At 25.8% G+C, this 288358-nt stretch overlaps 33 protein-coding genes across 47 annotated transcripts in view; 17 read left to right on the top strand and 16 right to left on the bottom strand.

Annotated features, from left to right (window-relative positions):
* The window catches only part of LOC112598649, an 8472-nt gene extending 833 nt beyond the window's left edge, over positions 1–7639 (top strand). The window contains 14 exon segments of the mRNA XM_025345176.1: positions 81–221; positions 1119–1346; positions 1430–1683; positions 2264–2285; positions 2287–2406; positions 2408–2502; positions 3677–3840; positions 3904–4157; positions 4403–4609; positions 4690–4917; positions 5170–5415; positions 6886–7157; positions 7227–7341; positions 7397–7639. Of these exon segments, the coding sequence (XP_025200961.1) occupies positions 81–221; positions 1119–1346; positions 1430–1683; positions 2264–2285; positions 2287–2406; positions 2408–2502; positions 3677–3840; positions 3904–4157; positions 4403–4609; positions 4690–4917; positions 5170–5415; positions 6886–7157; positions 7227–7341; positions 7397–7552 (2502 nt within the window). The 3' untranslated portion in view covers positions 7553–7639.
* Positions 7640–9537: 1898 nt separating this feature from the next.
* Positions 9538–17103, top strand: LOC112597694 (TATA element modulatory factor). Its single transcript, XM_025343865.1, has 19 exons — positions 9538–9937; positions 10185–10545; positions 11145–11355; positions 12441–12657; positions 12764–12842; positions 13189–13373; positions 13536–13576; positions 13639–13742; positions 13796–13916; positions 14460–14632; positions 14700–14891; positions 15188–15376; positions 15570–15769; positions 15838–16030; positions 16095–16236; positions 16318–16392; positions 16483–16609; positions 16675–16910; positions 16999–17103. Exons 1-19 carry the CDS (start codon positions 9667–9669, stop codon positions 17032–17034), a joined length of 3153 nt encoding a protein of 1050 aa, XP_025199650.1. The 5' UTR covers positions 9538–9666; the 3' UTR covers positions 17035–17103.
* A 10449-nt stretch (positions 17104–27552) lies between these two features.
* On the top strand, positions 27553–58989 carry LOC112603847 (F-box/LRR-repeat protein 16). Its single transcript, XM_025352634.1, has 5 exons — positions 27553–28443; positions 47119–47410; positions 57178–57373; positions 58059–58207; positions 58667–58989. Exons 1-5 carry the CDS (start codon positions 27733–27735, stop codon positions 58813–58815), a joined length of 1497 nt encoding a protein of 498 aa, XP_025208419.1. The 5' UTR covers positions 27553–27732; the 3' UTR covers positions 58816–58989.
* Positions 58990–67065: 8076 nt separating this feature from the next.
* Positions 67066–71009, bottom strand: LOC112600162 (cysteine sulfinic acid decarboxylase). The gene is made up of 8 exons (XM_025347365.1): positions 70862–71009; positions 70291–70759; positions 69700–69934; positions 69023–69242; positions 68195–68342; positions 67877–68105; positions 67564–67758; positions 67066–67425 (listed from the first exon to the last, which is right to left on the bottom strand). The coding sequence occupies exons 2-8, from the start codon at positions 70713–70715 to the stop codon at positions 67252–67254; spliced, it is 1626 nt and encodes a 541-aa protein (XP_025203150.1). The 5' UTR covers positions 70716–70759; positions 70862–71009; the 3' UTR covers positions 67066–67251.
* Positions 71010–83796: 12787 nt separating this feature from the next.
* Positions 83797–87518, top strand: LOC112603613 (wee1-like protein kinase 1-B). Of its 2 annotated transcripts, none has more exons than XM_025352283.1 (2): positions 83797–84142; positions 85743–87518. In XM_025352283.1, the coding sequence occupies exon 2, from the start codon at positions 85834–85836 to the stop codon at positions 87388–87390; it is 1557 nt and encodes a 518-aa protein (XP_025208068.1). In that variant the 5' UTR covers positions 83797–84142; positions 85743–85833; the 3' UTR covers positions 87391–87518. The 2 variants fall into 2 exon arrangements, with proteins under 2 accessions (XP_025208068.1, XP_025208077.1); XM_025352292.1 differs by having other exon boundaries at positions 83797–84146.
* A 2510-nt stretch (positions 87519–90028) lies between these two features.
* On the top strand, positions 90029–91751 carry LOC112592940 (28S ribosomal protein S31, mitochondrial). 3 transcript variants are annotated; one of them, XM_025337119.1, is made up of 2 exons: positions 90029–90275; positions 90544–91751. In XM_025337119.1, exon 2 carries the CDS (start codon positions 90587–90589, stop codon positions 91700–91702), a length of 1116 nt encoding a protein of 371 aa, XP_025192904.1. In that variant the 5' UTR covers positions 90029–90275; positions 90544–90586; the 3' UTR covers positions 91703–91751. The 3 variants fall into 3 exon arrangements, with proteins under 3 accessions (XP_025192904.1, XP_025192897.1, XP_025192910.1); XM_025337112.1 differs by lacking the exon at positions 90029–90275 and adding an exon at positions 90352–90442; XM_025337125.1 differs by lacking the exon at positions 90029–90275 and adding an exon at positions 90377–90394.
* Positions 91752–93631: 1880 nt separating this feature from the next.
* Positions 93632–106236, top strand: LOC112594477 (myotubularin-related protein 10-B). 3 transcript variants are annotated; one of them, XM_025339291.1, is made up of 12 exons: positions 93632–93838; positions 95185–95242; positions 96530–96666; positions 96731–96886; positions 96954–97078; positions 98016–98153; positions 98212–98516; positions 98588–98734; positions 99398–99570; positions 105246–105416; positions 105474–105689; positions 105782–105903. In XM_025339291.1, exons 1-12 carry the CDS (start codon positions 93749–93751, stop codon positions 105800–105802), a joined length of 1737 nt encoding a protein of 578 aa, XP_025195076.1. In that variant the 5' UTR covers positions 93632–93748; the 3' UTR covers positions 105803–105903. The 3 variants fall into 3 exon arrangements, with proteins under 3 accessions (XP_025195076.1, XP_025195060.1, XP_025195069.1); XM_025339275.1 differs by having other exon boundaries at positions 93635–93838; positions 105778–106236; XM_025339284.1 differs by having other exon boundaries at positions 93749–93838; positions 98019–98153; positions 105778–105999.
* Positions 101481–103774, bottom strand: LOC112594495. Of its 2 annotated transcripts, none has more exons than XM_025339303.1 (2): positions 103412–103774; positions 101481–101985 (listed from the first exon to the last, which is right to left on the bottom strand). In XM_025339303.1, exons 1-2 carry the CDS (start codon positions 103463–103465, stop codon positions 101512–101514), a joined length of 528 nt encoding a protein of 175 aa, XP_025195088.1. In that variant the 5' UTR covers positions 103466–103774; the 3' UTR covers positions 101481–101511. The 2 variants fall into 2 exon arrangements, with proteins under 2 accessions (XP_025195088.1, XP_025195097.1); XM_025339312.1 differs by having other exon boundaries at positions 103316–103487.
* Positions 106237–106730: 494 nt separating the features above from the next.
* Positions 106731–111579, bottom strand: LOC112592394 (kelch domain-containing protein 4). Of its 2 annotated transcripts, XM_025336424.1 has the most exons (9): positions 111540–111579; positions 111323–111450; positions 110838–111008; positions 109375–109610; positions 108559–108725; positions 108354–108503; positions 107347–107574; positions 107102–107284; positions 106865–107025 (listed from the first exon to the last, which is right to left on the bottom strand). In XM_025336424.1, the coding sequence occupies exons 2-9, from the start codon at positions 111428–111430 to the stop codon at positions 106865–106867; spliced, it is 1404 nt and encodes a 467-aa protein (XP_025192209.1). In that variant the 5' UTR covers positions 111431–111450; positions 111540–111579. The 2 variants fall into 2 exon arrangements, with proteins under 2 accessions (XP_025192217.1, XP_025192209.1); XM_025336432.1 differs by lacking the exon at positions 111540–111579 and having other exon boundaries at positions 106731–107025; positions 111323–111430.
* Positions 111580–112041: 462 nt separating this feature from the next.
* On the top strand, positions 112042–120392 carry LOC112603625 (intraflagellar transport protein 122 homolog). Its single transcript, XM_025352304.1, has 25 exons — positions 112042–112252; positions 112577–112686; positions 112858–112978; positions 113034–113318; positions 113382–113457; positions 113518–113709; positions 114227–114315; positions 114564–114672; positions 114751–114894; positions 114959–115096; positions 115157–115321; positions 115760–115879; positions 115947–116065; positions 116133–116286; positions 117012–117173; positions 117252–117418; positions 117656–117936; positions 117999–118143; positions 118216–118309; positions 118953–119053; positions 119176–119284; positions 119346–119505; positions 119745–119944; positions 120020–120184; positions 120241–120392. The coding sequence occupies exons 1-25, from the start codon at positions 112194–112196 to the stop codon at positions 120316–120318; spliced, it is 3543 nt and encodes a 1180-aa protein (XP_025208089.1). The 5' UTR covers positions 112042–112193; the 3' UTR covers positions 120319–120392.
* Positions 120368–122645, bottom strand: LOC112603633 (60S ribosomal protein L28). The gene is made up of 5 exons (XM_025352316.1): positions 122536–122645; positions 122241–122337; positions 122033–122161; positions 120549–120662; positions 120368–120489 (listed from the first exon to the last, which is right to left on the bottom strand). The coding sequence occupies exons 2-5, from the start codon at positions 122325–122327 to the stop codon at positions 120394–120396; spliced, it is 426 nt and encodes a 141-aa protein (XP_025208101.1). The 5' UTR covers positions 122328–122337; positions 122536–122645; the 3' UTR covers positions 120368–120393.
* Positions 122646–124831: 2186 nt separating this feature from the next.
* Positions 124832–131275, top strand: LOC112603416 (polycomb protein Scm). 4 transcript variants are annotated; one of them, XM_025351960.1, is made up of 15 exons: positions 124833–124938; positions 125187–125270; positions 125466–125533; positions 125764–125906; positions 127586–127718; positions 128145–128266; positions 128459–128693; positions 128774–128959; positions 129070–129216; positions 129267–129410; positions 129483–129680; positions 130229–130387; positions 130468–130733; positions 130815–130942; positions 131127–131275. In XM_025351960.1, the coding sequence occupies exons 3-14, from the start codon at positions 125512–125514 to the stop codon at positions 130938–130940; spliced, it is 1881 nt and encodes a 626-aa protein (XP_025207745.1). In that variant the 5' UTR covers positions 124833–124938; positions 125187–125270; positions 125466–125511; the 3' UTR covers positions 130941–130942; positions 131127–131275. The 4 variants fall into 4 exon arrangements, with proteins under 4 accessions (XP_025207751.1, XP_025207745.1, XP_025207740.1 ...); XM_025351966.1 differs by lacking the exon at positions 125187–125270 and having other exon boundaries at positions 124832–124938; XM_025351955.1 differs by lacking the exon at positions 124833–124938 and having other exon boundaries at positions 125062–125270.
* Positions 131276–135490: 4215 nt separating this feature from the next.
* Positions 135491–154353, top strand: LOC112604099 (protein unc-79 homolog). The gene is made up of 48 exons (XM_025353008.1): positions 135491–135617; positions 135728–135847; positions 137077–137238; positions 137585–137755; positions 137838–137918; positions 137982–138161; positions 138832–139064; positions 139132–139340; positions 139409–139701; positions 140317–140461; positions 140529–140705; positions 140807–140930; positions 140986–141118; positions 141206–141342; positions 141426–141653; positions 141908–142054; positions 142197–142296; positions 142424–142593; positions 143291–143439; positions 143783–143940; positions 144523–144704; positions 144770–144971; positions 145068–145259; positions 145488–145577; positions 145631–145770; positions 145831–145952; positions 146031–146247; positions 146312–146450; positions 146507–146657; positions 146726–146819; positions 147076–147159; positions 147224–147369; positions 147719–147945; positions 148043–148257; positions 148492–148628; positions 149508–149615; positions 149693–149833; positions 149900–150054; positions 150121–150215; positions 151925–152176; positions 152265–152375; positions 152470–152586; positions 152655–152819; positions 152897–153075; positions 153282–153525; positions 153634–153774; positions 153873–153998; positions 154107–154353. The coding sequence occupies exons 1-48, from the start codon at positions 135596–135598 to the stop codon at positions 154302–154304; spliced, it is 7509 nt and encodes a 2502-aa protein (XP_025208793.1). The 5' UTR covers positions 135491–135595; the 3' UTR covers positions 154305–154353.
* A 1204-nt stretch (positions 154354–155557) lies between these two features.
* Positions 155558–156302, bottom strand: LOC112596559. The gene is made up of 3 exons (XM_025342316.1): positions 156091–156302; positions 155897–156014; positions 155558–155833 (listed from the first exon to the last, which is right to left on the bottom strand). Exons 1-3 carry the CDS (start codon positions 156228–156230, stop codon positions 155666–155668), a joined length of 426 nt encoding a protein of 141 aa, XP_025198101.1. The 5' UTR covers positions 156231–156302; the 3' UTR covers positions 155558–155665.
* A 1033-nt stretch (positions 156303–157335) lies between these two features.
* Positions 157336–166586, top strand: LOC112603573 (tyrosine-protein kinase hopscotch). The gene is made up of 18 exons (XM_025352211.1): positions 157336–158647; positions 158705–158955; positions 159412–159531; positions 159635–159786; positions 159909–160031; positions 160098–160234; positions 160294–160506; positions 161496–161620; positions 161757–161910; positions 161977–162124; positions 162197–162304; positions 162766–162848; positions 162925–163002; positions 164006–164116; positions 164938–165066; positions 165130–165303; positions 165467–165636; positions 165698–166586. Exons 1-18 carry the CDS (start codon positions 157889–157891, stop codon positions 166035–166037), a joined length of 3375 nt encoding a protein of 1124 aa, XP_025207996.1. The 5' UTR covers positions 157336–157888; the 3' UTR covers positions 166038–166586.
* A 91-nt stretch (positions 166587–166677) lies between these two features.
* On the bottom strand, positions 166678–169258 carry LOC112592543 (ubiquitin-like). The gene is made up of 4 exons (XM_025336636.1): positions 169125–169258; positions 168553–168661; positions 166913–167130; positions 166678–166850 (listed from the first exon to the last, which is right to left on the bottom strand). The coding sequence occupies exons 2-4, from the start codon at positions 168653–168655 to the stop codon at positions 166719–166721; spliced, it is 453 nt and encodes a 150-aa protein (XP_025192421.1). The 5' UTR covers positions 168656–168661; positions 169125–169258; the 3' UTR covers positions 166678–166718.
* Positions 169259–169448: 190 nt separating this feature from the next.
* On the top strand, positions 169449–171989 carry LOC112592536 (replication factor C subunit 3). Its single transcript, XM_025336626.1, has 7 exons — positions 169449–169875; positions 169960–170097; positions 170161–170326; positions 170397–170596; positions 171037–171155; positions 171241–171409; positions 171473–171989. The coding sequence occupies exons 1-7, from the start codon at positions 169789–169791 to the stop codon at positions 171659–171661; spliced, it is 1068 nt and encodes a 355-aa protein (XP_025192411.1). The 5' UTR covers positions 169449–169788; the 3' UTR covers positions 171662–171989.
* Positions 171990–172571: 582 nt separating this feature from the next.
* Positions 172572–173213, bottom strand: LOC112597011. The gene has a single exon (XM_025342914.1). The coding sequence runs from the start codon at positions 173163–173165 to the stop codon at positions 172626–172628; it is 540 nt and encodes a 179-aa protein (XP_025198699.1). The 5' UTR covers positions 173166–173213; the 3' UTR covers positions 172572–172625.
* Positions 173214–181218: 8005 nt separating this feature from the next.
* Positions 181219–186903, bottom strand: LOC112598116 (46 kDa FK506-binding nuclear protein). Its single transcript, XM_025344475.1, has 9 exons — positions 186690–186903; positions 186379–186474; positions 185683–185850; positions 185517–185618; positions 183247–183411; positions 182588–182883; positions 182333–182518; positions 182092–182270; positions 181219–181621 (listed from the first exon to the last, which is right to left on the bottom strand). The coding sequence occupies exons 1-9, from the start codon at positions 186694–186696 to the stop codon at positions 181540–181542; spliced, it is 1281 nt and encodes a 426-aa protein (XP_025200260.1). The 5' UTR covers positions 186697–186903; the 3' UTR covers positions 181219–181539.
* A 1977-nt stretch (positions 186904–188880) lies between these two features.
* Positions 188881–189931, bottom strand: LOC112596311. Of its 2 annotated transcripts, none has more exons than XM_025341923.1 (2): positions 189553–189931; positions 188881–189321 (listed from the first exon to the last, which is right to left on the bottom strand). In XM_025341923.1, the coding sequence occupies exon 2, from the start codon at positions 189264–189266 to the stop codon at positions 188949–188951; it is 318 nt and encodes a 105-aa protein (XP_025197708.1). In that variant the 5' UTR covers positions 189267–189321; positions 189553–189931; the 3' UTR covers positions 188881–188948. The 2 variants fall into 2 exon arrangements, with proteins under 2 accessions (XP_025197708.1, XP_025197716.1); XM_025341931.1 differs by having other exon boundaries at positions 189769–189931.
* A 1783-nt stretch (positions 189932–191714) lies between these two features.
* On the bottom strand, positions 191715–195767 carry LOC112592837. Its single transcript, XM_025336983.1, has 2 exons — positions 195485–195767; positions 191715–193096 (listed from the first exon to the last, which is right to left on the bottom strand). Exons 1-2 carry the CDS (start codon positions 195533–195535, stop codon positions 191774–191776), a joined length of 1374 nt encoding a protein of 457 aa, XP_025192768.1. The 5' UTR covers positions 195536–195767; the 3' UTR covers positions 191715–191773.
* Positions 195768–197290: 1523 nt separating this feature from the next.
* Positions 197291–202735, bottom strand: LOC112603696 (SURP and G-patch domain-containing protein 1-like). 3 transcript variants are annotated; one of them, XM_025352410.1, is made up of 13 exons: positions 202560–202668; positions 201884–202164; positions 201701–201810; positions 201216–201272; positions 199527–199744; positions 199219–199450; positions 198936–199077; positions 198584–198879; positions 198372–198511; positions 198054–198302; positions 197821–197981; positions 197594–197723; positions 197291–197481 (listed from the first exon to the last, which is right to left on the bottom strand). In XM_025352410.1, exons 2-13 carry the CDS (start codon positions 202138–202140, stop codon positions 197455–197457), a joined length of 2019 nt encoding a protein of 672 aa, XP_025208195.1. In that variant the 5' UTR covers positions 202141–202164; positions 202560–202668; the 3' UTR covers positions 197291–197454. The 3 variants fall into 3 exon arrangements, with proteins under 3 accessions (XP_025208195.1, XP_025208187.1, XP_025208177.1); XM_025352402.1 differs by lacking the exon at positions 202560–202668 and adding an exon at positions 202696–202735 and having other exon boundaries at positions 197292–197481; positions 199527–199795; XM_025352392.1 differs by having other exon boundaries at positions 197292–197481; positions 199527–199795; positions 202560–202667.
* A 349-nt stretch (positions 202736–203084) lies between these two features.
* On the top strand, positions 203085–203621 carry LOC112596979 (BET1 homolog). The gene is made up of 2 exons (XM_025342874.1): positions 203085–203126; positions 203197–203621. Exons 1-2 carry the CDS (start codon positions 203114–203116, stop codon positions 203547–203549), a joined length of 366 nt encoding a protein of 121 aa, XP_025198659.1. The 5' UTR covers positions 203085–203113; the 3' UTR covers positions 203550–203621.
* A 1846-nt stretch (positions 203622–205467) lies between these two features.
* On the bottom strand, positions 205468–206260 carry LOC112600032. The gene is made up of 2 exons (XM_025347169.1): positions 205558–206260; positions 205468–205502 (listed from the first exon to the last, which is right to left on the bottom strand). The coding sequence occupies exons 1-2, from the start codon at positions 206258–206260 to the stop codon at positions 205468–205470; spliced, it is 738 nt and encodes a 245-aa protein (XP_025202954.1).
* A 10390-nt stretch (positions 206261–216650) lies between these two features.
* LOC112600024 lies at positions 216651–220607 on the bottom strand. The gene is made up of 3 exons (XM_025347163.1): positions 220584–220607; positions 217059–217177; positions 216651–216912 (listed from the first exon to the last, which is right to left on the bottom strand). Exons 1-3 carry the CDS (start codon positions 220605–220607, stop codon positions 216651–216653), a joined length of 405 nt encoding a protein of 134 aa, XP_025202948.1.
* A 2006-nt stretch (positions 220608–222613) lies between these two features.
* On the top strand, positions 222614–224841 carry LOC112596700. Its single transcript, XM_025342472.1, has 4 exons — positions 222614–222921; positions 223980–224208; positions 224395–224520; positions 224633–224841. Exons 1-4 carry the CDS (start codon positions 222907–222909, stop codon positions 224737–224739), a joined length of 477 nt encoding a protein of 158 aa, XP_025198257.1. The 5' UTR covers positions 222614–222906; the 3' UTR covers positions 224740–224841.
* Positions 224842–226142: 1301 nt separating this feature from the next.
* LOC112599445 (chitin synthase chs-2) lies at positions 226143–239483 on the top strand. Of its 2 annotated transcripts, XM_025346366.1 has the most exons (20): positions 226143–226262; positions 232313–232450; positions 232555–232799; positions 232886–233179; positions 233241–233468; positions 233545–233744; positions 233813–233963; positions 234172–234374; positions 234437–234625; positions 234690–234954; positions 235016–235489; positions 235556–235756; positions 235821–236047; positions 236120–236287; positions 236418–236971; positions 237035–237177; positions 237251–237588; positions 237662–237829; positions 237904–238162; positions 238761–239023. In XM_025346366.1, the coding sequence occupies exons 2-20, from the start codon at positions 232317–232319 to the stop codon at positions 239021–239023; spliced, it is 4704 nt and encodes a 1567-aa protein (XP_025202151.1). In that variant the 5' UTR covers positions 226143–226262; positions 232313–232316. The 2 variants fall into 2 exon arrangements, with proteins under 2 accessions (XP_025202151.1, XP_025202156.1); XM_025346371.1 differs by lacking the exon at positions 226143–226262 and having other exon boundaries at positions 232317–232450; positions 238761–239483.
* Positions 239484–244356: 4873 nt separating this feature from the next.
* Positions 244357–254494, bottom strand: LOC112598555 (histone-lysine N-methyltransferase EHMT2). Its single transcript, XM_025345105.1, has 16 exons — positions 253144–254494; positions 250957–251892; positions 250802–250888; positions 250118–250407; positions 249695–249987; positions 248811–248878; positions 248509–248738; positions 248255–248418; positions 248037–248195; positions 247688–247960; positions 247472–247613; positions 247294–247405; positions 247048–247222; positions 246880–246958; positions 246614–246792; positions 244357–245726 (listed from the first exon to the last, which is right to left on the bottom strand). Exons 2-16 carry the CDS (start codon positions 251861–251863, stop codon positions 244625–244627), a joined length of 4260 nt encoding a protein of 1419 aa, XP_025200890.1. The 5' UTR covers positions 251864–251892; positions 253144–254494; the 3' UTR covers positions 244357–244624.
* Positions 254495–260247: 5753 nt separating this feature from the next.
* On the top strand, positions 260248–262345 carry LOC112594790 (ribosome biogenesis protein BRX1 homolog). Its single transcript, XM_025339794.1, has 6 exons — positions 260248–260361; positions 261217–261372; positions 261457–261577; positions 261636–261896; positions 261954–262048; positions 262120–262345. Exons 1-6 carry the CDS (start codon positions 260248–260250, stop codon positions 262303–262305), a joined length of 933 nt encoding a protein of 310 aa, XP_025195579.1. The 3' UTR covers positions 262306–262345.
* Positions 262346–262523: 178 nt separating this feature from the next.
* LOC112597573 (protein lin-54 homolog) lies at positions 262524–266579 on the bottom strand. Its single transcript, XM_025343687.1, has 10 exons — positions 266567–266579; positions 265116–265585; positions 264836–265045; positions 264441–264599; positions 264149–264361; positions 263856–264083; positions 263657–263782; positions 263370–263596; positions 262889–263308; positions 262524–262761 (listed from the first exon to the last, which is right to left on the bottom strand). The coding sequence occupies exons 1-10, from the start codon at positions 266577–266579 to the stop codon at positions 262578–262580; spliced, it is 2250 nt and encodes a 749-aa protein (XP_025199472.1). The 3' UTR covers positions 262524–262577.
* Positions 266580–267458: 879 nt separating this feature from the next.
* On the top strand, positions 267459–279076 carry LOC112597223 (vacuolar protein sorting-associated protein 11 homolog). The gene is made up of 17 exons (XM_025343188.1): positions 267459–267709; positions 267864–267932; positions 268688–268861; positions 268923–269282; positions 269353–269439; positions 270080–270237; positions 270921–271290; positions 271358–271504; positions 271598–271786; positions 271867–271974; positions 272044–272142; positions 272215–272441; positions 272530–272702; positions 274216–274417; positions 274489–274584; positions 274737–274824; positions 278664–279076. The coding sequence occupies exons 1-17, from the start codon at positions 267695–267697 to the stop codon at positions 279012–279014; spliced, it is 2913 nt and encodes a 970-aa protein (XP_025198973.1). The 5' UTR covers positions 267459–267694; the 3' UTR covers positions 279015–279076.
* Positions 279077–279299: 223 nt separating this feature from the next.
* On the bottom strand, positions 279300–283051 carry LOC112591418 (probable actin-related protein 2/3 complex subunit 2). Its single transcript, XM_025335235.1, has 7 exons — positions 282981–283051; positions 281777–281884; positions 281611–281704; positions 281260–281546; positions 280981–281201; positions 280606–280810; positions 279300–279398 (listed from the first exon to the last, which is right to left on the bottom strand). Exons 2-7 carry the CDS (start codon positions 281848–281850, stop codon positions 279371–279373), a joined length of 909 nt encoding a protein of 302 aa, XP_025191020.1. The 5' UTR covers positions 281851–281884; positions 282981–283051; the 3' UTR covers positions 279300–279370.
* Positions 283052–283450: 399 nt separating this feature from the next.
* On the top strand, positions 283451–287916 carry LOC112591412 (DDB1- and CUL4-associated factor 13). The gene is made up of 8 exons (XM_025335222.1): positions 283451–283836; positions 285386–285768; positions 285829–286000; positions 286083–286230; positions 286303–286456; positions 286529–286675; positions 286878–287041; positions 287740–287916. Exons 1-8 carry the CDS (start codon positions 283767–283769, stop codon positions 287825–287827), a joined length of 1326 nt encoding a protein of 441 aa, XP_025191007.1. The 5' UTR covers positions 283451–283766; the 3' UTR covers positions 287828–287916.
* The last annotated feature ends 442 nt before the right edge of the window (positions 287917–288358 follow it).

Here is a 288358-nt window from a genome sequence, read left to right as displayed (position 1 = left end):
TATTAGTACCTAGATAAGTAAATAAAAAATAAAAATATGGTGTTAATATTGACAAGTTTTAATTACGTTAATTATTTCAGGTAGTAGAAGAAATATGTGATGGATTACTTAATGTGGAGATTGTATATACCTGTTTGACTTTAGATTCACATATGTGTCACATTATAAAATATTTATCTTCAATAATAAAACATTTTCAAAATGTTGATATTACTGAACCTGTAAGTTGAAAATGTTTAAATATCTAATACTTTTACATATAACATGAACATGTACATTTATAATTTATTAGTAATATATATTTTTAATTTTTTTAATTTTACAAGTATTTTAGTGCATATATTTTAAATATTCAGATTTTTCAACTTTCTTTTCACAACAGTATAGTATGTCATGCCAATACAGTAAACTTAATAGTTAATACAGTTCAAATCTTAGCCAGTGTGACATCTGTTTATTGAAATAAATAAATAATTTATTGAAACACTAAACCTATCAGCATTTTAATCTTTTTGTATAAATAAAATGATCTGATTACTGTTTTGAAATTTCTTTGTTTAATTGTATTACTTTAAAAAATATTTTAAAATAATAAAAGTTTGATAGACTGAGTTTATTTAAAATTTTAATACAACAAGAGTTGAATATATCCTTTTAGTGATCTATTTTAAATGATTGATGTTTTATCTATTAATATCTTCACCTAAGAATTATTATTTCTTTAGATCTATGTTTTGGACACTATTACTAAATTGTATGCCTTCTGATTTTTATTAAATAAAGTTGCTAAGAGCTTTAGCAGATTTTTCATAAAAGTATTATACTGTTTAATTAGATTTATTTCAGAATTTATAATAGAAATAACTACTATTTAGTTTGGTTTTTCACATTTTACATTAAGTTCATGAAACTCAAGATATTAATTAATTTTTGTTTATTATTATGTGTTTAAACTGAAACAATATTTTACTGTAATACTTAATGTACAAACAATATTCACTATTTTTAGCTTTGATATTATATTTGTAATTATATATATATATGTATGTATATTATTAATTATACTCTTGCCCTTTGGGATGTAATTTTATAACAGTAAGAATAATATTATTTTCTAGCTTGATGTCATAAATTTCACTCTATTTATGAAATTAAGTCGACTTACTACTAAGTTTAAAACTTTAGTAATATCAGAATTAATTGATGACAATTTCATAATAAAAAATGATGATCATTTGTTTAATTATGAAAAGGAAGAATGTATTTGCAATACTTATAAATCAAAACTAAAATACTTTAAAACTAATTCTGATAATTCAGAAATTTACATGATTAATGAGCATTTTGTAAGTAATCAAAAATTGTATATCCTTAAAAATAAAAATATTACGTGTTCTTGTTTATAATATTTTATTTTATTTGTTTTCAGACTAATTTTCTAATTGAATATGTGAGATTGCTATCAAAACTAAAAACTAAAGATATTCCACTAGAAAAAAATATTAAACTCCTATTAGATGTTGCTAGTGACGAGATTTTAGCAAAAAATTTTCATTTTATTTCAGATATTCTTCCTCAAACAACAAAATTAATTATTTTGCAAAAAATTACAAATTGTATTATCAAACCTGAATTTAATTTACAAGATTGTGAATTTCTACAGTCTAAAAATAAAGATTACAAGTAAAAGTTTTAATGTTGCTATTGATTATTATTGTTTATGTATAATATATTTATTCTGATTCATTCTTATTTAGTTTTAGCTATAGCCAATTAAACAGTTATTGACCAAAGAATCTCAAACAGCATAGCTTTTTTTTTTTACAATTCATTTTTTATTAATTATAAGAGTATAGTATTATTAAATTAGATAAAATCATAAGATTAAAAAATTAAAATAGTGTAATTATTATATTGTTTAATTAAAATTGTTTATAGTTATAGTTTGTTCAATTAATTTATAAATATAAATTAAATATTAAAAATATACTCTTACAAAGAGCTAATAGAATAAAAGCATCAAAATGTTCACTGTCTCTAGGCATTTTAAGTCTTAATCCATGTCTATCATTTGTATGTTGAAATATTTTCATTTCTAAACTTAAAATGTACTGAAAGTAGTATTCGTGTTTTCATATCTTAAATACTAAAATGTATGACTACTATATGTTTAATTTAAAATTTGTAAGAATCTTTTCTTAAAATATCTTTTAATACAATACCTAATATTAAAAGACAATGTATTACATTTATTTCTTTACAGGTTAGAAATATGTGCTGTAATATTTTTTTACACTTCAGAATATTTGTGAACATTTAGAAAATGAAAATATCAATCAATCATCACTAATTTTATCCAAGTTTAATGTCGAAAGTGTTATTTCTTTAATTGATTCATCTCCTGATCTTTTTTTTTGAAAGTACTTTTGAAGAATCAACTAAACTTATTACTTTTAAAAAATACAAAAAAGTTAAAGAAATACCTTCAGAAAAAATCAAAAAGTATGTAATTCTATTTATTTTATAATAATTATTTGTAATACATTAGTGGGTTACTTGCTGCGGGTTTGCTCACAAAATTTTATTAGGTATATAATGAAAAATAATAATTTTATTTTAAAACTTATCTATAAACTACATTTGATACATTTTTATTTGGTGCCAAAATTTATAAACTCGTAGGCGTACTGATTAGAGCACGCCACTTAGAATTGTCCATGTTGAAGAAAGCTTAAAAAATGTAAGCTAGAGGCTCACGGCTTATAGTTGCTTACTACTCATCGATGTAATAGGTGTACATTTTTTAAAATCTTTACTTAGTGCATAGTGAAATTATAATGTTAATCTGTGCTCTGAAGTAGTGTATTGCATATTCATCTACATCAAGTTGACCCATTCCTAACCATCTTATCTCCTGTATAGTTACAGCATCTATCCTTTTCATATTTAAAACGTCTGTTAAATTTTGCCATGCGTCAGTTTTAAAAAGGCTTGTTACATTCCTAGTCGCTATCCTTAATTCTGCATTTTGTATCTTTTTCAGTCTTGTATCCATGATCTCTTGTCTGGAGCTTTGATATTTATGTTATCATAATAATAGGCTTTTGCTAAGTAAAATTGTTAATCCTATACCAAACCCCCAATCTAGAGGACCAGATCCCCAGCCAACAAAGGTCAGGGGGTAGCTATTGCAGCAACTTGTGCTGGTCAGTGGGTATGCCACTTTCCTCATGCCATAAATAATATAAATACTTAAAAAAAGTTAAAAGTTTTTAAAATTTAAAAAAATAATCAATTTAATTAGAATCTACTATAACATAAAAATTTCAGTTTCTTCCAATTTAAAAGACAAATAAAAAGTACTGCAAATTTTGAATTTTAATCTCTCTAAAGTATAAACTAGATCCAATTTTCTATACAAAACCTTCCTCAAAGTTGATAATTTATGTATTTTATCAACAATTACCATATATTAATTTACATTCACAAAGAAAACATTCCATTATAAAATCAACGAATTAATTGCTGCACTCAGAATCTAAAATAATGATTGGTCTAATTGATGTCACTAATACGTTCTGTATTTTCACTAATAGCTACAAAATTTAAATTAGTTTAAATTTTTAATATTATTTTTATTAATTTTAATGTTTTTTTTTTTTTTTTTAAATTGTAGGTGTTTACAAATTTTAGAATTATTAAACATTTCATTAAGATGTCATCAAGTACAAATTAAGAATAGTCCATTTTCATTAGTACTGCTATCCATTCTTTCAGAGTTTGTTATGGCTACTAGTCTTGATAATTTCAGTATCATAAAATTGATTACAATAATTATTGGTGACCATATTTAAAATAGTTTCAGCATTTTATTATTTTTATTTTAATTATTTTAATCTTTAGGGTTTTTAAAAATTTGTGGACTTCCTATGCATTTTTCTGCGGTATCTTTTGCGTTCAATATTTATCAGAAATTGAAATCTGACGATGAGCTGGAACCTAAATTAGTAAACTTGTTTAAAAGTATATCAATCAGGTTAAACAAAGATAGCTTACAAAAACAATATATTACAAAGGATTTAGAAAAAATCATACATGGTGAAAACAATTGGGTAGATACAGCAATTATAGTATCATGCTTTTTGGGTGATCTTCCCGTAAGTTTTACAACATATTTTGTACTAATTATATTTCTTTAGCTTCTCTTTAATTATTTGTATTATCTGAAATAATACATCTTTTCAGTTAGATAATATTTTTTGTTATTAATATAAACTTATTTAAAAACTACTTTTAAATTGTTTTTAAAACTTAAGAATATATTTTAAATTTGTTTTACAATTTAGTACTTGATGTATATTTAATTTAATAAATTATTAATAACAAAATTCTTATATTTTAGGAAACAAGATTGATTTCAGATAAGTGTTTAATTGATATTTATAATGATCTTAATGAATATGTTATACTTTCTTCCAACTATATGTGTTCACAAAATCATCTATTAATTTACCCTTACTGTATATCGTTGAATTTTTCAATAATAAACCAAAAGGATGATTGTTTATTCAATAATCTAGCTGTACTTGATGACTACATTACTATTTTAGTATGAATATTTTAAGTACTTTAATTATTATTGTATATATAATGATATTCTACATGTATTATTATCTTATTTATTTTTAGTTCAATGAAAATGTAAAAGTGCAATTAGAAGATAAAAAATTTTTTTTAAGTACCATTTTTAAACATTATGATGTAATTGCTCACTGTATACCAAAAGAGTTCTTATTAAAATGTTGGGAATATATATTGAACCCTATGAACATGGATGATAAAATTTCTAAAAAGTTATTGGATCTGTGTTCTTCTAATGACTTAATAAAGTTTATAAGTATTTTGAAAACTGAAACAGTAAGCTATTATTAGATAATTAATAATTATTAATGATGATGCTTACATCTTTTATTGGCCTAAAAAAAAATATGTTAATTTGTATATCTATTTTTTATTAGAAGTTCAAAACATTCTATTATTTTAAATACTGTGTTTATAACGAAGAAAAATATTTTTTTTAATTATCATAGATTATACATTATCTAAATTATTTAATACATATCAATTAATATTATTGTACCTATTTTATAATTATTAACTTTTTATTAGATTAAACTCATTGAAGGAAATGAACCAGCTATAAATCAAGATTATTATGAATATATACATGAATTATGGTCTTTTTTACTGAACATTCAATTATTTAATCAAAAGAAAAAAATTCGCAAGGATAATATAAATCATTTTTGTTTTGTTTTAAATCGAACTTTCTTATTTAATACGAAAAAGATTCAAACAGAACAAGGTTTGATTTTATTATTAAAATTAGTTTGTGCGTTACTTCAAGTACCATGGGTAAGATTAATTAATTATTCTATTAATACACACTAAATTAGTTTATATGTGCATATATTACTTATTCAAAGTTAAACTAACACATTTTTGTTTGATATCTTTATCATATTATAAACTTTGGTTTTTGCATACATCTTATAAGAGTAACAAATTATTTAACACTAAATTTATAAAAAATAAATTTTTTATATCTTGAAATATTTTCTAAAAAAAAAATACTATTATACTTTAATCTTGGCCTAACCTTTATAACTTTCACAAATTTTTATTCATAACAATAAAACAAAATAATAATTTTTTTCTTTTATGATTAAATGAATTTGTATTACATATTCTAATCATTACTAAAAGTTTTTCAACTTTAAATAATTAATTATATTTTCAAAAAAATAAATAAGTCTTATTCATTTAAAATTAAATAATTAAACTAAAGAAAATTGATGTTTATTGATTAGGTATTTTTCAAAATTTTAAGAAAATAAAAGCATAAATATAGAGCAATAAAAATGTATAATATAAAAGGCTTATATTATAAGGAGAATATTTATATATTTTTATGGAAAATATTAGCATCATATTTTAACTTTTATTAACTTTTAAATTAAATCAAGAATTAATGTTTTTAAACAAAAATATAGATAAAAACCATTTTTCTTATAAATAATAGTAATTGTAATTTGTGATAAAAACTCATTATGATATGAATATTAAGTTTAATTTTACATTTTCATAATTGATTAACCAACTTTAATATTTACCAAGAGCCCTAGTTCATATTGTTAGTCCTATTAAACTTAATTTTTCTATATTTATTTATTTATTTTAAAACAAAGTAAGTATTCTTATATATTGTACTATATCAAACATTGTTAGTTGACTTGCTTATAATATCCAAAATTTTTATATATTAAGTGTAATCATGATTTTCCAAAAATATGTAACCAGTGGCTTATTTACGGGGGAAGGAGGAGTCCTGGGTTCAAACCTCCATAGAACAAAAAAAAAACATGTATCTATGCACCAACGCATCATAGAAGTTATTAATTAAAGTATTATTTATAAATTATAAGAAATTATCTAACCAGTATGTGTGTACAGAGTTTTCAATAAACAAATTATAAAAATTTCCACAATCTACAAAAACTAATAGTAGAGCGTTGGTGACCAATGTTGACACGTAGTCGACCTGGTAGAAATTTGTTGCGGCGACACGTGCGGTAATGTTTGTATATATTAATTTTATCTCTCTATTTATTGTTTCAAAGTAAGCTTTATCATATGATTTTTAAAAATTTAACCCCCCCCCCCCCTCAAAAAAAAAATGAAAATACGCCACTGTATGTAACCAATGGTTTTTATATATAAAAAAAAAATGTGTATTTAACTTTTAGGTTTTTTTTAGTAAATTATTTTATGTTATAGTTAACATTGATCTCTATTTATTTATACAATATTTTATGTTCAATATAGATAAACAAAACTACAATGATGAATTGTTCATTGAGAATAATGACTTTTGTTGAAAAAAGTAAAAGCAAAGCAGCACAATTACTTATAGAAGCTTCTGAACTATTAATAGTCCTTTATAAATGTCCAAATAATTCTATAAAACCTTATTTAGGACTATATGCCACTACATTTGCTAATTTTTTAAAAAAGTGTTTATCATCTGTATGTCAAATATCTACTGACACTTCTCTATTTGATAAAAATTATTATATACCATTTCACAAACTTGAAAAGTAATAAATACATAATACATTTAATCTATATTAATTAATTAAATTTCTATTATTTATTTTATTATTCAGGTGTTCAAGTTTATTCAAACAAAATAAAAGTGATTTTGATATTATATGTCGTTATATTATAGAAGATTTAATTGAACTTGTTTCAGTAGAAATTAATTTTGTTGGAGTAATTATGGTAAGTTAATGGATGTTTGCTGAAAATCAATTATTTATAAATTAAAATTTTACAGAAACATTATTTTAATGTAATTTTCAATATGATGGATGTATGTTCACCTGACGAAATGAAGAAGTTAATGTTGAATATTCAAGGACCCTCTTTGCTGATGTTAACAAATGCATACAAAGAATACAGATCAAATGTTAGATTTACTGGAAGACTTTAAATTGTTAGTTGTTTAATCTTTTAAATTTAAAGTTCTTTTATCATTAAAGTGTTCGGTGAATATTATTATGTATATGTCCAACTAATAAAATACCTTTTAATATATACTTTATACTTTAAATTTATTGAAAATGGTACTGTATTTTTTATTACAACGTTAGTATTATAATATTGCATAGTTTTAATAAACTTAATGTAATATTACATTAATTTTTTAAAAACAAATTTAATTAAAATTTATATCAACTACAAAATTGTGGCAATGATATGGATATATGTAAATATTTAATTCTGATAAAAAAAATTAATATTTTTAACTGAATAAAATAATTTTGGTATATTAATACATTAAATTAATTTAATAGTTGAACTCAGAAATAAAAAATAAAAATAACATTTGAATTATAAAGTCGGATATTTATTGATGATAATTATTATTGTATTGAAAGCTGTAGGATAAGTTATTTTTAAATACTTTTTAAGAATTAATTGTGTTTTATAATTTATTGTACTTTCTATCTACCTCTTTTTTTTTTAGCAATACTTTTTAGTTTTTCTTAATTTATAGGTATTTTCATACATATACTCGTCTCTTACATTATTCCAAGGATTATTTTAGTTTTGCAATAACTTCTATATTCTTATAATATATTGATAATACTAATATTTTCAAACTAATTGTATCATTTTTATTTTCATTGATGGTTTTGTCATAAAATATATTGTAGTATTTAATATATTTTTGTATTCCAAGTATATTTATTAATTTTTTAAACAAATATTAGATAGTTATTAGATTAAAGCAATTTTGAATTTCTGAATTTTCTAAATAATTCATTCTTTGTTTAATGTATTACATTTTTTATAATATTATCCACTCTCAAATAATTAACCATTAATTCCCGTCCTTTCTTTATTTCTTTTCTTGTTTTATATATATTTTTTTAAGTTATTTCATCCTCTGTGCATTAATATACACTTTGTTTTAATATAAATTGTACCTTATTCAAAACTTCAATAATCAAAATTTAAAATTATACTTACCTTAGTATTGTTAAATATTTTAATGCTTTAATTATATTAATTTTATTTTATGTTAAATGTTAAATATGTAAATTGTACTTTTTAAATCCAATTTAATTTTTTTTAATTAATGCAATTATAGAATATATTATAACTTAAAATCCTAATCCAGTAATTTTGGTTATAATTTTACTTAAACATTGAAAAACTTCATTTTATTAAATAATAAATGTTATTTTATGATATTTTATGTAAAATATCACTACTAAGAATACAATCAATGGCAGATTTATCATTGTCTATCAACCAGTAGTGAATCTTAATAGTTAATATTAATATAATATTTTTAAAAACCGAAAATATCTAGTTTTTTACTCCTATTGATTGTTTTAAATAATTAGTTGTTAATTTTACTACAGTCAGAACAACCACATTTAATTAATACTTTCTATTAAAAAAAATTGTATTTTCACTCTAAAGTATTCAAGACTTAATGTATCTTAAAATCATGCAATTATAAATGTGACTCTGTGTCCTTAGACTATCATAGATCACAGCTACCACTGAATTAAACAAATATGCCTACAATATTATTTATTATTTATAGTTCAAACCTGCATAGTTCAATTTAATAATTAATTTTTTTTTAATCTGTTTTGTGACTTAATTATATACTTAAAATGTATGGGTTCAAATCACATTATAGGTTTAATCTATTCTTATACTCAATATTTAATGGAGATTGAAATTTAGAGTATGAACGATGTGCTTATTAAATGTTAATTATTTAAAAATTGCTCAAATCATAAATGGATTGTAGATAACCACAATCACCTTTATTATATATGTTATCAAATATTTATGATAGTATGAACTGAAGTGATATCAATAAAGATAACATATTAACATTAAATATAATTTTGCAAATATGTACACATCATTGAAAATGTATTATATATTATTTTCTTCTTAGTAACTTATTTGTTAATTTATAATGATTTTTATTATTTATATGTTGCATTTCATTATATTAAACTAGATAGAATGTCCCATAAAATCACCTTTTAACAGATAGATATTAAGCAACAAAATATGAGTTGGTTTAATCAGTTTGATGCGTCTGGGTTTGCAAGTCTTGCAAAGACAGCTCTTAAAGAAGCGCAAAAGACTATTGATAAGGCTTTGGACATCAAAGATGAAGATGAGAATGATGAAGTATCTCAAGACCATGAGTCTGAAACTCCAAGAGACAAAGATAATCAAGATTCTCAACAAAAGGTTTCTAAATTAAGTTCAAGTTTGTGGAGTTCATTTACCAACTCAGTATTTGAAAATGAAAATGATATGGCTGATAAACAAAGTGGTGTGCATATAATATACTAATAAGTATTATTATTAATCAGTTATGAGTATTAAGTAAATAATAAATTTGTTCGTTGATATTTTAAATGAGATACCTTCATGCTTTCTAAGATATCTATGTTACTTTATACATTAAATAGTTATTAATATTATAATTATGTAGCTGTAATATTCATAAATTATTTTAAAATGTGTATGTGAAATGTATATTTTTTATATAAATGTTTTTAAATTTTTCAATATTGTAGAAATGAGGCAAAGCATGTCGTTAGATTTATCTAAATCATCTACAGAAAACGATTTGATTGTGGAAAATCAGCCAGCTAGATCTACAGGACAATCATCCGCTACAAAAGATGAACAGTTTAATGTCATTGAAATTGATTCAGAATCAAATAATGATGTTGTTCGTAGAACAAGAAGTACAAGTTTCAACAATTCTAATCGTCTTTCTGCTGTCAGTTGTGATAGTGATCGTAAATCTACAATATCTTCTGATAGTGTTGAAATACTTGGATCAACATCGACTACTACACCTGAGTCGTCATCTGTAGAAATCATAACATCGAGTTCAGTTGAAGTTTTGGCTGTTATTACTGAACCAAATAGGTTAATATTTTATTATTTTTTGGAATAAATTGTGTCAAAAAGAAAACCTATTAAATCAATTTGGCTGATAAACCCTACTGTTCTTTCAATAACTAGATGTTTAGCTCCCAAAATATACTTTTCAGCATTCGTACATTTTAAATTTAGATAAATTTTATGATTAAATGATTATTTAAATTTTTCAATATAGCACAATAGGTAGCTAATGAAACATGAAATAATAATCTAAATAATAGTTAAAAAATATGTAAAGACATATCTTAAAAAATGTTGTAACTTTAATAATTAAATTGTCTTTGACACATTTTACATAGTCAAGTCTATTTAATTATTATTTTTTTAGAAAAATATGTTTTTGAATTATGAGTATCATATTATCTTTATATAACCTATTAAAATATATAGTGAATATCTATCAAATTATAGTAATAGACTGTAATTCAAATTGTTTAAATATAATAGGCTCATATTTCAGCCAATAAAAGAAATGAATTTGAATGAAAATGTAAAAACTTTTTATGTTGATAATTTTTACTTTTTTTTTAGTTGCTTTAAAAGTAATTTAACACATTTATTATTATAATTACTATAATTTTTAGGACAAGCGATAGACAATATTCACCTGATACAATAGAACCAATTCCAGAATTAATCGAGGATGATGATAGTCTTACTTGCTCAATATCAGATAATGTAACATGTATGACTAGTGAAGATACTTTGATACCACATCATGGAGGAATGTTACTACTAAAATCCACTACCTCATCATTAGATACTTCTTTTACTGAATTATCATCACCTCATGAGGTAAATATCTAGAAATAAAATAATAAAACATAAATATTTTAAATTCTGAATAAGGCTGATGAATGTATTGATTTTACGATGTTATATGTTCTTTTTTTTAAGTTTAAATTTTGGTAAATTGGATATTTTTGTTATACCTCAAAAAATATTAACCATAGAAACTTTAAACATTCAACTGTAATTTTAAACTATTTATGGGCATTTAAAAATTTCTAATGATTTTAGTATTGATAAAATGTATTAGGTTTGGTTAAAAAGCTTATAAATTTAAAATAAGATAATGAAATAAATTATTTTTTTAACTATATACAAATATTTATAAAACATTTATGGGATTGTTTTTATAAACATTCGAGATATAATTTTAACAAAGTTCATTTTAAATCATGAAAATTTGATAATATTTTGGTTGTTAAAGTTTACATGTTTAATTTGTAAAGCTAAGGCTTGAAAAATAGTTCAAAGTTTCTCATAAGTAATTTTTACTAAACTCCAAAATTTTAAAAATGTATAGGCACAATTTTTTTTATAAATATTTGAATTTCAAGTATGAACAAAATAAGGTATTTAAAAGAAGAATTAAGAACTGTATTGTAGTGATTTAAAAATGTTATTTTTGAGTTCTTAAAACTTTTACACATATTACTATATTATTTATGCACAATTTCATTTTCAAATATTTAAGTATTTTAATTAATTTTAAGCTATTACTTATTAATATCATAAATTATTTATATAATATTGTTCTATGGTAAGTCCTTATTAACTTAAAAGTTAATAAAATAATTAATGCAATATTTTTGACAAAAATAACTTCAATATACTATACTATGTAAAGTAAATTAGTGTAATAGCCAATATAAATATATCATAGAATTTACTTTGTAATTTAGGTTGATAAATTTTAATTATAGTTTTTGTTTAAAGCCATTTTTTATTTTTTTATTAAATGATTTATTATTAAATTCAAATTTAACATATACATTACAATGACAAGGAACATTTAACACTTTCTGAATAATAAAGTTGTTACCTATTTCCCTTCTTTTTAATAATATGATAAAGTCTTATTTTTTTTTTTTTAGAATTCTGGAGCATTAGATATACTAGAAGAAGAGTCTATTGAACCAAATTCTAATAGAAATAGTGTTATACTTCAAACTAATTACATAGAACCTTTAGACAATTTAAAGAATGTCCAAAATAGTATGAATATTACAAATACATTAGACACCAGTAACTCGTCAATAGATTTGTTAAAGGTATCTGACACTACTTTAGAAAGCAGTAGTTGTGATGATGGTAAATGTTATTTTATTTAATATACTTAAGAACTGAAATCCGATTATTATTAAATTAAAGTATGACATAATTATAGAATGTGTGTTAATATTTTATATTGTTATAGAAACCATGGTTGGTAGCACAATAGATTTAAAATCTATGAACGAACAACGTGAACCATCACCGCAAGCTTCCTTAGATAAGTAAGTTAGCTATTAATAATTCACATAATAAATTCATAATTACTTAGAAATTAATGTAATTTTGAATAAACCATTAACATCAATTTAAATTATTTAAAATAAAAAACATTTGTACTATCAATTAAAATATTCCTGAAATACATTTTCCAGTAATTAATAATAATAGATCTTAGTAGTATAAAAGTTTAAAACTAATATAGTATGATTTTAATTATATAAATTGAAATTGTTAGAAATTGGAACATTTATTTACACTAAAATATATAAAATTCAAATAACATTGATTTAAACATAATTTTTATTTTCAGTAAATTAATATTATAATATAATATTTTATTTTATTTAGTCATTCAGATTTTGTAAAAATTGGTTCAAGCGAAACTAATTCTTGTGATGAACTTGAAACATGGACCTCGTCTGATATTGAAGTAATATCTAGTCCTGCTACTAATGATGACAGTGAAAGTAATGCATCTCATCGACATAGCCCAGTAAAATATCATCCAGACCATATACCATCATTTTTATCTGGTTTGAATATTTTTATTTTATAATACCTGCTTCAGTATTAAAACATTTTGTATATTTTATTGTTATTATTATTTTACTATACCATGATTAAAATAAAAAATAATTTATTTTTATTTAGAATTATAATTATATAAAAATGCGTTTTGGTTTTTATTTATACAGGACAACAACATGGACCAAAAGACTTTGAAGATCTTCTAAAAGTAATTAAATAAAAATAAAATTTATTTTCTAATTAGTATTTAATATTAGTGGTAATTTTCAGAAAATTGTTGAATTAAATTCTACAGTTAAATCCAGAGAATCAAAATTAATTGATTTAAGTAAAAAGAATGCTGAATTAGCTGCTAATAATTCAGAGATGAAAAGGTAATATTTTTTAATTAAAAAAAAATAAATAAATTTCATGATTTATTTTTTAGCCAATTAGATTATTTAAATTCAAGTAATTTAAATGAAGAATACACTCAAAGATTAGCAACAATGGAGAAAAAATTTCAACAAGCTATTAGAGAAAAAGATCAATTACAAAAACAACTAGATGTAAGAACTCAAAAACTTATACTGAAATATCTATATATTTATTAATAAACTAAGAGAGCTTAATTTTTAAGTAAATTATAAATATGATATATTGCTAATTAAAAGGTTTATATCTCATATAAATAATAATATTGTAAAACATTAACACACATACGTAAATAATGTTTTGATTTTAACATTTTATAATGATCTTAAACCAAATCTGAAATGGAGAAATGGGACTTACAAGTGGAAATCTAAGATAAGCGTAAATAAACCAGTTCAAATAAATTTCATTCTCAAAAAAAAATGACTGCCATCAACTATCTATTAATAACATACCCTTACCAATTAAAAATGTAACCAAATATTTAGGAGTCATTTTGGACAAAAGATGAATTTGGGCTCAACATACAAAATATAAAAAAAAAAAACAGTCTAATACTCGCCTATATTTTTTCTGCCTATTATTATCCTCTTCAATAAATATGAAAAACAACATTTTAATATATAAAAGCTATATTTTTCTTGAATTTATTTTATTATTTTTTTTATTATTTATAGCAAAATAAAAATACTGCACAATTCAAAGTTCTTATTGAAGAGAAAGACTCTCTAATTAAAGAACTGAGAGACGAAGGAGAAAAATTGAGTAAACAACATCTTAATTTAAACAACATAATAAAAAAACTTCGAGTAGCTGAAAAAGAATCACTGAAAACTATAAATAAGTATAAGTTAGTGTTTAAAAAAAATATTATTATGAGTTTTTCAAAACCTTGTTGATGAATTAATCATTATTAGAGATCAGCAAGAAAAATTATCTCAAGAAGTAGAAAGAATAAAAAAATCATTAGCTGCCAAAGAAGAGATGGAAAGAAGTCAAATTGAAGCTATTCATCAGCTAACAAAATCTAATCAAAATTTTGAAAAAGAAAATATAAATTTACTGAGCCAAGTTGATAATTTAACATCAACTTTGATATCTCTTCAAAAGTAATTATGTTTATTTTTTTTATTTTTATTTACAACTCAATTGTTAAGTGCATATATAATTTCAAATTTTTATTTTATTGTTTTTGTAGAACAAATTAGTTTCACTGCTATAACTTGTAATCAACAGTTTTTGTTTTTTTTAAATATTTATTTCTTAAGCCTATAATTTTATAGCCATCAACATGATCAAATAATTAAATACATTTACTTTTAATATTTTGTTTAACTATAATTAATGTTGTAGGAAAAATTAGTATTATATTTTATTTTATAATGATTTACTTTTTAATTAATAGGGAAATTCAAGGTAAAGAAACTGCTGTACTAGAATTAAAAAAAGATTCCAATGAACTTAAACTAATAGAAAAAGACAAACAAGATTTAGAAGAAAGATTGTTAAATAAAAATAAACATTGTGAAGAAATGGAGATTGTAATAAGTAATTTAAAATCAAATCTTTGCAAAGTTGAAGAAAATAATTATTTGTAAGTTATAATTATTTTATAATAAATAAATTTGGAAATAATCTTAAGTATACAAAACAGTAGTAAAAAAAATACTATTATTAAACTAGAAAACCTACCTTTGTTTTGTTTAAGTCTGTTTAAAAAAGTAGTTTCTTACAGACATTGTTAGTATTAATCAATAATTATATTCATGTATAAATCATTTATATAGATTAATGAATGAACTGAAACAAGAAAATCTTTCACTTATTAGAAGATTAGAAGAATCTGAAAGAAGAAGAGAAAACTCATTACAAGAAACTTTAAAAGCAACACAACCTTTGGTTAAAGAACTCGAAGAAAAATCTTCCTTGATAAACACATTAGAACATGAATTTGAAAAACGTGAACAATTACATTTAAAAACCATAGGTAAATACAGTTAATTAATTAGTTATATTATTGAATAAATGATTTTGCTAATTTCATAAAATGTTTAGATGACTTACAAACGTCATTAAATAATGCAGAAAATAAAATAAAATTAATTGACTCTAAAATACACGAAAGTAATATTTTTGAGAAAAAGTGTAGAGAACAAATTGATAGTCTATTACAAAATGAAAATAATTTAAAAGTTCAATTAGAAAGTATAAAGGAAGAGAATGCTGCATTAAAATTAAACTCAAATAAGTATGGAATGAAATAATACAAATGAAAATTGAAAACTAAATTATATTTTATTTTGTTACTATAGTCTAGTAAAACTTGAAAATGAACTTGCGGGAAGTAAAAAATTATTAGCAGATGCTACATTAAAAATTAATACTCTTGAAAACGAATTGAAATTTGAAAAAGATAAACTAAATGTAGAAATTGAAAAAAGAAAAAAATTACAAGTATGTTGCTTATTGATTAAATAAATTTAAAATAATCATTTAATCATACCTATTTTTTGAATGATTTTTTACTTTCAACAGCATAATACATCTCATCAATCATCTCCAACTACAAGTGTTGGAGTTCCTTCAGAAGAATCTTCATTTTGGCCATCAGTATGATTTTTTATTCCCATTATTTTTTTCTTTTTAAAAGTATACATTAAAATAAAGGATAATAACTTAAAGTTATTTATTTAATTACAGTTTGCAGATGATGACAGAAGCTCAGTAACAGAAAGAGCTTGTAGTGTTTATGATCCAATGAGAACATCATTTAGTAATACAACAACAATTTTAGAAAACTTACAGTCACAAATAAAATTGAAAGAAGGTAAAGATAGAGAAAGAATGTTTTATTCATAGATTTTGTAATTCTATATCAATTTATACTCATAGGAGAAGCACTTCAATTGCAGTGGGAATTATCAAGAAGAGATCATGAAAGGGACCAATTGACAACTGGATTAGCAACACTTACTGCTAAAGTAGAAGAACAATCCATTTCATTAACGGAACTTTCTGACCTTCAAAAACGATATGATGCATTATTACAACTATATGGTGAAAAATTAGAAGAGAGTGAAGAATTAAAACTTGATCTTCAAGATGTAAAAGACATGTATAAAGCTCAGGTAAATATTAAACATATTTAATAATTAATTATTTATACCTGTCACTTGATTTATAAACTATTATTCTGATTTTACTTTAAATTTATAGATTGATGAACTACTTAAGAGAGATAAAACAGGATAAAATATCTTATTAAACATTTTTAATTATTTCTTAAAAAAAACTGTTATAGTTTTTTATCCTTTAATTAATATTTTTATATTTATATATATAAGTATACAGCTAAAATATATTTAAAAATCACGAATAAAATTATTCTTTGTTTAAAATGTTAAAAACTATTATTTCTTTAATGAATATCATTAATTTACTGTCAAGCAACTATTTTTATCTTTATTTTTAAATTATTATAACTGTTACCACTTTTCTTTTTTTTATTATTTCTTGTGAATTCTTAAAAGTATTATTTGTAGGTATTTTTATAGTTACATATTTTTATTTTTTAGTGCAATTTGTTCTTTATAATAATATAATAATATAATTTATTACTATATGTTATGTATGTATATCTGTGATAATAAATATTATTTTGATTGTTAGCATTATATATTATTATATTCATTAAATTATTGATGTTTAAAAAAATTGAGTTTTTTGTAAGTATTTATTTAATAAATTATGTTGTGAAATTTTTATTTTTATAAATGTATAGTGCTAGATGCAGTCATTCAAACAATGAAAAATATAAATTACCTTATTGCTAATCGTTTGAAAAGCTTAATTCAGTAGTCAATACACATTATACTGTGATAAATAAGACTCCCCTAATAAATAATTACATGATAAAACATTTTATGCAATTAATAGAAAAAGACAATATTTTTATTTTTAAATATAAAATACAATAGTATCCAAACTAAAAACTATATACATAATAGTTAAAAATGGTACTTAAAATTTTCTTTTTAATGTTATGCTAATATTATATACAGAGCTCGAATTGGAGGGATATATAGAGGGATGAAGCTTCCCTACTGTTTTATTTTTTTTTATTTGCATACCTCAACTATTATTTTTTAATGGGATGGGAGAGGAACGGTGATATTAATGCTCATGTATTAATTTTTCATAAAATATAAATTTAAATTATTATCAATGATACTATAATTATAATTTGTTAAAAAATTATTACATTTTATAATTTTAATATTTTTTACTGGGAAATTTTAATTGTTTTAAGTAACAATTAATTGTAATAGCTGAATATTTAGGTAAAAATAAATTCATCTGCTTATTAACATTAATTAGGTGTATATAAAATAGAAATGTAATATTTAAAAAAAATCTAGTGATGATTGGTGGGAGAGGAGAGCTTTGCCAAAAAGACGCTAGTTTGTGTTAGATTATTTTGCATTTAGAACATTGGAACATAATTTCTAAACCATTAGATTGAGCTCTTCTACTAAATTTTTCTCAATTCGAGTACTGATTATACAAGTAGGTACTTGATATGTTTTGTTATGTGCTGTGTACGCAGTATTACATTGTTTTTTTTTTTTTTTTTTTTGTATTAATTTAGAAATTTGAATACAAATGTATTATTATAAGTATATGTGTAAAATAAACTTTTAAATTTTTTGAAGAATATATGAAAAGTAATACCAAACGCCAGTTAAAGTGCGTACAATAAAGAAATTATGTGAAAAATGTATTTTTGAAAACGTGAAAAATTTTTAATAATTAATTCTGTGCTTAACACCAATATATTATTCACAGATTCCTTGCTAAATTGCTAAATAGGTAGTATATATTATATTACCTATATTATTATACTTAACACCCATACTACGTTTTATCTATAGTTGTAATAATGCTCTTTGAATTTATTTTTTTGAACTTTTTATATTATACAAATAAATTTTATAAGTATGTCACATTATGTGACTCACATAATACCTCATGCATCATTTTTTTTGCTTTTTGTTATTGTTAATAAAACAACTCCAAATTCAAATGTATTTTTATACTTATAGTCTATGGAGTCAATCATCATTCCTCACTAACATCGAGGTCATTTTTGTTAATATTTTATGCTTTTTGTCAAAATACTTAAATTTATAAATTGAAACGAAAAGTTTATACATTTATTTAGTAATACTTTAATTTTCAATATGCTTTTTCTATTTTTGAGTAATCCTTAAATGTTTGTGTTTGACATTACAGCTACACAATAAGTGATACCAACACTTAATTTGAATCATATATTTTCATATAATGTATTTTTATCTAACGTAATTTTACCTTAATTTGTAAAGAATTATCGTTGGTACCTACTTGTTTCATGTTTGTTATCGCTCCGCTATTAGACTACCACATTCGCTCGTTGCTTTGTACCTACCAATATAGTCTTATATATTATAAAGTATAAACATGTTTATCTGTATACTGAGAGTAGGTATATCTATTATTTTATGTATTAAATGAGTTATTTTAGGTAATGATAAATTTATGTCTTTTTAAGAGTTGTTTTGGGTGGAATTGTATAGAATAGTAAATAATGCTGAAAAATTGTGAATAACCCCTCCTCTCTCCCAGAAAAAAATGTCTACCTTCTGGAAAAATAAAAGATTTACTACGTCAACTAACAATAAAATGAAATTAATATTATGATAGATGTTAGGCTTTATTAGCCATTACTCATTAATTATGATCACTTCTTATATAAACAAAAACTACAAAAATAATTTTGTATGTAATTTAGATTTATTTTTACTTACTTCCACCATTTGCTCTTATCTTATCGTGTCCCCTTGAAAATTTACGATATCACCCGGGATAGAATAAACACGGGTTACCATGTAAATTATTGACTATAACATATTCTTTGGAGAAGATATTATAATATATAATATGAAAGTAAATGAAGTAATTATAGCCCACATGCATATATAAAGTTATAGGTACATTTATTTTCGCTTAGAAATTAAATTATTTACGTTAGCCACAAAATAAAAAATAAAAACAATAATGTTTAATACCAGCTACAATCAAGCTATACTAATTACTAAAAACAAAACATTGTTATCTTTATTTATTTATTTTTTAACGAAAATAATAAAATACCTTTTTTTTCTATAAAAACATACAGGTTTACATTAGATTATTATAATACATATGGATATAATTTATTTTGGAGAAAATTAATTAAATTATGTTATTGATTATAATTGGTTTAAAATGTTTACATTTTTCATTTGAAATTTTAAATTCAAACAATATTTATTATTATGAATTTGTAGAATTTTGACGAAGTCGAATATATTTAATTTATTGCTAGACATATATTTATTTCTACGACATTAGACTTAAAGAATTTGATATAGCAATTCATTAAATAAAATTGTTTGCTATTAATAGTTAATTAAATTTATAACACATCAATCATAAAATCTCAACTTATAAAATAAAAGATTCATTTTCTACAGTATTTACTACAGTCTAAATCATATTGTACATTACATATTTATTTGTAATAGCAGCACAACGAAAAGTTAACAAATAATCCAAATTAGATGTTAAAATATATACCTAGTAGTATTTTAGTTATATCTACACAAAAATGTAAGGTTCAATATTGTCGGTGGATAGGAAAAAAGCTATATTTGTTTTAAAAAATATATTATATAACATTTCAGTTGCATGCATCATCATAAATATACTTATTATATATATGATCATATGAAATCATTTGAAATAAAATCCCTTTATATTTTTATTGTGTTTATAGGTAAATAAATTTTCAGAAAGTATAAAAACTTAATTTATATAATTTAAATGATGTGCTAATTTTCATTAAAAGCTCTAATTTTAGCCAAAATAAATTGTAATTTAATTTATATTTTTAATTTTAATTTTTCAAGGATAATGGTTGTAATAGAAAATAATGTATAAATTAACTTTTATAAAAATTTAATTTTATACAAAATCTGATAGATACTGTTGATTTTAAAATGCTCCTAATACCTATTTTATCACATAAATATCAAAGAAGAAATTAAAGATTAGAATTTTATATTATTGATGAAAAATAGTCTTGACGTTACCGCTGTATGTTTAATAAAGGGGTTAAATTAATAGAAAACAGCCAAAAAATTCTTGTTCGAATTACTGAAGTTAAACCTTTTTTATACATTTTAAAAAATATACAGATTATAGATGTCTCAATGTTACATTTTTTCACAATTATGACAATTTTTTTTCTTTGTCGTATCAGAAAAATAAAAATAAAATATTTAAATAGGTCTATGTAGATACCTACATACTTATTTCTGTAGTGTGAACTGTGAAAAAAAATTAACTCAATTCTATATTGTGTGTTGTGTATTTGATTGAACCTCAATTCCTTTCCTATAAACTATTCTCAGCTAAATTAATATATTTAAATATTCAAGGTTATAGATCTCAGTACATAGAATCATCCATATAATGTTAGAAATGTCAAAGTTTGGCTGAAGTAAAGAAAAAAAATACACATATTTTAGAGAAATTGATCATCAATAGAAGAATTGACGAAACATTTACAATCATAATAATATATTCTCAATCTTTTGAATATTAAAAGTCTTCTTAATAATATTCTCATATCGAATACGCGGTCTCATTAAAAAATAATCTAGCTGGGTAGTAGATGTTACAAACATATGTTGTAGGTATATAGAAGTAGTAAATATTTTAAATAACAAAGTAGGGCTATCATATACTTTAGCGTTGTTTTATAATTTTAACTATATAAAGAATTGGCCGCTCTTGTCTTTTATACATTATCTTCACAGGCTTCAACATGGCTACATCTTCTACCTAATATAACCTAGGTTCACTCACGGTAACACCTTCAAATATTTTCATGGCACTTTTTATTCTTTCTATCCATCTCTTCACGGTTTTAAATCTTCCCTCTCTTTCCTTCTATGTGTATTATTTCTTTAACTATTTTTACTAGGTACCCTTGTTTTTTCTGATACATCTAGTCATATTTTACTTATCTTTAAGTATATTTAAAGACTTGGCCTAATATTTAGATAAATATATTTTCATGTTATTTAAATCACATTTGACTAAACGAATTTTTTATAAAATATCAAGTAGATTTTTATGATAATAATATTATATTATGCTTATAATAGTCTATATCAATTGAGAATTATGTCATGCTAGATATTTTTGTGTTTTTAGTCTTACAATATTTTATTATTGGCCATGGTTAATTAGTATAATAAAATAACTGTATTTCTCTCCACACGATTATGTGTCCCTATACCTAGGGATTCTTTTAGAAGTCAACATATCTTTATTGTATCGAAAATATAGTTAAGTAATATACAAATACTTGTTTCTCGTAGCTATATATATATATTGACCTTTTTTTTGTCTATAAATGTATATTTGACTATTTTTAATAAAAAAATGTAAGTTTTAAAAATAGTTTATAAAAAACAATTTTAAATAGATTTTCTGGTTAAATATTAAATTATTGGTTTTATTTGATCTATATTAAAGGTATACTTAAGTTTATATAAGAATTAGGTTTAAAAATTTAGAAATGCGAGCTTTACAATGTTTTCCTATTTGACCAATGTTAAAATGTAAAACATAATTGTCGAAATATAATAATTTTATAGTTAAAATCTCAATAGAGGAGAAAAAATATTTTATAATTGTTTGTTACTACAAATGTTAATAAATATAATTGAGGCGTTAAATATTATGATTAATAGCCATTAGCCATTTCCTATACGTTTACATTAGTTTTAATAAAAATAACATGATTTTAAATTTAAATTCTAAGTGGAGCGATGAATGTATTAATTTTATCATATAATGTTTATTTTTTTATACGTGTGAATACATGATAATTTATCAATAAAATGCTTCAATTTTAAAAAATGGGAATAGTTTTAGATATAAAATTTAAATTTGTACTTTAGAGAGGTCAAACTTAAAAATTCCGGGTAATTATTTTTATAATTGAAAAAACAAATAGGAAATTAAGGAAAAACGGGAATTTAAACTCAAATCCAATTTTTGATAAAATCAATTTTTTTTATGTAACTCGAAAACGAAGAATGACCGTTACGTATTTGAAATTTTCATAAAATATTTATATCGTCGTTTTATAATTACAATATATTTTTTGACTATTTATTAGGTACTTATAGGCAAGAGAAATTAACATTTTTTTTTAGTTTTATTAGCTGGGTAGAAATGTTTGAAAATTGAATACAAGATCCCCAAAAAAATATTCTTATATTTGTACAAAAATATTAAAAATGCATGAACACAATTGTTTTTATATATATTTGAAGTTAGAACTTTGACAATATTCATCAAAATCGCAAAACATTATGAACAATTTTGTAGGTAATTAAAAACTTATGATAATTTTTCTTTTTGTATCTAAGTTTTGAAAATTTAATTCTAGATTCATCATAAGTAGTTAATAGTTATTATTTATTATTTTGAAACCATAAAATTAAAAATATACTAAGACAATATTATTTTTCATAGACATTTTAAGTTTCGATTGGACGAAATTACTTATTCAAACGAGAAATAACAATATGATAATTATTTTGTTAAAATTATTCATGGGAATTTAAATTTTTATGTATTTTATATTATTATGGATTTTATTATACGCAATAACATTTTTGATTTATATCTGCAGTTCATAAAATAAAATAAAAATATACATCATTGTAATAATTAAATACCTATAATTTTGTAAATGCTATATTTTCGAAAAAAATTATATCAAACTACTATAATACTAAAAATAAAATTATTGACTTTAATAACTGTATTAAGAAAACATTATCACTTGGTGATTGGTGATTGTAAATTTCGTTAGATACCGGTTAAATAAAAATGTTATGAAAGGGTCTTATATAAACTCCGCCACTTTTATTTTCTTACCTATAGTGGGTATATGGAAATTTTACCAGTATTAAGCCTTCCCGTATTAAATATGTTGATATCCTTTGATATGACATACGTTGAAATTGAGGTGCAATAACAAAATTTGCAAAGCATTTATTAAAATTGTTGGAGCCGAGTAACATAAAATTAGTAATTACTTTGACAAATTTATTAAGTGATATTCACATTACTTCATGGCTTTCATGCCTTCCAATTCCTTAGTGTTAATTTTATACTGTTACCTGATTTTATTTTCTAACGAAACTTACATGAACTCAATTACACTAGTTTTTTTTTTCTAGCGGAGTTTACACTAAAAAAAGGTACTGGTAGCGGAGTTGACACGTACCCTTTAGTGATAAAGACTAACAGACTGTTTACTCTCAGAATTGTTTTTTATATACAATTATACAATATTCAATTAAAATTTAACAAACTTATAACTTATAAGTTATAATAGTGACTTACTAGCACCTAATGTATAGCAGAGCGGTATTCATTTACTTAATACGTATGCTATAATGCATATTATAATAGATATTTCGATTATTTTAAAATAATGATGTTTTTATAGTCCTAGTACTCGTAATATGTAATAATAAGATAACCATTTTAATTTAGACATTTTTTTCAGTATTCTACTTAACATTTATGGTATTTTATCACATATGATAGCTGAAACAAGATATATGTTCCTTGTTCATATATTAATAGCATTTTAACTATATGTATTTTTTTTTAAATATACTTTTTTTGTCATTCCGATTTTATTTTTCATGTTTTTTTCAATTAAAAAATTTAATTTTGTATTTTTAGTAAATTTTGTGGTTTTTTCTATATTATTTTTAATTTTTATACTTTTCATGTTTCTCATGGTTAATAATCATACCTATTTAAATCAACAATCGAAGGAAATACTATGATCGCTAAACTATTATAAATACTAAAAGTATACAACGCTATAAAAAACGAGTTTTAGTCTATTGTTCGGTCATTCAAATATGTATAATAAAAACGAGTGGTTATTAAAATTAAAAGACACGCATATTTTAATAATCTATACCTAATACTAACTTACATTTATTTAGAAACTTATTTCAAAAGTTGTTGTTTCTGTTATATTAACGCGTATTGGTATCACTATGTAGTTACTGCATGTAATCTTTAACATTTCTCACGCGGCATAATATTTGTTACGCTCAGTTTAAATTATACATTTTGTATAAATCTCAGTGGCATATCCATGGTGAGGGGGTCTGAGATGGTAAATTAACTTTTTGGAAATCATATTAACATTTTCAAAAAATTTCAACATATGTGATAGTTTTACGATAAAAATAAATGTCCAATACCATGAAATAAAGTGTGGTAAATTTAAATTTATTGATTCCCCCCTCCCCCATGAAAAGTTTCTGGCTCCACCACTGATAAGTATAAATCTTAAATGCTTAATATTATTAGTAATATTGGCATATAAATACATAATTTAGACATACCTATACTGAAATAGTAAAATAAAAAATTAAGCAAATCATACACATCGTAGTTTTTTAAACACATGTATATTATTTTTTTTAAATATGTATTCACAAAAAAATATACGTGTAATGGAGTTTTATTCACATTACTGCCAAATTAGAATAAAAAATAAACTAAAAAATCAAATCTAGTGACATTACGTGAAACGTTTCGTTTTTAAATACTTTGTGTATTGTAGTATTAATAGTATTAATATTTTGTATATAAGATTAGATATATAATATAACTCATATAAACATATAATAGCTCGAATTTGATCAAATTAACACATATATGGTGCCTGATAATGATAAATCACAATATTGGAAACTTATTGGAGAAAGTTGTACGTTATTAATGTTCTATACTGCGCTCTTCCTTTTGTTTTGTTTACATTTATACACTCGCATCCTGCACGACACCACGAGGGTGGGTCGAGATCAAGGACTTTGGTTTATAAAGTATAAAGCAGTTTTATTATGTATAATATTTATTTACTATAATAATTTACTTTATTCAAAATAATAGGTATATTTTACTCTGTTATTTTTTTTAATTGTATAGCAATTTAAATTGTTATTCATATTTACAGGTTAAAATATTATTTAGGGTTCCAATTATTACCCAAACTTTGAAAGTAAACCACATTCGTTTTCAAATATTTCATTCAAATCGTCCTTGTATACTTTTCTTAGTATTTTTGCACCAGGCTTCCGAGGTTTTTTGCTTACTAATATTTAAGAAAAATAAGTATTTATATCATCATAAAAAAATTTTCTTTTTTTTAGCTCTATTAAATTATCACAAATTATTTTGTGTATTAATTTTGAAATTTTGGCGTTCATTGAAAACAGTGTCTGATTAAATAACTTCATTAATACGTTTCTTATGTTTACTATTTTTTGTGTTCATAATCAGGAACGATGTCAACATTGAAAGCTTTTGCCTACTTTTCATAATCATTAAGCATTGATTGTAAAGTTTTAATAAATTCAATTAACAAATTATATAATCTAACTACTGTGCTTATACCAATGAAATCAGCAGATTGTAATAAAAGACTAGTTTTATTAAATGTATGTCAAACATTATTCCAAAATATTATCATGTATGCTGTTTTTAATTTATTAATTTTTTTAATTAAAACTCTGGCTTCAGACCGTACAAATGGTTTAAACCATCATTTATTAGTTCTTCTAATACTTTTTTTATACAACTCTAATTTTTTTCTAAATCGTGGCAAGCGTCTTTCTTTTTATTTTTAGTACGTATTTTCCATATTTTTATGACTCATATGTTTCCAACATCAATATACCTAGAGCATTTTATTGACATACGACTAGCGAATAAAAACTTTTATCTGAATCTTTACTACATACAAATTCTATTTTGGTGTTATTATATTATTATAGTAATTTTTTCATTATACTAATTAAATATTATTATATTTTATACTATACTTTTGTTTAATTATACTCATTATGTAAAATGACCCACGAATAAATTTTACATTTTTGACCATTTCAATATTTTCCAACCCTCCCTTAAATACGGGTCTGTATATAAATATATACATACAAGTAACAAGTTGAATATATGGACACGGTGACTAAAAGTCTACTGATGCAAACCATTAGTTAATTATAAAAACAAACCGTTTGATCAAAATTAGGAATATATTGGAATGTCTGTAATTCACCATACAATCATATTATATCATGACGGGTGGTGTGGTACGGGGTATAGTATAACCACTTCACTGACCACTAGTACATAGCAAGTCCGACTATGAATGTGTCTCCGAGCGGTACAGTGTAATGGGTATTACGCCGCAATTCCGAAAATCAATTAATTTACTGTTCTACCCGTGAATTATCATACACATATCCAATATACATATATATTATTTACTTCCTTTCACGATCCTGGCCATATTATAATACATTCACATTGTCGTCCCTGTTTATTGCTATACAGCAGTCGTCACACAGTAATTTGTTCGCGCGCGACTGATATTCGCGCGCGTCGTACATTATTGATCGGTCCAGGCCGACCGTCGCGGCGGCGGAAGAACGCGGTAATCCGCGGGACCGTATAGCGCGCGCTATCGAGGCGGGTAGACGCCGGGGAGAGTGGGGTTGGCGTTCGCGGAGGGGTGGCGGCGGCGTCGTCGGTTACCGAGCACAGAGAGCACGCCGCCGCGCGGACAACAACGACGGTGGAGCGCGCGAGCGAAAGTTCCCCGCCGCGCCGTTTTCAGTGTTGACGGAGCGTCCGACGCACCATCACCACCACGACGACGGCTGCGGCGCGGTGACGGGCCATCTCTGCAACGGTAGTGTGCACACGGTCGTGACCGGGACGACATCACCACACACACACACCATCATGACCAGCCAAGGCGTCGTGGAACGCGCCAGCGCTGAACTGTCCAAGCGCATCAACGGACTGACTCTGCGGGCGGCCAACAAACCGTCGTCATCGACTTCCGGTGGCGGCGGTACCGCGGCCGGCGTGACCGGTTCGCCGTCCAGAACCCCGCGAACTGGTACCAGTGTCATGGAACGGGTCACCAACGTGCTGTGCGGTGGCGGTACCGGTGGCGGCGGTGGCCTTATTTCCGGCGGCTCCGGTTCCGGCGGAATTCAGTACCCGCGGTTCCGCGGCCGGACGCCCGTCCGCAACCGCGTGGCCACGTACCGGATCAAGCGGCCGGTCACGTGGCCAGAGTTGATGCGCGACGAGCAGTTTCTCAACGGGTTTTTCATGTACTTTTCGGCCGCGGAGCGCGTTCCGCTATCCCGCGTGTGCGTCCGATGGCGCGACGTGCTGTACAGATCGCCAAAGTTCTGGTACAACGTGAGGCCGGTGATCCGCTGCAAACAGCTGAGGTCGTACAACTACGCGGACAAGGCGGCCGTGTTCAAGTCGTTCGTGGCCAGGGAGATGACGGCCATCACCATTTACGGCGCCCAGGACCAAGACACGGTCGAGTTCGTCAACACATACCCGTTTCCCAACAAAAACATATTGGCGCTATGCTTGCAGTCGTCCAGCGTCACCGACAGGGGATTGGAATCATTTCTGGACCATTTGCAGGTGAGTCTCAGCCGCCGATTACATGTTATTGTGTTATTATTATAATGTTTTAGCACGCCGCAACCGATCAATTGGTTGTACTTATTATATGGATCTATTATAATATCCTGGGCGTAATTCCGTTTTTCTTTAGCAAATAAAAGAAACAATTAATTAATCGAAATCAGAATCGACCCCGATAATGTTGTCGATTGCTATGGGAGAAGGGGAGGGGATCTACTCCGTGATTTTTGACATACTAATTTTAAACCAATTTTTATGCGTTTCTCAGATACCAGGTAAAATTTGAGAATATTTTAGTAAAAACAAGTATACAGAGTTCTCACATAAATTAAACAATATACCTACTTGATATACAATGTGCGTACCTATACATAAATATTTCACATGTAAAAATTCGAATATTGTTATAGTAGAACTTATTATTGTATGACTTCAGTTTATTTCAAATTATAATATAAAATGGATCGACTCAAATGATCTGCAAGTCCAACTCTTTGAGCCCACCGCGATATCTCTTTAAATTGCCTATATTATTTAACGTACGGAAACTGAAATAAAAGCGCATTTGAAGCTCATGACGAAGAATGCACTTTATGTCTTTCCAAGTTTATCGATTATTCATTCATTCGGTCTATGTTAATTTAATATTTTATTTTACTTCTCTAAGATTATCATTATGATATTAGTAATCTTTAGTATATCATAACTGTACAAGCTTGATTTGTTACAATTCACTTCATGGTATTAGCTCATTATATCAGAGTCCGCAACATCATTTCATATAACTTTTACCCACATTCAGTTTTATCTACTCCAATACATATGCATATTACAGGTATAAAACACATTTTGAAAAGTTGTTTATATCAAGTTATGTTGAAGCTTCAAGAAATAATAATACGAGTATACCTATAATATTTTTGTCAATCAAAATAATATGCTTAAAAAAAATTATATTTTAAACAACGAACCTAAGTATAATAAATATTGCCGTAAAATGCTTAAGTTAACTACTAAAATATGTTATAATAAGATTATAGGTGCTTAATAAAGACAGTGATAACTGTTGTCTGAAGTAACGTGATAATCTATTTCTATATATCAAAGAAACTATAATAAAAAATAAATAAATAAATAGGTATTATTACTATATTATAATATAAACACGCTGACGTGCCAATGTACCATAATTTCGTAAATATGATATGGACATTGAAATAACGATTAGTATACTTTCAAGACCGCATCCCGCCGAAACTGACCTTCACACCACAAAACAATACAACAATAAAATTATCATGGTTCACCATGGTATACTATTATTTAATATTACAATGTGTGTTTTTATTGTTCATTTGTAAATTTTATGTAACGCGATTATTTTTGCTGCTATTTTTGCTACTATCGTCACACAGTGTTTTTCGTTTTTTACTTTTCAATTTCGATTTTTAATATATTATATCATAGAAAATTCTTCAATAAATAATAAATAGTATTATTAACATTTTTAGGTATTTACATCTCCCGAATCAATCTAAATATCTAATAATATAAAAGATTTATCGAATAAAGGTTAAAAATTATAGTTGGATATATCTGATGACTGATGACGTATAATAAAAATTTTACTGCAATACTATTATACTCAGAATTTTAGACACGTGTAGCAAGACCGCTTGAGTATATTCATTAAATTGTTTACCACATAAACATATGTGATATTCTCTAGTCTCGTTGATGGCGTATAATATGAATAAAGACAGTCAAGTACTTAAGTATTATAAATTTATAAATGTATCCGATATCTCTTAAAACTTTAAAATTATGGTCTAATATAGTATAATATGTATATGTAATTTCGTTCTACGCATTTTTTTTACTCATATAGAAAATTATATGTATAATAATTAGTATTATACAATCATACTAATGTTTAATCGCTTAAAAGATTACACGACCATATGGGACATGGATTAATAGTAATTAATACATTTTTTAAGCTCCTGATAGTTAAATTATTACAGCTCTATAAAGTTTAAATACATAAATTTATCATATAGCACGTATAATGTATTAATATAATTAATGCAAATTATATTAATATATTTTAACATAAAACCCGTATAGTATATATTTATAATTTGAAATTTAATGTAAATTATTCAAAGTTCATTATTTCAAATTATAAACATAATAATAAAAATGTCCTACATTAAATAAAGTCTTTAAAACTAGTTTTAATTAACAAATAAAATACAAACAAATATTAAAATTTATAATTACAGCTATGTGCCTATGCGATAAAATTATAGTTGTAAATTTATGGTTCTTCAAATCATCTTCTAAAACATCTATAATGTAATATGATCTATCTTTGTGGACTCATAGACTATAGGTATATATTATAAAGTATATAATATATACATTTCACCATTAAAAGTTATTCAATTTACCTATTTTAATCATATTAAGCTACATTTTAACCAATAGTGCACTCAATTTCTTAAACTTATTGTAAATTTGATAGTATGGAAAATTTAAACATTAAGAGCTCTAACATCAAGGCATTATTTATCTAATTAAATGTTAAAAGGTTTATATTGGAACGATATTCTTAACCATTTCCACGATAAAATTTAGTTGTAATTAACATAATATATTTTATTGTGACTCATGTTATTAAGTAAAACTCATAGCTTAGTATAGCTTATAAATTCATGGAACTATATTTAAAAGAAAATACTTTTATAGATTGGGTATTTAATTGTTTTTTAATTTCCAATTACCTAAATTAAAAATAAATACATAATATATTCAGTCAAAATAAAAATAAATACTTATATTATATTAAAACCAATAGTAAATGTTGGAATTAAAAATTTTAATCATAGGTAGTTATTTTTTTGTCATTCTTCATGATTCATAATTTTTAGGAGTGTAATGGTAATTCTTGACTTGCGAGGGTTGAAGGTAAGGGAAGACGTAATGACACATAGATATTATAATAGTATAGATATTCGTATAAGTTGTCACTCACCCAGGTACCAGCTACGATTGACACCGTTTAATTTCCAGTTCAGTGCAATATAAGCATTGACATGACCCTATTGTGTTGTGTGATATTTTTTGGAGTACAATAAATAAAATATTTAAAAATAAAAAATAAAAAGTTGGTCCAGGCTTATTATTATTTTTTTTTTTTTGTATTCACTTAAATTATGTTGGAAAATAATTTTCACAATAACAGAATGTATCCTACCGGTTCTATCTATATACTATTTTATTAAATTTGATTTTAATGTTATATTGTTGTGCATATTACTATATATAACATATTAAGAACAGGAAAATTTAATAACACTTTCAAAACGTATTGTCAGCAAGATAGCTACCAATTCATATACTATAATTTATAACACATATAATAAAGAATTTGCAAAAACTTTACCAGCACCTTAAACGTATTTACATAATACATAGGTTTACTGAATTAAAACTGTTGATAACGTTTTAACATGTTCAATGTATACATGTGCCTAAAGAGCACTTCAATCAATTTTATGTATAATAAATGAATATACCAGCTTTATACCTATTATACCTTTCTGTATTACAGTGTAGACGTGTAACATTTTATTCTTTGTCAGTTGCCTTTACGAAACGGATGATGGAAGATGGACCGTTCAGGTCGTTTAAAGATCGGTATTATACGTGCACGTAAACTGTATATAATATAAATGCATTAGTTAAAGGATAAACCTGTAGAAAAAAGATGAACTAAAAGACGTGTGTCTTAATCCAAACAAACACTAATCGATTGTTTACCGGTCACCAATTTTCTATTCGCTCGTTAAGTAAAGCAACAGAAAACAGATGAAACATTATGAACTTAAATTCATTATGCCTATCTAAAAAACTGTGACCGAAATAATTGTTATTTTAATCCAATTATTTACTGTAGTATACTGTATAGGTACTCGATTGAATAGGCCGGATAGGTATATAGCTTGTTTCTTACAACGATCCATTTACTCTAGATAGGGTTATGTTTTATAATTTCCTAACCTTATCTAACTCAAGGGTTAAATCACGCCATACCTTTTTAATTAAAATAAAAAAAATTAATTATTTTTTCTGGAAGTTATTAATTTCATTTAATACAATTATTTCATGTATATTAATTGATATTTGTTTAAATCTGTAGAATAATAGCTGTAAATCTCGACTGAGAATATTATATGAATAGTCTAGCCCAGGGATCGGCAACCTTTTTAACCACACGGGCCATTTTTTTTTTCAATTGTTCATCAAGGGCCACATTAAAAAAAAAAATTACATATTATGATATAATACTTATAATTGTATTGCTATTATGAAACGGTTAGATTAGATTTTATTTATAAAGGAAAAAGAATTATATAATATTGAAAATTATATGAAAAATGTTATTGAACAAAAGTAAAACACAAAAATTAACCACCTTTGTGCGGGCTATCAAAAATTGCTTTGCAGGCCGCATGCGGCCCGCGGGCCGTGGGTTGCCGACCCCTGGTCTAGCCTATAACGATTACATATTACGTATATAAGTTATGTTCATTGAAGTTCATCAAAGAATTTGTAAATTGTTTATTGTTTAATCATCCAATATTTTCCTATAAGTATTAACTTTTTACAAATTTTAATTTAATAATAAAAATAATTCAGACATTATATTTACAAGCATATAAAAGTATAAAAAATAGATTTTTCATTTTTAAAATAAAATTAGTACAAAGTATAATTATTTAGCTCAAACTAAAGCTATGATTAATAAAATATCGCAATATATATTTATAAATCAGTATGAAATTAAAAATTATTAAATAGGTACTTTCCTACTAAATTTAAAGGTATTTTTCAAATTATTATTATCATAAGTATATAATACATAGTTAAAATAAACTTTATTTTCATATTATTTAATGACAACAGCTTCCACAGACAATAATATATTTTGGTTAAATTTCAAAGTTGAATATGCATGTTCTTAATGTTTCTATACACCGTTTAAATGATTTGAGTACTTACATATTTTAAATCAAAATCGTAAATAGGTAAACTTGTTTTGTTTTTATTTGTACTATTAAAGTTCTTTTATTTTTACACTGATATAAAGTTGCGTTCCATGTGGGTCAAGCGTGCACCAAATTTCAAAACTTTTTATTGTGATGATTTCATGAATTTACACGTGAGAGAACAGAAATGATAAAAAAAAATCCATATTATATTATTCTCGACTAACAGATACGCCGCAAGGTGAATAATAACGTAGCTAGAATTTGCGTCAGTCGGTGAAATGTTTTTTCGGTTCCATTTTGGCACCCGTGCTATAACACACGTTATGCATTTTAAACAACTAAAAAAAACCGTCAGACACCAATAAATTATAAAAATGTGTTGACCGATATTTTAATGATTTTAATCTTATACTTCATTTTCAACACGATTTAAGTTTAATTATACATGAAATACCGGTTTCTAAATTTTAATTATTTAACAAATAAAAATGTTAAAAATGTATGCTTGAATTAATATGTTTTGCATTTTTCAATTACTATTTAAAAAAAACATTTTAAATAGAGTAATTTACATTTTATTTAATGTATTATATTTCATTTCAATACCTAACTATATAGTTATAAACTAAAAAGAAAATAAAACATTAAGTTTACCTTATATATAGTTCAAAACTTAAATGCATACTGCTTATCGGATAAATATTTTTGTGTATAATCAATTATATATCCATTACACATGACACACCATAGCGAATAAATAATAAATTATCTAACAGTTTTTGGAAAAAATATATTTTTTGTTCAATTATATTAAAAGCTCAATAATTATTTGAATATAACTCAAAAATTATTATTTTTTACACAGAATAACATTATATTGAATATCAAATGTTTATACTTTTGCTTTTGCAGCATAAACAATAAATATGTTGTAAAAACAAATATAGTTTTTTAGGATTTTCGAAACGAAACAGGTACAATAGTCACGTATGGAATTATAATGATAATAATATTATATAATATATATATATATATCATGCATTGCAGTGCTTTTGTTAAAATATGTTCGTCGTTTGAATACCATCGATAGTCGCCGCCGCGAGCGCAATCATGAGTAGCTGCGCGGAAGCGTGACAATGATCATTATTTTATCTTTGGTGACTGCTACCGACTGCTATTGGCTGCTGATGTTGCGGCTATCGTACATGTGTAGGTACAACACACACATAATCCCACGGCCGCGACTCTTTTATAAAAGCAATAGAGGTTTTTCTAATGGGAATTGATTGTTTAAAATTGCTTTAATTAATAAAATTCGTTCCCACAATTTTGACCAATTGCATATTATGGTGTAAATGGCGTTTTTATCATAATATAGAAAGGTAGGACTTGAAACTTTTTAGCGTTATAGTTTTACGGGAAAATCAGCCAGTCCTAAAACTTATACATACTATGTAGTGTTTTATACAATGGTTAATTTATAATTGAATCAACTACTACTAAACAACAGTTGTACACGTGCTCTACGTGCGGGGAATCAGAAATGTATGTTGTTGGGGTACAAACACTGTGGGGGATATATACAATACGACGATATTATCACGATGTTTAAACGAAAAATACACATTGAGTTTTTTTTTCATGATACGACTTTTTGATCGGCCCATATTAAATTATAAACCGTACGCACTCTTGTAAGGATTAATTTAATTTTTACTATTATTATTGCTGCGATGTATTATTGTCACTTTTTGTATATTTTACTAATGCGTACTAACTATAAACAGGTATGAATGTTATATGTTGTAATTCAGAAAATATAGCTGTATAAAATATTAAAATATGATTTATAATATGATATTATACCATATACATACTTGTAGGTTATACACTCCGACACTTAAACATAGTGTACTAGAACAGACGAGTTTTAAATGGTCAAAGCGGTTGCACACAAGTATGGGGAGAGGGTCATGCAAGTCGAAAAGTCATAAGCTTTTAGTGTTATCGAATTATATTAACGTCTTAAGTTTTTAACAGCGCACGTATGTTTATGTATTGTATGTGTATGTAGCATATTAATGCTTGCTTTCGATTAACCGATTACCTTTACCACGTGGCTGGAATACAACAATATTAGATAATTTGCAGCTATTTAAAAATCGAAAGAATATCCGTAATAGTATAATACTGTTCGCTGCTGCTATTATGATCGTAACAGTTACACTATTATACCAATACATATCAATAAAAACATTTTGGCACGCCCTTTACTTGTCCACTTTCAATTTAATTGACGATGCAGTAATTTTAATAAAATTTTAATAGTGCCGCATTTTCATGGCCACTGGAGTCTCAACGCACCCAAGTCCCAACAATTTTTTGGGCAAATTAACATTTGACGGGATTACAAACCTGTGACAATCCTCACCGGTGGATCACAGACCACGAACAACACTTCATAAAAAACCAATTGCTTGTGCACGTTTGTGTTTTATAACAAATGCCTAATAATTTATTATTATATTGTTACTCAAGGTCGCCCCGTATATCCTGTATATTGATGCGGGCCATCTACAACGCGTAGGGACATGCTTGGACGTTATTAAACACTAAATAATAACAATAATATTATCGTTATTATTATAAAAATATCATTCACGACGCGTATTATAATACACAGGGTTCTCAGAAACATTCAATGAACTCCCTGCACTTGACTTTTCTACAAGCGCGTGTTTGCCACCGTGTTGACGGACTACACTTAGTAAACTGTCACGTAAACTGTCACTCACGAGTGCGTGTGTGCAGCATAGTTTGCCAAATCGATTTATTTTTATTTTTTATTATTATTGCATTCGGACAAAAGTCGTTTTTTTATTCAGTGACAAAAATGTTTCGGTAAATTTTGAGTAGACAGCCGGAAATGTTAGCATAGTAAAGACGCGTTACTATTATCATAACTGTGATCCTCAGATAGAAATAAGTATACATAGGTAAAGTGAGTGTATACAACATGTATATATTATTACATTATATTATACTGTAACTCATGAACCGTTATTTTCCGCATGATTTGTAATAACGATGATGTACAATTTTCGTATACATATAATATAGTCACCACGAATAGAATATCGATTTCGTATATATAATATTATATTGCAGCGTGGTGTTGCTAGACACACACGCGTGTATAAGTTAGTAAATGAACAGTAATATCTCACAAAACGCTGAAAGTATATATTGTGTAAATGTGTTACTTATTTAATATTAATAGGAGTACCTAAAACTTACTATAAGTAGTTAATTAATTGTTTCACTAAGTTATCAAACTATGACCCTGAATTACGACCCTATATTTTAATTTCATTTGAATAATATATATTTATCTTTGAATCTTTCATTCAAGTATATATGCCTAGATATGTGTATGTGTTATGCTTAATTATTTCGGACGGCACTTGTAATTCATATAATAGAACTCTTTAGAATAACTTAATAATATTAAATTTAGCTGCACGTGTTATTGTATAATATATATACTACACCGCAATGGTACGCGTGTGGCATTTTACATGCTTTTATAACATAATATACGATATACCTATAAACCTACGTCGGGCTTTTAAATATTTTAATGAGTATAGAACATATATGTACATTAATATACTATATATAACCATACTTACCAAAGCTGTTTTTATGTGTTATACCTATATATATATAATAAGCTGTCCTGAAATGTGGAGCAATATATTACATTCGTTCTATATTTAAATAATTTTTTAAGTAAATGAAAATAAAATAAACAACTTCTATACCTATGCACATTATAAATTATAATGGTATTATTATGTATAAATTTCAAGTATGTTTATTTTTATTTAAATCGACATACATTCTGTTGAATAATTGAATATCTCAATCGCGCTGAAAATTAAGTTATTTTCTCAATGTTCTTGTAAAATATACACGATCGTAAAATTATAATAAACATCTATGTTTAATATGTATTTCTACGACTTTAAAAAAATATAAAATTTATGTTTTTAATAATTTGATTTCCCAAAGTTCGAAATCGGATACTATAACTTGATTTATTAGATATCTACTTGACTTAGATATTTATTATATTGTTAAAAAGAGCCATAGATACACAAAGATATTTATAAAATGAAAAAATGTATTCAGTCTTAGGGTTGAATTAGTTTCCACCAACGGTTGTTCATTATAAGAAAAATTTCGTTTTTACCTATGTAAAAAAAAAGTTGTGGGTATTATATAATATTGTATGTTAATCATATATACGGCCTTATTCATTATAAATCGAACTGTTGACGTTTATATAATATATTATGAAGAAAATTCGAAAACGTATATTGTATATAGTACCTATATGAATAATCATAATTTATAGGTAATAATATATGTTATGACATAGTACATATTTAAATAAACGATTTGTTTTGTTGCGGATGAATCTATGGTAATAATATTTGTAATAGCTAGTGAATAAAAAAGTAACATCAATTACTTGTGTGGGACTAGAATTAGTGATAGGTATATATTCCCTTTCCTTACCTGAATTGTCACTGACTAGAATGCCTGCTTGATGAATTACATATTTTGTTCAAAAATAACTATTTATTGAATAAGAAAATATACTCAATATCTCTTTAAGTGCTTTTATTAATTTAAACGCCTAAATAAAAGTAGAAAAGAAAGTATACTAAACATATTAAACATAAATCAGCATCCCACAGAGTTCAGATATACGAAATTTATCCTAATCTAAAATAATAATTGGAAATCAGATCAAAAACCATATCGAAACAAACTATTGTTGTTATTGTTACTATACTGATAACTACATACTTAAAGGTCTAGCTGCTGCTGTTTAAACAGTCTTACGGTTTATTATTCTAGTTCTGTATTATTATTATTATTATTATTATTATTATAGTCTCTGTAAAGCGAAAATCAATAATGAACAAAATAACAAATGATGAGTTTGTTTTGTATTGATACATTATTATTTATTTCCAATATATATATAATTGGTTCCTGTTTCTATAGACATGAAAACTTAAAATATGTTTATTTATTTGAAACTAATAAGTCTACATTGTCCATTGAATACAAGTAAAGCTTAGTTAACAAATTTTTTAAACATAATGTATTATTTTTTAAAAATTGACGATTCGAATCGTCAGTCATTTTAAAAGAAACTACTGTGGAAATATTATAGCTATAATAATATTTTACTGGATTTTAAAATTTTACTTTTGGACCTCGAAGATCTAAATATTTAATAGCCTTATAATATACTTAACATTATCTAACTATATTTAATTTTTGTTTCATACTTTTAATTATTTAGAATAATTGATTGATGATGTACATATTATAATATAATACATTTAGTTTATTACTATTATTGAGGTATAGGTAAGTAGGACGTAGGTATTAATGGTATACATCGTGTTCGCCAAGTAATAATACATATTTTTTGTTTTCATTCTCGGATTGATCATGCACTTAACTTATCACTCAGTCCTAGGAGTGCTAAATAAATAGCAAAGATTAAAGAATTTATGAACTGTATTTTTATTGGAAAATTTATAATTACATTCTTCTGAAAAGTTGTATGTATGAAATACTGGTTGATAATCACTTACTAAGAATAAAAATGTAAATACTACTTAATTATGATTGATCTTAATGTTTTAATTGTTATACAATTTATTGTTTGGGACTAGTTCATCTAGTTCATATCAACTTATTAGCTGAACTAGCTTATACAGTCCTAAATGTTACGCAGCATTGATGAACTAAAGTTATTTATAATCTGAAATTCTAAGTCCACTAATATTTTCAAGTTATTTAATTTTATATAATGCATCTAAAGTAGGCCAGAAACGTATACACCTTTGACGTTTAATTATTAAGGTAGGACTGAAACGTTAAAGGTGTTTTTTTTACTTAATTAGACAAATCTGTCGTGTAGATAATTAATTTCACATAGGTACTTATTTAACTACCTATACCTTTATGGTTATGTACTATATAATAATCTAAATTGAAAGTATAGGTAATTCATATTTAGAGAAAATATGAAATAATATGTAATTTGATTTTTTTTAATTATATAAATAATTTTTAACGTGATTATGAGATATATGATATTGTCGTAGCTATGTGTGTCTCTTTGAGTTCTGGATTTATGATTTTATTAAAACCATAACTTTTAAAATAACAGTATTACATAAATGCCTATGGTGATTTATAGGAGTTAGCTTTTTACTTATAGAAATCTTTCATGATGGGTTATTAATGCCTAATATCAGTGTTGTTAATGGATACTTAAGTATTTGTACTATTATTCTATTTTAATTCCAAATTAATTTATAGCAATCAGCAATAATTTATGCTTATACTAGTTAGTAGCAACTAAATAGTTTACGTTTGAACTAATCGATATAGGCTCCATAGATTTTACAGGTATAGATTTATAAATAATATCATGAGATAAATGATAAATAAACTAGCCAACAATACCATACTTACGGTGGCAGCTTTTGAGTTGTTCTGTAAAATAAAAACTATAAAGTTATTATATATAATATATCTATTATAGTATAAAATAGTGAACGACAACCAAAAACTCCCCTTGTTAATACCATTAACCACATGCAGACCTTTTCTGGCATCGCCCATCTAGTATGCGGTATACCCAGTATACTAGCACATAAATAGGTGTACTATTATGTATGCGTATGTATATATTTTTCCAATGTCTCGTCCTTTGTACAAAGGTTTGTTATTTAGTCAGCTGCATTATTACGATAATATACAACATTTATTTACAAAGTATAGTCAGTGTCGTCGTCGACCCGTTTCTCTTACTGCTGCGGTCTTACTATATAATATCATCCCTGCCCTCAAGGGCTGGGTGCCGATGATAGTATATAGTTGGCACGCGTGCGTGCGCCCGTCGAGTATTCGAACGATGCCAATAAATTGAATTATCCGTAAGCGCATAAGCGCGTTTCATTGATTAAATCATATATATATATATATTGTATACGTATACTGATTTTGGAAATGGCGATGAGTTCTCAAAAAAACCACTTCAAGAAAGACTATATTATCAGACTTCGACTATGTATACATAGTACTATGAACATAATAAATGCATGTTTGTGTTTATGAGATATACTGCTGTAGAAAATCTTGTACTTACATTACAAAACCAATCGTTTTTTCAATCATACACTGATTTTTATATGAAGCAAAGTTTTTGACTATGACCCTTAGACCCTGCACTCGTTATTAGGTGTTCTAACGTGTTTGAACACGTGATTTAACATTTAACTCAGTGTATTAGATCAAACGTGTTTCTTTGATAGCTAGATTAATATGTTTAGTACTGCTCTGGAAAAATATAACAAACATATACACAATTTTGAATAAAAACTTTATTATCTTTGTATTACTTGCTTAATATCAACTATTAATTGAAAATAAATGACAAAAAAAAACTGCAAGGTGTAACTAAATATCTATGTATGTGGCTTGCGGCTATATGCATATGTGTATGAATAGTATATCAATTATATTATTTAAAATTATACTGTTTTAGATTTAATTATGTCTAAAATAATTAGAATAAAAACAACATTCCAAAGCATAAATTAAAATTATATTTGTATACAAATATTCTATGTACAAAAAAAATTATCCTAAATCCCTAATAGTAACATATTAAATTCTACGATAGATTCTACAAAATAATAAATATTATAGATACTTTTATAAGATTATTACGATTTCCAGGTACCAATAAAGGTTTAAATTAATTTGAGCTTAAAAAGAAAAAACAAGAAAATATAGTAAGACATTTTTGAAGAGACATGATTATAAGTTGTTAAGAGGTGATTCATGGCTCAAGATTTTATCAGAGAAAAAATGTTCAGCAGTAATAATTGACAAATCATCCGAAAACTGTTATAAAATTCAAAAGCTTAATAATACTCTAATAATAATTTGTTTCACAAACAATATTTAATAACATTGATGAAAAAAAACATTGATTATTTCAGTAAAAACCTCAATAATCAATCCAAAAAAAAAATGTTAAATATTAAAAACAAAGTTCAAGAAAAAAAAAATTTTAGATAACTTTGTACATTTATGTAATCTAGGTTTAATAACTATAATATACTATCATATAAAGTGTGTTACGATTATATATACGGCTTGTTAGCTTATTACGACTAATAATTATATTCTATATCTACATGAAATCAAAAAAAACAAATCCCAGAATACTATATCACAGCTATTATTTATCAGATAATTTGATCAAAAGTAATTTATAGTACTATTTAATAGTAGTGAAACTGTAAAAATGTCGTACCATAAAACTCGACTAGAATAAATTATTATAAAATAAACCTATAAGTACTGTAAAATAATGCGAAACTATGAATTGTCATTTAATATTTTGTTAATATCTATATAGTTTTCACTATTTTTTGTTGGCACCGTTGTTTATTCCACTTCTGTATCAAAATATGCTCACTTTATCACTACATTCATAAAAAAAAAAGAAGCGAATTGAGGAAAAATCAAGGAATGCATTATTATTCCAAAGTGCGACAGAATGTAATTTTCTGAATAGAAATTCTTCAAAATGTATTCCTAAGCGAGCTCTTATTACACGCGTCGTTTATATTGCTGAATCAAATTCTTTAAGTCTATATACATTTTGTACAAATCCTGTGACAACAACAACACAATCAAACCGAAATCACACTTCTAAGACAAATATCCAGTTAAACGATTTACATCATTGTCGTTCACTACAGTAATAGCACAACTATATATATTTATCACGAATACATATAACTTTACTCAAGATACAACTTGTTATTCGACGCGTATTGTTTTGTGACCAATAAATATTGTTATTTGTTTCGAAGCGACAGTATTTACCATAGATTATATTACAGCGATTTACACACTTATTATTTATTAGGGTATTGGACATATCAAATGTATTCGGGCGTTCATAATATTATTATATAAAATAACCTACCTATATTATTCAGGTTAACACATAATTTAAAAATTCTAAGAAAAACTTAATTTAAAAACTATGAACCATATAGTTTAAGTATATGATATTATTTCTTAGAATATTATTTTAATTCATAAAATATTACTATGACATAGCATTTACTACAGTTTGGTATGATTATTACCCATTTAGATATTTCAATAGTTGTCTAGACTATAAATAGTTGCTACAAAACACACGCTAGAAGTCTATACCTCTATACCTGTCAATAATTTAATTAATCACAAAAAAAATACGCATAGAAAATACAAATACAGATCACATTATCATATGAAAGTTTTGTAATAAAAAATCATTAAGTTTCGGATTAACTCGAATTTCGACTAAATCGGGTGTTGAAAAAAAAATCTTCCTAGTTATATGGATTTAAGCCGTTTTGGTGGGTATTTTTAAGCGCTTTTATGGATATTGAGATTAATTTAGGTATAAAGCTTTACTATTTTAAATTAAAACCGTCATGATATTTTACATTATATTTTTACATACTATAAATATAGAATATATTATATTCTATATTATCAGTCATGAACCGTTTCAGTAAATTTTAAAGTTATAAATTATACCCTAACCCTACGCATATATACAGGGTGATTCAGTAAATGATAGACATTAATTTCGTTTACATAACTTTAAATCTTAAAAAAAAACAACATTTTTCGAAAAAAATATATTTTTGCTATTTTTATTATTATACAGTTTTTATTTTAATATTCTTTGGAACTGCAACATACAATTTTAATTTTATATCCCGAAACAGAATACTATTACTTATTGAAACATAGTACACTTTCGTATGGAAATATTAACCTTGGTATTATACTGATTAGAATGAAATACACTAAGCCGAATGTTAAATTTAATACAATAACTTTATTGAAATACTTAATTTAATACCTGTAAATTAGACATAGAAATATTAAAAGTTCAGAATGAAAATAGAAGTTTTATACGAGGTTCCGTCTTACACTTTAAAAGGATCTACCCTGCAGTAGATATACGCTAGTCGCTTATTCGATAGTCTGTACTCAACTTCCAACCGATTTCAGGGGCCTATGCATACGGTCCGTCCCAAGCCTTTTAGGTCACGTAAGTCATTGTAAAAACCGGATGGTTTTCATATTCGCCTTCTCTGATACTTCCCTGAGTCGAAACATTTGTAAGGGATGTAATAATATATATTTTCGCGTTGTCTGTATAATATACATATGATATCATATTACTCATTTACAATAGAGTACTTTGATCTATAAAATTAAAACTTCTGAAAAGTAGTTTATTATTTATAAATTATAAGTATTTTAAGTTCTGTCGGGTAGAGTAGTGGTCCAAGAGTTTGTGAGATACTGGGTACTCCTACAACATTCCTTTCTCTGTTTTTAAATTTCTAATTTTTTTTTAAAAATTTTGTTTTAAACGACTACAAAAAAAAAAAATTTAATAATGTTAAAAGTTTTTGAAATTGTGAGTGTTTCATATTAAAAATAATCACTTGATATATATTATTTGTGTCTTACAATTGACTTCGAGAAGAGACACGTAATATAGTACACTATTCTTTTAACGCTAGCACGTGTTTGATATATTCTTTTATATTTATATATCCGATAGACAGGATAACGCATTTAAAATATTTTATACTTTTATAGTTATATTCAAAATAATGTGACCGTATAAAGATAAATAATCTATAAAATGGGATTCCAAGCTGTGATGCGTCATGTGTGTAATGGAAATGTTTTAAAACAAAATGTAAATAATTCTCCACACAATAATCCTAAATCTTAATAGATTTGCATTTGCGCGTCCATTGAGAATTTTACATAGTAAAAATATATGTTATACGTATTAACTACTAACTAGTATGTGTGATAACATAATATATCATAAATAACCAATAGATACCTATCAATCACTAAATATAATATTTTATAGGTTAAATGTTTTGTTTCTCATGCAATGCTCCTGGTATATACCACTACATATAAAACATATATTTGGTATTTATCCACATTGTATATATATATCCCAATCGAACTATCATTTTGTGCAGCGTTCCAATTTATATATTATCCAATACACATTATATAATTTACATGACCATAAATTTCAGTTGAGTCAACATATTCAATTAATATTTAATGCGCTTACACAGAATAATATTTAAAGTCGTTGAACTGTAAATCCTAACGCTTTGCTGCAGCGTTTACGTCCGTCGCAATAATAATACATACGTATACCTAAATGTATTATATCACTTAACACGGCGATTTAGACCCTTTTGGACATTTGGTCGGTCGTTACTCGTATTTATTTAACATTTTAACATCCTATATAATATCCATATCCTTTTATGAATATTAATTCGCAGATATTACGCTGCTCTAAGTTAATATACATCACTCGCGTATCATTACTTTAAACACTTTGTAAGTTCTGCAGAACACGCTATAGATTACATAGGATACACGTACACATATATATACATAAATAATACTATGAACAGTTAAATATCAGTTAGTATTTACCCAATATTATAATAACAACATAATTAATTCAAATTCACTTCATATATTATAAATTATAACATTTAGTCAAGATACATCGTATATAATCTGTGTACAGGCTGTAGGTTACGCGTTTTTATAAATTCAATACTGGAAACGTTTTTCCAGCACCACTCCAGTTGTAAGGCAAAAATTAAAAGCGCACAAATTTTAAAAATGGTCATACAAGTTTTTACTAATTTTACATTAAATATTAGAAACATAAAAATCTTAAAAATCTTATTTGAAGGTGCTAGAGTAATTTTAAATATTGTGAACGATTAATGAACCGTATAACAATGACTTTTGTTGTTAATGAGACAGTTTTATAATAGCATTTTTATTGACTAAAATTAGAAAATCTGTCGTGCAGATTAACATGTTTAACTGATCGTATGTCCTTTTGAGTGGTGACATTTCATGTGCGCATGCAACTGTCGTAAAAAAAATTATAACGAAAAAAAGGGATTAAAATTAAATAAAATTCTTTTATATTTTCAAAAAAAGTCAAGTTAAATTGCATATGTGAATAATCAACAAGAAAAATGTTGTAGTTCGTAGCAATTGGCAATAAAATTACAAATATAACATCAAAGATTTTTCATTCATTTTACAATACTACTTTCTTCCTTTGTCATTTGATTAAGTAGATGTATAGGTGGTACGACGTATTCTATATGATGCATTTAAACGCTCTAGTTTCAAGGAATCTATAGATGCAAATGATAACGTGGGATATATAAAGTCACGTTGTCCCTAAAATCAAATACCCACTCGTAACATGCAGATGTACTTAAATGTTCTCAGCCCAATAATACATAGTTATTTCAAAAAAACTGTTCATATTTCATTATTACAAAAACAGGAGAGCTTTACACTTTTATCACATTGATGTAGGTAATGTAAGTATACTTATACCATTGAGAACGACTAGTTTTAATTTTATCATGTAAGAGAAAAAACTGATATAACTATACGTCTTTGCAAGTGCTTAATCTTCTTCTATATATATAAATATACGTTTGTATGGGGTCATAGACTTGGAAACTATTGAATCAATTGGCACTAAATTTTTCACCAAATGTTCCTTAAGACTAGGAACATGTTCTTATTGCTCCATTTTTTAACACCTTTAAGTTGCTAATTGGTGATTCATAGAAGGATTTTGTTCAAGCTCACGAACATCGAATAACTTTTTTACTTATGTATATATAATATTAAAATTGATTACATGCAAAAAAAATATAATATAAACTTACTGCTCTACCATGTAAAGAAAATAATATTTGATTATTTTTTTTGTTGTTCAATGCATCACATCAAAAGGCAATATGACCTTATGTGTGTAATTTATTGGTAATTCTAAAATTACTCGACCAATTTTAACGAAAGTTTCAGAGAATGTCGTTGAAGATATCAGAAAAGTTTGAAGAGTATTTTAACTACGTATTGAAATATATCAAGCGTAATATCCAAGCCCGTGTCGGGAGAATTAGTTCACAAAACGAGGTCATCGATGACGATTCGCCCATGAACTGAGAGGATATATTAAAATTGAGATGTATAAAATTGATATAGCCATGGCTATGTCACTGCAGTGACATATATTTTATATGATTGTTCATTTTTACCCCAGCAAAGTCGGATTATATAGACATAAGGGGAATTCATTATGAAAAAAAGTTGTTGACCAATATCGAATGTGTCGCTGGTTGGTTACCTCTGTTCTTTATAAAAAACAATCGAAACAATAATATCAATCCAATATATACAGATAAAAGTCGTTCAGTTACGTATAGTAATGCCCGCACATGTATATATTATTATACGTATTATGTCTTATCGAACGCGATGATCGCCGCGTCAGACTTTCGTAACAACGGTGTTAATAAATTTAATAATAACGATAACATTATTAATTTTACAGGGTGTTTGGCAACTGGAGCTAGTAGGGTGCAACGAGATCACGGAGGCCGGCCTGTGGGCATGCCTGACGCCCAGAATCGTGTCGCTGACCTTGAGCGATTGCATAAACGTGGCCGACGACGCTGTCGGCGCCGTAGCTCAGATGCTGCCAGCCCTCAACGAGTTCACACTGCAAGCGTACCACGTCACCGACGCCGCACTGGGATTCTTCTCGTCCAGACAGTCCAACAGCCTGTCCGCGCTCAGGCTACATTCGTGCTGGGAGCTCACCAACCACGGCATTGTAAATATTGGTGAGTGATCCGCGCTAATAACCATATTAAATGGCGCTCGCACATACTGCTTGCATAACATTATAATATCTGCTGGCTCGGGCCTATGCTCAATAAATTGGACATCGCGTTTTGCATACGATATCCGAACGATCGTTATGGTGTAATCCAGTGACGTCGGTATCCTAACTTTTTTCGAATAGTTGCAAAAACCGATAGGTAATCGATACATTTTTCTGTGATGATTTTACACGCGATTTTATTTATTTCTCGAATCGGTTAATATATATATATAGTATTGTGACTAACGCTGCAGATTTACCCCTCCCTATTATTATAATCGCGATTTACGAGGCTGTAAATTCAACACGTTGTCGCCGCGGCTCTTACATTATTTCGTAAAGGAAAAGTCTGGTCTCGTCAAAATTCACTTCACATATTGTTATTTTTTATTTCCGGGAGTCATCATTACTAGAAAAAGATTCAGCATAAAATTTTGTTCATAATATATAGGTACCCATTGAAATAGCAAAAGCGAGAGAAAGAAATTAATTAAGAACAAAGATTAAACAAGTTTAACAAAGATAGCAAAATAATTAGAAAAACGAAGTATACATTTTAATAATAATTATTTCTTTCTAAAATTTTTATTGACACTCGACAACCTTTATCGGGTTATTTGGAACGCATAGTCTACATACGTATTAATTTAAGTCTATGTATTTTATGTATTGCCTATACAACATATATTTATTATAATTTTACATACCTACTTAACATTTAGAGCTTTACAGATGCATTATTGACTTTTTTGTTTTGTGAAAGATTTATGGCATGACACATATTGAGTAGTAGATGAGGGTGAATAATGTGCTTAGTGAACATTTTAATATTTAACTAAGTATCTCAAAATTACTTAACAGATTTTTTAATGAATGCAATTCACATTCTTAAGTTTAATATAATATTTGGGCATATAAAATATAAATAATTATATATAAACATTATAAACTCATTATATAGGTATTTATTTGTTTATATTGTGAACTCAAGTACGAGCACAACATATCTAATTACTATAATATAATTTGATAATATAAAAAAGCATTGATATCTATAATATATAATAACTTAATATTTTTAATATAGAATAATCTGTCGAAGTTAATAATAATGGGAATCACTATACAATATACGCTCACTTTTCAGCAGTAATACTTGGATATGACATGCAAATAATTGATTATTTAATCTTAAGAAAACATACTTCAATAAAAATTGACCTAAATAAAAACATGATTTTTTTTTTTATATTTATACAACCGTGAATTATTACTGCAGTTCTAAAAAAAAAGCTTCTTAGAGATCGGCAAATAATAATAATAACTGCAAAAACAAAAAAAAAATAAAATATAGATTCCAAATTAGAAAATGAAAATTATAATCATTATAATATTTAATGGTTATATAAAATAAAATCGCTACCAGATAGCCGGTTTCATAAAACTATGATTGACTAAACTTGAATATATATACCTATTTACCGCAAGCGACAAATAACATTTAATTTATTCGATTAAAAAGTCTGCATCGTTTACGTGTGTTGGAATATATAACATAACAAGTATGATTACTTTTTAACTCACTGAATATTACGACAACAGGCCGTCGACACTGATATTTTATATTATTAATTGCCATACAATTATCAATTATTATGTTCACGGATAAGACTACATGCACTGTGTAATTAATGATTATGTCCATATATTACATATTATAATATTTATTAAATTATTTTAAAATTGTTTAATACTACGTCTTTTATCACACGCAGAAAATGACCTACGTATTATTATTTGGCATAAGACGATTGCCACGATAATAGTATTGCCAGTATTGGATGAAAGTCTTTATGGGTAATTGGTTTTCTAAGGAACGCGAATGAAAATTACCGTGTAGTGCAAGAATTATGATAATTGGTTTGCAAAACAAATTATCATTGCGAGTGAGGTGGCAAATAGGAAATTAAATAATCGGTTGCAAACAAAACTTACACTTCAACAAGTCTTCGGTGTTTACTTTGTCGTGGTTCAAATCGAAAGTCCCGAGATTTTTATTTTTTTTTATTTATACTTACTTAAAAATCTAATTGCATTCTATTTTAAACGTTTTCCCCGTAGGCCGTAGCTAATAAATTACTGCTCCGGCCAAACTGGTTAATGGTTTCTAAATTCCTTTTGAATAATTTCTTGAACTATATTATAATGATTAATTTTATTAAAACATTTGATTTGGGATAGGTTATCAAAATACATTGTTTGCCTTTCCCAATCGTTTAATATTTCGAACGGAACTGAAGTATAGCAGTTTTACATTGATACATATATTTTTTTTCACGCAGTGCCTTCAAAAATTGAAAATTGAAGATAGAAGATAAAAAAGGTTATTTTTAACAGACCCCGTTAATTTTTGAGAAAATTACAAAAAAGTATAAAAATAACTATTGAACCAAAGCACAACTTCTATAAAAATCTTTAAAACATTTTTAAGAGTGCACAACATTATTTTTTTTTCAGTTGACAATTATTATCAATTTCAAATTAAAAAAAAATTATAATAACATTAATAACACATTTTTATTCTGCAACGCCGAATTCTTTTAAATTGGGTTTACTGATTCGTTGCAAATATCACTCATTATTTTTATTGTTTAACAGATTCATTAATCTTGATTTAATAACTATTTTTAGACTTAAAATCCAGTTTTAATTATTAAATTATTATTTTACAATTATTTACAGGCAACAACAATCGTTCGACATTATTTTTGTATTTAATTTATTATGGAATGTAAACAAAGAATTTCTTATAGATACCTATTAATTTTTAATACATTATATTAAACATAAATAATAAATCATAATATACTATAAACATATTAAACATCACCTATATCTATTTATCAATTTACATTTTTAACAAAGAAATATAATCTGAGTTTATAATGTAAGTATAATGGAATACTAAGTATGGTATGGTAATTGGGTAGTCTACATACCTATATATATCACTATGGAATAACATTCAGGGTTAACAAAGGTTCAATCATTATTTAAGAAATTTACATACTTCACATTCAGACATGTTGACTCACTCGATAAACATTAAATATATATAAACTTTATGTCACAGGTTTTTTTATCGCGTATCTATATACCTATATTGGCTAGAATAAATATTAAATACTAAATAATGGCGGTATTTCAACTTTTAATTCAAACTATGATGTATAAAAAAAAAAAAAATAGGCTTATTTGTATTTTGTATGCATACAAAATAAATATATACTTTTAAATATAATAAGACAAAACTTCGAAGACTCCAAATTAAGTGCCATTTAAGTAACTGACTTTGATAAATGACATTTTATATGGGTAACAAAGAAATACTCGAAATCCTTGAGTAGACATGTAAAAACTAGAACGCGTTTATTGTATTTATTGATGAACAAATTTACAGTACGTGGTTGAAATCGAAGTCGTTTATACAGTAATATAATGTCAGTCAGCACTGCGATATCCTAAAAGGAGATTAACCAAGCAAGATTATCTCTATTTGTCCTTTATTTAAATTCTAGTTTTTAAAATTTTTTAGTCTGTAACAATTTGGGAGATGGTAAACTACGACAAAATTACATCTTTTCTAAAAGTTGATATGTAAACTGTGCCAAAAAAAAAAAAAATTAACATTATACAAACTGAGACAATTAATATTATATATATATAGATTCGATGTACATGCCGATACAATAATACATATACGTTAATCATTTAATTAGATATAGTGTATCTAATATCTTAATATTTAGTATTAAGAACTAATATCTTAGTTATTATATGTATAGGTACGCATCTGATCGATGACTTACCTTTCTGACCGATAACGTTTGTACGTCGTTTGATACTTGCAATATACACATAATGTGTTTAATAGATTTAAAAAAAATTAAAAATTAAAATAATAAATTAATAATACTATGATAATTGTTAACTCTAATATATTTAACATGCTTAATGCTTATACTCGTATTGTTTTTAATAGATGGTAGTGGTCGTATAATCAAAAAATTAAAAATTGCAATAATAAATTAATAATACAATAATTAAGGTACTCTAATAAATTTATTTAACATTTTGCCGTTTATTCTTAAAATCTACTTTTTTCAAAATCCATACCTTGAAATTCGTCCATCTTCTTTCATTTATCGCAGTTTGTTTAAAATTTGTATCTTTTAGTTGTTATTATTATTTTTTTATTTTTTTTTTTTTTTTTTTTTTTTATTATATTAGACCTTCTGTATTTATAATTTTTATATATATATATATATAAATTTGAATATTCTGTAAAGCATCTATAAATTTATAGAGTGATAGATGATGATGGTAAAAGTAGGCATTACATTTTGAATGAAAAGATTCACACTCATTATTCGTTATAATTTTTGATTTAGATGCCCACAAAGAAAAAGAGAACATTTCTTACATATAAGTTTCTGTAAGTCACAAAATTTTACTATTCTATCATTAGATCATTAGATGGCAATTAAATCAAAAACAAATGAATTTTAGACTTCATCAGGTTCAAAGAATGGAAGACCAAAAATATAATTTAAAATTTTTCCTTCATCTGTGTCTCCTTCAATATAAAGATTAGACAAACCCATATTTTGTAATTTTCTAAACCACGCTTAACCGAGATGAAAATTAAACCTCGAATATATATATATATATATAACGAATTGTCGCAGTTTGTATAATGTTAATTTTTTTTTTTTTTTTGTCGCAGTTTACATATCGACTTTTAGAAAAGGTATAATTTTGTCGCAGTACATACAGCCAACAATTTGATTAGTAGTTAGTATAATTACACATTTAGTTACCTGGATGATGGCAGAAACTTTTATTTAAATCAGGACTCCTATTTTTTTTACTATGAATTATTATTTACATATTTAGCAGTAAATTATTTGAAAATAGTAATACTGATACGTTATAAAATCGTAATTCAAACGATTAATTATTTCTTAAGTTTTATTACATAGAATAAACTTTATTATTTAGTATAATAAGTTAAACTATCTATTGAATATTTAAATATTTGAATAATTGAATATATTAAATATAGTATTAGAATATAATTTTTAATGAAATTTATTGTTATTTATTTTTTTTTTTTTGTCTAAGTAATTTAGTGATTACCTATTTGTGACCAATATTCATCTATTTTATATACTTGATTAATTATTAAATTTGAACCCAAATTCATTTTTTACACAAGAACAGATAGCAAAATAACAATAAAAATTTTAAAACATTATCTATCGTGCGACAGTATTATACTAGAAAGAATACACTAAAGCATATTATAAATATTTAAAAAATATGAGTATAATCGATGTTAAGTGCTTATACATTCATAATGAATATTATATTATACAACAATAATTTATTTAATATTAATGACGAGCGCCCAGTAAAATAATAATAATACTATATATATATAATGATACATGAGATCGCTGTTTCCATGACAATAGATATTAATGTATAAACGATAAATTCAATGATTAAATACGGGTCGATGGTGTGTTAGTTTTTTAATCACGATCCTTGGTTGGATCACGTTGCAGTATGACCAACTTGATTTCCCTGGTTAACCCCGTTGACGATTAGTTAAAGAATTAAATCTATACACGGATTTTCATTTTTTTATTTTCGTACTTTTGTTATCCTAATAATGTAATCTTCATGCGCCAAGTACGAAAATAGACATCAACATCGCCAATACTCAAGGTTGTGATTTGACGGACACGAAACGGTCGTGGTGATCATTCGAAACTTCACGAGACAGAGTTTGCCTAAGTGACATTCACGGACTCAAATGACGACAAATAAAGTTATGGAAGGACGTCTCAATAGTAATACTTAAAACGTGGTCAACCACCGCAACAATAACGTGCTCGAAGACGATGACGTCCTAAATGCCACGACAGTCGTGAATCCTTGATAAAATAGAAGAGTGGAGATATACGCCAATGGAAAAGTGCAGATTGTCACTCATTGATAAGGGAGAATGGGTCGCTGTTAACCATCCGAAAGCTTATCGTGAGCAAAGGTTAACAATCTCTGGGCATGAAATGTTAGATAAAAGAAAAAATAATATATTTCTTGAACAAGCATTATGTATATAATTTATAAGTTTATAACCATTAACCAATGATCGAATTGAAAAAACAAAAAAGGAGAATCCTAGAGTTAGCGCTTCTTACAGCGACTCAGTCCAACGAGTGGGAGCTTTGCCCATACACCCCTAAACAGCCATCTTTAACAATAGGTAATTAAAATTTAATACACCAATACAAGTAAAATTTTCCAACAATAATAATAAATATTATTTTATTCATCATTTATCAAGATAAAAAATAATGGTTAACATTATTAATATAATTTTTAACTAATTATAGGTAATTCATTAAATTTTATAACTGTTGGTAATTGTGATTTACTTCAACGTTCTCTTTTAAGACAACATCCTTCTTCAACAGATCTCTTCCCTGTGCGTATTCAAGGCAATACATACAATTCTGGTTTAGAAATTTTTAACTAAAGATCAAACCCAATTTATTAACAAGAAGGAAGAAATAAGAATAAAACATAAAGCATTCCTTTTGATAGTCACTAAATATTGTTTGTATGATCAAAAGCACATTCACACTCACTTAATGATGTTGCAACTATTTTAATTTCGGTGGTTAACAGAAGGTTCAAATCCTGTATATAATCTTTATTTTTAGTGCCTTAAAATTCTCATGTTTTTGAAAATTTATCAACTTGAAATTATTTTTCTAATTGCTTAACGGTATTAAATATTAAAATTTTCTGACCAATTATTTCAATCTAATACATCCATATCTTTAAGTAATTGAGTGTATTAATTTTTAAACTAGTAATTCTCAAGAAATATAAATCGAGATATGTGATATGATTAATGATCTATGATAATATCACGAAATTATTTTGAGTTACCGATTACCAAAGTAATCGTGAGTTGTTATGATGATAAATAGATAAAAGACATATTAATGCTATATCTAATTCGCGATTTTAACCACGTTTTTAATTATTATTTACAATTTAAGAAAAAAAAAAAATCATTAAATTTAATTTTAATATCATATTGAATAATTTTAACTTATCGACGTACAAATTACAAATATACAATATTATTTTAACATTTTTAACAAAATAAAACGTCTCGTTTCCCCGTTCTAATAAAAAAATTAAAAGCAGTGTTCTTAAAATAGAAAAAAATTGAAGAAAGGCTTTGTCCGCTTGCGTTCTTCCACAAATCGAGCATTATTTATGCCTAACTATAATAACTACTTGGTCAAATGTCAATTTCAATACATACCTCGAAAGTAAATCATACAATTTTTATTAATAAACTCTATAAAAATATTATTAAAATAAAACAAATTAAAAAAACTTAAAAGATTTGAATAAATGCATACTCGAGGATAAAAATAATCTATGCCATTTTATAAAAAACTTTTGCAAGTAGAGGTACTCATGTAATACAATTTTAATTAGGACGAATAATGTTTATAAATACTTAAATCCTATTTTAAATCACATCAAACCAATAATGTGTGTATATCATAGTGTACACGTCTATAATAATCTGCAGTGATCCACCCGACTTGTATGTAATACTAAATTACATTACACACTTTCCCCTGACGCGTGCCGGATGTATAACTACATATATATACCTATATGAGCCTTTCGAATATACGTGAGCTGCACATAATACATCTAAAAATTCTACACCTATACATTATTATGTACGTTTTATGGAAGACTTTTTTTTTTAACACTGTATAGAAATACGACAAATTATACGAAATCCTCTGCATGATGTATAGTCGTACAATAATCGTGAGTCGTAACCACCTGGCCCCTTTTTTTAAGGAAGGGTGGTTACAAGCTTAAATATAGTGACTGTTTTTATTCGTCCCCTTCATGTAGGTATCGTTACTAAACATCACTCGGTCATGTATTGGTAAGGGCACGTGATTCAGTGCGTCAAGAAAAGTATATAATATTATATATATACGCATACTCATAGTCACCCTAACACATTTACAGCGTAGAGCTGCGTGCAACGCGTGATACATATCCCGTCGTTTACATAATATTTCTATCGACCTGAAATGAATATTAAATTTATATAAGTACGCACATGCAAAAAAAAACGCGATTTCGCCGTGTAAAATAGTATAAACTATTGAAATTAATAGTAAATAAATGTCTTTAATCTATAAATATAATATTATATTGGTACACGCGTGAGTACTTCATACGAGAGTAACATAAAAGATATATGTGTTTATAATGACAATTTATATTGTAGGTACTTTTACGCTTCCTTAATTATTATTATAGCTATCCGCAGCAATACCCACAATGTACCTGTTTTTTACATGTTTTATATCGCGGAATTTCGGCTTGTTAATATAAAAATCTTGACTCATAATGATAATATTTGAATAACATTAATTTATTGATCGTTATTAGAATAGGTATATTTATGTCGTACACGAATTATTTTTAAAGCATAAAAGATCTTAGAATATAGCTTTTTAGTTTGTCTAAATTATAAGTATTATTTAAATACAAGTATTAATTCAAAGGACAAAGATTAATAATTTTAATTATGCAAGATGCTGTAACACACTTCAGAATACAGACACCATTCTATTTTTAGTTATTTTTAATATATAGTGTTAAAACAATTTAATCTGATATTAATTAAATCTTAATTCATAAAATAAAATATATATATTGCAGGAAAAAATGTATTTTGTGGTGTTAAACTCTATATTGTACTTAAAATTTTAATTTATTGGAATCATGTATAATGTATTATGATTTGTGGCCATAGTATATGGTCATAAGCAAAAACATCTCAAAAATAAAAATTAGTGCATCATAATATGCATACATACTTCATATCTGATATAGTTTATCCATATAATATGATTAAATTATAATAATTATCTGTCCCAGAAATACTGTCCTACTTAACTTGCTGCTGTACCGCCAGCGTCTTTAATAAATATTTGTTACCTGTAATAAAAACAACGTTACATTTTATTCGAAAATATTTTACGTATTTTATTGACTAAATATTATTAATTTATAAAAATATGATTTAAAATGTATATAATATGTATAAATACTAAATACGTGTAGTAAGTAAAATTATTAAGAAAATACTTTTGTTTTTTGTCCAGAAAAAAAAGAATTTTCATCCTTGTTTAGACTTGCTTAAGCATAGACAAATATTTTTATGTAATTAATATTATTATTAATATTTTAATATAATTTATCAATTATTATTTATGATATCTAGCTACATTCTTTTAGTTTTATTTTCTCTAATCTTGCATGTTTAAATAGTTCCAAAATATAACTAAACTTTGTCATGGAAACTATTTCTTTTTATTGACCTTTATCGTCAACCCTTAGTATCCAATTTAATTGCTCATAAAATATGTATACACTCTTTTTGGAAATTGTAATTAATTTAAACTGAATAGAAACAATTTATATACATAGACAAATAATTTATCATACTTAAAACTTGAGTTTTTTCAAAACTTAAACTACAGATTTTAATTTTATTTATAATATAATAATTTATACATTTCTGTTTATTTTCAGTTCACTCGCTTCCCAATCTTACTGTACTGAGTTTATCAGGTTGCAGTAAAATCACTGATGACGGGATCGAATTGATTGCCGAAAATCTGCCAAAATTACAAATCTTAGACTTATCTTGGTGTCCTCGTGTTACCGATGCAGCTCTCGAATACATTGCTTGTGATCTAGTTGGATTAGAACAATTGGTCTTGGACAGGTAAAACACTATAAATTTAATGCAACAAGTAATAACCAAAAATAGAAAAAATATCAATGTTCAATGTCTACGATCAGATAAAATAAAAATAAAAATGTATTGTTCAAAGAGCAGTATACCACTTATCATATTTTCAATAAATTAATATTATAATATATTACTTAAATAAAACGGTGACCTTTTTTTATGTGCATCAAAATTATATGTATCGTCTATACCAGGTTAGCGATATTTAACCTTATAAGTATCATTACTTCAAATGTCCATTACCGAAAATCCATTAATCAATAATTTTATTATTTTAATAAATAATAGTTAAAATTAGTCTTAAAATTATTTAAACGGAAAATATTTTTCAACTAGGTATAAAATCTTTTCTATAAATAACTATTTTTAAGTATAAATGTAATTTATTTTAATAGATAACTGAAAAATTGACTTCTGAATGTAATAATAACATTAAAAATAATATGAATACCAAATCAAAATGTCAAATAAATACATTTTTGGAAGTTCTATTCTAATAAATAATATTTTATAGTATAATATTATGTAGGTACATATTATATTACCATTGTTAAATCGTAGTAAATTATTTTAAACTCATTCATATGGATAAATATTGTATTATATTTATAATTAATTTTAAGAAAATATTTATATTATTTTATTTTTATTTTTTTAGATGCATACATATTACTGACATTGGTATAGGGTATATATCAACAATGATATGTTTACAAGCGTTATTTCTACGTTGGTGTTCACAACTACGAAATTTTAGTATACAACACTTATGTGGCATGCGTCATCTAAGGATACTCTCACTTGCTGGTAAATAATAACTATCTTGATACGTTTTAAGACATATTTATTAGAGCATTTAAAAACAATATGTTTTAAAGAGGAAGGATCCATACCAAAAAAAAATTCCGATCGATAAATTTAAAATTTTGTAAGTCTTTTATGAGATAAATTTGAATAATTTTGTTTTTATATTAACGCCACAATATTAGGTTATAATAATGACAATATCTAAATATCATAAGACATACTATATGTCTATATGTCTATACACTATATATTCGTAAATCATAATCTAAGGTCATGTGTGGTACTGTGATGAATATTTTTACTGGCCCACTTACTCTAACAAACATTTTTATACATCTAATATTTCATAAAGTTTAATTTCACATTCTTACTACCTAAAACCAATTTAAACTAACTGTATATAATTAATTATGTACCTAATAATAATTAATATTATAATTGAAATTAATTTTTTTTCAGGTTGTCATTTATTAACCTCAAGTGGATTATCCAGTTTAATTCAAATGCGAAATTTAGAAGAACTAGAATTGACAAATTGTGCTGGTGCATCACCAGAATTATTAGAATATTTGCATGAACATTTGCCATCATGTTTAATTGTCAGATAAATATTCATGAAACCTAAACACGACAATAATGGAGAGTTTTTGATTATTTTTTATTCCTTTTATGATTGTTTATTTATTTTTTAATTTTTACTTTTTTAAACATCCTTGAGTTTCAATTTTCAGTAGATGTTTTGAGTCTGTTATATTTATAAATGTCCGCACACATATCATATATCCCACTATATACTTATTATTTAATTTACTTATTATAATTTATAAGATTGCTGGTTTAAGCATAATTTATTGTTATTTCAACTTTTGGAGTTAATTAAATTTGGGTTCAAATTACAAAATTGTACACCCATACTTTTAAATAATTCTCACCTAAAAATAATATTTTGGTTAGGTGTTTATAATTACATATATTAATGATCTTTTCAAAGCTTGAATAATTGTTATAAATATGTACAAAACGTGCAATAATTAAAAAATCTAATTATTAATTTAACGGTTTCTAGTAAACCACTAACTTAAAATCTATGTCAAAATAAAAATGAATTGGTTAATCATAGAAAAAAAAAACATAACAAAATTATAGTATTGTTATCTTAAGACAATATCATAAAACATTTACGAGTTTGTAGTTGATAAAAAATAATAGTTTATAAATATGAACCGAATATAGATAAAAAAATATTAGCCTTCAGACTACTACCATACATTTTGTCTTGGTAATAATGATTTGACTCTAATATTTAAGATGTAGGCGCGTGTGATATTTATTTAAATTATAAAATAAGGAAAAACTGTATACATAAATATGAGTAGGTACAGATAACAACGCTTAAATTATGAATATGATTTACATTATGTAATAATAATTAATAAACTTACCAGCCCAATAACCCGAAAATTTATATACTTAAATATCTAATTTAATATATAATCTATATATTTATATATAATTATAAATTACATTATAAATGTGCAATTAGAATTAAAAATATACCAAAGTTGTATAAGATAATATATTTAAGTTGATAGTTGATAATGAAGAATTTTAGTTAAACGACATTTATTATATAATGTTTAAAGACAAAAAAAATGTTTTTAACAGACTCGCTACATATAAAATATCCATTATTTCTTCGTTTATTTATTTGTAATGTTTAAGAAATAAACAATAAGTATATATTTATAGAATATTCAACGTTAAAAGATTATAAGGTTAAAAAAAAAAGTATGACAAATAAAAATAAAGTTCCTGGCGGATTCAATATGAATAATTGTAGGTAGAGAAAAATAAAAATATCTTTATTCGTTATCATAAATAATAAAATGTCAGTCATGTATAAAAACAAGTTAGGTTTAGTTTTGATTATTTGCGTTTTAAATTTTACACGTGTTATGTATATAACTAAATTTATTTAAAGCTTTTCGTTTTGGTTAATAACTTACACAATTGTATACTTTAAATGTGTGTTTTAAAAAGTTAAAAATGAAGACTATTTTTCTTTATGAAATATATATTTTTAGATATATCCAAACTGTTCTAACCACTTTCGAAGATCAGTTATGTACATAATAAAAGACTGATAATGCCTTTTTAATAGGTAACCTAGTATTAAAAATACACTAAGTAATTGTCATGACAATGCAAAAAAAATTTAATCTGTGTGCGACATATAAAATGTTATATTTTGAAACTTCTCCCCAAATTTAGTTTTTAGAAAATTTTTTTTTTTTGTGATTAGTTTATTATATAGTGTTGTGAATATAATTTATAATGATACTAAAATAGTTTTAAAAAAAAATACAAATATAATTATATCTATTTAAGTAACTTAGAGAAACTGTTGGTTGTACATTTAATAAAAATAAAAGACTTGAAAAATTGTTTTAATTGTTTTTTTTTTTTTTTGCAGTATATTGCAATTTATTTTATTTCGCTATAACGATAATAACTGACCTACCGTTATTTTGTTTTCTTAATACATGTGTACATTATGAATTATTTTAAGCAAATTTCTTATTTTATTTTTCAATAAATTTGCTCAGTGAAATAAATTATCTAATTCTTACGTTTTTAGTTTTTATACTATTTAATATACGAATAAAAATTTTAGAACATGTAAAACAAAGAAATTATACATTAACATATACTGTTTGTACTTCAACATGTCTCCCTTTTTAATTAATTTATTTTGCACTGTAATTTTTTTTTAAGTAATTAATTTAATTTATACCATGTACTTAAAATAAATAACTTTTTAAACATAATATATTTAAGTAACTTGATACTTTATACATAATGAGCCAAAAATGACCAATATAATTAATATAACCTTAATATTATAAAAAAAAAAGTGGCAATCTTATTGAAATTTAATATGTACGATTAAGATGTAGTATATGTGTACTGATATAATGAAAATATACTAAATTAACTTATATAATAACCATTTTAAGTTATGACCTGTAATCCTGCAGATAAATAAATTCGGATCCGTATTAAAATTTGTACAGATTATATAAGTAATATACCTGATAAATAGTAGCTAAATAATATTATAATATGAAATTGTGATCGTTATGAATTATGATTGCAATTATTTCAAGTTATGAGTAATTTAAAATTTACAAAAATAATAAAATTTCAAAATTCTCAAAACTTGTTTAAAATTAAAATATCAATAAAAGCCTATATATTAAAAAGGCCTTAAATAATACTATTATTTTTAAATTTAATATTATATCGATCATCTAATAATAAAAAAATAATAACTATTGTTTCTTCCCTTGTTTATTTACGTTAACAAGAGTAAGAATATTATATAGTCGTATAGATCTTCTGAATGAAATATTATTGTTATATTATTATACATTAATAAGACGAATAATACATATTTTTTTTATTATTTGAGTACACTGCACTATAAAAATTGAGTTTTTATATTTATTGATGTAGTTTTATTATTTAATGCCATGTTATAAGCTTATAGCGTACACTAATTTATCCAGTTAATGTGATTTTAATGCGCTTAGCACCGCAGCATATACTCGTAGAATTGTATTCATTCTTATTTGAAGTTTTCTAAAGGGAATTTACATAAATCATATCCTACTAACATTATTTAAATTTCTTTCTAAGTTTCAAACACATAACTGAATATCTCCATTTCAATTCAAATTTTCAACTGAAATATTTCTGTTATTTTTTCTTTTATTTTACAATGTCATTTATTTAATTGTTAATTACATAGACATTTTTACTACTACAACACAGTGAGCGTTAGCCACTACGAAACTACTGATGCATGATAATTCATCATAATTCGTCATTATTATCAACTATAATAATATTCTTAATAATAGTAAGTAATATCTATATTAATAAAGATATGAGAACCATAACACTATTATACAGCATTTTCGAATCTATAATTTTGACATAAAGCATAACAAATTTAATGTCTTTTTTTGTCTCTACCATACTGACTATAATAAAATTAGTGTACATTTTTTAGAAGATTGACATAACTCACTTCACACATAAATATTTTTCAAAAAATTGCTCATCTCCGTAAATATAAATAATAATATGTGAATGGTTCGCATCGACATTTGGTGCGGTCCATACAGTAATAATGGTTCGATCACAACTGCAGCATTTTTATTATTATTCGTCAACAGGTAATACTTATGCAGTTATGCGTTTAATTTACCTATATTATTACATTTTTGGAATTTTTAATGCTGCAATCGATTACAGAATTATAAATAATTATAAAATAATATTATGACACATAAAACACACTAATCTTAATACAGTGCGATTGCTGATTTTCGAAAAATGCTCACCCATTTTTTTCTTATTTAACAATAAATTAATTTAAATTATGATTTATGTACTGACACCATATTTTTATTATTGAAATTCTTTATACTACTTAAGAAATGTTCTGTGGTGATACAATTATACGAACTTCTGTTACCTAACCTTGTAAATGTTGACGAATCAAAATAAAAAATGGAACAAGAAAATTTTCAGTAATTAAAATATGTATACTAAGGAAACACAATAATAATTTAAAATGATTTTAAAAATTAATAAAATAGTTGAAATATTGGATTTAGCACCAATTTATTATACTTAGACCATTTTTACATATTTAAAATATTGATAGGTTAATATTTTGAATACTTTCACTATTTTTGGAAAGTTATTCGCTGAATAATTTGTTGTAAAATAGGCAGGTTGTCGTTTGAAGAAAAAACAGTAATTATATACCTACAAGGCACTAGGTACTTAAGGAGTCCAAAAAAATTTCAACAATTTAAATCTACGGTCTTCAAATATATTTAAAAATTTCATAATCATTAATCACGTATTGAATAACTGAATTATCGAAACAGAAAAAAGAGGGTGAGTTTACTTGGTAGATCGCTTTCTACGTCATAATTATTAATTTAAATCGATGCGTCTGCAGCTATGATAAGAGGCGTAAGCATAATATAAGACTCATCGTATTTAAAATGTATGATAAATAATGTTTATCAAATTTTATTTTCCAACTCGCTATCCATGTCAGTTTTGTGTTATCGTATAACAACTGCACCGTCATGGGGGACACCATGATAATTCTGGCTCATTCTATACGTATCTAAAATATATTACTAAACGCGGCGGCATAACAGATCGTACCGTCCTCGGGTATCGGTTGACGGTCATAAAAAGTTTGTCGGGTGATCGGCGTTGCTAGTTGCAGTGCTGAGTCGAATCGGGTTGGCGGCTGACCGGAGTACTGTTGTAGCAACAGCGCTGGATCGGCGCTTCGCAGGCCGAGCCGCCTGAGGGGCCCGGAGGGCGGGGGTCGGCCCCAGAACGGTTCGACGCGCATACTCCCGCCGGCCACCGTCCTCAGCAAAAGTTCGGCATACTCTGACCGGACGTCGAGATCGCCACACCCGTCCAACTTGTCCAACCACGCGTCCACTGTGGTCCGGTCAACAGCTGCCAACTGCGTGTGCGCCAACACCCGCACCGTTCCCCGGTCGCGTGCGTACGTTTCATCGGCCACCCGGATTTCGGTCGCTTGTCCGTTGTCACTTAGCGTAGCGGTCCGCCGCCACTGTGGTCTCCGCGCCGAAAATTCGTCTTCCGCTTTCGGTCCGTCAGCAGTCTCGAAGGCGGCGGCGGCGGAGACGGCGTATTGCAGCGTATCCGCTACGTCCCAAGTGTGCTCTTCGTTCTCATTATCCGGCCCATAGACTTCCGAAAAAGACTTCTCCGTCGATCCACGAGGCCTTCCGCTACTGCCACCACCGAGTTCCGAGGATATCCTACTCTTCTCACTCGTCATCGAAAACTTATGAACAATATATGGCTGCACTCTTGTATATTTGTTTTATACGTTAATCGCAATGGGGTCTGATCACTGCTTTCGACGTACGACCGACGACGTTAAGAACCTATTGTGCGCGCTAACAATTAAGTCAATACACGCATACAATGATATGACATATTGCACTGTGTCTGTGGCCTGTGCTCTTTATATGGGGCCCGAGAATCTGTATACTGTTTACAGTATGATTACAGAACAATATTATGAGTTATGACGTTAAACTAACTTTTATCATTGTTATGGCGACAAACATAGTAGCGATCTACCGAACAGAAAATATTTCAAAACCACCTCATTCATGCAAAATCCAATAAATTGATTAATCTCGTTTTTTCGTCTAAATGGTATAATATATATTATATACCAGATAAAAACGATTCACTACATTATAGATATATCGATTTAAATTGTTTATACTGTCCTAAAATTAGCAGGAACTTACTTAAAATATCGTTTAGAAGAAGAAATGTTTTTAACTGATAAAATTTTAGTATAATTGGAAGTGGGAACTAACAACTGATTGTGAAACATAGTCGGGCATCGAGGGAGGGCTTAGAAAGTGTAAAATAATATTTTACCAACAAATGCTGTTAATAGATGTTTATAAGCATATTATTATTGTATTAAACATATTTGAATTCCAGATGAATAACATTCGATAACATTTATTATCGTACTAAATATAATGGCATTTGTGTAATAATGCTAGTTGTACATTTTTACATGCTATTATTCATCTCTTTATCGCAAAACGTATACTGTATACCTATGTACATTGCACATATATATAAAATACATTATAATAATGATTATTGTCCATTTGTACCTACATAACGTTATCAAACCAATATTTAAGAGTTTTGTCAGAAAATTAAATAGTATTCCCTAATTTGCAAAAACTATTGACAATAGCATTGAAAATTCCAATTAATTTGGCTACTTACGAAAGAAGTTTTAGTGCAATGAAAAAAATAAAAACTTGGCTAAAGACATCGATACTTTAGAATAGGTTCAGCGATCTTTCTATATAATATATTAAAAAAAGATTTGTCCAAAAATATTAATAACGACAATATTTTAAATATCTTTGTCGATATAAATAGATATTTTTTATTAAAATAAAATTAATTATTAATTATTTTTAAATTTATGTTATTTAGTGTTTTTTATTACTTATATATATATTCATATATTTTATTAGTAATATGTCGTATTAGTATATAGAAAGGGAGTGCAGAGGCGAAGTATCTGCAGGTCACTTTACATTGAATTATAATAGCCCCCTAAAAATTCAACAAAATGTCCGCCAATGTTGTGAAAATTATAGTGCCTTTGCGAGACGCTATATAGCAGTGGTCACCGGTTAGGTTATTCCGGTACTTGATTTGTACTTTCTTATGCAGCTACTTATTGTAGATCACGTCTCGGAGCTTCAATAGCCGCCGCGGGAGTACCCTCATAACACCCGCAGCACTTTTTTTGGCTGGACTGAGCGAACAGCAGCATCAGCATGTAATTGGTATCGGATAAACCACCGGTGCATTGTAACAAGATACTTCATATTTTTGATATTCAAGTATCATGTGTCAATATCAGTAGTATATCCTGGATTTTTATTTGGGAAGGGGGAGAATAAATAAATAGGAGTGGCTTAATTAGGATCTATCATAAGTTTGATATGATGATGCCGTGGATACATATATTCAAATAAACTGTATTATATTTTTAATACATATTTATGTATTATGTAATATACCTTCATACGACAATAAAAATTTTTTTAAATTTCCTGATCTTTTGTGATCAACTTATATGTTTACTATATCACTGCACACTTAATAATTTTTTATTAAGCATTGTAAGTCGTACTGAATACAATTTTAGTTGCTTTTGGATAAATATTCAAAATGTATTGTCAAATTTAGAAATTAAACACGGTTTCAATAGACTTAGATTCTATATCTACATCGGCAGACGTGAAAAATTATGTGATTGAGCCAGTCCAACCCTGCCTGTAAGATAAAATCCAAGTATTTTTTTGCAAGAAAAATTATCTTCAAACACAAGAAAACACATGATTGTAAATCAATGCACTTGTCACTTTGAACACACTAAAAATTAAATTTGGAATGGTATACCTTGTTAATCACTCAGTATAATACGATCGTGAATATCACAATTGTTATGTCACTACCAGAAGAATGCGATACAAACGTTAAATATAATAATCGAATGTGAATATATAAATCATGAAATATGATAACAATCGTTATGAACGCTTAAAATCAAATATATTGTTTAGAAAATATATTCAATAAATGGTTTAAAAGTTTTTAAACAATTGAAATTATTTTAACAGGAAACAAGCTGTATAAAAATAAAATAGTTTTTTTTTTAATTCCAGTTTTTATTTGTAAATTTGAATATTGATGTTAAAATAGTAATTACTATTTATATTTTATCACCGTCCTAGCTATTAAAAAATTGTCACATAACTAAAATGTGTTTATCCCTCCCAATTAAATAATATTGTGATAACCTAATTTCTAATAAATCATTTTTTTTTAATTTTAATCAATTAAAGTTTGAAATTTAAATGAATAACTAATTTTACTTCCTTTATGAATAAAAGAGAAATAATCGACCTTGGTCGTAATATTTTATTTTGTTATTTTTTTACTGATTAGGTGGACGAAAGACCTTGAAAAAAGTACTATGTATACTTCCCGTCTTGTACTCTATCACAAACGGTAGGACCAGTATATTTTTAACAGTAATATTTACTGTGAAATAAAAAATAAAAACAAAATAAAACTAAGAATGAAATAAATATATTTATTACTATCAAGTATATCAATATATAATGCATATAAATTATAAATTATAATTGGTAACATATATTACATTGATTACAATACTAATGATAGTAAACTTTCTTTATCTCTTTGCAAGAGCTTACATATTTAATAATAATAAAACAATATAATTATAATATAATTTAGTATACCTATCGCGCTTGTGAGTAAACAATACATAGCACATGAAAAATATAATATATTAAAAATCTATATCAGGAACTAACAACGAATAATTACAAATCGGAACCCAGCCGTTCAATTTCGTTCACGAAATAATCCATATCAGCTTGGTCTAATGAAGAGTTTTGAAGCACAAGTCTGAAGAAATTCGGCAAATCATCGACCGGCTGGTACGTGATCATCATCGTTCCTTCCTTCATCATTCTCTCTTTAATTTTTGGCGCCACCTGTAATCACCAACGAAATACGTAGGTACAGTGTGTTTGTGCTTATAGATTATATAATATTTGTAAGTAAAATTAATACTGTTTAAAAAAACCGAAAAACTGATCCATTCTATATCTTTTGCTTCATAACATACATACCTTATGTAGTTTATTTTTAAAATCCGGTTCGTTCTGACATCCACGCAGGCTCGGTGGTATGTACCAAAACGTTATATTCGTGTACTCTGGTTCTTCTAATACCAATTTGAAACCTGGTCTGTTCCGTATCATCTCGGTGAAATACTTTGCGTTATCAAAGTTTTCGTCAACGTGCGCTTCTAGTCCATCTGTTCCCTATATGGTGAAAAAGGGAAAAATAGATAAATATTTTCAAATCACTATTATTAATGTAAGTAGTAGAGCGATTTTTTGTGTGGATATCCAAATCCGATCGCCAAATGTTAGAACTTACTTTGGCTTTCCACATGAACCAAAATTTGAACACATCCGCACGACGGCCGCACTGTATGTGTTTATCACCCGTATCGTACGTCGTGTCATAGAACTTGTCTTTTTGGAATAGATATTGAGCGCAAGAAGAATTACTTTCAGTTAGCACACTTTTGTGTTTAGTTAAAAACGTTGAACACTGTTGTGGTGCAGTAAGCATTTTATGAGGGTTCCAGGTAACTGAATCGGCTCTGTGGAATAAGAAATAACAATTAATTATTCGATTTAATTTCAACAACATTTATGATGTATTTGTTTATTCTTATTTTATTCTAGATACCTGTCGATTCCGGTCAACAGGTGCTTGTGTTTTTTAGACATTAAAGCTCCGCCTCCCCAAGCCGCGTCAACGTGTAACCATATTCCGTATTCATGGCATACGTCAGCAATTTCCGCTATCGGATCAAACGCCCCCAGGACTGTTGTACCTGAAATTTTTCATTCGTAACATCTATTATAATTTGTTATTCCTCATTACTGAGAAAGTATATAACTCGACGTCAATAGTCACCGAACAATATTAATTATTTCTCGGTACAAATAATGAACGGGATTTTCACAATGATAGCCTATTAATTACTATTATTAACAAATTTATACTAATAGGTTTGAGATCTTTGGTTAACCATTACTTTCACTTTTTTTTCAATAAATGGTTTTATTCCAAGTAAAATTATACATTAGACTACAAAACTTTAAAACTCAATAAAGCGTTTACAATTAAAATTGTTTTTAGTTTCTAAACCTTATATGTTAATACTATTAACGTTTTCACTCTAATATACCTAATTGATTATTCATTATAATAATAACATATTATTTTATTAATTTAAAATTAAATCGTTTAAAAATGATAGGCTCATTATTGCGATGTTATACACAAGCTTAGTTATAAAATTATTTTGAAATTGTGTGACTATTATTATTTTGATTTCCTATAATATATTTAAATATTATACAAGTTGTGAAATTACAACATACCTATAACCTATGTTTATATTTATTTAATGTACTTAGATACCTAGGTGTAATAATTTAATAACTTCAAACTTACTGGTACAGTGATACTACCTACAATCAGTAAAAAATTAAACTCTCTGAACTTTACCTGCAGTAGCAGACACCATAATAGGAACTGCCTTTTCTTCTAAGGTTCGTTGAATTTGCTGTCGTAAATGACTCACATCCATTTTTCCCTTTGCGTCTGTGTTGATTAAATACAAATTATCCGAACCGATTCCCTCGAATGCACATAATTTTTTGATAGAATAATGCGCATCAACTGACGTATACACTACTAACCTTGGCAATCCATGCATCCCTTTTGTCTATTAACATATATTTATATACATTTAATGATTTAAACATTTGACAATATTTTAACAAAATATATTATTTTTTTTTTGCTTTGATAAATGATTAAAAATTATGTTTAAAATTATATTTTAGTGTTTTTTATTATATTGCTCTTTAATATAAACATATCCATAAATAAAATCATACATATTGACAACGAGGATTTTTATTATCCAACCGTCGTCATATACAAATCAAAAAGCAATAATATGACTTATATAAGTAATTATGTGTTACACAAGAATAATTTCGAATCTATTTATAGTGTCGTACAACATTCAATATTACTTGGTTATCTTATATTATGTCAGTATAAGCATTTAACATATTATAGATGTATAATATAAGAAGAGGTTATAATATGTTGTCTTTGAAAAGCGTTTACTGTATAATAACATAGTAACATTCCTAACTTATATTTTAACCTACCTTGACCTCGGGAAAAGCGGAAAATCTGGCACAGTTGATTGCATAGCCATTGGCTATCGAACCACCCGGACAAAATATACCATCGCCCTTGCCATCGGGGTATCCCAAAAACTTCCTCATTTCCGTCAACACCGTTTCCTCCATGATGGTCATGACAGGCGCTACTTCAAACGTATACACGCTTGGGTTGAGTGCGTCGGTTAGCCACTGGCCGATCAAACCGTAAGGGTCGACGCTACAAACAGTAAAATGCATATTAAGTATATTTACACGAATAGTCAGCCTATCCACGATCGAGTACATACAAAAAATTATACCTAGATTAAATTATTTTTATAAGCTTTTTGGGGGAAGGAGGGGACTGTAAACTGAGATTTTGAAATTTTTTAATAGCAAAATAAGGGATAGGGACAAGTTTATAACACTTTTAATTTATATGAATGTTTCAAAATAACATAATAAGACCAACTTAATATTTCTAAATTTTCTGAATATACCTACCAACCTATGTAAAATAAAGATTCATTAATAATTGATTCTACATCATAGTATTGAATTTCAAATAAATTGTATATTTGTACGTGTACTCACCTGGAGAATAGTTGATTGATGAAATACGGATGTCCGGTCTTGACGCTATGTTCTATGGTGTCCTCGAGCAAGTGCAACAAGTGACCATGGGTGGTGGGCGAACGGTCCAGGGTGAAGTCGAATGCGGCCTGCAGCTCTTCCGGGCTCTTCCAGTTAAGTACAGGATTCCGGCGTTCTGTTCCCCGGAATACCGCCTGCTCAAGCATCAGCCGCACCGCGTCCCGGATGAACGCCTCATGGTCCGCTGCGTTCGGCGCACTCCGGTATCCGCACACCGCGGCCGATAGAGACTGCAGCGACGGACCTTTGCCGCCGGACGTCTCGTCCTGGACAACCTGTACCCCAGACGCGGTCACCATTAACTCAACCGGGCGCGTAATCGCGTAATCTTTGGGAACCGATGCGACTGGCATGACAATAGGCATGACGATGTTTATAATAATATAATATGTTGTGCGATAAAATAATACTGTAAAATAAAAGTATTATTTTGGTATTTTCAATGTATGAGTTGTCGATGATCACATAACATAAAAAATAATGATAATAATATTATTTTTTGTATAGGTACCTTTTTTCCGACTACGGTCGACCGAAAAACGATCGCTTCTGAATACGTCGTTAAATGCTGCTGTTATGCTGCTGCAATTGCACGCTGCAAACACTCTGCGGATAAAGTGCCGTCGTGTCGGTATGAGTAAGACTATACTGAACCGGCGCACGGCCAACGGCGGCGTTTTTATACGATCCGCGCACCAGTGAAGGTTAATAAACGAGCACGGTGAGTTTGATTTTGAAAATCTCTTCCCCGCCTGCTCCTGATGGTAGTATGTGTTAACTAATATATAACAACATCATTCACCTAATCATAATAATAATATAATAGGTTTAATCAAAACTAATTAAGGCGGATGGTGGTGCAGAACAGATCTATAATTGCGCGGTCGTTTAGATTCTATCCGTGGTTTTTATTTTTACCACACTATCATAATATTATAATAGGTATGCAGGAGCCAGGAGGTATCTATATAATATTAATTGTTATATCATTCTATTTTTTCTCTGCTAATATTGCGCATCGTAGATCGCAATTTCCAACCACCAATAGCGAGGTCCGAGTTAGGTACGCATGTTACATACTATAAAATACGTACTTATCATTGAATGAGTTTAAAAACTTTACGGAATGACTTAAGTTATGCCACGAAATTTATCACGAGTCGATGTGTAAATGTGGTTAAATCCAAGTATGAATGACGTCGAATCAACAATGCGATAGGTCAACCGTGGTAAATCTTGTATTTTGTATATATAAACTTAAAATCCTAAATATGTGACAAATGGATTTGTAGTTACGGTATCTAGTTTGAATGATTACTGGGTGGTTTTAAGCGATCGCTTCGTGTAAATGTGTAAACCACTTTTATTTATATATTTAGATATACTATTATTGTACAATAGTACAACAGCAAGACTTAAAAGTAATGGTAAGTCAACAGACAACAGGTCGTGTTGCAGTGGCAAATATATCAGATTTCGTGATATAGATAGTTATATAATTTTATTAGTGCGGATTTCTTATGTTACTATGCACTGAGGTATATAAGTTTATATATATATATATATATTAGTACCTATGAACTAATAGTGATTTTTGTTATACCCTTTTTAATTGTCACCATAAGACATACTAATATTATTATCTGGTATAATAAATTACCGACCGGCTATTTAGACAATATATAGGTAGTAGATACTCTCCACGCCGTCGTGTATGTATAACACCGTCCTTGTACCAAACCCAGCGGTAGATTTATTACAAGTATATTATATATTACATATTATAGTGGACGTAGTAGTAATAATTGCAGTAATGGAAAATATCAATACATATTAAGAGTAGCATTGTTGTATTATACAGTATACTGTATATCGTTAGAGAATCCAGCGAATGTGGGACATTTACTTTTGATGCCGTCTTGGCAATCTGACCCTCGGTCTTAATAATTAGCCTACATGCCCGCAGCCTTCCTACAATGATTTTCAATTCAAAGAAGACAGGTTTTTACACGGTTTTAATATACTTGCGTCAAAATTAATTATTTATTTCACAGAAACGTATGTCAAGAAAAAAAATAAAACAGAACGTGTTATAAAAAATATGAGTAGGTACATGAACTGCGGTGTATTGTTATTTGTTCTATGATAACACATGCGAGAATGTGATGTGGATAGAAAACTAATCGTTAGTATGTACAATTCTTTGATGACTCTGTCAAGAGTCCGATAATTAATTAATACACTCGGAATACAATATTGTTTATCAATATTATGTTAACTCACGTATTTTGTAATGCCACAGTATAACACTATTATAGGCATGACATAGTGTTCATCAATGTTTACATATTGCAAACCTGCAATGTCATATCGTATAGCACAATTTATTAATGTGTATAGGTTAATTATATTCTTACTAAATTTTGATTTTATTGACATTATCAAGGACATTATAAATTTTTTAATCATCTAGTTTTAATTTACTGGTGTTTCAATTTTAAATATTAAATTAGTCTAGCAAGGTAAAATAAATGTAAATATTTCGAAAAATAATAAACTCAACATACAAAATGTATACACTCTATTTACTATGTAAGTAAACTATTCAATTGATGAATAAAATAATAAAAAATATAATTCACAAGTTCAAACTAAAGTAAATTAATTTATAATTAGCAGTCGCTCGTCGTACTTAAGCCAAGTAAAAATCGCAGGTCAAGGATGTTCACAATGGTGCTGGAGATTTATCTAGTATAAATAATATATATTCAAAATTCAAAATGTGTATAAATATAAAAATTCAAGGTTCAAATATTTTTAAATTTTTGCATTTCTTTTCAATTACATGATTTTTGATTAAATTATAAAAATCAGTTTTGAAAATACATTTATGTGTAGTCTTATTTAAAATTATATTTATTATACATGAATACTAACATTCAACTTAGTATAAAGTAGCTATATTTAAAGATACCTATCTAAGAAGTAAACAGTTGAGGATCAGGTATAATGTCTAAGAAAAAATTGGAATCGCAATTCCCATGTGATTCCATATATCACTTAATTTGCCTTAGTCCTTGACCGAAATTTATTATGATACATAACATATTATTTTAATTTTGGTAGGTCACTCAAATAACTGAAGTATAAAAATAATATGTATTGTATTTTGCATTTAATTTACAATTCTGTAACTCTTTTCTAAGTTCAATGTTTTATTGTGTTTAACATTTTTGCGGTTTTAACAATTTTTTTTTTTCAAAAATGTATTAAAAATATTTTCATTAAGACATTCGTCTAATTTTTATTTCATCCTGCCAACCTTGTTTAAAACACATTTTTTAGCAATTTATATTTAGGAAGCTAAAAAAAGTATTTAAAAAAATGTATGTATACCAATAAACTGATTTTTTGCTTCATCCTCAACAACAAAAATAGATAAAAAGATTTTAAAAAAATTATACATAGAGTATATATTTTAAAATTGTATGTACTTTACATATCGATTCATATTTATTTAACATATTTTGGATAACTTAGTTTTATTTCTGGTAAAGTCAACCTTGGAAACGAAGGTTATAAAATTGATTTCTGGCTTTAAATTGTTTATTTTTCTATAAGCAACTTTCGCATCAATTCTAATTTGAAAAAAAATATTTAAATATTTAAAATAAAACAATTGGTATTTTTCTTCTATTTTATTTATTTTTTTATAAAATCTTGGAATATAAAATAAATGTTCTATTTTCCATTACACAATAAATTAATAGTTATTTATATTTTTATCATTATCAGTAATATCCATTATTAGAGTTAAATAATTTTGTTATTGATAAGATTATATTTAAAAATTGTATAAGCATGTTCTTAATTCCAATGGATTATACTATTTGACTTATTTGAGCAATACATATTATTCCCAATGTTTATATTTAATTTAAGTAAAGCTTAAATAATTGTTATTAATGCAATAGTCATGTATTTTCGAACTAGTAAGTTAAGTTAAAATATTTTAAAATACCATATAAATTATCAGAGATCAGAAATCAAACAACCGGTTTTAAAACTTCAGTGGTATAAATAATATTATGAATTGATATAGCTACAATATTTATTAGCTATATTATTTATACCTGAAAATACTTGAATAGGTACATTGTATAATAATATTATAATATAGGTACTATTAACTATTCAATTCTAATTACTCATTCAGTCAGCTATATAAATGTATTTATTACTTACATGTAGTAAACCTATCTATAGTAAAATTTCCCAATTTCCATACAATTAAGCATATAGCTATGTACTTAGCAATTTATTTTACATTTTAAAATTATTTATTAGAAACTATTAATAATTTTGCAATAAAGTTTTGAAACCTTATAGTTTCAAAAAATAAAAAAGTTAACATTTTACTTGCTTATCATAAATTATTGTTGTATCTGCTAATTGATCATATACATAACACAGATTATTGAATGTCGAAGTTTTTTTTTCAAGAAATTTTCTGACCATACTGATTATATAAGTATACCTACATTCTATAAAAATTAAATTATTAAAAAAAAAACTACTTAATTAATAGTTTTGTTTTTAGATTTAAATTTATTTTGAACATAAAGATTAAATACAAAAAATACAACTATTCTTTAATTAGCGTTATTGTGCATAAGATAGAGGGTGTCAATATAACCAATTCCCTTTTCATTATTTTATATTTACATAAACAACAAAAATAAATAAATTCAAAAAAATATATATTTATGCTATACAAACCGTAAAACAAAACATATACAACAAATATATTTTATAATTACTTATAAAATACATTATATTATTATTTGTTTTATCGTTATTAATTTTTCGAGGAGATAATGTGTTCTGAACAATTATTTATGTGGGGAGGGACAACATTTAAAAGTGAACGTTTTAATTACCTTATAATAATAATTTACATAAATGATGCTAATAGCAGAACCGTTGAACATTTTATGATAAATTATCATATAAATGAATATGTATTTTATAGTTAGTTAAATCAAAATGAAAATTGTGAATGTTTTGTGAAAACACAAAGGTAATTTGAACTTAAAAAATCTCAGTATGATTAAAAAAATATAAGCAAAATTTAATGAAAATGGAAAAAAAAATTTTCTGGACTATTTAGTGAATGGCACTGATATAACGTTATACTAGGTATATATTATATAATAATATACATTATATTGTGGATAGTATGAGATATGTAAACAAATACAAATTATATGATTTAATAAAATTAAATAAATTATCATAAAATACCTAATATTTTGTGTTATCTGTGAAATATAAAAGCAAATAATTATTAATTCGTATATATTAAATATAACTATAATACTATCAACTACTAAGCTTATTATAAATCTATTATAATTTTTATATATTATTATATTAATATTATTAATAGATGTACTTTCAAAAAATTATCTTTTTATTTAAGAATTTTACATTATTAAACTCGATTATAAATATTAGTACCATATAATATGCTATGTAGATACTCATGCATAATATATTATTATTATGTTAAAAAGATAACAAATAGGTAGTTTGATAAGTTAGGACTAAATTTTATGTCGGTATATATACTATGTTATGCATGCAAATTATTTAATTTTTATTAAGCTCTAGTTAATATTTCTTTAAGCTTTTTGATTGTCATTTTAAATAACAAAACGTTGAATAAAAAAGTGTACTTTATAAAATATAAATAGTATAGTAATAGAGAATAATATTATATTGTACGTATCTAATTATTAATTGACATTTTTCAAATTAATTTTATCGTCAATACTTAGTAATAAAATACACTTTAATTAACAAAATCATTTTATGAGAATTTTCTGTAGAGATTATTGAGTTTTTTTAAATCCAAATTATCTACTTTAAATTTAATTACGTATACTTATTTGCAATATGCGTACAGTAGGTAGTCCTTTTTTATTATTAGCTTCCAGTTTTTACTATAACAATATGATAACTCAACGATTATATTAAAATTATATAAAAATAAAATAAAACAAAAACACAATTATTATATAACAAAACTATAGTTTCCACGAATTAAGCACCTGCAGTATAATATATTATAATGATTTAACACTAATTATTATTAAAATGTTGTTATTTTTTATTTTTTTTCTCCCATAGTTCATTTTTTTTTCAAATATACATAAAAAAATAATTTGAATATAGAGTTTAAAGTTCAATTAATAATATATATATATTAACGAAATTTCAATCGTAAATTTGATAAACTAATTTAGTAATTTATCATTTACTCGCTGTACTTGTAAAAGGACATGCTTATATATTTCGATACATTTTTAAATTTTATTACCTACTTCTCTGAAAATAAAATTTTTTTGTTATCATTTTATGTATAGTTTCTATAAAAAAAATTTTTTAAGCTCTTGCATCATGTTTTCTATTTTTAAATACATAATTCGATATATTATATAAATACATGAAATAAAGAATTCAATATTGAAACTTTCATTTTTGCATTTTTAGTGTAAGATTGGAAAAAAAATTTAATTATTTTACAGGGAAATCGTTTTTTTTTATTTTCCTGAAATTCCGCATCAATAAAATAGTCATTTATAAACCGTTCTACACGTCTACTTATAAACTATAGTGACACTAAAGTTTTATTATTTTATTATAAGTATAATAATCTACAATTTAATAAACAGCCTTGGCCTACCTAATTGGTTAGATTTCGTTTATAAACATTTTTTGTTTATTTTTCAAACGCGTTTTCCACATCATATTTCTTGTAGATATACATTTCATAAAAGATGCATATAGATCACCAAGTCAATTCAAAAATTAATAATTTTGAATACAGTAAAAATCGTTTAAGACAATCCTGTATATAACGGAAAACTGTATAATAAGAAAATTTTCTTTGGTTCTGCGATATTTCTATGGCTTTACACATACAATACATACATCGAACTTTAATAAAATGAAACTTTCCAACGCAGAAACGGAATGATTTTATAGGTCCCGTTTAAGTAAAAACCTTGCATAAACCAGAAACATGACACGCCCGTGTTACAAAGACCAAAAATAATGTACACAATATTATTGATATAAATATATAGGTAGGTATGTCGTAAAACGATCATTAAGATAAAATTGCATTTAGCACATGTGTCAGGACTTAGGGTTAAACATATTTTAACTATATACATATAATGTATAAATAATATTTCAGAAATATCAAAAAAATAACTGTGTACGACGCAATACAATAATGATTAGATGACGCTGTAAACTGTAAAGCATTAAGCATGGTTTCACTAAAGCTGGTTTTACTTGTGGTTATATGAATATTTTTAATAAAATATAAAAACTAATGAGCATATCAACGAAATGTGATTAAATAATAATTTATACACTGAAAATAAAGAAATTAATTTACAAAATGAAAGAAAATAATTCATTTGAGGACGACGAACTAAGAAGAGCTACTGCATGAAGTCATATCGATAAAAATATACAAAAACACGTTAATTGTGATAAAAAATTAACTTCGGTTTATTATTTTGCTCAAAAATATATTAATCTTCATTAAATGATTTTCCAATCAAATAACATAAAAAGGAAAAATAACAGCATCCATGAAAAAACAAAATTATCCTTCGTGATTTTTTGGAAAAACTAAATTTTGAAATTGAATAGTAAAAAAATTGGTCCCATGTCCCATACGATTCTACTTTGGACAGTTTTCGCTCTTATTTAATTTCTTATAAATTATATAAATACTATTTATATCTTAATTTATTTATTAAATAGATTAGTAAGTTATTGGAAACTAAGTTCCAAACGTCCATACATGTGCATACATAAATTATAATTTATAAATATTTATAACCTATCGTTTAAATGTTTTAAATTAACAATATATATGTTATACCCATTTATATTTATTAGACATTATTAGTTGAAAGCATTAAGTGTATATAATTATGTATTGACATTTTTATGTCTAATATGCATTTTTGTGTTTATCAGCACATTAAGTCGATAAAAAGAACAGGACGTACAGATCTCTTTGATAGTTTGATAACACAAAACGCGAAACTATTTGTAACAAAATTATGTGCTCAAGTATACTGGCAATATATTTTTGTTCTAATGAGTACGTTTGATTTTCTTATAAACGGCCCAAATTGAACCGTCTCACCGGAAGGATTTTATAAATGCACGCGTCATACGCACAAGCACAGCGCAATCAAAAAGGGGTGCAAATGCGTGGGAACAAGTTTCGTGTTTCCCGTAACACGCGGACCGTGCATATGTGTATATGTATATATATATATGTATTATACTATGCGATATAATGTGTACAGTTATACATAATATACATACTGTATTGTGTATATTACATAAATATATGATGACGAACAGGTGAGATCTTACGTGTATGCGTGGGTATTTTGTACCTATAACGGTTCTGTGTGTACATCTGCCATTTAATTCCGCCTCAAAAAAAGTAATATTTCATAAGATGCTTGAGGGTAAATATATACATAATAAACACTGCATGCGAAAAACGTCTTTTATATATTTCATAATTTCGAGTAAACGAAACGCAAGTATAAAATTTATTTATAAATAATATTATATTATACATTATACAGAAAACAATTCGAACACTGATCACCGTTCCCAGGTTTAAAATATATCCGAATAGTTCCAAATTTCCGTTAATAATATTGTGCCTATACATTATATACAGGGTGATTAACCAAGCTATAAATAATTCATTCAAATTCTATTTTTTATATTTTTAAATACTTTTAAAGACCATATCTTCAATTTTTTTAAATAAATGACTGTACAACTCAGTGGCGTAATGAACTTGAAGTTGTTCAGAGGCAGATCAATAATACTCCATCTACCTAGAGATATGATAGAGATATTTACTGACGTATTTTTAACTACCTATCGTAATGATAATTACTAAAATACTATAATAGTCAATATTAAATTATTACTCGTTATTAATAAATTACAACCACCTTTTAAAAATGTAAAGGCATCTGCCTCTTAATTACCTTCTTCGCCATATCACTGGATTAATACTTAAAAAGTTTTCTATAGAATTGAAAACTTCTGTTTGTTTTTTTCTTAAATAAGAACCGTCATTTTTTACAGTAAATTATTTAGAGAATATATTTTTTTTTCAAAATGTCACCTAATTAAAAATTTTTGTAAGTAATTTTTCAGTAATTAAAATGTTTATATTAAGCTTATTAAGGATAACAGTCCTTAAAAATAGTTTCTCCAAAAATATAAAATAAATATAATATTGTACCAAGTTTTTATTATTCTTGAACTATTTTTATAAATTATAAATGTTAATAAATTAATATTAAATACCGACATATTCAAATAACCGAAGTGGGTGTATAGCCTTCATATATTTCAAATATATTACCATGGACCTATTATCCTTAGTGTTAAATAACTTAAAAACTAATCGTTCAAATTTTGATTTTAGCAATTACAATTTTTCAAAAAATTATCTGATAAATAATTTACAGTAAAAAAGATGGATATTTATTGAAAATAGAAATTTGTATCTCCACAGAACTCTCCTTAAGCTCTATAAAATATCTCAACAGTTAAAAAATATGTTTTTTAGGTATATTAAAAATCAGATTTTAAATAATAGCATTATTGAAGAAAAAAAATGAAATGTGAGCATGCTTAGTGAATCATCCTGTATGCATACATATACAAGCGCACAAAAGACTCAGTAAAAATAATAATACAAAAATACGCATCTGCTATGGAGGACTTGTCAGGATGAATACGCCATTAGTGTGGAGTTTTTACTATGATCGAACTGAAAATACTACCAGATAAAAATAATGAAAATAATTCGATCGTGTCGTTCGCTTTCATAGAGACACTAAAAAAGTTATTTTGATATTTTTCTTTTATAATTTAACATCGTATAACAGATGGTTTTTCTTTAAAAAAATTGTATTACAGTCTACAGATGACCAAAAATATATCTATTATTCTTTATGATATTATTTAGCTTTACACAATAACTTCCGCTAGTGTAATTTATTCATTGCGAGTATGTCACCGTGCAATGTATGTACCTAAAAGCAAAATATTTTTAGGATAAAATTCATTATGGATCTATAGTAATATTATATATTTCGCTAAAACATAAAACTGATTTCAATTAAAAATTATTCATTATTATCTAAAATCTGAAATTTGTTTTACAAAAGAAAGATTATTTTATACATGCAACATGCTGCAATATATCCGCTATCCACAGTAGCTAAATCAAATCCTAATTTTAATTGATTAATATTTAATATTCAATATTTATTTACATAAATACCTAGTACCAACTTAATTAAATAATTTATTACCATAAAAATTAAAATAAAACATTTATTGACTAAAAGAATTAGAGATTAAAAATGTACATAAATGACTTAACAAAATTTAAAATGATTTTATTTATTAAATATAGACGACTACTATACGAGTTACAAAACTGATTAATTATTATGTCATTAATTATAGTGTTTCAGTAACGATAGAATAAAGACAGGATTTTTTTAATTAACTACCACTTAAACAACGTTTTATTCACGAAATTTAACGCTAATTGTATCATAAACAATTGCGTTCATCCGGAAGTGGTGACGAAATTTTATTTTATTTTTGACTTAATCTCTAAAACATACATTATTGACATTTCATGACATTGAATTTAAATCTTAAATATATGATTAAGACAAGTTAAAATCATATAATTATATTTTACACACATTGCATTTGTGTAGTTTGTTGTACACAGTTTATTTAATGATGAAGCGCTACTCTGGATCCCCTTCTCTTATTTTATTTTTTCAATACTACAAAACATAATATAATAATTAAGTTTAAAAACTAAAAACAAAATGAAATATTTTTAAAACATATAAATGTATTCAAATTAATATTTATTATACAAAAAAAATATATATATTATATATTATAATAAATAAAATATAAATATTTTTTTTCCATTTGAGTAGTTTACTGTTCCATTGTTTAAAATCTAATTAATCAAATCTTCAGGAATAATGACAAATTAAAATATTTAAATAATATTAAATTGACAATAAATAATTAATCGTAAAATAGAAATCACCATTAACCACAAAAAAAAATTACCGAGGACGTTGATTGTATTTCATAAATATTTACCATTCAATTATACAAATAGAATCGAAAATAAAAAATTTCAAGCAAAATATAATAATAATTTATAGACTCAAAACTGCAATATTCAAGAGGACGCCACATTTAGCATAATATGTTGTTTCCATTTTACAAACGTACAATATAGCAAATTTACGTTTAATAGAGAACAAATTTTGATTGATGTGTTAACTTTAAGTGGTTAATTAACTACTTACCAAAGAGAAATCAAAGATACTATTTTTACCTTTAGGCTTTAGGTTGGAATATTCAATTATAGGTCAATTCACAATAAATTCTAATATTAAAACTAATAACATAAAATTGACTCTATTAAACGCAAATTAATTGATTATATCGTACGTTTAAAAGACAAAGACACACTTGCAGGTGTGGCGTCCTCTTAGCCGCACTTATCTATTATCGCTTGATTTACCTGAAATCTATGAATGATAAAAAATGTATTACTTGCAAAAATCTCTTCTAAAAAATAAATACTAATTAAAGATTGAATTACAATATATTACAAATGTGATCAAAATTGTATTACCTATTTAATTATTTATTTCAATGTCAATAATTTTTGGTATAATTATTAATTAGTATAAAAAATATATTTATACTTGCCCGTCGTAACTAGCTGTCTCCTGTTAATAGTTATTTTTTTAATATTATTATGTAGATCAGAGATTAATAAGTAATTACTTAGAACTATTGAAATACAAATGAAAGCAAACAGTAAATGTCAGTTATTACTTATTAGAAACCATAACATTACCTATACTTATAGGGTTTTTTTTTTGTTTTCTACTTATTATCTTGTATTTTATAATGACCCAAATAAATTGGATATATTTCACTATAATTTATAAATATCATGTTTTTTATTACTAAGTAAAATTGTGTTATTATTTATTGAATACTTTATATACATATTTTTCTGTTGTCCAGAGTTTGAGTATTAATAAAAAAATGTTTTATTATACAGTAAAATACCTTTTTGTTGAAATTGAACAATACAGGAAGTCTGAATGTAGCCTATTAATCATTTAAATGCAATAGTTGTTGCAACCATGAACCGTGCGGGAATAATATTTTATACTATGTAGCATTGATCTTCAACCTTATTAAAATTGAATTGTGTAAACGCTAAATTTTTTATTTTTGTATATATATATGTATATCTATATAGACATCAATTCTCTCATTTTACATTCATCAATTACAAGATGTAATTTTGGCACGAAGGACTATAACAGTGATGAAGTGTAGTAGGTATCTCATAATCTAATTAATAAGAATGAAAATATTATAATGTCAATGGAGCAATTTTTCGAATGACCAGGCGTTTATACTTGTAATAATATTGAAAATTTAAAAAACTGGTTCATAATAATGATTTTAAAATTTTTCATAGAAAAATATTAATCAATGTTTAATAATATTTTAAAATTAATGTAAAAATAATACCGCATAAAAGCAAAAAGAGTGAAATAATTCATTAAATAAAATCCAAGATTTGAATCTACTTATAATTTATATGTTATTTAATCATCTGTCCATGTCCGTTTAATAAGTAATAAGTTTCTAGATAGTAGATAATCGATAGACATAAAGTGATGCACGCAAATCTAAAATTAACATGGGCGCAATGATAAACAAACGCACGTGAGACTCGAAAACAACAACAACAACATTTGGCAGGTTTTCCGACGTCATGTTGTATTGGAGTAGTATTAGGTCGTACCTACGTCTAATAGGCATTAACCAGAAATCAGAATGCAGCTGATGCAGTGCGAGTACGGCAGCTGCTACAGCTACCGTCTAACCATTACTTATTATTATTTCCCCCTTTGCACGACGATAACGATAACAATAACAAATAACACCACAATCATACATGAACATGGTTAGAGCGCGGTGCATAATGCAGCAGCAGCCCTCCAGACGACAAGCAACAGCTGCCGTCATCACCGCCGCCGATGTTTTCCCGCGCTTTACCTTTACCTGACAACAAATGCCCCTACATTTATGTTGGTCGCACTGTGTACTACAGTATTACCAGTCCACCGTCACCTGACCCTCATCGACCAATCCGGTGGTTCGGAGCCCTACATACTGCACATTTTTCGGCTCTTCTTGATATTATTCAAACATTTACAATTATCTCGACGACTCGACCGCCCGATGACTCACGCGCTCGCCCTATCCCGCCAGTCAATTTTTTATCGCCAGTTTCGAGTTTTCGCTCGTATATTTTTTTTACGTACGCGTAATCGCGTTTAAATCCCGCTTGACGGGCTTTTTTAATTTTACCTTCTCTACTGTTCTTTCGTTTTTCATTGTTATTGTGTCATTCTCACTTTCCTGATCTGCCCGTTAATACCGCCGTTGTCAGTAAATATTCACTTTCAAAACAGTGTTTTTTTATCCGTGGCGAAAGTTTTTTTTTTTTAAACTCATTTGTTTTTCACATTTGTCGGGCCATAATACCGACGATTGAGAATGTCATCAGAATCATGTAAGTACGTAAATCATGATTTAACTTTTATATTTTTGCAGTATATTAAATATTCCTCTGACTACGATAGTTTACGACTTTTTTTAATCAAGATTTTATGCTTATCACCGGGTTACTTGGATTTCTGATTATCGTATTATGGATAATGTTGTTTAATAGTTCTAATAACTAAATAAAAATTGTTTATGTTGCAACTTACTTAGGTATATTTTCACAATTTTAAATATGCTATTTAATTTTCTACAGTTCATTTAATATGTTATTTAACCTTCAAAAAATAATAATACATTTTATCTCATGAATTTTAAGTATTATATTAAATTAAAGAATAACCGAATTATGTTTTGACGGATCTCAATTTCTTATAAATCTAGGAATTTTTAAATTAGCATTTTCAATCTGTATTTAATTTCATTGTTATATTTAATTTGCATTTGAAAATCATGGGGAATTCCACTAATAATTAAATCTTATTTATTTTAATAGTAAGTTATTTATTTTTAGTACTATAAACTTTTCACCAAAATAGATTGTTACATTTTAATACCTACAGTTTCAAAACCTATTTTTTCGTGTATTTACCTATTTGAAAAATAGTTAACAAAACTACTTAATCTTTATAATTGATAATACTTTTTATGGAACAAATTAGTTTAGCACCCCCTCGAGATTTTGATTTTTTTTTTTTTTGGAAACCTATATATTTTAACGTTTTAAAAATTATGTTGCCAAAAGTTTTTTCCGGAAATCATTAGCTTTTGAGTAATCCAAAAAATATATATATGCTTATCTTCAAATACGTTTTCAAAGGAAATTAGGGGCCAGCATTGCCACTCGATCGCTGTGCTCGCTCAGACATTCAAAACGAAAATATCCCTCGATTTGTTACGCAACACCACCTAAGGTAGGTCACAGGGCTAAAAATCGACGCCCATAATTTTGTTAACAATGGTTAACAGAAATGATTTTACGAAGAATATTTAGCTAAATTCATGTTTTTGAAACGCTGCAAAATTCTAAAATTAGATCCCTTAAAAGAATTTTTTATTTATATAGGAAAGCTGTATAATCCGTTAGTCGCAATTAAACAAGAATATATTTTAGATGATCTGGCGTCAGATGAATCAAATTCTGATAGTGAATCATGCTAATTGTTAAATGTAATATTGCATTAAATATTTAATTACTAAAAATAAAAAAAAATACTATGGTTACAAATTTGTTTATACTATTGTTGTGTTATAGATATGTGTAGGTACGACACGTATTATATTATTATTTAACTTGTATTTTATAATATTATATCACCACTATGCATTTTGGGCATGTGTAAGACACCATAAATCATGAACTTATTAGGCTATAACTTTAAAACTAATGATTTCCCGAAAAAACTTTTGGCACCATAATTTTTAAAACATTAAAATGCATAGGTTTCAAAAAAAAAATCGAAATTTCAAGGAGGTGCTAAACTAGATATAAATCTATATCCTTTATATTTTAATTTGACAATTGTCATTTATTTGAATATTATTTATTGTAAAATAAATATAGTATTTTTTTATTAATTTAATTTTATAATTCAATATTTATTTTTTAGGTCTTGTGTAATTGAAGACGGCGTTTAACAATGTTCAATTTGTATGTTGACAAATTATATCTGAGAAAAATAAAAATTTATTTGACCAAACATGGACGGAGTGGACATTCAACGGTTTTTCAGTCCAGTTACATTATTACCTAGACGTTTAAATTTTAACGAGTCTGATGAGTCTTCACCTTGCCTTATTACTGCCACAATTCAAGAGTCTCCTAAAACGCCACCTAACCATGTTCAACATATTCCACCCATGACACCTGCCTGTCGAAAACATCGATCTGCAATTCCATTAAGGTTTGCTGATCATTTAGCTTCACCATCAAAAGCTGATTCACCTCAAAAAGATGAATTATCCTATTCACCTCCTATAAAGAGGATTCGTGTCCTTAAGTTGGAAGAAGGTATATTAAATCGATCCCAATCTTCTGTTAAATCTAAATCTTTTGAAAATAAGAATTCAAACCAATTAATCAATGAAGTAACAATATCTAAACCTAAACAATTTAGCATTAACCCATTCTCTCCTGCAGCAACTGACCTACGGCTCAAATGGACAAATAATAATAACAACAATAATAATAATGAATCATCAACACTTGACAACTGGTCTAAAGATTTAACAAATGTTGAGCTAACTGATCTTAAAGTATCTAGATATTTTAAAGAATTTAAAGTAGAAGATCTTATTGGAAAAGGAGATTTTGGTGAGGTTTATAAGTGTATTAATATGTTAGAAGGAATGCCATATGCTATTAAAAAAACACTTAAGAAGGTAGTAGGAACTAGACGAGAGAATTATGCTCGTAAAGAAGTATACGCAAATGCTGCTTTATTTAGTCATCCGAATATAGTTGCTTATCATTCTGCATGGAATGAGAGTAATTCTGTTTTTATACAACTAGAATATTGCGATGGTGGAAATCTAGATGAAATGATATTTACTAAACACCACAATTTCAATGATGCTGCCATTGAGCGCCTATTATCTCATTTAGCAAGTGGTCTCCATTACATGCATACATCAAAAATGGTTCACTTGGACATAAAACCTGCAAATATCATGATCAGTCATTCTAAGTTCCTCGAAAAAGATGAAGATAAAGTTGATAGAGATATCATTTACAAAATCGGTGATCTTGGTCATGTGGCACATACAGACAATTTAAGTGATGTGGAAGATGGCGATGGCCGATATTTACCTAAAGAAATGTTAAGTGGAAAATATGATAGTTCAACAATATTAAAAGTTGATATATTTTCATTAGGAATGACTGCATATGAAGCAGTTTCTGCTTTAAGATTGCCAAGTGATGGACCAGAATGGCATTTTTTAAGAGATGGATTTGTACCAGATATAGAAGATTTTGGATTGAGTTTACTTATAGCAAATATGATTGACCCAAATCCTCTTAATCGACCAAACGCTATTGATGTTTACAAGACTGTTACATTAAAAATGTCAGAGTTGGCAGAGCTCTCTACTTTACAATTTAAAAGGGAATACTTAGCCAGCTGTACAAAAACCCGGTCTACTCAATGTTCACCAATTAAAAGAACTACCACTATTAAACGAATTCCAATAGCTTTAAGCACATGGCATAAGAGACGTTTAGTAGGACAAAAATCGAAGCGTTATTATTCATTTTGAAAGTACAATGTTGTAACTTACTTTACTCTGTTTTTTCTATGTTTAGATAGTAACTTGAACTCTGTGATGATAATTATAGTTTTTTTTTTTTTTTTGTAAAAAGGGTCTCAAATTATTTTATATAAAGTCTGTGAATTTTTTAGTGTATACGTTTTATAAAACTATGTGATTTTTCTATTGTTATGCTAGTTAGTTATAAATAACATAAGTTATTTGTGGTATGATAAATATTTCTTCGTCACAAGCTGTGATACAGCATTCTTTATTATGATTTAAGTTTTATTATTTTTACGCATTGTGCATATAAATTAAAGTTGTCATATTGTCATTATACTTCTAAAATTCATTTCGGCCTGTAAAAAATATTGTTTAAAGTTATATAATTAAAACTTTATTATTAAAGTCTTTTTATTACAAAAAATGAAAAATATAACATATAGATCTTAAATTTGAATATTTCATGAATTACGCAATATTATTCATTTTTAAATCTTTTCATAATAAATTAATATAACATCTAATATTGTTTAACAACGTTAGATACATTATGTTTTTATACCTATTAATTAAAATGCAATGTATATGTTATATTAATGTATTATATAAATAATATAATTAAAATTGTTTTATTATAATATATTAGTTTTAGTTTTTATAATTTTGATAATGTTTAATAATAAACTGGCCAAAATGATTTTTAATGTATAAGTTCTTGGTATTATTTTTTTATAAAGATTTTTAATTTTATTTCATTATTTATGTTGAATAATAATATAATTTGTTTTACATTTTAGTAACATATTTTTATATATTATATATATATATATAAAACTGTCACTTTGTTAATATATAAATTATGTCCATATTATAGATAAAAAAAAAAAAAAAATATTTGAATAGTTAACTTGTGTCTTTAAGTTTTATTTGTGTTTTTTCATTAAGTTTAAAACTGTAATCATTAAAATATTTTTCTTTTCAATGCCAACAAGAATACTAGCATAAATACTATGAAAATATTAATAACTTGTAATTTATTATTATTGTTAATATTTAGTAACAATCATTTTAATATGTTTAAGTTTATGTTACATTGTATGTTTATTATGCATTATAATTTATTAGTTAAACAAAGTTACTGAACTGTTAAAGAATACCTATGTTCATTTAATCATTTTCAATGTTAGGAGATTAGTGTGTAACAATTGATGTTATTTTATTTGATTAAAAATAAATAATGAACACTAATTTTTTGAGTTAAATTTATTTTTTAAATACCTAATAATTTAATAAGATATATAATCCACCTCAACATGGGCTGTATATTGTTAATTTATGTTTTGGAAGCTTGTTCTGAACAAAAATCAAAACATAATTTGTAAAAAATTCCATCAATGTAAATAATGAACTATAGTCATAAATATTTACGTTAATATTAAATTTTGTTTTAATGTCAAGAATAAATAAAAAGTAAATGAAATATGTCTATTTTAGTTAATATTTGTGGTACAAAAGCACTATTGAAGTAAGAGTAACTATTTAAGAGAATTGCAAGTAAAGAAGTATATTAACATTTTTTCCTTATAAAATAGAAAATTATTATAAGTATCTTGATTATGCTTTTTATCTAAGAATGCATTCATTTGGTGCATAATTTGTTTTTTATTTACAATTATTCTGTCTAATCATATGCAAATTACACAATTCCTTTCTGAAATACACTGATCAGACAACAAACTTTGCTCAAATTTTTTCATGCATATTTTCTACTCCAGAGTGGTCACAAGAAAAATTACATTTTCTATTCTATAGTGGCTATTATATGACAAACCTTACCCCAAATTCTTTCATACAAGACATTAGTTTTATCAAATACGTACAGAACTTAAAACCTTGTCCAAGTTATTTCATTTGTTCTCTGCTATATGTATTGAAGGCTGTTATAAACTTGACTTTATGCAATTCCATGTTGGGTTTGAAAGTTGACAGTTTATTATTTTTACAGTATCCAAGACTAGGTTGAACCATGACTAAACAATTAGAGATTTAAGTTGGATAAATGGTGTCGTCAAAAGTTTCAAAGTCTCAAAACATTTTCTCGTATTGAAAACAATTCTTTTAATTGTAGGCTTCCATTAATATTCATCATAAAATATAGTAATATATTAATGATTGACGAGTTACAATTAGTCAATTGAATGAAATTCAATTACAAAATGTTGTAATTACTGTTGGTACTAGTAAATCTTTTTGTTTTAATGAATTTACCAAAACAAAGAAAGAAGACAAAATACAGTTCTATCTTCTGTGTAAAAACTAATATTTAAATTATGAACTATAATAATTTATTATTCAGTTACTTTTCGGTGCACATTTAATTCAAGACAATATTCATTATTTTAGTTCATAAACGACAGTCAACAATACGACATGAACTATGTATTATGATCATCAAAATCCAGATATATGATAACATTATTGAGAAATGAAAATTTAAGAATAATGAATAATCACGAATTCACGATTCAATTTACTTTAATCATTTATTATTTATCTTGATTATTACTTGTACTGTTATCAAAGAGTTGGAAACACGAATACTATTATGTTATCTATGGTAAATAGTAGATACCTGTAATATATATAAATGTTAAATATTATATTAAATCATAGTTTAAAGTTTTTAATCTTTATATCTCTTTAGTCTTTGCTCTTTACAATCATTGTCCATACTACATACGGCATACATGTTAGACGGTGTACACTGAAGTATAACAGTCTTAACTGACTTAACAGTTTAGTCTCGTGTTTTCCTCCATTATTTTTTAAAATTTAAGTCATATTCATATAGTTTTATTTTATCTCTTCCAGGCATTATTATTACTACGGTAATTTTTATTATTATCATTAACTATTGATATTATAATCAATATTATAATTTACAAAATTTGTAAATTTAAAATATATAATTTTAATAATTTGCTATTATTTAATACTAGCACTTAAAGTAAGTTAATATTTTAATTTTCAAAATTGGAACTTCTCGGAAACACAAGTAAAATGAAAGATTATTTTTGTTTTATGTCTTATTCTAAATAATTGTTTTTATTTGTATTTTTCTTTGTGTAATTTAAAAATTTTATATTAATTTTTCAGGGAATTTTCAGTTATAGAATTTCAAATAGTACAATATATCAATATGAATCCTACTCTGTCTATCAAATGCACACCATATATTAATGGGTCAAAATTTAATACAATTCGTGGTGTTTTTTGTTTAACTCGGCGTTTCAAATCAGACGATGATAATAATTCAAAAAAGAACCAATTAGCCGTCGAAAAACTAAATAATCTACTGAAAACCATGAAAAAAGGAAATGATACCAATAAGCTACCTCAACAATCTAAACCTATTGAGTTGGCGAAACCTAGACAATTGGCGAGAAAAGCAGAACAAAATAAACAAGAAATTGATGAATCTAAACAGAACAAGTCATTGGGTGAAAAATTATCTGATGCAGCCACCAAAGTTGCTCAATCAATTGGAGGTGATACAAATAAAACTAAATCAGACCTATTAAATTTGCTAAAGATTTATAACAATGAACCTAATGATTCTTCTGATAAAAAGATGAAATCTTCTGTTCAGTTAGATGATCTACTTTCTGGAATGAAAATTGATCGATCCCAACCAAAAGATGTATCCCTTAAGTTTAGTGATGTTGATAAAGCTCAAAGAGTTAGAGAATTGATAGGCCTTAGTTCAAGTGACCATCAAAGAACTAAAAGATATAAAAAGCCAATGGATAATTATGTGCCAATTAGTTTATTTAGCAGTGAACCACTTGGTATATTTAAAGATATTGACATAAATAAAGATATTCCAATATTACCTACTTGGGATAGATTACATGAAAAGAGTTTACAAACAGCAGTAATACATCCACCAAAAAATATTTATGAACAAATGATTATTTGGACGCAACAAGGAAAATTATGGAAATTTCCTATAAATAACGAACAAGGTATGGATGATGAAAGTAATGTATTTTTTGCTGAACATGTGTTTTTAGAACCATTAATTGATGAATGGTGTCCGAAAAAAGGACCTATTAGACATTTCATGGAATTAGTATGTGTTGGTTTGTCAAAAAATCCATTCTTGTCTGTTGAAGAAAAAAAAGATCATATTAATTGGTTCAGGCAATATTTCTATTCTAAAAATCAATTATTGAATGAAATTGGTGCATTTGAAATTAAGTCATTACCAGAAAATGTTAAGGAATACTATAAACCTATTATCCCAGACGAATAAAATAAATAAATAATGTAGTGTAGAAAAAATAAAAACTTATTAAACTATTTTACAACATATGTTTTATTGTTTTAAAAAGCTAACTTTTCATTTAGTATAAGTGTAAAAAAGTGTTATAATTTCATTGATTATACAATACAAAGATTAAATATTTCTGATAATTTAGAAGAATATTTGTATATTATTCTATTGTTTAGACTGAATTATAATAAGTTATATTTGTTTAAATGACTTGGGACTTTTTCATATGTTTAGCAAAAAACAATGAACAATATTTAAAATATAAAAAATAAGTTTATTCAATTAGGAATAAACATCATATTATCACAGGACATCAAATTTATTTAATATTAGCTATATTTCTCATTAATAGAGTAATTTATCCAACTTGCTATGGAGTCATGGAGAAGATATTCATTATTTATCAAAGTTCTAAAGTTCATATCATTCATATCTCAGGTTCTTTAATTTTTAATTATTATAACAGTTACTTAAATTTAAAATAAGCAAACATTATACATAATAATCGTCCAACTCTAGATTGTGTAATAATCAGTGATGATGCTGAACTTATTAATATTTATTTATTAAATTTTACCAATTTCCCTTGTATCATAAATTGATATTGATCACCCATCATTAGATTTTTTTATAAAATTTAATAATGCTTAAGCTAGTGAACAATTAGTCTCTACTTGTTTATAATTTAAATACTGTAATTTTTATAACATCTCTAATTTCCTTTTAAATATAGATTTTGATCTTAATCTTAATTATAATTTATCTCTTGAAATACTTGTCTCAAAAAACATTTTATAAAATTATTTATTATTCTTTCAGTTTATTAGTACCTAAGACAAAAAAAAGTATGATATTCACTTCTCTGTTTGGGCTAATACTGAACTCAAAGAATGTATTATGATAAAGAAGTTTAAACTTTTTACTTCTTGTGTCAATTATTTAGAATTTTATAAATTCAAAATTAATAAAAAAATTTATTTTATAAATTAGATATTTTCTAAATTAATGGAAATATACTTTTATTAAGAGTTAACTTAAAGATTTTAACAAAAAGTGGTGTTAAAAAAAATATAGTGATATATATAAGTTAATTTAATGTTACATATTTCATTAAGTTTAAGCTGAAACCTGTACTTACTACATTTTATTACTTGCCAACGTGTTTTATATGACCCGTTTATTAATTTAAAATAAAATACGGATAATGCTTAATTAAGCATATTTAATACATATTATTTAAACTAAAAGCTAAAAATAATGTACCTATCCAAGAAGATTTATTTTATTTTGAGTACAAAGTACTTATAACTTCTTCTAGAATACAATTACAAATTGTTTTTAAAATAGTTAATTACCTATAAAACAATATCAAGTATTGTATTTTATTTAGATTTACATTTTAATAATATAGCATAATTAACATATTATAAAAAAATAAGAAGTTCTAAATATTGTCGTAAATTTTACTCGTAATTATAATATAAGCACCATAGCATCCAAACATACGAGAGCAGCGTCACCTCATCAGTGATCAGTACTGTAAAAAAAATACCATAGAAATAGAATACTACAACGTAATTATCAATCTTATCATATCGTTTTCGTTATTATGTTTTTTTTTTTTGGTTATGTCTAATATATTTTTTAAATTATTTTAATAATTATCAAAATCAAATTATCAAATTATTACTATTTAATATAAATTTTATTACTAAAAATTTTATTAATTCATATAATATTATAATCCATTGCTAAACAAATACGTTTATAATGTTTATACACCTGTGATTCCATCATAGACATAGAGTAATACTTTGTGGATTTCATATTCTAAACGACGATTTATGATAATTATCATTTATCTTAAATCGTGATATAAACGTATAATTAATTAGCTAGTTAGTTGTTGATGTTATCATTAAACTGTACTGTGATATGTTTTTACTTTTTAAGTACTAGTTACTAGTTAGTCAATTATTAAATTTTATTTGTTTTAATAATATTTTGTTGTGAAAAAATAACCTAATGCATAGATATGAGGTAGCTTTAATGATGAATGAAAATCGATTAACAAATAGCTTTAAAAGTTATGTTGGCTGGGATGATGATGAACAGGTAAAATTCTTAGGTATTATTCTAGTACTTAATATAAGTTGACAAAATATATATTTTGAGCTCTGGCTGTATATCAAATGTTCATCTTAGATTTTGCCTTTAGTTAATAAAAGATTAATGGGCAGTGATTTTAGTAGTGGTTATATAAAAGATACAATATATTATAAGTAACCATTACATTTTAGTGATTGTCAGGGTTCGGTTTGAAGGCAATATAATCAATAAAAAAAGCATTTAAAAAGTGAAAAAAGGCATTTAATTTATGTAAAAAGCGTTTCATAAATATACAACCAAATTTAATTTACTAACTAGTTGATATTAAAAAAAAAATCTCTACCATGTACTTAGATAAGCTACCTTCAATAAAACGTAAACGGTTTGGACTCAAAATATTTTTGGACATAGAAAATAATCTTTTTACGTCCACCGACTTTATTGAGGTGTATTTTATACACAAATAATTATCTAAATTAAGATTACTACTTATTAAATTGTCATCACTTGTTGTTTCTCCATTCTAAATAATTTTAAACCTAACATCGACAAAGCACTGTGAAGACAGTTCATTGATTTTTACCGTAGGCAAAAAAAAGTAAAAATGCATTTATAAGTCAAAAAGGCAACAAAAAAAAATGCATACACAGTCTTAGATATTAAATAAAACACATTTTTATATAAAAATTATTTTTCTATAATAATTATTAAAAAAAAAAAGCTTTTGCCTTCAAATCCAAACCCTAATGATTATGTACTAATAATATTGTTTTGGTATAAATTCCAGACTATATGACTATTATAAGTTCTAAAATTGTTAGTATTGCACAATTGTATACATTTATAGTTAATTTTGAGTTTTCGATAAAAATATTTTTGGGTTGGTTTTATAATGTCTTCAATCAGATTATAAGAACTAATAATTATTTTAAAATATTTATTATTATTTACATGTAAAAAATAATTTCTTTTTTTATTTATGATTATAAGTTTTTAACGTTTTAACTAAAGAAAATATTTTTTAATCATATTAGCTAATATCCGATTAATTCTTATTTTATTTATATTATTACATTAAGCTAAACATGCAGAACCTGTTTATACTTTATAAATAATCCAGTTACAAAACTTTATTATAAGTATTTTAAAATTTTTAATTTTTTTATTACAGTTATGCCGTAAAATTGTTGTCTACTTTATCTAATTAATATATTTCTTTAAACCTTTGATTATCAAATAAAAAATATAAATAATTGCTTAATTATAATCTCTATACAATAGATAAAGAAAAATACAATTTATAATATTCTCTTAATTAATTTTATTAAATTGTGTATTTATTTAATTTTTAGATTTCAAGTTGTGAAACATCATTTATTGAGCAAGAATTTTCACCTAAACTTCATCCAGGTATTTAAAAATAGTGTAAAACAGTGTATTTACTTATAGAAAATTAATTTTATTGTGTAGCTAGTTTTATAAATGCTTAAGTAAGCCATAAAGTGAAGTTATAGATACTTTGTATGTTTATTGTTACTATTATTTTGTGTTAATTCTTGATTTAAAATAATTAAATTATTCCTTTTTTTTTATGTTATCAGATTTTAGAACCATACTGTAATACAACCAATTTTCCATGTCAGCTACTCCTGCTTTCCAGTCAAAACTATCATTTAAAGATCCTATGTTATTTCTTACAATGTTTTCCCAACTCAAATAAGATCGTTCTAAATATCTTTCCTTCTACAGATTTTTTTATTATTATGTGTAATAGTGAATTATGACTGTTTGGCTCGACCAACCTATTGTAATCAAATACTCTAGATTGTATTTAATATATTTGGTTTCTGAAAAAGTTCCTTTAATTCTTAGTACTTTTTTTTTCTCTATTCAGTGATTTCTTCGTATTTTACTGGACAAAAGTTCTTTTATAGAATTCTTCTACCTTAGATAATCAATTTCTATTCTTCTATTTTTTTAAATGTCCATATTTCTGCTATGTATATAATAATTATAGAACATAAAAGTATAAGATATAATTGTATCTTTATCTCTTTCGACAAGGACTGAGTTATCTTTATAACTGGTTAGGTTATACTTTTACTACTGGTAAAATCTCTTACCAATATTATATTAAGCTTGAACATCATGTTTTAGAGTAGAATTTTGAGTTTATTTTATACTATAACACCAGTATTTCTCTACCTTGTTAATGAATTGTAATGGCAACACTATTAAAATATTTCATACTATTTCACACACACTAAAAAAATCAGAGTGATGGGTAGGTTAATTGGAAATATAAAATATATAGATAATAAATACATTATTTTTAATCATCATGGAAATTATATTAAGTATTAACTAGTTTTTCTAAATTGTATCAAATATGTTTGAATATCTTGTGCCATTTAATATATTTTCTGACACGTTTGTACTTATTCGGCAACACACTGGTTAAGAAACATTACTATTAATAGTAATAACTGTAGTATAGGAAACTAAATGGCAAAAAATTAAAATAGAGAAAAAAATAAACTTAACTGTATCATGAGCACATCCTGCTTTGCAAATAATGATAACAATAATAATTATATTTATATTTCTTAATAAAACTAAACATAAATATATTATGTGTGTTTGAATAGTTATATCTTCAAAATTAAAAATATATTGTTATAAATTATAATATTACAGGTGAAATGATAATTGCTGAAGCACAAAGTGTTTTATTATTCACTCCAGTTAATGAACAAAAAACCGGCATATCAGGTTTTTTGTTTGTTACAAATTTCAGACTTTCTTTTGTTACTTCAAACGAAAAACATTTAAAAGTAAATTTTAAATTTAAATTTAATATTATTTATACATTGTATTTTAATTCAAAAATTGTTTCAGGAAACATCATATCAAGAAAATTTGCTTTTGGGTCAGTATGACGTATGTCTTTCCAATATAGATATTATTTATTTATTAACAGGGGACAAAAAAAAAAGACTAATGATAGGTCATCGTTTTAATGATAAAGTCAAAGGATTACATATTATCTGCAAAGTAAAGGAAACAATATTTTGTTTTATTTTAAAATATATAATAAATAAATATTTTTTTTTGAAAATAGAATATGCGAACACTATCATATAGTTTTAAATTTTCACCACTTGGCCATGGTAAAATATTAGCAAATGCTTTATTGCATCATGCATTTCCAAAAAGACATCAGCTATTGTTTGCTTATGACTACAGGTAACTGATTATTATTAAAAATAAAATGCAACTGTATTTGGTTTTTAGATATTAACAACCAGCTCTAAAATGAATAATAAAAATAATAATTAATCTTGAGAATTGTGTTAAGAATTCAAATCTAGTTTTAATTAAATCTAGGATTTTTTAAAGAAGAATTTAATTATCTTATCAACCTGTTAAATGTAGCTTCAACTGTTTCGAGTAACTGATATAGGACCTACCATAATAAAAGTGCTAAATTATTGTGATTTGCATGATTTTTATAAATTACTAGATAATGTTTTCTGCAATTGTATATTTTCTAAATTGAATTAATAAATTTGTTTATTCTTATTTTTTACTGATATAATTTTAAAAAAGTGCAATAAGGAAATTATGATGTGTATAATTATATATTTAACTCTGACTTCTAATACACATAATATAATAAGATACTTCTTCATAATTCAATCATTATTAATTTTATTATACATGGTTAGCATTTAGATTTCAGGTTTATTATAACAATATTAATAATGTTTCAAGTAGTTTAAATATTAAAATGGTTAATTTCTATTATAAATAAAACAGGATCTTATATAGATAAAAAAAAAAGTTTGCTTTTAAAAATCACTAAGATAATTATGTCTGCAAAGGGAAAGATGAGGTTTAATAATCTTTTGTTTTTACTTAGTGTATGCTATTTTACTATGTGTGGACCTGTATAAGATTTTCTTTATTGTTCAAGCTTAATGCTAGATTTCATGAAAAATAACTAAAATATTCAAATAAATCAATAGTAAGGTAATGGACTCTTATACATAATTTAAGTGACATTAATAGGTCTATTTTGTTTAAGTTACTATTAAATGTTAACATTTTTATGCAACCTAGGCTTAGGGTTATCTAATAATTAAAAATAACATCATAAATTGTAAATTTTACATTTTTTAAGTAGGGAGCCAAATGTTCAAAGTAGATATTCAACACCTACATTTAGATGTCGAGATGATTGGGAAAAAGAACTTCAACGTACCAAATGTGTTGGTTGGACCTTAAATTCCTCTAACAATAAATTCCGTTTATCTGCAAGGTAAGTTAATACTTCATAAAACTATAATTATTTCTATAGAAAAATAATATGTTTATAGCTTGCCACAGTTTATTGTTATTGGATCTGCAGTTATTGACACTCATTTGCGAATAGCAATGCAACATTTTCGAGATGGACGACTACCAACTTGGTGTTGGAGCACTGTAAATGGAGCAACATTATCTAGAAAGGCAGATGTTGTGGATCCATCTAATCTAACTCAAGAAAATGCTATGTTAGAAATAGTAAGGAAATCGCATCCTGGTCGTCTTAGACCTTTTATAATGGATTTAACCAAAAATTTGCCATTGCCAAAAGATGTTAATCAGAGTTTTATTAAATTACGAGAACTGTGTGCTCCTGGTTTGTTCTAATAGTTCATAAATAATTATTTATATTCATTGTTAATATTAAAAATGTATATGTTATAATAGAAAGTGCGCGGCAGTTTTGGGTGCAAGATAATCATTTTTATTCACTTTTGGAAGCCAGTAAATGGTTGCAATATGTTTCAAGTTGTTTAAGTTCTGCTTTAACAACTGCTAATAAACTTAATAGAAATGAGTCAGTTGTGTTACAAGGTATGCATACTTAAATTTTTAAATTTAAATATACCATACCAATAAATAATCACTGTTAATATTATTCATATTTTAATTTTGATTGAATAATGTGAAATGGTACTTTATAAGATTTACATTAGGTATACTCCGTGAATTAAAATAGTGCAATGTATGACATATTCTTATACAATAATTATATTTCATTATTATTTCTTAATATATTTATAATTTATAACTATATATAAAAATTTTAACCTTAAAAAAAATAATGATCAGAATGTTTGCAGTCAATTATTTTGGATAATTCTTTTCACAAATAGAATAATAAATTTCCCTCATACCTTTTATTGTTTTTTTGTAAAACCAATCTCTAAAGATGCTTAAAATTTTTAAAACATTTCTATTTTTATGCTTATAGACATTTTCAATTTTCATTTTTTTTTTTTTTTTCTATAAATGTTGATAAAAAAAATGTATTTGGTCAAAAAACTTAAAAATTAAATACAAGATTCTATATAAGTTGTTATGTAACTTTACTTTAAATTTACATTATAATTGATTAAATATGGATAGCTTTCCAATTATAAAAATTCTATATCTATGAAATTCTACAATCCATTATATAATAACAACACATAATTATATAGGAAATAATAATGAATTATTATTTTTATCTTTTAGAACGAGATGGACGTGATTTATGCTGTGTAATTTCTAGTCTAGCCCAATTGATGATAGATTCTTATTTTCGATCCATTGTTGGATTACAAACATTAATCCAAAAGGAATGGGTTGTTATGGGTCATCAATTTTGTACAAGACTTGGTCATGTTAATAGTACTGATTCTGTTAAAGTAAAGTATATATTTATTTAGTATAAATTATTTTTATGATACTATGTGTAACTTTTACAATTTTGATATTTTATATAATTCTATCTTATGGATGAATTGAACAGTTTATAAAGAATTTACCCATTAAAAAATTACTTACAAAGTGATATTATTATGCACTTTATACATCAGAAACTCAATTTAGATTCTGAGTAAATAATACTTAAAATATTCACTAAATATTTACATTAATATTTTTTAGAACTTTTAAAATATTTTGGCAATTTATAGATACTTATGATTTTTTAATCTTTTTTTTTTTTTTGCTAGACTAAAAATAAATTTTAGGTAAAGCCATATTCATTATTTATAAACGTTTGAAGTTAAATTTTTATGAATTTGAGATTCTTCAAATTTATAACAATAAAAAAAGTTTTTGTAATTTTTTCTTTTAATTATTGAAGCATTTCTATATTACTTATTATTGTTTTGTACACATAAAATTTTTGTAGTAACTAATTTTTATTTCATGCCATTTACAGGCATTATATATTTAGCTGTGGCCTTTACATTTAATATAAATTATTATAAATTTAAAATTTTTGAAAATACATTAATCCAATTTTTTTAATAGATATTAAGTGTATATATTTTGATGAAATAGGATATTAAAAAAAAAATAATGAAATTTTTCTTTTAAATATTTTAGTTGTTTATCTGTCCAGAAAGTATTTATTGTGACGACTATTTGCAATCAATTATAGCATGAAATTTTTAAAATGTTTTAACCAATTTTAAGTTATTTTACTAAGAGTATTCACATAATTATATGTACATTAATATAGACTTTTATGATATACAACAATAACTGTTTTCTGGATAAATTATTTCTTTTTATCAATAGTTAAATAAAGTTCCTGAAGATAAGCAAAATCAAAATTAAAAAATATTTGTTTTAATTTAGTTTCAACTTTATAAAAAAAAATAACATAAGTTTAAATTTTTACTGTTTATTTTTTATTATTATAACTGTTTTAATTTTATGTATCTTTAAAACTTGATTTTCTTTTACGACTTGATTTAGAACAAAAGAAAAGTTTTAACCCTTTAAATTCTAAATTAAGAAATGAATATATTGAGTTTAAAATGTTTATTTTCGTACATAGAAAAAACATATTTTGATTTTTAATTTAAAATGTCTTTCAAATAAAAAAGTGAATATAGCTGGTATGTATGAAAGTTCTAAATTATAAATTACTATAATTGCATAAAATAAATGTTAAAAACAGACATTTTTAAGTATAGCTGGTTTTTTATGAAATCATTTTTTTACTTCAAAAACAAATATCTTTTTAAAATATAATAATAATTACAAATACATAATAAAAATATAATAACTAAAATCATTAAACCTCAATATTTATTTTTAAGTGTTAAATTGTACATATAATTTTTAGTTATTCTTCATTTTTCAAATTTTAAATTTATTAGTATGTCTGTTTTTATTTTCTTTTATTAATTTGATTATACTCATATTGTATCAAGTTATAACTATCAAAACAATTTGTGTATTAATAGCTTATTCACTGAAAATATAATTCAAAATACTATTAAAGACTTAGTTATTACTCATTGCTAGTCCCACACTTAGTGTTAAAAATTCTAATACCTAGATAAAATAATAATGTATTATAAGATTTTTTGAATTGTGACCAAAACAAGTCTTCACTTAATAAATATTTTTAACTATATATCTTATATTATTAATAATGAGTAATAATTAGCCTCAAGTGAGGATAAAAACAAGTATTAAAAATAACAACTTGAGGATTAAATATTTTTATTTTAAAATTCCATGATTAAATATAATTTAATAATAAAAAAATAATAATAATTGAATATAATATTTAAAAATAAAAAAGTATGTAAAATAAAATATGGATAAAATCTGTTTAAAAGATTTTAATAACCATATTCTTCATGATAACAGAAATCATCTCCACCTTCTTCATATTTTTTTTTTAAATCATTTACACAACTCTTTATATCAACTTTTAACTGTTGGGGTAATTTCAATTCATCAATTGCTACATCTCTAATGTTGTTAGCTAAAAGTCTTCTAGAAATTATATACGTGCAAAGTTCTTGCAAAGTATATAATGGAGTCTTAATTTTAACTATGATTGGTGGACATTCATATTTTTGGTAATGAACAATTTTTTTTCCATTCCCTAATAAATATCTTTTTGTTATATGGTCAAAAAATGTCCAACTAGTATTAATATCTTTTGGATCATCAAAATGATATTCAGGTTCATCATACAGTAAACAAGTTTCAAATTCAAAATCTTCATCATGTGGTCTTTTTTTCCAAATATTAATGTCTGAACCAATGCAATTTATAAACTTAATGCCTCCTTCATTTTTATCCATTTTCTAAACATAAAAAAAAAAAATTTATTTTAGTTCTTATTGGTTAGTTTATATATATATTTTTTTAAAGTGCTGCAAATTTTAACTAAAATGTTATTAATTTATTATAAATTGTATCTAGTTGATATATACTGTGTGTTCGCCAATTTAAGGAACACTGAATTTCTCAGCCGGTTAAATTGGAATAAATTGAATTTTTTACAAGCTAGTAGTATATAAATACACATTAATAGATAAATTTCAAAACTTTTATTATTTCGGTATTTGCATGCACAGTAAAAATATTTATTGTTTTTTTAATAGCAACACCCATTTTGAACAATGTATTCAAATAAGTCTAATTTTTTTTAAGTAATTTTGATGTATAACTGTGGTTCTAAATTAAAAATTGACTGAATGAAAGCCTTTTTTTTTATATATATACGTGTTATAAATAAGACCTATTCTATGACAAGCAAGATCTCCAAATATTACTCTACTTTTTTTCTCATGGGGAATTTAAAAATGATAATTTACAAAGATCCTTCAATCTTGCAGATTTAAAAAACAAAATTGTGGTTGCGTGTAATAATATAACTGAAAGTCAAATAATATCAACAACCCATTGAGGATATCTCCAATGATTCAATTATGCGTAGAAAATAATGGAGGAAACTTTGAGCAATTTATTTAATCAATTGTTTTATTATAAAATAACTGTTAAAATTAATATTTAATGAAAAAATGTACAATATATATACCCATTTTATGTAAAGTTTATTTATAACACTTATGTAAAAAAAAAAATACGTAAAAACATTAAATTAATCAATAATAAATGATTATAAATGATTTTATGCACTTAAATGAATCGTAAAAATGTATTCATTTATTAAAAAGAAAATGGATTTTATTCAGTCAATTTTTAATTTAGAACTACAGTTGACACATTAAAATTACTTAGAAAAATTAGACTTATCCGAATATAGTGTTCAAAATAGGTGTTATTATTAAAAGAGAAACAAATATTTTTATTGTGCTTGCAAATACCGAAATGATAAAAATTTTAAAATTTATCTATTAATGTATATTTATATACTACTAGCTTATTAAAAAAATTGTTTGCGTCATGAAAAAGAAATCCAACAATTTTTGTTGTTTTTAAATAAAATATCTATCAATTAGGTATTTATTGTATAATTTCTTTTGAAATCACGCCCAATTTTGATGAATGTTAATTTATTACAAACATTTATGATATATTTTACAAAGTACCTACACACTTATTCTTTAAACACCTCATATAATAATATATGGAATATTAAATCATTATTTTCAATTTTATTCTACTTACAAATTTCTTCTCTCTGTTTTATTTTGAACAAAATAATTTGGTATTAAGAAAAATAGTTAACTCAAGATAAAAAAATAAACTACAATTATGATTTACCTCCAATCTTCGATACTTAATTAAATTTAATTGTAAGATGTGAATTGTTAACATAAATAATATAAATTAAAATAAATATGAAAATTAAGTATTAACTTTTAATTGTTATCTGTTGATAGGATACAATTTGATTACAGAAGATACCTACGAATTATGTACGGTTAATGGATATTTCTATTAACCGTGCGAGTTATGGTCATCTATGTTTATATTTATTATCTATGGTTCTAGCGATTATCACTGTTACACTTCACTATCTTAAACCTTGGTGACGATACACCGAAAAACATATTGTTATTTACTATACTATTATTTACATCATAATAATTTTATTTAAACTACTAGAGCTATCTACCTTCTAGATTTCTAGAAGATGAAAGTTTTAAACAAACAATAACAATATTTTCAATTTTGTTTTGTTGTTTTTGACTTTTTGACTTTTGGTGGATAAATAGAATTAATAATGAATAAATCAAATTTTCAAATTTTATCATATGGCTTTAAATGATTTATAGTCTATTTACTAACATGACTAAAATCTATGTATCGTATTATAATCTGCATTAGTTACCGAACTTGAGTTAAAAATTACAATCGTTATGATCACTAAGCTGTGTAGGCATGTAGTCTTCAACCCAATTTTGCGACATCGCACTTTTGTAATTATTAATTATAATTATTACATGTCATTTATAAAAATATTATATTTGATATAAATCTAGCTATATAACACGACTTAATTAGCCCAGAAAAAATGAATAAATATTTAAAAAATAAGGCGCTATATCTTGGTTTTAGCGTAACTCAGTTCGTGTATAAATCGGTGTTGTACTTCCCAGGTGTTGCAATCCTACCATATTGGATAGCAATTCTATACTAGGTGTATTTTATATTCAAACTTTGTTTAGTCATAGTGTTATACTCCATTATAAACTTACCTAATATTATTATTTCTGAAATTTTCACTAGTCAGTTGAATAGTTTTTAGATTTTATCAGCTACAAATGATCTGTAACCAATAACAATACTGTAGTAATTTATAGGAGCTAACTAACAAAGCTATAAAAACAGTAACATCTGGTTTACGGCCCAAGCTCATTATAGTCATTTTTTTTTTTTTAAATATATATTTTTAGACTTTGAATCTGAAAGGATATGTTAGTAAAATTAAGTATCATTTAGTTCAGTAGTTTCCAAGTTTATAACCATTTTGGATGGCTATGTGCATTTATTTATATAGGTATAATCATTATTACCTAAAATGTTTTGGTATCAGTGAATATGTTTATTATTTGTTTTATAAATTTTATTAGCCCAATTAAATTGGTATACACTTCTGTTGACTATAATGCTGAACCATACTTTCTACAATCTCTTCAAGTGGATGAAAACCTATATTTACATGTTACTGAACTTCCCAGGATAAGCAATGCAGATTAATATAACATTAATAAATTGTAATTGAAATGCGAGATTAAAAAATAAAAAAACATGTGAATTAATAATAAATTCATAAAAAATAAAATAATTACATTTATTATACAAAATTATATTATTAAGTTTAAAACTAAAATTATTGTTAGTCTTTAACTTTACAATTCTACAATTATTTAAATTTAAGTGTTTTTAGATTAATATTGAATATTCAAATTAAAATACAAATTATAGAAATGGTAATAGTATTTTATGTTTGTATTTACTAATGTTGATTATTTTATATTAATTGATAGCCATTAGATTGGCAAAACTCAAAAGTAAACTTCATTGTCAAATATTTGTATCAATAATTTCATGAATATTAACATCATAACTTTTACTTAATGATATTTTGCAGTCACCATTGTTATTGTTATTTTTGGATTGTGTATGGCAACTACTTCAACAATTTCCTTCAAAATTTGAATTTACTGAGACCTACTTAACTACCCTTTGGGATGCATCACATATTTCTATATTTGATACGTTTTTATTTGATTGTGAACGAGATCGTCATTGTGCTACTAAGGTTTGGATATTTTATTTAATTCTCAATACTTCTAGCTTATAAAATAATTTTATTTAGGATGTTAGTCCGCTGATGTTACGTTCAATATGGGATTGGGAAGAACAGTTTAAAGACCATGATTTAATCCAATTTCATAATCCTCTTTACAATGCCTCTAAAGTTAAAGACGATCTATTAAAAGTATCAACAGAAATTTCGTGTCTTAGTATTTGGACACAATGTTACTATAGGTTTTTGCCTACTCTAGAAATATCAAATGGAGGTAAACCATTAGTAAGTATCAAATTTTATTTATATGTTTACTTTTAAAATAATTTTAATTAACTATTAAAATAAAATACTTTTAATTTTTTTGTCTTAGGAAGATTTTGCAGTCAGAACACTAATAAATATGAGTGATAATGATTCTAAGGATACTCAAGAAGTATGTACACCATCTAACATTGGATCATTTTTTCCATTTACACATTGGAGATCTAGTAATTCAGTTCCTCCATCAACATTAACAATCAGCTCCTTATCATTAAATACTAGTGATTTACAAATGGAAACATCATTGGTTGAAATACCTGAACATCTATAAATAAGTAATAGCATAGTAAAAAATTTCCATTTTAGTTATTCTGATATAAAATTTAGTTCATCGTCATTCTTACTTGTTTTTGACAGGCTATTTACATGTATCATATTAGGTTAATTTTAATACTACAGATAACTGTGTAAAATAAAATGATTGTACAATATATTTTGAAAAACTAACACTTAGTAACTATTTCAATTGACACAAATTCTTAAGTAATACACTTGCAATTATTATTAACAAAAAAAAAAAAACAAATAGTATTATTGAATGTTAAAAAATATATCTATATTTAATTCCAATTTGTCTATTTTAACTAAAAATGAATGTGTGTGTGTGTGTTGTTACCTAAATACTGTTATTTCTATAATAATTTATTTTTTTTAAACTATTTTTTACGGTTTAATTTTAAAATATTTTATTTTTGTAAGATATATTGTGTTATTGTTAAGTTTATTTTTAAATACTGTTTATGTATTAATTTATTTGAAAAAAAAGTATTGGTACAAATCTGTATTAAAATTAAAATGTGATATATAATAAAAACTAAATAGAATATTCTAAACTTAAACAAAACTGTTATTCATAGCCACTGATTTTTTTTGGTTTAATATTACTACTTATACAATATTTAAAATTGGGAAATTAGAAAAGATCATAAATTTAAAATCAAAAAACAATCAATTTTTTAATTTTGTAATGGTTTTTTTTTTTTGTTAATGTTTTAATTTCTTCATTATTAACCTTTAAATAATAGATCATCATCATAAACATATCATACATAATAAGTAAACTATAGTTTTCTTATGATTTCAAAGAATTTATATTTTTTATAAACTATTTCCATGATAGTAACAATTTAAATAAATTAATCAGTTTCCATTTGATCATCTTCTGATGAGTCAGATTCATCAGAAGATTCTGAAGAGTCACTGGTTGACATACTATCATCAGAGCTACAGTCAGAAGTTACGGTTTTCAATATATCATCATTACAAATCATATTCCATTTTTTTAATTTTTTGATGTCTAAAATTCATATTTAAATGCAAATTAAGTATTCAAATATTTTAAACTTATTAAAATTATAAAATACTATTCTTACCTAATGAATAAAAATCATTGAGTGTCAACGATTTTGAGCCCTTTTCAACAATTCCACCATAAACAAATAAAGTATTATGTTTAAATGCTAATCCGCTATGTGACCGTGGAGTAGGCGTCTCTGAATTTACCAAACATTGAGCTACTTCAGAGTCTAGTTTGTTTGGTTGTTCTTTGACTGAAACTAAATATAATCACCAATTAAAGTAATTATGTTTATATTATTTTATTAGAAATATTTTATACTTAATCTCCAAGTGGGTGTATTTTGTTCCATATCTAACATGTACAAATCATTATAAAATGTACTAGTTAAATCATCTTCTCCCTGTTCTTCATCATAAACACCACCAAATAAATATGCTTTATTATGTCCAGTAATAGGTGAACCAGATAAACTACAACGAGCAGTTGGTAAAGAACCAGCTTGTTTCACTTTTGACCAACGACAATTCAAAAAATCTGTATCACCTTCTATAAAATTTAATTTAAAAAAATGGATTATGTATATTATATTTTTTATTATATAGCATAAATAATACAGCAATTTCAGATAAAGAGAGAGGATGTCTGTGCATTATTTATTTTCTCTCTTTGACCCATATAGAATATAGAAAATTTTAATTCAACGAAATCAGTTTTGTTAAGATTTAGTATTAGAATGAATTGACTTATTACAATAACTAAAAATTCAAATCATTAACTATATTATTAGCTGTCTTATAAATTATAATATTTAAATGTATAATGTTTTGTATCATAATTTGCAAAAATATAAGTAAGGGGTAAGGTCACAGATGTATTTAAATTTAAATTTGAAAATAGTTCAATTCACTTAAAATACTAAAGCTAACAACATAAGGATGGTTCAACTATAGAATGAATGTCATCTAGGTTCTACTGATCTATGAATTTGCTTTATTATACTTGGGTCAAAAAGAGTAATATAATAATGCTTTGACATCATCTCATTGTGTATTTATAAAAGACAATTATGGAAAAAGAAATATTTAATAGTAAAACTAAATCTTAGTTCTATTTTATTATTTTTTATCATCTTTGACATGTTTTTAACAGAATCCTTTTTAGTTACATCTATATCTATACTTGGATAGTTGAATACTAGCTGGAATGTTGTAGAATGAGCATACTATTGTTAGTAACTTATCAATAACCTTTAATTAATATTTAAAATTAAAAGACATATATATTTTTTACTGATCACTTTATTTTTGGTTAAAATTTTAACTTACTTTCAGGAGTTAATATAAACATATCAATTAGAATTGTTCCTTTGTCATAATCTTTCTTAACTTTTTCTTTACAATAACCACCATAGACAACAATTCTACCATCTTCTAGAGCAAACATTTGACATCCAGATCTTGGTGAAGGTGCTTGTCCTAAAAATAATTTATAATAATTTTTAAATAAAAAAATACACAAACATTACCATACCAGAAGTTTTTATAGTTTTCCATTTATAATCAGCCAGACTGAATGCATATAAATCATTAAAATATTGATAGTTATGAGTATTATCCTGAAATCCGCCAAATAATACCAAATGACGTTTGCTAAGTACCATTCTGTGACCACTGCGAGCACACGGTCCTCCTTCTGCCCTAAATACTGAATAATTAAAATCGTAGAACAAACAAGTCTACCACACATCTGGATAATTGTAATTATATTTTTTCAACAAAATTAAAACAATATAATCAGAATTGATTAAACTAACTCTTTACTTATAGCATAACTACACTTAGTATTTAAGAGATGCTGAAGAAATAAGAAATTTAATAAGACCTAATAAGGTATGCTACCTCTTATTGTATTTGAGATCAATAAAATACTTTATACATTATAAATTGTATTAAAAATACAACTTTTACTATAGTTTATCTAGCAAGAGAACGCACTGCTTCTGCGCATGTAGACTGACAACCACGGGAGCCAGTTAGCACACCAGGCTGGGTACATGTAGGGATGCACAAAAATGTATCGATTTTGGTCAGCGCACAGCATGTTCTCTCGCTGGACAGACTATACATTAATATGAATCGTGAGGAGGGTGTGTAATCGATCTAACACATTTTAAAAATTCATAAAATATATTAAATTAATAGATTTGAAATGGATATAATTTTTGAACTAAATGTAACACACTAAATTTCATTGTCCAACTGTTCCTTTAAATATGAAAAATTTTAACTAGATTTAATTAAAATTATAATTGAACCAAAATTATTTTTTTTAATAATAATGACTTACATCACTTTTGTCCAATTTTTATTCTTTAGTCCAAAAACCCATAAATCATTATAATGATAAAATTGATACTCTGAAGGACTGGCAAATTCTCCTCCAAAAATCCACAACTGTCCATTATCTATAGCAACACTTACAGCAGAGTGTGATGATCTAGAAGGTGGTGCACCAGGAGCATCCACTAATGTCCATGTATTATGACTTATATTATAAAATATTAAATCGTTATACATAATGGTCTGTAACAAAATATGATGAGTTATCAAATTTTACACAAAAAGAAAAGTAATTGAACTAATTTCTTCAAATTTCTAAACATTTAAACATATAACTAAAGGTTAAATTGTAATAATAATATTTTAATATCTTAGTACAATATATGATTCTAAGAGGAACAAGTATCGATTTTTTTTCACCTTTAAGAGTGGTATAAATGGTTAAATTATTAACTTGAATTTATTATTATAATATTTTATGGGTGCTAAAGTTCCAAATTTTGACTTATCTGGTTTATGTTTTTGCTATGAATGTTGACAAATATCTTCATAAGTTATACATGTAACACTTTAAAAATATCTAGAACATGTAATTATTTTTTTTATAAATGTTAAAATTTAAAAAATTTGTCAAAATCACTTTGTATTTTTTTTTGTAAGCAATTGAAAATCTATAAAGTATTAAATTTAAAAAATTAATGTTTTGAGTATGTGCTCAATTTAAAGAATCTACAAAATTTTTGCTATGGTTTACAATTAAATGTTCAAAACCAGCTTTTTTAAGTTTACTAAAATTATAAACCCGCTAACAACTTTAATAAACTGTTATTTCTTTTTTTTGTATTTATTGATATTTTATTAAGAACTAAACTAATAACATAGGTAATAATAGATAATTATAAATTATAATGTTGGTATGTGGCATATGGATAAAGCAAAAATATTGTGGGTCGCGATAATAGTCATAATCTCGTATAACAAGAAAAAACCAATGAATCTAATCATACCATTAATGTTTAAATAATCTATAAGTTAATAACAATAACATTTGATAAAATAAATATATACAATGATTTTGAAAAAATAAGTTGAATACCATATAACCATATAACACTACAATTAATATTTATTAATTAATATAAATTAATTATAATATATTCTTAAAATAAAAGTTAAGACACTGTCTTAACTAAGAATTTATTTTTATAAACAATAATTTATATTGAATTCAAATTAACAAATTGATTCTAATCCTTACTTTCTCAATTATAAGGTACATAATATATATCTACTGTTCATTATAACTTATGTAATACATATTATTTATTAATTACTAATAGTTATGTTATTTCTAAATAAAATTATTTTTGGTAAATATAATAATTAAAGTAAAAATTAATACTCAGGTATTAATGAAAAAAAGGTGATTTAAAGTAGAACTTGGCTTTGAAAATAAAAATTCATACTTACATTTTTACCATTGTGGAATTCTCCACCAAATAGAATAATTTCATCTTTATCTGGATGTGGAACAAATGAAAAATTTGATCTCCTTGATGGATTATCAACTTTTGTTTCAGTCACCTTAACTTTTGCTTTGTTTTTGGCCTCAATATGAGCCACTATAGTAGATACTTCAGGCTAAATAAAATTTAAAAATGTTACAAGGTTATATGAGTAGACAATAGTCTACAAAATACATTTATTTTGTTATGGGACAGCATAATGCTATTAAAATCGATTAGATGCATTTATGCAAAATTTTATTATAATAATAATGATAATAATAATTAATAACATTAGTTTTTGTTAATTTAAATTAACTGAAAGAGATCATCATTATAACTTTGGTCAACTATTTCATATTTTAGAAATTAGAATAAATCATTTAACTGATCTTCTTTGACGAGATCTGCCCTACCTACTTTTAATATACTATTATTTAGCAACTATACCTCTCCAATTTTTCCAATATCCTTTTTAATCCTTTGCGCTATTTTTTTTTCTTTTTTAGCAGTTGCCTTTTCAATGCGTGATGCTCCTTTTTTTTTATTCTTGCCCATGATCACTATCCTTTATTTACCTAAAATATTATTAAACTTAATATTAAGCAAAACAATTTATAATAAATACAATATTCAAGTAATAAATTTTCAAAAATAACCAACTCACTTTTTTTAACAGTTATTGTCAATTGGCTAGTGATAATAACTAATATTAATACATACTATACAAAACTAAATTATTTAATTTGTTTATTAGGTATATTTAAAGTTTTCGTATTTTTTATTACTTAATGATAAATTGTAATATATAATAATTATAAAATTATAATTAAAAATTTAAATTACATCAAATATTTTCTAATCACTGTTCATTACCACGTTGTTTTGCTATACTTAAAAATTCAATAATTTTGATAATCAAGGTAAGCAAATCGTTATCACATTATCTACGATAGTCGATACCCAATAACCTGGTTATTTTCATGGTTGTAGATAAATTCAATTATTCAAAATTTTAAATTTTTTATTTAATATTATTAAATATTAATTAACTAAATTGAAATTCAGTATTTCTAAATGCTAACAGTTTTTTAAAATTTAAATTATAAAAATGTTTTCTAAATTAATTTACTAAACAGTAAACATTCAGTTGTAATAGTGTCATGTATAAGGATTCATTCTTATAAATAATATTTTTTAACATACATTTACATAGGACATGTTAGATACACTTATACGTCTGTGTTGTTCTTTTTTATCAAATTAGTTTTGTTACTTTTAATAATTATTTTAAAGTTCTAAAATTTATAGTTAGTTAAGGATGCATTGTATTCCTGTTTGGCTTCATAAAATACAAGATAAAGATAAAATTCAACAATGGTAATATTTTTTCCTCCTTTATTAACATAAATATTAGTTGGTAATTAGTTTGTTATTACAATTGAAAGTCAACTTTGATTTAGTGTTTTTTTAATTATTGTTTAAAATTAAATAATAGTTATAAAAATATTCTTTATTCCACTATAACTAATGATTACTTCCTCTTAAGTCTATATTTTTCTATATATATATATATATATATATTGCAGTTTTTAAATAAATATCTAATTCTTCTAATTTATAACTCTATTAATTTTAGAAATAAAATATCTATGTTTTTGTTTCATACAAAGTACTGCTAATGATTTATTTTATACATTATAGTATTTACAGTATTTGCTTCAGTGTTGATGGTTCCCAATTACTTGCAACAGCAGGTCATGATGTTATTATTTATCGATCTATTGATGGACATCTTCTACATACTTTAAAAGGTGAAATATGTATCCCACTACTATTGGTCTTATATTTAGTATCAAAGTTATTAATATTTTTTTTCATTTTAATACAAAGTTTGCAAAATTTAAAATTATAGATTAAATAAAATTAAACTACAAACTAAAATGTATTATTTACACTAATAAAACATATATTTTTTCTTTTAGGACACAAAGAAAATGTTATTTGTTTAACAAATGCTAAAAATGGAAAACTATTTGCTTCAGGCTCAGTAGATAAAACAGTTATTCTTTGGTCATCTAAATTTGAACCAGTGGGAAAATACAAGTAATTTAAAAAAAAAAATTTTTTAATGGTTATTAATTTTTTATATTTTTTTCAGCCATAATGACACAGTTCAGTGTATGGATTTTAATGCAATTACTCATCACTTAGCAAGTTGCAGTTCTATGGAATTTGGCTTATACTCCTTAGAACAAAAATCAGTTCAAAAATATAAAATCTTGTTTAAAATAAACACTTGTGCCTGGTCATCAGATGGTCAATCATTAGCCCTTGGGTATGATAATGGAAGTATTTCCTTACGTAATCGAAGTGGAGAAGAAGTTGCAAATATTGAATTATCTGATGGACAATCAGTTTGGGCAATTACATGGTTATCATCTAGGTACTTATTAAAATAAATAATTTTACATCAAATATGTATTTATTATATTTTTGCATCTTATAGATATAATGAAGATGATATTTTATGCATTACTGATTGGGGACAAAAATTATCATTTTATAACAAAAATGGTTCTGAGGTAATTATTAAACAGTTCTCACTTGGTAAACAACTAAAAACATCTAAAATATTGTTATAGATTTTAAAGAATAAAAATATACACTTAGAAGCTTTAACAATTAAAACCATGTGTAATGATTCCTATTTATTTATTGGTGGTTGTAAAGGAAAATGTGGTATATTTTCTATTGAAGGAATAAAATTGAGCGAATTTGAAGATATGCACAGTTGGATTTGGGCATCTTCTGTGCATCCATATTCAAAATTTCTAGTGAGTTTTTTTAAATAAACAATATATTTGAACTTGGTATTTTATGATTTTTATTTAAAATAGAAAGTGATATAAACAAGAGTTTGTAATGCATTTTTAAGATTTAATTAAATAACTAAAACATTCTTGACCATATTGAAACGTTTTTTATAACCTCTCATTAGTTAAAAAATTTTCTTTTAAACAGGATTTACAAAATTATTTACTGAATAAATGGTTTAAATTTTAAATAAAAATACAAAATTTGTTTGTATCCAAATCTAAGACACAATATTTGTTTCATACCCATTTTATGTATTTTGTTTATATTTAATATATCAATTTAATGATAGAAAAGATAACTTTTGATTAATTCTTAAAATATACATTTGCTTCTTTGCATTAATATTTTTTGCCAGAATTTTAAAACGTTAACAATTTCCAAATTATTTTTATTTGTGTTATTTTCAAAATGTAGTTGTTATGTTGTATTTAGTATTAATATTTAAATATAAGTTATATATATCTATATTAATAGGCGTTAGGTTGTCAAGATGGAACATTAGCTTATTACAAAATCGAGTTCAGTATAATACATGGACTTTATCAAGAAAAATATGCATACAGGTACTAAAGTTACAGTTGTAACTTCACAATTACACAAAATACATTTTTAAGGTTATGGTACACAAGTTCTTAAATTAATTACCTTGATGCATTTGAAATCACTTATTATTGTTTAAATAAATGGCACTATTAATAATTTCATTAATTGATGGATTTTCACTGACTAACAAATTAAAGCTTTTAATTAGTTTAAATGTACCCATGCATTTTGTTATTATTAATCAAAATTTTTTGTTATTATTCATTAGAGAAAATATGACAGATGTTGTCATTCAAGATTTAGTTTCTAACAAAAAAGTACGAATAAAATGCAGAGATTTGGTTAAAAAAATTGCAATTTATAAAGATCGATTGGCTGTAAGTCAAACTGTATTATATTTAAAAATCATTTAATATGTTTTGAGTACGCATTCTTTTAACTTAAATCTTATTTAGGTTCAATTACCATCTAAAATTGTAGTATATGAATCATCTTTAAATCAAGCGTCTGAAATGCATTATAAAATTAAAGAAAAAATGGCTGAAAATGCTATTTGTAATCTACTAGTAGTTTGTTCTAATAATTTAGTTTTGTGTCAAGTAAGGCGATTAAAATGCATTTTAAAAGTATAAAATATGAATTTGTTCCTATTTACATTTTTAGGAAACAAGACTTCAATGTTTATCACTAGCTGGTATATACGAACGTGAATGGACCATGAATTCTGTTGTGAAGTACTTAAAAGTTATTGGAGGTTCTCTAGGCAAAGAACAAATTTTAGTTGGATTACATAATGGACAAGTATTTTTAATTCTAGCTTTTTTATTAAATCAATTAGTACTAAATTTATAATATTTATAGGTTTTGATGTTACATGTAAATAGTTTAGTAGTACAGCAATTATTTAATGTTAATAAAAGTGTTCGTTGTTTTGATGTAAATATATCAATGGACAAGGCGGCTATTGTTGATGACGAAAACAAATGTTCATTTTTTGATATGAAATCAAAAAATCTTCTTTTTCAAGTAAATTTACTAATTTTAATATTGGGAAACGACATTGATATTGTGGAAAATATTTAATATTGATATTGATTAATAATTTACCAATATATTATGATTTAGCAAAAATTTTATTATTATATTATTTTTCTAGAATCAAATTTTACTAGGAGGTTCTACTACTATTTAAACTATAATAAATTTAATTGTATTATGATACAAATATGTACAATGTTGTGTATCAATAAAATCTATATACTAAAATATAGAATTAATAAAGTGAATGAGTTAAATTCTTTAATTTGATGTAAATTTGGTTAAATAAAAACAAAAAAAAGGGATTTCGATATCGCGATACAATATTGGTACATTTTGAATGATATTGATATTTTAAACTATATTGTTGCCCAACACTACTAATTTATAATTTTGTAACTTAATATTACATGTTATGTGATTTAGGAATCTGATATTACTAGTGTGGTTTGGAATTCAAAATTTTCTGACATGGCTTGTTTTTCGGGTAAACATATATTTAATATCAAAGTTAATGAATTTCCTGCTCATCAACAACGTATCATAGTAATAAAATAATTTAATTAATGTTAAACACATTTAAATAATATAATAAAATTCTTTAATAATTTAGGGACATGTAATAGGGATGTGGGGCTCTAAAATATTTTCTCTAAATGATTCTATTGTATCTGTTATTGAAGTGGCATTATCAGTTCCATTATATCAATGTTTAGAGAAAAAATATTTTAGGTATGTAAAAATTATTTATATTATGTATAATCAAAATTTTATTTATTTATTATTTATTTATTTTCAGCAAAGCGTATCAAATTGCCTGTCTTAATGTCACTGATACTGATTGGAAAATATTAGCTCGAGAAGCCTTAGAAAATTTTGAATTCTTAATTGCCAAGAAAGCTTTTGCTAATATCAAAGAACTAAAATACTTAGAGCTAATCATGTTGTACGAAGTGAGTTTGTAATACATATTTTTAAATATATATTTATTATAAATTCTAATTAGAATATAAGCTTTTTTTTGTTTTTTTTTTTTATTAGTATCATTTGAAATGTGTTTGTTAGTTTTAACACTTTAAATTTTGGATATTTAAACAACAAACTATATTTTTAATCTAATCATCTGTAGCTTTACTATGTATTTATATATATATACATATATATTGAATTTTTAACTAATAGTTTTTATTTATCTGCTTCTGGATAAGACAAATTAATTTCAAAGAAGAGACCTTTTAAAATTGTTTATTAAATAATTAGCTCATAGATTTATAAAAATATTAATTATTTATACTATTATACTTCAAATCATTAAATCTAAAAATATAATTATAATAAATGTATGTTATTAGCACAGTATTTATACTCTTACTATGATTTGCATATATGACAAATGTATAATTAACAAATCAAATTTTGTGTTTTTAGCATTAATATTAAAAATAAATAATCTATAATTTAACTTCACTTTAAAATGTTTCAAATTGTACATAAATTATTTGGAAATTAAAATTTTTGTAAAAAAAAAACTACTTAAGGTTTAATTAAAGCTTAAATCATAATACAGACATATTTTTGTGAAAAAGGTGAAATAAATAATCCTGACAACATTTTAAGAATATAATTTGTATAAACTATATTAAACAGTTATATGAATACAATTTAAAATATTTTAAAGGAAAAAGGATCACACAATGATAAAGATAAACACTGTCTACTAGCTGACGTACTCGCCTATGAAGGAAAGTTCAAAGAAGCTGCTAGAATTTATCAAAAATGGGGTTTTGAACATAAAGCTTTCACCCTGTTTACTGATTTAAGAATGTTTGATTTGGCACAAGTATTTTATATTTATTTTTTTATTTATATTAAAATAAAAATTCAGTGATACGTAATAAATTAATTAACTGGTTCTTAGGAATTTATTGGATCAAATACTGCTGGTGAAAATAAAGAATTACTTATTAAACGTGCTGAATGGGCTATGAGTATTGATGAACATAAAGTAGCAGCAGAACTATATATTTCAGCTAAAGAATTTAACCGCGCTATTGATATTATGGTTCATAATTGTTGGACACACATGTAATTTTGAATTTATTGTTCATTGATTATATTCTATATTAAGTGAATAAATTACAAAATAAACTCAATAATAGATTTATCTCTAGTATTTAGAGGATAGGAAATCTGAAGAAACTGAAGTTTGAATTTTCAAAGATTTTATAGTTATTATTGATAATAATATATTATGAGAATAATATGGGAAACTCATAGTATTTTATATTATTGAACTATTTAACATATTCTACATTTTCATAGGTTATTAGAACTTGGACGTCACACTGACAAAGCTGAAGAAGTAGTTCTAAGTAGAATTGGTGATGAACTTCGTAAACTAGGTGATACAGAAAGTGCTGTTGAAATATATTTTAAATTAGGCAAAGATATGGGGCCTGACATGGTATCTTTGCATGTAGAGGCACATAACTGGGATCAAGCTTTTGCCTTAGTAGAAAAAAATCCTATGTTTGCCCCCCTAGTATATTTACCTTATGCTGAATGGCTGGCAGAAAATGATAAATTTGTTGAAGCGCAGAAAGGTATTCAGTTTATAGTCTAATGCTAATGTATTTCCATTGTATTTTATTCTTTTGTTTTTTAGCTTTTCTTAAAGGGGGTCAACCAGAACGTGCATTTCAGGTATTACAGATGTTAACCGAAAATGCTGTTGACGAACAACGTTTTCAAGATGCTGGTCATTATTATTGGCTATTAAGTAGACAATATTTAAATATAGCTTCTAATAGGTAAATACTATACTTTATTTTGATAAATTATTAAATTAATAGACTATGTTTAGCAAAAAGTTTTTTTTTCAGTGATGATAACTCTAATAAAATGATAAATCAATGCAATCTATATGACAAGTATGCTTCAATATATTATGCGTACAATGCTATTCATCGTTATATGGTTTGTATAAATCATTTTGCTCTATTTATTTTTAAGTACTTATACTTTTATTCATACCATTTCTCATGAATCGTTTTATAAAAAACTAGTGTTAGTAATAAAAATTAATATTAAAAAAAGTTTTAAATTTATATATATTAGAATAATTATATATCATTATAAATTATATATGTAGTCCTCTTGTATTAGAATACAATTATGAAATTAAAATGACAAGTATTAACTGTTAGTTGCTTATGGTATTACATTAGGTAAGTCATAATGTTAGCTATAACCTATTCAATAGGTATAACAATAGGTCCTATTGTAATAACTAATTAATTATAATACCTACATTTCACCATGTGCCTTTTATTAAAGAAAAATCCATTGATTTTTTTGCTTTAAATAATAAGTATATTTATTATGTTTGTGCAATATTGCTTATAAAATAATTCAAATCTTAAAACTGCCTAGTCATTTTATTTAAAATTTTAAAACAGATTTTAATGTAATTATACTACAGTATCAAATAGTCACATATACAAGAAAAATATATAAAATTATAAAACTACCAAAATACTACCTTGCATACATCCCTGGACTATAAAATAATTTAGAATACAAACATGATCTCACATTTTCTGCACTTTATATTTTATAGGAGGATCCTTTTATGTCATATCAACCAGAAACTTTATTTAATATATCACGATTTCTAATGAATGAGACAAAAAATATTCATCTTAAAGGAGTTTCAAAATTGTAAGTTATTTAATTATAGTAATAAAACAATATTTGGTTATGTATTGCTCAAGTAGTAAATTTAAAAAATATCACTTATAAATTAGTTATTACCTTTTTAATAGAATTGTTAATTTTTTTAGTGCAATATTATATTCATTATCAAAACAAGCCCTTACTATGAGAGCATTTAAGTTAGCAAGACAAATTTTAACTAAATTACAACAACTAAGGATTCCTCCTGAATATCAAGTATTAAATTATTTTAATGACAAGTATAAAGTTTTAATATTTTTTGTATTATATTCTTAAGGACTATGTAGATCTTGCTACATTGAGTATTCGTGCAAAACCATTTCATGACAATGAAGATCTCTTATCGATGTGTTATCATTGTTTGACTTATAATTCTCCAGTTGTTCAAACATGTATCACTTGCAACCATAAGTTTATATTTTCTTACATAAAATTTGGTTTGTAACATAATATGATGGATTTTTTTACCTTAATTATTTCTTATCAAGAGACTTAATTTTCAATTTATTATTTAATTTTAAATAATGTGTGAAAAATTAGTTTTTTAGACTTTTAACTAGGTCAACTTAAATAATTTTAAGGTATAATAGTTGTTTAGTTGAAACTAGCAGTCATAATAAGTAACCTATATCAGAAATACAAAACAAATAATTTGATTTTTTATGTGATTTGTTAGAAATTTTACCATTAATTGAATTTCAATTAGAAGATAATATATCAGACACTGACGCATTAAAATTAATACAGAATTCTTATAATGAAAGTAAAACGAATGAGTCTGAAGATAAATCTCATAATGTGAACAAATTAATTTTAGATGAAGAAATTAAAGATCAATTAGTTGATCCATTCACATTCAAACTAATGAACTTTGAGGTAAAAATACTACAATGTTATAGTTGATCAAGTTATTCTATTAAATATTTATTTCTTTTTTTTTTTTTTACCTAGAATAAAGGAAATGCATATCAACCCATAAAAGTCAACAAAAATATATTGCAATCAATGAGCACTACTAGTATTATTGTTTGTAAATGGCCAAAACCTTTAAAATTTAAGTATTACAGAAATGTATTACCTGGATTTTCTGTTTCAAACTGTCAAAATTGCTTTAAGGTATATTATATTGATTATTTATAACATAAAAAATGATTGGTAATAATAATTTTCAGATGTTTCATTCAGATGAATATGAAGTTGAAATCTTAAGACTAGGCCATTGTCCATTTTGCAGAACAAAAACAGGATAAGAAAATGAGAATATGAAGAAAAAAAATTGTACATTTTAAGATAAAAAAAAAAATATATATATATTTTAAAAATATTTAAGCATCAGGTTTCTTGCTTTTACCCAACTTCTTAAGGGTCAATGTAGCTCGTTTTTGCGATTCCAAAATGGCACTAGCCCTCCTTAAAGAAGCCTAAAAAATCAATCATAAATTAATTTGTTAATTATTTATCTTCCATGAAATTATAGTACTTGAATAAGGTCTTTTCTATAATTGTTTCCAAGCAAATATTTTCGCAACTTGAACAATGATCTCCTTGGACCACTAGTAAAGTTTACTTTGACAAGAGACTTTCCTGGTTTATTCTAAAAGAAAAATAAATTGAAAACTAATTATGTATTGTCCAAAAAAATAAACATTTAGCTAAGAGTAATAATCAAAAACATGGGATTTGATAAAATTTTTAAATCAATTTAGTCATCTTAAATTATTAAATATAAATTCAATAATGTTTGGTAAGATTGTACATTCCACAGAAACTCTAATCCACATAACATAATAACAAAAGCAATTCGATTTTACACAGTTTCTTAACATACAGTTTGATTGCATAAATATAATTAGGTATAATAAATACTAAATACCCATCATTTATACAGTTATTTATTTAAAAAAATATCAAAGGTAGTGAAGGAACATTCATTTATTAGGGTCTATGCTAATCTTTTAATCATTAATATAAATGCATAACAATTAAACACATATCACTTATAAACAACTAAGATTATTAACTGACAACTAACTAACTATTATAGATTTATAAATAAGTGTATAACTTAATTAACAGATTAGCAACAATGATATAAAGGATGATTTAATTAAAACTTAATAACTAAATATGATGAAATAATAAATGTTTAACAAAGATTTTTTTAAACATAATCATTACTAAAGGTAGTAAAAAAAAAAAAAAAAATGATCACTCATGTTTCTATAATATTCTTGGTAACTCATATTACTTGCCTCACTCACGAGAAGTAAAATATAAATTTGTTTAGCTTGGCTATTAATAATATTTTTTTGTTTTTTTTTACAATTTGAATCTAACAGACCATACACTAGATATATAGTACATTTATCATTTTTACTTAATCATTTAGTTTTTCAAGAACTAAAGTTGGGAACATATTCCAAAGTACATAGTCGACGTCAACAGGGGAAAGTGATAATTTATTATAGCATAAAAAAAAATGTATTTAACTATACCAACAATTTATCAGATTCAAAATATATTAACTTCAATTTATTTCAGAGTTGGTGAAGCATTATTCATCATTTAATTGTTGGTATTATATATTGTTTATTTTAAAAAAAATAACAATAATAAAAATAAAAAAATTAACAATTGAACAATGCCTAAAAAAAATTTTTTTTTTATATACATCAAAATATTATGGTGGTATATAATCACAATTCTAACTTGTATTAAGCATGGAACATAACAATGAAATATAGTTGTTATCAAAAGGCATATTATGTGTTAGCATCAATAACTACTTGAGAAATTTAACTTTTCAAATGACGACAAAACAAACCTAAAATCTCTAATTTGTAATAATATCAACTAATAATTATTGGAATGTAATATTGCCAATTTTACTTGAAATAATATAAGGCATAATTACCAAATTTATTAATAACATAACAACGTATAATCATTAAAATTAATACTTACAGCCAACTTGCGCTTTTTAGTAATGACAGTGAAACCCTTGTTATTAGGAGCAGATTCCACACCAATACTGTTATCATGTACAAGACCATTGTAGCGTTTTGAGGCCAAGTTTGTCAAATTCATTGGTTCCTAAAAATAATATATTAAGTTATGTCATATCTTATAGTAAAAAAATATATTAGATTTAAATAATTAAATTTTAACTTACTTTACTGAATGGTTTCTTAATGTTAGTTTTTTTCGACAAAAACGCATTACTGTTCCTGATGATCATCCAGCTAAGATCGGCCGACATCGTGAAATGTCTAAAAGGAAAAATAAAATGACACGTACAGTTTTCATTAAATAAAAATAAGTAAACAATTTGACACATGGTTCCAAAAAAATAATCCAATATATTATATCAAATACAAAGACAAGGAAAAAATATATTTTTTAATATAAATAAATGTGGAAACACAATAGTGCTTAACTTTATAACAATAAAAATTAAATTTACTTACATATTGTCCGAATTTGAAGATGATTAAAAAATTTGAAGTACAAACTACGAAACTTAAGATTGACTCAAAATGAAATTTTAACAAATGTCAATCCTACTCAAAAGTAACCTCAAAACAATGATCAAACAATGCAACCAATTCTTAGACCTAAAATAAGAATGTTTGTCAAATCACAAATGTATTGGTACAACTGGTTTAATTAAATGTAAATCCTGATTACGGAATATAGCACAGAGTAAGATAGCTTAACCACAGTCACAAACTCACAAATCATAATTGAGTATTGACGCTTAAGAGATGTTGTCTTATTGTCTTACTGATCGTAGTTCTTGAAAAATTTAAAATATATCTTTATCCAGATAAGATATTAATATCTTTTAAGGACATAGCAATCTACAATTGTAGGTGGTCAATGGTCATGATGAGATATTATCATTTAATCATTTAATACAAAACAATTAATAATAACATTTAAAGCAGTTTAATTATTATTAACGCAGAAGCTTGAATAATAATTTCTATTAATAGTTATGAAAAAGTCTATTAAAATATTAAATTTTTAATATTGAAACTTTTAGAAAAGGTATTCCAAAAAAAAGTACTCCCTTTTTTTTTTTATGCAAACACCTATACATGAGCTGGTATAGCTTTTAGTTCTAGTTATGGGTGTTCATTGCTTATCAATTAGAATATTTTAGAACTTATTTCTATTTTTTATTTTGGTATTGGTAATATTATCAATCAATGATTTCATTTATTTATCGTTATTCATGTATTTTAATATTATTGTTACCATTGTTATTATGTATAATCATTTTTTTATTTAAATAAATGTTAACTTGTATTCAGTATAATAGGAAAATTACAAATACTCCTCGGTCTTCACGTGTTATATTTATAAAAAAAAATATAGCATATTATATTATATTATTTTTTTATAATTATATCTCTCCATGAAAATTGTAACTGAAGAAGCTGGTTAATTTTGCAAACGTTTTTATAATCGTCTACAAATTCACTACTATCCACTTATACAGAAACAGAACCTCTACATCCAAATAGTAACTGTCAACATCAGGCGTCTCCTAAAAAGAACTTGGTGTCGTGAAATGTTATAAATCTTAAGTCTTATAATAACATTAATAAATAATAATAAAAAAGAGAGGAATGTATAGATAACGTTATTTAATTCCTAGTAAAGTGGCGCTTAATTTTAGTAAATATTTAAGCACATATACTTATTGTACTACTTGGGACAAATAGTAAAATGTAAAATAAAATAAAAATAATAATAATAGTACCAATATGAAAATAATAATATTTTATATAATGTATCTATACTGTAATCTATTATTTGATTTTAGATAGATATTAATTAAAAATCGCCCAGAAAATATATTGTATTATTTTCTTATTCAAAGAAAAATGACGATTTTAACGAAAAAAATATATTAAAACTTAGAAACAAAAAACATTTCTACCCAGATTTCATTGGTCGTTATAAATTTCTAAAAGTCTTGCTCTTATGTCAGTGGTTCTTAATTTTTTTTTGCTTGATGACACCCTAATTTAGATCCATGAAAATGGCGACACAGTAATCCAGGCAGTTCATAAATATAGATACAATATAAAAAGACTTTTTTTGCTCATTAATTGTTTAAAAAATGTTGTCATTTAATATAAGTACTTCGTGTGACATATTCAGACTTACTCGGTGATACACCGGTTGAGAACAGCGATCTTATAGTGTTACAACTTACAGGTGTAGGGGTAACTCAGTGCGGCTTTTTTTTTATTTACGAATCATCACTATAGACTTTATACTAATATAACTTAAAAGGTCTATAATTATCAGTCCAACAGACCCAAAATAATATCTCAGATTAAAATATCTACCACATAGAGTAATAATCTATGATATATTTAATATATATATATATATATTATATATTTGAAACTATTTCTCTATGACTGCTACAGCCTACAAGTTACAACCTTTAAGTATGATCACAATGGTCTATGATGACTATAACGTCGTAGCCGTATATCTTTTATCCATGGACCATGGGTAAATATTTAGCAATGGTTTTATCTAGATGATTTTAAATCATTTTTAAAGGTCATACTGTTATCTCATAAGAAAAAGATATCAATTATGTTCCATGAAATTGGTATTTAAATATTAACCATGGTTGTTGAACAACTGTTATGTAAACTTTGCATTTTGTAAGCCACTGTTATCTTTTGTATCCGGCCAATGGCGGACCAAGTTCTTTTGTTGACGTTTTTTCTTCAGACTTAAAAAGCCGATAATGCTATTTATCTAATCAACTTTTAAAAACTATTGTCCTAGTTTACTGTTTTGTTGTTCTACTTCAAAACTTTTATATAAGTAAATTTAAAGTAAGTTTAATTTTCTTATTGCTTTTATTTTAGAGAATAATTAATAAATAAATATTGAACGAATTACAGCCATCTGGGTATGGCTTTTATTAACTTTTTTTTTTTTTTTAATTTTAAATTCTCTTAATTGTTAAACATGATGTCTATTATCAAATATCAAGTTTTTGATATTAATTATTAATTAAAAATTTGTCAATAGTTATTTATTACTTATAATACATACCACTATGAATATATATTATAAATAGGTTTATACATGAAATAAGTCTGGCAGATAGTTTAGTTGTTCATTTAGTATCCTATATCTTATATAATAAAAAGAAAACATTTAAGTAAGTACTTGTCTTTTTTTATCAGTAATTTATTTTTTGATTTGAACTTAAATATTATATTCTGGTAATATTTCTACAGACATAAAATCATGAAACAAAATAAAGAAAATAATATGTATATAAAATATAAATACATTTTAATTTTGTTAAAGGACTATAACAATTTATTATTGTTTGTTTTTGTTTTTATTCTAGGTTAAAATAAAAAATTAAGAACTAATTTAAACTTAATTTTATACTTATGCAAACCAACAAGATGAGAGGTATGTTTCAACTATATTTTTAAATTTGTAGTTATTAATAATCATTAAATATTTAAAATAGACACACTGAGTAATTTACCTTAATTTAATCTAGAAATGAACCTATAATTTGTAATTGAATATAATTGAAGTTTGCTCTAAATGTCATAAGATTCAGTTTTAATCTAATTTTACATTTTTATCAGTAGGTACATCTAAAAAAAACCTAATTTATATTTTATCTTTTTAAGGCCGCCCTCCAAAGGCAAAGTCAACATGTACTATGTGCAATGACTCAAAGCATCCTTTAAATTATGTATTACCTACACAAAACGGTAAAAAAGAATTTTGTTCTGTCAATTGTTTAACAGAATTTCGTAAAGAATATGTAAAGGTAATTATAGTTTAATATATGTTATTTAGCTAATTAACTATTCAGAGTAACAGTTAAATAATATTATACTGTAATGAGAGTAGTAATTATGTATGAAACTGAATGTTGTGCGTTAAATAAAAGTTTAAAAATGAATGAAAATATTAAGAAAGATATTAATTTAGTAGATTTTTATTTTGTTTCCATAATATAATTAATAGAAACACATAAATTTACCTTTTTATTGTTTACAATGTTCACATGTTATATATATAAATGAAAAATAACTTTATAATGTATACATGATTATTTCATAAATTTGTTTATAGTTATAAATAAATATTTATGTAAACTGACTATTAAGTATATTAAAAAATTATACCAAGCATGCTCTTCATTTTTCTTTTTACAATGGATTTTATTAAAATTCTGATTAAAGTTTTTAATTACATTTAAAGACTATTTTTTCAAATTTTTGAGATTTTTATGTATTTTTTAAAAGTAACAGTGGCAATAATATAGTAATCAAGATTATAAAAAGTTAGATATAAATATATATTTGTGATTGAATTTTCTAACCTATGCACAAAGAAGTTCTGATAGAGAAATAGTTAAGTTATTGTCAAAACAAATTTAGAAAAAAAAATCTGCTTATTTATCTATGAAGATAAATTAAATTTATCATTCCAATAGTAATTGAGTCGTGTAGTATAATCTTAAATTAAATATTTTATTTTAACGCAAAAGTTGTAATAAATTTAAAAATATATGTACCTCAAGAATAACTAAGTAAAGTATTACTTTTTATAGTAGAATTTATTGTTTATACCTAACCAGTAACCACCCTAAATAAAATCCAAAACATATAATTCATCTATACAAGATATTATAACTTTATTTTAAGAAATGTTTATAGTTTTTGAAATAATAATTATGATTTTCACTATTTTGTACTTTAAAGAAAATCACTGCAATATTTATAATCAAAATTACTGATATATTCAATTGATTTGAAGATAATAGAATTTATTAAATTTACTATTTTAATATTTCATAGTCCATTGTAGATTCAGAATTTGTTTTACAAAGCAAATTTTAGACTTAAGAATATTTTTGTTAATAGGTGGATATGTATATAATTAAAATATATTTTTTTTCCTGTTACTAGTCTATACAAACACTTTTATTTTATTTTGTTTAAAAAAATATGTTTACATTTATGTATTTAAGACTTGAAGTCTTAATTGAATAACTTAAATCAATTAGAAATATTTAGAAATGTATTTCTCTATCATTCACTGTAAAAAATTAAACGAAAATTGTGATATCCATAATAATGTTATCATATAACCCAATAAGTGATTAATCATATTTATAAGACTTGACCATCTTATATTTTTATTTGATTATTTTTTCATATTTTTGTTAGTTTTTGTAATCTAATAGTAACTTATTATTTTGATAATTTAAACAATAATATTTTAAACCTTTAAACTATATAATTTTATTATATTAATATTAATTTTGATGTTTAAAATATTTTAAAGTATTTATTTATGTTATTGAATTAAAATAAAAACTTTTATTTAATTGCACAACAGGTTAAATTATGTGAGTGTTATTTACATAATATTTTTATTTTTAGAACTAAATATCTTAGTATTTATTTAACTAAAATTATTTGGTTATCATTATTTTAGAATGGATGTGCAAATTGTGATAATATAATTAAAGGTTCTCCAGTTAAACAAGAAAATCAAGATTCTACACCAAAAAACTTTTGTTCAACTGCTTGCTTAAATAAACATCAAAGAAAAGAACAAACCAAAAAAAGTTAGTATACTTATATTTAATTTTAAAACCCTTGTTAAACTTTAATATTTGTATATGAATATATATTATATAATACCTATGTATATTAAATTAATTTATAATTGTACTAGTATGATATTTAAAAATATATTATAAGATCCTACTTAACTTTTTTCATAATTTTTAGTGACCATAGAATATTGGATATATTTATAGACGTGTCATGATAAATATAAAAATACATACTTAGAGTTGTATTTTAAATTAAATGTCTACTATTAAAATTTACTAAGAGCAGTTATTTAAAATTATTATAGTTATACAGTGTTTTTCAATAACAATTAGTAATAATTAACTATTTACTAATAATTATTTAACTTATTTATCTCAATGTTAAATATTGAAGTATACTATTTCTTATTTTTTTTTTTTTTTTTTATGTTTTAGGTGTATTTGGAGATGTTCAAGTGGAAAATCCATTTACTGCTCATGGTAATCCAGTTTTTGATTGGGATAGTTATCTTAAAGAAACTTCAAGCTCAGCAGCTCCTGCTTATTGTTTTAAACAGGTTAAATTAAAAGTTGATAGATCTTAAATGATATAAAGATATATACATTATTTTCACTCCTTAATATTTGTGATTGTGATTAATTATCAAAAATTTATCTAGATTTAAAAAATTTAAATAAATTTCATCAAATTTAAATTAATTTTAAGTTATTTATGATTTAACTTAATAGAATAAAATTATTACATACAGCATGAAGTATCCCCGGAAAATGAATTTAAACCAAGTATGAAATTGGAAGCAGTTGATCCTCGAAACATTACATCTATGTGCATTGCAACCGTCATAGGTGTTGTTGGTCCCCGAATACGTCTTCGTCTAGATGGAGGAGATAATAAAAATGATTTTTGGCGATTAGTTGACTCTTCAGAATTAAAACCTATTGGTTATACAGAAAAAAAAGGAGGGATGTTACAACCTCCACTTGGTAAATTTATAATATTTTATATATTTGTATTTAATTTATATTGATGAATGAAAATAATAGAGTTTTAAATATATTATTAGGCTTTCGTATGAATGGTTCATTATTCCCCATGTTCCTAGTGAAAACTCTTAATGGAGCTTTCTATTCTCCGGATACTGCTTTTAAATCTGAACCAAATACTCCTAGTGATAATTTATTTAAAGTCGGTCAAAAAATTGAAGCAGTTGATAAAAAAAATCCACATTTAATTTGTGTAGCAACTATTGGTAAGTTAATTAATTAAATTTATTTATTTAGATATAATCAGTAGACTTAATTTTTAAATATTTAATAAAGAATTATCATCTAAATAATTGTATTGTATTAATTGTATTAGGTGATGTCAATAAAAACAATATATTTGTTACTTTTGATGGATGGAGAGGTGCGTTTGACTATTGGTGTTCATATGATTCTAGAGATATATTTCCAGTGGGATGGTGTGTAAAAAGTGGCCATCCACTGCAGCCACCTGGTCATAAAGGTAATAAATATTACACTTGGTAATTATAATAAAATAAATTAATAAATCAGCTATTGCAGGATCTCGTTATTCGGGAGGTAGACCAAATAGTACACAATCTTCAGCAAATATGAAACAAAATTTTAATGATTCTATAAATTTAACTCCAGATAGTGCAAGTGATCTTGAAGCTGGTATTCAAGAATCATGTTCTGGTATTAGAAGGCTTAATTAATCTTATTGAATTGATTTATTAATTTAATTAATTAAAATAATTAAATTTCCAGTATTTATAAACCATGAATGCAAGTGTGGCCCATTTATGGATTCTTCAAAATTATTTGAACTTCCCAAGCAATTAGGGCCTGGATTAGTACAAAAAGTTTTGAAAGATACTATACAACATTTAGTAAATACTGCACATGATATACAATCAGTTACAACATTAATGAAGAAACAAGGTGATAGTACTTGTACAATATCTGGTAATTACATAAAATCTTAATTATATGCTGTACTTATTTTTAGATCAGTTATACAGTTAACTTAAGTTAATCTTTTACTATTTTTTTTTTTTTTTGTTAATATTGGGTCCTAGTATAATAATTTAATAAAATTAAAAAAAAAAAATAGTTTCATTTAACTTTTTTAATTAATTTATATAGTGTAAGAAAATATATTTTAAGAAGACATGAATCAAAGGTGTATGAACTACTGATATAATTTTAAATTATTTATACCATTATTTATAATTAAATAAGCTCTACATCACAATGGCAATATATATTTTTTTAGACTTGAATAGGACCTTGTAATATAAAGAAACACTTATCCCAGTTAAAATTTATAAAAACTAACCAAACCTCTCCACAAAAACAAACAGCTTAGTATATATTAATATATTTTAGCTGTATATAAATTAGTTTTTAAACATTGAAGGAAAATTTAAATTCAACATTTTGTCAAGAAATAATAATTATTTTTTATAATATATTACTAAATAATAACATTACAATATTTGCTTGATATCCAGCTACATATGAAGGAAAATCTAGAGTTTTTAAATTACCAAAAATTGAGAAAACAGATGAGTTTTGGGATTATATCAGAACATTATTAGAGGACCTATCATGCTGCAAAAATTTGTTGAGTCCTGCTTTAAATGTTTGCTCCGAATGTAAACTAGAAAAGAGTAAATAATAATATTTAATAGTTATAACTTATAACAATATAAACAGCTTAATATTATTGAAATAATTGTTTTAATTTTAGATGTAAATGAAGTAATAACAAACGATAATAAAAGTTTAAAAAGACATGGTTCACCAGAAAGTTCAACTCCAGATGAAGTAACATTAGTAACAAAAAAACTATGTACAACTGAGCCTGAAATGGAAGCTGCATCTTCAACAACCTCGACTGAAGGTCCATTAAGATTACCTGTAGACCCTGCAGAATGGTCTGTAGAAGATGTTATTCAACATATAAATTGTATTGATTTACAATTAAACACATTTGCTGATCTTTTTAGAAAACATGTAAGATTTATTATTAAAGATCAAATTTTCAGAAACTTTTTTGCAATAATACATAATAAATAAATAAAATTATTATTTTAGGAAATCGATGGAAAAGCCTTACTATTATTGAACTCTGATACAATGATGAAATACATGGGACTTAAATTAGGACCTGCTTTAAAACTTCAAAATTTGATCAATAGATTAAAACCTCGACGGAGATAAAAGTAGGTTGTATTTATTAAAATACTTATTTAATGATAAATTCAGTATTTAGTATTCAAGTTACAAAGCAAATGCACTAATTATAAATAATATAGAAACAACTAAAAAAAATTGAGAATTTTAATAACTGTAATTTTATTTTATTTTTTTTTTTTAAGAAATATCTTTTTAATTTTTGTTTAACAGGTAAAATGCATTGGGAACTTATTATTCAAGGTTGATAACAGTGAAGTTTAGATTATTTTAAGTTGTTTATCAACTATTATAATGTATTATGAATGATTGGTGCTTAGGTAATAGATATTTACTATGAAATTTATTCATCTAAATTTAAAAGTTTTTTAATTAATAATAATTTTGTTTTCCTTAGTAAATATTTTATTTATGAAATTTCTATTAACTAACTTAATCATTGTACATTTTTGTTTTCTAATTATGGACAATGATTTATTTTTTATCTGATATAAAATATAAAATATAGTTATAGTTTTCTTATAACTAAATACAAATCATATTTTGTTATAATTAAATGTATTTATTAATTAATATGGTGAGAAGATGTTACAAATTGTATTGTTACTTCTGTTTACCATATATTACCATATATGTGTAACATAACAATATAACTTTCCATAAGACTAATAATAAGCTCTAAGTCAATATACAATTTAATTGATCTATTTTCTCTTTGCTCAGTTGTGACTATACAAAATACAAATTTGGCATGTTGCATGATGGACAAAAATTAATGATCATTTGTACTTTTAATACATTTTATATTATGTTTTTTAAGAATAATTGTCTTCTAATTAGTAGTATATTATCAAGTTCAGAAATTATTTAAAAATGATAATTATATACCATAAAAATTTTTATTAGAAAATATAAATTGTTGTATGTTTTTTTTTTTTTTTTTTTTATTGGTATGTTTAAAATCAGAATATTTTTCTTTGTACAATGGTTTTTATTGGGTGTATTTAAGTTTTATATTACCTATTATATTAATGATTGAAGTAATTAAATAATATTATAAGTATTAATTTGATATTCTGGGAACCAAAACCTCGCTTCGCACAAACTTTAAACTATAGTTCATAATATCCTATTAGCTAAAGTGATTAGTTTAATTAGTAGTAACAAGTAAATAACTAGCAACAAATAATTTAATAATATTATAAAAGGTAATTGTGATCATATAAAAATTATAACATTTTACACTCCATGGTTTTGCTCTTATAATTTATGTTATTTTTTTGTTATTAGCTTTAATTTATATATAAGATAAATTTTAATATTTTAATTTTTGTAATATAGGTTTGTTTAAATTTATTTTTAGCAATAGAAATATTTATTTTATTTATTAATTATATTATAATATTAGTAGCCGTAATGGGAGAAAAATGTAATGGCAATTGTTTCTGTGATTTTAGAAATATTTTGATTGATTGTATTGAAAAATTATATTTTTTAAATGAATATAGTATTTTGTTTGCATTTGTATTGTTTTATAAACATACTACAATAACTCACATTGATAAAATTAGTTTATACTTTTATAAATCTTATATACACCAATAAATATTAATTGTTACCATTTACTATGATAAATGATACTTCTCTGTTTTCAAAACAGCGAACGCTAATAACCTACATCAAAACATCACATTTATAGATAAATTTACTAATTTAAATAATTTTATGCCCTATCGAATGCTCTCCAATCTATATTTGACAACATCAAAATCCTTATCTCATCCCAAACAAAATGCCTAGGACTTATATTTGACAAACACTATACCTGGAGTCACCATCTTAAAGCTAAATGTCTTGTACTTAACCAATTAATTCACCTACTTAGAACTTTTCTTACTCTGTTAAAAACCTAAGAACAAAATGTACAATGTAGAACCATGGGCCTTTAAGACATCTAATTTCAGCTCTCTGGTACATTACTAACGACCCGCATCCCAACATTAACCCAGTACCATAGGTTATGTTGCGTAACTACCGCAAAGGCAATAGAAACTGTTGTCTCGTAGTATAAACATTTTAGATGCTCTCAGCCCTGTCTTAGTCGCAAAGAATATAATTTCTATTACTTTGGGGACAAAAAAATATTAAGCCTTTGGACGCTTTTATATGTATTATGTATCTACATTACAGCATTAACTAGTATTGACCACACAAAGGATTATAATAACTAAAATTATGCTTCTAATCACTTGTTTAAGATGAATCAATTTTAAAGTTGTCAAACGAGAACATTGGAGTACTCACGAAGGGGGGGAGTCATGGCCCATGGGGTTTGACCTCCCCATTGGCCGTATTATTTTTTCTATTTCATATAAGTATCAAAATATAATATTTATAAATCAATTTAATAATTATTATTGATTTTATTGTGAATTGTGATAATGCGATAATTTTGTGTGTGCTTAAACGCTTGATTAAAATCCATTTGTAGTTTGTACTGTTTCTAGTGTGGCAATATTGAGAATGCTATATTATATTTATTATTTTATTATATACGTTATAGTATACTCCGATTTTATATGTGGAAGGTTTGCCCATGTAGAAATCGTAATCGGTCATAATATAAAAATTATCTAAATTAATTTATAATATATATTATATAAAATGTTCAATTATGTTCGTCGGGTTGACGGACAATTATTATAGATCAGTTGTCGTCCGTCATCAATGAAATAAGTTATATCTTGGTTTAATATTTCTGTAATTAAAATAATTACCAATCTATAATACAATGGGAGATAAAAGAAAAAATACATTGTTATCGTACTTCAGTAAAAAAGTTTATGTGGAAACGCCAAAGGTAATTCTTGTAAATTTTCAGAAAACCCCCATAAAAAATTCCTGAGAACTCCACTGTCGCCACTGAACGAGTTACGAGACCAATCTCTAGGTTATTGAAAATTGAAATACGTTTATCTGCTCGGTCCTTATCAAAGAAATAGGCTGTGACAACTCCATATGTCAGTCATCAACTGATACCTTAAAAATACAAACCGGCATAAGTCCAGCTACCATATTATGCAGAGCTTTCTTGTTCATTTTTTCAAAATAAAAGAAACCGAGTTCTATACCTATCAGTTAAAAGAGGACAAATCTATTTAGCAAAACGAGACTTATCTGTATTCAGATTTCAGATGTGAGTTTTATATATTATTTGAAAAAATGTTTTAATAGTAAAGACTGCTGATTGCGCCAAAGTAACTCATAAAAATATCTGCAATGGTATTTTGGTTGTTGGTGGTTTCATTTTTAGAATATATTATACTAGGAAGATCATTACTCGCTTTTTTTCTTATTATTGATAAACTTCCAAAAATATTTTGGATTGTCAATAAAGCTTGAATACCATTTAGATTTTAGATACCTATTACCTAATAGCTGTATTAGGGAATAACATACTTTGGATAATTCTTTACAGATACAACTTTCGTCTCCTTTAAAGGATTACGAAACAAAAAAATAAAATTATTTTTTTATTTCTTTATGTAATGATAGAAATGAAAACTAAAATGTTCGTTTTTTCAAAAAAATTATTCGATCCCTCTTTTTAGCGTCAAACAGCGGTCATACGTATACAGTATACACGTGATACCACTGATGCGCACAAATTTGTGCCGTCATACTCGTATTATTTATACAGTAGCTAGTAGATGCTAACAAACTAATATGGTGCTTTATAAATTATAATCACTTATTTAATAAAAACTGCTGCTCCTAAAATGTTGAAAAAACTATCTCTGTAAAGCGTTAACTGTTAAGTTACATTTATTTAAATCGATTAATGCATTATTACATTATAGGGTAATCGAGTATAATAATTGAAAATATTTAATTACACATAAAAACTAATTTTACCTATTGATTTATATTTTTAGAATATAGCGAATTTTTATTTCATTAAATCATTATATCTAACAACTTAACTAGGTTTTAATTGAGAAACTATATTGTTGGGTACACGAGTAAACTAAACTTTTGATATATTTTTGAATTGTTTCCTTTTATAGTAACAACAATTTCCTACATAATGTTTTCCGTGACTCATCATTTTTAAAAGTTCATATTTTTTATGACATATCTACTATACCAGAATACCTTGTATAGCGTAAAATTTTGGCAGATGTTACCTACTATTTTATACGTCTATCAAAATACATTTTTAATACATGATATGCTCAACAAGTTAACAGCACAGTACAGCACAGTTCATAATAATAACAGTTATAATTAGGAACTGTCATCTAAAGACTGAAGACTGAATGTAGCTTGAAGGTAGGTGTTAGTCGAAAAAAGTTATTTTTCATTGGTTACGTGGTATTACTGCTACGTATAGTAAGTACCTACAGCATAAGATCAATAACTGAACAGCGCGGAGCTGTGGCGGTGTGTGAGAAAACTGAAAAGTACCTATCAGCTATCAAATTGTACTACAGTAGTCGTAATTTCTACCTTAACTTTGTAATAATCACAGCTTTTAATGATAAATTAAATATATTCATTAGTCAATAATGTAAAAAAAAAATAATTTTAAATTATCTATATATAATAGTTATTTTAGGAGATTAGTTTAATCTATAAGTAGACTGTAGTAGTAAATTTAGTAAATATTTTAGTAAATCATCATGGTTACTAAATCAGTATCTTGTAAGTTAGCAATTTTGGTATTTGTGTACGAAACCAAATACTTACCATATATTACTGAGTATTGAAAAATTAACAAAAAAAGTTAAAAAACACTTTAATTTTTCTTTCAGTTATTGCTAAAATCAGACACCTTCAAGATTATCAACTACGACTGACCTATAACACGCTGCCTTGCCCAACTGGGCTAGACATTGCTAATTGTTTAAAATATTTTTCTCAAGTACTTTTGAGTAAGATTGATATTTTATAATATTTTATAATTCATAATTTTATGAATGAAATTTTAATAAAAAATGAATAACCTGTTATATAGACACCCTTTTAGTTCAAAATACAAAAATGTATTTTAATAAATAATAATTAATAACAATTTCCTCATTATAAACTATCATTTAAGTGTTTAAAAATAATAAGGTACCTAACATAGGAACATTTTTGATTTTTTAAATTTATTGACTTGTCACTTAATTATGTATGCTATAGCTGTAAAAATTTTTGTAGAATAGCCATGTATTATGCTAAATTTTCTATTTTTGACGTACCTATTTTTGAATGATATTTATTTATGTTTCAATTAGTACCTACCTACTAGTAGTTGGTATTATTTTTGATACGCCTATTATTGTCCATTAATACGTTTAATATATTTTTACTCAATTAAACTTATGCCAAATGTCAGGAAAGTGATTTTATTTTATTTAAGTAATTTTCTCATCAGTATGAATAATATAGCGAGTAAGATATATTTAGCCCTATAGAATGTATGATGGTCGGTGTTTCGGCCAGCGGCTCTCGGTAGAAAAGATTAAAAATACCGGTGTGTGTCGTGTGTACAAATATTGCATTATTGCATAATATAAATTTTAATTTAAAATTTATTTACAGTATTAAATAATCTGCTTATTTAGATTATTAAATCCCTTAATCCACCTTTAACGTGTACAAAGTGATTATCAAACCAATTTTGTCACCCTGTTATTCCATTATCTTTCATAGACACCTAACTCTACGCCACTAAATTTTTTATGCAAAATTAAAAATATCACTTTAGTGTAAGTCAGTGGAAATTTCAATTTTCCAAAAGATTTTATATTCTGTATTTTAATAATTAAATATAACAAAATAATCAAAATCATGATTATAAAAAAATAATTACCCACCTATCTTGTATTTATATAACTTTTCTATTAGCTTTCTCAAAAACAAGAACTTTATAAATAAAATAACCACTAACTGTTATGTAAAAAAAATAATGAACTAATTAACTATTTAAGTTTTTACAAAAGAATTGATAATAATATTATTTTTCTTCAATGTTTCTACTTTTTAAAATGTTATTCAAAATAAATTATTGTATTATACAGTTCAATAGATACCTATTTTTATTTTTATAGTAAAATTGTTATTATATTTCTAGAATTTATATGCAAGTTATTTGTTTAAATGTATTATGTTTCAGCAATGTTAAAAGAAGTATCAAAATCACCACACGAAATGATCTTACACCCGGAAATGGATGCTACTCGTTTAGCTCTGTATCCAACATTGGATTACACTGGCTTGTATTCTGCCCTCGAATCTTTACTTCATTCTGCATCTTCTATAAATACTGGTTTACAAGGTGGTTATCTATAGATATTTTCATGGACGCAAATTGTTAAAGAGAGGGTAATAGAGATATTAAAGTATCCCTATACTTTAATATCCCTATTACCAAGGATTCACGATTATAATATAATTTTTCCGTAATTTTTATATTATTCAAACACAAATTAATTGTTAACCTATGTTTATAAAGTACAACTAAATTATTAATTCTTAAATATAGTTTGCTAATTACTTTAGAAATATAATTTGTTACCAATACCATCAAGTCATTCTATTTATAAAAATTAAATTGGTACTTAGTTAATAGTTTTAAAATAAACTTTGGATACATTTATATGACACATAATGCATATGATTAGCGTTTGGAGAAGCATTCAATCAATGTGTGGCTTGTTTGGTTCCTTTTCTTGGCGGCGATACTTTGGAAAGCTTACCATATATGATAGCAACTGCTTTTCAAGTACTACCTTCATCAGTACACCACGACTTGATCAACACGTTATGTTATTTTGTAATACCATTTACAATACGTAAGTTTATTAACATTTATCAATAACTATATATATTTTTTTAACTTGACCCTAATACAAACGCATTAATTTTGTTTTTTAGCAAGAAATAAATGCATGAATAATGCGGCATTATCTGTAGCTGGGATTTTATTGCTAGTTTTTCAAAATACATTTGATACAGGTAAATAAAAAAACTAACTAAAATAATAAAACTACGTTTTTATGTGTTGTGGTTTGTTATTAGCATTACATTTACAACTAGTTGAACGTCTTATGACATTTAAAAAAAATATAAAAAAAGATTTACTCGTGGTAATTGCATATGGAACTTCAGTAGCAAGATATCACGCTGCAAGGTTATTATTCAATTATTGGCCTTTGTACAATGCCAATAAATTTGACAGAAACAAACCTAAATCAATTGGTAATTATTTATATTATTATTTCATGTTTAAAAATGATTAATTAAGTATAAAAATTAGATTTACTCACAAATTTTTTTTCACCTATTTAAATAGATATATTGTTAAATTGTTTATTAAAAAAAAAAAATTAACTGCTACAAAAAAAAATTTAGAGTTTTTTCAATTTTACCATTAGTAATTTATTAAACTCATTTCATTCTGTATAAAGCATTGAACTTAAGTTTTGTAATTTGTTATATTTTAAAACTAATGTTTAAAATATTATTTTTAATTTATATTTTTTATTAAAACTGAAACTTAATACAAATTATACTAGATACCTACCTATATTTTTATTTTTATTATTTTAAACTTTCTAGTATCTACATTGTAAGTCTAATTTGTAATTAATTTACAAAATATGTGTTTAAAATTTTCATAAAAACATTTTCAAAAACTTAAACTATTTACTCTTTTATGTTATAAAAATATATTATATACAAATTAAAAATGATCAGTTAAGGTAAATTCTAATTAATATATTAATAATTACTAATAATTACTAGTACAATCATTTTTTCTATGTGATATTGTTTTAATCTATTAAATTTTATTATTATGATTAGCTATAACAACCAAAAAAATTACTTATATTTTAATAAAATTAATGTGACATTTCATAACTTGAAGGAAATTGGTTGGCATTATTATGCCAAAAAAAAAATTGCCCAAAAGTGGGTTATGGTCCTGCTGAACGTGTATGTTTAAATCATGAGTTATCTATGAAACATGCTGAAAACTGTCCACCACCATTTTACTTATGCACTGACTGTGCAGAAGATTTACATAGTAAAAAACCATCATATCAATTCCATATTGTTTTACAACCATTACTTTTAGCTACATGGAAATGTGAATATCAAGTAAATAAAGTTAAGTTTATAATTATTTTAATTTTAAGTTCTATAGATATATTTTAACTATTTTAAGGAATGTAAATCACAAAATACTATGATTAGTGTGACTTGTTTTTCACCTGAGTGTGCGTCCATGAATAATAATCGACCCATTAGATTATGTTCAGATTGTAATAAACATATTCATTCAGAAAATGTTGACCATATTGTTCACTGGACTTTAAAATCAGCTGGAGAATTAGATAATGAGATGCAAACTTATTTGGTTGAGTCAATTGTTAGGTAAATATTTAAAAAATTATTTACAATGTATTAAAATTAAACTATACTGTGTACCTAATACATTTTAGTCTACTAAAAGAAGTACGGGCACCTATCTCTGAGGCTACTAAAGAAAGTCAAACTAAAGCAGCTGTATTTGGAGCTAAGGTAAAAGGTACAATGTCATCTAGCAAGACAGATAAAGAAGATGAACAACCAGAAGTTACAATAAATGATAGACAACTCATGGGCAGAACTGGTGTTTGGTTATTAGTTGCTTTGTATAGAATAGAAAATCAAGAACTTCTTCGTTCTAGTATAATGGGAAGATTATTATCTATACTATTTCATTGGTTTCATGTCACTGCTTATTCTTATGATGGTAAATTTGAAATTAAGATATATTAAAATTATTTGCCTCTTATTTTTTTTTCTTAGTAAAGTTAGCTATGGAATACTATTTAAACAATTTATAGCTACACATTTTCCAAAAGTTCTATAATGCATATTATGAATTTAGATTTATGAGTTCAGGGTTATCTATATCAGTTGTAAAAACAAGTGAAGTTTTCAATAAAGTTTAATTAAAACTGTCAGATAAACTTTAAATGTTATATATAGCATATAACTTAGCTGGTACCTAATCAATTTATATAATATCAAATGTATCTATGGAATATTTTTGAAAAAATATTTAACATATTTCTGTGATATATATTCACTGTATTATTCTAAAATACAATTACAGTATAATATGCTTGACATTATATCTAAGATAAAATAAATAATTGAAAATCTTAATAAAGTTGTTTTAAATAAAAATTATTAATTATAAAAAAATTCTAATAATTAAAGATCTATTTATGTAATGATAAATGATTGTATATGCTACTTAAAATTAAAAACCTACTAGTTACTCATTAGTAAATAAATAATTTGTTATACTGCAACATGCCTATAATAACTATACACTTTATTTTATTAACTCTTATTGTAGACCAACAAGAATGTACCTTAGAGTATATGAAAACAGAGTATATAGGTGAACGATGGTTAAAAGGTGTCAGACAACATTATTTTGAAGCGTTTGTCAACTGTTTATTACCATGTCCACCAGAATATGCACAAGTTGGTGGTAATTGGTATGTTGCAATCTTACCTGAAATATTATTAAAATATATTATTTATAACCATAAATTTAATGTTTAGGGATATGTTAGCAAGTCAAACTGCACTAATTAAAAATGGCTTAAATCAATTGTTATGTCTAGTACCTTATGACATTGTCACTTCAGAAATATGGGAGTTAATTATGCCACATTGGTTAGAAGCTATTGTTCGAGATGTTCCGCCAGATGAATTGCCAGAATTACGAATGCTTTTATGGTAGTATAAAAGTTATTTAGTACTAAAAAAAAATAAAATAATTTAGAATAACATACAATTATTATTTATTTTAATACCATATATATTAAATTTATGTTTAGCAAAATATTAGACTCAGATATGAATCCTTTAGGATTTGATGCTACAAAACTGTACAATTTCATAGGGGTACGTTTTAAAGGCACGTCTGCCAAAGTACAAGAACAAGCTTTAACTTGGATTCAGGTAAAATAGTTTTACTAACTATTTTTGATTTAAATTGTATTTATATATTTTACAGGTACTAACTAGCTTAGAGATTATTATACCAATTAATCTATTATTTAATTTCTTTAAAGATGGATTAGACAGCCTTAATAAAATCTTTAACTATGAAAATATAATAGCATCTGATTTTGTGATGAGTAATTTAGGTTAGTATTTGTTAATAAATATGTATTGGGTAAATAAATTTAAATTACTTTAGTTGATAGTTTTTTGACAATAATTTTACGTTTCAGATCCTGTTATAATTAAACGTACAGAAAGTGTTACAGATGATGAAGATAAACAAAATTATTATACTCGACCAGATTTAATGGAAGATGATTTGAAACTTAGCTGTTGTGTGTTAATGTTGGATATAACATCAAAACAAGTACGTTTTAATAAAAATAATTCATTTAAATTTATTATTTATATAAAAAAGTAGGTACTATAAATAATTTAAAATTAATTTAGATGGAATTACATGGCATTGAACGGCATACAGGATTTGCAAGTCCATTGAACCATGAAGTATGTAAATTAATTACCAACTCTTTAGTTACTGGATGGTTTACTGAGTCACACAAAGATTGTGAAAACAAAATAGAATGCATATCTTATGAATTAATTGTATTATGGCATCAACTGGCAAGTTCATTAGTGGAATATATTTCCTTGCCAAATTTAGCACATCCTCCTGATGTAAGTAAAACATCATAATTTTTACCAGGGCATTTTCAAGGGCCTATTTCTGTGTAAAAATGATATTGTCTATTGCTATAATTGTTATCACCATAATTTAGTATTTTTTAATCAATAACTTAAAATTGTATATTAATACAAATCGTTTACAAATGATTCTAGATCATAGGTATTTTTGAAAATATCCTGGACGAACTTTTAACATTGTTTATAAGTAGATATTATATTTTATTAATCATAATTTGTATTTAAAGGACCCGATTATAGAAGAATGTTTTTCTGATGATACAAAAAAAACACCAACAGAAGTTGATAAAAAAGAATCAAAATGTGAAGGAACTAATTTATCATTTATGCTAACACCAGACACTATTGGTGGACTTTTAGTTAACATGCCTCAAGTAAAATATTAACAAATAAATAATTTAAAGTTTCAGTTTTTATACAAAATAAAATATAATTTTTGATAGTATTATTTTTTTATTAGAATTCTTGTTTTTTACAATTACATATTATAAAGTTTAAGATAAAATAATTTTTTAGCTAATGACTGCAACAGTTGAAACTGTTGTAGAGCAATTAGATTTAACTCCAGTAATGCCAGCTATTGCCAGAGCTATTACGTTAACAGAATCTGATGTTGGTAATTATTTTTTTGACAATTTTTACTGTTCATTAATGAATTTAATTTTTAAAATGCATATCAACTGATATCATTATTTGGTTAAAGATAAATGAGATAATTTACTATAATTAATACTATTTTTAAGGAGTTGCTACAGCAAAAGTCGCACAAGCCAAATTAATGAACGAATATGATGAACCAATAGATGAGTCTGTTCATAATATTCAAGATTTTTGGCAAACAGCTCAAGGAAGGTTTCGAATTAAAATTGATGAACTTCCTGACCAGTTACAATTAGTGTATCATATTCTTAAAGTATATACCTTAATAATTATAAATCTTAGTATGCATAGTCATTGCAAACTTAATTTTAAATTAACTGGGTTAAAAACTGATTTTACCTTTAACCAAGTTAATAAATCTTATGTTCACTGATTTAAAGAAACACTCAATTTCTCAACTGTTATTTTATGCTAGATAAATTTTAGTATTTTTTTTTATAAGTTATTACAGTATCTTTAAAACATATTTGAATTTTAAAGAAATATCTCAGTTTTAACACACAATAAAACTTATATATTTTAAATACACAAATTTTTAATATAATTTATATTTTTAGAAATTGAGTATTTTCCAAATTGACAAAAATACCATTTAATTACTATTATAACTAATATATATATAATACATATATTAATATATATAAATTGTAAAACTACAAAGTTAAAATTGTATACATATTAGATAATACTGAATTATATCAAATTCTCTCTTTTGATAATCTTAAATGTGCCTAAACTCGAATGACTATACATAGGTACCTATAATTTTATAATATTATTTTATATACCTACCTATTATATATTTTAAAATTATGATAATTCAAATAAAAACAGTTTAAGTTTAAGATATAATAGCAAACTTAAAAGAATAAACAGTTATAATTTTATGTTTATTGAAAATTCACATTTTTACTTTCATAAATTATATAATTGTAATATATTTTATTTAGGAGTTCCCTAAAACAAATGATACAACTTTCAAGTATTATCTATTACAGTCCTTGCATCTTGTAGTTCTACATTGTGATACTTTAACTAAAGCTGTCAAAGAGCATAGAGGATTTGTTATATGGTGTCAAGAAAATTTGATAATTAAAAAGTAAGTGCAAATATTGGTATATTTCAAGTTAAATTTTACTAAAATACTTCAGTGTTTACTAAATGTTATTATTAGTATAGTATTATATAAGATTAAGAGCTTACAATTAAATATATTATACAAAGAATCATAATAAATTATAATTTAATTTTAATTAGAATACAATAGATGCATCCATATTCCATAGGATACACCTTTAAAGCTAACCATTTTTGTAATTTTTAACTATAACATACCTTTGATTGAATGCATAATGGAGATAACTAAATTTAATGTAATGTGAATAATTATGCGGGATTTAATTTGTTTTTTCAATTTTTAATATTAATTATGTTATTTTCAGCATTTGGGACTGTATTGAAGGTATTAAATCTCATCTTTGCGAAGTAGCTATTCCTATTATGCTTCATTGTTTATCATTACCATGTGGCAGTGATATTTTTTGGAAATTAATCAAAGATGAATTTCATAGTTCAGATTGGCGTACTCGTTTCAATGCAGGTATAAATTATACAGACTTTATTTATATTACATAAAATAATACTTTAGTACTTCACTCAAATTAAATAAAAGTATAAAGTTTAATGTTTTTAAAACTTACATATATTTCATTATATTGTTTAATCGTAATTCTACTATTTTAATTAAGTTTTTATATGTTTTCAAAATATAAGAGTATTTAAATTTAAGTGTACCTATATGAGTTATTTTTTTATAAATATTACATATGAGTTTAACATTGTGTTAAGTTTGAAATCTTTATTTAAAGTAATTTTTAAATAACATAAAAAATGATGAACTTTTATAAAGATATAATATTGTTATAATGTGGTAACTCTATTCTTCCCTCCAAAAAAAAGCTGTATGTGTTTAAATTAAAATTATAATCTAACTGTAAAATGTATACACTAACAATTAATATTTCTCACTAATGAAGTATATTTTTAATATTAATAATATAATATATTATTATAATTATCTTTAATATATTTATAATTTATGTAAATATATAATTAAATTAAATAATTTAATATTTAATCATGGTATTTAATTTATAATGTTTATAATATTTTTTTTTTTAAGTTGAAAAAGTGGTGCTAATATCTAGATTTGTGGATAATACACCTTTAAGAAATAACCCTACTCTTCAATCATGTATAACAAATGCATTTTGTTACCTTTTATCAAGTATGGATGACCGTAGTACTTATGTAGCTACAAGAGCAACTCTTTTATTACCTACCATTCATGATTCTGCATTAAAGGTAATTTTAATCAACATAAATGTTTTATTTATTTTAAACATAATGATAATTATTTATTTACATAGAATTTAATTCATTGTATGGAAATGCATTTCGATACCGTTATGGTAGATAGACCCATGATATTACAATCTCTTTATCAGTTACACAATACACTGAATGATAGAAAAATACTTTCATGGGAGTTTTTCTTAGGTCGGTTTGATGCTCTATTTATAGAAGCTCAAATACAGTTAAAAAAAAGTGGTGATATAACTCATGTACGCGGTAAGATAATACATAAATTAATGTATACAAACTATAAAACAAAATATGTGATTTAATTATTAATAAAAACTTGATTTTTTGTTGTTTTTATTACAGATTTAAGAAATTCTGACATCACTAGCGATTCATTTATTAAAAAAGTTCAAAGAGCTCATGAAGCTATGGCATCTACTTCAGAATCAAATTGTGTTCGAACTCTCAGTGCAAGTTTTGGTCAAAAATGGCCTTATAAGAGAACTATGTCTGCACCTGCTTCTACTTTAACAAAAAATGGCCCAAAACACAATGGTTAGACATTCTCTACATATTATTTTTATATTTAAATAAAAGTTAATTTCTTATTTTAAATTATATAATTATAAATGTGTTTAAGATTTGAAATTAATGAATTATAGTGGTAAAGTTATAAAATCATAATATGCCTTAACAATATATATATATATAATTATAATATTTTTTAATCATCATTATAATTTAAAATTGTGTTATATTAATATGTGTAAAATTAATGTCTAGGTGATAAAATTTATAACAGACAGTTTTCTGCTCCAATTTTGAAGAGAAAAACTTCACAGCTCATTACACCAATTCTGTCAATACTTCCGGGTATTATTAATATTATTTAATAACAACCTAAATAATCACAATGTGTTTTTTAGATCATTCTTATGGAATGGATTCTCATGAAGATAATGCTAGTGAGCTTTTACAAAAAGTTGTTGATTTAGAAGAATCTGATAAAGAGACAAGCAGTTTGATTGTTTTTTTACTCATGCAATATATGTCAAGACCCGAACATGTAATTTCAAGTATTTGAATCAATTTAATGTTTATGAAACTAACAATTTATTCATAATAGGCATATCCAGAAGAATCAAAACATGGAATAAGAGTGCAAGGTATTGTGCTACAGCATTTATATTTATTATTGGGCTATAATTACAACGAAAAAGGGTTTATTATACCACCAGATAAATTAAGGTACTTTTATATCTATACAATATTTAAAAAAAAATATTATTTATTTATCACATATTTAAAAAAAAAAAATTATTTTAGGATTTTACCAGTTTTTAATTCATTTTTGTCGAATTTACCTCAAATGTTAGACCAAAATTTTACAATGGGCCATGTTATTGCACCTACTGCATTGTTATTACTTCAATATTGTCCTTCACCAGAAACACATTCTATTAATGCTACTTATTCTTTGTGGTTTTTAGAACCAATGGCTAGAAAATCATGGCTCATGTCTGTAATGGTTTTTTTGTACAAGGTAAATTATTTATAAATAAAATAGTTTACTGGGTTTAAATTAATTTATTCATATTTTATTTTAGTATAACTTTGATAAGGAACCAGTCAGCCTTCTTGTAGTGTCATTAATGGAAATTGTTTTGAATACACTAAATGCACAACAACATGTCTGTAATAGAATACCTCCAACAGTTGTTATGCCAGATGCATCGAAAACCAAAGGTTTTTTATTTAAATTAAATTAAATGCTATAGTATAATATTTTTATTAAATACTAGTTGATAAAAATGATGAATCATTATACATGGAATCACAAAAATTATATGAATCCATGCCATCTACCTCAAGAAAATATCCAACAAGTATGGAAACTCACTGGGAAGAAGATATTTCATTTCATAAAAGAACTCCTCATAAACAAGGATCTACGTATGCATTTTTTAAAATTTTAATCCAATAATATATGTAACTATAATTAATTGAAATATTTAAATTAGTGGCTCAACTGAACCAGATGAAACAGAATCAGATTTGGCCATCGCCCCAGAAAAATATAAATCAGACAGTACAACTGGTCATTACAGTTCACATGTATGTATTTACAGAATTGGGAATCATCGAGTTAAAAAATTGAAGTTATTTTACTTTTAAAAATTAGTTAGCTAACCTAGCCTTGTGTACTTAATTACACATTTATTTTTTTTTATTCTAATAATTATAAATGAACATGCTTAACACAATACTACCTATTCAATATTTTATTTTATATTATCAAGTATGAATAATATGATAAAAATAGTTAATTTTAATCAGTATTTATTATTTATTATTTCTATATACATTATAGGGATCATTTGACGAGTCAGCAGACGAGACTTTCAATAAAAAAGGACCACTTCGATCATTTTGGTCTAATGAAAATAATGTTGATGTAAGAAAATAAGTTCATATTAATTATTTATCATGAAAAAAATTTAGTGAAATGTTTTAAGTAGAAAGCGGATAAATGGGGTGTAAAAGAAGGAATGAAAATGTTAGCAACTTCGGCAATAATTAGTGTTGCTAATCAACAAAATTTTTTATCACAACCTATCTTAGGAACAACTTCTACTTCATCACCTGAAATAAACACAACATTAAAGTAATTATTAGTTTATAAGTTTATAAAAATAAATTTAATTTAATTAATACTAATAATCTATGAATTCTTATTTATAAGAACAATATGATTTATTACAAACATAATATTTTCTTTGAGTAATTTGACATTAATCTAGCTGTAAAAACTTAAACTTGTTATATATATTATACAACATTAAACTGTAATTGTAATCGTAGTATTTTTATTTAATAAATCATGATATTCTTTTTATTTTCATATTTATTTAGTTTTAATTCTCTCAACAAATTGTTGTTTTTACAATCTATAACATTTTAATTAGTGTAAATAATCATATTACTAACATAATAACTAATAATTGTTCTTACAGAAAATCTGAAGAAATAATAGATGTACAAAAAAAACAAACAACCTTTTTTAATCTAAAAGACATAAGTCAAACATCTACGTCATCTTCTTCTGTTACATCTCACCCACCAATTGTTTCTAACATAAAAGATAAAATATTATTACAAAAACCAACTCCAAAATTATATAACTGTCCTGAGTCTCCTCTATCAAAAATGAAAGTTCATAAAAACTCATCTTTTTCTAAGGGTAATAAGATAAATTTATAATTAGAAATTATAATTATTATAATATGTTTATATTTATATACTAAATATGCAATAATAATAAAAATTTTAATTCTTAGAATCGACTACTGAAATTCCAACTAATTTGGGATTTAAATTGGAAGTTAATATAGAAAAAAAACCATTGGAAATTCCAGTGCAAGAACGTCTTTTACCAATTGGAACAACTATTAATCTGGTCCAAAAAATGAATAAAACTTTTGGATTAGAAGACATAGACTCAGCATCACAATCATCATCTCTTAATAGAGAAGATAGTTCTGAAAAAGAACAAGTATATTGTATTCATATTATTTATTGTACAATTAAACCTACATAAAATAAACTTAATTAGATATCATTATTTTCTATTGAATCTAAATAGACTTTATTATAAACAATAAATTGCTATTTTGATTTGATTCAATAAAATAAAAAAATTAATATATTGACATAGATAATAGTTATATACTCCAAAGATTTAATTTAAATGACTTGAACATAATTGATATTTTTTTATATTTTACAGAAAAATCCCCATAGTCCGCGCAAATTAACAAAACAAAGTGCTCTGGATAGCCCAGAAGACAACAAATCATCAAATCTTTCTTCTGCACGACGTTCTATGACTCATGGAAATGATTCTCAAAAGAGTTTTAACTACAAGTAATATAATAAAATTTAGATTTTGACCAATTTGTTAACTAAAAATGAAATGAGATTTAGATTTGAATTATATTAGTATGTGTGATCTTTGATATGCATCAATATAGTTATTCAAATTCGTGTTTTCTGAGTAAAAATAGTTTTTTAGTAGATTTTTAAATTATTTATCATTGATTAGCTTAAAATACTGAGGTTTTTATTTGCTTCAAACAAAATTTATTTAATGATTGTTATATTTTAAATTTATAATATTTTTATAATTTTCAAATTTACTTAATTTATATAAATTTAATTAAATCTGTGTTAATCATATATTTTTAATCAAATTGACTATGTATATTTATAAATTTAAATTTGATTTGCAACTTTTGGATTTTACTTCACACTGAAAACATAGAAGATATTTTATAGGATTTTTAATTTTTACTGTTTTACAAAAATCTTGAAGTATCCCTGTTTTGACTCTGAATAAACTCTTAAGTACTTATTTTTATTTAGTAATTGTCAAATGTAGTCTAGAAAGTCAATTGGTTAATGAATTTTTTTTATGTTTTCTAATGATAAAAATGTTTTATGAAATAAATTTTATTGTTGATTATTTATATATAAACCTGAGGGTTGTAGTATAAACATTGTTATAATTTGTAATCAACTAGAATAAGTTTACTGTACATAACAAAATGTTTTATAGTTTCCTGTATGTGTAATATATATTCGCCGTAACGAAAGCAAGATGACTAAAGTAGATTTAAATAATCTAATTTTTTTTGCTAATTATTTATATTTTTAACTCCTAAATAACAATTTACTTATTATACTCAATAATTTACTATGTCATAATTGTTATATAATAATTTTCTTTTCAAAAAATCCTTTTAGAAATATCCATACTCAAAACTCGGATTCTTCAATTTATGAAGCTTTCTCTTCAAATAAAAATGTCAGCAATAGCACAAGTCGCATTGGAATAGATTGTATACAAGAAAGGTATACATTGTATTAAATAATTAATGAGTAAAAAGTACTTAAGTACAGATACAATAAATTATAATATTTATCTATAGATGTAGTGATTGTGGAACACGTAAAGAAGAATATAGTGATGATGAAATTGGTCTTTGCATTGTGTTGTTGGGAACTTTTGTACACCGAGCTCCTTCAGTTGCTGCATGTCTTTTACCTGAAATACTAACTGTATTAGCCAAGTACTTAATAAAATTATTGTCGTGTTTGGTATTTTTAATTTTTACATATGTGATTTTTAATAATAGATGTCATTCTAAACCTACTTTTTTATGGCAAAAAGAAAGTCAAAAATTTTTGCCTTGTGGTTCCACTAGTATTGCAAAAAAATTCTTAAGATGTATTCTTTATCAACTTGCACCAAATGGAGTGTTTACTCAAATTTTTCAAATGAAACATAATGGTAATATTTATAATAATTTAATACCATAGTTTTTACAAAAACAAACAATTTTTTTTACAATTACAGAAAACAATGATAATAATTTCTTCAAGAGTATTATTCAAGCTTTAATGGACTTTAATGAAATGAATCCTATTGAGCCATTACAAATGGTTTTAGAGGTAAGCAATATGATAAATATATATAAATATAATATAAGTACTACTATCTAACTTCTTTGAGTACAATTTTAATGAGTTTCAAAAAAAAGGAAACTTTTAGATAGAATAATTTTTTTTTTTTTTAATAAATATTAAAAATGTAATTTATGATTACTTATAAAGTTATAATAATATTCACATTGAAATAGACAAACATTATTTTAGAGATGAGAAGTGGAAATAAAACATATTATCTTTTAACATTAATATAATATTTATAAAAAGTTATTTTTATTATCAGAAAATATTTAAGGATTTAATTATATATATATTGCTATGATAAATCCAGGGGCCTAGGGGTTCCCCACCCAAACCTCTTTAATAGTCTTTTTACTTACACAATTATTTTAAATTGTGTAGTTCACATTATAATTGATTAAATAAATTAAATAAGTACAGATTAGATTATGTATTATAGAAGTTATTTTAAAATAAAATAATTAAAATTTATAATAGCATAGTTATTATAGGTACCTAATTAACATAAACAATTCATAATCTAACCATAATAAAATTAATAATGTTCCCTTAACCATTTCTTTCATATTTTTAGAATCATGTGAACTAGAACATTATAATGTATATATGGCTCAAAAGTAATATCTTAGAAGCCCCTCCAATATTCAATTCTGGTTACGCCACTGACAGGTTGATTCATTATTTGCTCATTGTTTTTGTTTTTGTTTTTTTTTAACTTTTGAGATTTAATTTTAGATTTTTAAATAATTAAAGTTGTTTGATAAAAGAATTAACCGCATTTTAATAACTCAAAAACTATTATTTTGAATCTTGATCTAAATAAATCAATTTTTATTTGAAAAAAACACCTGCTTGGTATTTTACAGTATAATACAAGTTAATTTTCATTTAAAAAAATAAGTTTGATTCACTACAGTACAATCCTTAATTGGTATAATAATCTAAGCAATTGGAAGTAATGGCCTTAAGTATAATAGAAAATTCCAATAGTTCATTACTAAAGTAAAATGGGCTTGGGTAGGTAATGATATATAAAAAAAATTCGCTTGGAAAAACTGTTTGATCAGCCTTCAAATTTGTTTTATTCTAGATATATTTTGTGATTTTTTTAGGAGATAAATGCATGCCCTTTAAAGTTTTATTGAACATGTTATCTTCAAATTAGTAATTAGGTTTTTTTTTAATTTAACAAAATAACCCATGTGTTGCATTTAATAAAAACAGGATATAATAAAAATGTAGGTACAAATTTTTTATCTGATAAATCACTTTTATTTTTAACTACCTATATTAATAATATCTTCAAAAAATATTTTTCAATATATTGTTTTACACAAATTTAAACAAAAATAAATATTATTTGTATAAACAATCCATTGCCCACTACATAGCTACGATCAACCAGGAAAAATTCCAATATCATATCAGCATATTCCACCAGTATGGGTGGATAGTTTGGTAAATTACACTTTTTATTTTTGAATAATACAATGTTACAAATCAACAAAAATAAATTTGTTTATTTTTTCAAAATCTTCCATACTTATTTATAAATATTAAAATTTTCTATGCCTAAAAGAATATAAAATCTAGTGTAGTATTCTTAAGATGAATCCATTTAAGGAGTAATACTTTTTTTTTATTACTTATTTCTCATGCTTTAGTATATTAATTATAACTAAAATTTTCAGGTCTTAAATTCTAAAAAATCATTATCAACAGATGATTGTTGTCTAATGTTATCCAATGTTATATATTATATTGATATATTAACCACAGACACTATAGCCACTACATCAACATTGATTTGGACAACTATTCTTAATCAATTTGACACATTGTTTAGAAAAATTCAATTAACAATAAGTAGTTTTGAAAATATTAATTTAATATTCAAGCTGATGATTATAGTATTGAAAATACCAGGAATTATTTCAACTAAGGTAATGTTCACAAATTAAACAAATTTTTTCCTTATTACAATAATGAATATCCTTTTAATATCAATATATTACATTTTGTGTTTTTTAGAGTATTTTGGATCCATTTTCAAAAATATTAACTTATGCCCTTCAACAACACCATATTAATTATTATTTATTGGTTGATCTTTGTTCATCAAGTTACAAAACATTTGCAAGAGTAAGAACTGTTCAATGCTAATACATAATATAAATATTATAACTTTAATGAAAATTAATCTTTTAAACAATATGATTTCATTTTTAATGCATAGGAAAGAGAAAAAACAATACTAACAAGAGCTGTCACAGTGGAGTTAATACAAGCATTAAAATTTAAAACACAGAATCTTAATAACAACCTTTTGGTTTATGTTTCCTTCATACTCCAAGTAAAATTAATAAATAACTTATTTAATATATTATAAAGTTAAAATACCTTATCTTTATAATTATTCAGGATATTGGTGGAATATTACCAGAATGCTCAGCAATCGATAAAATAGTGCCAACATTTCCGGCTATTGTAACTAGTGTACCAACAGGTGCTTCAGAACTTTTGCGGAATAATTTACAAGATATTTTAGATTTCTTAACAGATTTTAATACTTTAACAAAATTAAAGGTTTATTTTTAAAATATAATTTACTTTTTAAAATAAAATACATTATATTATAAATGTAAATCTATAAATATGCATAGAGTCGATGTACGACACCCGAAGAAGGAATTAATGAGGATACATTTGGGAGTACTGTGAAAGCTGGTATGTCTCAGTACCTGTCATTAGAATTATTAAAAAGTAATACTCGAGATGCAAGATCACTACATAAGATATTTCCTTGGTTATATTATGGACCTAATGAAATACAAACTATTGGGTAAATATTTTATTTTTTTTATCATATTTTATTAGGTATTCAAAAATTAGTTTTTAAAATTTATTTTTCAGTTTAGACTAGTTTGTTTTTTATTTTGTGGAGGAGGTGTGAATACAAACCACATAATTAATATTTAGATATACCATTGTACTTAACATATATATTTTTTATATTTATTTATATTGTATAATAAATGTTTATGTCAGATTATTTATTTACAACTGCAAAGACTTTTCGGATTGTCTTAGTCACATACGTTTATTATCTTGGATTCTAATTGGATCTCTCTCATATACAACAATGCAAAATAGACCTTGTCTACCACTATCTCAGGATGTTTCATGTCAAATAGCTGATCACGTTAATGTAATAATGACAGGATTTGCAGAAGAATCAAAATCATCAGTTATCCATATGTCGTCTCTATTCCATGCATTTGTACTTTGTCAAGTAACTATAAACAATTATTCAAACTATAAAATATATAATAAAACCAATATATCTATAACCACCAATCTAAATACATATAGTTAAAACATAATAATAAATATTTATTAGTTGTGGACAATTTATATGGAACAAACAGCTCAACAAATGGTAACAGCTGGTGATCACCATTCATTTACAATGAACATATTACACGATTTTTGGAATAAAGTTACTCAAAGTATGCTAAACTTGTCTTCAAAATCTAAATCGGTATGTCAAAATAATATCATTTGATAAAAAAAAAAATATATCATTCATATTAATGCAAACATTAAAAAATTATAATAATGTATATTTATTTATATTAGATGGGAGAAATGGTAAATTTACATTTTTTGAGTTTACTTGAAGCATTATTGGAATGTCGTACAGTGACATTGTGTAAACTTATACCTATGTGGAAAGAGGTTTTATTTACTGATAAAAATATTAAGGTATAGTATTTAATACATGTAATTATATCTAGACATATATTAATTATGCACGTGGAGCATAAAGCATTTTATTATATTTAGTAATAAATTATTTTTTATTGATTACAGTTACCGGGCCATATGAAATTACGTTTAGATACATGTATTGAATTTAAACCTAAAGAACCTCCAACAGTGAAGCCTAGATCTGATCTTTCCAAATCCGAAGTAAATTTAGATACTCTTAAATGGCTACAAAGATTACAATTTAAAATGGCACAAATTGAACTTCAATCATCCCAAGTCAATGAATTTTATAGTGTTTAAAATAATAGTGTATTACTTTAAAAGAATAATTTTGCATAATATGTAATAAACTAGAATAAAATATGTACTTTTCATTAAAAAAAAAACCGTCAATTTTTATACTAATAATAAAATCCCAAAATATATAAAAAATAAATAAAATTAATTATATAAACAGAATAATAATTTGACTAGGATGAGTATACTATACACATCTTAAAAAATGATTATGCACAAATTAATTTAATCTAATTTTTGTATTTTCTTTTACAAGGAATTTGTAATTATTCATTACCTAATAAGGTACTAATTAAGAGAATTTTTAATTGATAATGAATAAAAAGATAATGTTCAATTATCTGACAAATAGTTTTTTTTTGTTCATATAATTTTTATTTTTAATTTTAATCATTTTTAAAATGTAGTTGAAGTATAGTTATGTTTTATGTTGACATTAAGTGTAATTAATAGATTAATATAATATAGTGAAATATATTTTATAATAAACACTTAATTTAGTAAATAACTATTTTTCTATTTAATTTTTAAATTCAATAGAAAAAAACCAATGATGTATTACTATTTATATATTACATATAAAATTTACTGTGGACTTTTAATCATACAGGAAATATAAAATAACATTCTTATTTAGGAACACATTAAATGATTGTGGTTTATAGTCTTAGTTATAATAATCAATAGTGGTACTCATTGGTTGATTATTGCCAACACATAACAATTATTTGTATTATATCTTATGAATAACTCATTGCAATATCCTTTTACGTAGAATGTTTTAACAATATTTCAGAGATAACTTTTTATAGAGATTCTTAGTATTGTCCTCACAGTTAATCTAAATGTTACAACATTTTCTGTATAGTTCATACTTATCTATTTTTTTTTTATTTCCATATCCTTAACATATGTTTTACTCTTCTTAATAAATAACTTATTTATAATAAAATTATTCCTTATTATTTCTAACTGAAATAGTATATTAAATTCTAAAGAACATATTCTATATATAATATGTATTACATTTCAGTTATAGGATTATTTAAATAAATAAATAATTTAAATAAAAAAATGCATGAAGTACACTCCATTTTAACTACATTTTAGGTACTGATTATAGTTCTACGAATTATGATATAAAATAGTTTTAAATTTATTTTAAAGTTTATGTACTTCTTAAAAAAATTTACAAAAATAATTGAAATAAACTTTTTTATTAAAAATAAAATAAGTATATATAGATGTATTATTTTTATTTAGCATTTTAAGAGAATACTATGACATGTAATATTATATAAAAAGACTAACTTTTAATTATATCTGACTAAAAGAATATCTTAAACTAACAATGTATTATACAACTATGATTTAGTTTCAGCTTTACTACTATTCATACTTTGTACTTCCCTTTTAAGTTGTTCTTGTCTAGCTATTATTTTCTTTTTCTTCAAGGAATAAGTTGTTGGTTTCTTAACTCTAGCAGGAAATGTTTTTCTAACTACGTCTCTCATAGTTTGAAATATATCAACCTAGAAGAACACCAAAAATAAATTTCTTTTAAAATTGTACTTAACATCATTATTTCAACTTACTGTTCGAGACAAATGAACATAACGTATTAATCTTGATTTTAAAAAGAAATTATCACAGGAATATCGATTACCATTTGGATCAGTAAGAGTAACATCGCATAAGGTCACATTCATATCACTATAAAGCATATTAACAAGTATTTAAATTTTCATTTTCTAACTAAATATGTCAATGCACATGTAATTAGTAATACCAGTCAACTTCTTTGACAAGTCCGTACACAGAAGTTTCGTTTTGTAAATCAATAGTGGTATATTGATTTTCTACCGATTTTACCAAACAAACTAAACTTTCCACCGTCTTCATTTTTGTCCTACGAGTCTTTCTCTCCATTTTTTATATTTAAATCAATATATCTTTTTATAAAATTAAAAATTGAGGGCACACGTATTATAATTTTTAATTTTCAAAACTTAATGTATAACAAATATCCTTGATAAAGAAGTTTTTTTTAAATTACATATTCAAATAATTTAAACCGTTATGAGGTCCAACTAATATATATAAATTCACAATTCACATCACAAAAATTCAAAACATTAATATACCTAACCGACTATCATTACCGTGAAAATAGTCAATCAATACATAATTTAATTACAGATGCCGGTGTTTGAAGTGCTCGAACTTCGAAGGCTATGCCTTATGCATCTATATTCTGTATTTACTATTTAAATTTGTTGATAGTAAATCATTCGATAAGATAAATCGTGACAAAATAGATAGGAATGTATGCAATTCGTGATATGCGTCTGGGTGGGTATGGTGTATGGTGTATAATGTATATCAGATATCTGAGACATCAGTATTATTATGTTTATAGAAAAAGTATGTTTGTCATTAGTCTCCAATCTCCATTGAATTCTATGCATCAATATTGAATTTAACATATTATTATAGAGTTCAATGTTCAATGATTGTCTCTTGTCTAGAGTAATAACGATAGATGTTGTAGTTGAGAACTCTAGTCTAAACTATGATAACTACTAACTTCTAAACTCAGTAACTCTAAAGACTAAAGTAAAATATTGTTGTCGCAATTCCAAAAAATAGACATGGAATATGGATATAATTAATGACTTATTGTCATGAAATTTAATTTTAGTTCATAATCATTAAATCATGAACATGATATTTATTTTTGAAATAAAGTTTAATGTTCATGTTCATATTGTCGCTACCCGGTATCACATGGAAAATCTGTAAACGATTTACCCGGCGACAGGGCATCAGTAGACAGTAATACTGATTCAGTATTCAGTATGTTAAAATCACGGGAAACAACAAATTTATTTTGTATTTTCGAATATTGTATTAATCAACTATGGCCGTTACATATTAAAATTTTTTAATAAGTCTATGGGCTTAGTTATTATATTTATTATTATAATTTAATAATTTATGATATGGCCATATGGGCTTAGCTGAAACGGCTAAAACCACCTTATTCATTACTGCAACAGGCTACGTCATATACATGATACATTACAATCGATCTAATCTTCCAGAGAATTTATATTGGACACTACTTAATACTTATCAACGTATTGACATATTATTATTATTATACCGCGGCACGACTGTATCCCGTGGTTGGGTTACCGAGTTGAGTGAGTAAATAATAATAATGATTGTAAATTGTAATAGTAGTAAATGTGCCTACTATAAAAAAATAATAATAAAAAGTAATAAATAATAATGATATGTGCCGAATGTCGATTGGCGATTACAAGACTATTATAATTTATAATGAGTGTCTACGGTTTCTGATTATTTGTCGTGATTTTCTCGGAAATACGTTGTTACGCGTATTATACCCCACTGTAAAGGAACATCTGCATCCTTATGTTCACTCGTTTAAATAATAATCGAATTTTTTATCATCTTCTGATCGCGCGCGTTTCATTAACAAATATTGTTATTTGTTGAATGTTCGTAGTTTTCAGCCGCGGGGAAATAATACCGGTGCCCAACCAACACGAGACGATAATATGATGGATTCGTCCATTTCGATCAAAGTGCACGTAGCTGTTCATGCGACTCCTTACGAGATACCTGTCACCATCAACACGACTGTGGAAGATGTAATTATTGAGACCTCGAAGCTGTTAAATATTGGACCGGTAGCCAGACATTTATTTGGACTGAGAGTCTTGAGCGTTACTGACGACAATCTGTGGTTGAGCCCCTCTCTGTTTATATTATATGCTAAAAACGAACATCACATTTATGAATACAAGTTGAGGTATAAAATGCCCGATGTTAAACGACTTAAGTCGATTGATTGTTATGCTTATAATTTCTATTTTTATCAAGTTAAATCTGATCTATTAAAAAGTAAAGTTACTGGGTTGTGCTATGACACATGCAAACGAGAGCTCATTGGTATGGGCGTTGCCGATATGTATAGGTCTATGTTAGAAGAAGACAAATCTAGAGAAACTGTCGAACAAAATTATAAAAACTTTATGCCCCAAGAAGTAGTTAAGCAACACATGTTTTTTTTGAAAAAACCTGTTCAAGAAACTTTAAAAATACTTATAAATAACAATACAATTGGTTCACTTTATATACCTGTCATCAAAGAAAGTTATTTAGAACAATTTAATTCTATTGCACCAGATTATTTAGAAGAAGAATATAAGGCTTTATACAGTGAAAATGGCAGTTCTGTTAATGTTGCATTTAGAATAAATCCATTTCATTCTGAAATGCCTGGTATAAGAATGTGTACTGAAAACAGGAAAGAAGTATGTTAAGTTATTGGTGTGTATATAGATAAATATCTTAACCAACACCTGTTTCAGTGGGTACATTTGGCAGCTATTGAAGATTTGTGTTTTCTATCAACTACCGATGATGGCACTGTTGAAATATCTAGAAAGACTGGTATACCTATTCATTTAAAATTCTTAAGTACAAGTACAATGTTTTCATTCATAACATTACTGAATGGTTATTATCGTTTAATGGTTAATTGGAATTTTGATTTGTGTGCATCTACTAATACCCCATCTTTGAGCAAACTTAAATCAATTCGTTCTCATGGACCAATCAGGTACCTGTTTTTATGTATATTATGTTATTATTTATTACATTTATTCTATCTTAAATACATTGATTATAATGTCATTATTAACTTGTTTTATATTTTCAAAGCTAAATACTGTAATATTTAAATATCAGTTCAATGAATTATAAACAATTAAAAATTAAAATAAAAAAATTGTATTTATTCTTTTGATTACAATTTAATATTATACTACTGACAGAAAGAAAATTATATCTAAGATATTGTATGCAATCAATACTATAAACATCATAGCACTTATATTTTAAATTATATTTATTATGTATTGAATAATATTTAAGTAGAATATAATAACATCTAAAACAAGTTTGAAGTTTCTTTAACAATTTACTTATTGTAGTTAATTTTAAAATTATTATCTAAACTATAGAAAATATTATTTCAATTTTCAAATAATGTCTAAAATTGTATTTTATTTCATAGCATAATGAAATCTACTTCTATCTTGAAAAAAAAAATGTCCAAAAAACATGGAAGTTTTATACTTAGACAAAGCATGAAGAATTATGATAACTATGTAATCGATGTTTGTGTTAATCAGAGGTAACATTATAAATTCATATATGTTTATGAATTATAATTACAAATTACATAATGATAAATAAGTTACTTAAATAACTATATAATGTAATAACAAATATTCTAGCATGAAGCCAATGACATATGTAATAGAAAGTAAAGGTGGCATTTTTAAGCTCGCCGGTGATGATAAAATAGAATATCCTTCTATTTGGAAACTTATAACAAATAATAAAACTACTTTGAATTTTATTGAATGCATTTTTCCATCAGATATTGGTAAGTTATATTGATTACAAAATAAAATAGGTTAACAAGGTAGACATTTACTTAAAATGCTTGTAAAATTTGTTATTTATTTAATAATTTTTAATATATTATTACTATGTTTTAATTTTTAGCTATGAATGAACTATTATTATGCCAAAACACTAGTATTAAACATAATATAGGTAATGATGATGAAGAAGATAAAATTACTGGTCCTCATCTAATTAATAGTGATTCTATACATCTATTGAAAAGTAAGCATTTACTTAAGTCTCAGTAAAAACTTTCTTACTCTAATAACTTAAACTATTATTCATTAGCCATTTGCTCACCAAAAAAAAAAACACAATCACTTATGAAAGTTCGAGTGGCTACATGGTGCAAATCTAAAAGAAATGAATCTGCTGTTGTTGTTAAATTATTTCAGGATGATGTTAATATAAATTTGCATTTAATGGTAAATTGTTTTATTAAAATAAATTAACATTTAAATGTACTAATTATTAATTTTTATAGGATTTGTTAAGTTTATCAAAGAGATGGAGTTCTGTGTCTTCAAGTGCTATTGTAAGACTATTTGGTCTATGTGTTGATACACCAACTGCTTTAGTCAGCGAATACTTTACATTAGGACCCCTTGATACATATCTGAGAACCAATAAAGATAATATATTATTTAGTAATTTAGTTGAAGCTGCAACATATATAGCTACAGCATTATGGGATATGGTAACTTTTTTTTATTTTGTAAAAATTTAAAACACTTTTTTTTAATGTAAGTTCTTTGAGCGGATACTTTATAAAATATATATGTTGTAGGCCATGTGGATAATTAGTTATTTTTGCAAAAAGTCTAGGTTCTTTGTAATGGGGTAGCCCATTTATGAATTGCTTATTATTTTTCAAAATAGTCTGCTGTTTTTCAGGCTCATTGCATACAGACTAATAGCAGTTGGGCCTTTTAAGAATTATAATCATTTTATGGTAATAACTATTTGACTGTAGTATTACTTGTTTTATTTTATATTTATAACCATATGTAACATATAAACACTGAACTATTATATTATTATATATTTATATTATAAGTACATTATTTTCAATATTATATTTTGAGTATCTAAAATAGTCTATGATCTACTTTTTCAATATTGACTGCAGGAAAAAATTATACAGAAATAGCGATAAGAAATTAGTTGTAATTGGAGTTGGCAGTTATATTTTATTCAATATTCCAAAGGTAGTTTGTGGACTATTAGACATTCAAAATATAATATTGATAAAGTTGTAGACAAAAAGAAAATAATATACCTATAATACAATCATATAATAGTTCAGTTTACGTGTTATATATGGTTATAAATATAAAATAAAACAAGTAATACTATAGTATTTGAGTTATTACCATAAAATGATTATAATTCTTAAAAGGCCTAACTGCTATTAGTCTGTATGCAATGAGCCTGAAAAACAGCAGGCTGTTTTAAAAAATAATAAGTAGTTCACAAACATTTTTCATTGTAAAGAGCCTAGCCTTTTCGCAAAAAAACTAATGATCCATATGGCCTATGATATGTACATAATTATTTCAACATTATATTTAATTTAGTATATTAAATATTATAAATATACATATATAATATAATATAAGTATTATAAATATTAGTTTTTTGAAGATTTGTTGTATTCCTGTTTCTAATTTATTTATGTAATTTTAGGAAACTGCATGTTTAGTTCATGGAAAAATTCGATGTCATAAATTTGTAGTAGCCGAACATACCAAAAATTCTTTCATCGTTAAACTTACAGATCCAGGCATTCATAAATGTTACACTAGCCATGAGTAAGTATTTAAAAATTTTTTTATTCAATAATGTTTAGGATATTTTTATAAATATTGTTAAAATCTATTTCAGAAGAGGTTAGAGTATATAAATAAACACATTTAGTATTATTATTCATATGTGTTTTTTTTTTAGTTTATATTGGATTCCTATAGAATTTTATAACTCTATAGAACTTGCCCGAAAATCTCCTCAAGCAGATATTTGGGCTTTTAGTTCAACATTGTGGGAGTTATTTAACTACGGTATTATATTACCTGATGTTCAAAATGTTGAGTTTTTTAAAAAAGTGAGTATTTATTATCTTTATTACCAATAAACAACATATTGAATAATAAAAAAAATTATCTACCAGAAATTTGAAAAAAATATAAGGATGCCAAAACCAGATTGTTGTACAGATGATATTTATCACATAATGACTGATTGTTGGGACAGTGATCCTTTTATAAGAAAAAAACCACAAGCAACATTAAGAGATTTAAGACAAATTTGGTTACAAAGTAATTGTGTATTATTTGAATATACTTGGCTGTTTCTGCAAAATGATAACTATTTTTTTATTATGATTAAAGTTTATGCTAGCCCACAACATGAATATACACCATTAAAAAAAGAAGAAATATACTGTGATGATGTTACTTGCTCTGATGCAACAATTTATTGTACTTCAAATTACACAAGTGAGATATAAATTTTATGTTCATGATTATTTTATGTGTAGAATAAAGAAATTCTTTTAACAATAGGTCTATTTACAAATGAATAATATGTAGAATAAAGGGTTTTGCAATTAATTCCTAAAAAATACAAGTATATATTAAACCAAGTGTTCAATAAGTTTAGATACTTTTAATTACAGTATGTATATTTTAATATCTACATGAAGCAATCACATATAAAATTGTCATATATTTCTAATGTAAAATATTTAATAATTTCATTAATTATATAATTATATCTGTAGACCTTATAAGGTTTATGATTTTATTATATAATTTTTTTATCAGTTTCAATTAGTCTAATGAATGTTTCCAAGCTTATTGAACACTGTATATTAATAATAACTTTGGTACATTTCATAATATACATTTATTGTATTGTAATATTAACTACATTTAATGTATGATTTATTTTTTCCTAGTCGAAACATTTTTGGATACTGTATCAAGCTCTTTTTCGGGTAGTGAAACAAAATCAGATTTTATTGATTTTAATTCTAATCCTGTATGTAATTATGTTGTAGAGTTATTAATCTTTTAAAATTTGTAAATTTAAAAACTATTGTTTTATTCATTTTTAGGATGATGGAAGAAGTTATCAAAATGAAAATCCTATGATTGCATCTACCAACACAAGTTTTAATCAATTCATGGAGCAGGTAAATAAATACTAATTTTTAATAAATAAAATAAACACTATAATATTTACTCTCAATATTAGAATAATTAATTAAAACAAATTTTAACTCATTATTGGTATTGAATCAGTGTTGCATTCACTTTATTGTTTTTTTATTTATTAATTATTATTATGTATTAAATCATAGAACATTGAAACCATTACCAAAATATTTATTTTTATCGTCTTTTAAAAGATAATATAATTTTTTTGTTAAAATATATACATAAAATAATAATAAAAACTAAAAACCACATTAAAAAAAAAATGTTAACTTGTAAAATACAAAATATTATTATTATGTATTATAAAATTCATCTTAGCTCAAATGGTCAGATGTATTTTGATCATTGCTACAGAACAGGGGTCGGCAATATTTTTAACCATGTAGGCCATATTTTTTTTCAATTGTTTATCAAGAGGGGGGGGGCCACATTAAAAAAAAAATTACTTATTATGATATAATACTTATAATTGTATTGTTATTATATTTAATTATTTTACATAGAAATATGAGAGTAAAAAAACACAAATGTTACTGGAAAAAAATGTATTTAAGAAAAAATTGAATTGAATAAAAATTATTAAAAAAAATTAAACACCTTTGTGCGAGCCATTAAAAATTGCTTTGCGGGCCATGGGTTGCCGACCACTGGTATAGAATAATAGAATATGTTTGTGTATGAAGTGATGTTCAAGTGCTCAGTGTTCACTTTATGAATACTAATTATTGCAAGTCAATAGTCAATAAGTTATAAAGAAATATTTAAAATATTTTTTATATTTACAAAATTATACTTGAAAACTTGTCAATTGAAGGTATGTTGAAAGTCCCAAAGAAATTGAATAATATAATATACTAACCGACTAAAAAAAGCTAATGATTCTCAAAATTTTACTTATCGTGATATCAATAATGAGTTAAATAATATAAATCATTGTATAAAGCTAAGAATTTTAAACAAAAAATATTTATTGTGCAGCTTACGTCACAAGAAGAGATAAAGAATAATTTGCAGTGTGCTATGAACTGCCAAAAAAAATCATATCAATTCAATAATGCTACATTAACTTTACAGCAAGTTATAGGACAAGTAAATATTCTTAGTTTAAAATTTAGTGTTAACAAATGCATAATACCATACTGCGATGGGAAGGTTTATTTTTTTGAAATTATAATAAGTTCATTTTCTTAAAATTTAGTATTTATTATCATACAGTTGATAACATAGGGTATGTTCACTACATTACAAAAAAAAATTATAAGAATTACATTTGAATGAATCAATCAGATTTGTATAAATCTAACAGTACTTGTATTATATTTAAATATATTATATCTTAATTAGTATAATGAACTACTATTTAATAAAAACATGTAGATCTACAGACAGTGGTGGGCTGAAAAAATTAATTTTGCCGTAGCTACGTGAACTTTTAAAATGGGCGGTGAAGTCTAGCTAAAGACTTCCTATAGCTTGACCTTTTTCAGCCACATTTTATTTAGATGATAACTTTTGTGTAAGTTAAATAATGTACATTAGAATATATTGTAGGGTGGTGGTGGTAAATAATTAAATATAAAGTTGTGTAATTTAAAATCGAAGTTCAGTCTGCCATTGTTATGAAAACATCTCAGTCATGTACAGTATACTTGTACGAAATCATCTACTATGACGTAAATATAAAAGATCAGTTATAAAATTAACATTTAGTGTATAAAGGCCAACTTTTCAATGAATAAATCAAAAACATTCGTGGTTATAAAAAATAAGAATTTAAATCATACAAATTTATTTTTTAAAAATTGAATTCATTTATGTGTAGTACTTAAAAAATTAATGTGTTCATATAACTGTTTTTTTTCCATCACCGTACGATAGCAAAAATCCTAATAATTATTAATGTTTATTAGGGATTTTATGGAGTTGTATTAGAAGGATTGTTAGAATATAGTGACAATAAAACCAAAAAAGTAGCAGTGAAACATATGAAAAGATCATTCCAAACTGAAGATTTTCAAAGAGAAATTGGAATTATAGAGGTAAATAATACTTAAATCACTTGATAAATATGTTGTATTTATGTTGTTTGAATTTTAATTTAGGGACTCAGTCATCCAAATATTGTTAAAATTGAGGGTGTATTAGAAGAACCAAATTTAATGCTTGTAATGGAATATATTGAACTTGGTTCATTAAGTAGTTACTTGCGATTACATGAAGATGAACTTATGGAGGAAACTAATAGATTATTGAAATACTCTTTGGATATTGCTCAAGTAATTTTAAATTAAATACTAATATTCCAATTTTTGCTATACTATATTACATATTTTAATGTACTAAGCATTGTTAAGTATATTCATAAAAAATACTTTAAAAATATCAGTAATAAGTAATAACATTAGAATAAAAATGTATTTTAAGTATAATTTATTTTAGGGAATGGAATACTTAGGAAGTTTAAATATAATACATCGAGATTTAGCTACAAGGAATATTTTGGTATCAAGCCCAACAACTGTAAAAATTTCTGATTTTGGTCTAGCTCAATTTTTACCCGATGAAAAATATTATTACTTACAAACAATGCGAGATTTGCCTTTAAAATGGTGAGTTTTGTAACAATATCATTAAAATATTGATATTAAATCTTTAATTTTTTACTTCTAGGCATGCTCCAGAGGCTATATTGTATGGAAAATTTTCTCCTAAAACTGATATTTGGGCATATGGTGTATTACTTTTTGAAATTTTTTCCTTGGGTAAAGAACCAAATGTAGTCTCCAAATTAGAAGAAAGGTTAGATGTTGAAAAACTAATAAGGGTTTTGGAAGAAGGTCACAGATTACAATGCCCATCATGTCCACCATGCACCATTGAGATATATAACAAACTTATGCGGCCTTGTTGGGAATATGTAGCGGGCAAACGTCCAAATTTCTCAGATTTAATAAATAATATTAAATCACTAATGACTATTGAACCAGCTAAACATTTTACACGTGGATAAAAAATGTTTTAATCAAAGTATTATCATAACTTAATTAGTTTACCAGACAATCAAGTGGTACAATCAACTTATATTAACATTTAAATGTTCAAAATAGTACATTATGATTCAGCAAGAACGAACATAGTAAAATGAAAATTGATGTGAATGTTTAAAGAAGTACTTAAAATATCTGAAATGATAACTACACATAATTTTTAAGAACTTTTCAATATGATATATTAAGTATTTAAGAATTTTATATTTTTAAAAATTGCACACTAGTAATCTAGTCAAACTAAGTAAATATGTTACTATGTATGTTTATGGCCTTCATTTTTTTTTTTTTTAATGAAGAGATTTAGTTGAAGAAACAGCAGAAACCAAATATTTTTGTTTATATATATTAAATATTATTTATACATAATGTATGTTATGATTTAATTTACCTATAGTGTGTATGCTAGTGTTGTTACTAAAATACTGTAGTTATTATCTACTTAATTTAAAAAAATGTTACTTAATATTTTTATGCAATAAGACTGTATCCATTATATAAATTGGAAAACCTAGCATTTAATGATTTAATTAAAATATGATGGCAAGGCATCCACTCGAAAAAAGTTTTTTGTTAAAATACTATTGATGAAAAATGCAAGACTTTTTTAAAATAAACTGTATTGTACTTAAAATTAAAACAATTTATTTAGGTATGGTAGAACTGCACTTTCCACAGTAGAATCTGTTGGACATCTCAGCCATGAATACTCCAGGCCCACAGTTTTCAGCAGTACATTCTTTCCTCAACCTATGTACTTTTCCATTTTCATCAACCTATAAATAATAATTATATAAGTTACATTCCAAATTTAGAACACAATAATTATTATTCTTACCTTATAAAATTTAAGAATCCCTAACTTAATCTTCTTCTTTTTGTGTTTGATTTTTTTTGGGGTGGAATAATTTTTCTTCTTGCGTTTTTTAGCGCCACCTCTTAAACGGAGTACTAAATGTAGTGTTGACTCTTTCTGTATATTGTAATCAGATAGTGTGCGACCATCTTCCAATTGTTTACCAGCAAAAATAAGACGTTGTTGATCCGGGGGAATTCCTAAATTATGAATTATAAGTTTTAAAAACAAGATAGTGACATCGCTTCTTTCCTCTTTACTTTATTTACAGCAGACATCCCAACCTTAGACAATACCCTTATCAGGACCTATGCTAAGAACACAGTCATACTTTTTTCCAGCTACGACCTCATTGAAGCAAATCTCCAATTGTAAAACCACTCGGACATCCTTTTCAACTAGTTCAAATCTTGGAAAATCAAAGACAACAACTCCAAATCTGCTCATGTCACATTTCCACTTTGCCCGGGAGTACCATCCTCCTTAACATTTAACAATGAAATCATACCTCAGACTAGTGAAGTAAAACACCTCGGTCTAGTCTTCAACAAAAGACTCATCTGAGGCCCTCACCTCAAAAATAAACGTAAACAACTGAATAGCTGTCTAAATATTTTAAGACCATTCCTGAAATCAAAAATGCGTACCTCTACCCATCTTCTATTAAGTATATAAGAGTTTACTCCTTTCTATTTGGTCCTACGGAATCGCCCTCTGGGGTTCAGTCAAACTAGCTAACACTAGAACCATTCAAGCTTTCCAAACCATTTGTCTACGAATGACTATGAATGATCCCTGGTACGTTACAAATGTCACCCTTCACAATGAGCTAAAAATTGCTACTATCAAACAAATAGCTGTCAAATTCTATACTCTAAAATGGCCGACCACCCCAACTGCTCATCGCTCAACTTCATTCCAACCATCTTCCAGAAAACGCCTCAAACAAAATTGACCTCGAGACCTACTCAATACCTAATGCATACCTTTTAAGGAAATTATTTAAGCTCAAGTGCCTCTAATGTGAAGCTCCTTCATGTCATTCACTGTCCTTCATTATTATGCTAAACCCTTTACTTATTGTACCCCCTAGTACAGATTTTAAATATTCATTTAAATAACGTTTTTTTCAAAAATAGTTTTAAAAACAAGATAATAATAAACAGTAATACCTAATATAAACTTTGTACAAATACACTCCAGTGGTATATTGGTAATTTTTCCAGTAGATCAAATAATGATAAAAATAATAAAATATATTATAAATATTTATTCTAGAAGATAATCTTATCATAACAGACATTTTAAATAAATTAATTTAAATCACACAATTTTAATTTAATTTTAATGTATTAAAATTGAATGTTAAATAAATAGTAAATTAGTTATGAATATTTAATGTATTACTAGCTTAAAAGTAAATTTTTTAAAAAAAGCAGGTCACATTTTATTTAAAATATTGTTTATTTCGAAAATTTCCATTGTATATGCTATAAATAATAAAACATATTGATGACAGCAGAATGTCAACATATTTTGGTGCTATATTATATACAGTATTAATCAAATGGTTAATACATAATTAAAAATTTGAGGATTTAAAAATTAATATTAAATCTTACCTTCTTTATCTTGGATTTTTGATTTTACATTTTCAATAGAATCTGACGATTCAACCTCAAGGGTTATTGTTTTACCCGTAAGGGTTTTAACAAAAATTTGCATCTTGACCTACAAAAAATATTTAAAATACACTAAGTACACAAATATCCATTTAAATCCCTAGTACTTGATATTATCAAAGTTTTAAAACAATTTAAATTTAAATAGTTATTGTGATTACTTCAAATAAAGTTAATTAATATTAAACAAATATAAAAAGAACAATAAGATAATATTGTGATCAATTATTGATTATACATAGCAAATAAAATGTATAACATAAATTAAATAACCTAACTACCTGAGACGTCAAGTTTGAGTTTTTAATTTCTAAAATTAAAGTTTGATAAATTAAAATGCATAATAAAAATTAGCATTATTATTTATGATTTAAATTATCATAATTCATAACCAAGTGTTTTAACCTGGAAATAAATTAATACCCGAGACAACGAAAAAAATTTAACACGATCATTAATATACGATTAAGGTTTACAATAAAACATCAAAACAAAATAAACAATATACTTACGAATTAATTTCGCATAAAACGATACACGAAACAAAACTTAAATTCGACTTCAGATTAGAGCCATAGCTCATAACTATTCTATAAAGAAATTTTTAGTTTTTAGTGTTTTTACCATAAAGGCATAAAATACATAACGTCATAACCTATAATAATTCGACTAATACAGTAAACAAGTTGTCCACTTTTGAAAACTTAAAATGTCTTTTTAACAATTATTTTTCCCCAATTTATCAAATTATATTATATACTGTTCCGTTCCCGCCAAATGTGTACAGCAACAATTGATAATAATTGATAACTTATGGTACTCGTAAAGTTCTATAACAAATTAAATAAAACAAATAAGTAATAACAATAAATTTGTGCCCTGTGGTACTATAGCTAAATAGTAAATAGCTTACATTTTAAGATCAGTATTCAGTAGTCAGTAGGTACTTGGTGTTAATAACTACTTAATACTTAGTACTTGATAATATTTTTAATATTTTGCACTAGTACACTAAACACGTTATTTCGTTCGTCGATCATCGTTTCTGATGTATCTGTGATTTTAGTGTTGTAGTTTACTGCTTAGTAGTGTCAACGTTTTTTCTTTCGAATTTCTTTAAACTGTAGTTGTTCCTCTTATTTATTAAATTTTTAAATTTCTTGATTTAAAATTAAAATGAGTCTGTGGGCTGATAAATACCGACCTAATTCTTTACAAAAAGTTGATTACCACCTGGATCAAGCTCAACATTTAACAAACCTAGTTAGTATACTTATTATGTAGTAGATTTATTAATTTGTATTGTATATAAATAGTTTGCAACACTTTTGTAAAATTATTTTGTAGGTAAATCAAGGTGATTTTCCACATCTACTGTTTTATGGACCTAATGGTGCTGGAAAAAAGACTCGCATATTAGCATTATTACGACAACTATATGGTCCTGGTGTTGAAAGATTACGTACTGAACATATGAATTTCATGGTATAAAACCAATATAAATTTGTCATCCATTAATTGATTAATTACTTAATTTTTTTTCTATAGACTCCTTCAAATAAGAAATTTGAAATAATGACTGTGGCTAGCAATTATCACATAGAAGTAAATGCTAGTGATGCTGGTATGTATGACCGCATTGTTATTATGGAACTCATTAAAACTGTTGCACAAACCCATCAATTAGATTCAACTAAGCAACGGCATTTTAAAGGTAAAACCATTAACTCCAGATAGACATTTTCATTTTTTGGTTTTTTTTACTTTTTATATTTATGTTATAGTTATCTTATTAACTGAAGTGGACAGGCTTACTAAAGAAGCTCAACAAGCTTTACGACGAACAATGGAAAAATATATGGCTACTTGTCGTATTATTTTGTGTGCCAATTCCATTGGTCAAGTGATTCCAGCCATACGTAGTAGATGTTTAGCAGTGCGTGTCCCAGCTCCCACTTATGAAGATATTTGTAAAATTTTAAAAGTAAAAAAAACAATACTCAATTACTAAAATAAGTAAAAAATATACTTAAGTTCTTTAATATATTTAATGAATATAATGAATTGTAAAAACATTGACATTTTTTATGGTAGAGTGGGATAAGAACGCAAAGTGGTAACTTGTCTACCTGATTATAAAAATGCAATGGGCTAGCCTGGTTTTTTCTGTTAACAATTTTACATTCTACTAGTTATAGACCAATATCGTATTGAAATGACTATATATTTCAGTATTCTTAGCTACTTAAATATATTTTACTATAATATTGTTATTAATAAATCTTATTCGTGTCTTTCATTATTCAAATAATTGATAATATGAACTATTAATTTTTTGTCTTTAATAAAATTAACATATACATTTTATTTATTTGTTTCTTAAATGTGTTACAAATCATTGTTATTATTTTACAATATTTATAGATGATTTGCAAAAAAGAAGGATTAACATTACCAGATGAGTTAGCTTTAATTATCTCTCAAAATTGTGAACGGAACTTAAGGCGAGCAATATTAATGTTAGAAGCTAGTAAAGTAAAACAGTTAGTATTTACATATATATTATTTAATTTTTAAATATTTAGTAGTGTGCGTTTATAATTTATTTAATTTATTTTTAAATAATAGATATCCTTTTGATGTAAAACAAAGTGTTGTTGTACCAGATTGGCAACTTTATATTGGTGATACCGCAAAACAAATATTGAGCCAACAAACACCTGGAAAATTGCTTGAAGTTCGATCGATGCTTTATGAACTGATTGTTCATGGCATTCCAACAAATGTGATTTTTAAAGTAAATAAAATCAGATTATACTATTATTTTAAATAGTTATTATACTAATATTTTACTTTTCAGTTTTTACTTAAAGAGTTGGTGAAAAACTGTGATATTTCGTTGAAACATGATATTGTTGAAATCGCATCATTTTATGAACATAGTTTATTGAAAGGAAATAAAACCATGTTTCATTTAGAAGCATTTGTTGCCAAATTTATGTTACTTTATTCAAAGTTCATGGAAGAATCACTTAATGGTATATTTTAATTCGTATTTTATGTATAACTTGATTTCTGTTTACCTTAATTAATTGTAAAAACAACATTATACACTTAATAACTATTTTATTTTTATAATATAGAGGTTTAAACATTTATTTATATTACTCTCTTCTTTGTTAGCCTTACGACTCTCCAAGAGTCTTAGTAATAAATCACTACCAGCACTGCCTTTCGTCTTTCCCTAGCATACACTGTTTTACCATTCCACTCTTTTTATCCTTTGACATTTAGTCTTAGTTGCATGTTAGATGTGGTATACTCCATCAAATTTTAGTTCAATTGGTCTTTTACTGATTGTTTTTACTATTAGCTTTTGTTATACTCTACTATATAATACATTTAATACAAAAAAAATAAATACATTTATTCAAACTAATATTAAAATGTTGATTGATGTAAAATAATGTTAATGTATATAAATATATTACTGACAATTAAAAAAAAAAAAAAAAGAATATGATATAAGTTAGACAGAATATCAAATCAGTTTTATACAATATTAGTATATTATTAGACTGAAAAGAACTGAAAGCACAAATTGGTATATCAAAATTTAGTTATTATAATATGATAAACGATTATTATTTTATTGTGGCCCGGTGTGGCATGGTGGTTGACCTCAGTCACTAATGTATTCTGAGGTCAAACATCAGCCAGTGTCGCTAGCTCTTAGATGGGTGACTACCCAAGTTCTTAGTGACAAATCTATGGTATACACACGTGTTCCAACCGTGCTAACCAAACTTTCCAAATAAACCTTACACAAAAAACTTACTGTTCCTATCCACGACTAATAGCCGTAGTTGCTGAACTTAAATAAGATTAATGAAAAAAAAAGAAATTATTAGTTTATGTTTTTTAATAATTTTATTAAAAGTATACATCAAACAGCTTCCATTGCTGTATATTATTAATAATATAATAATTAAACAATTTATACAACATGATTTTCAATTCAAGTAATAGCCAATAAGATGTATGCTACATGTTTGTTGACAAGAAAACTCAACAGTTAATCCAGAATCTAATTGCACATCTATATTTTTTTGGTATTTATTACCTTCATATAAATGACATATTATTACCTCTTGTTTTTCTGTACATGATACCTCTTGTTTTTCTGTAGGTGATACCTTTTGTTTTTCTGTAAGTGATACCTTTTGTTTTTCTGTAGATGATACCTCTTGTTTTTCTGTAGATGATACCTCTTGTTTTTCTGTAGGTAATTTTATTATATTCATTTTTAAAGTAAATTTATATCTGTTGTTTAACACAATTGGAGGTGTCTCACGTTCAGATCCCCAGTCCATTGGTCGTCTAATAAATGCTCCATAATCAATATCTAGAACAGCCATGGTAAGGCGTAAAGTCTTTTTCACAAATAAAGTTATTTTGAAACCACATTTGGAACATAAAACATCTTCATGGTGATACAATTGCATGCACGCATTCTCGTTATTTGGCATCAAAGCTAATGAAAAAAAATCCATATTGATTTTTATTCCAGTTGAATTTGCTAAGTGTTACTGAAGATATTTTAAATAAATTGTCATTTTAATTCTCTGGTTATATATAGAAAATAAGATTTAAATCTTATCTAAAAATAGGCCATTTTGCGGTCAAACCTTTTAACTGTTAAATGTTCACGAGTTTAGAAATTGTATGTTTATCATTTTCACAGTATAAATATATGGAACAAGATAAATAAATATTAAATGGTCTATGTAAGTTCTCACAATGATAATTTCATGTTTGTGGCTTGAAAATGAAATTGATTAGTATAATCAATTAAATATTTTTTTTCTATACTTTTTTAATCAAAGAAAAATACTATACCAATAAAATGTTTAATATTAATACTGATTAAAATTATAATAAATAGTATTTTAATCAATAAAACTGACAAAAAATACTCATACAGACCGCATACAGTAATATAAATCTCACCAAAAACACTTCGTTATAAACTTATAACTCCGTGTAAAAAAAAGCTAAAAAAAAAGATTAGGATTTAGGAATGATTAAATCTTTAAAATACGTGATATAATATGGAAACTAAGTAAAATGCCATTTTATAATACAGTAAAAGCCGCTTATTAGAAACACTTTAGGACCAAGGTGAATTGTGTCAATTAACCGATTGTTTCCAATAAGCGATTGAAAAAAAAAAAATGAATAATAGGTAGGTACGCGAAAAAAATATGCATTTATGAATGTACCTATATTGTATAATTTAAAAAAGTATGCACAAATGTGTATATTTTACGATATTATTTAAAATATTTATCAATCGTAATTTGTTTTTTTGCATCGAGTAACTCCATGACCATATTTTCATACGAGTAATATTGCCCCTTTGGCTTTGTCACTTATTTTGAGTGCGTATGTGTGTTCAGGTAGAGCTTTAAAATAAATCCCAGTCTTGTCTGCATTAAAAATATCAGAGGGTGTGTATTGGGCTAGCAAATCGGTCTGATGAGTTTTAAACCATGATTGGTCGCATGAAAATTGGCTAAAATATTAGCGTTTAGACATTTTTAGATTTTTAGAAAAAGGAAACACTAATAATCTTTACATACGCACGTTAAAGCTAAACTACAAATGGTACGACCGGTAAGTACAAAAAGAGCATTCTCACAATTAATTACAGTAAAAATAAACGTAACGACAGCAAAGATAAGATTGAAGTACATTGGTTATCGCCGGATAATCGGTGTATATGTCAACTGACCTTTTCCCAATTGTTTCAAATAACCGATGTGATGTTTCAATAATCTGATTTATTTTCAATGTTCTAATATACGTCCGATCCGTCCCGAGACATTTTGTTTCAATAACACGATTGTATCAATTATCCGTGTTTCTAATAAGCGGCTTCTACTGTACCTATTACATATACCTAAGATCAATATTGTAATGTTAAATACTTAGTCAACATATTGTTTAACTATTTAGCAGACGTATAAGTATACTTAAATAAATACAAATAAGTAACCACTATGGTATTTTTCATAATTAATACTGTATAAACAATATGTTGACTAAGTATATTTTAACATTACAATATTGATCTTAGGTATTTGTAATATTATAAAATTACATTTTACTTAGTTTTCATATTATATCACGTACATATTTTAAAGATTTAATCATTCCTAATTTTTTTTTTTTTTTTTTATCTTAGCTATTTTTTTACACGGAGTTATAACGAAGTGTTTTTGGTGAGATATCAACTTTTTTTTTTGTTAATTATGTATTTTTTTTTTTATATATTTTTTAATGTTTTGAGTTAATAATCTGCAGGGATCGCTGGCCTCCTGACTAATTTTTTTTCCTTAACTATAATGTAAACATCTTTACCACCTCGAGGCCAGCGTTCAATACTTGTAGACATATCGTTGCATCTAACTCATTAATTATTATGTTTAATAATTGATGTGTAATGTGCTTGAGTCATAAACGGACCATGATGTCTTTAGATTTAAATTTATTTTCTGCTTATTTATTGTTTTTATATCATATGGGGTTTTTGTGTTAATTCGAATTCTATCTAATATAATAGCATACTCTGGATCACTTTTTTGCCTCATATTCTCAGTTAATTCATCATATTATGTAAATAATGTTTTCCACAAATTTATAGTGCCTAACGCATTGATATATTTATCGGAGTGATTTATTGATAATGGAAGAAATGGGGATCCTTCATTTACAGGAGGTAATTGAAATAGATCACCAAACATTATAATATAAATTTTACCGAACCAGCCATCATCACAATTATTACTCGTATCAAATATTTCACTAAGTCTTAGATGGGTGTATATACAGTAATATTACGTTAGATGCCATACTTATCTCATCAACTATAACTATTATGACATTTTTCATTGTTTCGCGAATTAATTTAAAAGCATTGTTAGATAGAGGTCTGTATGATGGTGTGTGTCCGTGTTCTACTGGTAACTGTAATAGCCGATGCATAGGTAGTCATTCCATGTATATTGTATGCAGAAATTCCTGTTAGAGCTGTAACAGCTACATTTTTGTTAAGTTCTTTTACTACAAAGGCTTTAATAGTTTTAATTAAAAAAGATTTTCCTGTACCTCTTACTCCTGAAACAAAATGTCGTATTGGTAAACCATTTTCACACGTTAGTCCATATTTTATGAATTCAAACACTCGTTTTTGATTCGTATTTGAGTTTGACACTAATGTTTCAACATCTTCTTTAACGTATCTGTTTTTTTGTAACTCTTCTATAGCTTCTTCTAGTTCATTTAATTGAAATTCATCATTGAAATCGTCTAACATATTTGATGATTCTTTATTTTTCAGTTCTTCAATTATTGTATTTAAATCATCCTTAGACTTTCGAATATATTGCAAGCGCTTATGATAATCTAAAGCCGATTCTATTTGGTTTTTATATAACATAAACTGTTCAAAGTAAGTAATTGCTATTACCAAGTCATTCTGTTTCATTTCTCCAAGGTTTAAATAACATTATAGTAACGAATGAAAGTACTTTTCTGGTTCTAATTTTATATTATACATGGGATGTTTGATTAAATAAGAATGTATTCGTTCTTTTATAAATCTAAAACCAGGGTATTTATAACACTTGAGTTCTTTGTTTAATGGTTTTTTTTTAACAATATCATATTTACTTACAAAATCAAATAAACTAATATTTTCCATTTCAGATGGTCTATTTGGGTAATGAGTATCCACCAATGAAGGATAAAATAAATCAGTAGATTGTTTATCTAACTTCTCTATTTCTTCTTCGGATTTAAGTTTTCTGTTTCTATTGGTACTCATATCTAACCATTTAATTGTTGTATTTGTATCTGTCTCATACAATGGAATTCCAAGTAATGTATCGCTTACCTCCAAGGCACCACATTCTCTATTATTTAGAGAACATAAAACCACATTCACAATTTTGAACTTAATGATTTAGTGTTGTTTATTACTTCAAACGATTGTGCGGCATAAGATTTCTCGGGTTTTGTCTGATATTTTTAATGTATGAACTGAGAGCGCATGATTTTTCCCCAATGAATTGAATGTCCAAATTTCCTAACAGAATAGCAGGATTATAGTCATTTATATAGGTTTCGTTTTCATTGCGTGGTATATCATAAAGCCGGATTTTAATTTTAAGGTTTCTTCGGCCTGCAATGGACGTTGCAACATCTTGAATCGTAAATTGATCTGTGATAGTTCTTGGGAATCCAAATTTACAACATCTTTTTTAGTATTTTTATTTCGCATGCCTGTGAGTCTGATATAAATCTACATGCTCGGATAATTGGGGAAACGTATTTTTATCAGGTTTTCTACAAGTTATTTTACTGGCAATAAAATTGGTAATTTCTTCATTGGTCGCAACGCCCAAAATAGAAGCTCCTTCTATCCAAATAAGATCATGAAAATGCTGTAATCCTCGATTTTGATACTCTTGTCACCACACATAATGTGTGATAACACCTAATGGTCCATATTTGGATGTGAAAAAATCTAGCATACCTTTAAACTCGTAGTCTATGAATTATGATGTTGAAATAGTATCAAATACAATAAGTGCTATTACCCTACTTCCTACTTCTGTTGTATTATTTACTTGTCTTAAATATGAATCCAGTCTCTACCAATTATATTCTGCAAGACTTAATGTAAGAAAGAACGTATAACTGGTCCGTACCATGTGAACATAGTTTTAATGTCTGACCTTGGACCTAGCCAATATTGGCTGGTGTTTCTTAATCTAGTGAATATAGTGGTTAAATTTCCTTCTAATTCTTTATTATTAAGTAATTTTAAACATTCAAAAGACTTTAAATTTTCTTTAGATTTGGAAGTATTTAGTTTTTGATAAATGCCAGCCTTCAAAGCCCTAATGTTTATGTCGTGCAATAAGTAAAATACATTTTGGTTTATCTGTTCGAAATATTGGATTTATAGACAATAGTCGTGATTTTATATATTCGTTAGGTATTAGTTTAATTGATTTTTTGGTATATTGGCCATTTTTTCCATATGGAAACAAAACAGAAAAACGCTTCAAGTCTAACTGCAAATCACGTTGATCAATTGGATTCGCATCTATTTTTAGCATTTGATATAAATCAGTAGCTTTATCATTTTTATGGGGTTCTTTAATGTATATATTGTTCATAAATCATAATACTTATCTATTGATTCTTTCTGAGTTAGCATAGCTTGGACAATTTCAACATCTTCGATTTCTTTGTCTTGGCGTACTATTTTGTTTACTTCAACGTTTTCACCGTTACTCTCCATTTTGAATACTAGATAAGCAATTTTCGTATTTAATATTTCATTTTGAAAGTCATTCAAACTCGAAATTATAATATCTATGTAAAATGAATTATTTTGTTTAAGCCATAACAAAGCATTAGAAACAAGTTGTACATTGACCATGTCTTCCCATAATTTTTTTTTTTTGTTGAAAGGCTACGTACAAGAATGTAGGTATAATTTATGTTCACCTATAGATTGGGTTTAGGACGTTTAGATAATTTTTTTAACGTTTCTTCAATAGGCAAAGGCAAATGAAAAACTCTGCCTATTACTTTGTCAATAAACATTCTTCGGTTGTTTCGGACGAGCTACAGACTCATTTTGACAACGACCTGAAATATTTTGGCTCATATCAATATTCTTTCAAAATCATTTATAACTGATATCACCTGTGATACCTCCTGAAAAAATTGATCATTAAGGATACATGGGGATGGAAACAGTTTAACCGAAATATTTTCAAACAGTAATTACAAATATATGTATTGGTCATAGGGTAAATTGTGTTCTTGTATAAATTCAATCAGATTATCCCAATGCTCGTTATTATGTAGGATGTTTTTGAATTTTATTTATATCAGTTACACATTTTATGGCATAACATACAAATATTTATAGGCGTATCCTACATTGGCTACACTCGTTTGTAGAACGAACTGAATGAATGAGAATAAAAAGAAACAATTTCATCTTCGTTTTTAAAGTTAAAATTATCAAAATCAAAGAAATTCCTGAACGTTTTTGATTGGTTTTCTATTTCAGTTAAAATATGTATATTTGAATTATAAATAGCACTATCAATTTCGACTTTTTTTTGTGTATTGCGCATTTTATACAAACATGAAATAATTTCTCGAATGTTTGAAAAATGAGGTGCTAGGATATCGAGAAACAACAAAATTGAAGAACAGTTACCGGTATAACATGACAAAATATGACCCAATTTAAACGGATTTCGAACTTGACTGGTGCATAAATCAATATTTTTTATTTTATTTGGAAACTCATTTAGATCTGAATTTAATAGATTTCATAATTTTTAATACCCTAGGAACAGTATAACTGCAATTTAAATTTCATAAAATGTCATTGCAATCCCATGCTGTATCAGGAAAATCTACAGTAATTGGTTGGAATAGATTCATAATTTTTCCACTTTTATTTAACTCTTAGTTTTATATTACATTTGGCAGGTAATGGCTTATAAGCTGTGTCGAAAAAATACGGTTCTGTATGTTTAGTATACATGGATTTACCAAAAATAAATCTAATAAAAGTTATCTAATTGGTCATAATTTGGTATAACAGCTGTATGATTGATTTTTTTATTTATTACACGAATAAGTTTTTTAAACGTTTTTTTATAAATAAAAACATTTTATTATCCATGTTTTAATATTCATTTAAATATTTTATTGGCAGTTATTCAAGACTCAGACAAAGGCGTTTTTAATTTGCTCATAAGTTTATTTATTCATTTTTCTGTATTACCGTAAAACGGAAATATTTTTGTTTTTGTTCTTTTAATTTTTTGTAGGTCTTTATGTAACCTAGGCTTATTATTATCAATATTTTTAATCATTTATTTTTTTCAACAATGTACGTACGTTCCTTAAAAATTTCATACTTATTTTCCTCTTTTTTTTTTTTATTATCTTTTTTATAAGTTAAAGCCATTAGGTATTATAAAGAAAATAAATAAAATATAATAATTATGTATCTAAATGGAAAATAAGAATATACAAAGCAGAAAATCGTTATGTTGCCAAAACGGCTAACCTCAAATTCTTCCGGAAACACGTTATCCACGTATAGAAATAATAATAATTATTATTATAATAGTAAGAAAGAAATAATTAAAAATATGTCGAAACAGCCAACGCCAAATCTCTCTTACTAGTTTACTACACGAGTCGAAAATACAAAATGGTAATGGTTTGTTTTTATCAATTGTTATCTTGTAACTTGTAAACCATTTAACCAATCTGTATGCGAGTTCCCCTGTTCCCATCTGCACAATAATTCTGATCGATTGATACATCATACAACATTATATGTTCAGCCGTTCGACCTAAAGGGCTGGACAAAAGATTAACATAAATTAAGACGGGTTTTCAATGGTAAAACTCAGGATCCTGTAATTATACGTTCGTGTCTACTATGCTATTTTTTTTTTTTTACTTAGCTTCGCGCTGGATATTATGATTTTGAATAAACATAAATGCAGAATTTGATAGAATCATGTTAAATAAAGAATTTTTAGAGATTAATTGAAAAATAATGTGCTGAAGATATTACCTACATCTACTAATACTGATGTATTCCAATAGATACTCTATTTTTTGGAAAATTCCAGAAAAATTTATAACATTTTTTAACAATCTCAATAAATTTTATTACAAATTATAATAAAACGCATCTCTTCAAAATAATTGTTCATTTTATCATCAACTTTTAATTATTTAGTAAACAATTTTTTAATATTGAAACAGTTATCAATACCTTTTGATCTTTTAAAGTTGATCACGTAAAATTTTTAATCAAATGTTCATTAATACTTTTTCAATTTTTTTTTAGAATCAAAAATTTAAACCGCTATATATTTTGAAATTACAAGTACACTATTTTTTTAAAATTATTACTAAGGTCAAACATTTTAGAACTTTAATCTAAAATATATAAATAATTTAAAGGAACAATAAAATTAATATTTGTTTAGTTAATAAATTATAAGCCAAAAGCTAGTATCATACATGTGAAAACAAAATTATTATTAAAATATATTAACCAGTGATGGGACTATAAAAATAAAAAAATACGTCAATAAGTTTAGCCATCTAAAATATTATTTCAAAATGTAAGGTAGGAAAAAATAATTATTAAGATGATCAGATTTAAACCTTAGAATTAGGAAATATTATTGATATTAGATTTCTATGCAATATAAATGGTATAATACGTATAGAAATTATAATTTATTATGTTTCCATGATAAAAATAAAAGTCCTTAGCATAATATTCGTATGATAGATTTAAACATCAATTTACTATCAATAAACTATAGACATTTAGTAGAACTAAATTCACATAAGTTGATTTCAAACAAGTATTCACAAAAATTGAATCATTTAAAATATTTATTAACCAAATGATAATTACTCCGAAAAAGTAAAAGTTAAGTTCATTATGCATTTAAATAAAAATAAGTCCAATAATTCTAAAATTAAGAATTATTTTATTATAAGTCATTCATACACAATTGGTAAGTCATTGCTAGGTAGATTGGACACAAATACTTTCTACAAATGCCAAAAAACGTTAACAATTAAAATATTATGATGTACAACTGTATACTTAAGATAAAATTATCTCAAATTCAAAAACTAAATTATATTAAAAATAGTTTTTAATTTTTATTTGTAACAAAAACGGAATACTGATATTCGTTATTTGTGGTTATTGTAGAAAAATGAGTGGTAATTAACAAATAATCATAGGAATATCAGTCGGAATAAAAGATATAATGGAAAAACTTAATTAACATGTTTTAGTTCAACATCAAAAACTAAAGTACTATTCGGTGGAATTTCAGGTGGACTCCCTTTAGCACCATATCTGAAAATAAAAAAATGTAATAATATGAGTAATTGATTATATATTTTTTAAATAAATTATTCTGAATATATAATAAATTCCATATTAAACCTATTAAATTATCAAAATTGGATATTAAAAGAAGAATATTGCATTAAAATTATTAAAGAATTGGTGTTATACCAATTTATCTATATAAAATTATAATTATTTTCAAAATTATGTACTCTGGCCCAGAGAAGTAAACCATGGCAACGTTTTCCATACTATGTGATAGTCGGTGGCATGCTACATTACTAATATATTAAATAGGCTAGGGATGGATATTGGTTAGGAGACGGTTTACTTCTTTCTCGGGCCAAAGTATAATTATTTTTAAATATTTCGGATAACTATAATTTCAAGTTAAATGCATTATTTTTCCTAATTTTTAAGTTATAGTAAATCAATATTATTATAATATAAAGTAAACATCAGAAAAAATTACTTACGCCATATTTGGAGGACATATAACTTTCCTTTTGCCTCCAACTTTCATACCAGCAATACCAATATCCCAACCCTTAATGACTTCACCACGTTGTAATCCAAATGTGAATCCAGGCCCTTTCTGCATTGAATCAAAAACTTTACCAGTAGATTTCAAGCGACCAATATAATACACTTTAACCTATTATTCATTAAAAAATGTGTAAGTATATCCAAATACCTAAACTTAATATTTAATATTACATTTTTTCCTGGTTTTGCTACAGCTCCATCACCAACTTTAATATCATTAATAATAACTCCACCATTTAACTTTTGTTGCTGATTTTGCTTATCTTTAGGAAGCGGAGTATCTGGTTTAGTTTTTAATCCACTAAGTGGGGCTTTAGGGTCTTTATTTTTATTTTTTTTACTACTTTCTGTTGAACCCTAAAATATAAATAAAAAAAAATTAACTTCTATAAGATAAATTAAACAAAACAATTGATATTATTTTACATTTACTAAAGTTTGATTAGCATCAGGTGTCTTGGGTGTCTTGGGTGTTTTGGGCAATGGAGTTTTTTGACCTTTTGGTGTCATCTGTTCTTTTTTAGGAGTCTTTATGTCATTTCCATTCAATTGTTTTTTTGGAGTTTTTTGCTGTTCTTTTGTTTTTTTAGTTAATACCGGTATATCTTCAGTTTCATCTTCGTCATCTTCTTCATCTTCGTCATCATCATCGTCAACGTCATCATCTTCGTCATCATCTTCTTCATCATCATCATCATCATCATCATCGGCTAAATCACTCACTAAGCATTAACAGTTTAAAAATCATATTGTCAAAATAATTTATTATAAAAAAAATTATATACCTAATACCTATGGTTAATTTGATAAACTACCAAAATATCATAATAACAATAATAAAATTGAGAAAATACTATAGAAGAAAGGATTAATAAAGCAGCAATAACAAAAATATTAATATTTTAAGAATTTAGGTAGTAAATACAGAAAATTATGAAATAAAATTTGCAAATAATACAAAGTTTCTTAAGATATGTAAAAAAAAAAAAAAAACAAACAAAAACTTAAATAACTGAAAAAAAAAAGTTGTAACTTTTTCAACTTTTCATGACAAAATAAAGGCAGATAACTTAATAAAAACTTACATGTTAATCCTTCATTATCATCATCATCACTATCATCTTCGAAATCCATAGTTTCATCATCAGTTTCATTTTCATCATCACTATCTTTATCAAATTGATTACTTTTATCCAATTTAATAGATTTATTCTTTTTTGAAGTATTATCTTCTGATTTACGTTTATTTCCTGTAAATTATGAAATAAAATTTTTTTTAACTGTATAAATCATACCACATTCACAAAGAACACAACTCAGTCGCACAATCAAATAATAGAATTTTCCCCACCACACAGTCTTTGCCACACGACTGGTAGTGGGTGATGGAAAAATTATAAGTTTTGGCTGCCACCTAATTGTGTTTTCTTGGTGAATGGAGTATAGTAGTAACAATTAATCATTTATTAAATAAGAAGGAAATTAATGTTATATATACATAATGGTAAATTAGGATTGATAATGCATATAATAAGATGGTTCACATTATGTTTCTACATAATATATAACATAATGGTTAAGTATGCTATTTTAAATATGTTTTACCTAAAAGCATACTGATTACTGTCAAAACTAGTTTTACATTATATTTGAAAGTTTTTAGTAATTAATAAATAAATAATAATAAGCCATAAAACATAATTTAAGATAATTAAATTTATTTAACAAAAATAAGAGAATTAAATACCAGTATTTAAGAGGCACTTAAATCATAATATGTTATATGACTGAAAGTTGTTAAAGCTAAAAAAAATGGGATTGAAACTAAGTGTTATCATAAAAAGCGACCTTTAAAATAATAGGATTACTTATTTTTCAAAATAACAAAATAGTGATAAAACCTTAATCTAAGAGGACATTATACCCATATGTTATCTTCACCTCACTCATATACAACAGAAAATTTTTGTTTAGCAGAATAACATTATATTATGCTTTTAACATTATTATTAATTAATTTAAATAATATAGAACTCTTTAGGTTAAGAATTTCATCTGAGGTATCACAAAGGGTTTTAACGATACTTATATTTTATATCAGTTATAAGCATTTTACATAGCTATAAATCACTAATACAAAAATATCAATAACAATCTTTGTGAGGCCCCAGATATTTCTTTACCTTTATATATATATCTTTGTCACATCATGTTCTAAGAAACCACTCATCTCTGATTATCTTGATTTTTTTTTTAAATGAAAGAGTATGCCGTGGAGCAAATTTTAATTCTAAGAGTACATTAACAAATGATTATAAATTGAGGTGTAATAATAAACAACATGCTCGAGATTAACAGATGCCGGATTGTTAGGTTAATACCAGTGATAGTGTTCCCCAATGACAGACGTCCCCAACTCCTGACCAGCTACTATGACATAACCAGCTTGAGACGTATGATGTCTGATTGCAATGGAATTTTAGAAAATTTTACAAAAACTGAGATTCACTAACAAAACACCGTATTATGTATTAATTGTTTTTTTCCCCAGGTAATCATTTTGTACTAATTAACAAACTTGATATAACTTAGAAAAATTATAAACTTACACACACACCTTGTAAGATACGCATTCCACCACAGGTGGATTGCCTACCTGATAATATACGGCTCTCATAATCACAAGTCTCACAGGCAACGCCAAGCAGGATGACATAAATTATAATTTTTAATTGAATGTGTCCTGACTAACATTGAGTCTGAATAATCATAGCTCAAGGCTTGTAATGTTCATAGTAGAATGTAATAAGAAGCATTAAACAAATTTACATTCTCATGTGGCATGCTTGCATACATTTTTTGGGATTCAAGACAGTTAATAAAAATGTTTTAAAGTTTTGAACATCATATTACACCGAATATTAACAATAACAAGTTAAACAAAAGTTTGAATCGTATTATACTATAATTAGTATTTTTAACAGACAACAAAGTGCACAAAATCAGCTAGTCACTTATAAGTTTTATAATAGTCAAATTGACTTCAATGTATAAGTAAACGAATAAATAGGTTCTGTTAAACACAAATTGATAAAATGTAAATTAGTGAGACGGAGATATCACATATGGACACGATGTTCTCTTAATTACAATATCAATCACAACAAACCTAAACATTTAATCAGAATTTAAATTTAAGCATACTTAAACAAATGTTAAAAGTCAAAATTGCAAAAATGTTAAAAGTGACCATTTCCTAAGAACTTCTAAATAAATAAAAAAAGGATTTTTTGCAGTTTATACATAGAATGAACTTAAAAAAGAATATTAATGTTTTATATTTTTTTTAAAGTACCTTTTCCTTGTGTTGGTTTCTCTTCAATTTGTGTTCCTTCATCTTCAGAATCACTTTCTAAATCTGAATACAATTCATCGTCTTCATTTAAATCTAAATATCCTAGGAAAATTTAAAAAAAGAATATTAATTTGTCATTTAGACAAAATTTTAATTAAATAAATACCAGTCATATGTATGTTAGCAGTGGCTGATGTTACAAACTTCAAATCTGTTCCTCGTGGGAAAATATGATCCAATCGGCATTGGAACAACTTAGATGCTTTAGACAGATGACAAAGAATTACCCGTGGATTATCATCAGTCTCAACATAAACAGTATGTACGTCATCAGCTAAATAAAACAATACCAATATTAATAAATTACTTTAATAATGTGAAAATAGATGTAGATAAACTATCTTCCAAAAAATTATATACATTTTTTGTTTAAACTTAATAACATGTCATCATAAATGTGAAAATCTTTTGGTTTTTTTTAATGAAATATTAGATTATTTGTTGGTCAACCTAATTAAATAAGTTTAAACTGTTATGATGGTTGTACAGAATGGACTGATAACTTAATAAAATGGATAATTCAAAAATTCAAAAAGGGATCTTTTACGTATTGGTAAACAAACAGGTATTTAATTTTTTTTCCTGTGCATTTTAAAAGTTGGGTAGACAGTTAATTGTTACAAAATAAATATTCTTTATCAGTTAGAATTAATTTACATTTAATCAAATGAAGGGTTTATATAAACTTCCTATAGCAGCATTGGCTAACCATGCTTTAATTGCAAGGTAAGTATACTACAACCAGGAATTATAAATTAAGAAATATTTACTAGCGCCATAAATTAATACACTTAATACATACCCTTTTTAACGGTTTCTAAATCTAGCGTAGCCATTGATAGATGGAAAGTGTTTTCGACAACAGTGCTGTATTTTTTCCCTGGTTCCATTACTATGCCTATAAACGTAAATATCGTTTGTCAATAAGTGTGTATAATAGATTCATTTTTTTTTATTTAACAAAAACATGACCAGTTATGCATCTTAAATGTTAATCTTGTCATACCTCAACAAATATATATATATTAATAGTTAATTACGATATTATTCAACATAAATGTTCAACAGATATACACGTGTTTATAAAAATCATCATAAGTATAATATACTTACTCCACATTTTATCGGTGGTATATTATGACAGCTTAATAATAAAAATAGAAAAATACGAATTATTAAAATACTAAGGATTATTTAAATTACACGCGTAAAAATAATAGAATTTCAATGGCCGCTAAACAACGTGACTACAGCAAGTCGAGGAAGCCGAAAATGAACGAAGCACAGTGTTTGACGTTAATACTAAACACTATAGACTATAGAGTATAGTGTATAGTCAATCAACAAATATGAACGAGGGTTACATTAACTGGCAGCCAACCGAACCGATAGAAATGCGAGGGATAAAAAGTACACAGTGTATTTTCAGTATGACCATATTAAGGGAATTATTGTAGATCATATCTTTTGGCGCGTTTATTAAATTCATATTCTTATTAAATTAATATAATATTATGATTTACACAATAATACAATATATTGATATATTATATAAATCATAAAAATGACTATTTATTTAGAAAATTGTAACAATAAATTATTAATCGTTAGAAATTATTGAACAAATAAAAGAAATTTAAAAATGTATAAACATAAAATATTAAGATGGTAAAAAGCTCTATTAGATAGGTTACCAATGGTACATTCTATGCTAACTTCCGAGTAAATTTTCTTACCATTTTCTAATAAGATCACTAAAAATCATGTTCTATTTATTTATTTTTTCTTTTAACCTATAGTTCTAAATATTACAAATTTGTAAATTCTTTTTATTATTAATTAAAAGAAAATAATTTCCTTGTTTTTTTTTTCAATTTCACTTAATATTTAAAGTTTTCAAAATTGAACACCATAGTTTTTCTAATTCTTAAAAGCCAAGCACCATTTACTTATTTTTCAATTATTAAAATAGACACAAAAAGGAAAAAAAAAAATTACATTTTTAACCTAATTTTCAGTTAGTTCTTGAGAAATTATTAAAAATACTTTAACTCATTTTTTTTCTCATCCTACAGCTTCAAAATTTTGTTTGAGTAAAATATTATGAATGTATCCATCCAAACCCATCATAATATGTTAAATATAAAATATTTATATAATGCCTGTTTTGAATAAATTATTAGTGGTATCTATAATTATTAAATCTTCATTTTATCAGTACAGGTAATTATTGTTTTTTTTTTTTTGCATATCTTATTAAATCTAATTGACTCTATATATATATATATGTAAATATATATTATTCTATTACCTATTTAACATATTTTTTTTATATAAAAAATAAATAAATATTTTTTTATTTAAGAAGTATAGTATATTATAATTTATATTTAATAGTAATTTGCATTTATTTATTAGGTAGGTATTTTGTAACTTATGTATAATTAGTTGGTGCATATGGGAAGAGGCTAATGTAGTGGCTGTGTATCATCTAAGAATTTTATAACAGTGAAACTCCAACTTGGTTGTGCTGGAACAGCGATATGCAACTTGTGGTCCTCCAATGATTTTTATGTAACCCAAACAGAACTCATTAAATTGATAAAATTTTAAATTTCAAATTTAATATTATAATTATAAAATATGCATAGCAAAACAATCAAAGTGTGTCGAATGCGATTGTAATAAGGTCGATAAGGATGATTATATTTTTTGTATTTTTCATACACCTTATACTTTTATAAGGTCTATGGTATTTTTACTATTTATAACAATTTTGAAATTTGCAAAGAATGTATACCTAAAAAAATTGGCTTACTGATTCAAATCTCGATAAATGATGACTTATTAAGAGTAGAATGCAGCAACTATAAACCAAATATATCCAAAATAGTGAAAAAATTATCTCAATATCAAAATTCACACTAATTTAAAATAAATATTTAATTTTTTTTAAATCTTTTTGGTCATTTTGACTTGTGGCTCAAATAATAAATATTTTATGTGGTCCAAAAAAAAAAAAAGGTTGAGTATGGCTATGGTAGAATAATATATACCTTTTTTGATACTCTAGATTTAAACATTGATATAATTAACTATTAGATCACTGAAAAAAGTATAAAATAAGTACTTTATACATAAATACAATACCTAAATGTATTTTTATAAATTATATTACATAACATGCTGTTAACATAATTTTTTGATATTAATTATAATTTCAAAGAATGAAATATAAAGTTAATGATACAACAAATATTTCATAAAAATATAAGAAATTATATTGTTTAACGTAAGTACTTATTACATTATACAAAATAAATTAACAAATTTGAATATACATCTAATTTTGAATTAATTAAATTTATAAATTTATCTTTGCATGGTTTGTACATGTTCCTTTACTTCTTCAATACGATGTACAGATCTTTTAAATTCCCCATATTGTTGGTTGAAATTAGTTGAAACATTTTTTAATTGATTTAAATTATGTTCAGTACGATCAATATTAGATTCTAATAATAATAGACTTTTGACTGTTTGATTTAACATGTCATGACTCTTTGAACTTCGGTGAATTTGCTTGATAACTGATGACATATTATTGATGTTCAACTTTACTCGTTCACTTAACAAATTTTTTGAATCACCAAAAAGGGATCTAGCACTTGTACTTGAAGCTGACGTCATTATGAATTACTACTAATATTGTATTGATTTAATAAGTTTACATCAGCATAGTCACCTAAATAATAATTTATTTAAAAATAGTTAATACTTTATGAACTATAAATTATATAGATTTAATAAAAAAAAAAAATAATAACACTGAATTAAAATACATTATAAATAAAATAGGTTTTAAATAAAAATTGGTAATTTTCATTTTTATGTTTATAGTTATAGATCTAATATATATAACAGGTCAAACTTGAAATTATACAATTTTATTTTGATTGTCATATTTTGTACTTACTTTTTTTAGTGATTCTCAAAACTAGGAGCTATTAATCTATAACATTATTATTACCGATTTTAAATTTTAAAGATAAAATAATTGAGGTATAAAAAATAAGATAATTATAGTTTATTTTCTCTTATATACCTATTTAAAGTATGATTTATAATTAAAGTCAAGACTATAAATTAGAATAAGTATGTTTGGAGTTCATACTGTTAATAGATTTATTACCTCAGACTTTAGGTCTTAATATAGTAATTAGTAAATTTCACTATTGAGTACTGACTGACGACTGTACAGAAACAACACGACGATCGATCTAAGTGTTCCAATTTCCAAGCTATTATTATTTATTACGGCTGTAGATAGTAAAAACGATTAAAGATAATATAAAAATACTATCACAGAATTCTGTGATATTATCACTGTTTAAGATATACAGATTAGCTTACTATTGTATGACGTATACTTAAATAATTATAATATTGGTATAGCCGCTGAAGTCGGGTATGATTTAAATACGTTTTAATAAGTTTTTTGCTCACATGTGAAACGACAGTAGTCAGGAAAGATAATTTTTAACGACTTTTTACTTTAATAGTTGTATTAAAATTAAAATTTCAAATATGGTTGTAAATCTACATAAAATCTTATGATTATATTATTTACGTATGAAACATACCGTATGTTTGATTATAGTGATTATACGTCCAAATTTGAACTTAAAATGACTATAAAAAAAATTGTGCTTTAAATTTTTATGGTTTCATTATGAATTCTTTTTGAGGAATTTTGTATTATATATTTAAGCCTCAACTATAAAAATTGTACATTTTATAAATGTTTAACTGCAAAACAATTAATAAAATGTTCGTGATTTTAACGAATTTATTACAATTTTAACTTTAAATATTTATATTTTAAGAATAAATTGCTCCAATGTATTATGAATATTTTTACATATATGTAAAATATTGTGAAATTTAAAATGAACCTGTTTCATATTTATTATATACAAATTGTTATTATAGGTTTAAAAATTAAGGAAACATTATCATACGGTTGGAAATAACAATAAGTGTATATTTTAATTGAAATGTTACCTATATCTATATAATTTATATTCTATGTATATTTGGATATTTGGGTTGAATTGAATATTCTAATTTATATTTTATAAAAATGACTAATGCAGATTGTAGGTACAACATTTTAAAATAGAAAATTTACGATATTATTATTACGAATTACAATTATTTAGAGCATTTGTATTTTATTGTATTCTAACGTAGAGTAATGTATGAATAGATTTTAAAAGGGATGTTTGTTTTTATTTTTAGTGTCATCATCTTTTGGAAAAATAAAAAAGCTTAATTTTCATTTTGTATAGTAAAATTTGATGAAGTTTATAACTACTGAAGGGAGTTAAAACGAGAATTTTTATGTTAAAACAGTTTTTGACAATATTGATTTCTTTATTGTAATTTAAAAATGAATAACAGTAGAATCAGTGAATGAATATATTCATATAATTATTTTCTATGTATGGTATAATTTTTAAAATATTTTGATCCTTTTTAATCTATTAATAGACATGAGAAATTCTTAAAAATTTATTAAATGATCCCACTTCCCTAAAAAAAAAAAAAAACTCCGTTCCAAAAGAGAAGACACCGGTTTTGCGCAGCTCGAATGACGAGCGTAGCAACGCTTTACCACAATTTCCCCCACTACCATACGCCGATGATCATTTCCGAACTTTACCGACTATTGTCGATGTGTATACACCGAATTACAAAGAATGAAATCAATGCCGTACAACAAAATTAAACAAATACAAGTTACTGCGTAATAATAATCGGTTTCCCAAATAATTATGTCTGAATTATGCTTAGTCCTATATAAATAGCTGTACTTAAAAAAAATTAATTTTATTAGCAAACATAATACTTATTAATAAGTCCATAATAAAAAATACGGAATTTATTATAGATTAAATTAGGTATATCTGTATGATAAATATAAAATACACAAATATTGAAATAATAATGTACAAATGAGTAACTATATAATGTATAAAAAATAAAAATATTGTCAATAGTAAAAAAAAAATCAGTCACATAAAATATACAAATTAAATATTTACACATAAATTAAAAAATAAAAATTGTCAACAGTAAAAAAACTTCAGTCACAAAATATAAAAATTAAATATTTACACAAAAATAAAAAAACATTAAAAATCAGAAAAATCAGAATCATCTTCGTCATCAGAATTGCCGATAGTTAGTACAACTCTCTGTTGTTCTGCCATCAGTTCATCAATCAAATTGTCCATGTCCCAAAACTTGTCTTCTGCTTTCGTGGTGTGGCTGATAAAGTTTTTCCACATCTCAACAGTAACTTTTACAGTACCTTCGATTAGAAGATTATGTACGTCGGCTAGCTTAAAAGTTTTGTTGTTGGCTTTTACGTGATCTTTGACGACAGACCAAGCTAATTCTATAGGATTTAGCTCACAGTGGTAGGGAGGTAAACGTAAGACTACTTTGTTTTGCTCCTTAACCATTTCGTCAATTACATAGGTTGAATACAAAGGTTTCAATCGTTTTACCACTTCTAATAACTCCGGAATTATCATCGAGTTATCGATTACCTCCCCTTTACTTGTGAGCCAATTGATGATGTCTGCCTTTCGCCATTGCGTAGTTGGACATTTCTCTTTTTTCACTGAGTGATAAGGAGCGTTGTCCATCACAATCACACAATTTTCCTTGAGTCTCGGCAAAACACCTTCCAACCAATCACGAAAAGAATCCCCATTCATCTCGTCGTGATAGTCTTGGGTGTTTTTTTTGGATTCGAAACATAGAAGCCCACCTGGAACAAATCCGTCTTCGGACCCTATGTGAACTACTATGAGTCGCTTCCCTTTACCTGTGGGATTGACTGCACCTGTTGATAGTCCCTGGGAAAAAGCGTCTTGGCTAGATTGTACAGTATTGTCACTCCATATTCTGCTCGTAACATCTCCAGCATTTACCCAAGTTTCGTCGAGAAAATAAATTTGACGACCTTCTTCTCTGTATTTTCGTAAATCTCTAATGTACTGTCTTCGCCAAAGAATTATCTCGTTTTTTTCAAGTAACGCGCTGTTACGACCTCGTTTAGCATATTCGAATTCCATTGATTTCATTAATCGATATAATGATGAGCGGGAGAAATTTGGTAGACTTTTATCTTCATTAACTACCGTCAAAATTTTATCTAACGTCGGCAGTTCACGATTAAACCAAAACTGATGGATTTTCCTTCTGATAGCATATTTATCAAAATCGTCAACTTTTGTTTCAACGTTTTTGAAAATTTTTATTTTGTTTGGCGAAGACACTGTTTTGTTTTCGCGATATTGGGCAATTGTGTTTGAAATTGTCTTTTGACCAATTCCCAATTCCTTAGAGAGGATTTCGCGCGCCTTTCTAACAGTCAAATTTGGATCGACTGCCAATTTGGATTTATACGCATTAATTATCATTTCACGTTGACGTGAACAAACAAACTAAAAAAAATAAATATATCTTGTTATCTACATTTTTATAAAAATGAAAATCGACTTTTTCAATTTTAAACGTTTTTAAATGAAGTGAGAAATTTAGTACTACAATAGTAATATTACTTAACAATTTTTTTTAAATTTTTTATACTAATTTATCACAATAATAGTTTTAAAAAAAATGTTTGAAAGCGAGAATATTATTTACCAAGCACTGGATTTGCACAACATAAATTTTTATAAAAAACATTTCGAAATTTAAAATTGAAAGTATTTTAAAATTGTAGATTTATTTAATAAATGATTTTAAAACAATAAATGTATACCATATAATTAGTGTAATTAACTTTCGAGTTCATTATACTTTACTGGAAATAACGTAAAATAGTATGAATAGTTTCATCGTAAAAAAAGATAATATCTTTAAATTAATCTTTATATTTTTAAAATTGCATTGCATATAGTAAAATTAATAGTACCTACCAATATAAAATAAGTTTTAAGTTGTAAGTAGTTTTAAATTGTGTTTGAATTATTACATCGTATTGTATTTTATTTTCATACCCTACCTATCAAAATCGAATATTCACGTGTTGGGTTGATTTTTTTTACAAAAGTTAAGTTTATAAATGAATAATGAGCAGTTTTATATTACGTAATTTCCAGTGTTGGTGAAATTACTATTTTTTGGTAATTAAATTACATTACTAATTCCTTATCAAAATTGTAACTAAATTTTTTTAAGTTAATTTTTTATTTATTTGGTAAATTTACATTTTTTTTGAGTTTAAAAAGTAATGTAATTACAAATATAAATAATTAATACTACTATAATTACTTGTTGTTATTAAGAAAAAAATGTTTTAAGGCTACGGTACTGAGAAAGACTTAAAAAAGCAAAATATCATTTTAACTTTTAAATATGCAAAAATATGCAACATAGAATTTCACATTTAACATCTTAGGTTTTTAAAACAAATTAATAGCTCAAATATACGTCTCCAGATCCTCTAAAAAGAAATGTGTAAATGCTAGAAGTTATGAGTTCTGATCATTATAGTTACTAAATATATACAATTTAACTATAATATTTTTTTATATTTTTATATTTTATTTTTTTAAATAGAAGTTTCTTTCGATCTTTCAAAATTAAACGGATTTCAATATTATTTTTTCTTCATATTACAAGTAAATAACTCTATGAAATAGCTGTTTTCAAATGTTCAAAAAAATGTAAGTGGTTTTTTATTATTTTTACTTTGACCAATATTAAAGGTAGGCCATTAGTCATATTTACATTGAAAAAACTGCATTACAATATCTGAATTATTTTTCGAATCACAACTACTGACATTCTAGTTAATTTACATACTGTATTGGTAACTGGTTCTTTAAAAAAAGTTTTTTATTATTTTCTCCGAATAACCTTTTATTGACTTAAGTCATTTCTCAAATTGGTGGTTCATGTACATACTCGCTATAATATATATTAAAATATTATCGTAAAAACTCGATATGTGATTTTGGATAAAATGCCCAAACACGTGTTTTTGCCTACCAAACTATTAAATTGAATAACTATAAATAATAGTTATTTGCCTTATAACTTATATAGTTATAAACAGTTCACATTTGTTACATAAAAGATAACGTAGTGAATTAAAATGCTGTATACCTATATTGAAATAAGTTTCAGACACAGATGCACAGTTTACAAAAAAAAGGTCATTTGGGCACAGTTGGTATGTCCTTATATGGATACAAAACGACTCATATTATAAGGAAACAATAGAACATATCGGTTTACCACATGGTAATACGTTTTTGTGTTCAATATCCTTGAAAAAAAATATTTTATACGTGTCTCATGTATATCACAGAAAAACACTTAAATATAAAATAAATGTTATACTTAGGTGTATAAATTAGTTACAGTTACAAAATACTTTTTTATAGAAAAAAGTGGGTATCAGTATCTTGTTCAACAGTTTTATAAATATTTCTTTAACTAAATCTTTGTAATAGATGTTATAGTATAAAGCGTTAAATTTTTTAATTGGTAAAGAAGTAGTATTCGGTTTACTTTTTATTTAATTTTGTTAATGAAATGAATATAGTTTAAATATTAGTAATTTGTTTTTTCATGTTATATTTCGTATTTTTGATTATAAAATTTAATATATTTTATATAAGGCTTATAATCAATCCTTGATTCAACTAATAACTTAAACCGCATGAACTTCATTTTTTAATCGATTGTTTTTCAAAATTTAATTAAATTTCTTATATTATGTCACGTTTTTAAATTTGAATATTTGTTACTTTACGGCTTTTATGAAATGGTCGATATTCATTTTCTTAAACAATTGATTCAAGTTAAAAAAATATGCATACCTTTCCTTTGATATTTCGTTTAACCGCCGACGAAAATTCTACTCCAGCCATTTCTTCTTCGGTAAATAAAATAAAATTAAAAAAAATAATAATGAAAAATCAAATGCAATTTAGGTACTGAGCGTTTGCTAGTGACGGTGTGCTGCGTGTAAACAGGATATTACAAATGATACACAAAAAAGATTGGAATTTGAATCGTTCGGTATAACGACCAGTCAAATATTTATCATCGGTTAGGAGCGCTAGCAACCATGCTAATCAAACAAGTGGTTCCCTGGGACAAAGTGGGGGATGCGCGCCGCCGAACGGAAACTGGTCGCCGCCCGGTGTCTTCTCTTTTGAAACGGAGTTTTTTTTTTTTTATATATCAATTGATCTTATAGTTGTACAATAATATTAATAACATAAATGTACAATGTTTTTAATATATTTTTGAAATTTAAAATAATGTAAATTACAAATTACAAGTAAGTAGTTTGTAGTAAAAAAATTATGAAATCTTTAACTTTATAGCTAAAGTTTGAATATATAATATAATACTCCTTAAAAGTAGCTTATATTAGAACTGAAAAATGTATACTTTTGGCTTATATAAGCATTATTATTTTTATTAACATTTGAAGTTCAAATTAGGATAAAATTACATATTTAAACTCTAAGAATGATATTTATTATTTTGTTAGTTTAAAATCACTATTTTAGTACACAAAACTTTTACGTGTATTGTTATATATTTTAATATTTTCAAACGTTATGTTTTTGGAAAAAAATAAAAATTAATACATACCTAAATAAGTTTATCTAATAGTGACATCAAAAAACAAAATATTAACATAAAATATACTTTGTAATACAAGCTGACAGTCAATCTTATAGATAATGAGTTACTACCATTTTACATCGCTAAAATATTAATAATAATTTGTTTGGTCCCCTTCCTAAAAATTCCAGTTATACCATAATTTCTTGTTTTGTTTTTTCTAATTATATCAATACGTTTTTGCAGGGAATTTACTTACACACAAATGTATCTACTATATTCAATTTTATATCAGAAACCACTTTCATAGTTGTTAATTGAATCATTTTTACTTTTCCAAAAGGTTAAGACATTATTGATATTTGTGATTGACTCACCTCATTCTCAAAATTTATATTTTTATTCTTGGAGTTATGTCAATAGATTTTCTCTGATCTCTTAATGTCTTAGTTAATAATTACATATGAATAAGATTAATATATTATATACAAATCTAACAAAAATAAAAAAAAATACTGTTTATCTATCCAATATTTTAATAAAATTTTTTTGATGGTATAAAAACATTTTTATGACTGTAATTTATATGTTGTACATATAAATATATAATTTTAAAGTAGCTAATAGGAAATTATATTTTTTTATGAATTTACCTTAGACAATATATGTATGATAAAGGAGGAAAAAATATTTTTCTATTATCTATACATAATATTTTCTACCAGAAACAGATTTATTGACCACTTCACTCTTTACCAAAAAATTATTAAAAAAATAAAAATATCAAAACTGAAGCATTCTATGTTTCACTAGGAACCTAAGAGAATATAAATACTTATGTTTTAGTAACAGACTAATGATAAATTTAATGTTGAAAATTACGTTAAAAATAATTATCTAAGTGATACTATAAGAATTAGAAGGTTTCTGGTAAATAAAAATTTCATAAAAACTGTTTTTGTTTTTTTTTTTGTGTGAAACAGGATCATCATTTAATAAACCATTTTTTATATGACATCATATAAAAGTATATAATATAATTTACAAAAAGTATATATATTTATGAGATTAACCAAGTCAAAAAGATTAAAGTAGCAGAAATTAATAATTTAATAATAAAAAAAAAAAACAATATAATAATATGAAATACATATTATAATAAAAACTAATAGAAATTACTGTTTAGTAAATTAAATATTCCTAATTGGTTTTAATAATACGGTCTTCGAGGATTATTCTGAAACATTAAATCAATATTAAAATTAAAAACAACACACCTAATTTTGTTGTACGAGTTATAAATTATGATTTTTATTTTGTTAAGAAAAATTAATGTAAATTTATCTTACCAAAGGATTAGGGCGAAAACGATATGCTAACATCATTCGTTTACGATAAGCATCAAATTCATCATCATTTTGTCTGAGTTCTGATGGTCTTTCAACACCCAAACCATGATTTTCATTATGAGATCCACTTCTGAAATATACATATGTCTCATTTAAAAATACATAAAAAATGAGTGTATTCATTCACAAAAAGTTTAAGATTTCCAATATTTATAAGAGTATATTACTTATTAACTGGCTCGACAATACCAGTACCACTAGATCCCAAACCTTGCCCTTCAGACCACCCAAGTTTTTGTAACATCTGAAAACCTATATTGTCTTCTTTTAATTTAAATTCTTTATAATCAGACAAATCAGGCTCTCGATCTTCTCTCAAAGCAGAATACTGAAAATAAAATATTGAGTAAATTTATTAAATATAAATATAAAAGTGTTACTTTAAATTTAAAGTCAATACCTTTTCCATAAACCTAGCAAGTTCATCAGGAGGTAAAAAGTCACCAATATGATGTTTATCTTTAGACTTCTCAGTTAATTCTTCAGCCCATCTTTCAGTGGCAACCATTTCCTCTTTTCTTAATTTATGTTCCCATGTACCACCTTCAGTATCTTCATCACTATCATATTCATATTTAAATTTTCCAGCTTTTTGTAAACTTTCCAATTGTTGACGTTTCTTTAGCATATCTTGATATAACAAATTTATCTGTAATAATAATTAGTTATAAAATAATATCCATGTATGTATATCATATACATTACACATTAGTATTACTTTATAATGATCTTCTGCTTTTTTCCAATCTTCTTCAGATAAATTTATTGTTCCAAATGATTGCATCGCATACTGTATTAAAGCGGGATCATTTCGTCCAACTTGACTGATCATAGGTCCAGACATACCAGGCACACCAACTAATTAAAAAAATTGTAAAGATAAAGTGATTAGTAAAAAAAAAGTTAAAATGTTGAATATTATTTAATTACCAAGTTTTTGAGCATTTACTGGTTGGGGAATACTTTGATTGATTGCAAGAGAAGGAGTACCACCAATTGCTGAAGTAACTGTAACTTTAACATTATCATTTGCCCAACGACTTTTACGTTTACGTTTTTTATTAGTTCCATCTTCATTATCAAAGTCTGTAATAGGTTTTTGATTTGCTAATGTTTGAGGTTTTATCTCAGTTGGAGTTAATTTATTAGCAATCATTTTTGCTTTTAAGTATCCAACTCTTTGGCGAAAAATTGTATAGGCTGGAGAATTTTTGTCTCTCAAAAATCTAAAATATTTAATAATATTTAAACATTTTATAAATATATAAAAATTGATACATACAATAAATTAGCATCTTGGGGTCGTTCTTGTAGTATGATATTTTCAATTTTATCACCATATTCAGCAACTGTAGCTGCCAAACTTTCGACATCTTGATTGTCAAGCACTGCTTGTGGTTCACATCTCATCACTGTATTCAAAGCTAGACAACTCTGAATAAGCTTAATTTGCGATTAAACGCAAACCCCCTCACCCAAATTCCCACAAACAACCCAATTTATATAATAAATTATAAACGTATAGATGTTTTTTATACAAAAACTACAATTGTTCGTAACAGTACCTCTCGGAACCGGTGTATAAGCTTCAATTGTCTGAGGTGTTGCATTCAATATATGTGCTGCATCTGGAGTTGGTCCCAAAGACACAGTAGATGTTTCAGTTACTATAAGTGATGGTTGCTCATCAGCATTACGAGGTACAGTTGTTGTGGTTGTAGTATCTGTAACTATTGTAGCTGTTAATGGAGGAGTTTGCAATGGATATTGTTGATAAGGACCATGAGGAATAGTCATCTGTAATATAATTTTAAGTTAGTTATATAATAAGAGTAATAATGAAAATACTACAATATAGTTGTTAGTTTATTACTTTTGAATTATTTTGAGATATAAATACTGGATTTTGTGGTTGATACATTGAAGTTGGTTGTGAAATTTGTAAAATTGGATGTGTAGTAACTATTGATACAGTAGGAACTTGAACCACAGTGGTCTGAGGTTGAATTGAAGTTACTTGAACAGATGGAGTGTTATAAAAGTTGGATGGTTGGTATGATTGATTAATATTATATCCAATAAACTGATGATCTGGAATAAAGGGCTCAGGTTCTTTAAATGCATCTATACTATAATTTGACTCTAAAACATGATAATTACAAATTATTAAAGAAAATCAATATTTATTAATAATTGTAATAAACTTCAATATTTTCACTTATTTACTAAATTAATATTATAAAGAAGCGATATTTTAAACAGTAAAACAATTATTTTGCTTTTATTTTTATTTTTATAAGATACTTATATATAATCTACACTGCTTAGCATAATAAGTATTTGTAAAGAAAGGCAGAATACATGGTTTACATAAATAAAATGCCACCCATTAGTGACTCTTTGCTTGAAGGGAAAGCAAACAATTATAGCCATAAAAATAATTAATGATTTAGAAAATATTCTTTTTTCAAATAAATTTAGTTGTAACAAAACAACATTTAAAAAATAAATTATAACTTACTATTTTTATTGTTATAATTTTTAAGTATTTTAGTTATTCAAACATAATATTTATTAAATTTTGTATTCATTCATCTTTACTTAAAGTATTTATATTGTAACTAAATTGCAGATTTAATATAAAGAATACTATTATTGTTTTTTTATTTTTATTATGGATAAAATCTGGTTTAGGTTTTTTTTATAATATATATATAAACCTACATCATCAATAACATAAAAAAAATTATATAAAAAGTAGAAAAAATATATAAATATTTAGATCATACAATATTTTTAAGAGAGAAATATTTGCCATAAAAAACATTTAAAGATTTACTAAAAACTCAATATTTTTTACAAAATTGCCTACAAACATTAAAATTTTGGCTGGTGAATGTGTATATAATTTGTGTTAGACTGTTTAAGATAAAATTAATTAGAAGATCTGCAATTTGTTGAATTTATTTATTTTTCAGTAATTTAGGACACTCAATTATATTATTAAATAATTTAAAAAAAAAAAATTTAATTTTACTCCTTTGAATCATTATTATAGTGATTCTATAAGCATGTAAAATATATAAAAATAGAATTTTGTTTAATATTATTTTGAAAATAAATTTTATGATACTTTAAGTTTTAAAATATTATTAATGCAGAAAATCATATTTTTTAAGACATTTTGTTATTTTTTTTTTTAGGATATAAGGACACATTCTAGTTATAACTCATTAGCAATTAACTACATACTCAATCAAAATTCAATTTTCAAACATTAAAATATTTTGTTTCAAAATATTAAATTAATAATATGTGATATACCATTCAAAAAAGGTAAATTAATAAAATTACAAAACATAATTATCTTATTTTTTAAGGATTAAGAGTAATTTTTAAAGTGAGTAATACTACTTATAATTTTTTAAATGATTATGATTTACTGTTAATAAAATTTTTCTGTAAATAATTTCAGAAACTAGCTATTAAATTAAACAATAATTTTCATCAATTTTTTTTCAACTCGAAATGTATATTCTTCAAAAAATAATTTTATTCATACCTAATTTTGGTCCGTGAACAACTTTTGGTTCAATACTATTTTCAAGATCTTTAATATCTAAAAATATAAAAATTCAAATAAATAAATTAAACTTAAATATATATTATATTACAAAATATAAGATTATTTTAAATATTGTTAAAAGCAATTATAAATAATACAAGTAAAAAAAAGAATATTTGTAAAATTTAAGAACATAACAATATAATAAATATAATATTTATTTTTTTTATTTAAATCCCATTTATTCAAATAAAAAATAAATTATGTTTAAGAGAAAATAAAATAGTAACATAGGTAATTATAAATTTTAAGGGAAAACAACAGATATCCAGAGTCATAGTAATTAATAATTCTGCAATATTTATACATTATATACAAATGGATGGTTGTTATTTTGTAAGATAACTTTGTGAGATGCTAGATTGAAAACTGTACTATATGAAAAGTATAAATAAATAAATAAATATAAAGTCAAATTTTACCAGAAGTGTCATCTTTCTCAAAAACATCAGCTAAACTAGGTTTATTCTTATGAGCTCCTGTAGACTCATACGGTAGATCATCATTGGAACCTTTTACTAAAGTTTCATTCCTGTACAAGTAAATTTATTAATTTGAATAAATATTTTTAAAATTAACAAAATTATTAGAAAAAGATTACCAACTTTTTGATACTCTTAGATTTTTGATAAAATGATTTGATTTTGTCCAATTTTATTGCATTTTTAGAAGTAGCTAAATGTTGTTGTGATTTATTTTCTCCCGTTAGTTCAGCAATTTTCTTTTTTTTTTCTTCAAATCTAGCTTGAATTTCACGTTTTTTCTGTTCAATTAATTGTTGTTGTTTTGACATTTCTTGAAAACGTTCACTTCGAGACTGTTTTGATGGAGTCGTTTCAGAAAATTTACCATTTCGAAACATTGTAATAAACTTTTTTTATATATACTATAAACAAAATAAATTAATATTAGAATAAATTGACAAAATAATAATAAAAGTAAATACAGTGGCGTAGCGGGTAGCCTTACAATATTAAGAGGTTATAGCCTCCAACCACAACCCAAAATGTTCTTAAATATTTAAAAATGTTTTCAATGTTCTGTGAATATATTAATTATAACATAAGCATTTCTTTAAATGATTTTTTGAATGATGATTACAACAAGTCTATTTACTAAATTGATGAGGAATCTAAGTTAATTTTACAAGATATAACAAATTATTACATTCTTCTTTCAACCAAAAATGAAGCAAATTTTTAGCATCACCACTAGGTCAACAGTTAAAAATAAATAATAAATTGAATGTATTTTTGTTTAAGTATAATTAAATGCACTTACAGTATGAATATTAATTTTGGAATGCTTAATTGGAAAGGTTTTAAATAGGAAATTGTTTTTAGAGAGAGTATTAAGAGTCAAATCACATCATAAGAGTACAATAAAATAAATTATATCTATTTCATTACACACATACTTGAATAATTTCAACGCACAAAATATAATTTTCAAATAAATAATTAAATATTAATAATGAATAATTACATAAGTGGACAATAATTTAAATAATCTTTTATATGTAAAGTATAATTTTTAGTTCTAAATAGTGAAATCTAAACATTCTAATTTCTAAACAGTGAAAACACTGAAAACCATGAGATAACCAACTTATATTTTTTTGATATAATTTGTTATCACTTTATCACTTTACAAAATAGACAACGAGGCACTGATAATAATAAAAATAAAAAGTTAAATTTCGTAAGATTTTTAGATGTTGAATATTTCACTCATAAATTCTTAGTAAAATAATAAAATAGTAAATATTAAAATATATTATGATAATGAACATTTTTTCAAGACAAAAAGATAAAATATAAATTTTTATTTAGTTGATGGATTATAAAGGTATGTTTTTATTAAACAATTAAACATAGAAATTTGAATATTTTGTTGAGTTTATTACTTTTAATTTCAGATAAAATAATGCGTAGATCTCACGGAGGAAATTATTATGATCCACTGCCTTCAAGCAGTTCATATGGTGGTGAGTTCATTGAAACTGAAAATGATGATTTAACTGAACAACTAAAAGATAAGGTGAATACTTTGAAGTCTCTCTCTATTGACATTGGTGCAGAAGTAAAATACCAGGATCGCTTACTAAGAGATATGGATCATGATTTTGAAACTACTGGAGGATTTTTGAGTAATACACTTGGTCGAGTTACAAGACTTACTAGAAATAGTGGTGGTTATAATATGCTATATTTAATTTTATTTAGTTTGGCAGTATTTTTTATACTATATATATTTTTGAAACTGAAATAAAAATCTGTAATTTATTATATATTTATTGCTATTAATTACTGTGATTGGTTATTGAAATTCCATGTTATTAAAAAACATAATAATTAAATTATTTTAATGATTTATACATTTTAATAAATTTACATTTTACAGATTTTATTTTTTATAATGAAATTGAATTTAAATTGAATTATTATACTGTTATCTGTTGTTAAATTATTAGTGATAGTTTGATTAATGCAAAATGATTTAACATTTCATTCAAAATTGAATATTCTGTCAAGTATTTAAAATATTTATAATTTTAATTATGAATACAAGTATGGTCATTTTGCAGTAAAATAGCATCTTAAAATTATAAAACATTGATTGTTTCCTTTTGAATATTTTGAATATTAAAAAGACTTTATATCATAGTTTTTTCTAATATACTATGCTAGATAAAAATTTATTTTTTTTTAGATTCTGATGAATGTGTTAATTTTACAATGATGTGTTTTTTAAAATTTATTTTTTCTAATTGTGTCATTTTATATTGGGACAGTAAAAGCTAAAAATACTTCAAATGGGGTGATTTTTTTTAGGGGTTAATTTAATATATTGTGAGTTCTGCTTAATTCATCATCAGATCACTGGTTTATAGAATCAACTGTTTATTGAAATCAAAATTGAAAATCTCAGATCAAATTGTATACTACTAATGTTAAATTAACCTTTTATTAGAATCACCAAGTATCGGATAATTGAATCACTTCTGTATACATTCTTATTGTTATAATCTATGAGACATACTTCAAGGTTGAACTTAGAAGATACTTGGTGCTTTTAAACCTTTTTTGTCTATAGTGATAACATTGCCATTATCAAAATTCAAACTTTAGGTAGGTATGTAAAGTAAAACAAGCAATTAAAATAATAGTAATTGTTCTTAATTGGGTAGCAATGACTAAATCAAATGGTGGAAACGCTATCGAATTTGCTATTCTTGTGTAGACTTAAGGATACATGCCACATGAAGAAAGGAGTATGGGAATTATGGCTTTCCCAAATTTTCCAAAATGCCAAAAAAATATTAATTATTTATATTATTGTTATTACATTTACTTCAAAAAATGATAAAATTATATAATTGAGTTATTATTGTCGTTTATGTGTACACTATATTATAGTATTATACAATATGTACAATATTAAACATTATGAAAACTCAAAACATGGTTGAGATCAACTAGGTCTGAAAAAAGATTAACTGATTTTACCTTTTTAAATATTTACCATGATATTTACAGGGTTGGGCAAGATACTCAAAAAGCAGTATCGAGATACTAGATACAAGATACTTTGCTTTGGAGTATCGCGATACAAGATACTAGATACTTGGCTATAGAGTATCGCGATACTAGATACTCGATACTTGGCTTTAGAGTATCGCGATACTAGATACTCGATACTAAATACTCGATACATTTTAATAAAATGATTCACTGTTTTTTAAAAAAATATATATATTTATTATTATGGGGATGACCAAATAAAATAATAAAAATTGACACTTATTCAGTAATAATAAAATAAATCAATTACGACATTACATAATCTCGTTGTCGTCAACAATGCAAAAATAATCACAATACAATTACAGAACAATTAAATAATAATTCTACATTAAAAATTATATAAATACATAATAAAAATAATTTTAGTAATAACATAATGTCCTAAATCCTAATATATTATAATAAATAAGAGTATAAGCCAGTCTGAATTTAATTTAAATAGTACATAACGTCATTAATTTTTAACAATTAAGAAACAAAGATAAATTATAAAGATAATTTATCTTTGTTTCCTTTTAAAAATACAAGTTTTTCAAAAGTTGAATCAGATAATTTATTTCTGGTAGGATTATTAATAAATCCTGCCATGGAAAACATTCGTTCTACGGGTGCTGAAGAGCACAAGCTAGTATTAAATCTAATAAAAATTTTTTTTACATTAGGATAATTGTTAAGAATATTTAAAGATTTACTCTTATCATTAAAAAAAGTTACTACTTCCAAGTCAGCTTTTTTAATGGTTTTAGCAACTGGTTGCGATGAAAAAACAATAAAATTTTCGTCATCTTCATCGCTATAATTTGAGTTATTAGTAACATCATTGTTAAAAATATTTTCTGCAGCATTTATACATAGGTTTTGAATTCTATTTTTTTCGTGGTCATATTCATTTGAGATCCATCTTAATTTAAAACATGGATGGAAACAAGTTGCTAAAATAGCTTCATTTATACTGGGAGATAATTTAAAAAAATCGTTAAATCGTTTTACTAAAGAATTAACCAACGGTGTTATCATATTAGCTAAATGACGAAAATTTTTTTCTTTTAACATTTCTAATCTAGTTTTAAGTGAAAATAATGTGGGTAAAAGTTGACCGTAGTAACATTGATTTTCACTCTGCAAAAAGTCTAAGGCACCAGCAATAGGCTTTAACAACGCAGCTAATTCCTCTAAATATTCCAAATCTATATCTTTTAAAGTATATTTAACATTTAATTCTTTTAACACTAAATTTAATTTGTCTTTGTATTTCAAAAGCTGTGTAATACTGTCATAAAGAGAATTCCACCGAGTTGGACATGGATATTTTAGCGAACAATTTAATATATTATGAATAATTTCTGAAGATTTTGGTCTTCGTGACAAATTCCAGAGTGTTGTACATTTACCCATAACAGAATGGTTGATTCTAGATGCTGGAGTCCCTTTTAAAATGTTGTTAAAATCTACTAATTTTATCGTATTTAATACCTACTTTATCGCGAAAGGTATAATATAATAGACTATACGTTTATACATGTAAAATTACGGATATCTAATAAGGTACAGACGTAAAATCCAATTCAATGTACGTGTGTCACAGTCTACAGATATATATCTATATATATCACATATATTATATATAACTTTATTTTATGATTTATCGGTACTGAAAAATAATTTCCAAGGGCAAGATACTCAAAATGCAGTATCGAGATACTAGATACAAGATACTTTGCTTTGAAGTATCGCGATACAAGATACAAGATACAAATGTATCTAAGATACGTATCTAAGATACTTGTATCGAAGATACTGCCCAAGCCTGGATATTTAATGAAATGTCATTAAAGTTATGACACGGTACTTAACGATAGCCAATACAAAGTACAGGTGCCACAGCAACCGGTTCCAAACTTTACCAATTATTGCCACCACGTACTACAATGACGTCGTGATACCGTTGAGGCGTTGATCCTCTTCCATGCCATTAAGGCACAAGGCGGGACGGGAAGACATATATCGCGCTGGATGAGTAACGGTTACCGGCGAATTTACCCTGTTATAGTGTTATGAAAACTATCGCCCCGACAACAAATCATCGGAACATATATTTTGTTTTTAGTTAACATTGGTATATATCCGCACCTTTTTTTTGTTGTTGTATTACTTTCTTTGTTTTTATTGCTACAAATAAAGAGACCAATGGGCAATGACCATAATTCTGCGCAATTCCTGCAAAACTCGATAAAACATGCTGAGATCTTTTTTTTCTTGCTACACGCTGCGACTTCCATACGGAGTACGGATCGCCGTAGCCATATCAGTTATTAACATGTTTTTAAAAACTAAAAGAAAATTAACTTTATAATGTTAGTTTTATAACTCAATTGCTTATTTTTTATACTATTAATATATTTAAATCTAAAATGGTTAACACTTAACAATTAACAGTTTCAAATGCATATGGATATATGGTGATAATAAGTAGGTATAAAGTGATTGTGTAACCTAGTATTTCAATAAAAAGGGTTGGTGACTAGACATTTTTTTTTTTAAAACTGGAATAAGTTTAAAAACTTAACGCAATAACATTCTGTAAGTAGTATAAATTAAAATTTTTATGGATAGCTTGTAATTAAAACAATCAATAAATAAATGAATGAATAAATTAGATCTGTTGGACAACAAAATATAGATATGTAGGTAGCTTGTATTTACTGCACAAATATATTTTATAATATTATATACTTATGTAGAGTTGAGAATTGAGAGTACCTATACTAGTGTTACTAGTAGTAAGTTTATATTATATTAAACTATATTATTTATATAAATTAATATTTTAATAAATCAGGTTTTAAAATAGCAACATAGGTACGCCGTAGATATATTATAATGGTTATAACTTATATTATCAGGTAGGTAATGAATAAATAAACAGTTAAAATGATCAATTTTCACGTTGAAACTCGTTGATTATCTTCTGTGAATATCAAGGTGGAATATAAAACTTATTGATAAAAATAATTTTTTTATTATCACAAATAAAATACCATTATTATACATAATTATTTAGTTTTTATTTATCAAAACAACATTAATGTAATTAATTTGTAATTATCTGAACATCTATTATGATTTGATTTACATATTGCAATCGCTTATAATCTACATTTTATATGCGAAGTATAGGTAGTGGTGTAATTACGGTGGGATTTGAGTATCGTATCCCTCCCTCCGTAAACTTTTTTTAAGACTGGTGTACTACATTTATATACTAATTTAACTTAAAATATTATTTTATAATATACTCTATATTTTATAAAAATTATACAAAAAACACTAATCCCCTTAACTCCAGCTCACGAGAGAATATTACTATGTACAGTGAGTCCTAATCCTAACTAAAACGAGTTCGATCTCGCACACCAACAACTGTTTGTATCGGTCAGCAGCGCTTAGCACTATATAGTCATATACACAGTGTGGGGCATAATATAAACTATATACAGCGTGCATAATGATGAAATTATATCAATTTAAAACAATTAATGTATGTTCGTACTAATGACACTGTATCACTTTGTATAATATAGTATACGCATTTGTGACATTCTGTAAGCATTTCGTAATTCGTATTGATTTTACTTACTACTTATCATGGGCGGATCCAGAAATTTTCTTTGGGGGAGGGAGCATGGACAGCAAAAAAAAAGGTCATCAGATAAAATATAGAAAAAGCTAGCTGTAAAATCTGGTTTTGAGAAATTACCCTGGGTTACCAGATAGAAATATAATTTTGTCATTTAAATTATATTAATGTCCGTAGTTTTAAAGAATTTACATTAGTTTATATTAAATTATGGTAATATTGATTATATTTATCTAACTTAATGTGGGGAATAACTTTCTTATATAATTGTACAAAGGTAATTTCAACATAAAATATTTTATAAAAATTAAAAATTGTTTAAATAATATTAAACTAAGGAGGGGCCATATTATAAGTTTACCCTCGCAATAGTTTTTTTGGGGGGCAACTGCCCCATCTTGTCCCACCAATGACGTATATGGAAGAGGGCAATAGGATAATGTAAAAACATTTCATTTCCCTCTCGTCTTACAAACATAATCAAAAAATTATACCACTGGCGTAGTATACTACCGTATCTCATATTTGCGTATACAACTAAACTTGGCAATCTAATGCACAAATGCACAATTTTGTATTTTATTTATTTGTGCTTAAATGTATTGTGTGTTCTATTATGTTCATGTTTATATATAACGTATATATAAAAGATAAGTTTATAATATAATTATATTGACACAAAATACATACCTTTTGCTAATAATCCTTAAAAACATTTAAATATACGAGTATTATATCGCATATTTTTATTATTACTGATAGGTATTTTTTATTGTACCTATATAATTTACAAATATGAATTCACTAAAATTAATTGTAATTTAAATATCAAATTTTCAATTTTTAAAGTTAATAAAATTTTCAAACTTATGTAGGTACCTATTTACGGCTTACCTAATAATAATTTAATATCTAATAAATTTATAAATATATTGAATAATAATATTATTTAGTTAATGTTTTTTTCATTATCATTGGGTAGAGATCGAGATAAAATAGTTCAGAGCTACCTATTTTATGTTCGTGGTTCAGAGACGCCACAGCTCACAATTGAAAAAAAATCATTTTATAGTTCATTCTTCATTCTTATTTATTTCTATGGTCTATGTTTATCTCTGTATTCTATAATTCTGTGTCATCCACTAAAACATTTTTATTGTCATCCATGAATGGTATAAATATCCATGATTAGTTAACGGTTTATTTGTTGTCCTTTTCGGATTTAACTAATTTTGTTTTTGTTTTTATGTTATGAGTAGTGACTTAGGCAACTTAAAAAAAGTAAGTAATAATTTTTATATTTTATGCAATATAATATTTTATTTTGGAACTTAATTATTATAATAAGTAGTTAACTGTAAGCATTGGCGCATTTCCTGTAGTAATTAAACTTATTTTGTGAATCTAATAGTAATAATAAAAGGTTATCATAATATGTGTATATGTATGTTGTTTGAGTTATCCCACGTTTTCCGTTAATTGCTTATAACTGGTATATAATAACCTTAATAATATATATATACAACCTTATGTTATTCGTCTCTCTGCACATATAACAGATTCGTTTTATTTGATTATTTAACAATTTAAATAAAATTTAAGTATTTTACATTTATACTAAGAAAAATAATAATTGGACAACGTTGTCTATAATTAACAGCCAAACGAAGATTTTCAATAAGATGGATCTGTGCGACATTGCCGCCGTAATGGGTTAGGTTAGGTTAGGTTAGGTTGCTCGACACCGTCGGTTCAAACAGGAAATAAAGGTTAGGTTATGTAACCTATACTTTATTGAGTTAGTTAACAAAATAGAATTGAATATATCATATTATTATTATAATATTTAATATAGGTGATAATATCATATTGTGTTATTATACTGATAAAAAATAATGATAGTACTTTGGTGCCGTAATTGAGTGCATTTATAACGACCCGAATGTAATCACCTTTGTCTTGTCTACCTTTTATGATAATTTTTATTTTATAAATATTGTACCGAACATATGTTATTAAATTATTTGTCTTCTCTTTCTAGCCCATATTTAACATAATATTGAATAGCAACATAGACTATAGAGGGGGATTCGCGGCTATGTGGCGATGTGTAAAGCGAGTGGCGTCGCGCTTGTGCTGCTGTGTGCGTTAAGAAAGTATCCACTGGAGCTATACCCACCATCTACGTCGAAGACATTGTCTAGGACAACTGCGAAATGAAGCAATGAGGGGAGGGTATGCAAGAATGAGCATGGACGGTGCTCGGTGGTAAGTCACCAGAGTGCGTTCTCCAGCTAACCACGGCGTCACGTGATTCACTGGCGACGTAGTCGACTACTTTGGTAGTTTGGTGGCTCGGCGGGGATTCGGCTGCTTTGATGGCGCTGAACGACAACGAACGATGACTAAATGACGACTGGCTAGCTATACCGTCGTAGGCAGGGTCCAGCGATACGTGACTTCGGCTGCGACGGGCTTGACTAACTGCGAGACGCCAGGGGTGAAACCCTAAGAGAGTATATCTGGACCACGGTGCGTTGCGACGCGGTTCGTCGATGATTCTCTGTTTTGTCCTAAGGTGATCCATGACTGGTCGAGTAGCTCCACGGATGTTCGCTGATTCCGCAAGCTCAAATCCACGCTCCTCCCGTGCTGTTCTGGTCTCCGTCGCCTGTCCAAGAGTTACATCTACTGTCTACACTGCCGTCTGACACACGCACGATGTAGGGCACTAGCTGCTCGCCGTCCACAGTCGCTCACACCGCCGAAGCTGTCGGGTCTCGCCTACTGTCTCATGGTCGTCGCATCGCGCGTTTGTGAAATTCGTCTGCCAGTGGGATCGGTCGCGAGAATGTTGTGTTGGTGACCAATGACCTATAGTTAATTTGTTTTCCAATAGTTGCATCCATCTCGTATCCGGTATTCTCCACCTAGTTATGTCGTCTGCCGATGTATTTCCCATCCACCCCTTTTTTATTGCTTGTTTTTCTGTTTTTTTTTTTCATCAAAATTGTTGACACTTTGAGAACCGATTTTTTAAAATTTTTATTTCGACAATAATGAATAAATTATTGGTTAAGGCCTCGAATCAGGTTTATTTTTCTAAAGGATTATTTTTTTATATTCTTGGTTTTGATTTTATTGTTAAAATGTTTATTAAACTGATAAACATTGTATTCACAAAGAACTACTGTTTTTTTTGTTATAAAATAAAGGATGAAGTAAATTATAAAACAGATAATAGTATTTTTAAGGACTTAACTACTTCTAGAAATACAATAAAAACAGTGTAAAATATTTTAATTTAAATTAAACATCTCATTAATTAAACTGACAAAATTACAAGTTATAATTAAATATACATTTTTAATTTATTAATAAGTATAGTTATTAAACATTGTTTTTTTAAATAAAACATTAACATGGTTTTGTTATATTTCAAACAAAGTAAATTTAATAGATATAGTTTTAAAATTAATATTTATCTACAGTGTATTTAAAATAATTTATCTTGCTCACTTTAAATTTTAATTTAGATTTATTGATTGTTTTGTGTCCTTAGTTGTCAACTAAAATATACAATTATTATCGTAAGGCAGAAAATCCTAACATCCCAGCGGACGATCGCCCACCCGCCCATCGGCCTAGTCTGCCATTGTATGAAAGGCCGAAAACGATACAGTGAAATATGCAGTGTTCCTAGTGACGCACGGAAAGAAATTATGCATCTACCTTGATGTAGATTAATTAAGTCCGGAAGACGTTATAAACTTGCTTCTTCGATTAGTCGATGATCGGAAACGAATAACTATATAACTTTACCCAGGTTATGAGAAAAAGACTGACTTGGAAAGTTTGAAGGAGCAAGAAGTTCAAGTGGCGCAGAACGAGGCACAGGGCAGGTAGAATCATCAACATGACGGTGAATGATCAGCTATGAGACATCATAACAGCAAAGAAGAGGCACAAAATAGGTCAAGATTTTATGTATATTAATTTTGTAGATAGTGTAAGGATACAACCAGCAGAAAAGTGATAGTTTTAAGCTAGTTATAACTTATATAACTGCAGTATGTTAATAAAAAGTACGCCATTCCAAAGGGAAATAATAGCCAAGGCTAGTTCCCATACAGCTTATGAATTGTGAGGGCCATTTTAGGATAAGCATGCTCGCCGAAAAGTCCTTATAATAATAAAAAAAAAAGGTTAGGTATGCCGTTTCTACTTTATCATAAAAGACTTAGAAGATGTAATGAATAACCGTTAATACTTAACATTATGTAAAATGTTTATATTATTATTTTCTATTTACGATAAAATTTTAATTTTTAAGCATGATAAGTTATAAATATTTTGAAGTTTTTTCTTTAAATATCGATAAACAATAATTATTTACTAGATAGAAGGTAGAAATGCTTAAAAATTTAATATAAAGCTCCTAATAAGTTGTTAATTTCTTAATAATCAAGGAATAAACACAATGTTTTTTCATAACCGTTTAAAGTTAGAATTCACCGAACTATTATAAGTTAACTGTTTACTATTTTACTAAATATTAATCATGAATCATTTTACAATAATCACTGTCCACTGAGCCAATATTGTTAAATAAAGTATTTTTTTTTATGCTAAAATCATGACACCTAAAAACAGTTCTCAAAAAATGGAAAGATAAAGTTAAAAACAATTAGGATTTGAAGAAAATACAAGGTTCTTTTGATCAATGTATTTAACCTAGAACAAATTTGTAAGTAAATAATAGTAAAAGTAATGTTTAGGTATGTAGTCATATAGATACTATTAAATACTAAGTTTAATAAAAACTAAAATATGTTTATTATTTTTTCTTTCTACATCGTAATAGTAGAAAATTATTTATTATTATTGAAATGAAAAGTGAATTACCTACTCAATAAAAATAGACGAATTAACACTTTAAATAATTTAAATTATAAATAAAATTTATAATTTAAAAATAATACAAAAAAATATGAACATAATGATAATTAAAGTAATTTAAATTATAGTTATTATTAAAACAATAGAAACCTAAAGTTGTAATATACTTTTAACACTACTAAGTACTAATCCTGTATTTAATTAATTATTTTCTATCATATAAAATAAGTAAAACATAAATCATAATTTTAAATTATCTTTTTTATTATTAATGATTGTAAATATTATATTCTAGCTATAATTGACGATAAAAAGAAAAAATTGCAAATAATGTTTATTCGTACATTATAATTTATTAAATGTACATGTTTTGTTAAGAGAGGACCTAAATTAAGAAAACGGCCTAAAAAATATTTAGGCATCTCCCGAAATTCAGGTCTGCGCACACCTATGGATGATAAAAACGAATAAAATACAATTTATATTAAGATAGCCGTAATAAACTAATAACAAACGAATACGGAAATTAGTTACTTTCTCTTATTCAGAACAAATTGGACGAATTCTCATAGTGATATTATAGTTACACGAAATGTTCATTTTATACAGATACTGAGATCACGTGACATTTTTTAATGCCCGTAAGCTAATAAAACGTAAAGTTAAATTTTAGAGTTCTCATTCGTTAAACAAATAATTATTATCTTAAAGTAATATTAGATCACTTATCTTTGTACAGTATTACATGATTTCGTATTACGTTCATTTTTAATTTGCCAGCAATCTATATTATTTTTCTATATAAATATAATAAAGCACATAAAGCATTATATTAGATAGGTCATAGGTCTATAACATACTAACTAAATATATTATCCATATACATGCACCATGCACGACTGAGTTGTACGTTCGAATGTGGGCATAACACGACTGGACAAGACACACAGTTCAAAAAATATATTTTATCAAGGTCTATTACATTGATGATTTAGAAAAAAATTACACACCGTTTTTTCCATTATGAAACAGCTAAGCCATAGTGAAATACACAATATACACTGTACTTCATAATATATAATAACTAATAAGTAATAACACAAGTGTATTAACACATTACTATGTGTATTTTTTTGTTTCTTATTATTTATAATTTTAACTTCTAATATTTTACATCTTTTTAAATACAATTTTACTCTCTAAAAGTTGGTTTTATAAAATTCTTTGAGCAAGACAGCTTACATTCACCTATTGTTTCATAATAGTTACGCATTATTTTACATAGGATTTATCTTTTATTCATTTGTTTAATATTTTTAATGAAAAATCGTTGCCAATATCAAAACCTATTAAAAAGGTATAAACGATAAAGTCACGTATAAAAATCTATAAATTTATTGTTTACTTTTAAAATGGATGATTTATGATTATTTAAATAAAGTTTCAACAATATTATATATATATAATACATAATATTATAGTCAATTAATAGAGTTGTGCTGTCATAATTTTCGAAAAATATATGGGTACAAAAAGATTATTTGTTATAAATGGAGAGTTATTAATATTTCCGATAACATAAGAATAATTCTGTCTTAGTTTAATCACGAATATAAATTAAATTGGTTGTTAAACTTTACGGATTAAGTATCTAAAATAAATTTGTTGTATTTTATATTAATATAATCAAAATCAGTGGAGTTTGTAGGTGGAGGGGTAATGGGCTGAAGCCTCTCCATTTCCCGTATTTTTATTTTTGTTTTTTAAATTTATCCACGATTTAATATAGTATCTTAAAGCATATGTTTACCCATTTATTACAGCCACGGACTTAGATATTATATTATATATAATACTTAAAGAATAACGAATATTATATTTTTTATTTTAATGTCCCGATTTTTTTAATTTAAAATAAATAACATTTATTAACTTTTTCTGTTTTTGACATAACTACGTCTCTACCATTTTAGTTTGATAACATTTAATTTCTTGTTATACAAAGTACAGACTATTATTTTACATGAATGTGAAGATTGAATATGTAAATGATACCATACACAAACTGCAATTTCTACTTAATAGTTTAAAAAATACCATTACTTTTTTATTTATCACAATGTAAATTCACACTATTGTGCATACCTACTTATTCGATATTATAGGCTTTACAGTAATAGAGATATTGTGTAGGAACTTAATTTCAGTATTTACACCTAGTAATTATATAGGTACAGTTTTTAATTATATTTTTAATATAAATTATGAAAGTCTGGAAAGTTATAATAGGGAAGTGTAATTTTGATCCTGATATTTGACTATTATTTATCCCTGAATTTTAACGTAGAAATGTCTAAACTAATCAGGTGTTGTGTGGTGTAATAATTAATAATCATTTTACACAATTTATAATTTTTTTTTTAAATGTCATCGTTACAATAACGTATTATTTTATTTTATAAAATACATTTCAATATTAAGTGTAGTGTTATGTTGATACAGGTATACCTAATATCATTGTCATTTCACATTTGTGTAATATTATAGTGTGACGTTCGTTATTGTTTAAAATGCATATTAATGATAACATAATTAAATGTGTGGAACTCGTGTATAATATAATATTATATGAATAATTTCGTTATATTTATCAATATCGATCTCGGGAAGCAGACGAACAATATTATTTAACCGTGAGAAATCGCTGCGCTAAGATGTTGTATAGTGTATACCTATATATATGGAACAAATGTAACAACATCACTAGGAACTCAATGTCTCGATATAATCATTTCATTATATTATTATTATAATATATACTTCCTGCGTAAATATATGTAAGAATAAACGGTGTAAAAATTCGAATTCGGATGCCATTGCCCATGGAAGCGCAGTAATCTATACGTGTATATTTATGGTGTTCGTGCGGGAAAAAATCTATTACTAAAATCCTACTACTTATAACTGGTTTTAAAACGACCACCTGATGAATATATAAAATCGTCATGAAGGCAAGTGTGAACCGGCGACCATCATAAGTATACCTAAATTAGGTCTGTACTTTGTATATGTTATCATATTAAAAACAACAATAACTGTATATAGGTAGTCTATAAAGTACTACCGATATGAATCGTTGACTGCGTTTGAATAATAATTTTTATTTTGAATTTTTATAACGCTATAGCTGTTATTCTACGTCCGCCAATACAGCCGTTTATACTCATCCCCGCACGTACGCCAACGCACCTATAAAACGTGCTCTGAATGAGGTAACGTTTCGGAAATCGTTTCGTTGTCGTTTTCCGCGTGGTCAATGGTGCTCCGAACACCCAAATTTGGTTTTCGATTTACACGTATTGTCTTATCAAGCAAATCCAAATTAGCCGTTAACATAATTTTATCATATCTTAGGATCTTTAGATTTTTTTCGGCCTCTGCGATTTTTAGATGTATTTCTTCAATGGTTCTGTTGTCGCTGTTATCGATCTTTACATTCGCCCTGAAAAACCTATAGATATTTATAAAAGGAGAACATGTAATTTCTCAAAACATCTAACTAGAAAAAAAAAAAAAAAATACACTCATAACTTTGACTCTCGATGATACTATAATAATACATACGTTTTTTTTAAAATAAATTATATATTAATTTACTCGATCGGATCATCGGATCTAGTTTCGTTTAACATCCTAAACACATCATTCACTGTTTTCCAGACATTGTTGGTTCGCAGATAGACCATGAAAGAAACGTAATCATCTTCTGGCGTCAACTGTACAAATTCAATAAGATTTATAATTTGTTTTACTATATTATTGGAAAAAAAACCAAGGCTCGCATGACTAAATGGAACGTAGGGGACAGACTTTTTATGATATCAATTAACTTTGTATACTCTTCAGTTTTTTTTTTTTTTTTAGTTATGTAGTATATTATTGGGTACACAATTACTAAATGACTCAAAAATATACAAATTATTTTTTTAAATGATTATTATTAATAATAATAGTGTAATATTGTTATTATATAAGATGTTTAATAAGTTTGGAAACTGTTATTTACTGTATGTCTATTTTAATACCTACATGAAGTAAATAACATTGATAGCACTGCTGTTCATTGATAATGTAAAATATTTAATAACCTCATTAATTATATCATTTTATCGCTTATAAATTCCAATTAGTATATAACGCCATTTCCAAATTTATCGAATACTCTGTATAATAAATTTAGTTTTAAAACCATACCAATATTTTATATTACAAAAAATTATAAATATAGTTAGAAAAAGTCACTTCCAATACAGGTATGATACGTAACCGTGATAGTTCAGAATTATAAAATAATAAAATAAGATAATAATTGTATATGTTATATCATAATATGCGAAAAATGTTAAAAACAAATTTATATTATCTGTAATAACAAAAATAGTAACATCAATAACAGAAATAAATTACAGTATAATGAAAGAAATAAGCTTAAGCTAGTAAGCTAATAATATAAAATAGTGATTTTAACAAATAACAATATAGTAATGATATATAATCATTATAACATAATATAATTAGTGAAAATAGTTTAACATTACAAGTACTGCATAATTGTATAAAAAATAACATTAATACAATTTTTAGAACGAAAAAAACACAAATAATTATGAAAATTAACTTTTAATTTTAATTTAAAAATTTACAAATACATTATAATAAGTTCTAGTTTTAGTAAAATCTGTTCTTATAATATGATTTAGAAAGAATTATACTAGATAATTATGTTTAAAACGAGTATTATGATTTATGATTTGGAACTTCATAATAATAGCTATATTATAAGGTTTAAATACATTTGTGTTCAAACACATTATGCAACAAATAGATTGAAAATTTATATATTTATAATACTATATTTGGTTTAATATTAGAGCAAAGTCTTGGTTTATTAAATAAGTATTTAATTAATAAAAAAAAAAAAATTAATAATAATAATAAATAATATATGAATATTGTTTCATGTATAACTAAGTGTATGCACATGTAATAAACGAATATATAATATTATACAGATTTTTCCTACCGATTGGATAACATATAATATGTGAACGTATGTAATTCATTGTATGGATTTGCTGTATAGCTGTCACGCTCAATCGTGTATAAAACATAATAAAATAAGTTCAAACGAGTTCAACGCACCACCTACGATCATAAATTTGTCCACCTACGTTGAAATTATTGTTAGTTGGTCATAGAATAATTGGTCTACTGCAACAACAGTACTTATATGTCCACAATTCTACATTTTGTACTTTGATTCCGAAAAGGATTCACAAAAGATTTGTCGCCGATCGGATTATGATTACCTATGTGGTTATGTACATTATATTATGTATATTAGTATATTGTATATAATATATATATGTACAATGCTCAACGCATAAACGGTAGATTATATATTATTATATATAGATTAATGATTATTATAATGCATATTCATATATTATGTTTTCTAGTATTTTTTTTTTCGAAACAAATCCAACAACACCCGTTTAAACGACTAAGTACACAGACCGGTCATTTCATAAGAATATAATGTTGTATAATAACGCGCTATCATATTATTATAATAGCTGTGTCAGCTATGGGCGAGATTATTGCGGAGGTGCAATAGACGGACAACGCCCCCCATCGGTTTTATGTGTTCATTATTATTATTATTATTATTAGTTATTACTATTATTAAACATCCATTGGAAAGCTGAAGTATAACAATATGCATTTGAAACCAATAAACCTTAATGCAATTTTTGTAAAATCTTATGGACAAAAAGTTTTTAATAACGAAAATTATTATTTTAATAAAGATGACTAATCATTTGATTTTTCAACAATTGCATAGGTATTTATTATTAAAATATATATTTTACTACCTAACTTAACTTTTAGCTATACCTTTCAAATCACACCTTTGTTCATTAGGAAGACGTCACCATTTATTATAATCTATTTTATTTACATGACTACCCCATAGATACCATTAAAATGTAAATATTTAAAATTAGATTATCGTTTTAGCAATGATCGAATATCAAGTCTTTAGTAAATTAATGTTTCGTATTTTTGATTCGTCTAATTCCAATGTTCCATAAAACATTTTAGTGAATCGTTTTAAATACTTACTGTCTATAACTAATCTCAAAAAAAACGTTATATTTTATTGTTTAAATAGGTATACTATATGCTTACGATTTGCTCAATAATTGACAAATCTCAGTTATGAGTGATATACTGATATGACCTAATTTACAGAACACTGAAATAATAAATATTATTGTATTTTATAGTTTTAGTAATATATACTATTTACTCCCAGCTTAATTTATGAACAATATTTAATTTATACATCATGTTTTACATTTAGAAAGTACTAACCAATTATTATTTTTTCTTTGTAATATGCCTGCTTTACATTTTTTGATATACGTTTTTTAAGATTTCAGTTTATAACATGATCATTAAAGTATTATTCTTATTTTTAAACTTCTTGTTTTGTTATTATTATACTATGAGAACTACGACTATATTACTTTATTAATTTGTACGGCACACTTTTCAGGTATTCATATTCATACTATGATTTTCACAAATACAAGAATGTACTACTGAGTACCTATATAGTATAAACTGACTGATTTACGTTCCCTGGCCGAATTGTAATAATATAGTTTATATTTTTTAAATATTTTAATATTAAGAATTAATGATATCATAAAAAATACATGCTTTAAAAATTTATAATATTATAATAATTTTACAATGATACACTTTGTACGTGATTAATAAAAATAATTGCCAACCATTTAATCAAGAAAAAATAATGTGCTACATCGAATACATTGTCAAACATAGTTATTTATAAAACTTAAATTACAATAAATATAAATGTTTATGGGTTTAGATGTTAGGAAAATATACTTTGAGCGAATTTATTAACCTATTTTGGTACATAATAAATGGCATTTTGAAAAATGCGCAATTAGTTAAACTAGTTATAATTAATATCAAGTATGTATCATAGATTCATATATCAAAAAAATGTGTTAAAACTTAAAAATATTCTATAAGCAGATGATAATAGATATTTATTTTAATTGTTTATTCAATATTTAAACTTACCTTTATTGAATTGCTATGATTCATTATATTACTGTTCTTTTAATAAAAAGTTTAATGTTTGTGTTGTTATGAATATTATTTAAAAAATAACGATTTAACCACATGGTTTTTTAATAAATACGTTTAAAACCATAATTCTTTAATGCTATTGTAATACAGCCGCCAAATGTTTTTTAAATACAATTGTTATTGTTAAATTATTTTATTATAATTATTACTACAAAATTATATCGCTCAAAAAACCATCCATAATAATGGGTATCTATATATTTATTTTTTTATATTAAAGTTGTTGAGTATAGATTTTAAGTTGTAACTATTTAAAATAGGTACTAATAATTAAAAAAAATATCATTTATACCAATATATGGGTTTATAGTTATATATAATTTTTATGACCAATAAAAAAAACAATAAAACAAATTTTAATTGAAATTTAACTTAATTTTCAAATAATATGGAACCATAAAATTTGATTAACAATTATAATAGCGTAAGATCGTAAGATCTTGTAAATAAATAACATATATATTTTTACTAAAGAATTTCATAAATTCATTATATATTTATTTTAAATATAATAAAATAATGATACGTCATCATTGCATATTATAATATATATATAGACGTGTAGTATGACCAGTATATACAATATACTGTACCAGTAATGTGTAATATTATATACCAGTATGAAGAATTTACTATTATATAACTATATACATACTTGATACATGTATAAATTCTATAAACTAATTTTAAGAAAAAATGTCATAGGTATTATTAGTATCCTTGTACAGTTGTACACTTGTACCTATATACCTACAATATTACCAACAGAGTTGAGGAAAAGAAAACCAGTGACCATGAAATTCCAATATAGCGAAGAAACAGCTAACTTTAAAATGTGTATATGTTCGGTATTAGGTGTTTAAAACTATTCAACTTCTTCTACTTATCGAATCTAACTTTAGAACATGATGCTTACAAATGTTAATTTAACATGATAATGGTAAATACAAATACGATTTTCGGAATTACCGTTGATAATTTCATGAGTTGCAAATAACATTCGTAATTCTTAGACAGGTTTCTTAAAAAATTATAAAAAAATTATTTTAGGAAATTGACCATGAATAAGAATCTGAATCATTACAATATTGATGAGTAATATATATATTATTTAGTTTATCTTCAAATATTTGTTAAATTGATTTTTGTTTTATTTTTTTATACTTAATTAGAATTTATTAATTAACAATAAATATTACCCATGTTGAAAGATTTATCTTTGTACGAAAATAATTACAGCATTAACCGTTGTTGTTTACGACAAACTCGTTCTTTAAACATAATAATAATTACATTAATTATTACTTATTAGCATATTTTATTGCCCACCTAAAAACTTAAAATAAATAATTTTGTACGACTATTAAAGATTAAAATCAAAGATTAGTACATAATATTTGAAATGTCTTTTTTATTTTTAATAAATTTGAAATTTGAATCTATATATGATTATTGTTCACTTTCAATAATGTGTTACTATTTTGTACAGTGTTATAATAATAAATTTAGGTATGTTTATTATATTATGTGATATATTTATAAAGTAACTTTTAATTTGCGTATAAATTGTATTGATGTTTCAGTGTTGCAGTATATACATAGGTACCCACTGTGCAATTTAAGTTTTTAAACATCCTTAAAATGTTAATTTTAAGTTACAATAATAACATAATTTTATAACGTTTATTTTATATAATATATTTGTTAAAAAAAAACATCAATATTTATTACACGAAATAAACATTCAACGAATGTATGTATTTCCAAATATAAATACATCAAATAAACATAGCAGTAGAACGTTGTAAGAATATTTGATAATAATAAAAACGCCACCTATTTTAGAATATAATATATTATATCAATTTTATGTTCTTTTGATGTTGATAGCAATCCAAAAATATATTAAATTATTATGTACTCCGCCATAGATATGGGTTTTATTTTTAATTTATAAATAGCGGCTGAAAATAGTTTTATTATTATAAATTATCAACAATACCCAGAAACACCACCGATAACCGTCGTCACTCGTGACTCGTCAGTCGTACGTTAATTATTATTTTTCTACAGCAGATATAACAGTAAATGTGTTTTTTTGATTGTGGACGAATGTTCACATTTCTCGTGACTCTTGTTTTCTACTTGCAATAGTACGACAATACAGCAGTAGATACATGATACATGCATCACGTATCCAGCTGATTAGTATCCTGTCATCGTTTTTAGATCGTTTTAAGACTTAAAGTGTATCATGGCAACTAGAAAGGTAAGATTCATTACTGTATACAATACCTACTTAGTAGTATATTATAACTATTATTAAAGTCAAAATGTGCATTTTCGGGCCATGCCCTTGTAGCACTGTCATCCGATATTTCTACCTCCATAATATGTATCTATATGGCTACATATTGATACTCGATATGTCAATATGTGACAACATACATGTGCATTAACCATTGATTATGTTTTAAGTTTTTATTTCGAACAATCAACAAATACAGTTCATGAATAACCAAGATGATAGTGATTATTTAGTTATGATTTTTTCCCCTATTTGTCCTAATGATTAAGTATATTATGTTCAAAGTTTCCTTCCAAAAACATTCCATTAAAAAAAATTCTTTCTGTCGTACCTATAATTTATTTTTATAACATATTTTTATTTATTATATATAATAGTTTAATTTATTTATTCTTTATTAAATTTAAATTTCTCATTAATTGTATTGCTTATTTTAGTTATAAATAGGGCTAGGATTTATATGCATTTGCATGTTTTTTTCCTTAAGTCCAAATTTAATGGTTGTCAGATTTGTCCACGATTTGGCTAATTCTCGTTTAAATAGAACCAATTTATTTTTGCATATTTTGGTAAATAAAATGCATATTTTACAATTTTTTATTGCATATAAATCCTAGCCCTAGTTATAAATAATACAATTTTTTACCAGAAAATGTGTGTAATTGTTTCTATCTGATTCCTCTTCCATAACTTATAAATATCTATATTATTTCAGTAAATCAGAAAAAAACTAAAGTAACAATCATCCATCTAAACTCAATATTATTACAATAATGTTACAAAGAAAGTACCCATTTCTTTAAGATTGGAAAAATAAATATGCACCTAGCTATCAGTGGCATAGCCAGTTTCATATTTTTGCCTATAACAGTAGATATTACCTACCTAATAGGTGCCTTTAATTTTTTATCAAGTTTAGTCATTAGGTATTGCTACTATATTTCAGATTTCTAGTGCATAATAAATAAGGTAGTTGATACTCAACTAAAAAATAAATGTTGAATGTTTTTCCATTTTAGATTAAAGTTAGTTGGGTTATTGTGGTATTTGTGGATTCGAAGGATTACAGTGTAGTACCAACAAAGTGGCTAGTTCAAAATGACACAAATAATCTAGAAAATAGTAATGTAAGGTTATGTAAATGGCCACTTGGTCGAGTAACCAGTACTGACATTCATGACGCCCTAGATCCAGATCCAACTTGGTTTGAGTATGGTATTAAAATAGTTGGTGGCAATAAAACATATGGTATGTAAAATAAAATCTATTTAATAGTTTACAAAGTTTATATTTATTATTATTTTAAGTATGTAGTATGGAACCTGTATGTTATATTTTAAAAAATGTAAACACTTATTTTAAAAATTAAATTTATTTAATAATTATTTTGTTTTGTTATAATTTGTTCTAATCTAAAATTTACCAACATTTTAGATAATTTTAAAAAAGCTTGGCATGTAAGAGTTGAAAAAGAATCGGAAAATGAGGAGGTTCATTTGATGACCAAATGTAAACGTGCATCAACGATATTTGATGTATCAAGCAGTAGCAGTGATGAAGGTAATTAATAACCTCAATCTATCCTAATTATTACAGTAAGGTACCTAAAGGCTTAGTAAACTATGGGTTGTAATATGTGTAAGACTAAACATGTTGAAATTATTGTGTACAGATCATTCTGGGTACTGTATAATACCTGAATCTACTTCTGCATTTAAGTTGCCCAATAATGAAGAGCCTGTACACTATACAGAACTACAACCAGTGATTATGTCATGAAATATTGTAAGCACAGTGGAACTTCAACTACTTACTATATGTTATACCAAAAAATGTTTAGTCCATAATTATCTATATTTCTTTCTTATATCTATATTTTATATTGATTTAATATCATAATAAATGCTTAGTTGAAGTCTAATTGGTTTTCTGTTTTTTGTTAATCTGCATTTTAAGTACCTACCTATCTATTTTATTTAATAGGACTTACGAATAACATTAGTAGGTAAGTAATCAAGAGTCGAGACACATTAAAGGTATATTTTAATAATGATAGCATACTGAAAAATTTAATTGATGTTCACAGATATAATATAGATAATTAATTAGTATGATTTATATCTATATCTGTTATGACTATTATAGCCATTTATAAATGCATGGTAGGTATGTAAAATATGAGATACATCCGATATATCTTATTGCTGTTAAATAATCATATAATATTTATGTTATATTTTAGTATTTAAAAACTTTCTTAGAACATAAATAAGCAGTTTTATTATAATGTTTTTCGTCTGTTTCGATAAAACACATATTTTATGTTTAATAAAACATAGTTTTAACATAAATTTCATGTTTGGTGAAACAGAATTTTAACATAATTTTAACATCAAATTGACGTTTACTATTTTGTTATATTTATGTAAATATTACATAATTATCAAGTAAATTTTCGCGGACATTTGCAGTTCGTATAATGTTAAATTTACGTAAGTTTTACAATAATTTTTAACGTTTTAAGTAAACTTAAAACATTTATAAAACATAAATATTACAAATTTTTGCACAGTGGGTACACACACACACACACACACACACATATATATATATATAAAGGTGCAACTTATACAACGAGATGAAGATAAAGTCAGTAAATAATAGCCATTCGAGACTCGAGTACACAATTTAAATTTTTATTTGAATAACAAAAAAAAAAATGCAGTTCCATTAGTTTCAACAAAAACATTGTTTTTTTTTTCGACATATGAACGAATTCGTGCGGAATTTCATTATAACAATGCGTGAAATATCAGTATTATTATTAATTAATATTTTTTTATTCATTATCAGAAAATTAATTACATCTTGAACTTATTGATAGGTAGATATTTAAAGAACGTTTTGTCGAGTAACATTCAACAAGCCCCGAAGAATTACATCACAAATACCTTCAGCACCCGCAATAATTATTTTACGCATGGAATCGTTTAATATATCACTCGCGGAGGTGGGGTAACGAATCATTACATAGACTGTAGACGGTTTCTTTATTGTCCTTCTATATTCGCTTTTTTTTTTTTTTGCTTTCAAACCAACTATATGAACCTGCTATACGAGTCTCCCACCAAGAAGGAAAGCCAAAGACCTGTCTCTTTGCAGGCCACAGTTGTCTGGCCGCGTGTTGGCGTTCGCTTGTGGTTTAATAACATTGTGTTGTAGACGTGTTCAAATATTAAAGAATGTAGGCCTAGCCGGATTGGATTACTCAAGTCAATGCGATTCAATTAACTATATCAAAGGTAAAAAAATTTTAAGTACATGATTTTCAAATTTACAATGCTTTACAAATTGCTATATTATATACATATTTAGATAATTTCTTAAAAACTTTTCGATTTTAAATTCTCAAACAGGAATATATTATATTACAAAGTTCCTTTTATAAATACTTATGCTTTATAATCCATATATTTTTTTAACTGTAATGTATAAAAACGTGAGTAACTGAAACTTTTTTATTAAAATATTAGCGTTAAAGTCTCTCGCGCGCATAATCATATAAAATATAACTTAGTTGGTTTATAAATATTACTAACATAATACGTAATACTTTACTTATAAAACTTGTGAATAATGAATATAAAAATTTAAAAGTTACAAATGATTCATATATTTAATCAAACAAGAAATCGATAAATATTTGAATACATAGTCATAATTATGACCTTATTAACAATCAAGAAATATATTTGTGACTCATGGGGCGTAAAATAATTTTTAATTTTCATCATTTTGTTTTTATCTTATACAAAAATGTATTTTAATCTTTTTAAATTGAACTAGAATAGCTTATTTTAACTTAAAAATCTATTAAGTCATTATTATAATACTGTATAACCTATTCTATATTTTAATCGTTTGTAATAAAACTTAATAGGTACAATTCCAAAAGAATATGTAATGTATATAGTATTATAAATGTATCACTGACTGCAATCAAAAATAAAAATAAATAAATATCACAAGTTCGTGTACTATAATATATATATGTTTTAATATATAGGTACAATATAGGTGTTGTTATATTCATTTACAAATAAAATAAGAATGTTCCAACGTTAACAAAATAAAAGTAAAGCAATGCACCAATTCCTTAGAGTTTTCCTTTCACTCGAACCGACGATCGGAGACCGTTTCACTTTCACGGCTAATGTTCCTTGCTATACTAGACAACAATATTACATTTTAAAACTAAATACAGACACGTTGTAGCATGTACGTGTATAACATTGTGTGATACAAATTTTGCAACTACGAAAATGAAACTAACCGAGTACAGTACAAAACCTGTACAGTCCACATCACGAATGCTATAATAATATTGTTCCTGAAATATCACACACGTAGAAAATTAAGAAAATATAGAAAATGCTAAAGTAACTAATAAATTATCGTACAACGCTAAGCCCATTATAAAGTTAAATTTTGAATATCAATATTTTCAAGTACGAAATTAATGAGAATTTTAATTATTTGGACGTTATTGATGCATAAGAAGTTTACCGTAGCAATTATAGGTATTGTAGGTATAGCTAGAATTTTGTATCAACATTGTCCTAAAGCTTAAAATGTTCTAAAAAGTTTTCAAAATAATTTTTATTAATTTTAGAATAGAACGCAGATTTGGGAACAATACTATTCTGATAGTAGAGCTCAAACGAATAGTTTGTAATCGATGATAAAATATCACTTTGGCATCAGTTGTATATATCTATATATTATTGATAAAAACTTAAAAATTAATGAAATTTTAGTATAGGGTTTAGCAAAATCATAATTTATAGGTTTTCTAAAAAAATATAATAATAATACGAGAATGTCGTTTTGGCGCATACAATATCTATATGTAGCAAAAACACTTGTAAATGTGTCCATGGAATTTAAAATTTAGAGAAAATTAATACCTATATTAATTATTAACAGATAATAAGAAATAGAATACTATTTTTTTAATATTAATTTTACATATTATAATTTAAGAAGTATTATATAAGAATCAGACTATGTAGGCGATATAAAAAATAATAATTATCTACCTAAATGTATCGCGGTATTTTTTGTATTCCAGCGTGACGATTTTTATTTAGTTTTTAATTAATTTCATTTGTGTCCATCACTCGCATTGTCTGTGCGCTATTGCCATTATATATTGTGATTCGTAAATCGTTGATTTTGTTTCAATTCTATTCTCACCCAGGGCCGTACTCCGTACTCGGCGCCCCCTCTCTAGCATGCGTCTTCAGGTCACTGCTCCACACAAATCAAATAATTATCAAAACGTTTTGCGTTTTCGTTAATGGAAAATTAAATACATGTCGAGATGTATATGGAAACAAACGCGGTGGTATTCCTATAACACAAGTCCTGACATTGACCGTTCTCATAATTGTTTCGACGACTTCAATATAGTTAAGAATCGTCATCATACAATGTAGAATGTAAACCTCGGTCGCGTCGATTATACTTAGAACATCATCATGCACTGTAAACGAATTATTCTTTGTTTATTGTACCGATTAAATTGGACCACTGGCATACATTTTTCTTCATAATGTACAGTTTAAAACCGGTTTAAGAAAATAAAAAGTGTTTTTTATATTAGAAAATCGATTATAATTGTAACGTTTTAAATTTTGATTAAGTGCAATAAACAAATCTTTAAATTTAAAAAATGATAAAATACCCATGTTACTATGTATAAAACAATTAAAATAAATTTTGCTAAAGATTTAACTTTAAATGCTTTGTCTACTAATAATTTAAAATAATCTATAAATAGATACAAGAAAAAAAATTTAGCATGAAAACAATTTATGTAATATAAAATATTATATTAACAAAATACTTAATATAAAAGTTATACGTATTAAAATAATGTTTATTATTTGTATAAAAATATAAAAGGATAATCCGTAAGAACTAATTAAAATCGGGCAACACGTTAAAATAAATATATTATATTATTTCTATTAAATCAATTAAATCATAAAATTATATTACCATTTACCAAGATGATAAATTGTTTTTTTTTTAAATATATTTAAAATACTAATTATTTTTTATTCGTTAATTAATACTTATTAGTTGTTAATTTTTATCACAGTGTAATAAAACAAAGTATAAATGTTTCTTATACTAACGTCTAACGCAATAATATTATTGATAGCTTATAAGCTTTGGATACTAAAAAGAAATTAGTGAAATAATGTATTTTTAATTTAGTCTACCGAAGGTTAGTGCCAAATAACTGGGCACCTTATTATAATATATATTTATTGCATCATTCTATCCTCACGATATTATTCTGTAGCAGTGACGCAACATATATTTTTAAGGTATTTTTGTAGGCAGTAGTAATAAAGTGAGTTATATATAAAACAAACATATACCTCAATACCTGTATAAAACTACAACTATAGTTTATGAAAAATAACCACAGTTATAACATTCTTTTAGTAAAGGTCGATAGGTCGTGATCAGATCATATTTGTAGGTACTCACTTATTTTTACAAATGACTAATGTCTGATATTCTGATACATATTATGCACTACTAATTTCTCTTTATTTAGGTACCTATCCTTGAAACAGATAAAACACAGTTCACAAAACACATCAGTTGTAAACTTATTAGGTACTTTAAACACGCCGAATTTGAATTAAAATAGCAAGTTCAATATCGTGTCGGATAAATCAATGAAATAAAATATTGAAGGCAATTAAAATATATTTTAACTCCGCGTCACACGTGTATCTGTTTATTAAATGGAAACTTATATGCCTACATGCATTTATTTTCATTGTTAGTTGTAAAAAAAAAAAAAAAACGTCAAGTTAATCTTTATAATTTGGAGAAACAATAATAATAATGAAATTAATTAAATATCTGATCCATTAAACTATTAGTCATGATTCGTGAACATCGATAATTGTTGAGGCGGATTATACTTATACGACAAATAAAAAAATCATACAAAAAATATGGAAAAAATTTAATATTTATTTAAATTAACACATACCAACTATAAGATAAAACATATTTACGCATTTCTCTGAGCTTCTTGTTATTTATCGTGATTTTTTTTTCAATAAATTTTATATTGTATTTTTAAATAATTTATTTTTATTAAAAAGTTGTATCCATTTTATTATTTAAACCGCATAATTAATTTAAAGTAAACCACATAATATATACATTTATGTATATTTATGGTGTCATGTATAAAGCATATTAGTTCGTTATTTATGACGTCTTCCCGAACAAAACCGAAAAAAGTGTAATAATATCTATAGTTCCTTCCTATTATACATTTTTAATACCTGTGTTCCGAAATAATAATTAAGTCTTTTCAATAATTATAATATAATCAAGTTTAAATAATAGTAATAAAAATTGTTAATTTAAAAATAAACTTAAAAGTGTAAAAACTCAGATTATAGGCTTTATGATTAAACATTTATTAATTATTAATATTTTGGCATTTTGCTCATAAATTTATTTGTGATATAAAAACATGTATTTTATAAATAATTCATAATTTAACCAATTAAAAAGTGATTTTGAATAAAGTTTCTAAAACGTTTTTTTTATTATGTTATAATGAAAAAATGTAATTAAATCAATAAACAAATAAAGAAAAAAAAATTGAATAGAATTAAACTAAGTTTATCAATAAATATAATTAAAATTAATGATAAACAGTAAAAGTATAATATATATATTAAAAATCATTGACAAGGGGTACCGCTTTTTTATACGTTAGGAGTCGAATGGATCACTATTATGTTTATGGGTGTGTTAAATTTGAATTCGATGGTGTATCATTGTAAACAAAAAATTATCCTGAGCAAAAACGGTTTGTCAATATTTTATATCACCAAGTATACTTCATTTTTAATTTTCATAATTTTTCTCTTTAGGTATATAAAGTTATTAAAGTCATTTATTTATATTTTAGTATTAAATTGTTTTATATATTTTTTCCAAAAATGTTGCATTTATTATATTGTTATTATTTAATTTTTATAATGCTGGTATTTGTATTATATTTAATCAACTTACATAACTCAAAATTTAGTAAAATATTTCTGTAAATACGGCAAACCAGTAAAAATAGGTTCATAGTATAAATACTATAAATAGATATTATTGATTATAATAATATAATTACAATAGTACCTACATAAAAGTCTTAAGTTCCCATTTTTTCAAAATTCTAATTTCAAATGCATAAAAAAATAAATATGTCTTTGTATTTTTAATATTTTTAAACAGATATAAGAATAATTTATGTGTGATCTTATAATAAATTATTAAGGATTTTGAATAGGTGAATATTTTTTATCGACATTTATTGAAAAATTGAAAAAAAAAACAATTGAAATGTTGTCATTTCAATAAATAGCCATCTATTAAAAAAAATTGAAAATGGTATCATATAATGAAAATGATAATATAAATATTTGGTCAAAATTTCAAGTATTTACAGTTATTTGTTTTTGAAGTATAAAAAAAACAAAAATCGTTTGAAAAGAAATAATTATTATTTAGGTGGATATCCATTTTTTCTCATTATAAAAAAAAAGTACTGGGAATTTTTAATTATTATCTCTTTAAAGTATAAACTAGATTTAATCAACTATCCAAAATCACCCTGAAAGTTGAATGTTGAAGCATATTATCGAATATTTATTGTATACGTATCCACAAAAATAAAAACACATAACATTATAAAATCAATACATTCATTGCGCCTCTCAGAATAATTACAAATAGCGTAATTAAAAATAATGTTTAAGATTTTTACATTATGCCTAAAACATATCAAATTATCATTGCAATAAAAATAAAAATTTTATTATTTTTATTTTCACATCATAAATCAATTTAAAATTGACCAATTACAAATGATTTTTTCAGAAACATTTTATCGTTGTCCTTTTTTATTTAATATTAAATATACTTATAATTATACTTCTGTGATCAACTAATTCTAATGTTTATGTATAATTTCATAAATTGCGTTGATGTTTACAATTTTTGTTTTATTTCCAACGTCAAACTTGAGATGAAAAATTAAAATAACATTAAACATTAAAATTCTTTAACGTTTAATACTCGAAAATGTAAAAACTATATGTATTATTATAATTTAAGTCCTGTATTTGAATGAGTTTCACTATACTTTATACTAGGTACCTTATAAAATTAGAAAGTACGTTTATAGTAAACATTCTTTTTGTAATATTATTTGTTTCATTTTTTAAGCGTAGCTTTAAATTGTTTTCAGCGCAATGACGTCTCTTCAACGTTTGTCGTTCGTTCCATCTGTGAATAACATGTCTCACCAAAGACTTCACGACAGTGACGAAAATTCTTCAGACGATGACGAAAATTCACCCTTAACCCAAGACTTATATGGTGGAAGGTATTTATTATTTTTTTCAAATATATAATAATATAAATGTAATATTATGTAATGCAATACGATTAAAAATAAATTAATTTTATGATTTAATGAATATATTTTAGTCAAAGGACTTTGGCAGATACTAAAGCATGGGACGTTTTTCGAGATCTGCCTCCACGTAGTGACAGTGGATCTATGGCTAATCAAGCATGTCTCGAATTTACTATACGTGTGTTGAAAATTCTAGCATATTTGACTACATTCATCGTCGTTCTATGTTGTGGCGTTATTTCCAAAATTAGTATGTTCTTCATGACATCTCAAATCAGGGCCGATCGTGTTGTCACATTCTGCAATAAGGACTTAAGTAATTAATAAAATTGATTATTTACTGAATGGCACTTGCGGTTTATAATTAAGTATTTAATAAAATCATCATCTCTTTTTTCGTAGGTCGTGATAAATTTTACGTTGTCAACCTTCCAACGGAAGAACGTGTAGCGTGGATATGGTGTTTGCTATTAGCATTTATCGTTCCAGAAATTGGAACTTTAATACGATCATTGAGAATTTGTTTCTTTAAGTCGTGTAAAAGACCTCCTTTATTCGATTTTGTTTTTGTGCTTATTATGGAAACACTTCACGTTTTTGGCTTAGTTTTGTTTGTGTATGTCGTACTTCCAAATTTAGACGTCGTCAAAGGTGCTATGCTTACCAATTGTCTTTGTTTCGTACCAGCTTTACTCAGTAAGTTTACTATTTTTTAAATTAATTTATAGAGAAATCAATAAAAAGTTAAATTTTATAGATTTATTATCAAGAACAACAAAGGGTTGTAAAACGAACTCGGAAAAGTCTGAAGTATACGCCAAAGTCTTAATGGATGTAATTGCTGTAGGATCACAAGCCACTGGTTTCTTTTTATGGCCTTTGTTACACCCGGAAAAGCAGATGAATAACCTTGCAATCCCAATTTCAGTATTTTGTATTTCTTGTGGTTACTGGGAAAATTATACAACCAAAAATACATTATTCGGTAGGCTATACTTGAAATTATGTCTATAAAATATTTTGAAGAGAACATTAGAGAATATTTATTTTTGAATTTTTAGGATTTATGAAGTTTGCTTATCATATAAAAGACCGAATGAGAAGAACACGTTATTTCATATATATGCTTATGTCTGTCTGGAAAATGTTATGTTTCTTTTGTTTCATGTTAGTAGTTATGTTCTTTAAGGGTGAAAATGTTACTCAAATTTTTTCATTAGTCAACGCTGGATTTTCACAACACAAGATACAAGTTCTTGAGGTAATAAATAATAATAAACATATTTGTAATTTATGTTAAAATTATTATTTTGTTAATGCATTATTCAGGTAAATCAAGTAACACGAAGTGGAACAATTTTACCAGACCTTGCTGATATAGTTACAACCGGAGATTCAGTTGAAATTGATGCAGAATATGTAACTGCCCTACACGTACTTCTTTTACAAATTATTTCAGCATATCTTTGTTATATATTCGGTAAATATAGCTAATATTAGTAAAATTACTAGTGAGTAGTGACTAAAAATTTTCTCACCTGTTTAAAGATGTACATATTATATTGTGTAGTATGTTGAACTACTTCAATTTAAAAATATTTTACTTCATTACTTTTAATGTATAATAATTATTATACATTTTACAATTAACTATACATTAATAAATGACGTTTTTATATCTCTTACAGGAAAATTTGCTTGCAAAATTATGATTCAAGGATTCAGTTATGCATTTCCAGTAAATCTAACAGTACCAGTCACCATGTCTGTATTGATCATCGCGTGTGGTTTACGTCACGATGATCCTTGTTTTTTCCATAACTCTATTCCAGATTATTTATTTTTCGATTCACCCGATGTCAATTTCTTAAATAATTTTATCACTAAGGAAGTAAGTTACTTAAATCAATATTAACGATACTGTGTGACACATATTATTGTAATGATTTTTAGCACGTATGGGTATGGCTATTGTGGCTTCTATCCCAAACTTGGGTAACGTTACATATTTGGACACCCAAGTGTGAACGTCTAGCGACCACTGAAAAGCTTTTCGCTAGACCAATGTACGATTCTTTATTGATAGATCAATCGTTAGGAATGAACAGGAAATTAAACGACGAAAAAGACGTAAAAACTGAAGTAAGAATTTTTTAAAATTAATTTTAGTTAAAAGTGGTTAATTTAATATTTTGTAATCATTAAGGACTTGGCTGATCGAGATAAAGAACCAGACGAATATTATGAAACAATATCTGTGCATACGGATGTAAGCAGTACAGCCCCTAAGACTGTGAAAAAATCTGACAGCATTACTAGGATTTACGCTTGTGCAACTATGTGGCACGAAACGCACGAAGAAATGATGGAGATGTTAAAGTCAATCCTCCGAATGGATGAAGATCAGTGTGCCCGTCGAGTGGCTCAGAAATATTTGCGAGTAGTGGATCCAGACTATTATGAATTTGAAAGTAAGTCAAAATTTCTGCATATTATGTAAATTCATCTAATTCCAAAACATAATTTATTCAGCTCACATATTCATGGATGATGGATTCGAAATCAGTGATGAAAACGATGATTGGAGTCAGGTGAATAGATTCGTAAAGCTTTTAGTGAGTACAATTGATGAAGCAGCAACTCACGTACACGAAACAAATATACGTATCAAACCACCAACTAAGTATCCAGCTCCATATGGTGGCCGTTTAGTATGGACATTACCTGGAAAAACTAAACTCACCGTACACATCAAAGACAAATCCAAAATCCGACACAGAAAACGTTGGAGTCAGGTTATGTACATGTACTACTTACTTGGCCATCGATTAATGGAACTGCCGATTTCCGTTGAACGGAAAGAAGTCATTGCTGAAAACACGTTTTTATTGACACTCGATGGTGATATCGATTTTCAACCACATGCGGTCAGGTTATTGATAGATTTAATGAAAAAGAATAAAAATTTGGGAGCTGCTTGTGGGAGAATCCATCCAATTGGAGGAGGTAATCCTTGAACATTAAATTTATTATGAATCCGAGTCAATAATATTGTATTTATTTATTATTTAGGTCCATTGGCGTGGTATCAAGTTTTTGAATATGCGATTGGTCATTGGCTCCAAAAGGCTACTGAGCACATGATCGGTTGCGTTCTTTGTAGTCCAGGATGTTTCTCACTGTTTAGAGGCAAAGCTCTTATGGACGATAACGTAATGAAAAGATATACGTTAAAATCTGATGAAGCTAGACATTACGTACAATATGATCAAGGTAAAAAACTTTTATCAGAACTAAAATTAAAATAACTTATAATTAAATTACCTTTAATATTAAGGCGAAGACAGATGGCTGTGTACATTGTTATTACAAAGAGGATATCGAGTAGAATATTCAGCTGCTAGTGACGCGTATACTCATTGCCCAGAAAGCTTCAATGAGTTTTATAATCAGCGAAGAAGATGGGTGCCGTCGACAATGGCGAACATCATGGACTTGCTTATGGATTACAAAAAAACAATTAAAATAAACGATAACATTTCAATGCCTTACATCAGCTATCATGTAGATATTTCCGTTGAAATTAATATAATATATCTAATGAGCGATTTTCTTACTAATTCGACATACTTTCAGATCATGTTGATGGGAGGTACCATTTTAGGGCCAGGAACTATATTCCTCATGTTGGTGGGAGCCTTTGTGGCTGTATTTCATATTGACAATTGGACTAGTTTCTATTACAATATTATACCGATAGTATTGTTTGTTTTTGTATGCTTCACATGTAAATCAAATATACAGGTAAATTAGTAAAGTAGTTTTTAATAAGTATTTTTATGACACCAACACACAATTAAATATCAGTATTAATTTCTAGAAAATATGCTCGTATGCATTTTAATAATTTTTTGTTTTTGATTTTTGTCCACAGTTATTATTGGCACAAATTTTATCAGCTCTGTACGCATTAGTAATGATGGCCGTTATTGTCGGTACGGCTCTACAGCTGGGCGAGGACGGTATCGGATCGCCATCTGCAATATTTTTAATTGCCATGATGAGTTCGTTTATAATAGCAGCACTTCTCCATCCGCAAGAGTTTTCTTGTATTATATATTTTGGTATATATTGGCTATCCATTCCATCTATGTATTTGCTTTTAATATTATACTCCATTATCAATCTCAACATTGTAACATGGGGTACGAGAGAGGTTCAAGTAAAAAGAACTAAAAAAGAAATGGAAGCAGAAAAAAAAGCCGCTGAAGAATCGGAAAAAAAAAATAAACAAAAGTCAATGCTTGGATTTTTGCAAAATTGGGACCCTAATGAGGACAATGAAGAGGGCTCGTTTGAATTGTCGTTCGCTGGACTTTTTAAATGTATGTTTTGCACTTATCAGAAACCCGTAAACGAAGGTCAACAGTTAGTTAGGATAGCCGATTCATTAGAAGGTTTAGGTAAACGGATAGATCATATCGAAAAGTGAGTGCTACAACAGACAATTTAAGAATATATATATTATTAATGTGAGTGTCTTTATAATAGGGTTGTGATCGATCCAACATCGGTGAACCGTAAGAGAAACGCTTCAACAAGTAGCGCTCCACATCAAATTGTTCTAGATCCGGTCCAAGAAGAAACTTCCCAAAACGAACACTCGGATACAGAGACTGACGAAGAATCTTTAGGTTAACTTTGTTCAGCTTAGTTTTATAAAAGTTGCAACTTGAAATAATGAAACATAATTTTATTCTATTGCAGAACCCAAAGTAGAACGTAACGACGATATCAATCCTTTTTGGATTGAAGACAAATCTCTGCGAAAGGGTCCGGTGGCGTTTTTATCCACAGCTGAGCAACAGTTTTGGCGGGATCTGATCGATAAATATTTATATCCGATCGATGAAGATAAAAATGAAAAGGCTCGAATTGCAGCAGACTTGATCGAATTGAGAAACAAATCTGTTTTCTCATTTTTCATGATCAATGCTCTGTTCGTACTCATCGTTTTTTTGCTTCAATTGAACAAAGATAAACTTCATTTAGACTGGCCAATAGGCGTCAAGACAAATATTACAACTATTGCAGAGACGTCTGAAGTAAAAATTATATTAATTTTGTAAATATTTTATTGTGTATTACATGATTTATTAAAAAACGATACGATTACAGATCATTATTAGTAAAGAGTACTTGCACTTAGAACCCATTGGTTTGGTGTTCGTGTTCTTCTTCGCATTTATCATTATAGTTCAGTTTACCGCCATGTTGTTCCATCGCTTCGGTACTCTGTCTCACATACTTGCCTCAACGGATTTAAACTTGTGTTGCAACAAAAAGGTAAACGGAAATGGTGACTTTTTTTTTAATAAATTTTTTATGGATTTAAAAACTATTGTTATTTTTGATTTCAGACTGAAGATTTGACCCACGACGGTCTACTAGACAAACAAGCAGTCGTCATCGTCAAGCACCTCCAACGTTTGAGGGGTATCAATGGTGATTACGATAATGAGTCAGGATCCAGTGGTGATAATGCCGTGGGCCGGCGTCGAACAATTTACAACCTAGAAAAACAACGACAAAAGACCCGAACAATTGGCACACTGGATGTAGCTTTCCGCAAAAGATTCTTGCAGATGAAAATGGGAGAGGATGAAGATGAACCACAAGGTACAATAATACCTTTTATACGAGTATATTATTACAAGGCATTTTTAATTTAACAAATACCTGCATAGTATCGAAATATTGTAGGCAAATTATAATCAGCGATTCAACTTTCGTGATAGTCCCATACTTTATTATCATTAAACTGCTATTAGATTTCTATAAAATAGAATTAATATATGTATTTATATTACGTATAGGTAGACTTTAAGTTATAAAAATATTTTTAAATATTATAATTTTAATGACCTAATAATGTATTGATTAAATTTATTATGTAATACACAACAATATGTTAAATGGATAACGATCGTCGTTGATGAATATAGTTTTGTTTAGAAAATACATATTCCGTTAGGTAGGTACTCATTAACATAATAAATTTAAAACGTTGACATAAAATCATTGATTATTAATTATATGGTATTTAAATTACCTAGTTGTTTAACTAGGTTTAATTATCAACTCGATTTTTAACTCTAAAACTACCAATTAGGTTCCTTTCTATTTAACTCACATTGCGCATATACAGATATGTACATACAATATTTTGATTTTTGACTCTCAGTAACGGTTGTGTACATTCATTTTTTGTTTATAGGTGGCACACCGGTGTTGGGCCGGAAACTCACGATGGGTAAAGAAGTTCGGCAGGCGCTTGAGGTGAGAAGACGGTCCATGCAGGCGGAGAGGCGTAAGTCTCAGATGCAAACGTTAGGCGCAAGCAACGCGTTCAACCAGACGCAGCGGCAATCGAACGCAGGAATTAGCGTCAAGGACATATTCAAGGGTAGCCAAAATCTGGCATACGAGCGCGACGACGGTGACGGAGATGACCGGCTGCCCATGCACGCCATCAACTGAATCGTAACGCGATCCTAAGTGACAGCGGATAAAAGGGGGAATGAGCCAGACAGACGGAGGTAAAAAACGATTCCCCACGGAGCGTTTCTAGTCAAAAAAACAAATCACAACACGAAGCGTGATAATCGTATATCGTCTATAAAAAATATAGTAATATTATTTGTATTTTTTTTATCCGTCACTTTTTCCTCTTGTTTTTTGAGCTATTCGAGCCGGTGCATCACAGTTGAAAGCCTAAGTTGAAAACGAATTTCGACTCCAAACTGCCTATATCTAGCTATTTTTATATGTTGGCCCTTACGCGGCCTGGACGAGTTTCTAAAAATAACTCGTCAATGTGATATATATACTTGAATTACTTAATTTTTTTAATTATATAAATGCGTTTTTTGTATACTTTACCATGACATAAAATTTACCTATGTTGTACACAATAAACTATTGCTCATTTTAAACTACAGTTTACGTTTTATGATATTATTTTGCTCTCATTTACATGCTGTGTTTCCCTTAAGATGACGTTGAAATAAATTAATATTGATATGCTACAATAATGATCATAAGGAGTTTTGTAAATTTTTAATAATACAATATAACCACTTATGTGATTATACTATAAATATGAAATACTCATTAGTATATGATCGTGGTTAACACTTTTTAAAGACTATATAATAAATAGTTTTGAAATTAAGTTTGTTTGCATGTGGATCGATCCACATACCACAATCAATGATAACAAGTTGTAAAGATTTAAACAACAGTATATTTTTACAATATTTATTAGTTATATTACAAATAAATATAAATAATTAATATAATAGCGATAACTACTGTTATTAAGTTTAAATAATAATATGTTATATAAAAATGAGTTCAGTGTAATGTAAAATAACAAAAAAAAAAAATCAAAGTAAGTAGGTACTTACGATTATAATTGTTTTAATCATATCAATTATCAGTTATTTTAATAACAATTAATATCAATAGCAATAATATAAGAATGTTTTAATATTTAAAAAATAATTAATATAATAATATTTTTTAAATGTATATATTATTTTTTTTATGATATGTTTTATATGTTCAAGCAAATCACTAAACCATTTACGTTTTAACCTTTTTGGGAGGTTCCCGGGTATTGATGGAGTAAAGATATTTCTAGTAAGTGAAAAAATAATGAATACCAAAAATGATTAACTTACATTTCGGCCGTATTGATCAGTAATCAATTCAAATTTCATATGTCCTTCCGACTGTCTGACAAATAAAGTAAAAATATGACATGGATATTTTAAACATAAAACAAGCATTCATGGAATGATGAATAAATTTTAGTTTATTCTTTGACAATATGACGGCAGCCGGGCAAGGATTTTTATCAGTCAAATCTTGAAAATTAAGTGGGAAAATTTCTAGACTCCTGAATACAGTACAGTTAATAAAAATTATATTATGTGCTACTATGAAGTTGAATAATTATTAAAATATCAAATAGTGAAAATAATATGATTAAAACTAAACAATATTTCTATTACTATGTGTCTATAAATATTATTTATTTGTTAAATATATGAAATGTAATGATAAAAAAAATTCTTATTCAAGTATTTATTTTATTTTTTTTTCCTATGTTTGTCCATCATTTGTACTGTAAGCAATTTCATAAAAATGTTGTGATGTGTTGTTAAGCATTATTGTAAGACATACATAAGCACCGTTTAAAAGAGGCCACTGATTTAGGTTCTCAATATAGGTTTCATAGTTTTTCGAGAGATCCTTTTTTTTTTTTAACCTATGGGTTATATCATCTGGTAAACTTAATATAAACGTACTGTCATATTTACACAGATAAAGCTTAAAGCAGAGCTAACTACTTCTCTAGTTCCAATGATAATAAGCAAAAGCAAAAAATATTACTTAAAATTGTTTCAAATTGTTTTGAAATAATTTCATCTAAATTAAATATAATATAATACAATCAATACATATTATCTTCGTAAGTATGATCTAAGAGGTGTGCTAAACATCGTAAGAGGCTAAAAATATTAATTAAAATGTCAAACGTAATGTAGAAGCGTTCAGTAAACGTAAGCAACAATATTTATGACACTATACTATAGAAATATAATACCTACATTTTCATTACACAAAACCTAAAGAAATTATTTATAGAGTTATATTTGTATGTAGTCGTGTAAAGTTTTAAAAAGTTAAATAATTTTGTTGAATATTCATATGTTTAATGTTAAAAATATAAATATTTTCACAATCAAACTCAAAACGTTGAAGAAAAAAAAGAAAAAGAAAATCATAAAAAAATATGGATTCAGATGATTTTTTTTTCATTTATATTATAGCGGTACCTATCTACTTATAATTGTCCATATTCTCTTTTGTTTTATACCTATAAGTACCTATTTTTAATTAATCAAATATTGAATTAATTATGGACTATAGTTTTCATTTATTCTTATGTAATTAATCATTTCTAATAATAAGTTGCGGATTAACGTATAAGCCAAGTAGGCCCTGTCCTAAAGGCGTCTTAATTTTAAATCATACAAAGGGCATTGTCTATGACGCCCAGTACAAGGGACAAAAATACGAAATTGATGTTCTTAATTAATTTTTTGGTGATGCTTTCTCGACCATTTATTTTATATACGTGCTGTACTCTGCAAATTGATTTAAAATTTTGGGTGAATATACAACTACATTTTTGAGCAATATAATCAAAAATGTACCACTCTAATTGTGTATCTTCATCACATCTGTTCGATGTAATAGTACTCTGCTTCCGTCTTGATTTTTTTGATTTTATCACTAATACATACCTTCACTATACACTATGCTCGATAATTTTAGAATAACAGACTCGAAAAATACAATTCGTTTAAATTTTACAGTGTGAGCTAATATAAACGATAGGATAGGTCCAATCAACGAGAATATGCGTCTTAATAAATTTGAAATGATATTCACATACCTCAATAAAGTTATTAATGGATCGATACATTACACTTATCCGTTGAGTCAATGCCAAAGTGAGTAAACTTGCGGGCTGCAAAATCGAGTGTATAGTTAGTAGTTTCGAAAAGTTCGAATGGTGTAGTCGGTGGCACATAAGTAAAGGTCTACTTCTTGTATAATGCTGCGTTGTCTTCGATTTAACCGGCAATATTTTTAAAATTCCATACAAAAGTAATAAACACTGAAAATTTATTAAGACTGAATATCATGGAGAGAATGTGAAATGTGCGTGTAGAAAAGTATCACTAGTACTTTTGATCGATTTTGATTTTTTGACATTACGATACGTACCTATATTTGTAAATCTTAATTTTTTTATGAAAGAAAACAAAATATAAATTTTAATATTTAAGGTTTAAAAAAAAAATACCCGGATCTGCGAATTTGTTTAAACGTTATTTGAAATGATTAATTAGTGTAACGAACGTTGGAGACTTGTGATGTTTGGTCAATTAGGCTGACTAAAGTTATTTCATCTTGTCTTGAAAATGAACTAGGTAACTAAAACGTTTCACATCAATACTAAATTTTGAAACATGAGTGAGACACTTTTTCTCACAATTAAAAAATAACTGTGTACAATAATATCTATAAAATATTTATTTACTGGACAATGTCAAATTTTTTTTGATGTTTTCATACAGTTAAACAAAGTTATGTTATGCGTCTCTTTTTATATCTAAAATTTCAAGTTTGAAATTGTTGTTTACTATTTGAAATCAATTCTACAACTATATATTTTCTAAGTTATTATTAAATTAATTTTTTTTTAATTCATTGATATGGTTCACTATATCTTTTTATATTTTATTTATGTCTTATTATTATATTATATAATCATGTTTATCAAAAAATGTTTAAATTGAATGGCTTATTTAGTACTCGATTATAGCAGGCCTACAAAAGGTTAGGTTATTATTATCCGACTGCGCAAAATGTCCGCGTTTATTATTTTAAATACAAGACGGATAATCATCTTGTAAAAGTTTTGATGGTTTTATATTAAACCATCTTACAAAAATTTAAAAATCATTAATTTAATTAAAATATTAAATTTTACATGTATGAATTCAATGGATAATTTGAATAGAAAAATACTTTAAAATAAATTATTATTTTTATATAATAAGTCAATAGTTACACCAAATTGACACATTATTATGTAGGTATAATTTTAATTCACTAATTTTTGCCTTGGAGAATAAGAGATTTACCATAACATTCACCAAACAATATCTACATAATCAAACATCTAATAGCTTTAGCTGATAAAACATACATAGATTAATTGATAATAAATAATCACATAGATAGTTATTGCAGTTTTTATAATTTAAAAATATAATATTATTGTTGTTAAATACATTACAAATTTATGTTGATTTAAATTAATACAAATGGTCAGTTTATTTAAAAAAAAATGATGCTATCAAAACATTTATTTATATTGTACTAAAAAAGTTCACTCTTTGGCTAAAAATTGGCATGTATATGAATACATTAAAAAAAAAAATGATGAACAGAAATTGTATTTAAAATTTTTCTCCGCACATAATGAAATCAACAAAAAAGTAGCTATTAATTATAACTACAACAACAATAAACTTAAAAGTAATCAAAATCAACAATCAACTGTTATCGGCTATCATGTACATAACAAATCAACACAATGAAAAAATGTACAAATATCATTGGTTATGTTATAAGAAAATATGACAATATGCTTAAATAACCTATCTAATGAACACTTCAAAAATTAAGATAAAACATTATACAATAATATCAAATGTTTTTAAAACAAAAACATTACACATTTTAAGATGATACAATTTTTAAAGACTTAATATTATATTTACAAATATAAGTAATTAAACAATAATGTCAAAACTAATATGGTACAATACTATAAAAATTAAAAAATAAATATAAATAAAAGGTTTAAGATTCAAATATATAAACTTAACTAAATTAAATTAGGAAGACCAAATGACTAGAGTTGCATTCCATCCAAAAATACAAAACAAACTTATGCAATAATATAAATATAAATTTTTTATGTCATTTACACAATGAACTAATTTTCAATAAATTATACAACTTTATGAAATGTTGATAGTTTATATATACATATTTCAAATTTCTAGTGGTTCAATTTTTGCTTTATCAAATTTGAACTACTTCTATATAATATTAAAATATAAGAAATTTCAAGTTTTAATTTAAATGGTATTTAAAAAATGAAATCAATAATATTAATTATTATTCTATACAATCAGTAATTTATAAAATCAAGTTAGATATTCAGTCATTAAAATTTTTAAAATAATTTGATTTTAATTTTAAATATCTTATGGTATATTGCTGCATCAATTACAATTATCACTGTCAATAGGTACTTTTGATAATAATTAACTTTTAAGTTAAAAATTGAATAGAAATTATCAGTCTATTAATTTCAAGAATGTTAATAAATTTTAAGTAATCTCTCAAAGAAGTATCATTATGGGTTCAACTTTTAATAGTTAATTATTTATTTAAATGTTGTCATCATTGTTACAGTCATTTCAGTCATCCCTTCGAGGACCAACTATCTTGATCAGTATAGAGAAAGCTTTCATCATTACAACCATTTATAATATATAATTCATCATTAGGTTCTACTTTGACTTCTTCGGATGCAGATGTTCTTGGCCGCTCAAGCTTACGTTGTCCATTAACTAAGTTTGATTTGGTTTTAAATTCTTCACCAATTCGTTCAGTTTTAATAAAGTTTATTAACTGATCACTTTTCTTTAAATCTCGAGTCATTTTAAAGTTACTATTTGAAGTATCAGAGGAAATAATAACCTTAGTATTGTTTATTAATCTACTACATTTGTTAACATTATTTCGAGAAGTGCCATCAGTTAACATATTAAAAATATTTTTTTTATTAGGATTCAATGCTTTACGTCTTAATACATATGTTTTAATAGCTTTATTTTTGTTTAATTTTGTTGATCCCTGGGACACTTTATTACCATTGCAAAGTTTGCCTTGTTCAGTAGTATCTACTGATGATTTTTTTCCAGAAAATATTTTTTTACTTATTGATGGACCAGAGTTTCCATTTGACAATTTATCACCTAAACCTTTTTTTAAAACAACTTGTTTTAATTTATTTTGTATTAATTTTGATCCAGTAGTTTTTGACAATCGTTTATCAGTTACCTTTAACAACTGTTTGGATTCATTTGTATGGGATTCTTTGTTTTTTATAGCACTACTTAAACTAATAGTTTTAGTCTTTCCGAGTAACTTATTTTTAGGCGTGGATATCATGTTGGTCCCTTTGGAATCATTTTGTTGAATACTGTTTACAGTCATTAATAAACTTTCATTACTTAAGCAGTCCGTTTTTTTTTTTAATGAATTAATAGATACAGATAATCTAGTTCTTTGACGCAACGTGTTACGAACTGTCTTATTGGTCTCAGGCACTTCTTGAACTAATAGTTTATCATCAGGAATTTCATTTTTTTCAGAATTTTCATCTGGTTCTATGTCTTCATTATCTGAATCAATTTGGAGGTTTTTGATGGTTTCATCAGAAAAACTACAGTTAGATTTACCACATTTACACGTGAAAAAGCCGCTCTTCACTTTCCAAAAAGCAGTTCCATAATCATAACTAAAATTATAAAATAAAAAATATTTATATTTATTGTCTACACCAGGCTATGTCAAACACATAACCTTCAACTTATTTTTTTTTTTTATATACAGCCAGTGGCCAACAGAATCAAAAGAAAATTAAATAAAAATAAAAAGATTAAAAAAATTAATATATTATATGATATTTATTTTATAACTATTTTTTTATAATGTTAGATAAAGATATAATTTAGTAAAGTACATTTTATGTAAAATGTATATGTACTCTCCCAAAAATAACTGATATTGTAGATATTTTTGATATAAATTCATTTTAATAATTTTAACGTTTTTTTAGTAGTATTTAATAATGTGAGCAACTGATTTTATTAATGAATAGCAAAAAGTCTCCTGTTTGATCTAAGTCAACAAACATTTTATTTAATTCTGTATTAGAAATAGCTCTGTCAAATAAAATTTTCCCAAAATAGAAAAGTTAATGGTAAAAACGAAATATTAAATATTATCAAACAATTATTAATTCTAATTCATTTTTGATTTTAACAATATTTAAGTGTCTAATTAACAATTAATTTGTTTTATTTGTTTGTTGATACTTTGTGTTTGACATACTTGGTATGAACTAATACAGTGGTCTTAAACCCATGGGTCGCAACCTATTTTTGGGTTGTGTAAGCTTTAAAATTGGGTCTTATTTTTAAAATAAAAATTTAATTTTTATTTATTCAGTTATCATAGTACTGATACAAAGTATTAAGCAATTTAAGCTTGTTTTTTGTTATTCTACAAAACTTAAATGGGTCGTGAAAAATGCAGGTCTAAAATATTGGGTTGCGAGTCCAAAAAGGTTGAAGACCGCTGCACTAATATATTACAAAATTATACAAGTTTTTGAAGTATTACCTTAACTGTTCACTTTTTTTTATATCTTGGACAGCAAAAAATGCTATTCTAGGAAACCTTTTATCATGATGATTGATAAATGATCGAACAGACATTAGATTTGGATCACACGAATGGTTAATAAAACGTGACACATTGCTATAGTTATAGGCATCAATGCAATATAATTCAGTAGCTCCCTAAAATGAGTTAAAAAAAGTTATTTTCTTTGTAGCTCTAAAAATTAAATTACAAGTTTTTAACCATTAGATTCATATTTAACTTACAGGATTTTCTAAATTAAATAAATAAGAATCTTCTTTTAAATCATTTGCTTTTTGATCTGTAATTATTTCACCAATATACCTTAAAACATAAATCATATTTTTAAATTGAAGTATTGAAGTACATTGATAATTATTAATTTTATTTAGTCAAATAATTAGAATACATACTCGCACACAAAAGTCCCTCTAGGTATTGGTTGTAGCGTTCTTACTCCCCAACCCATATCTTTATGCTTATACAATTCTAATTTTACTTTAATACCCTTTTGTATAACTCTGTTGCCACATAGTTGTTTATGACATCTACAGCGCCAATTACATTCATATAATATAACACTTGGATCTGATATAAAAATTATATTGAAGTTAATATCTATTCTTTAAAATATCTAATAGATTTTGTTTAATACTTACTAAAATAATCAAATTCTGAATTCAAGCGCCCATTTTCATCATACAAACAGTCACCGTTAGCTAATACACATTTACAATCATTTGTATTACAAGCACCATCACAATTGCAGCTCTAAAATAAGATTTATTTTAATTACTTGTCATTTCATACTAAAATGTTATATAAGTAGTAACTCACAGCTATATGAGACATGGCGGAATCAACATAGTTCCCAACATCGTAACAGTTTTCTTTGATGTATGTAAAATCAATAGGTAATTCATCATCAATTTCATTTACACACCTGATAGGATTATCTTCACAGCCATGAGATATATCTCTGTATAAACATATATTACAGTTAATAATTACAGGAAAATTAACAAATAATTAAAAAAGTAATAGTTTACTTACTCAGATATAATAACTGGAGTGGTTTTTACAACAGGTGTTTTGGGCTTAAGTTCTGATTCAGTATAATTTAACTTAACAGTGTTTAAAGGAGGAATAACAGTAACTGGTTTACGTTGTTCTGGTAGAACATTTTTTAATATATTATAGCATTTTGAATTTGGAAGACAGAGGTCAATTGGTCTTTTTTTCCCTTTGTTTTTATGCCAAGCCATAGCACCTTTATCTAATAGAAATGATACTATGTCTACAGCATTTTTACGAGCAGCAATATGCCTAAAAATTATTAACAAAAAAAATTAATGCAGTTGAATCAGGCAAAAAAAAAAAAAATGTATCAACAGATACTTACAGTGCAGTTTCCCCAGCTTCATTGAACATATTTACTTCGGAATCATACTCCACCAAACATTTAACAACTTCAAGGCATCCAGAAATTGCTGCCCAATGTAATGCAACATTATTTTCATCATCTGATATCCTTGTATTTGGTTTATATGTAGTAAAAAACCTAAATTTATATTAAAATTAATATAAAACAATTAAATTAAAATATTGTATTTATTATACTTCACGACATCAATATGACTATTTTCACAAGCCCAAACAAGAGGAGTCCATCCTCCATTATCTTTCCAATTTACCATAGAAGGTTGATAATTTAATATAATCTTACAACATTCTAACTTTCCATTCTTAGCAGCCAAATGAAGTGCGGTCATACCCTGTATATCCTAAAATAATAATTGATAATTGATGAATAACAACACAATAAGAATATTATTATTTATTTTATAAGAAATTAATTTGAATTTCAATATTACTTTGATTTCAGGGCTACCATTAAAGTTGATGAGATATTGAACAATATCGCTATGACCACTTTTAGCAGCCATCCTCATTGGGGATTTCATTTTGTCATCAACTTGGTTTGGATCAACACCGGCTTTTAATAATATGTATACAACCATTAGGTTTCCTTGTCTACATGCAATATGCAGTGCTGTTCGGTTATGGTTACTAGGAAAAGTATACATAAGATTGCATTTCGCCCCTATATTTAAACAATTGATTAAAAATGATAAAACTTAACAAAAAATAGTAATTGTGTTAAGAATAAGTTTACCTAAAATTGATAAAACACTTTTTATATTATTTGATTTGCAAGCTTCATAAAGTCCTTGAACTGAATGCCTATTTAATAAAATTACAAAATTTAGTAAAAACATTCGTATTTCAAATACCATTGATTATAAATAAACATAAATAAATTATTCCTTCTTATAAGTAACAAATATAATATTTTAATTTATTTATTATAAATCACTCTTAAAAATTATTCAATTAAAAGTAACGTATATTTTCTAATAATAATAATAATAATATAAAAGGGTTACTAATTACTGTTTGCTGTTTAGATTAATGTAAGAAATTTATTTTAATTTAGCTACACATTTTTATAATAAATACACATAAAATGTATTTAGTTATTATATTAAGAAGTATTTGCTTCTCAATGAATATACTTATCTCAGAAGATGGTCTTTAGTATATTATATTTATTGTTATTTTTCAAATAAAAATTATAAAAACCAATGAAAAGAATTACATAATACATATAAATTTATTTTTCTATTTTTTAAAACTTAAATTCAGAAAAATGAAAAAAATGAATATACTTATTAATGGTATTAAGTAGATAAAAGGTCATTGGTTTTCAAAATATTTTTTGATAATCACTTAATAATTACTAAATAGTAAATCACCTCTTAGGATTGAAAATCACAAATTATTACAGAATATTTAGTTTTTGTAATTGAAAATTCTAATAGGGTAGGTATAATAGCAGTATATCCAGATAATACCCAGGTATTATCAAACATTTAAGAAAAAACTAGAGAAGTGAGTGTATACAGTATACTCAGTATACTATACCTCTCAACCAATACACCACAAAACTTACTTACTTATTAATAACTAATATTGTAAAATTATTTTTTAATGACTTACTTAGTGCGTTTGGTATCAACAATTTCATCTTTAAGTTGTTGCAAGTATTTAGAAAATGTATAAATATCAATTTCTGGTGGACAGTCGAGAGTGCTCAACTTTAATTTTCCCACTTCAACAGTAACATGTGATTTAAAATCTTCTCTATGCTGGGTTTGTTTCTTAGATGGAATTACAATTTTTTTTAGTTCAAAATCATACACATCAGGGTCACCACAATGTAAACAACCCCTATCATTTTGATGGCAACCAATGTGGAAAAAATGTTTATTTTTGCACATCATAAATATTCCCTAGAAATTAAGTTAAAAAACAGTCATAATTAATATAAATCTCAACTCCTGTTAATAAAATTAAATATCAACAGTAATATTTATATATTAATATTATTGCAAGAAATAAATAATAAAAAATATACTTTACCTCCGAGCAAAACCGTCCACAACGTGGGCAACTGTGGTGTAAAAAGAAGCGTCTCATATGATGTTCACAGTATGTGACATAAGGTAGAGCAACATTAGCTCTTAACATAGGCATGTTGCCATATTCATCTAAGTGAGAAGCCAAATTCTTACATGCATAAACTTTTCCATCTATACAATCATGAGCTTTACAGGTAATTTTTCCTTCATCAACTATTACCACTTGAATATTTTCTTGACACAGACATAAATGAATTTCTTGTATTTCAAGCCCACTGTCATGTATTTTATCTATAAAAATAATGTGTTAAATATAAAATATGAATTACATCATTACCAATTAAAAAAAACAATATTTATAAATATTTTAATTTGATTGTATGCAGTAAATAAATCACAATATACCAAATGAGTATCCATCTTAAATTTATAAATAATAATTAATAATTAATTATCAATAAATCAAGATCAGCAAAGACTGAGCCTGGTCAAGGTTATGTTTTACTATAGGCTGTAAATATAATTGACAACAATAAGTATTTTTATTGGCAATACTATTTTACGGATAAAATGTCCATATATCTATATTAATGTGAAAGCAAAGTGAATGAGTATCAAATAAATGGCCTGTTTATATCATAATTGACTTGTATTTTAATCTATAATTATATTTAAATGATTATACCTTCAGCATCAATGGTTGAAATAATGGTATCCATATCGTCCTGATCATTTCTTTCACTAGATATTAATGTGCCTATATCACTACAAACTGAAAACAATACATTTCAATATTGTGAGTATATTATATAAAAATTAAATTCAATCCAAACAATATACCTGAAATAGAATGTCTTTCTGAGTTGGTTTCTGATGAGTCTGCGTCAAAATTTGTAATATCAGAGTTCACTTGATTACAAATAGCTTTTTTAATTTTTTGACGTTCTTTTTGTACTATTTTTTTTTTAAAAATATTATATCTTCCACCTCTAAAGAACTTCTTTTTTTTTTTTTTATGATCTATAGTAATTTCTTCATTTACTTCCTCTTTGATTTTTACATCTTTAATATTCTCATTTTCTTTTTCAATTGGAGGTTGTGTTGTACTAACAGGAACAACATTAACTTCATTTGGCTCTATTTTTATTTTCTTAGGTGATTTTTTTTTTGAATTTACAACAATACTGAACGTTCTTTCTTTTCGAGCAATAGCAGATTTCAACACTGATTGATTACTGTTGTTAGACCTTCTTGAAGATCTTTTGAGAGGTATAACTTCAGGGTTAACATTGTTGATTTGTTTTTTTCTTTTTGGGCTATTAGAACTATAATCGGTAAGATTGCTAGAACTCACATAAGAATCAGGTTTATTTTCATTTGGTCTCAATGTCAAGATGATTCTAGGTTTTTCATGTTCGGTTTCATCAGAATTATTTGTAGTTGACGTACTATCGACTTCAGATTGGTTTTCATACATTTTCTTTCTAGATCTAATACTAGCTACTAACTCTTCATCCACTTGTCCATTTAATTTTAGCATGAGTTCTGCAATCTCATCATCTGGACTTTTTGCTACAGGAAATTCTTCTTTTATAGTAGTTTCAATTACACTTGTTGTCACCATATTTTCTTCATTAGCCATATCATCATTATCTGAATCTCCTTCATTGCTAAATCGACTCTTCATTCTAGATAAAATTTCTTGAATATCAGGCCTACTAGGCTTTCTATCTTTTAAGTGGTTCATGTTTATAAATTCAGTAACTGCAAGTATCTCTGAAAAAATAAAAATTAATTTCTAGTCATTAACAATAATAGCAATTAATCATTAACTATCAGAAATAAACAAAAAGATATGTTCAATACTATCTACTTTAAAAATCATTTTAACATACAATGACTAAATCATATCAAATATATGATAAAAATATAAAATTTGTAGTAAAAACATGTTATCATTTGATAGGTACTAATTTGATCAACTGAATTCAAAACATCAAACATCAAATATACCTATAAAACTTTAGCAAGTGATGTTTTAGTAAAAAATAACAAAATAATGAAAAATATTCTGTCATTAATTTTTTTTCCAGAAATATACCTTAAATTTATAAAACCATTATGTTAACCATAATAACCAAGTAATAAACTGATATACATTTAAGCTCCTAGTTATTTAATTAGAAACAAAATATGATTAGTAGTAAAGATACATTAATATTTTGTTTTGGTTTGTTCAAACAATACAATTTAAAACATCGATTTAAGCAAGAATATCTTTTTGAACTTATCGCTCAACTTATAAAAACTAAATAGGTATTTAAACATTAAAATTGTATTACAAATAAATTGATTACATATATTCTTCTAAAAATGATAAAAACTACTAGGTAATTGAGTAATGACTTATAGTATCAGTGGATACAATTACACTTATCTGTTGGGTACCTAACCTTGTACATTTTAATTGATTTGGTTGAAATCAAAATTATGACAGAGCACTGAGATGACTAGGTGGGTATACAAACAGGCAAGGCATAAAGTGAAATTAGTTAACTATCAACAATTATCATTCTTATCTTTGCTTGTGTTAATTAAATAACAGATGGGTAAAGATTAAATAATTTTTTTTGGAAGCCTATGCACAAAAACCATACACTGAGCCCTGAACAGGTAAAACATATAAACACCAAGACTTAATTAACTTGTGGATCAGTTTGACAGCAGAGACGTTTAATCGGTACGTCACAAATATCGACAAGAAAACAAAAAAGTATTATACGAATGATGATTGCATCGACAGTGTGTAGGAGACTATTGCGTATGAGTGACAGATCCAAGAAAATACTCAGATAATAATTGTGGTATTGTTAATAATTAAAAAACTATTTAATACGAAATCCCAGGTTCATTTGGCACCAGCAACGACTCTGTACACGGCGTAAAAAGCGCACAGAACTACAAGGAGAACAAGAAGTACAAAAAGAACAATAATAATAAGAACAACAACAACAACAAATCACTTACAGTTCTTCTTAGGCGTCCATGGTTCCCAGACCTCCAAATTTGATTGGCTTCAGTGGCCCGGGAAACTTACACGGCGGACTTGCTTGGACGTGCCTCGGACATGGAATACGGAAAAAGCTCGAAGGCAAAACACGAAATCGGTCCGAAGAGCGACGGACAACGGTGGTGCGTGCGGGACGGCACGACGGAGGCAGCGCTTTCGGCGGCGCTAAAGACGTAACGACGCAAACGGCGGCGGCGAAGATGTTCTTCGGTGAACGAAATCACGCATGATCACCGATCGGTACATGCAATATCGGGCCGCACTGTTGCCAACCTCGGCGGGTCTCGATACCGTGTTTTCCGTATAATGTGTATATATAGTAATATACCACTACTACTATATACGTGTATATTACATTTACCACCGTGAATTATTTTTGCTGAGCTTTCGTGCGACTACTCAGCGGAACCGCGGAACAGAAGGCCCGCGTGGCAGTACGACAACTAACAACTAACAAGTGGGCGCGTACCCGCTGCCGACGTCGTCAGTGGGTCGTCGGGCGACGGCTGAGACCCCTACCTGCCCCTTCGGCAAACTTTCACCGGTCCCGCCAAACCAATGTCTTCAGAAGAATAATGCGCTCTCTGAGAATGTCTCCACCGTGCGTATTATAATCAATAATATTATCGAAATTTTATTATTGTTGTCGTACCGAATACCGATGACTGATGGACAGTGATGGATGTCGTGATCTATTGGACAGAATCCACTCAGATCGGCGGTGATATCCAAATGCGGACCACCGAAGAACGTGCGGAGACTTGGAGCGCCAATGGTGCAGCTGGTATCTCCACCGTTTTGGAACCACTGTGATGTAGGTGTAAATTGTTGTGTAATAGCGTCACCCAACGCGCGCTCTTCGTAACAATTAATAATAATATATTATATTGTATTATAATTAATGTGCCGTCGTCATCGTGAGTCGTTACTCGGAACGAACAATATATTTATGTATAATATCGTAACGATTGACCAGCAGCAGCAACTGCCACCGCTTAGCCGCTTAATGGTCGGTCGTGTTGGTGTACAGACGACATACACCGCGGGTTGGTTAACCTTATGATGATTCCCTTCGTTCGTCGCCTTACCATCACTCGATCGAGTGCGCACATCGCGACTGCGGTGTGCCGCGTGCGCTGCGCTCTGCCAGCCGCGGCTCGGTAAATGGTATAATTATTATACACGTTATATTTTTGTAATTGTATACCAATACCACGGCCGACGTCGTCGACCACGAAATTGCACACTTGGTATAAGGTAATTCTCGTAAATTTTCAGCAGAGCAATGTTACCATTTAAATTGTGAAAAAGAATCGGGAGATTTTACTTTTTACATTTTACCTAACGATGTGTGATATCGTCACGATTTTGTTCACTACAAAATATTAGATATCAGTGGCGACGTTTTATCTCGTCATCGAGTTGCGATATTACAATGCATATAACTTTGTTTCATAAACATCTGGCACCTGAATAGCATTATTGACGAATGACGATTAATATTCATTAATTACGGTAACCGTACTCGTCGTGTACAGCACACTTTTCTAGCACATTAGACATTGGTTATAGTTAAGCTCAGGGCTGGATTAACTAACCATCGCAGGGCTCTGTAGATTGTAAGCAAATATTTTTGTCGATTACCCTTATCAATAAAAGCCGAAAGCTTCAAATCATATTTTCTTTTTTTTAGTTAATTATAATAATTGTAATAATAATAATAATAATAAAAATAAAACAAAAGTCCAGTGACATCAATCATCGAAGTGTCTATTCGCCATAAGCCCATGTGATGTCTTGTGCACACGTTGTAGTAGGTATATGTAATAATAAATTATTAAACTATTTAAACTTATGAAAACCAGTCTCTATACATGGGCGAACTTTGGTTACATTTTTAGGGGCTCTATTACAGTTCAACTAAAGTGACCGACAGGGGCTTCGCCCCCGCACTATTCTTTCTATATACAACTACAACATATTACTAATAAAATATATTAATATGTATAAGTAATAAAAAAAAAACACTAAACGAAATAAATTTGAAAATAATTAATGATTAATTTTATTTTGATAACAAATATCTGTTTTTATCGGCAAAGGTATTTAAAATATCATCGTTCTTAATATTTTTGGACAAATCTTTTTCTATAAATAATATTGAAAGATCGCTGAACCTATCCTGAAGCATCTATGTCTTTAACCAAGTTTTAATTTTTTTCATTGGACTAAGACTTCTTTCGCAAGTAGCCAAACTGATTGGAATTGTCAATGCTATTGTAAATAGTTTTTGCAAATCAGGGAATACTGTTTGATTTTCTGACAAAACTCTTAAATATTGATTTAATAAGGTTATGTAAATACAAATGGACAATAATCATTATAATGTATTATATGTGTGTATAATGTACATAGGTACACGTTTTGCGATAAAAAGATGAATAACAGCATGTAAAAATATATAACTAGCATTATTACACAAATGCTATTATATTAAAGTACGATAATAAATGTTATCGGATCTCATTTATCTGGAATCTAAATGTGTTTAATACAATAGTAACTTGCTTATAAACATTTATAAGCAGTATATGTTGGTAAAATATTATTTTACAATTTTCAAAAAATTAACAGATAATTATTGTATATGGGTACCTAGTAATAATAATATTTCGAAAGTAATTTAGATTTTTGGGGGTCTAATGACATTTTTAGGTTGGGGTTAATCTCCCCCCCCCCAAATGTCCACCTATGTCTCTATACGATTATTGTCTTATTGCTCCATTATAGATGGTTATATTATGTACTAATTGGTAAAAATATAAAATGTATTTTTCGTGATTATTTTCTAAATTAATAATAAGTTGTGTTTGTAATTTGTATTAATTATATTATGGATATTGGATACTGAAAATCTCACTAGGTAGTGTAAATACTGAACTGATACATCATAATATGCAGCACAGGTACTGTAATTTGTGGGCGTTTATATACCTATTTGACTATAATATGTACGCACTAATGTTTTTAAAATAAAAATTGGCAGGAATGTGCTGATATGTGGATGTTTTTAATAAGAATTATTCAATCCACCTTAGTCTTAGACAAAGCTAGGCAGCATTATACGATCCGCAATTATTTAAATAAAGCATGATAAACTGAGTCCCGACGACTGCCGAAACCCATCGTGACGTCGTATTTCGGGAAATATATCGATTTGTGTTCGTGGCAGTCGAGACTCGCGCAGGGACCATTGCCTGGCCGGTCAGAAAAGCACGAGGGCTCATATTTTTAATAGTTAATTTTTAAGTGATTCTAATAACTCGCTTAAAAATTAGAATACTGTAAAAAAATGTATTGTACTAACATAGCAGATAATATTCTTATGCCATTGATAAATAGGCTAATTTACTCACAATATATTCAAATTCCATGCGCAAAGTATATAAATATTTATCAATAGTTATCATATTAAAATATTTTGATTTCTCCCTTTTTTGTTGTACCCTGAATTACATACACGCTACTAATGTTTTCCTGGTGCAGTGGTCAGTGGTGGAAACACCAGTATTCTTAAAATTGTTATAATTGCCAAGTATATTAATTTTTCCATTGATTTGTGATACATTTTATATTCGCCAATAATCCTCAGAAATGTACCAGTAACAAATAATTTTACAAGTGAATTGTTTCTATATCAAGTTTACACAATAAGTCTTCCTACGTCGATAAATTTGCTGAATCCCAATTCGTTGACATTTCAGTTTACCGATTCCCAATTAGCGACTATTCCTATTCACCATAACAAAGTTGCTGCCCATTAATAAATTATTAAACATAATAAGTTATAAAGGTTTATATCAAGAATTTATTCATAATTCATATAGGTAATTCAATAATTATATGCATTATATTATATATTCTTATATTTTGTTTAAAATGATCAAAGTGCATATTAAAAAATCAACATCTCTGTCTTAAAAGTTCTCACGACTGGTGTGAGATATCCTTGCCAAATATTCGTCGCTGGTGGCTGGTGCAGATTTAAACTTACTTCGTCAAATCGGCAGTTGGCACTTGAGGGTCTTAAAGTGTTCAATAGATAGTATACTAATTTCCAAACTAAGATCTACGTTACGTATTTACGTGAAATGTTTCGTGACCTAGGGAATGAGTACATGACGAAACTATAGTAAATTATAATATTTGTAATAATTTAGTGTTTACTCTGCAGATTACTCAGAGTTAAAGGTGTCAGCACTTCAGCAGCTGTAAATCGTTTTCTTAGAACTATCAACGGTAGTGACTTGATTCCGCACTCTGTAAACGGCTCTTGCTTTAAACAATCTGATGATAATTCAAGTTAAAGTTAGTAATACGTTTTACTGCAGATTTAACTTATGAGCTAGAATATTTGGTTATTTATTTGTAATTTTTTCTTTTAATATTTTTATTTTTTTATAACCATCAATTATCATTATCTATTAATAATTAGGTTTTACAACTCAATAACATTACGCAAACTTCTAGAATTATAATATACATTTATTGGTTTAATAAAATCTTATTGAACTCAATTTTATGTAAGGTGTAACTCAATACATCATCTGAATATCTAATCGTCAAACACTCAAACATGTGAAAATAGATTATAATTTACAGTAAGTAGATAGGTGCGTAAAATTTGTTTCTCATGATTTAAATATTATGAAAATAAAAATACCAAATTAATTAATTTATTTAAACTAGATATTATCTTGTTGGCACCACCCGCCAGCCACAGAATACAATATTTTCAGAGTACTGGGGGTCAGAGCCTAAGGGTTAAGGTGGATTAATAATAATAATAATAATAATTATGTTGACTTCCATAATATTTAGTATAGATTAATACAGAACTACAGAAATCTATAAGGGCGTATTTATGGTAGGAAAGGTAATTTTTAGGTAATTATTAATAATAACTTACCTAGCAGCTAGCAATAAACTATGTTTAGAATCTAAGCTTTATACTAGTCATGGTCATGTATATTGGTAAATAATAGTAATATTGTGTATAACTAAGTGAAAAAATTATGCAAATAACTAACATGCATATTAAAAAATATCAATAAGTATTAAGTATTGATATATATTATTTATTATTATCTAATATCTCATTATTTTTTTGTGCCGCATTCAAAATTCGATTTTTATAAGTACATAAATTGTGCATTAGTGCACTAATCGTAATGTTAGCCTGTAACTTACGATGAACTACACACTATATCGTTCCATGATCATCTATATCTAACTGCAATAGTTGAATGTTGAATGTAAACATATACCTACATATGACCTTGATCTAAATATTTCGTTATCAGACTCCGATACTACAGAAACATTTATTGCATTGTAAATGTATAATACTTGCGCTGTTAGTGATTTCGCGTCATTTTAATTATCATAATGATATTAAATTCAAGTTAGACACCAGGTAATTCGTTATTGTTTTTACCAAAATAGTAATCTCTAATAGTTACCAAAAGCATTTTTTTTGTGTTAAACAATATACATATACGTACGAATGTACGATTGTATTTGTGATTATTAAACTTATAAAATTGTTTTTGTTTTTCATTTTGATCAGAATAGTTTTTAAGTTTCAATTGATCAATCGTAGTTAGGTATTAAATAAACAAGAGTATTCAGGGGGTATGGACTACAGCTATTATTTGATATACCCACGCAAAATATTAGATTCGAGTTTATGATTAATTTTTTTAAATCATTACAGTAGGTAGCACAGTGTCAGTATCAAGTCTATAGGTATTTAATAAGTATATTGGCTACAGAATTTTAAATATTTTGAATATGGGAATCTCGTTACATAATATATTAATACAATGGGTAATATAATAATAAACTTAATTATCTAGTATCCTCCATGAATCCTCAGTCTACACTATGGGCTATGGCATCATGTATTGTGTATAACTACACCTAACTCAGGCTTTTATATATTGATTATATTTTTATTATATATGTACGGTATAAATACGTGGTCTATCTAAGCACGAGCGTTAAAATCTGTTTATTAAGTGTAATGTTATTATTATCAATTAAACGTCTACAAAAAAACCATATGGTAAAATGCATGCGCTTTTCGCGTTTGAATTTTACATCTTTTATATTTTAAATCGATTTTGATCCGCAGTAACGGAGACGAGATCGCAACTTGTATGAATGTAATAGTAACTTTATTTAGGTTGCCGTCATCAGCTAATGCCGAATTTATATGAAAAAATGTGATAAAAAGCCGAAAGTCTTTTCGAAATATTGAGCGTCTATAATTATTTACCTAATACCTACTCGTGAGTCGTGATTTATTTTGGAGGTTAATAGTTAGTAGTTCCACATAAATGATTCAAACGTCCCGCATAGTTTTTATTGCATTATAATTTATCACATATAGGTACTATGCTCATAAATACTTATTTGTGATAGGTACTGTGACGGTGCAACCGATTGAATCGCGAAAAATGATGAGATATTTATTATATATTTTTTCGTAAGTCAACAGCGGTGTAAAAAACTGAAGATTGCGTGGAATTCAGAAATACTGTTATTATTTTAGTGGTTAGTTTCGTAAACCGAAATATCATTAGAAACGCTGTAAATTTTCGGTATATAGCGTTAACGAAAATCGAAATTTTTGAAACGTTCTGATGGACGACTACAGCGACCGCAAATAATATAGTACGTAACTTCAAAATTGAATTTGGTAGTCGGAGTCTGTACTTTCATACCTTCATAGTCCTATAAATCTTATTTCTCACGTAAAACGTAGGACGTAGGTAATCAATACCTGTGTTTAATCGTTATTTATTATGTTTCGCTCCTGTTTTATGGTACGCGTTGGTTCAGTTACGTTGGTACTCAGAGCAGACAGACGATACGTTATCTTGTGCTATGCTAATATAATATTCCGTTATCACTGTCAAATACAAAATTATAAAATTCTCAAAACACATCGCACGTGTTGTAGCTGTTGTAGGTACTGTTGTTGATTTTTATTGAAAATGGCGAAGAAAGGTTTGAAGAGGAAGCAAAAAACGGAAGTAGTAAAAAAAGAAGATGAGTCGAAGGTGATTTTGCCCCTCGTCCGACGCTCAGACGAACCGGTTACCAAAAAGGTTTGTTTTTTAATTCAATTTTACTTCTATACTATTCTCTGCTCATATAGACGCACACATCTCTAGATACGATTCATGCTTTATTCTAACAACAGTAGTGCTTGTAAAATAATTGAATACTAAATCTTGTCTGTTCAATGGATCGTTCTTTAAACCGCGAGTTTAAAATGCATCAATTATCGTATGTTGCCCTTTTTTAAGATTTGGTATTATAGATTTACTATTTCATTGTTATCTTAAATTTATTTTATGTGAAAATTATGTCAGCGTTATATCTTTGTATACTCAATACAACAAAACCTCATTTAATATTTCTCATTTTATAGCTAAGCTATTCAAGTTAGGGAAAGTAATGCTAATAGAGTTTCCCCTAAGTTAAAAAAAAAAAAAATGTGTAAAATATGTTGTTAAAAATATATATTTAATTAATTGAAGTTATTAATAACTAACTCTAACAGTTTTATTAGTTTTAAATTGTTAACCATGAAAAATCATTTCATTGACTCTTAACAATATTTGTTTATTATCATGTTCACTTAGTAGTTTTTGTATAAAATTACTAATTACTATTGCAAAAATTTGGTCTTGCTAGATTGATAAAGATATTGAAAAAATCAACTGATATTTTCTTAAAAATCTTGTAGCAATAAGCAATATATAAGAATTTTTAATATTTTTATTAATTTATCATCATACTAAAAATATTTATTAGGAGTTTTGTTATTTTATTATATGTACAATACTTCTATTTCACAACTGATCAGTTGATAGAATATTTCACTATCTAACTATAGTATAATAAACCAATATCAATTACATTCAATTACAGCTTTTATATTATTCATTTTATTTTAGGCTAAATGGGTAAACAGAGAACGGATTTTGGTGTTTGGTACTCGTGGGATTAGTTTCCAACATCGTCATTTGATGAAAGATATAATCAAAATGTTGCCTCATGCTAAATCGGCAAACAAGATGGAACGAAAAGAAAATTTATTTGTAGTTAACGAGGTATGATGAATTAAAAATTCTCTTTTTTTAAATGTTACCTTATTTTATTCTTTAATATAGTTATAACATTTATGTTTTTGTTAGATGTGCAAGATGTCTCACTGTAATAAATGCATTTTATTTGATGGCAGACTTCAAAGAGATTTATACATGTGGTTTTCAAATTCGCCAAATGGGCCTAGTATTAAATTTAATGTGGAAAGTAGTAAGTAATTTGAATATAATGCAAATTGGAACATCTTTTTAATTATTTGTTATTATAGTATTTACAAGTGCTGAACTAAAATTAACTGGCAATTGCTTAAAAGGATCACGGCCATTGTTGTCATTTGACAATTCTTTTGATGCGCATCCTCAATATTCTCTGTTACGAGAAATGTTTATACAGATATTTGGTGTGCCAGATCATCATCCCAAGAGTCAACCATTCGTTGACAATGTTTTAAACTTCTCTGTATTGGATAATAGAATTTGGTTTAGGAACTATCAAATATTAGACGAGAATGGTGCAATAGCTGAAATTGGTAAATTAAATTTTTATTTTCAAAATTATATTTTTAATTTATTTAATTTATTTGTAGGCCCAAGATTTGTCTTGCAACCGATTCGCATTTTTAAAGGAAGTTTTTGTGGTGAAACTCTGTGGGAAAATCCATTTTATATTACTCCAGCAAAGGTATTATTAAAAAAAAAAATTATAAATGTCTTCCATGGATATAATAACATATATATATTTATTTCTTTTAGACAAGACGTTTATTGAAAGATAATAAGAAAGACAAGTATGCTAATAATAAAATACAGCGTAAAGCAAAGAAGACAAAGGAACTGCTTGCACCATTTCGTGTTAAACCAGAAAATGAAATATTCAGAGATGGCAATGTAAAGGAAAAGGCTAAACATTTTATAACCAAAAACAAAAATGCTTTTTAATGTTAAATTTGTAATAAATATATTAAGAAATTTGTATTACACACAAGTTGATAAAATTTGAAAATAAAAACATTTGAATACCATATGCACATGACTTAAAAAATATGTACGTATACATAAAAAAATTATGTACAAAATTTTCCAACACACAACAAATAATTTAATTTAATTTAAACTAATAAACAAGCAATTATACCCAAATTAAATTAGTTTTGGGTATAATTTAGAATTAAAGTAGACTATACATATATAATCTGAACATTTTTATTTGATTATAAAAAAGATTTTTCAGACGCTAATTCCATGATTTTGACAAGACATTGTCCAAACTCTTCGATTATTATACGTTGGCATTCTTCAGCACCAGCATTTAATTTTTTAGCTTCCATGCCACGTGCTAAAAGACAGCGGCATGTTGCTTGTACTACGTCATTAGTAAAAAATTTGAATGGTTGACTGTAAAATAAGAAAATTATTACTAAGTGCAAAATAATTAATTGCAATAGTTTTTAGTTTAAGTGCATACAATTTATTAAAATTAAATTTATAGTATAAGTATCAATAGTTTTGTTACATTTTATACCTTGGTATAGCATTTGCAGCTTGCATGCTACCAAATGATGTTATAAAATTAGCTGATTTTGTTCTGGATTTTAAATGTTCTACACTTAAAGATCCAGGATGGTCTCCAAACGAAGTATGCGAATCGTCTTCCATATTACGGCAACCAATACATTTACAGTTTTGTGAACATGCTATACGAGCTTCAAAGCATTCACAATAATTTTTCAAACATCCTGATCTCTTACAATTACATCCTTTGGTATGTTGTCGCTCGGCTTGTCCAACAAAACTTTTGATTTTTGGTCTAAATGCATTTGGATTTCTATCTAATACTGATCGAATCGCTTGTGCTCGATCTTCTTCATGTTCCATGTTGTTGTAACATGAATTACAGTTACACTGGTAACAAAATTCACCATTGGCAAAGCAATCACAATAACTATAATAATGTAAAATAACCTGTCAGTAATGTTTAAAAATGTTTAAAGGATTTAACATACAGTTTAAGGCATTGTGATCTAGTGCAGTTACAAGGTTTTCTTATTTTATTCACATCACTTGTTGATTTGGGTTTTGTTTCAGATAACACAGGTGTAACGGAAGATGACGGTCTACCAATCTTTGGTAAAGTTGGGGTAGTCAAGTTTGTTTCTTTTTTATCTTCTCTCCTTATGGGAATATCATCGTCAATAATTTCTTCTTTGATCATAACTTTGGGTGTAGAAACCTAAATTATTTACATAATATTAGAGGAAAATTTTGAATAGTATAATTTGTTTTAATATACTTGTTTAGAGCTTGTAAAGTTAGTTGATTGATTGTTAGAACTACTAGATTTTTTTGATTCTACAGATGAACTTGTACTAGGTTTATTCGCAGGTAATATTGGTCTTTGTTGACTAGATGTCACAGTCTATGAAAAAAATTAATATTTTTACAATAAAAATAGTTATAAATTGAACATATATAAATTGAATATTATGTACGTGTGGCGAAGCAGTAAAAACTTTTATATGATTTGTAACTGGCTGTTGATTGCTAGCTGTAGAAGTTTTAGCTACAGTTGTAGTTTTAACACTTGATTTTGGAGTCGAGGTTGATAATGTGACTATTTGAGGTTGCTTTGGAAGTGCTGTAGTTGTTGTTACAACAGATACAGTAGAAGAACCCAAACTACTTGTGGCAGTTGTAGGTACTAGTCTTATGTATTGAACCTAATACAATTAAAAAATATAGTTTTGTATTATTTTAAAAACAATAAAATGTTGAATTATATTACTTGTTTATTGGGTAGAACTTGTTGTATCCCAGAGGTTACTGGCATCTTAACTTGTTGTAAACCAGCAACAGTTGAAGCATTAACTGTTGGAAGTCGTATATGTTGAATAGTTGATACTGGTGAAGATGACTGGCTAACAATAGATGGTAATCTTATAACCTGATTTGCACCATTACTAGTTGACACTAGTGTGCCTTGTTTGAAAACTCCACCCTGAAGTATAAATACAAAAATACATTAATTTATTTAATAAATTCCATTAAAATAATTGTTATTTATTCATTAAAATTACTTGTCGTATAAAAATTTTCTGTTGTTGCATCATTGGACTTTTAGTTGTTATTAGAGTTGGTGCTGGCAAGATTTTAGTGGGTCCAGATGACTTTATGGTACCAGTTGTTGTTGTTGTTCCTTTCTTCATGGTCCCCGAAATTTTATTTACAACCATATTCTAAATTTTATAATAAAAAAATAACATAAGCCTTGAATAAAATAAGAAACATTTATTGTTTAACTTTTAGAATCTTTGAAAATGTTGGTGTTATAGGAATATATTTTAAGAAACAACATTAATTAAAAGACATAAAAATAAGAGAAATTTTGAATTGCAGCAGTATTAGGTTAGGTTAGTAACAGCACAATATTTCATTCAATATGTATTTTAGCTAATAAAGAACTATAACTTACTTTATTTTGTGTCATGTTCGGATTTGAAGTTACAGGTTGGAGTCGACAACTTGTAGCAAGTAAACCCATTTGACGAGCTTGTGTAAGTGTTATAGTTCTAGTTGAACCTAATTGTGGACGTTGTCCAATTGGAACGTTTAATAAAATTTGCTGAGTATTTCTTCCGGTACTTGTACTTGGTAATGTATTAACCATTACTTTTGTGAGTAACTAAAAACAAAAATAAAATAATAATCATGATAATGTCTCTTTAAATTATTTTATTCAAGTTCTATCATACAGGTTTTTTTGATTGTTGACTTCCATGCCCAGTTTGTGGTGCACTTCTTTTTATGGCGTTTGAACTACTAACAGATAGCATTTCAGACTGAGAATGTGATTGAGATTGTTTTATTGATATTATTTCATCTTGATCTAAATCTATAGTTTCTAACTTAATTTGTGTTTCAGTCAACTGAGGTTGAACAGAATCTTCAATAAGTTCACTTTCTGATTCTATTTCATTTTTAATTCTTGACACATCACCTGCATCACTACAAACTTCTTCTTCAATTAAATCTAGATGGTTTTCTACAGCCATTTGTTCCACAACTTCTTCAGTCCTATTTGGATCATCAAATAAATCTAGTTCAGCTTGTAGTCGCTCAAGAGCTTCAAATTCGCCTGACATTAACTTATCCGAAGAACTTAACATAGTTAAGTAATCACCATCCAATACACTTGGACCACTCAAGTCTTGACTATCAAAATCTAAAGTAAAAAAAGAAAACAGCTTATATAATTTAATTATTTATGTAAGCTTAAACCATTATTTTTACAATAATTCATTAAATATTAATTTAGCCAATTGATATATTTAGTTTTTTTAAATGTATACATTTTATTATTAATTGTGTATATTCATATTTATTATTACTGATTGACTGAGGTGAATGACCTCTGGATTCTAAAAAGGGAAATATGAATAATTTTAAGGTCATAATAATTCAAAATTAGAATAAAAAAAAATTTTTGAATTTATATACAAAATCTGATAGTTAGACACATTTGACAAAGTTAAAACTATAACAATTTAAAATGTATAAAGATAATAATATACTCTACTGATTAGTTATTCAGTTAATGGATTTTTAAATTGTTTTTGTTACAATGCATAAATTGTATGTACACTGAAAATACAGTGATTAGGTTTAATAGATATTAATCAAAATATCTAACATGAGAATAAGTATATGAACAGAATCATAAAAACCAACTTTTTAAATTGGTAGAATCTAGTTTTTACTAATAAAACCATTATCATTGTTTTTGTTGGCTATGTATAAATGTATTGTTACACTGATAATTTTAAAAATATCAACATCCATTACATGATGTATTATTATTTAAATTTCATACACTGTCAATGGATAATTTTACCTTTAGCAAATAATGTTTTATGATAAAATTATACAAGTTTACTAGTTATTTCTTAAATAAGATTTAAAACTATACAACAAAGTCAATATAATTGAATTACTTTATCAAACCATGATAAAAAAAAAAAACAAATAAAATTTCTAAGTTTATTTTAATTAATTAGTTAAATTTTAAATAAAACGATCTAAACGTTAAACTTAAAAACTTAACAAAGGGACCAAAAAACTAAAATGAAAATAATAATCCAGAGGAGAGTAAACCATATAGGTGCCTGATAATTGTTGTCGTCAGTTTCTCATAGTTAGTAGTTACCTGCGTTAGACATGGTCGAATTGTAATTAGAAGAACCAAATGAACAACGAAAGTTTGGTCGATCACCACCGCGACTTGAAGTCGTGTCCCGTAAGATCCTTTGCTAGTCGCTAGCGTTTCACTAGAGCTTCTATGATCGCTTGTCGGGAACGGATTTGGTCCTCGTCGTTGGTCACGCCCCGGCCCAGTAAATACTGTCCGGTGGTCAGCAGTGAGTGGAAGTCGCTTGAGGACACCCTACAACCGATCGCGGTGAACGTAGAGGCCGTATTCGGCAGACATCAATTGTAAAAAAGTGCGCGTTTTTGGAGCGTTGTAACACCATATTTGATTTTTAAAAAATTTTTACCACCGACCAATCGGGTTCGTCCGATACGTAGGCATATTCGATAACAACAACAATACGCGAAAATGGGCGCCCGATTCTCCGTCTATAAGATCACTGGTCATTAACACCGAAATATTTATTTGCGACGAAAGTCAAGTTCTCAGTTAAAAGTAAAACAGCATAATTCGGACACACATAAACAGTTACGGGATCCACGATTTATGATAACTGTCGACGCTCTCTAATAACTTATAAGGCAAGCGCGTTCAAAGTGGGCTTTTTTTTCAAAAATTCAAAAGTCAACTTGGCTTGCGGTTACTGGTCACTGTTTAAGTGATTATACGCTATTTCAACCCACCACGGTTATGGTCGCATATAGCAACCGCAATTTTTACCGTTGCTACCGCCCATCATAAAATAACTCTCTGGCACCCTCTAATTACGATAAGTGATAACGTTATCAAATGATACTTTTAGACAATTAACAAATAACACATTTTTATATTCTGTGATAACACTATAGTAAGTGACAATCAAATTCACGGTGATAAACTGATAAGCCTTACTGCCTTAGCCTTATAAGTTATAGTATCCTGAATCCTCCACCCATGGAATTTAATTATAATGGGCGATCTTCATTCCGATCATTCGTTTAGTTTTGACTTGAATTAACCAAGTTAATTATTTTAATTGTTATAACAATTCTGATATTCTTATCAACAATTTTACTAAGTCTTCTCGACTCCCAAGTTTAATTTTGTCATCGTCTGTTTTTTCTGATGTTCTATTAAAAAACAATTATGTCTTTTTTAGAAGTAAGTTTAAATTTTTTGTTTTGAATTTGATTGTTGTGACAGATACTTCTTATTTGACTATAAAATATATCCCGAAATACATTATACATTTAGAACTATAATATTGCCATTTTAAACAATTTATTTACCTATTTAATTGTTTGTTATGTTTCAGTGGCGAAAATTTAATTTTTTCGATATTATTCACAATGCAGATTCAAAAAAAATATCTCAAACAATTGGTGTATGTAGTTTTATCAATTTTAAATTATGTTTTTTAGCCAAATTTTATGAGATAATGGTTTTATATTTTTGAACTACAATTTTTGTGATGCCATAAATAATACATTCAAATAAAATTTAAAAATTTATGAATTATAATATTAAATTTTTTTTATTTTTATTTTTATTTATAATAACACTTAATAATACTGATTTTGGTTAACTATTTGTAAAAGTATATTTTAAATCATTTAAAACATTAATGTTATAAACATAATAGAATTTTATTATGTCTATAATTAATCTAAAATCAAAATAAAATTATCATATCAATTTAATGAAATTATTTTATATGAAGTTCATTTATCTAACTGTAGTCAAATCAGCTAAGGTTGAGTTAAAATTGTTTTTATTTAAATATTTTTTTATTATTTTAATGTTTTTCAAGAAGATTAAAAAATATCTTAAACATTTAAGAAAAATAAGCAGTTACCTTTCAACTCTATTGTATGTTATATTAAAAAATCCAATTTCAAATCTGTTAATTAGATTACAATGGTTATATATAATTTTTTTAATTAAAAAGTATAAAGTGACAACAAAAATAAAACACCCAATTGCTTTATCAATAAAATTTCTTGTTCCACTCTGAATTTAAATTTGAAAATTTGAATTTTTTTGTTTTTTATAATTATTCAGAATATTACACAAATTATGAACATTCCTTTTTAAAATTTTAATGTATTAAATGTCTAATACTTAGTTGTATATATTTAGAGCTCTAAAATAACTTCTACAAGTAGTGGGCATGGTCATTTAGTCACATGTGATGATGATGGTCTAGTGCATTTAATTACACGTACATTTCAAGTGACTACATTTCGAGCATATCAGTCTGTTGTGCTTCTTTCTACACAACTACAATATAGTAGTATTTTAGTTACGATTGGTGTGAGTATTTGTTATATTTATTCATTTTAATATTTATATATACCTAAACTTTTAAATTTAGCAAGATGAACCAAATACCAATGCTATCCTCAAAGTTTGGGATTTAGAACGAAGAGATCGTCAAAGTACTCCAATATGTATACGATCAACAAAACTATCAAAATCTGAAAAACCTACTACTTTGTGTGCAACTGACAATCGTTTGTTAATGGCCATTGGATTTGTAGATGGTTGTATAGCATTATTCAAAGGAGATTTGTCCAGAGATCGGAATTCTAAACCCAAGATGTTAAAAGAGTTGGGTCAAGAAATAACCGGGATGGCTTTCAAATGTGTTAGCAAAGATCAATGGTATCTTTTTGTGTCTACTGTCTCATCTGTACAACAATTTAATGTTACTTCTAAAGATTCTTGTCCTATGGTATATTTATTAGTAATTATTACTCTCATAATATTTAAGATGTTTAAAACTTTAAAATGCTTTGTTTTAGACCGTTTTGGATGCAGTAGGATGTGATTTCAAGTGTTCTGTATTAGTCAATGGACCTGATAGTCATTTTATGATTGCAAAAGAAGATGTAAGCCTCTGAAATACACATTAAAATTTCTTTGTAACTAAAATTAAAGACCGGATTTTTATACACTAATAATTATTTAATATACTCTTATATAAGTAAAAATATTCAAGAATAAATACAAAATATATAATATTAAATTTGAAGGATAAAAATTTTTTATTAGCGTATACTTAAAATAAATTTGTCTCATTAAATAAAATAAAAATTATATATAAGCAGTGTAAGTACTTGATATAAATATATTTATAATCTAAGACATCAATGAACAATAAAATGTATAGGTTGTATAATATGATTCATCTATAATCTATGCAATTAAAATATTATAGTTCAAATTAAATGTATATTTTTTAATTGTTAACAATTAAATACAATTTTATACCCATATATGACATTATTATATAGCTCTTGAAATATGCAGTATAAAATTTTCTATTTAGCAATTTTGTTAATCAAGTAATTCATGAAAACTTATGGACTTCATGTTTATGATGTAGAAAAAAGCTAAAAACATTTTATTCAAAATCCGGTCTTTACTAATAAATAATACTTTTCAAAGATCTTGCTATGCGACTTATTGTTACATGACATATCCTTTTAAAATAATTCTAGGTTATACTTTTTGTTAATTTTGTTTTAGGCCATATATTGCTATACAATTGACAGTCGTGGACCATGCTATGTGGTTGGAGGTCAAAAAATTATTCTTCAATGGTTTCGAAATTATTTAATTATAGTATCTAAAGAAAGAGGAAAACCTTTGAATGCTATTACTGTCTCTACTACAACAAAACATTCGTAAGATTTATTTAACAGCATCTTGATTTATAGTTGTATAAATATACTTTAGTTACCCAGCATATTTTCCATTTATTTAGAACCGATAGGCCTCTTCTACTCTCTGCAGAGAACAACTACTTGTTATACTTTAAACTTTTTCCCTATTAGTTGAATTACAAGTTATTTAGCATAGATATACCTTCCTTCTCCTAGTAAATTATTTGCATTTTTAAAAGAGGATAGTCTTAATCAAGAACTTCATAGGACCTCTAGCTTGGAAATCAGAACAGGTAGAGGGAACAATACTAGTCATACTTTAAATTCCAAGGTTACTTGAACTATTTTTAACACTTATATATTATGATATAGACAATAAAAAAAACCTATAGTATTTATTATCACATGGTATATGGCCATTAGATATAGTATAATATGATGCTAGTTTTATAAAAAAAAATGTTTTAATATAATATATTCAATATTGATTTAGAAATCAAGGCTCTAAGCCTATAGTTTTAACTACTTTAGTACTTATAGTTTTATCAATTTTTTTTTTTTTTTTGTATCATTATTTTTGCTTTTTAAAATTCAATTAAAAAAAAAAAATAAAATCAAAATGTTTACTTAAGTAACTAATGAGAAATTATTTCTTTCCAGTTTACCATATATGTGACTTACTGTTACTTTAAATTATTTTTCAGTGATGAGATTGAGTCTATTTCGATCACTGTATTGGATATCCAAAATAAATTTATAATTTATACAACTACCATGCAAGACATTTTATCAGTTTTACCAGAGTGGGGGTCATTATATATTTTAACAACCAAAGGAAGTTTATCACAATTAATAGAAAAAGATTTACAATCAAAATTGACTGTATTATTTAAGAAAAACTTGTATGATGTTGCGGTACGCATGGCTAAATGTCAGCAATATGATTCTCAAGCTCTAATTGATATATTTCGTCAATATGGTGATCATTTATATACTAAAGGGGATCACAGTGGTGCTGTAGAACAATATATTAAAACAATTGGAAAGCTTGAACCATCTTATGTTATAAAAAAAGTAAATAATTTATTAAATTAATTATGCAAAGATTAAAACTGAATATTAATGTATTATAAATTTTAAGTTTCTAGATTCTCAATATATAGACAGTTTAACCACATATTTGCATGCATTACATAAATCAGGTAATGCCACTAAAGATCATACAACATTATTGTTCAACTGCTATTCAAAATTAAACAGTCTAGACAAACTTCAAGAATTCATTGTAGTAATTATAACATTTTAGATATTTAAATTAATAAATTACAGTTAAAATAATTAATGCACTAAATTTAATAATTTTCATCCATATTCATTACAGATAAAAGATGAAAACATTGATTTTGATGTAGATGTTGCCATAAAAGTTTGTAGACAGTCATCGCCTGAAAATGCGCTTGCATTAGCTAAAAAGCATAATAGACATTCTTTGTACATAAAAATACTTTTGGAAGATCGTCATGAGTATACATCTGCTTTAGAATATATTGAAAAACTTTCCATTGACCAGGTACTATATTATTGTTCTATTAAGTAATCACTAATCACCAATAACTATTAATAAAATTATTGATATTTTATTAATTTCAGTCAGTACAGATAATTAAGCAATATAGTAATGTATTTATAGAAAATGTTCCTAAAGAAACGGTTAATTTTTTGAAGAAATTATGTTCCACCTGGTATATTACAACCAATGTAAATGCTTAATTTATTATAAGACAATAAAGTTTGTATTAAATATAAATTGTATTATCATTCTTTAAGGTAGACCTATCTGGAAATTTAGCTCAGCCTGAAGATTTCATTTATTTGTTATTAGACGACTCTGAATGTTTAGTGGATTTCTTGGAACATTTTGATAATGTAAGTTACTTGAAAATCAATAAGTAATATTTAATAACAGTCGTAATAACATAGTTAATATATTTATTTAAGTTTTTAGATAAATGGTCAACATCATTATTGAATACATATATTGAACATTGTTTGATTGTGTGGAAAAATGAAAAAAATCAAGAAAATTGTGACAAAATTGAAAAGAAAATTATTAATATTCTACAATCTACTGATATTAAAACATGTGATCATTATCAAGTCTTAATCTTGGCTATGTCTTTTGAATTTAAACCTGCCATAGTCTATATTTTTGAACACAACAAACAGTTAAGTAAAAACTCAAAAATATTATCTTGTTAATTGTTAATTGTCTAAAAAATATTAATATTATAACCATTATAAATTGTTTTTTAGGTACTCTAAATTAATTCGCTATTACTTGTCTCTAAATGACTACATTGGTGCAATAGAATGTTGTAGGAAATATGGACACGTAGAACCAAAATTATGGATATTAGTGTTTAATACAGCAATGGTAGATGATATGTTTCCACCTTTTATGTTGGAAGAAATATTAAATGAAATTGGTATTTATTATAAATTATTGTATTTATTCTAAATTGTATTAATCTTTCATTCTGGTAAAATTCCAAAATCATGTTGTGATGTTTTATCTTACTGATCAGAATATAGAAAAATTATTATTATATTGTAGTAATATGTATAATGTATATTTATCATCATCAGGTTGGAAGTTAAAGCTCAAAAAAAATACATTTTCGCGCTTTAATATGATCTTTAAAATACCAAAATAAGCACTAAAAATTAGTAAATATGTATAATAAAGTTGTTAACAAAATTCTTTTTTATAAAATACTTTTAGATATTTTTTATAGAATATACTAATAGATTTTGGAACATAAATATGACATATCTGATAATTGCAGTATAATTATGTCTGATAACAATTTTAAAAATAACAAATTTATTGGAAATTAATGGAATAAATTTCCTGATGCCATTGATGATAACAACCGATAATGTGCTTATCTTTTATTTGAAAATCTAAATAAATGTTTTAATTTGCTTATTCATGTACATTAACAGTAAATTTATATTGTTTATTTCCTTTATAATATAAAAATATGCCTATAAATATCACTTAAAACTCTAAATTAGCAAAATAGCTCTAGAAACTATATGTATGTATTAATTAACAAAATTAAATTTCTTATATTATGACATCAAAAAAGTATGAAAAAAATTTGTATTTTACTTTCAATGTTCTATAACTTACCCAAAATAATATGCGTTTGCTCAAACTTCTAAACTCTTATCATCTTTAATATTTATACATAAATTCAAAATTGGTTTTAGTTAATACTCATACGTATTAATTAATCAAAAGAGTCCTAACACATTTTTTTAAGTCTTAACAGAAAGTCCAAAAATAGATATTATTGATAAATTAAAATTTGATTATTAGTTTTCAAATTATTAAATGATTATGTCTGATTAAATTTACAAACATATTGTTTTAGATATTGCAAACATTAATTAAACCATGTTTTAAGTGTAGTGTTGAAAAATAAAATTGAGATTTATGTACATGTTTTTAATGTATGTGTGGATGACAATAAAAATTAATACTTAAAAAAAAAAATTTAACTTTCACTATAAGTTACCAAAATAAATTTTTTAAATTTTCTGTTTATTATCCATGGCATTAATAAGATGAAAGTATTATATTTACATATAAACATAAAATCTAGTTCTAAATTATTGTGGTAATATTGTAATAATATTTATAATAGTATGTAGGGAATGTATTACTTACTTTGTTAGTGGATAAACTGTAGATAATATATAACTACTATAAACACATATACCTAAACAGTGGAATTTTGAATTTATAGTTTAACAATTAAGAATTGTAATCAGAATTTTCAAATCTGATTTTTTTCCAGAATTCCTTATAATTCAACAGGTATAGCTGCTACTAACCTACTATTTCAGATATATTTCAAAGAACTTAAATATTTATCAATACATTTTTACTTTATAAGATTGTAAAATAATAATAATTCACTGGTTTAATAGAAAGAAAATCTCTCTTGTCGGCTCATTTTACCATCACATCATTGGCTAAATCTAAAACCTTTAATATTGGTCATGTTAGAGCTTATCTAACTAGTTTGTTTGGCGCTGAAAAAAAAATTCTTGACAAGGATAAAGAAATGGTTGATAAATATCAAAAAGATACAGAAAACTTAAAACACACCATAGAAAAATTAAAAAATTGGTATTTATCAGTCACATCTAATAGTTACTTATTATGTATATCCAATTTTAAAATGAATATTTATTTTTCAGTGCGGTCGTCTTTCAAGGTTTGCGTTGTAGTGCTTGCAATAACCAATTAGAACTTCCCAGTATACATTTTATGTGTCAACACTCATACCATCAACAGTTAGTAAATGTTTGGATTACTACACTCATATCATTAATATCTCATTTTTATGTTTCTCTATTATTTTAATATTTTATCATAAGAGCAATAAACTTTTATCAGTTATTGTTTTATTTAATATTGATTTCTGTTACATTTATTTTTATTTTAGCTGTTTCCAAGCTTTTTCAGAAAGCGATGATGATTGTCCAGCATGTACTCCTAACAATAAACAAATAATGGATATTATACGAACTCAGGTACTTTTAATAAAATACAGTTGTTGTCTTATAACTTGGTTAACTATTTGAGGGGTTAAACTGTTTTTGCTAGTACTATTCTATTAGTATAAAAATAAACTATCAATTCATAATTGGAAATATTTAAGAATTATACAACTAAAAAAAATTTTATTTTATCAAACAACAATTTAAAGTAATAAAAAAGAATAATTTTTTTGATCTAAAATTAAAAAAATTAGTTAAAACTTTACATATATAGTGTAATCAGTGCCGCGTTAAGCTATGTTGCCGCCCCGAGGTAAATTAAAATATGCCCCCCCTTGCAAAAATTACAATTCAAAATTATATTCAACACACTATTAATACTAACGATTTACTTGTAACTGAATATGTTTGAGGAAAAAACGTACAGGAATAATGAAAATAGTTTATACGATAACAGTACAGTTATTAGAACAAGTTCTTAATTCTTATCGCCTTGTGAGGAATTACCCATTTGCGCCAAAAAAAAGGTATTCGTTTTAGGTATAGCCCATTTGCGCCAAATTTACTTGTATATATTACACGATAACATTTTACAGTTAATTGTTGTATTATTATCATGGTGCGAATGTTGTTGCATTTGCAACTTTTTTTTTACTTTTTCAGTTGCTAAGTAAGTTTAAAATGTGTGTCATGTAAGTACGAACTAAAAATCTAAAAACTTAAGTGCAATTTTCTGCGATATTTATTGAATTTACTCTTTTATAAAAGTAAGTTACACAAACTATTGTCAAAATTCACATTTTTATTCTAATAATTAAACAAGTAGTTTTGAAAAAATTATAATATAAGAAAAAATTTGTAGCATTTAATTATAATAAAGATTAGATAAATTTGTATTTTGTATTTAACTTTTATGAACAATTTGTGTATTATTTTATTAGCGATCTTATTGAACAATTATTAGGTATATGTATTATGTATTTGATATTTAACTTTTGTAAACAATTTTTATATTAATTGATGATTATAGAATAATTTTTACTTGTATTATAATTTTTTCAAAACTACTTGTTTAATTATTAGAATAAAAATGTGCATTTTGACAATAGTTTGTGTAACCTACTTTTATAAATGAGTAAATTCAATAAAAATCGCAGAAAATTGCACTTGAAGTTTTTAGATTTTTAGTTCGTACTTACATGACACGCATTTTAAACTTACTTAGCAACTGAAAAGTAAAAAAAAAAGTTGCAAATGCAACAACATTCGTGCCATGATAATAATACAACAGTTAACTGTAAAATGTTATCGTGTAATATATACAGGTTAATTTGGCGCAAATGGGCGATGCCCGCCTTGTGACATGCAGCGGTAGACAGCGGCTTTTTCGTGGTATTTATAAACGAAATAATATGTACTTATTATAGTTATACAGTCACACAAAAAAAATTATAATTATAAATTTTTTATTTTATATTGATCCTCCAAAATTTGCCGCCCTGGGGCAATTGCCTCCCCTTTGCTCCCCGTTAAACGCGGCTCTGAGTGTAATATTCTTTATCTTCACTTTTTTGTATATTTTTATTTTTAATCATTCCTATAAACTATCCTGAAACAATAATTAGTATTATAAAAATAACATGAATATTTGAAGAAATATATCACAATTTTAGAGATATACTTATGTAACTTATATGTCAAATAATTATTTTAATCAAATTAAGTAAATACCATGTATTTTAGATACAGGATACAGCTCGTTAAACGGTTTGATTTTATGTCATGTCTCATGTGTAAAACATTATATTTACCCATAAAAGTAATTGTCTGATAACAATTTTTTTTTTCTTTATTTATTAGCTTTAAATTAATGAGTATGATAATTCAACAAATACTTAGATAAAACAGATTTTGCCAAAATGAAAGGAAATACAATTCTTAGTAATACAAAATTATGACAGTTATACATATACACAAATAATGATATTATCAATATTAAATGACAACCAGCTTCTTGCCTTCTTATACTAAATTAATTATTTTATTAATAACCATTTTAGATTTAATATTGAGCATAGAGAGGAAGTTGAGGAGAATGTTAATTAATTTCAGGTAGTTGAGTAAAACTATACGTTCGGTATGTAATGATGGTCAATCTAAGATTAAATGTAAAAAGTTACACGATGCTTTCAGTTATGTGTAGTGTGCAGAAAAGGGAGTCATTCAAACGAAATTTACAAGCTTGATTGGGTAGCAGCTAATGACCTATGCATTAATAGTTGAAGTGAACAATAGTAAATCTTGATAGATCTAAGTTGTTAAATCGAGTTTTTTTGTTAGGAATGATGGGTCGATGGTTTTATATTTGATTGAAAAATTGTTCCAGTAGTTGGACCAAAGGTTGATATGTGACAACATAGTATAGGGGTAAAATTATTACAAGATAATTAAGCAATAGAAAGAAATTGTATTAGTTAGATTTGGCTAGCCTGTCAGTCACTTCGTTACCATGTATGCGGATATGGCTTGGGACCCATATAAGTTGAATATCAAAAGATTTGACTGATTAAATAAATTTTTATATGTTGTAATATGAAAGGCAAGGGGGCAATAATTTTGAATTAAAAGTATTTGATTCAAGAGATTGTAAACATGACATTAAGTTAAAGTTAAAGATTTAATAATTATTAAGGGCTAAATTTGAGATGAATATATAGGCTTCAAAAATAGCAGAAAACTTTGTGGTATAAGAGGAAAATTAAGAGGGTAGATTGTTAGAAAAAGAAACATGTAGTTTGAGCATGTAAAAAAAATATCCAGCTGATAGGAGTAAAACAGAGCCATTGGTATAGATGATTGTGAAATTGAAAAAATTAAGATTAAGATAACTTGAAAAAGATTTATTAACCATAGAGTAAAACATTGTTTTAAGTTCAATAGTGAACAAATGTGAGAACTGGTTTTCATGGGGGAAGGAAGATATTTATAAGAGAGTTGTATGGTTGCTCATAAAGTTATAGTTGCACTTTATTTGATTCGATTATGTATTGGTGGAGATTGAAAAAAGAGTTAACTACGATTGAGAAAATGGGCATTTATTTAAGTTTATAGTGAAAAAAATAGAATAGTAGGTATTGAAAACTTTATGATTAAAATAGTTTTTGACTTTTCGAGACATATCGTTTGAAGCAAATTAATTTTATTCAGTTACAGAAAAAAAGCAACCGTAGACTAATTTTAACTGTATGATTTAGTGATTTATAGATAATAGACTAGAAGGATGTAACCCTTACAATGTGTTGACATGGTCTGAAGGAAGTTTGACCAGCAAAAAGTAAAGACAGAAATAATGTGATGTGAGGTAGCCAGTCAAGAGTGATGCCTAATTAAGTGAAGTCGGAAGCAAAGGGAATATTATTGTCACCTAAATATATGTTAGGATGATTTACATATCAACGCCAAGTATAAATGATAGACTTGCATTTCTCAGGAATGATTTCCAAAGATATGTTGGTTAAAAATATATTTAGATCTTTGAGAGTAGCGTATAAGTATTCTATAACAAGATGAAAAAATGACTATATCATCGGCGTAAATAAGACATTCATTATCAGATCTCAAAAGACTTAGTATAATGCTCATGTAAACATTGGAAGATATATAGGTAAATTTAGGAGGGTATTTTGCCTTATCCTGTATGTTACACTAATAAAGATCTTTAAATTAAATGTCCATGGTAGGTTAACAACACTTATTGTTGAGAACCATTGTTTAGTGTTGTGCCATTGACTGAGTTATCTGACAATTATTATTTATTAATAATATATATATGCTTATATAAATAATTTTATACTAAATTTATTTTTATTTAGGGCCAGATAAAAGATTATAATACAGAATTCCATAATCAGCTAGAACGAGCTACAGATTGTTTTTCATTAATATCTGAATACTTTGGTCGATGTTTATTTGATGATTTATCTACAGTTGAAAACCAACTAGCTAAGTCAAAATTAGTATCATCTCCAGTAGTATTAACACCTAAACCTGTGGTTCCAGTTGTACAAACGCCATTAAGACTCAGTCCAATATTATCCGTACATGCTATACAAAATACAAATCCATTTGATGAAGATGGTGATAATATGGAATACGATGATAATAAAAATCCATTTAAAGATGAGTATGATGAAAGTAAAAATCCTTTTGCAGATGATATTTAATTGTAAATTGGTCTAATTAATAACAACTTATAAATAAATAAATAATTTATTATTGTAATTTAAATTAATATAAATGCAATACTATTGTTTTAATTAAATAAATGATATATATAATATATATAATAATAATAATAATAATAATAATAATAATAAAATTTAAAAAAAAAATTGAAAGATGAATACACAACTTTATTTTTACTATTTAAAAATTTAAAACAATGGTTAGTTATATTAGCTAACAATATTTATACATACTAAACTAAAAACCAATGTTGTTAACATTAATTTAAGATAAATTCAATGTTTTCATTATTTATTATTAATTATACAATATTTGAAAAGGTAAAATATTTTTTTCAGTCCTTTCGAATGAATGATCTGCCACTAAAACATTAATAATTACAGTTATTATATTAGTAAATTTAATTTTCTGAAAAGAAAAATTACTTAGTACAGCAAAAACTAAATAAATATGTGTTTTTAATTAAAATCTAGAATAGATTTATTTATGGTATATGCAATTTTTTACCAGTTAATTATGTTACTTACATACTGATTGGTATCAATTGTTCTTGTACCAATACTAATTTACTACATTTTTTTTTATTATTATTACAAGACATTCCTTGCCAACTGTGGGCTAAATTACTACATAAATAACTTACTTCAGCAATTAATGAAATATAACAACAATCAATAATATTATCAAGCAAAATAATATAATACATAATGTCAAATTAACATATTATAATATTACACTTCTCTAAATTTGTTTCAATAGAGTACTTAACCTCTATCTAAATTGTTATGATTGATTAGTACTTGAATTGAAAAGGGGTGGATTACAACTTTTTAAAAAATATTTTAGAATTCCTTTTGTTATATATATTTGCATCCCCTTTATATTCTTGCAGATTCAAGGAATGATTATTATTATATAAAATAACTAAAATATGTTATTTAATTTGTGTTATTAACAAATTTATAAACTAGGCAATCTAATTGGTCAATATCTCTAAATAATATAATTAACTATTATATTTTTCTTAAATAAATTACTACTTTTTACATTTTTCACCCATTCTCTTATGTATTTATATAATAAATAGCAATGCATTTGATTTTAATTATTATTACTTAGTATGAAATATATGAATATTTATGAATTTAGATTGTTTCACAAATTATTAATTGTTTATATATATATATATATTATATAGTAATATTGACTAAATTATTTTGTACCTATGTGCTTATCTTTGTATATTGTAAAATATTTATATTTATAGGGCATATAATTAAATTTTAAATTTGTTGTTTTACCTCCATATACTTTGATAAGATTATTTTTTAACAAGACATTTTAATAACTTTTTATCATAAATTAATCTTAACAAATGATTGAAGTTTTTTAAGTTGGTAAGTCTTTAAAATAAATTATACAAAACTATATAGTTAGATAAAATTACTAAAAACTAAAGAGCTAATATCATAAATGAGAAAAGAGACAAAATATATTTTAAGCTCTATGTTCTAAATTAGAATTACTAAGTAAATAAACGTTAAAGCTATATTTTTAATTTTTACTTACCTAATAGTTTTCTTTTCGTTAGATTTTTTAGATTCTGGTCTAGCTCTGTTGAGCACTTTAATGAAGTCAGTTGTTTTTGCTCGCATACAAGAATGTATGTATGCCTTCGTACACTTAATGTGGTAATGTAGATAGTCACGGAACATATGAATCAAATTAATAGTATTTTCACGAGCTGCACGATTAGTGTGTCTCGGAAACAACACTAAAATTATTAAAGATAAATTAGTTATTTTATTTTTTTTTTAATATACTCTGATTTAATAAAACTAAAATTAAATTAATTGAAAAATAAAATGTTCATTGTTTTCCAATAGCATAATTATTTTCTTTTACGTAATATGTAATTTATAAATATCAAAAAAACTTTCTTACCAAATGTTATATATCCTACTTCATCACCAACACGAGCATTAGTATCTTGAAGTTCAAGCGGTGGTTCTTTGTGTGTAAATAATACTTGAGGTGAAGTTTGACTAGCTCGTCTGCCTTCTCTCAATTCTTGCATAAAGACTTTACCTAAAACTATGTCATCACTATCTCTGAATACTGTACTGAATACAACAGTTACACGATCTGCTTTTGCTTCCACATACCTAATACATAAGAATAATTTAATAAATATTTCAAACATAAAATCAATTTGTTACTCACATAGTCTCATCTTCTCGGTAATTAATCACAGCTCTTTTATGGCCTTCTTCTCCTTTTTCTTGAAAGTCAAAATACTTTTCAAATACTGAAGCAAAACAATTACGTTTAAATTGACCAATTTTTTTCACTAACGCTTCCCAGTCATCTGGAATTTTTTCTAGGTCAACTAGCAAAGAAAAATTAAAACCCGATTCTGGTTCTGTGACGTATGACCCGTACACACGGTTTAATAGCTCTGTTGCTCCGTGTTGTTGTAGTTCAGCATAGAATTTTAAAGCTATGCTTACCTGCCAAATAATACATTTATATTATAAACCATTTTTTAATAACAGTATTAAGCATCATACTCACTCTAAGCTGATTTTTTTGGCCTTCTAAATTTGAAATGTGAAATAATACACCAGCATAATCCGATATGAATATATTTGTGTTTTCCGGCTTATTTCTACAACCAAATGCAATAAATAAAATATCAACAGTAGACTTAGTATAAAGTTAAAAGAATAACATGACATACCCTGCCAAAGCATTTTTAATTCTCACACTGATTGATTCTTCTACAACGCGGTTATTTGTTTCTAACAATATCATGATTTTACTGACAAACGGAACAAACGATTAAAGACTAAACAGACATTTAACTATGATTAATTTAATTGATTAAAAAACGATATTAAAATATACATGGGCGAATTTTTTCTATATAATTTATGGATAAATTGTCAAATAATATGACGAATCCTCTCGGATGTTAATATCAAATGTTTTCATATTAGATAACGCGGCCGGATCAACAGCATGTCTTTTGATAGAAAAATCAAATATCCCGTATAAATAATTTTCATCAGTGACCGCATGTTGGTCACCATGTATTCGCACGTGAATGACCACAATATGTACACCATGTACCACCGTCTACCAAGGTTTATTGAATAATATTGCCACTAACTAGAAATTAGAAAATATTAAATACTAAGTAGTAAATGGTAAATAAATAGATCTGTGCCCTATGGTAGTAACACTAGTAACACAGACTATAAAAATATATTATTTATCTTAGAGTCTTGACCTTATTCCGTGAGTTATAACTTGTACTTTATTGTCACTATTTAAAATATTCAGGTTACTCAACGTCGTATTAAAATTATGTGAAACGTACTACCTATTTATTATCAAAAATCAGTTTTTCAGCTTAGAAAAAACATAGACCTTATACTCAGTATAAGTGAGTATAAGGCATTTATTCAATGCTATAAGACTTATCGTTTTTGAAAAAAATTCATAACCACCACTCTCAGTGCATATAATATGTTATCTAAAAAAGGTATATATTTTGGCACCAAATTTGTGTACGATTTTAAACGATTGGCTTATAATTTATAATTAATAACTATAATACATACTATAATATGCTATTATTATAACGAAAATCTAATTTTAAATTTAATTCATTTAATACTGACAGTAGTGTCCAATAAATAATGTACCCTTGATTGCAAACAAAGCGCAACCAGTAAATTTAGTGTCCTACAAAATAACCAAAATGCAGGGAGAAAAAATTGATATTATTCTTAATAGAAAGTCTTTTATTTATGCTCATCGTTTTAACCAACATGATATTATTACTACGTGGACATCGAGTAAAGGTTCTGGTCAGTATTTGGCAAGTAATTAATTATAATTCTTATTTAGAAATAATAATTCTTAAGACGACACCTTACCGACGTGTGTTTTCTGATTAACTACCGTATAACATAGCAAATTTTTGTTTGTCGGAATCCATTTTATGTTAGTTAGTAATTTATTCTTACACTAAACAGATTCAATATGTATTTCATTGATGACAGTCAAAACACGAAAACCATAGTATATGTTAAGAAAACTATTTTTCTAAATTAAATTGAAAATAGAAAACTATTGTTACAGACTATATGAAATATAAAATATATAGCAATAACTTAAATAATAAAGTTATATAATCTGATCTATTTTCATGAATAAATGAAATAAGAAATTTGAATTATGATCACAGAATAGAATAGACATATCATGAAAATATGAAATATTTAAAATTTAATTACAATTATTGGTACAATCACTACAATCTACATTAATGGCCACTACGGCGCTAGGTGTGATTCTTACAGTATATTATAGTTAATGTTTTGGGCTTAAAAAATTCTCTATTGGGATGTTGAATAACCTGTATAGTATCTATAGCTATTTAATTCTCACATCGCACTATCATTTATCACAATAGATCAACATTCAACAGTCGATTGCCTCATGCCTGTTATACTCGTGTTATACAGTATTTGAGTATTATTACTCTTAAGTTCTAAACAGTCTAAACTCTTGATAACTGAATAAGCAGTTAGCAGAGTAACTGAAGTCTGACTCTGACATCCTCGTGGCTAATGCTGATGTCTAATAATCATTATTGTGAATTTAATATTAATTATCATAGTAAGTACTAGTGTACTACCTGAACACCGACATTTTTGATCATGAAAGTCAAGGTATTAAGCCGAAATCCGGATAATTATTTGCGAGAGACGAAACGGGATATTCAGAAAGGTGAGTTAAGTATTAATTTTTATGTTGGCTGTTAAGCCTATAGATTTGTTTTTTTGAAAAAATCCATATTATGGGGGTAATAATTCAATGAGTAGGTTATTATTAATTTAATGTTATGTAAAACTTGTATTTTTTTAAATTAATTTCTATTCTAAGTAGTTTGTAAAGTGATCTGCGTTTACAAATATAAATATGTTCAGTCTTTTATGTATGAAGATATAGTGCTTAATTTTTTTATCCCAATTATTATGAAAAAATGTTTTTAAAAACCATTGGGAATAATTCCAATATAAAATATCTTGAATATTGTGGACATAAATTATCATAACACCCAGATTGTAATTAGAGATGTCTGTATTGCCATAAAATAAAGATATTTTGAATAAACATTTTCAATTATTTATTAGTATCAGGTACTGTTTTATTTATTTATCTAAATGATAAATTCCTTACTGAATAGTAAATTTCATTAAACATTTTTTATTAATTGGTACTGGTTTGTTATAGCCCCGCCATCCATATAACAATAAACACATTGTATAATTAATATAAAATAATGAGTTTATTTATTAATATTTATTAATCTAATAACTTGATAATATAATATGAAAACAATTTAAAAAAATATGATAACATTAAAAATGTATAAAAATGTTTATGGTTTCTGTTATTTCCAAAATCTTGCTACATCTTTTTAAATAGTGTCAAACAGATCACTGTTATTCAGTTTTGATCACCACATAAATTCAACTATATAAGAGTCTAAAAATGTCTGTCTGTTTCTCTACATTTTTTGTTACCTCATTAGGGCGATTGACGATTATTAGGTACTTAATAGTAATGATACGTATTTCTCGTTGAATTATTTTATAATATCGGTAATATTATTATATTATTAATAATGCTATGAAATATGTATTTTCCATCAAATTATTTTATATTTATACGATGTGTTTATTGTTATATGGATGGTGGGGCTATAAAGTTTGCACTTGCTGTGGCAGCCGGCGAGGCTATAATAAACCAGTACTTATTAATTATATTACCAAAATAGAGGTTGAGCTATTGTGTTTTTCTGTTTTGGCTGTATGAAAAAATATGGCAGTTCATTTTGTATAAAATTAATCATATATATCATGTTGAAAATATAATATAATCCATCTTTAATACTTCCTCTAAACTCTTGTCTCTTATGCTTGGTTGTCTTTGTAAGAGTTTAATTTGTCTACTTGTCATGTGCCACTTTTAAGCCTCATGACACTCCATTCTAAATCAGTTTTTTGGTTGCCTGTTGGCTGTTACTGTATTTTTAGTAGTGAGATTGTAAATATAGTAAAATAACTAATTTATTATACTAAAAACTATACCTATAGATTATAATATAATTATTATTTCACCAAGTTTAGGTGAATAAGGTTATTATTTATAATAATATATTGTTTGGTTAATTATTTTAGCTTATTTATAAGCTTGATTGCATTGAAATATAAAATTAATTTTGCAAGGGAGTAATATAAAATTTAATTATCCATTTTTAATTATTTTTCAGTGCCTCGGAATTATGATCCAAATCTTCATCCTTTTCAATCATCACGTGAATATGTCCGTGCTCTTAATGCAGTGAAATTAGAACGGGTTTTTGCTAAACCATTTATTGGTAACTTGGATGGACATCGTGATGGTATATTCTGCATGGCTAAACATCCTAAATCTCTATCGACATTAGCCAGTGGTTCTTATGATGGTGAAGTACGACTTTGGAATTTAACAAAAAAAAAATGTATTAATAGTATAAATGGCCATGACCGGTTTGTTCGCGGATTATGTTTTAATCCTGATGGCTCAAGATTGTTTAGTGTTGGAGATGATTCTACCATTAAAGTTTGGAATACAGAAGAATTTGACACGCCATCTCATACATTCATATCTCAAGTATGTACAAATGTAGAATAAATTTAATTTATTACATTTTTTAAATTATGTTTATTTTAGTCTGTTTTATATGGTATTAGTTGTCAATGGTTAAACAATAAAGTATTTGCAACTTGTGGTGATGTAGTACAATTATGGGACATTACTCGAAGTCAACCAACATCAATTCTAAAATGGGGTGTTGATAGTTTACATCATTTAGCTTTTAATCAAATTGATACGCATGTCTTAGGTAGTGTATTTGTATTTTGTAATTGTATAATACATTAAATAGTAAATAATATAATTTTATAATAAACATTCGGTATCCATAGCATCATGTGCAAGTGATCGCAGTATAATTCTTTATGACACCAGAGAAGTAAAACCAATGCGTAAAGTAATAATGAAACTCAAAACCAATCAGTTAGCATGGAATCCAATGGAAGCATATGTGTTTACTGCTGCCAACGAAGACTATAAGTAATTACTAATTTTATATTATGTACATATTTTACCCAATTGTTATTGATTAATTAATGTTTATATACTTAGTTGTTATTCTTATGACACACGGAAATTAGAATCTCCAATAAATGTACATAAAGATCATGTGGCTGCTGTTACTTGTATAGATTATGCACCAACTGGTTTAGAATTTGTCACTGGAAGCTATGATAAAACTATCAGAATTTTTGAAAGCCATCATGTATTTATCTTTTTAATCATTATTTTTTATTTGAAAATAACAATTTTTATATAATATTTATGTTAAATTTAGGGACATTCAAGAGAAATCTATCATACTAAACGTATGCAACATTTGACTAGTGTAATCTGGTCATTAGACAATAAATTTGTTTTAAGTGCATCTGATGAAATGAATATAAGAATTTGGAAAGCAAATGCTTCAGAAAAATTGGGAACAGTAAGTATAATTTAAAATAAATAAATACAAATAAAAATTTTCTAAAGAGAAGATCTTAAATTCTAAGTAATTGATGATTTTTTTTTTACTATTAATGTACATAGACTAGAGCATTTCATAGAAATATGAATGTTATTATATTGTTTTTTATTAAATAAAAATAGTTTATATGAAACGGTTATTTACTAAAATATTATTTTAGTTAAGACCACGTGAAAGGACAGCTTTAGAATATAATGCTACATTGAAAGAGAAGTTTGCTGCTCATCCACAAGTAAAAAGGATTGCTAGACATAGACAAGTTCCTAAACATATCTATCATGAACGTAATCAACAATTGGAATCCAATAAAAAACTTAAAAGAAAGTAAGTTGTTTATATATAATTATATATACTACACACAGGATGACTCGTGTATCAAAATACTTAGAATAATATTCTGCTTAAATGATATGGTTTATTGGTATGAAATCAAGAAGGTAGGCAAATGAGTACTACTCTATTGTATAATAGGTGTCATGTGGGTCACTATTATGGTTATGTTAAACTTGAATTCAATGATACATAATTGTAAATGAAAAATGATCTTTTCGAATTATTTTCTGTTATGAAATAACATTTAAATAATTAATTTCATCCATGTTTTAACTTAAAATAATGCATAAATACGATTAGCAGAAAATTCACTATTTTTCTTACTTTTTCCTAAATATAAATAAAAGTACTGGTAGTTTTTCATTTTGTCCTAGAGTAAAAACTAAATCCAATTTGTAATCTAAAACCATTCTCAAGATTGAATTAACAATTTATCATTTACTCATAAAAGAATCACATTAAATCAATTCTCTCATTGCTCTGCTCAAAATCTAAAATGTATGCTGTTATTAAAATAATTTAAAAATATATTCTTTTTGAAAATGTTTTATTTCGAATGGAAATTAATAATTAAGTAAAAAAATATTTTCAAAAATGTTAATAGATTTTGAGTTAATGAGTGGTTTGATAGAAAAATCACCTAGTATTTGTTGATTTATCAATTATTCATTTTTTTTGTTTATTTTCAGGGAAGAGAATATTCGTAAACATTCAAAGAAAAATAGTATTCCGTACGTCTCCGAAAAAAAGAAAAATGTTATCTCAGAAGTTGTTTAAACTTATTATTCTTATTTATTTTAAGGTTTTATCAAATGTAAATGTTGTCATTAAATTACTTCTACTTCAATAAAAAATTTGTATCAATATTTTTTGTAGTTATAATAATTTCACAGTGATTTCTTTATTGGAGGATATCACTAAATAATAATTAACTTATCACCATAACAATAATTTCTCATTCTCAGTTTACCAATCTTGTCAAAATATTATAAAAATAATTATATTTCTATTATCAATAATGGTTAAATGTTAATGACACCAGTCCACTAAGCTGGTTTTCTCTTCTCCAAATGACACCATCGATCATGGCCTGTAATGTGGACCCGACAACTGGCTCAATATAATTTTAGGATCTAGGGTACGGAAAATTCATAGGTACTCCTATTCCTGCTTTACCTCTCATAAAGAAGAAAAAATATGATGCTCCTAGATTCTGCCTAAGTAGAAGAGCTAATTAGCTTATAATATTATGTAATAATTTGAATAGGAAAAATGCACACATTAAATCTTAAATTTTATAATTCTTCA

The sequence above is a fragment of the Melanaphis sacchari genome, unplaced genomic scaffold (assembly GCF_002803265.2).
Source record: "Melanaphis sacchari strain LSU unplaced genomic scaffold, SCAv2.0 Contig0_pilon_pilon, whole genome shotgun sequence".
Lineage (NCBI taxonomy): Eukaryota > Metazoa > Arthropoda > Insecta > Hemiptera > Aphididae > Melanaphis > Melanaphis sacchari.
The sequence above is the reverse complement of the archived record's forward strand: the minus strand, read 5'-3'. Positions and strand labels throughout refer to the sequence as shown.

Coding starts and splice junctions, on each gene's coding strand:
- LOC112597694 (XM_025343865.1), top strand. CDS start 9,667: ATGAGTTGGTTTAATCAGTTTGATGCGTCTGGGTTTGCAAGTCTTGCA. Junction 12,658..12,763: donor AAGCAGTAGTTGTGATGATG/GTAAATGTTATT, acceptor ATATTGTTATAG/AAACCATGGTTGGTAGCACA. Junction 13,917..14,459: donor AATTACAAAAACAACTAGAT/GTAAGAACTCAA, acceptor TATTATTTATAG/CAAAATAAAAATACTGCACA.
- LOC112603847 (XM_025352634.1), top strand. CDS start 27,733: ATGACCAGCCAAGGCGTCGTGGAACGCGCCAGCGCTGAACTGTCCAAG. Junction 28,444..47,118: donor CATTTCTGGACCATTTGCAG/GTGAGTCTCAGC, acceptor TTAATTTTACAG/GGTGTTTGGCAACTGGAGCT. Junction 47,411..57,177: donor CCACGGCATTGTAAATATTG/GTGAGTGATCCG, acceptor GTTTATTTTCAG/TTCACTCGCTTCCCAATCTT.
- LOC112600162 (XM_025347365.1), bottom strand. CDS start 70,715: ATGCCTATTGTCATGCCAGTCGCATCGGTTCCCAAAGATTACGCGATT. Junction 69,935..70,290: donor ATCAATCAACTATTCTCCAG/GTGAGTACACGT, acceptor TACTGTTTGTAG/CGTCGACCCTTACGGTTTGA. Junction 67,759..67,876: donor GGTTCATGTGGAAAGCCAAA/GTAAGTTCTAAC, acceptor TTCACCATATAG/GGAACAGATGGACTAGAAGC.
- LOC112603613 (XM_025352283.1), top strand. CDS start 85,834: ATGGACGGAGTGGACATTCAACGGTTTTTCAGTCCAGTTACATTATTA.
- LOC112592940 (XM_025337119.1), top strand. CDS start 90,587: ATGAATCCTACTCTGTCTATCAAATGCACACCATATATTAATGGGTCA.
- LOC112594477 (XM_025339275.1), top strand. CDS start 93,749: ATGCATAGATATGAGGTAGCTTTAATGATGAATGAAAATCGATTAACA. Junction 93,839..95,184: donor GCTGGGATGATGATGAACAG/GTAAAATTCTTA, acceptor TTTAATTTTTAG/ATTTCAAGTTGTGAAACATC. Junction 96,667..96,730: donor CAAACGAAAAACATTTAAAA/GTAAATTTTAAA, acceptor AAATTGTTTCAG/GAAACATCATATCAAGAAAA.
- LOC112594495 (XM_025339303.1), bottom strand. CDS start 103,465: ATGTTAACAATTCACATCTTACAATTAAATTTAATTAAGTATCGAAGA. Junction 101,986..103,411: donor TTAAGTATCGAAGATTGGAG/GTAAATCATAAT, acceptor TTTTATGTTTAG/AAAATGGATAAAAATGAAGG.
- LOC112592394 (XM_025336424.1), bottom strand. CDS start 111,430: ATGGGCAAGAATAAAAAAAAAGGAGCATCACGCATTGAAAAGGCAACT. Junction 108,726..109,374: donor AAAAATTGGACAAAAGTGAT/GTAAGTCATTAT, acceptor TTCAGTATTTAG/GGCAGAAGGAGGACCGTGTG. Junction 108,504..108,558: donor GAAAACTATAAAAACTTCTG/GTATGGTAATGT, acceptor AATTATTTTTAG/GACAAGCACCTTCACCAAGA.
- LOC112603625 (XM_025352304.1), top strand. CDS start 112,194: ATGCATTGTATTCCTGTTTGGCTTCATAAAATACAAGATAAAGATAAA. Junction 112,253..112,576: donor AAAGATAAAATTCAACAATG/GTAATATTTTTT, acceptor TATACATTATAG/TATTTACAGTATTTGCTTCA. Junction 113,710..114,226: donor ATCCATATTCAAAATTTCTA/GTGAGTTTTTTT, acceptor CTATATTAATAG/GCGTTAGGTTGTCAAGATGG.
- LOC112603633 (XM_025352316.1), bottom strand. CDS start 122,327: ATGTCGGCCGATCTTAGCTGGATGATCATCAGGAACAGTAATGCGTTT. Junction 122,162..122,240: donor TTAAGAAACCATTCAGTAAA/GTAAGTTAAAAT, acceptor TATTATTTTTAG/GAACCAATGAATTTGACAAA. Junction 120,663..122,032: donor CTAAAAAGCGCAAGTTGGCT/GTAAGTATTAAT, acceptor TTTTTCTTTTAG/AATAAACCAGGAAAGTCTCT.
- LOC112603416 (XM_025351966.1), top strand. CDS start 125,512: ATGCAAACCAACAAGATGAGAG. Junction 129,411..129,482: donor TATTCAAGAATCATGTTCTG/GTATTAGAAGGC, acceptor TTAAATTTCCAG/TATTTATAAACCATGAATGC. Junction 129,681..130,228: donor TAGTACTTGTACAATATCTG/GTAATTACATAA, acceptor CTTGATATCCAG/CTACATATGAAGGAAAATCT.
- LOC112604099 (XM_025353008.1), top strand. CDS start 135,596: ATGGTTACTAAATCAGTATCTT. Junction 147,370..147,718: donor GAAATAAACACAACATTAAA/GTAATTATTAGT, acceptor TTGTTCTTACAG/AAAATCTGAAGAAATAATAG. Junction 153,076..153,281: donor AATGAAATACAAACTATTGG/GTAAATATTTTA, acceptor TGTTTATGTCAG/ATTATTTATTTACAACTGCA.
- LOC112596559 (XM_025342316.1), bottom strand. CDS start 156,230: ATGGAGAGAAAGACTCGTAGGACAAAAATGAAGACGGTGGAAAGTTTA. Junction 156,015..156,090: donor CTTGTCAAAGAAGTTGACTG/GTATTACTAATT, acceptor TATGCTTTATAG/TGATATGAATGTGACCTTAT. Junction 155,834..155,896: donor ATGTTCATTTGTCTCGAACA/GTAAGTTGAAAT, acceptor GTGTTCTTCTAG/GTTGATATATTTCAAACTAT.
- LOC112603573 (XM_025352211.1), top strand. CDS start 157,889: ATGATGGATTCGTCCATTTCGATCAAAGTGCACGTAGCTGTTCATGCG. Junction 159,787..159,908: donor CATTTTTCCATCAGATATTG/GTAAGTTATATT, acceptor TTTAATTTTTAG/CTATGAATGAACTATTATTA. Junction 160,235..160,293: donor ATATAAATTTGCATTTAATG/GTAAATTGTTTT, acceptor TAATTTTTATAG/GATTTGTTAAGTTTATCAAA.
- LOC112592543 (XM_025336636.1), bottom strand. CDS start 168,655: ATGCAAATTTTTGTTAAAACCCTTACGGGTAAAACAATAACCCTTGAG. Junction 167,131..168,552: donor AAAAATCCAAGATAAAGAAG/GTAAGATTTAAT, acceptor TTCATAATTTAG/GAATTCCCCCGGATCAACAA. Junction 166,851..166,912: donor GGATTCTTAAATTTTATAAG/GTAAGAATAATA, acceptor TATTATTTATAG/GTTGATGAAAATGGAAAAGT.
- LOC112592536 (XM_025336626.1), top strand. CDS start 169,789: ATGAGTCTGTGGGCTGATAAATACCGACCTAATTCTTTACAAAAAGTT. Junction 169,876..169,959: donor CTCAACATTTAACAAACCTA/GTTAGTATACTT, acceptor ATTATTTTGTAG/GTAAATCAAGGTGATTTTCC. Junction 170,098..170,160: donor CTGAACATATGAATTTCATG/GTATAAAACCAA, acceptor TTTTTTCTATAG/ACTCCTTCAAATAAGAAATT.
- LOC112597011 (XM_025342914.1), bottom strand. CDS start 173,165: ATGGATTTTTTTTCATTAGCTTTGATGCCAAATAACGAGAATGCGTGC.
- LOC112598116 (XM_025344475.1), bottom strand. Junction 182,271..182,332: donor TAGCAAAACCAGGAAAAAAT/GTAATATTAAAT, acceptor AATGAATAATAG/GTTAAAGTGTATTATATTGG. Junction 181,622..182,091: donor ATATGTCCTCCAAATATGGC/GTAAGTAATTTT, acceptor TTTTATTTTCAG/ATATGGTGCTAAAGGGAGTC.
- LOC112596311 (XM_025341923.1), bottom strand. CDS start 189,266: ATGACGTCAGCTTCAAGTACAAGTGCTAGATCCCTTTTTGGTGATTCA.
- LOC112592837 (XM_025336983.1), bottom strand. CDS start 195,535: ATGGCTGGAGTAGAATTTTCGTCGGCGGTTAAACGAAATATCAAAGGA. Junction 193,097..195,484: donor AACGAAATATCAAAGGAAAG/GTATGCATATTT, acceptor TATTTTTTTTAG/TTTGTTTGTTCACGTCAACG.
- LOC112603696 (XM_025352402.1), bottom strand. CDS start 202,140: ATGTTTCGAAATGGTAAATTTTCTGAAACGACTCCATCAAAACAGTCT. Junction 199,078..199,218: donor TTATACACCGGTTCCGAGAG/GTACTGTTACGA, acceptor AGAGTTGTCTAG/CTTTGAATACAGTGATGAGA. Junction 197,982..198,053: donor TTGCTAGGTTTATGGAAAAG/GTATTGACTTTA, acceptor TTTTATTTTCAG/TATTCTGCTTTGAGAGAAGA.
- LOC112600032 (XM_025347169.1), bottom strand. CDS start 206,260: ATGGGTAAATGTACAACACTCTGGAATTTGTCACGAAGACCAAAATCT. Junction 205,503..205,557: donor AACTTTTTTTAATGATAAGA/GTAAATCTTTAA, acceptor AATTTTTATTAG/ATTTAATACTAGCTTGTGCT.
- LOC112600024 (XM_025347163.1), bottom strand. CDS start 220,607: ATGAATCATAGCAATTCAATAAAG. Junction 217,178..220,583: donor ATCATAGCAATTCAATAAAG/GTAAGTTTAAAT, acceptor GAATTTGTACAG/TTGACGCCAGAAGATGATTA. Junction 216,913..217,058: donor AGATCCGATGATCCGATCGA/GTAAATTAATAT, acceptor AAATATCTATAG/GTTTTTCAGGGCGAATGTAA.
- LOC112596700 (XM_025342472.1), top strand. Junction 224,209..224,394: donor TGGTGGCAATAAAACATATG/GTATGTAAAATA, acceptor CCAACATTTTAG/ATAATTTTAAAAAAGCTTGG. Junction 224,521..224,632: donor AAGCAGTAGCAGTGATGAAG/GTAATTAATAAC, acceptor TATTGTGTACAG/ATCATTCTGGGTACTGTATA.
- LOC112599445 (XM_025346371.1), top strand. CDS start 232,317: ATGACGTCTCTTCAACGTTTGTCGTTCGTTCCATCTGTGAATAACATG. Junction 234,375..234,436: donor ATAATTTTATCACTAAGGAA/GTAAGTTACTTA, acceptor AATGATTTTTAG/CACGTATGGGTATGGCTATT. Junction 234,955..235,015: donor AGACTATTATGAATTTGAAA/GTAAGTCAAAAT, acceptor TAATTTATTCAG/CTCACATATTCATGGATGAT.
- LOC112598555 (XM_025345105.1), bottom strand. CDS start 251,863: ATGAACCACTTAAAAGATAGAAAGCCTAGTAGGCCTGATATTCAAGAA. Junction 247,614..247,687: donor ACTCCAGTTATTATATCTGA/GTAAGTAAACTA, acceptor ATGTTTATACAG/AGATATATCTCATGGCTGTG. Junction 247,223..247,293: donor TTCAGAATTTGATTATTTTA/GTAAGTATTAAA, acceptor TTTTTATATCAG/ATCCAAGTGTTATATTATAT.
- LOC112594790 (XM_025339794.1), top strand. CDS start 260,248: ATGGCGAAGAAAGGTTTGAAGAGGAAGCAAAAAACGGAAGTAGTAAAA. Junction 260,362..261,216: donor ACGAACCGGTTACCAAAAAG/GTTTGTTTTTTA, acceptor ATTTTATTTTAG/GCTAAATGGGTAAACAGAGA. Junction 261,578..261,635: donor TAAATTTAATGTGGAAAGTA/GTAAGTAATTTG, acceptor TTGTTATTATAG/TATTTACAAGTGCTGAACTA.
- LOC112597573 (XM_025343687.1), bottom strand. Junction 263,783..263,855: donor TTTTTACTGCTTCGCCACAC/GTACATAATATT, acceptor TTTTTTTCATAG/ACTGTGACATCTAGTCAACA. Junction 263,597..263,656: donor ACTTTACAAGCTCTAAACAA/GTATATTAAAAC, acceptor TAAATAATTTAG/GTTTCTACACCCAAAGTTAT.
- LOC112597223 (XM_025343188.1), top strand. Junction 269,283..269,352: donor CTAAAGATTCTTGTCCTATG/GTATATTTATTA, acceptor GCTTTGTTTTAG/ACCGTTTTGGATGCAGTAGG. Junction 274,585..274,736: donor CAACACTCATACCATCAACA/GTTAGTAAATGT, acceptor TTTTTATTTTAG/CTGTTTCCAAGCTTTTTCAG.
- LOC112591418 (XM_025335235.1), bottom strand. CDS start 281,850: ATGATATTGTTAGAAACAAATAACCGCGTTGTAGAAGAATCAATCAGT. Junction 281,547..281,610: donor GCCAAAAAAATCAGCTTAGA/GTGAGTATGATG, acceptor ATTATTTGGCAG/GTAAGCATAGCTTTAAAATT. Junction 281,202..281,259: donor TACCGAGAAGATGAGACTAT/GTGAGTAACAAA, acceptor CTTATGTATTAG/GTATGTGGAAGCAAAAGCAG.
- LOC112591412 (XM_025335222.1), top strand. CDS start 283,767: ATGAAAGTCAAGGTATTAAGCCGAAATCCGGATAATTATTTGCGAGAG. Junction 286,231..286,302: donor GCTGCCAACGAAGACTATAA/GTAATTACTAAT, acceptor TTATATACTTAG/TTGTTATTCTTATGACACAC. Junction 286,676..286,877: donor CTTCAGAAAAATTGGGAACA/GTAAGTATAATT, acceptor ATATTATTTTAG/TTAAGACCACGTGAAAGGAC.